We start from the raw sequence: 288,358 nt of genomic DNA on the forward strand, positions 1-288,358 counted from the left end.
CACTGGCAGCAATTTCTTCAGAGACTCCCCAGTTACCTCCCGAATACCTAGAATACCAAGATGTTTTCCGGAAGGATCAGGCTAACTCTCTACCTCCTCATAGGTCTTATGACTGCCAGATCGACCTGATACCTGGATCTACTCCTCCTTGTAGTAGAATTTATGCCCTCACCGAGCCTGAGAACCTTCACCTTCGACAATACCTGGATCAATACCTGGCAAATGGGTTTATTCATCCTTCCAAGTCCCCTGCTTCTTCAGCTTTGTTCTTCGTTCCAAAAAAGGAAGGAGACCTTAGAACTTGTATAGATTATCGCTCCCTGAACCAGATCACCGTTAAGAATAGATATCCGTTACCTTTGATCCCTGAACTCCTGGACCAAGTCAGAAAAGCATGCATATATACAAAGCTGGATCTTAGAGGAGCTTACCACTTGGTACGAGTAAAAGAGGGCGATGAATGGAAGACGGCCTTCCGCACCAAGTATGGGCTATTTCAATATCAGGTCATGCCCTTCGGACTTTGTAATGCCCCGGCCGCCTTTCAATATTTTATGAACAATGTCCTCAGAGAGCTCATAGATGTGTGTGTTGTTGTTTACATTGACGACATCCTCGTTTATTCTTCATCGGAATCTGAACATCGGAAACACGTGAAAATGGTCCTCGAAAGATTGCGTCAACACAAACTTTTCGCTAAATTGGAAAAATGTGTTTTCAACGTGACTGAAGTTGAATTCTTGGGATTCATATTATCACCTAGCGGAGTGCGTATGGATTCAAAGAAGGTCGATGCAGTTCTCAAATGGCCATCACCATCCTCCGTAAAAGGTGTGCAAAGCATGTTTGGCTTCGCTAACTTTTACCGCAGGTTTATCCCCAAATTTTCTCGAATAGTCCAGCCCAACACTGCCTTGTTAAAGAAAAACAAACGTTTTGAATGGTCTACCAAGGCGGAACAAGCTTTCCAGGATTTGAAGACTAAATTTATCTCTGCACCAATCTTAAAACACCCTCGCCCAGAACTCCCCTACATCGTGGAAACTGATGCTTCAAGCCTTGCCATGGGGGCAGTTCTATCACAAAAGGACCCGGTAACCAATCAGTTGCATCCCGTGGCATTTTGGTCCCGCAAATTCTCGCCTCCTGAAATCAATTACACGATTACTGACAAGGAACTTCTGGCTATCAAGTCTGCCTTTAAGGCTTGGCGGCATTATCTGCTGGGGGCCCGACACACCGTTACTGTGATTACGGATCACTGAAACCTGCAATATTTGAAAACCGCAAAAGCCCAATCCCCTAGACAACTCCGTTGGGCATAATTCTTTGCCGAGTTTGACTTCATAATTACCTATCGACCTGGTACAAAAAACGGTAAAGCTGATGCCCTTTCTCGGATGGGAGTGGAAGAACACTTGATCAACCCTAAACCTGTACCAATCATTCCCGAACAAAGAATTCTGGGTGTAATCGCCACACAATCCATAGAGGAAGTTAAGGATAAAGCCAGGCAACTTGTAACTCCAGCAGACATACAGAATTGGCATCTGCAGGGAAAGGACTTTGCAGTAAAGGACAACTTATTGTATTTCCAAGAACGATTATACCTGCCCAGCACAGATTTACAGAAAAAAGTAATCTCTTGTTATCACGATTCTTTAATGGAAGGACATCCCGGTATGGCCAAGACCTCAGAAAAGATCAAGCGCTACTTCTGGTGGCCGTCTTGGAAAAAAGATATCAGAGACTTTATAATGTCCTGTGGAGTATGCGCCCAAAACAAGAGTCAAAAGGAAAGACCAGCAGGCCTCTTACGCCCTATTGACATCCCACCTCGCCCTTGGCATACGCTTTCTATGGACTTCATCACTGATCTACCTCCATGCTCCGGATACAATACGATTCTAGTAATCGTGGACTTATTCTCCAAGATGGCGCATTTCATTCCGCTCAAAGGCTTGCCAACAGCAGCAACTCTGGCCCGAGAATTTCTCGAAAACATCGTCCGACTGCACGGTTTTCCTTCGGTTCTAATTTCGGATCGAGGTAGTCAATTTATTTCTCATTTTTGGCGAAGTTGCTGTCGGTCGGCTCAAATTGATGTGAGACTATCGACCAGTCACCACCCTCAGACCGACGGCCAAACCGAGAGGACCAATCAAACTCTGGAACAGTATTTACGCTGCATGCTGCAACAAACTGAAAAAACTTGGAAAGACATCCTTTGGATAGCCGAATATGCCTACAATAACTCTGTCCATTCGGGAACTGGGAAAACCCCATTTTTTCTTTTATACGGCAGTCACCCTCGAACCTCGGAGTTGGATCCCCTCCAAGATCTTGAAACACCAGCAGTAGACTACCTGCATTCTACAATCACCCAAGCCTTTAAGGAAGCTGTTTCTCACCTTCAAAGGGCTAAAGAACAATACAAGAAAGGAGCAGATCAACATCGGAAGGAAGCCCCGCAATATCAAGTAGGGGATCGAGTCTGGTTATCCACCAAATATCTACCTCTAAAAGGGCCACGCACATTCAACCCAAGATACCTTGGTCCCTATTCCATCACTACCATAGTAAACCCAGTAGCGGTCAAGTTGGACTTGCCCCCGCACATGAAGATACATCCGGTCTTCCACGTCTCTCTATTAAAACCCGTGCAACCTCAAACCCGACTAACCAAATCTCCAAAACCTATCCTAGTTGATGGAGAACTCGAGTTTGAAGTCAAATGCATTCTGGACTCCAAGATCTCCAAATCTAAACTATTCTACCTAATTGACTGGAAAGGCTACGGCCCCCAAGAGAGATCCTGGGAACCTGCTGAATATGTCCACGCTCCTCGCCTAATCAAAAGATTTCACCGAACATTTCCTGACAAGCCAAAACCCCCGGAGAAGCCCGGTTTGGGAGGGGCCTTGAGGGGGGGTACTGTCATGATCTCTGCTTCCAAAAGGTCAGGGTTTCCCCAACTCCCTTGGAAGCAGATCCATAACCCAGGTTCCGAGTGCCAACCAGTCCCAATTGGGACCTTTTGGACCCAGTCCTGGCGCCAGTCGCACCAGGCTCATAAATATGCCCAGTCCCAGCGCTGGAAGCGCTCGGCTCATAATGCTTGGGTGGACTTACCTGCAGCAGACCATGCTGCTTACTTGCCTGCCAGTTGAGTCTCTGATCCTCTTCTGTTTGGAACTGCTTTTCCTGTTGGATGGGGCAGGAGCCACTCCCTAGATTCAGAACACTGGAACTCTTCTGGAAAGCAGGAACTCTTTTCTTACCTAGGCGTGGCTGTGGAAGGAGACACCTAAGCACTACAGGAGGCTATTTAAACCACACCCGATGGATGAATCTTGCTTTGCGTTATTCTGCATCCTCTGCAGCAGAACGCTCATCGTGTCTTCTGCATCTGATCCTGGGCCTAAGGAAAAAGGCTTACCATCCTGAATCCAGTCTTCAGCAACACCTATAAAGACAAGAAAGAACAGGTTAGCATTACGGTCTTCAGTGACAGCTCTTCACTTACCTGGTCCATCGGCTGTCACCAACGCCTCGCGCTGCATTCCGGCATCTGAAAGACAAAGGCTTACCTACTCTTCGTGCGCTCCGGAGGTCTTCACACTGCATTCCGGCATCTGAAAGACAAAAGCTTACCAACTCTTCGCACGCTCCGGAGGCCTTCGGCGCTGCATCCCGCATCTGAAAGACAAAACAAGGTGCGTTTAAAGACATTGGGGAACTTTAATACTCACGTGCAATTACTCCTTTCCACATCTAACCCAGTGGGTATTCCGGCACCCTGCAGCCGCCCCGAACTTGTACCTGCAAAATAAAAAGACAGTTAGAGCGCATCGTGAAGCAGGCAACAAGCGCTTACTTACGTGCTTCCAGGCGCTTCTATTCATCACACGGGCTCCATCTTCAACTCACTTCAGCCCGCCATCCGCCATCGCCGGAACCCTGCAAAACAAGAGACATCATTACTAAAGACTTTAAAGACATTAGAATTACTCGAAACTTACCGTTCGTGTAGTAAACGACGGACAGCAGTTCCCTGAAGTCAAGAGGCCTGCTCCCCTTATCCAGTGAAGAAACTGGTTACAGCACCCTGCCTCGAGGCAGATGGAGAGCACGGCGTTCACTTACCTAAGACATCTTACCCTTCGAGCCAGACATACAGTGCACAGAGGTCCAGCCCAAAGAGCCAGCCGTGTGTTACACATCACCTTTGAAGATATGGTATACGCCCAGTCAAGACCGGCGCCTCTACGGGAATCAGGTGAGCGTTACAGCAGCCTTCTCTCCGTCCTCCTTTTTCTGTCTTCCCCGGTTGTTGTGTGTCCTGAGACCTAGTACAGTCCCCTTTATATAGCAGAAATGACATCACTAATTCTACAATCTATGGGAAGTACCCTGCAATATTCCCTGCCACTACGATTGGACAGTGTCCCCCTCTCTCTCCACCACCAGTCAGGATTGGTTTAGGGGTTTTGGAGCAACATCTGTCTTTTCCCATTTATCACCATCCTTTGTGTGGGATAGAAATACCCACTCAGCAGTACTCCCATGCACTTCAGCAGAAACAGCAAATTGGCTACGCTGGCTCCTGTGAGCACCACTGCCTCACATCAAAACTGCATTTTGCAGCTACCAAAAAAGATGGCTGCACCATCTTGCCAAGCACATATTGGGCAGGATGGAACAAGGGAGCACACTGAGAAAGCCTGCCAGTGTGTTTCTTACATGTACAAAAGAAGGGGAGTGAAAAAGCAGCACTGCTTTGCTGCAAGCCCAAAGTTCCTATTTCAAAAAGGTAAATATTTACTTTTAAAAATGATGCTGCTCTGATGCTCTTTTCTTCTGTTCCTCATCACACTACTTTTATAAATGAGACCCCGCCAGGCCCACCCACATTCACATTGTGCTCCAGCAGACAAGAGCAGCATCCCTGAATGACAGGCTGTTGTTCAGGTCTGAAGAAATCAAAAGAAGCTTTACTTCAGCTACACGGGAAACGCTTGACTTTTGGGCTAAAAATGTCAAAGATCAATGCATCAAAAAGGCCCTGGCTTTCTGGGCCTATGCCAATTTCAGTGCATCTGTGTTTAAACAAATTGCTGCGTACAAGAAACTAACTCTGGCTACAACACAATGTGGGAATTCAGAGGGAAGCCTAAACCGAATTTGCAAGGAAAATGTCAGCAGTCACCACATGTTTAAATGTACTTCTGCAAATAAAGAAAAATACTTGTTTAAAAGTGTATGTTGGATAAGGCCATGCCCTTATCTAGCAATGTGAAGGGGTTTTGTGCTGGGAAACACATATGGGTGATCTTATTCAACAGGCTTTATTCTGATTTATAACAAAAATATATAAAATAAGGAATTAAATTGCATTGGCTACATAGGGGGAAATCAGCCTCAAACAGGTTTCTGCTTGGGGGCTGCCAGTAACAGAAGGCCCCTCACAGTAGATGCTAGAACACACATGTGCTAATTTCTAGCTTGGCAGACTCTTGTCTGGGCTGAGGCCTCTTACAATGGAAGTTCTGGGACACCAACCTGTGAAGTGGAAGTGGCCATAAAACCTTCAATCAAACTGGGAAACCCCCTCCCCACAGTGAGCTGAAGTGAAAGTTGGTGGTAGCTGAAGAGAAAAAAAATGGTCCAGTGAAGGACAAAGGCCAGCCCATTAGCTTCAAAAGACTATTTTATTGAGAAACTTTGAAGACGATAATTTTTCAGCAGAAATTAGCTGGAATGCAAAAAGTTAACAGATTTAATGTAATTTTGTGGGTTTTGATTTAAGACGTAGTCTTCACTGCCATATTGGGAACAGAAATGGCAGATAATTGGGTATTTCAAGGAAACTGTACATAATGCCAATGTGAAACTCAATACTGACATGACTAATGATGATCCATACACATGTATAAAGTTATATAATTTTAGGCTGAATATTTCATACTAAAAATTATTTAAAATTATTAGAAGGGCGAAACAATGTCTTGCAGACTGCAGAGTTGGAATGGCACGTGCTGCATAAAATATGTAACCTGCTTATGTAATTTGTTAAGATGCCACAATTGTACAAATGTGCCATTTATGTCAAAACTGGATTTTAGCTAAAGTAACTGTGGGAGGTTCTGGACATTGTAAAACTCACATCATAAATCTGACATCATGCCCTTGAAACTCAACCAGCTGAAAGCAAGGCATCAACCATTACCCCTGACCAATCCAGTTGTTTAGAGGCGTGCTTAGCTAAGCCTTCCTTACCATATAATTCTATGATGTCACCATGCTCTATAAAAAGGGTGGCTGACAGAACTCTACACACTCTCTTTCCTGAATTTCCTGAGCCTGCGTTCCTGATCTTCTACATTCATCTTGCCAGATTCCAAATTCCACTGCCAGGCCAAAACATCGCTGATCCTATCCCAGCAAAGCCAAAGCATTGCTGACCATCCCAGCAAGGCCTCAATCAAAATACCACTAAAAAATCCCAATAACCAAAGGGAAAAGCATGTGGTATTCTTTTGGGAAGCATCCTGAAACCAGACCTTCTTTTTGCCCACTAACTGCATGCCCTCTGCAACCCTGCCATCCAGCTGTACTTGTGATCCAGTGATCAGACAGGCCCAGCTGTTGTTCTGCTAGAATAGTCCGCTGCTACCTGGTGACCCGAGCCCTGGAGTCCAGAACCCGGTTGACTGTGCCTAATCCCAAATTTAAGAGCGGACTGTGAGTATCACCCACCCATGACACATAGCCTGTCCCATCTTGATTTTGGTCTTTGTGCCACTCTCTAAGCAAGCCTATCCATACCCTGATAACTTGTATAGACTGTTCTAATTCTCTGTGCACCTTGTTCTTGTTTTCTAGTGTTAGCACAATTTGTTTATTCATCTCACCTGGTAACGCCTTAGTCACATTTGGAATAATTTAATTTAATTCCCACGTAGATCCGAACTCGGCAGGAAAAGGTTGACGTCGCATATCAATCTTTGAACGTACCATGGCTTTCTTAAACATTATAGTGTAGATAATTTAGTTTAAGTAAAATTTACCTTTCATTTTTAAAACTGATTTTCTCTTTTGAACTGCTCTATTTTCCTAAAAACGAACCTCATTCTACCTTCCAAATCTCTCTCAATTCTTCACCTACAGTCCTCCTTTCACATCTGCATTGTCCCTGTGCTGTGCATCTACCCCACTGGCCAAAAATCGCATTCCAATTCAGTGTTTTTCACCCGGTTTTTAAAACAAAACGTTTTGACATTTAAAGCTGAAAAAAGTGTAAAAACAACTTTTCCATGTGTGAATTCTGCTGCACTGTGTTTTCAATTTGAACCTGCTTTCTGAACTGTATGCTTTTGTGATACCTTACCTTATAGTTGATAGTTATATAACATCCCTAATACTGTGATCAAACATATGCATATCATTATTAAAACACACATAAATAATTATTTATCAAAATCCAAGTCTCATTTTAGGCCTTTCCAAAGGCTTTAAAATCCACTCAGAATTTGTTTATTTGTGGGTTGAGGGAACATTAGCTCAAGGGCAACGTGCTCGCCTGGAAGCAAGACGACACGGAGCAACATCGGTTCGATCCCCGAGTCTGCGCTTAGAAACCTCTTGGTATTAAGGGCGTTATAAATAACCTATCATTGCAGGGGGAAACCTTAACTCGGGTGCTATCTATCCTTACTCAAAAAGTGCTCCTATTCACTTGTGCTTTGGATATGTTCTACTAAAAGGTTAACCAAGTGCATGGCTTCCATTTCCATTGTCATTATCACCCCATTGGTGATTGCTGCCCAATATTAACATTTTTGTGATTTTTTGTGAATTTAAAAGATAAATATATATCGTATTTTCACCAACCGGCCTGGTTCAGGGTCCATCGTGACCCAGGGTATTTGTAAAAGGGGGAGTGAGATGGGTCGGATACCGGCTCAATTTGAATTTGTTGAAATTAAAGAAAAAGCATTACTATTGAGCACCACATCCCAGGCTAAGACCAAGTGTACTGGTCCAGTGTGTGACACCCGATTGGAATCCTTAACATGTGTTCTCCTTTCAACTTTTTGGCAGAAACTAGCTATGTATCATAACTTCATAATTGTACTAGCCACTGCCATATGAAACATATCTTCTGTTTTAGCTGATCATCGGAATCAGATAAACCGACCGCCAAATCCGTACAATGGAGCATGGCCCTGTGTCACATTTTTGTCGTTTTCCTAAAATGTACAACAGTTATGAATATGTAAGTTATCAAGCATATTCCTAACTTCAGTTTCTAACTTTTCATAAACTGTCATATTTGTCACATGTTCAGACGAGCTAGAAACCTAATCAAACTGGCCATTACAGTTCCCAGAGTCACAAGTAGATGCATTTAATACCCCACCCCCCCCCATACCGCTTGGGAATTACATGAAACATGGCATAAAAGTTTAATTAATCCTCAGTCTTATTCTCTTTGAAGTTAGTGTGGGTTCTTTGAAGTGGGTGCAAGAAGGATTCACAACTTTCAGTCATGCTACAGCCCAGGATGGCCTTCTTTTAAGTCCCCGCTTTCCGGCCAGCCGGTCTGTAGAATGGTGAATTTTGACGCCTTCAGCAGCATCACATTTTATTGCGGGGTTATTAGGTGGGAGGTGTGACATCCAGCTGGAGTGGGGCTTTTCATTGTGAAGTTTCTGCACCCAGCCAGAACTGGTTTTTCCTGAAGTAAGTGTCTCTTCCACTGTCACGTGAGCTTGGTGGGTGTACCATAATATACATTGCTTTGGTTAACCCGCACATTCTGCTTTCCTGACATTTTTCTGTGAGCAGTGATATCTTTTTCCATGGTGGCTTTTTAAACCAATTTTTATTTGCAAACATATGCGCAGCCCATTTTTGCTTCCAATGTTTAAAAATCCTGTTTCCCATGTCTCAGGATTCTTTGATTCCTCCTTCTTTTGTGAATTAAACTACTGCTTGTCCATTGATAATGATGGGCAGGCCCCTTTCCCCATGGTTCTTTAATTTTACATGAACAACAAAAGAAAAAGCCAGGCCATTTTTGTTGCAGTGTTTACATTCCTGCCATTCATGTGACAGGGAAAGCAAAAGCCAGGCTGTTTTTGGTTGCAGTGTTTAAATGGCTGCTATTCATGTGAAAGGGACTTGTGTTTGGGGCCTTAATGCACCCTACAATCTAGCCTTACCTGTGTGCACCTTCACGTGCACATGTCATCCACCCTATCTGTCGCCACCCGTCCCTATGTGTGTGTGAGCACCTGGCTTTGCCTGCGTGCGCCTGTATGTGTATATGCCATCAACCCTGTCTGTCGTCACCAGTCCCTATGTGTGTGTACCTGGCCTTGCGTGCGTGCGCCTTCATGTGCTTATGCCATCAACCCTGTCTGTCGTCACTGGTCACTAGGTGTGTGTGCACCTGGCCTTGCCTGCGTATGTCTAGACATGTATATGCCATCCACCCTGTCTGTCGTCACTGGTCCCTATGTGTGTGTTTGTGTGTGTGTGCGTATGTGTATGTGTGTGCACTGGCGGCTGTCAGCAATTTGAAAAGGCGCAACATGAAGGTGGATATCATGAAATTGGGGGCACATTCTACAACTCTTTAGGGTGGAGCTGGAGTGGGGCTAAAGTGTGCCACACACATGATTTTAAGGCATACGCCGACTAACATTTCAAAAACAGATTTTGTCCATGATACAAGCATGTACACGTAGCAGTTCCTAGATCCTAATTCTGTCTTTATTTACATTCAGTGCCTTTCATTTTGGTTGTTAGAACATGTTCCCTCTAGTAGTCTCAGTGCCATGGAAAGTTGCCATGTGTAGAAAGCACCCATACCAATTTATGCCTATGCACCCCCTCCCCCTTTTGTCAGGAGCGCCCAAAGAAAATTCTCACTCCTGTCCAACAAATTTATGCCGGCATTTACACTGTAAAGCAATGCCATGCTGCTTGCTCACAGTGTTAGATGCACATAGAAGGGAGGGTCATACCTTTTATTTTCATTTTATTTATTGGTTATTTGTAATGCGCCCATACATCACATGTTGTTTCAAGGCGCATCATGGCAAAAAGGGGGGGGGGCGGGTAGCAGGGATGAAGAAAAACAAACAAAAATGTTCCTACTCGCCCTTGAGACATTCGGATCGTGAAAGTGCTCTAGCATGAAAGCAAAGAAAGTGCAGAAGTGGGGGAGAATGGTACATTAAGTGCAAGTGACAGGTTCACAACGCGATGGTGAACTGAAGAATGGGTGCACAGATTGGGAAAGCCTCGCCTCATGGAGGAGAGGGCTACATCAAGTATCACCTTAAAGTAAAAAATGCAAACACAGCACACAAGTCAATCCAGTGGATGCAGGTACATGAAATGCAGCACACAGCTCAGGCTGCGAAAAGTCATTCCAGTGAATGCAGGCACGGGAAATGCAATACACAGCTCAGGCTGTGAAAAGTAAAACCAGTGAATGCAGGTACGTGAAATGCAACTCACAGCTCAGGCTGCGAAAAGTCAATACAGTGGATGCAGGTACGTGAAATGCAATACACAGCTCATGATTGGAAAAGTCAAACTATTGGATGCAGGTATGTGAAATGCAATGCACAGCTCAGGCTGCAAAAAGTGAATCCAGTGGATGAAGAGACGTGAAATGCAATACAAAGCTCAGGCTGCGAAAAGTAATTCCAGTGAATGCAGGTACGTGAAATGTAATACACAGCTGAGGCTGCGAAAAGTAAAACCAGTGGATGCAGGTACGTGAAATGCAATACACAGCTCAGGCTGCGAAAAATCAATCCAGTGGATGCAGGTACGTGAAATGCAATACACAGCTCAGGATGCAAAAAGTCAATCCAGTGGATGCAGGTACATGAAATGCAGCACACAGCTCAGGCTGTAAAAAGTAAATCCAGTGGATGCAGGTACGTGAAATGCAGCACACAGCTCAGGATGCGAACAGTCATTCCAGTGGATGCAGGTACGTGAAATTCAATACACAGCTCAGGCAGCGAAAAGTCAATCCAGTGCATGGGTGTCATTTTAGGGGGGGACAGGGGTGTTTGTCCCCCCCAACTTTCATGGCACACCATTTTGTCCCCATTCATTTGGCTGGGGCACCTTTTCTTCAGATGTCATGTCCCCCCCAGCACTTTTAGTAAAGTTACTCCACTGATCCAGTGGATGCAGGTACGTGAAATGCAATACACAGCTCAGGCTGCAAAAAGTCAATCCAGTGGAAGCAGGTATGTGAAATGACACACACAGCTCAGGATGCGAAAAGTCAATCCAGTGGATGCAGGTACGTGAAATGCAATACACAGCTCAGGCTGCAAAAAGTCAATCCAGTGGATGCAGGTACGTGAAATGCAATACACAGCTCAGGCTGCAAAAAGTCAATCCAGTGGATGCAGGTACGTGAAATGCAATACACAGCTCAGGCTGCAAAAAGTCAATCCAGTGGATGCAGGTACGTGAAATGCAATACACAGCTCAGGCTGCAAAAAGTCAATCCAGTGGATGCAGGTACGTGAAATGCAATACACAGCTCAGGCTGCAAAAAGTCAATCCAGTGGATGCAGGTACGTGAAATGCAATACACAGCTCAGGCTACAAAAAGTCAATCCAGTGGATGCAGGTACGTGAAATGCAATACACAGGCCATGATGCGAAAAGTCAATCCAGTGGATGCAGGCACGTGAAATGCAATACACAGGCCATGATGCGAAAAGTCAATCCAGTGGATGCAGGTACATGAAAAGCAATACACAGCTCAGGCTGCAAAAAGTCAATCCAGTGGATGCAGGTACGTGAAATGCAACGCACAGCTCAGGCTGCGAACAGTCAATTCAGTGGATGCAGGAACGTGAAATGCAATACACAGCTCAGGCTGTGAAAAGTAAAACTAGTGGATGCAGGTACGTGAAATGCAATACACAGCTCAGGCTGCAAAAAGTCAATCCAGTGGATGCAGGTACATGAAATGCAATACACAGCTCAGGCTGCGAAAAGTAAAACTAGTGGATGCAGGTACGTGAAATGCAATACACAGCTCAGGCTGCAAAAAGTCAATCCAGTGCATGGGCATAATTTTAGGGGGGGACAGGGGTGTTTGTCCCCCAACTTTCATGGCGCACCCTTTTGTCCCCATTCATTTGGCTGGGGCACCTTTTCTTCAGATGTCATGTCCCCCCTCAACATTTTTAGTAAAGTTTCTCCACTGATCCAGTGGATGCAGGCATGTGAAATGCAATACACAGCTCAGGCTGCGAACAGTCAATTCAGTGGATGCAGGTACGTGAAATGACACACACAGCTCAGGATGCGAAAAGTCAATCCAGTGGATGCAGGTACGTGAAATGCAATACACAGCTCAGGCTGCAAATAGTCAATTCAGTGGATGCAGGTACGTGAAATGACACACACAGCTCAGGATGCGAAAAGTCAATCCAGTGGATGCAGGTACATGAAATGCAATACACAGCTCAGGATGCGAAAAGTCAATCCAGTGGATGCAGGTACGTGAAATGCAATACACAGCTCAGGATGCAAAAAGTCAATCCAGTGGATGCAGGTACGTGAAATGTAATACACAGCTCATGATGTGAAAAGTCAATCCAGTGGATGCAGGTATGTGAAATGCAATACACAGCTCAGGCTGCGAACAGACAATTCAGTGGATGCAGGTATGTGAAATGACACACACAGCTCAGGATGCGAAAAGTCAATCCAGTGGATGCAGGTACGTGAAATGCAATACACAGCTCATGATGTGAAAAGTCAATCCAGTGGATGCAGGTATGTGAAATGCAATACACAGCTCAGGCTGCGAAAAGTTAAACCAGTGGCTGCAAGTACGTGAAATGTAACACACAGGTCAGGCTGCGAAAAGTCAATCCAGTGTATGCATGTACGTGAAATGCAATACACAGGTAATGATGCAAAAAAAGTCAATCCAGTGGATGCAGGTACGTGAAATGCAATACACAGCTCATGATGTGAAAAGTCAATCCAGTGGATGCAGGTACGTGAAAAGCAATACACAGCTCAAGATGTGAAAAGTCAATCCAATGGATGCAGGTACGTGAAATGCAATACACAGCTCAGGCTGCGAAAAAGTAAAACCAGTGGATGCAGGTACGTGAAATGTACTACACAGCTCAGGCTGCGAAAAGTCAATCCAGTGCATGGGTGTCATTTTAGGGGGGACAGGGGTGTTTGTTGCCCCAACTTTCATGGCACACCCTTTTGTCCCCATTCATTTGGCTGGGGCACCTTTTCTTCAGATGTCATGTCCCCCCAACATTTTTAGTAAAGTTTCTCCACTGATCCAGTGGATGCAGGCATGTGAAATGCAATACACAGCTCAGGCTGCGAACAGTCAATTCAGTGGATGCAGGTACATGAAATGCAATACACAGCTCAGGCTGCAAAAAGTCAATTCAGTGGATGCAGGTACATGAAATGCAATACACAGCTCAGGCTGCGAACAGTCAATCCAATGCAGGTACGTGAAATGACACACACAGCTCAGGATGCGAAAAGTCAATTCAGTGGATGCAGGCATGTGAAATGCAATACACAGCTCAGGCTGCGAACAGTCAATTCAGTGGATGCAGGTACGTGAAATGACACACACAGCTCAGGATGCGAAAAGTCAATCCAGTGGATGCAGGTACGTGAAATGCAATACACAGCTGAGGCTGCAAAAAGTAAGACCAGTGGATGCAGGTACGTGAAATGTAATACACAGCTCATGATGTGAAAAGTCAATCCAGTGGATGCAGGTATGTGAAATGCAATACACAGCTCAGGCTGCGAACAGTCAATTCAGTGGATGCAGGTATGTGAAATGACACACACAGCTCAGGATGCGAAAAGTCAATCCAGTGGATGCAGGTACGTGAAATGCAATACACAGCTCATGATGTGAAAAGTCAATCCAGTGGATGCAGGTATGTGAAATGCAATACATAGCTCAGGCTGCGAAAAGTTAAACCAGTGACTCCAAGTACGTGAAATGTAACACACAGGTCAGGCTGCGAAAAGTCAATCCAGTGTATGCATGTACGTGAAATGCAATACACAGGTAATGATGCAAAAAAAGTCAATCCAGTGGATGCAGGTACGTGAAATGCAATACACAGCTCATGATGTGAAAAGTCAATCCAGTGAATGCAGGTACGTGAAATGCAATACACAGCTCATGATGTGAAAAGTCAATCCAGTGGATGCAGGTATGTGAAATGTAATACACAGCTCAGGCTGCGAAAAGTCAATCCAGTGCATGGGTGTCATTTTAGGGGGGACAGGGGTGTTTGTCCCCCCCAACTTTCATGGCACACCATTTTGTCCCCATTCATTTGGCTGGGGCACCTTTTCTTCAGATGTCATGTCCCCCCCAGCACTTTTAGTAAAGTTACTCCACTGATCCAGTGGATGCAGGCATGTGAAATGCAATACACAGCTCAGGCTGCAAAAAGTCAATCCAGTGGATGCAGGTACATGAAATGCAATTCACAGTTCAGGCTGCAAAAAGTCAATCCAGTGGATGCAGGTACATGAAATGCAATACACAGCTCAGGCTGCAAAAAGTCAATCCAGTGGATGCAGGTACATGAAATGCAATACACAGGCCATAATGCGAAAAGTCAATCAAGTGGATGCAGGTACATGAAATGCAATACACAGCTCAGGCTGCAAAAAGTCAATCCAGTGGATGCAGGTAAGTGAAATGCAATCACAGGCCATGATGCGAAAAGTCAATCCAGTGGATGCAGGTACATGAAATGCAATACACAGCTCAGGCTGAGAAAAGTAAAACCAGTGGATGCAGGTACGTTGAAATGCAATGCACAGGTCATGATGCGAAAAGTCAATCCAGTGGATGCAGGTATGTGAAATGCAATACACAGGTCCGGCTGCGAAAAGTTAAACCAGTGGATGCAAGTACGTGAAATGTAACACACAGGTCAGGCTGTGAAAAGTCAATCCAGTGTATGCATGTACGTGAAATGTAATACACAGGTAATGATGCAAAAAAAGTCAATCCAGTGGATGGGCATAATTTTAGGGGGGGGACAGGGGTGTTTGTCCCCCCCCAACTTTCATGGCACACCATTTCGTCCCCATTCATTTGGCTGGGGCACCTTTTCTTCAGATGTCATGTCCCCCCCAACATTGTTAGTAAAGTTTCTCCACCGATCCAGTGGATGCAGGCATGTGAAATGCAATACAGAGCTCAGGCTGCGAACAGTCAATTCAGTGGATGCAGGTACGTGAAATGCAATACACAGCTCAGGCTGCAAAAAGTCAATTCAGTGGATGCAGGTACGTGAAATGACACACACAGCTCAGGATGCGAAAAGTCAATCCAGTGGATGCAGGTACGTGAAATGCAATCACAGGCCGTGATGCGAAAAGTCAATCCAGTGGATGCAGGTACATGAAATGCAATACACAGCTCAGGCTGAGAAAAGTAAAACCAGTGGATGCAGGTACGTGAAATGCAATACTCTGGTAATGATGCAAAAAAAGTCAATCCAGTGGATGCAGGTACGTGAAATGCAATACACACCTCAGGCTGCAAAAATTAAAACCAGTGGATGCAGGTACGTGAAATGAAACACACAGGTCAGGCTGCAAAAAGTCAATCCAGTGGATGCAGGTATGTCAAATGCAATACACAGGTCATGATGCGAAAAGTCACTCCAGTGGATGCAGGTAGGTGAAATGCAATACACAGCTCAGGCTGTGAAAAGTCAATCCAGTGGAAGCAGGTATATGAAATGTAATACACAGCTCAGGCTGCGAAAAGTCAATCCAGTGCATGGGTGTCATTTTAGGGGGGACAGGGGTGTTTGTCGCCCCAACTTTCATGGCACACCCTTTTGACCCCATTCATTTGGCTGGGGCACCTTTTCTTCAGATGTCATGTCCCCCCAACATTTTTAGTAAAGTTTCTCCACTGATCCAGTGGATGCGGGCATGTGAAATGCAATACACAGCTCAGGCTGCGAACAGTCAATTCAGTGGATGCAGGTACATGAAATGCAATACACAGCTCAGGATGCAAAAAGTCAATTCAGTGGATGCAGGTACATGAAATGCAATACACAGCTCAGGCTGCGAACAGTCAATCCAGTAGATGCAGGTACGTGAAATGACACACACAGCTCAGGATGCGAAAAGTCAATTCAGTGGATGCAGGCATGTGAAATTCAATACACAGCTCAGGCTGCGAACAGTCAATTCAGTGGATGCAGGTACGTGAAATGACACACACAGCTCAGGATGCGAAAAGTCAATCCAGTGGATGCAGGTATTTGAAATGCAATACACAGCTCAGGCTGCAAAAAGTCAATTCAGTGGATGCAGGTATGTGAAATGACACACACAGCTCAGGATGCAAAAAGTCAATCCAGTGGATGCAGGTACGTGAAATGCAATACACAGCTGAGGCTGCGAAAAGTAAAACCAGTGGATGCAGGTACGTGAAATGTAATACACAGCTCATGATGTGAAAAGTCAATCCAGTGGATGCAGGTATGTGAAATGCAATACACAGCTCAGGCTGCGAACAGTCAATTCAGTGGATGCAGGTATGTGAAATGACACACACAGCTCAGGATGCGAAAAGTCAATCCAGTGGATGCAGGTACGTGAAATGCAATACACAGCTCATGATGTGAAAAGTCAATCCAGTGGATGCAGGTATGTGAAATGCAATACATAGCTCAGGCTGCGAAAAGTTAAACCAGTGGCTGCAAGTACGTGAAATGTAACACACAGGTCAGGCTGCGAAAATTCAATCCAGTGTATGCATGTACGTGAAATGCAATACACAGGTAATGATGCAAAAAAAGTCAATCCAGTGGATGCAGGTACGTGAAATGCAATACACAGCTCATGATGTGAAAAGTCAATCCAGTGGATGCAGGTACGTGAAATGCAATACACAGCTCATGATGTGAAAAGTCAATCCAGTGGATGTAGGTACGTGAAATGCAATACACAGCTCAGGCTGCGAAAAAGTAAAACCAGTGGATGCAGGTACGTGAAATGTAATACACAGCTCAGGCTGCGAAAAGTCAATCCAGTGCATGGGTGTCATTTTAGGGGGGACAGGGGTGTTTGTCCCCCCCAACTTTCATGGCACACCATTTTGTCCCCATTCATTTGGCTGGGGCACCTATTCTTCAGATGTCATGTTCCCCCCAGCACTTTTAGTAAAGTTACTCCACTGATCCAGTGGATGCAGGCATGTGAAATGCAATACACAGCTCAGGCTGCAAAAAGTCAATCCAGTGGATGCAAGTACATGAAATGCAATACACAGCTCAGGCTGCAAAAAGTCAATCCAGTGGATGCAGGTACATGAAATGCAATTCACAGCTCAGGCTGCAAAAAGTCAATCCAGTGGATGCAGGTACATGAAATGCAATACACAGCTCAGGCTGCAAAAAGTCAATCCAGTGGATGCAGGTACATGAAATGCAATACACAGCTCAGGCTGCAAAAAGTCAATCCAGTGGATGCAGGTACGTGAAATGCAATCACAGGCCATGATGCGAAAATTCAATCCAGTGGATGCAGGTACATGAAATGCAATACACAGCTCAGGCTGAGAAAAGAAAAAACAGTGGATGCAGGTACGTTGAAATGCAATGCACAGCTCATGATGTGAAAAGTCAATCCAGTGGATTGAGGTATGTGAAATGCAATACACAGGTCCGGCTGCGAAAAGTTAAACCAGTGGATGCAAGTACGTAAAATGTAACACACAGGTCAGGCTGCGAAAAGTCAATCCAGTGTATGCATGTACGTGAAATGCAATACACAGGTAATGATGCAAAAAAAGTCAATCCAGTGGATGGGCATAATTTTAGGGGGGGGACAGGGGTGTTTGTCCCCCCTCAACTTTCATGGCACACCATTTTATCCCCATTCATTTGGCTGGGGCACCTTTTCTTCAGATGTCATGTCCCCCCCAACATTTTTAGTAAAGTTTCTCCACTGATCCAGTGGATGCAGGCATGTGAAATGCAATACAGAGCTCAGGCTGCGAACAGTCAATTCAGTGGATGCAGGTACGTGAAATGCAATACACAGCTCAGACTGCAAAAAGTCAATTCAGTGGATGCAGGTACGTGAAATGACACACACAGCTCAGGATGCGAAAAGTCAATCCAGTGGATGCAGGTACGTGAAATCCAATCACAGGCCATGATGCGAAAAGTCAATCCAGTGGATGCAGGTAGATGAAATGCAATACACAGCTCAGGCTGAGAAAAGTAAAACCAGTGGATGCAGGTACGTGAAATGCAATACACAGCTCATGATGTGAAAAGGCAATCCAGTGGATGCAGGTATGTGAAATGCAATACACAGGTCCGGCTGCGAAAAGTTAAACCAGTGGATGCAAGTACGTGAAATGTAACACACAGGTCAGGCTGCGAAAAGTCAATCCAGTGTATGCATGTACGTGAAATGCAATACACAGGTAATGATGCAAAAAAAGTCAATCCAGTGGATGGGCATAATTTTAGGGGGGGGACAGGGGTGTTTGTCCCCCCTCAACTTTCATGGCACACCATTTTATCCCCATTCATTTGGCTGGGGCACCTTTTCTTCAGATGTCATGTCCCCCCCAACATTTTTAGTAAAGTTTCTCCACTGATCCAGTGGATGCAGGCATGTGAAATGCAATACAGAGCTCAGGCTGCGAACAGTGAATTCAGTGGATGCAGGTACATGAAATGCAATACACAGCTCAGGCTGCAAAAATTAAAACCAGTGGATGCAAGTACGTGAAATGAAACACACAGGTCAGGCTGCAAAAAGTCAATCCAGTGGATGCAGGTATGTCAAATGCAATACACAGCTCAGGCTGCGAAAAAGTAAAACCAGTGGATGCAGGTACGTGAAATGTAATACACAGCTCAGGCTGCGAAAAGTCAATCCAGTGCATGGGTGTCATTTTAGGGGGGACAGGGGTGTTTGTCCCCCCCAACTTTCATGGCACACCATTTTGTCCCCATTCATTTGGCTGGGGCACCTATTCTTCAGATGTCATGTTCCCCCCAGCACTTTTAGTAAAGTTACTCCACTGATCCAGTGGATGCAGGCATGTGAAATGCAATACACAGCTCAGGCTGCAAAAAGTCAATCCAGTGGATGCAAGTACATGAAATGCAATACACAGCTCAGGCTGCAAAAAGTCAATCCAGTGGATGCAGGTACATGAAATGCAATTCACAGCTCAGGCTGCAAAAAGTCAATCCAGTGGATGCAGGTACATGAAATGCAATACACAGCTCAGGCTGCAAAAAGTCAATCCAGTGGATGCAGGTACATGAAATGCAATACACAGCTCAGGCTGCAAAAAGTCAATCCAGTGGATGCAGGTACGTGAAATGCAATCACAGGCCATGATGCGAAAATTCAATCCAGTGGATGCAGGTACATGAAATGCAATACACAGCTCAGGCTGAGAAAAGAAAAAACAGTGGATGCAGGTAGGTTGAAATGCAATGCACAGCTCATGATGTGAAAAGTCAATCCAGTGGATTGAGGTATGTGAAATGCAATACACAGGTCCGGCTGCGAAAAGTTAAACCAGTGGATGCAAGTACGTAAAATGTAACACACAGGTCAGGCTGCGAAAAGTCAATCCAGTGTATGCATGTACGTGAAATGCAATACACAGGTAATGATGCAAAAAAAGTCAATCCAGTGGATGGGCATAATTTTAGGGGGGGGACAGGGGTGTTTGTCCCCCCTCAACTTTCATGGCACACCATTTTATCCCCATTCATTTGGCTGGGGCACCTTTTCTTCAGATGTCATGTCCCCCCCAACATTTTTAGTAAAGTTTCTCCACTGATCCAGTGGATGCAGGCATGTGAAATGCAATACAGAGCTCAGGCTGCGAACAGTCAATTCAGTGGATGCAGGTACGTGAAATGCAATACACAGCTCAGACTGCAAAAAGTCAATTCAGTGGATGCAGGTACGTGAAATGACACACACAGCTCAGGATGCGAAAAGTCAATCCAGTGGATGCAGGTACGTGAAATCCAATCACAGGCCATGATGCGAAAAGTCAATCCAGTGGATGCAGGTAGATGAAATGCAATACACAGCTCAGGCTGAGAAAAGTAAAACCAGTGGATGCAGGTACGTGAAATGCAATACACAGCTCATGATGTGAAAAGGCAATCCAGTGGATGCAGGTATGTGAAATGCAATACACAGGTCCGGCTGCGAAAAGTTAAACCAGTGGATGCAAGTACGTGAAATGTAACACACAGGTCAGGCTGCGAAAAGTCAATCCAGTGTATGCATGTACGTGAAATGCAATACACAGGTAATGATGCAAAAAAAGTCAATCCAGTGGATGGGCATAATTTTAGGGGGGGGACAGGGGTGTTTGTCCCCCCTCAACTTTCATGGCACACCATTTTATCCCCATTCATTTGGCTGGGGCACCTTTTCTTCAGATGTCATGTCCCCCCCAACATTTTTAGTAAAGTTTCTCCACTGATCCAGTGGATGCAGGCATGTGAAATGCAATACAGAGCTCAGGCTGCGAACAGTGAATTCAGTGGATGCAGGTACATGAAATGCAATACACAGCTCAGGCTGCAAAAATTAAAACCAGTGGATGCAAGTACGTGAAATGAAACACACAGGTCAGGCTGCAAAAAGTCAATCCAGTGGATGCAGGTATGTCAAATGCAATACACAGGTCGTGATGCGAAAAGTCACTCCAGTGGATGCAGGTAGGTGAAATGCAATACACAGCTCAGGCTGCGAAAAGTAAAACCAGTGGATGCAGGTACGTGAAATGCAATACACAGCTCAGGATGCGAAAAGTCAATCCCGTGGATGCAGGTACATGAAATGCAATGCATAGCTCAGGCTGTGAAAGGTCAATCCAGTGGAAACAGGTATATGAAATGCAATACACAGCTCAGGCTGCGAAAAGTCAATCTAGTGGATGCAGGCATGTGAAATGCCATAAACAGCTCAGGCTGTGAAAAGTAAATCCAGTGGATGCAGGTACGTGAAATGCAATACACAGCTCAGGCTGAGAAAAGTCAATCCAGTGGATGCAGGCATGTGAAATGCAATACACAGCTCAGGCTGCGAAAAGTCAATTCGGTGGAAGCAGGTATATGAAATGCAATACACAGCTCAGGCTGCGAAAAGTCAATCTAGTGGATGTAGGCATGTGAAATGCCATTAACAGCTCAGGCTGTGAAAAGTAAATCCAGTGGATGCAGGTAGGTGAAATGTAATACACAGCTCAGGCTGCGAAAAGTCAATCCAGTGGATGCAGGCATGTGAAATGCAATACACAGCTCAGGCTGCGAAAAGTCAATTCAGTGGAAGCAGGTATATGAAATGCAATACACAGCTCAGGCTGCGAAAAGTCAATCTAGTGGATGCAGGCATGTGAAATGCCATTAACAGCTCAGGCTGTGAAAAGTAAATCCAGTGGATGCAGATACATGAAATGCAATGCACAGCTCAGGCTGCGAAAAGTCAATCTAGTGGATGCAGGCATTTGAAATGCAATAAACAGCTCAGGCTGTGAAAAGTAAAACCAGTGGATGCAGATACATGAAATGCAATGCACAGCTCAGGCTGCGAAAAGTCAATCTAGTGGATGCAGGCATTTGAAATGCAATAAACAGCTCAGGCTGTGAAAAGTAAAACCAGTGAATGCAGGTACGTGAAATGCAACTCACAGCTCAGGCTGCGAAAAGTCAATACAGTGGATGCAGGTACGTGAAATGCAACACAGAGCTCAGGATGCAAAAAGTCAATTCAGTGGATGCAGGTACGTGAAATGCAATACACAGCTCGTGATGCGAAAAGTCAACCATTGGATGCAGGTACGTGAAATGCAACACAGAGCTCAGGATGCAAAAAGTCAATTCAGTGGATGCAGGTACATGAAATCCAATACACAGCTCATGATGCGAAAAGTCAAACCAGTGGATGCAGGTATGTGAAACGCAACACATATGTCAGGCTGCGAAAAGTCAATCCAGTGGATGTAGGTACATGAAATGCAATACACAGAGTGTAGAGGAGGTCTCAAATAAAGCCTGCACTCCAGTCGCCCATTTTGCAGTACCAGGAATGTTCACACCGAGATATATGACGTATGATGAGCAAATAAACCAGCAGAGAGCTGCAGTAGGGCTCTGCCCAGTGCCCATCAGAAGAGCAACTCCTATTGAAGTCCCACTACACAGAAAACCAAGGACATTAAGTTATCCAGTAAGAAAACCCTACCAGCAAATGAGACGAAATGAAGATTGCCTCAGTACTGTCCCAGAAGAAACCAAAAAAGGCCTTAATGGAAGACAAATGGTGACGTCACGAGGACCCAGACTGACTCACAGATAGAAGAAATAACGACCAAAGAATGGCACACAGAGACGAAACCCCATGAGTAATGATATTGTGAACCTAAGATAAACGATGATGTCCAAAAGTAAAAGAGTGAAGCTGTAAACAGGGTGAAGATATTCAACCATCTAACACCTGTACATATGCTTGGAACCGCAAAAAAGCTACGAAAACAGAGCGGCTTGCTTTGCTAAGTAGAAGAATAGTGCGGCAAGCGACATTATACATAATCTACCTCAAAACGAAGCACAGTATTATAAGTGCGATTCCACTTTGCACAAAAATCAGAATCAACTCAGGTTACTAGAGGCCAAACAATAACAAGATTCATATTCTAGCAAAGCGAGAAGAGACAGCTGAATCGAAACTCGGTAGATGCAACTCGTGCCAGTAGAGCCAAGGTCATACCAATAGAAGGAAAGAACAGTAGCTACACATAATTGAAACTTAAGCACAGAATATCCTGCCTCTGAAAGGCCAAGATAAGGAAGCGTAGGCAGGTGGCAAGCTGAATAAGAATCAAACACACAAATTGAGAGAAACTAGACGAATTCACTGTGCGGGACGCACGGGTTCACACCTACGCTTGGCATCCACCCAGGCAGAGGTATCAGAACTTTTCCAGACAGAAGATGCAGTTTCGAGGCCAACCACAGTAAAATAATTGACACATAGTTGCTGAAGCGATGATTGATTGTAACCTTAAATGGAGGAAGGCCGGGTAACTGAGGGGCACTCCGCACCTGGCTGACCATTCTGCGTGCTGCTAAGCAAAGTGGAAATGTTTGCCTGGGGTTGGTGCCAACCCAATCACAACGGACCAAATAATCTAGGGTCCTATAGTTAATAGAACCAACGGGACGTCGTACTTTTAGTGACGTCTGCAGTAGTCATTTTTGAAGGAAGGGCTAAGATGCCCACCTGACAGTGTTTTACCCAAACCCCTCACTCTGTTACCACATACAGATATAGCACCTATATTAAAGTTACCTTTTCCTAACCAATAGAATTGCATGTTAACTTTTGAGTGTTACACGTCAATTATGACGAGTTTTGAGTATAAATATTGCAACTTGTATGAAGTTCGTTAGAGTTGAAGCGAGAAGGACGATCGCATCACTGCTGATTTCCATGACTCCCCGTTTTTTGTACTTGGCATTAAACGGACTCCCTTTGCCAAACCATTGAGTTGTCCTTATTGATTGGTGTTGGATTAATAAATCTGCACCCCCATCCATCTCAAGGGTGCAGCTATCTCATCTTAAAGTACATTGGAGTAAACCTCGGCTCTATGGGCCGGCTGGGGGTCTCCGGAGTACACTTGGTAGCAGAGATGGATGGTTTATCAATTATCGATTACTGGTTAGAATAAGACACCCATTGACCATTGACATAAAGTAACTCTAGGTCTTCGGCAATATCACAAGTCCTTTGCCATTCGGCCGAGTAGACCGTGAAGCTCCCCGTAGACAGTGGTAGTGGAAGAAAATACTGCAGACCACGGTCTGAAGGGACCTGTGTTCCCCACACATCCCTTCCCTTTCCTACGGGCAGCTGAGCAGGTGAAAAGCCAAAGAAGGCAGTAACGAAGGCGATGATCCCGAGGGTCCAGAGAGGAAATATGAGAACGGTGAGTAAAGAAGATTGAATGTTTTGGCAAAAGTGCATGCCTTAGAACAAGTAAAGGGAAAAGGTAACAGAGGGAGGTGGGAAAAACAAAATATAGTTAGAAGTAGAGAAGAATGTATATATATAAGGGAATAATGACTCGAGAATAATTAAGTAAATAAAGGTTACTGGGGAGGACACCCGAGAAGAGAGAGGTTACCGGGGAAGACACCCGAGAAGTAAGAGGATTTGCCTTATTCCTACGCTTTTAATACAAGCAGCTAGAAGAAACGTGTACCCATATGCCCAAAGAAAGGGGAACGAATAGGCCACCACGACGATTAAAGATGTCGTGAAAGGGGTACGTTTAGACTCCTTGAAGAGGTAATGATTAGAGGCAGAGATATCTGTGACCAGCTGGGTTTCGTCTAGTCTGTTAAGCGTCTGTCTTACATGCTTTTTGTTGTGACGTCATACATCAAAACATTTTCCTTGAGAAAACTGATGTAAATTTTACGCGATTGAATAGCTGAGATAAAATCGCATATGAATTGATGTTTTTTGAGTAAATTAGAAGGTATACAATTTTGTGAACATTTGGATCGGAGCTTGCAGTGTTTGGTGCTCGCTCATATTGTTGGAACTGTTTGAGTCACACGAAAGTGTTGACAAGTGTTATATAAGAGGAAAGGGAACAGATTTGAGCATGGAGGACATCACACCATTGACACACTTATGGAAGCAGTTGCCAAAACACGCACCCAAGCTAAAGAAACACAGTACAGAGTGGGTTAAAGGAACCGCCCACAAGGTGTTTATGACATGGCCACAAGGTGGATCCTTATCTAAAGCTGTCTTGCAACATATGATGACATATTTGCATGCCACATACACGGGCAAAAAGTTAGACAAACGCCTCGCTGTTCTAGAACTTTGGAAGATGTAAGAACAAGAGAAGGAAGAGGAGCTGCCAACAGATTGGATACTTAATGTATGCACAGCGGGGAGTGAGACGCCTACCGCGCCACCCACCCCATCCAAAACAAAAGTCGAAGAAAGTAAAGACGAGGGATTATAACCGCTGAGAGAACGTAAAGCAGCCACGGGGTATAGCAACCCCCCATATGAGTCACCTACGCAAAGTAGTGATGAAAATCAAGGTAAAGATAAGGATAAGGATATTACCTCCACAATCCCACGGGACAAGGCGAGGCACGATAATGAAAGAAGGGATCAGGCACAGACAAGTGCATCTCTCGACAAAGAGAGAGAAGGAAAAAGATGGAAAGGAAGCGAGGACAGAACTGATAAAATAGCATTTGCAAAAAGCGAATGGATGGGAGGGCAAATTTTACTAAAACTTGATGGCAAAGGCATTGATGACGCGAATCAAAAGGAGAGGTTAGATGATGTGCAGAGAAAGGGGAAAGAGAAGGAGTTAAGAGATAAAAGTGACGAAAGAATAAGAAAGAAAGACAGACAAAGGCGAGAACAGCTCGATCGCAAACCAAGAGTAGCCAATGATCAAGACAGACAGGAGCAGCAAAGGTCAGAGGAAGAGCAAAGGATATGTGAGAAAAGAATAAAGAGACGAAGAGATGAGGAAATTCGAAGGGCAGATGAACATAGAAATTAAAAGAAAAAGGAAGAAGATAGAGTCAGAGAAGAGGCGAGGAAACGCAAAGAATTTGATGACGATATAGAACTTAAGCGAAGACAGAGAGCAGGCAATCTTGAATATCTGGGGAGAGAGGTTAAAAAACGAGATCCAGTAGTAGATTGGGAAGACATCAAAGAGTTCTTTCTTGCGTACGATTCAGTACCAGGCACGTGTAGGGCAAATATGGAAGATGACTTTGATACCAGAAGCATCGGAGAAACGATTGATAGAATATATGATGAAATGAGGCTAGAACAAAAACCCCAAGGGGAGGGGGAAGACAAGCGCCTGGAGAGCACTCAGCTGTACGACACTGAGGACATATCCCGAAGTAGTGGGAAAAGAGAGCTATCCCTGCATAGGCTAGAAATTAGTAGGAACGAAGAAGACACGATAAGTGGCACTAGATGGGCACAGACAATGTCTGACTCAGAAAGGGAGGAGCACAAGGGAAACGAGGCAGAGAGACGGAGCGAAAGACGACTCCCAAGGGAAAAAGGAATAAGATGCTCAGACACTAGCGAGTCTGCTCTGAGGGCATCAGAGACAGCCACGCAGTCTGACCCATATAAAGAAGTATCTCACGGCCAGAGGGGGGTGTCATCACCGCCCTACATAGACAGGCTCAGGACATTGCCAGGCAGATGGCGATGCAGGAATGTTTCCCCTGCAATAGACAGGAGAACAATGAGAGAAGAGAGAGAGGGCTATGCATCCCAATTTCCGCTACTAGAGAAGGGGGGAGTAAGACCACAATATTTCCATGGCCACCCATGGATCGAGAAAACTTGAAAAATAAGCTTCCAATGTTGACATCGGGAGCTGGAAAGTGGATACACGAGTTAGAAAAAATGACAGGTGGAAACACGTTAGCTATAGGGGACATCAAAGGTCTCCTAATTGCCATACTTGGTGAGAGAGCTGACGATTTGTGGCCACGAGCAGGCTACCCTGGTGTAACCACAATTAATACTGCACATGAAGGAGCTCCATTTAACAATTGCAGAGCCGCAGTATGGAAAGCGCTACGAGTGCTGTATCCAGACACTACAGATATGAGAGCTATAATGACACGAAAAATGAAGGAGTCTGAGGATCCGTTAATTTACATACAGAATTTTCAAGACACATGTATTGTGCCAAGGGCTGCCAGAGCTGGTATAGAAACAGCTCAAGAAATCGGTAGGAATTGAGGCTAAACCTTGGGGAGAAATACAGCTGACCATCACACACTATTGCAGACTGCTGCAAGAAAAGAATCGCAAAAAGGAAGCTGCTCAAACGGGTGAGGAAGCGAAATTGGTGCAGAAGAAATTGTCAAAGTATGCTCTTGAGGGAGCCATGATAACTAGCACAGCTGAATCAAGCATGCAGCAGGTGACTAATTCACAGCAGAATAACCAGGGCAATACGGGGTTTTACCCCAGGGGAAGAGGATTTAGGGGAAGAGCATGGCAGAGTAATCAGGGAGGCTTTCAGAATAACCAAAGAGGTTTCCAGAATATGCAAAATGGAAATCAAGATATGTCAAATGGGCAAATGATCCGACCACCGCCAGTATGTTGGTTGTGTGGAATGACAGGGCACCTAGAGCGCACATGCAGAAACCAAGGCATGATGCAGAACGGCCAAAGGACAGGAGCAGGAGTGGCAAATCCACCTGCAGTTTTACAGCAGGGTGGTGCACAAAATCACACGGTGCAACAACAAGTGCCAGGAGCACAACAGGGTGTGCAACCTCAGAGCATGGGGAATTTTCCACAAGGACAATCCCAACAGGCACCGATGCAACTGTGACAGACAATAAGCACAGGGAAAACCACGAACCCTGGAATGGGAAGTAACAATGGGAATGGGAGAAATCCACCAGCACACAGTGGGCCAAATTTGTATATGGACTAGGACAGCTCACTGGGAGCCTTGATGTGTTCTATCCTATCAGTGACACCAGACCCTTACAGGTAACCTAGGGTGGATGTCGTTATAGGGAATAAAGAATATTCCTTCCTAGTTGACACGGGTGCAACACGCTCGTGCATACATGAAGGCAAGTTTTCCTTGTCTGGCGAGGCCATAAATACTCAGAGTTTTACAGGAGCTACGAGTCATGTTCCCTTCACAAACGCACTTCCAGTCTCTATAGGAGAATGTGAAATTAATGTGCCTTTACTATATCGACGTCAGACGCCAGTAAACATTTTGGTTAGAGATTTAATGACGAAGTTAAACATGACAATCTCATTCATGGAGGAGGGCATAGTATGTTCAACTCCAGGAATGCAGTATTCACATGTATGCAAAAAGATCAGAGCATATGCAGGACACACAGCTATGAGGGCTATACCATTAGAGGCAGAAATATTTGCATATGGTATATGTGTGCTTATGGCAGGGCTGCCAAGCCTTGGAGACAAAATCATGAGAACCCCTGATGAGTTCTTATTTAGGCCAAGAATACTGATGCACGAGGAGAAGGGACAGGTATTTCCCTTGATGATACACACAGCTGCAGTACGAGGGAGAGTGGCCTTGATTGATGGTTATGACGACGAAGGCCGACAATGGTGCACAGTAATCGCCATTGAAGAAGGATATCGATTGACTGCGTCACCGATGACGATCTGTTTGAAGAGCAAACAGATATAGGAGAGACAATGGTGGAAGTGAGTCTCACCTTTTGGGAAAAAATGATCAAAAGAGAAGTACCTCAGAGAATGATGTTGGCACGAAACCGTCCTAATTATTTTGATGACACATGGCCCAGGTGCCTGTCTGAGTGTGGACCACAGGCCCTTATGACGTAGGCCTATTAAAAGGGGTGGGAGAAGTAAAAATTAAACTGAAACCAGGAGCAATTCTCCCAAGAGCACGACAATATCCCATGTCCAGAGAGGCAGATGAAGGGATTTTTAAGACAATTTCGGCGATGATGGAGCAAGGCATCTTAGTGATGTCAGAGTCATCATGCAATACTTCGATTCATCCGATCAAAAAATCAAAGGGAGGTTCTTGGAGGCTAATTCATGATTTAAGGCCAATAAATGATATTGTTGAGGATGAGTTCCCTCTAGTCCCTTATCCGGCTACAATTCTATGTAATATACCTGTTGAGGCAAAATATTTCACGGTGATTGACTTGAAAAATGCATTTTTCTCAATCCCATTGCATCTTGACTCACAAGATCTGATGTCATTCACATTCAGACAAATGTGTCTGAAAAGCACAAGGCTGCCCCATGGGTACTGTGAGTCTCCTTCTATTTTCAACAGCGTCCTGAGCAATATTGCACTAAAAACTGTCGTCCAGCAATATGAGGATGACATCTTAATTTGCTGCACAACAGAAGAACAATGCAGGCACGATTCTGTTCAGTTATTACTATACTGGCTGAGAAAGGATATAAGGTTGACAAGGAATAGTTACAATATTGTCAACGAGAAGTGCTGTACATAGGCCAGCTGATCTCACATGGGGGAAAAGAGTGACCCCAGAAAGGGCTAAAGCCATACTGAACACAGCTAAGCCACATACGATAAAACAGATGCAGAGTTTTTTAGGCCTAAGCAACTATGTCAGTGCATGGGTCTTTGACTATAGCTCTTACACTAAGCCTTTACTTCAGGCCCTAAAGAAGGCCCAAGTAACGAAAGAAAAGATTGAATGGTCTGAGACCATGGAAAAAGGATTTGCTGAACTCGAAAAAGCTATTTGCACAGCACCAGTTCTAGAGATTCCTAACTATGCTGAGGAATTTTACCTATTTTCACACAAGAATGGCAGCATCAAAGCGGCAGTGCTCACTCAGAGAACCACATTGGGGTACAAGCCCCTGGCATACTATAGTGGAAATTTGGACCCAGTAATGAGAGGCCATTTGCCATGGGAACAAAGTTCAACTGCAGCAGCGTTCGCCATAGAGAAGGCTACAACCATTGTAATGGGATGCTCCATGACGTTGTACGTCGAGCACTTCCTATTTGCCATTCTAGAGAAAGCAAAGGGCACATTGACATCTCAAAGAGCTTCTGCTTATGAAGTGATCATATGAAATCCATTGATTAAGGTCATCAGATGTAAGATAGTGAGCCCAGCTATGTTTATAGCAGAGCCAGTCACAGAGGGAGAGCCAACACATGACTGTGCAAATTATGAAGAATTCTATGATGAAATTCCCAGGGTGAAAGAAAATGCCTTGGCAGAAGGAGAGATCGTCTTCATTGACGGTTCTTCTAGAATCGATCAACAGGATGGACAAAGATATACAGGCGTTGCTGTGATGAGGCACACAGCAAATGGAGAATTCCCGAGTACTTATTAGTGGGCGAATAGCATCTCATTATTCAGCACAGGCTGCAGAATTATTGGTGTTGATACTCGCAATTGGGAATCACGCAGACCAGGAAGTAACGGTGTACAGTGACTCTGCCTATGTGACATCAACAGTGCACGCAGGATGAGGGGGGCGTGGCCAACCGCCATGTAAAGCGGACGCGACTTCGGCAAGCTCCGCATGATGAGCTATTGATAAGCTGTTATCTAGCATTGTAAGTCGTCTTTAGTGCCTGCAAACCACCCCGAGAGCTGCTGGCTGCGGCGGGAGCCTCCTGGACTCCCTACACACGAGGGTGGAAGCCTGGGAGCCGCGCTGCGAGGATCGCGTACCTGACGGAGCGGGTGGCCAAGATGGCGGCCTCCATCCGCTGAGCCCGGAGAGCCCGGCGTCAGCCTAGCGTTCCAGGAGAAGGCCGCCCTACGCTGCCGAGTGGAGCAGGTGTGGGCAGTGCCCCTGCTGGCCCCTCCGTGCTTGGGAAGCAACCACTACGATAAGCCTGGGAGTGCCCCGGGCTCGAGGACGCGAGGGCGACCGGAGCGGCCGAGGGTGCCTGCCGGCCCCGCTGCGGGGATCGAGGGTGATTGAGGACCGGCCGGACCCTCCCGCGAGGAGAAAGGAGTGCCGGAAGCAAGGCCTGGGGAATGAGCACTATATCGAGTGCGAACGCCGGCTGCCTCGCGCTGCCCCTGGTTGGCTCTACTGCGGGAGTCGCGTACACCTTCCGCCCCGCCTGAATTGCACCACGGGCCCGGCTCTCTGCGCCCTGGAAGTGGGTTGCTGTGACCAGAAGAAGACCGCGGACCGCGACACTCGGAGCGGGCAAGTAATCAAGAGGAGCCCTCGCCCCCCCCCTTGCTGAGGGCCCGCGGGGAGCCACAACCACAGGCTAGAGAACGGCCTCTACCTGGCAGTGCGTGTGGGGGCCTAGCTGCACGGCACGGCCCGCGACCGCACGACCCTGGGGAGAGACTTCCTGCGAGCCACCACTCGGGGCCTACCAACCTACACACCCCCCCCCGCAGCGGGACGCACCTCTCTACTTTACACTGCCTGAGGAGGCAAAAGGCAGACCTATTGCACCTCGTGGAGCCTCGAGGACCTGGGGGACCGGTCCCCTGCGGTGCCGGAGCACTTGACGCCCCGCCGGAGGGCCCAGAGCGCGGACTACAGCCCTAAGTGTGCTGGGAGAATCTTAAGCCGGCAATTTTCTACAGGGGCCACGACTAAAGGACCCTGACCGGGGCACCCGATTGCGGCGCTTGATACCCGCTGAGCTGGGAGGATGTCCAGCCTGGATAAGTCTACGGGGAGGGGGGCCAGGTCCAAGCAGCGGCAGACCACCCTAGACGCTTACACAGCCCCTGAGCCCCCCAACCCAGAGTGCCCAACCATGGCAACTGCCGGTAAAAACATAAGCCCCACACCAGTGACGTCTGAACCCACCAACTCCCAACTCTTGGAGGCCATCATGTTAATCCAAACAACTATGGTGAATAAAATCGACGCTGTGGCCATAGATCTGGGACTCCTTCGCCAGGACGTCCGCTCCTTGGCTGGCAGAACTGACGCGCTCGAGACCCAAGTACGCGAGAATACAGAAGCGAAGACCCAGCTTCTGCACGACATGGAAGGCCTTCAGCAAAGGGTCAAGAATTTGGAGGACAGGGTGGAGGAGGCCGAAGGAAGGGCCCGCCGGAACAACATCCGGCTGCTCGGATTGCCAGAGGGCATCGAAGGCTCGGACCCCACCAACTACGTTGAAAACCTCCTGCTGCAGGAGATCGGCACGGAGAAACTATCACAGGGGTTCTCCATCGAAAGGGCTCATAGGTCGCTTGCCAGGAGGCCCCCGCCAGGAGGCCCACCCAGGCCTATGATAGCAAAAGTATTAAACTACATAGACCCCAAGGTCGTCCTGGCGTACTCTCGGTCAGGGGGCCAGATACTGAGAAATTCGGCCAAGATCGCAATTTACTCTGACTACACCTTTCAAGTGCAGATGAACAGAGCTCAGTTCAGTCACACCAAAGCCAGGTTGAAGGCCGCTGGTTTGAAATACATGCTCCTATACCCTGCAAGGCTAAAAGTAATACACAAGAACAGAGCCCACCTATTCGACACCCAGGAACAAGCCCGGGACTGGATGGATGAGCAGCAACTGCCAGACATCGATGGCACGAGGCGCAAGCCGCACTGATACACCTACCAGAGACTGTAGTAGCGAATTACACCTCAAGAGCATAGTAACAGATACACCTAACCCCAAGAGCAGCTGAGATGATCCTATCACGCGGAACACTGAAATTTCAGCTCCCTCAACCCCCCTGGAGCTTGTTTTTCTGTTTTTCAGGGTACGTTTACCCGCCCGTAGGGCACCCGAAGACCATGCTTGGTCCTAAGGAGCGGAAACGGGACAGTCATGACGAGGAGCATCTTGTCAGACCAGTTATTTGTTGGGGAAGTTTTTTCTTAGGGAAAGGGGTGCCGAAAACCCGCACCCTAGTTGGGAACCCTAAAGTTGAAATACCGAGACCGCAGGATACCCTCATTACAGCAGCACCTCTAACGGGACCTCGACCAAGACCGAGGCAGGAGAGAGAACACCACCATGCCTATGGCTGAGAGAGTAAAAGTGATGACGTGGAATGTCAGAGGCATGAATAGCTATGTGAAACAACAACGGATCCAGGCATACCTGCGACGCTGCAAGGTAGGGATTGCCATGCTTCAGGAGACACATCTAACAGAGGTAAAACTGACGGCGCTAGCCAAAACTTGGCGGGGGACCTTGGTGGGATCCTCCTACTCCTCATATGCTAGAGGGGTTCTGATATGGATTAACCCGACAGTCCCCTTTAAAGTTACGGACACCAAGACGGACGACGAGGGCAGGATGGCACTGGTGCAGCGTACCATGGAGGGAAGAGACCTATGCCTGATTAGCACTTACGCACCTAACCATGACGCCACGACTTTCTTCCACTCCCTGTACTCTAGACTAGGCCCCTACGTAAATAGCACCATAATATGGGGTGGGGACCACAACTGCACCTTAGACCCTCTCAAAGATAGGTCTGACACCAAACACTCCCGCCCGTCCCCCCCAGCCAAGATACTATCCAAACTGATTTCTCAGTTGTCACTTTGCGATCTGTGGAGGGAACTGAGCCCGGAGCGACGGGAGTACTCCTTCTTCTCCCCGCCACATAGCGTCCACACTAGGTTGGATTACATGCTGGTCAGTCAGGAGCAGCAAGCCACTTTCAGCGAGGCACAGTATTTACCCAGAGTATTATCAGACCACTCACCCTTGTCGGTCACCTGGGAGGTGTACCCGCCCAGACCCCCGGTTCCCACGTGGAGACTGCGAGCAGAGGCACTGCTGGACGCAGCCTTCAGGGACCACGTACAAGACAGCACAGATGAATACTGGCTAAACAACCTAGGCAGTGTGGAATGCATCAGCACCGCATGGGAGGCGTACAAGGTGGTTATGAGAGGGGACATGCTGGCTGCAGTAGGGGGGGCCCAAAGGGCCATTATGAATGCTCTGGCGGAAAAGGAAGCTGGGGGAGCTGGAGAACAAAGCAGATCCGACTCCTGAGCATGTACGGGAAATAATAACACAGAGACAAGCCTGTCTGTCGCACTGGGAGTCCCTGGGGAAACTAAGCTACGCCAAACACACTGAAAGGACACACACCGTGGGAGACAAGCCCGGCAAACTCTTGGCCTGGCTGTACAAGAGAGAAACCCCTAGGACTCCCATCTGCCACATTCGGAGATCAGATGGCACTACGGTGCACACCCAGGCCGAAATTAACACGGTCTTCTCCGATTACTACCAGGACCTATACTCCAAAACCCCGCCCTCGTCGGATACCGGGATCGAGGATGCCCTAGACTGCATAGAGTTACCCAAGCTAGACCCACAGTTGGCCGTAGCCTTAGAAGACCCGATTACCCCAGATGAAGTCAAGGCAATCATTAGATCATTACCCTCTGGGAAAGCGCCAGGTATGGATGGCCTTCCTGGGGAATTCTATAAGACATATGAGGAGACCCTTGCCCCACTGCTGGCACAAGTATACAATGAGGCTTTCGAACGCGGCTCACTCCCTGACTGCATGAGGGAAGCAAAAATAATCCCCTTGCTTAAGCCTGGCAAAGATGGGACGGATTGCGGTTCATATAGACCTCTTTCAATGCTAAATGTCGACTGCAAAATACTGTCGGCACTCCTCGCCAATAGACTACGCAGAGTGATCCCCCTGCTAATTCACCAAGACCAAACTGGCTATGTACCTGGGCGCTCTATCACCGAAAACTTACGCAGGTTGCACCACATCATATACTGCACAGAGCGAGATACCCAGAAATACGCGGTGGCATCACTTGAAGCCACCAAGGCCTTTGATTCGGTTAATTGGGAATGGTTATACGCCACCATGGTCAGGATGGGCATTGGACCCGCCTTCCTTAAATGGACCCAATTACTTTACACTCACCCCGTGGCTAGAGTGCGCACCAACAAGACGTACTCTGACAAATGGCCCCTCCACAGAGGCACACAACAGGGATGTCCCTTATCCCCCATGTTATACATCATTGCTGTAGAGCCAGTGGCCGCGTACATCCGGCAGGAATACGGTGGGGGAGGCATCATACTAGATGGAGTGACACACCTCATCTCCATGTATGCGGATGACACACTTCTCTACCTACATAACCCTGAGCACCTTCTGCCCTACATCTTGGAGACACTAGACTGCTTCCAAAAACATACAGGCATCCAGATAAACAGAGACAAGTCTTGTCTCTACCCCCTCGCAGCACTATATAGCAATGAGTGTGGATCCCTGCCCCCACTAGCTCTCCAGTGGCAGGTGACATCCTTCAAATACTTGGGTATTACCATACACCGTAGCCCGGATACAGAACATATTCTCAACACAGTCAGAGCAAGGGATGCACTCACTAACTCTATGGCTTTCTGGGGGAAACTCCCTCTCTCAGTGGCAGGAAGGGCAGGACTCCTCAAAATGGTAGCGCTGCCACGCTTATTGCACTGCTTTACCAATGTCCCCTACAACATCCCCCCAGCCTTTTTCAGAGACCTGAACAAACTCTGCAGAGGATTCCTGTGGCAGGGAGGCAGGCATAGGGTGGCGCTTGACATCCTTCAGAGGCCCTACGAGAGGGGCGGACTGAAATTCCCTAATTTCGAACTATACTACCTGGCCAGCCAACTGAAGCACGTAACGCACTGGATGGCAGATGAAACCACCACTGACACCAGACTTCTCCAACCGGCTCTGCCGCGACTGCTACTTCGAGACTTATTATGGGTCGAGAAAGGGGCTCCACAACGTCACCCATACCTGGCCAAGCTAGGAACTCAGCTCTGGAAGCGGGCCTGCAAAGCTGTGGGGTTGAAGGACCCATACTCCCCACAGATCCCCATCGCTGCAGTCATGGTGAAACCCTCTTGGGGGCACACTGAAACTCGCTCTGTGTGGGAGCCTTACGGGGTGGCAGTACTGGGCGACCTCATGCATGAACATGAACTTTTGACATACCCCGACCTCTGCGAGTTGACGGGCCTGCCCACTGGTCAGTTCTTGCTCCACAGGGCAGTAACACTGGCCTTAAAGGAAAGATGGCCAGAGGCAGACAACCAATTCACTGAGAACGAAACCATCGAAACATTGCTAGACACTGCCGAAGGAGGCCACGAAACCTCCAGAATATACGAAGCCCTATTACTGGCAACGACAACGAACGAACTAAAATGCAAAAGGAGATGGGAGTGTGAAATGGGCCTCGAATTTGAGGACAACACATGGGAGAAAATAACCCACTACCACAAAAAGACCTCCAGGAATGCTCGCCTCCAATTAATACAGCTATACATCACAAACAGGGCCTACCTTACGCCTGACGCCATATCAAAGTTCAAAGGGGCCTCGCCACAGACATGTCCCAAGTGCCACGCGCCGCGGGCAGGCATGACCCATATGTTCTGGAGCTGTCCCGCGGTCCAGAGGTTCTGGGCCCAGGTGAGAGAGAGGGTGGCGTCGGCCGGGATTGAGGTAGAAACTCATGAACCAGCAGCTTGCATATTGGGGACATACAGGCGAAGCAGCAAGAACAAGCCCCTAACTAGACTCCTAGACTTGATTTACATAACAGCGGAAAGGCGCATAGCCATGGGCTGGAAGAGCGTACGGGGTCCTAGCGAGGCCCTTTGGTGGTATGACCTCAAGAGATGGATTGCCGCGGAGACGGCGGCTTGGGAAATGGCAATCCAGGTACAAAAACTGGACTCCAGTGCAGATCTTCTCCGCTGGGTAGAGCTGACAGAGCCACTTCTCCGTCCAGCGACGCCGGACAGCACACCGAACAGTCCCGGCAGTCCCTGCTCGGCACGTGAGCCTATTGAGGACTGAGGTTTTAACTGCGGTCTCGGGGGGAGGGGGGTGGAGTGGGTGGGAAGGGAATGTTAAGGTTGATGTTCTATTGTTATACATACTACATTGCTCTGCAAATGCGCTGTTTGTTACACGTTATCGAAAAACCAATAAAGAATTTTCAAAAAAAAACCAGTGCACGCAGGCCTAGGGCGCTGGAAAAGGAGGGGCTACCTCCAGCGGACGGCAGGCCAGTGCAGCACGCAACCTTATTGGACAGGCGAATCAAGGCACTACAGTTCCCAGTGAGCATAGCGGTCATGAAATGCGCCGCCCACACGAAAGGGACAGATTTTACCTCATGCAGAAATCAAGCAGCAGACACGGAAGCCAAGCGTATGGCATCCACAAGTGAGACAATCATGGAAGTGGAATTTATCCATGCCAACAAACGAATGATGGTTACACGAACTGCACCTGAAAGTTACAGTGATTTGGGGCAAACGCAGCTAATGGAACTCCAAGGGGAGGCACCACAGGAAGAAAAGAATATTTGGAAACGAAGAGGGTGTTCTTTAAACCCCTCGGACAGCTTGTGGCGACAAGACAGCACTGGTAAACCAGAAATGCCGTTGCCCTATTAAAGATAGCGCTGGAGCAGTTGCATTATCCAGCACATATAACAAAAGAGAATATAGCAGCAACGCTCACTGAAGACTGGTTCATACCGAATTTAGCTGAGCATGTTGCATTCTTTATAGTGAACTGTATAATTTGCCAACAATTCACAGCTGGGCACACATTAAAAGGAATGAGAGGAGTCATCCCCAGGCCAAATGGGCCTTTTCAGCACTTGCATGTCGATTACGTCAACATGATTCAAATATGCAACGGGTACAGATACTTAATTGTTGTGGTGTGTCCATTCTCTAGATGGATAGAAGCAGGTCCATGTACACACCCAGACTTTACCTGTGCGGCCAAATTTCTAGTGAGAGAGTGTTCCGCAGGTAGGGGTTGCGCAAGGTCATGAGATCAGTTAATGGCACTCACTTTGTTAATGCAATATTCAAACAGATTAGCTTGCTGCTTGGTATAAAGCACAAGTTCTCGTCAGCATATCATCCGCAAGGTAACATATTCTGTAAGAAGCTCAACGGCTTATTAAAGGAAAGGATAGCCAAGTTGAAGCTTACCCTAAAGAAGGGATGGTTGCACTGCCTTCCTTTGGCACTGTATGCACTTCGGAACCAACCTGGTTCTGACCATCATCTTACACCACACGAGATAGCCACAGGAAGAAGAATGAGAACTCCCTTGACACCCCGAGATAGAGCTAGATGTGATACCCAGCCAACAGGAGACATTTTAGGGTCTGAAATGCAAAACTATCTGAACTGCATGACATCTTGCCTTACTGTGATTTCAGACCAACTGCAGCGATGATGAAGGGGGTACAGGAAAAAGTGGGATGAGCCAAGATTTAACGGTCCATTCACAGTGGAGGACTGCACTCCATCCGCAGTTAAACTACAAGGCAGGAGAGCTTGGATTTTTCTCAGCGATATAAAATCCTACATCGGAGAAGGCCCCCTGCCTACACCCCAACAAGAGAAGTCAACGAGCGACAGGGAAAAACCACAGCATGTGCAGACGAGATCCATGACGAGGAAATAGGACGCATGACCAGGCAAACAAAGTCAAAGAACTTTAGCAAATTGTGGCTTAAATTGGACACTTCCTCTAAGCAAAACAGGGGATAAGGACATAAAAACAGACACTCTGTGCATTCAAGTTGCAGGGTGAAGAAGAAGAATTGCACGCATAAACCACAACATAGACTGTGAACCTTGAACTTTGGACTGAGGCACACTTAAGCCTTGACGAGAAAAGAATATGCCAGATTTTGACCGAGGACACTTACATACAAATACAGTATCCCGACTCATTCCATACTGAGACCCTATTCGGAATCACTTATGGTGTCCCGCAGTAGCGACACCGCTAAGGATGTGGTCACTTATTTTAATTTAGGGCCAAGATCATACCCTTCATTGGTGGGCAGACTCACCAATGTCACTGACTTTCTTCAAGATCCTGAAAACGAAAAGACAATAAGATGACTACTTACTGTCATTGCCGAACAATTCCTCTTACTTCCTGAGTACATTGAGAAAGAACCAAATGTCTCAAACACAGGCAGAAATAAATGAGCTTATCAACACCTTGTTCTTTCATATAATCGAAGACTGTCCAACTCTTGTCGGAAGAACAACAGATAAACTCACGTTCCTTCGAGATCCAGCAAATACAGAACCCCTAAGCCATCTCCTAAATAAAATCGTAATTCTAGTTGCACTCCACGCGAACGGCAGTGCAGACATTGTTTACATTGAAGAGAGTATACAATCCTGAACCGCAGCAAGACAGGACAGATGTCCCTGTCACTAGAAGACAGCAGGTTGGCTCACAATGTCCTTTTTTGCCTAGTCACTGACTTTCCAGAGCTATTGGGGAGACCGATCGATCTTAACGTCCTCACATTCATCAGGTATCCAGCTAATGTTGCACAGATGGGCATGCTCTTGCATGGGATCGTCTTACAAATAGAGCTCTCGAACCATCAGCAGAACTATCAGAGGAGATGCCAAAAAGCTTTCCACCGAGGGACAGATCGAGGAAATAGTGTCAAGAACATAACTTATTGCATTTGTTATTATTCTGTCCTTACTCTTCATATTGACCAGCAGACAATGGCGGTCATTACAACCTTGGTGCTAAGTGCACCAACTTTACCACCATGGTGGATGGCGGATTTACCGCCCCATTCCAAGGTGAGTGGGGCGGTAAATCCCCATTTCCCATTTTCCCTTCCCCATTCCCATTTTTGCCCCATAGGGCATAAAGGGAGTGGGGAAGGCGCTAATTACGCCGCCGTAAATTACGGCGGCGTAATTAGCACCATGGCAGGTTAGCGCCATGGATTTTAACGCCTGCTAAAAGCAGGTGTTAAAATCAGAATCAGGCGTTAAGGGTTACCGGTGGCGTTAACCCTTAACGCCTGAGTTGTAATGAGGGCCAATATGTCCGCAGGACTGAAGCAAATCCGAGGAGTTGACTGGGTGCTTAATTACTTTGAACATGCACGGTAAAAAGACTTACTGAGGTTTTAGTTGATTTGATTTTGTCCATAGTTTAGCAAAGGAACTGTATCCTGAGATAAGAGACAACTCATCATCCACAAGAGGGGGACACTTGTGGAGCACCGGACACTCTTAAACTCAGAACTCGAAAGACGATATTGGTTAAGGAAATACAATACAAATGACATTTGGCAAATGGTCTAGATGGGGGTCCAGAGCAGCAATCTGGTCCTCCCGCAGGAGGAGAGACGACCACGTTTCTCTGGAGGTAAATGCTGCCGCCTGACTTACAGGGGCATAATGTATCTATGTAACATATTCATCATTGTTTTACTGTCATTGACAATCAGAACTGCATTTTTCATTGGTGAAATGCAACACACATGTCAGGCTGTGAAAAGTCAATCCAGTGGCTGCAGGTACGTGAAAGGCAACACACATGTCAGGCTGTGAAAATTCAATCCAGTGGATGCAGGTACGTGAAAGGCAACACACAGGTCAGGCTGCGAAAAGTAAAACCAATGGATGCAGGTACGTGAAATGCAATGCACAGCTCAGGCTGCGAAAAGTCAGACTAGTGGATGCAGGTAGGTGAACTGCAAATCACAGCTCAGGATGCGAAAAGTCAATCCAGTGGATGCAGGTACGTGAAATGCAATACATAGCTTTGTGTGTGATACATGGGTGTTTGGGCCCCTTGTGTCTGTCTTTGTGTGTGGTACAAGGGTTTTTGTGCCCCGTGTGCATTTCTTTGTGTGTGATACATGGGTGTTTGTGCTTCATGTGCCTGTCCTTGTGTGTGATACATGGGTGGTTGGGCCCCTTGTGCCTGTCTTTCTGTGTGGTACATGGGTGGTTGCGCTCCTTGTGTCTGTCTTTGTGTGTGATGCAAAGGTGTTTGTGCCCCGTGTGCCTGTCTTTGTGTGTGATGCATGGGTGTTTGTGGTCCCTGTGCCTGGTTTTGTGTGTGTGGTACATGGGTGTTTGTGCCCCGTGTGCCTGTCTTTCTGTGTGGTACGTGGGTGTTTGTGGTCCTTGTGCCTGGTTTTGTGTGTGTGGTACATGGGTGTTTGTGCCTCTTGTGCCTGTCTTTCTGTGTGGTACATGGTTGTGTGTGGTACATGGGTGTTTGTGGTCCCTGTGCCTGGCTTTGTGTGTGTGGTACATGGGTGTTTGTGGCTCCTTGTGCCTGTCTTTCTTTATGGTACATGGGTGTCTGTGGCCCCTTGTGCCTGTCTTTCTGTGTAGTACATGGGTGGTTGTGCCCCTTGTGACTGTCTTTGTGTGTGATGCATGGGTGTTTGTGCCCCGTGTGCCTGTCTTTGTGTGTGATGCATGGGTGTTTGTGCCCCGTGTGCCTGTCTTTGTGTGTGGTACATGGGTGCTTGTGCCCCTTGTAACTTTGTGTACCTGTGTGTGTGCCCAGAATGCCTGTCCCGAACTCCGTGTGCACATGCATGGCCAGCGATGCCTTAACTTGCGTGCACCAGTGCACACTGGCCCTCGCCTGCTGGACCTGCCGGTCTGTACCTGTCTGTGGCCAGCATAGGTGGCTGCGCACACGTGGCTGTGTGTTCACAGCGGGGTATGGTTTCGGGAGGGGGTGTCTCGGCTGCTGAACGCTGATTGGCTGCCTCCCGCTGTGCCACACTCAGACTCCGGGCTCTCAGCTCTTTTAATCCGCAGAGGTCAGTGGCAGCCGGAGATTAGCCGCAGAGCGGGGTTTAGAGAGCCCGGGAGCCTGGGCGACCTGTGCGGAGCCAGCGACCACATCACCAGGGTCTCGAGGGTACCCACCACTGACACCACCAGGGGGAGCCTGGGCGACCTCTAACCGACCCGGCAGCGACGCCACCAGGGTCTGGAGGGCACCCACCACCGACACCACCAGGGGGAGCCTGGGCGACCTCTAACCGACCCAGCCGCAACACCACCAGGGTCTGGTAGGCACCCACCACCGACACCACCAGGGTCTAGAGGATGCCCACCACCGACACCACCAGGGTCTAGAGGGTACCCACCTACCACCACCGACACCACCAGGGTCTAGAGGTGCCCTACACCACCAGGGTCTGGAGGGCACCCACCACCGACACCACCAGGGTTTAGAGGGGCCCTACACCACCAGGGTCTGGAGGGCACCCACCACCGACACCACCAGGGGGAGCCTGGGCGATCTCTAACCAACCCGGTAGCGACACCACCAGGGTCTGAAGGCACCCACCACCGACACCACCAGGGTCTGGAGCGTACCCACCACTGACACCACCAGGTTCTGGAGGGCACCCACCACCAAAACCACCAGGGTCTAGAGGGTGCCCACCACCGACACCGCCAGGGTCTAGAGGGTATCCACCAACGACACCACCAGGGTCTAGAGGGTATCCACCAACGACACCACCAGGGTCTAGTGGGTGCCCACCACTGACACCGCCAGGGGGAGCCTGGGCGATCTCTAACCAACCCGGTAGCGACACCACCAGGGTCTGGAGGGCACCCACCACCGACACCACCAGGGTCTGGAGGGTACCCACCACTGACACCACCAGGTTCTGGAGGGCACCCACCACCAAAACCACCAGGGTCTAGAGGATGCCCACCACCGACACCGCCAGGGTCTAGAGGGTAACCACCAACGACACCATCAGGGTCTAGAGGGTGCCCACCACCGACACCACCAGGGTCTAGAGGGTGCCCACCACTGACACCTCCAGGGTCTAGAGGGTACCCACCACCGACACCGCCGGGGTCTAGAGGGTACCCACCTACCATTACTGACACCACCAGGGTCTAGGGGGTACTCACCTGCCACCACCAGGGGGGGTCCAACCGGAATCAGCAGAGGTTGGAGCCATTTGCCTAGGAAGCACCCGGGGAGGCGGAAGGGGTGCGGGGTGAGGGGGGCATTGGTCCTCCCTGGAATCGACTGGGATCCGGCTCTCAGCTCTGGAACCAGCGGGGGTCCCGAGGAGTACCAGCATCACTGGGGCCCTGGACTCCATGGATTGACCCAAGTATCGGCCATTATCAGCAGACTAGTCTCCGGCAGGTGAGTGCAGCCCCCCTGATGTACACTCTAACATCCTCATCTCGCCCAGCACCCATCACCCGGGCCCGAGGCGCCGACAGCCCCTTCCCTTCACCCACCCAAGGCCCGTGCCCAGAGCTCACACCTAGGCGACTCCCCCCTCACCCAACTACCTAGCATTCCCTGGCCTGCTCGCTCCTCACAGGCAGACCCCCTGCCCCATGCCCATGCGAGGCACCTCTATGGCCCCTTCCCTTCACACACCCAAGGCCCGTGCCCAGAGCTCACACGTAGGCGACTCCCCCCTCACACCCCTGCCTAGCATTCCCTGGCCTGCTCGCTCCTCACAGGCAGAGCCCCTCCCCCCTGCCCCATGCCCCACGCCCATGCCAGGGACCTCTGTGGCCCCCTTCCCTTCACACACCCAAGGCCCGTGCCCAGAGCTCACACCTAGGTGACTCCCCCCTCACCCACCTACCTAGCATTCCCTGGCCTGCTCGCTCCTCACAGGCCGACCCCCTCCCCCTGCCCCATGCCCATGCGAGGCACCTCTATGGCCCCTTCCCTTCACACACCCAAGGCCCGTGCCCAGAGCTCACACGTAGGCGACTCCCCCCTCACCCACCTGCCTAGCATTCCCTGGCATGCTCACTCCTCACAGGCCAGACCCCCTCCCCCCTGCCCCATGCCCCACGCCCATGCCAGGGACCTCTGTGGCCCCCTTCCCTTCACACACCCAAGGCCCGTGCCCAGAGCTCACACGTAGGCGACTCCCCCCTCACCCACCTGCCTAGCATTCCCTGGCATGCTCACTCCTCACAGGCCAGACCCCCTCCCCCCTCCCCCCTGCCCCATGCCCCACGCCCATGCCAGGGACCTCTGTGGCCCCCTTCCCTTCACACACCCAAGGCCCGTGCCCAGAGCTCACACGTAGGCGACTCCCCCCTCACACCCCTGCCTAGCATTCCCTGGCATGCTCACTCCTCACAGGCCGACCCCCTCCCCCTGCCCCATGCCCATGCGAGGCACCTCTATGGCCCCTTCCCTTCACACACCCAAGGCCCGTGCCCAGAGCTCACACGTAGGCGACTCCCCCCTCACCCACCTGCCTAGCATTCCCTGGCATGCTCACTCCTCACAGGCCAGACCCCCTCCCCCCTGCCCCATGCCCCACGCCCATGCCAGGGACCTCTGTGGCCCCCTTCCCTTCACACACCCAAGGCCCGTGCCCAGAGCTCACACCTAGGTGACTCCCCCCTCACCCACCTACCTAGCATTCCCTGGCCTGCTCGCTCCTCACAGGCCGACCCCCTCCCCCTGCCCCATGCCCATGCGAGGCACCTCTATGGCCCCTTCCCTTCACACACCCAAGGCCCGTGCCCAGAGCTCACACGTAGGCGACTCCCTCCTCACACCCCTGCCTAGCATTCCCTGGCCTGCTCGCTCCTCACAGGCCAGACCCCTGCCCCATGCCCATGCGAGGCACCTCTATGGCCCCTTCCCTTCACACACCCAAGGCCCGTGCCCAGAGCTCACACCTAGGTGACTCCCCCCTCACCCACATACCTAGCATTCCCTGGCCTGCTCGCTCCTCACAGGCCGACCCCCTGCCCCATGCCCCCTGCCCCATGCCCATGCCAGGGACCACTGTGGCCCCCTACCCTTCACCCACCCAAGGCCCGTGCCCAGAGCTCACACGTAGGCGACTCCCCCCTCACAGCCCTGCCTAGCATTTCCTGGCCTGCTCGCTCCTCACAAGCAGACCCCCTGCCCCATGCCCCCTGCCCATGCCAGGCACCTCTCTGGCCCCCTTCCCTTCACACACCCATGGGCCGTGCCCAGGGCTCACACGTAGGCGACTCCCCCCTCACCCACCTGCCTAGCATTCCCTGGCCTGTTCGCTCCTCACAGGCCAGACCCCCTGCCCATGCCCCATGCCCATGCCAGACACCTCTATGACCCTCTTACCTAAACACATGGCCATCAGACTGGTTGCCTCCATGTCCCCCCCCCCAACCCAACACAGCCATCATCAAGGGGAATTATCCAAAGAGTTACCCAGCTATCCGGTGTTACAGGAGGTGCCCACTCGTGGGCATGTAGTAGGCACTAAAACAAAGTGCCCCCAGGCAGTGGTCGAAGTGTACGAAAAGAAGTAGTGGAACTATGTTCCCTACTGGCCTGCACCGCTCCCCACAGACCCCATCGCCGCGCCCCCTCCCATGCACAATATAACCCCAAAAACACATGTGCCAGCTCTTTAAGGAAACGTCCTGTGCAGTGCCCTGAAAGTGCAAGTTCCAACCTCTTCCTACACTTTTATTTTAAAACGAAACTGTTCCGGAAAAGTATAGGAACGGTAAAACGTAATTAAAAGAAGTAGAGGAGCAGCGCTCCTGAGCGCTACCGCCCACTTTGACCTCTGGCCCCAGGGCAGCAGGCAGGGAACCTGGGCTGGGCAGAGAGCTTACTAGGCCTTGTGCAGTGCAGTAACTTTGCTGAAAATGATGGGGGGGGTGGGATGGAGGGAGGGCAGATTTTTGTACCGAGGTAAAAATGTATTCGCAGCCAAAATGACTACGATCAGTTCCGCCGTGATTTTGTACCTCGGTCAAACAATCTAAATCCCTAAGGGATAACACTGGACTATTACACCATAAGAGTCCATTGCTGACACTGTTATAACTTTCATAAGACTGGTGACGTATCTTTAAAATTCAATTGGGCCCCCACACACCTTCAGCCGGCCTGCCATGCACCCAGTGACAGAACATAACATTCACAAACTTAGTTCCAATAGAACATACAAACAATGCATTATTTATCATTCATTCAGACACAAAAGGCAACACACACATGCTTGCACACACTCTCACTCACACACAAATGCACCCAGCACCTCCATTGCAGACAACTTTTATATTTACATGTGCAATTACACATGGCAACAGTGGCGCAACGTCCATTGAGCAGACCAGACTATCACCCCATGATCCCTGAAACGTTGGGCTAAATGGACTTAACCTCACCCAACTATGAAGCCAGGGCCGAAAGGAACAGATTCGCTGGAATGTCAACAATTCCCTTGATTTTTCCTTTCATTCAAAGGCAGAAGCCATTGGTTAATGCAGTGCAGTGGGTGACCAAGTATAATTGGTATAGATTTCTAAATGCCGTATATCTCCAAACGTGGGTTCTGCACAGCACCTTATATGTGTACGTGCCGATAGATTATTTCTACAAGATTCTGATTAAAATTAAGGTATTTTTTCCTGTGTTCAAATGGCCTCAAGCTGTGGAGTACCGAGTGGGAGAGGCAGGGGTGGCAGGCTGCCCCCCCGTGGCTCTTTTAAGAGCCAGACCAGGACAATAGTCACTGGGACACCTCTCCCGTTTGGCACATCAAAGAGATCGCCCAACGGCAAAGGTGTCCCGCTGGCAGGACAATGTGTGCCGAGCAATTCCTGCTCAGCACGCTCATTGTCCTTGCAGCAGGACACCTTACCCGTTCCGAATGGGAGAGGTGTCCCGCTGCCAGGACAATGTCCCAAGGAGCGCCGGGCAGCAGAGGGTCCTCACGTTGCTCTGTATCAACAGAGCATTAGAATGTGAGCCATTAGGCACTGACGGGAGGGAGGGGGTTACTATTAGCAGGGACTTTTGTCCCTTTAGAAATGTGAATGGGAGGGAGTGATCAGAAGTGAGAAGGGTGCATAATGTTGCAGGCTTTATGAAATAATTTCTATGGCTTTAAAACCCAAGGGTTGTTAGGCTCACATTAATCTGCATGATGCTATTGTGACTTTGCATGCAGAATGGGGAGAATAAAACTAAAGCCATACTCCCATTGCTCAGCATATTTCTATGATAATGTATATAGTGTATGGTTAGTTTACTATGAAAGGCTTGTTTATTATGTAATGTGGTTTGCTTCCAAGGCATTGCTATAAATAATTATTTAAGCACACAAAATGTAAAGCAAAACCTTAATAAATATCTATATCAACTAAACCTGGAAAGATGTGTGCGGCCGCTTAAATTGTCCACATCCCAGTTTCACCATTTAACCAAGTGTGTGATCCTGAGCAAATCATTTAATCACATTGTGCCTTATCTGCAGCTCTGTACGTGATTCTGATTCACTTCAAAGCTTATGTTCATGTATCTGGGTATTATAATGGAAAAGCCTAACGACTATAGAGTTTCTCCACATGTAACAATAGTGCAATTTAGGTATTTTGCACCACAAAGTTATTTGTCACTTGGCTTGTTTATTGAAACTTATTCTAAAGTCACTTCCATGCTGCCTCTAAGTATCAAGGACTGATGATGCGCCTTGCAGTGTCCCTTTCTGTGAAGTCACTCCTGTTGGTGCCATCCATATAATTATTAGGAAGTTGGCATGTATTTTGCCTCAGAGGGCTTGAATAGAGCTCTAATAGATGAGTTTCCTGCATCTGGAATGATCCTGCAGTTTTATATTTTTGTTTTGTGTTAAAATGCCATCTTCCACTAATGTTACCAAAAAAGTAGATTGGGGCAGGGTTGGGTGGTTTGGGGGCGCCAATGAGACCCCATGGAATTCCACATACTGCATTTTGCTGCTCACCCCCCCCCCCTCATCCCCACACCACACACACACACTCTTACAATGCTGGATACTCCCCTGCTTAGTTTGGCAAGTGAAGCAGTTTTTGGGGGCCCGTAACTTGAACCATGACACCCATTTACTAATTTGCTAATTTGCACCAAACCGTCCTGAAAAAATGCCTGCAAAACTCGAAATACTTTTTGCCAGTTTGGTGAAGATTGTTTTTGGCGGCAGGAGCAAAACTTATACAGGGCTCCTAAAAGTGTGCTTTTAACACAAAATCTGATACAGGATTTGCAGAGTACGACAGTTTTGGGTCACATGTTTCCTCAGCTTGACTCTTTCCACTCTACTTGGGGAGGGGTGCACCTTCTGCCAACTTCATTTTGAAATGAGGATGGTGGTGCTTCAGTAGCATCTGAAAAGTGGCAAGACTCATTTTGGAGGCGTTGCAGAGCTGTGGCTTGCCACCGAGAATGCACCATTTGTTAGTTAGCGTGTCTTCATACCTGAGGCCTTAATGTGTACTGTGAGCTCTGCTCACGTTCTCCAAATGTGACACGCGCCCTCACTAGGGTCAGCCGCAGCCCAGCCCCCTAACAAACATACACAAACACAATTAAACATTATTAAAAAAAAGAAAATTCCCCTCTGCTCTGCTTTCAAATGCCACCCAACACCTCTCACGTTACACCGTCCTAACCTCTTCACACTCACGCACCTCCAGACAGAAACCAGCAAGCTGAATAAGCTTCCTAGTTTCTGTCTGTGTGTCGCACAAACACAAATCCGAAAGCGATTCTCTGCGCCGCGGCCCCTGGGGATGCTTCTGCTAGCATGGCAGGACACCCAGTTCAGCAGCCTGGCTGTTGACTTTGAGTCAGGCCAGCCAGGGTGAGGGACTGAGCCATGCAGGGGATCCGAGCCCTGAATATGTTGCAGCCCTGCTGCCAGGCATATGAGACAGTGCAAGCCTTGCTGGGCACCCCAGCCGGGCTCGCACTGTCCAAATACACAATTGACGATTGCAGCCCCCCTGCCCTCCCTCCTAAAGGTGGGGGCGACAAAAAGACATGCCACAGAAGCTGGGGGGACAAAACCCCCATTCCCCCCCTATAATTACGCCCATGGCCTTGTGAGCCTTCAGAGACAGGAGGGGGAAGGGGGAGAGAGGGGCCAGTGCTGGGGTGCCTGGGCTCGTGCGTGAGGCGCAGATGTAGGTGCCCCGAGTAGGACGTGCTGCTCTCTCTCACCTCCCCAATCTCTGCACCTCTGTCACCCACTCTTCCTCCCTCTCTATCAACTCCCCCAATCTCTGCACCTCTGTCACCCGCTCTTCCTTCCTCTCTATAAACTCTGTCAATCTCTGCACCTCTGTCACCCGCTCTTCCTTCCTCTCTATAAACTCCCTCAATCTCTGCACCTCTGTCACCCTCTCTCTCTTCCTTTCTCTCTATCAACCCTCCCAATCTCTGCACCTGTCACCCTCTCTTCCTTCCTCTCTCTCAACTCAACCAATCTCTATACCTCTGTCACCCTCTCTTCCTTCCTCTCTCTCAACTCCCCCAATAGCTGCACCTCTGTCATCTTCTCTTCCTTCCTCTCTATCAACCCCCCAATCTGTGCACCTCTGTCACCCGCTCTTCCTTCCACTCCATGAACTCCCTCAATCTCTGCACCTCTGTCACCCTCTCTTCCTTCCTCTCTATAAACTCCCACAATCTCTGCACCTCTGTCGCCCTCTCTCTCTTCCTTCCTCTCTATCAACTCCCCCTAACCTCTGCACCTCTGTCACCTGCTCTTCCTTCCTCTCTGTAAACTCCCTCAATCTCTGCACCTCTGTCACCCTCTCTTCCTTCCTCTCTATCAACTCCCCCAATCTATGCACCTCTGTCACCCTCTCTCTCTTCCTTCCTCTCTATCAACTCCCCCAGTGTCTGCACCTCTGTCACCCTCTCTTCCTACCTCTTTCTCAACTCCCCCAATCCCTGCACCTCTGTCACCCTCTCTTCCTTCCTCTCTCTCAACTCCCCCAATATTTGCACATTTGTCACCCTCTCTTCCTTCCTCTCTAATAAATTCCCCAATCTCTGCACCTCTGTCACCCTCTCTCTCTTTCTTCCTCTCTATCAACCCCCCCAATCTATGCACCTCTGTCACCCTCTTTTCCTTCCTCTCTCTCAACTCCCCCAATCTCTGCACCTCTCTCACCCTCTCTCTCTTCCTTCCTCTCTATCAACTCCCCCTAAACACTGCACCTCTGTCACCCGCTCTTCCTTCCCCTCTGTAAACTCCCTCAATCTCTGCACCTCTGTCACCCTCTCTTCCTTCCTCTCTATCAACTCCCCCAATCTCTGCACCTCTGTCACCCTCTCTCTCTTCCTTCCTCTCTATCAACTCCCCCAGTGTCTGCACCTCTGTCACCCTCTCTTCCTACCTCTCTCTCAACTCCCCCAATCCCTGCACCTCTGTCACCCTCTCTTCCTTCCTCTCTCTCAACTCCCCCAATATTTGCACCTTTGTCACCCTCTCTTCCTTCCTCTCTTATAAATCCCCCAATCTCTGCACCTCTGTCACCCTCTCTCTCTTTCTTCCTCTCTATGAACCCCCGAATCTATGCACCTCTGTCACCCTCTCTTCCTTCCTCTCTCTCAACTCCCCCAATCTCTGCACCTCTCTCACCCTCTCTCTCTTCCTTCCTCTCTATCAACTCCCCCTAAACACTGCACCTCTGTCACCCGCTCTTCCTTCCTCTCTATCAACTCCCCCAATCTCTGCACCTCTGTCACCCTCTCTCTCTTCCTTCCTCTCTATCAACTCCCCCAGTGTCTGCACCTCTGTCACCCTCTCTTCCTACCTCTCTCTCAACTCCCCCAATCTCTGCACCTCTGTCACCCTCTCTTCCTTCCTCTCTCTCAACCCCCCAATATTTGCACCTTTGTCACCCACTCTTCCTTCCTCTCTATTAAATCCCCCAATCTCTGCACCTCTGTCACCCTCTTTCTCTTCCTTTCTCTCTATCAACCCCCAATCTATGCACCTCTGTCACCCTCTCTTCCTTCCTCTCTTTCAACTCCCCCAATCTCTGCACCTCTGTCACCCTCTCTCTCTTCCTTCCTCTCTATCAATTCCCCCAATATATGCACCTCTGTCACCCTGTCTTCCTTGCTCTCTCTCAACTCCCCCAATCTCTGCACCTCTGTCACCCTCTCTCTTATCCTTGCTCTCTCTCAACTCCCCCAATCTCTGCACCACTGTCACCCTCTCTTCCCTCCTCTCTCAACTCCCTCAATCTCTGCACCTCTGTCAGCCTCTCTCTTATCCTTGCTCTCTCTCAACTCCCCCAATCTCTGCACCTTTGTCACCCTCTCTTCCTTCCTCTCTCTCTCAACTCCCCCAATCTCTGCACCTCTGCCACCCTCTCTTCCTTCCTCTCTCGCAACTCCCCAATATCTGCACCTGTGTCACCCTCTCTTCCTTCCTCTCTATCAACTCCCCCAATCTATGCACCTCTGTCAACCCCTGTTTTATCATTTTTTCCGTCTCAACTCCCCCACTCTCTGCACCTCTGTCACCCTCTCTTCCTTGCTCTCTCTCACTTCCCCCAATCTCTGCACCTCTGTCACCCTCTTTCTTATCCTTGTTCTCTCTCAACTCCCCCACTCTCTGCACCTCTGTCACCCTCTCTTCCTTGCTCTCTCTTACTTCCCCAAATCTCTGCACCTCTGTCACCCTCTCTCTTATCCTTGCTCTCTCTCAACTCCCCCAATCTCTGCACCTCTGTCGCCCTCTCTTCCTTGCTCTCTCTCAACTCCGCCAATCTCTGCACCTCTGCCACCCTCTCTCTTATCCTTAGTCACTCTCAACTCCCCCAATCTCTGCACCTCTGTCACCCTCTCTCTCTTCCTTCCTCTCTATCAATTCCCCCAATATATGCACCTCTGTCACCCTGTCTTCCTTGCTCTCTCTCAACTCCCCCAATCTCTGCACCTCTGTCACCCTCTCTCTTATCCTTGCTCTCTCTCAACTCCCCCAATCTCTGCACCACTGTCACCCTCTCTTCCTTCCTCTCTCAACTCCCTCAATCTCTGCACCCCTGTCAGCCTCTCTCTTATCCTTGCTCTCTCTCAACTCCCCCAATCTCTGCACCTTTGTCACCCTCTCTTCCTTCCTCTCTCTCAACTCCCCCAATATCTGCACCTCTGTCACCCTCTCTTCCTTCCTCTCTCGCAACTCCCCAATATCTGCACCTGTGTCACCCTCTCTTCCTTCCTCTCTATCAACTCCCCCAATCTATGCACCTCTGTCAACCCCTGTCTTATCATTGTTCCGTCTCAACTCCCCCACTCTCTGCACCTCTGTCACCCTCTCTTCCTTGCTCTCTCTCACTTCCCCCAATCTCTGCACCTCTGTCACCCTCTTTCTTATCCTTGTTCTCTCTCAACTCCCCCACTCTCTGCACCTCTGTCACCCTCTCTTCCTTGCTCTCTCTTACTTCCCCAAATCTCTGCACCTCTGTCACCCTCTCTCTTATCCTTGCTCTCTCTCAACTCCCCCAATCTCTGCACCTCTGTCGCCCTCTCTTCCTTGCTCTCTCTCAACTCCCCCAATCTCTGCACCTCTGCCACCCTCTCTCTTATCCTTAGTCACTCTCTACTCCCCCACTCTCTGCACCTCTGTCACCCTCTCCCTTATCCTTGCTCTCTCTCAACTCCCCTGATCGCTGCAAATCTGTCACCCTCTCTCTTCCTTGCTCTCTCCCAACTCCCCCAATATCTGCAGTTGTCTGTCTCTCTCCAAACTAACACTGTCTCTGAACCCCTGTCTCCCTTCCTTTCTCTCTCTCCCAACTTCCCCCAATCCACTTTCTTTCTCTTCCTTGCTGTTTCTCAACTCTCCCATCTTTGGACGTCTGTCACCTTCTCTGTTCCTTTCTCTCTTTCTCCCAATTCCAGCAGTCTCTGCACCCTGTCTCCCTCACTGGCTCTTCCTTTCTCTCTCTCTGTCACTCCCACAGTTTCGGCACCCCTGTCTCCCACTCTGGCATTGTGCAGTGTCTAGTGCTGCTGCCTCCTGGCACATCCGTGTGTAGTGTCTAGTGCCTCTGCATCCTGGCACACCCGTGTGCAGTGACTAGTGCCTCTGCATCCTGGCACATCCGTGTGCAGTGTCTAGTGCCTCGGCATCCTGGCACATCCGTGTGCAGTGTCTAGTGCCTCTGCCTCCTGCACATCCGTGTGCAGTGTCTAGTGCTGCTGCCTCCTGCCACATCCGTGTGCAGCACCTCCGTTTGCAGTGTCTAGTGCTGCTGCCTCCTGGCACATCCGTGTGCAGTGTCTAGTGCTGCTGCCTCCTGGCACATCCGTGTGCAGTGTCTAGTGCCTCTGCCTCCTGGCACATCCGTGTGCAGTGTCTAGTGCCTCTGCCTCCTGGCACATCCGTGTGCAGTGTCTAGTGCCTCTGCATCCTGGCACATCCGTGCACAGTGTCTAATGCTGCTACCTCCTGGCACATCCGTGTGCAGTGTCTAGTGCCTCTGCCTCCTGGCACATCCGTGCGCAGTGTCTAGTACTCTCTGCCTCCTGGCACATCCATGTGCAGTGTCTAGTGCCTCTGCATCCTGGCACATCCGTGTGCAGTGTCTAGTGCTCTCTGCCTCCTGGTACATCCGTGTGCAGTGTCTAGTGCCTCTGCATCCTGGCACATCCGTGCACAGTGTCTAGTGCTCTCTGCCTCCTGGTACATCCGTGTGCAGTGTCTAGTGCTCTCTGCCTCCTGGCACATCCGTGTGCAGTGTCTAGTGCCTCTGCCTCCTGGCACATCTGTGTGCAGTGTCTAGTGCTCTCTGCGTCCTGGCACATCCGTGTGCAGTGTCTAGTGCCTCTGCCTCCTGGCACATCCGTGTGCATTGTCTAGTGCTCTCTGCCTCCTGGCACATCCGTGTGCAGTGTCTAGTGCCTCTGCATCCTGGCACATCTGTGCGCAGTGTCTAGTGCTGCTGCCTCCTGGCACATCTGTGTGCAGTGTCTAGTGCCTCTGCCTCCTGGCACATCCGTGTGCAGTGTCTAGTGCTCTCTGCCTCCTGGCACATCCGTGTGCAGTGTCTAGTGCTCTCTGCCCCCTGGCACATCCGTGTGCAGTGTCTAGTGCTGCTGCCTCCTGGCACATCCGTGTGCAGTGTCTAGTGCTGCTGCCTCCTGGCACATCCGTGTGCAGTGTCTAGTGCCTCTGCCTACTGGCACATCCGTGTGCAGTGTCTAGTGCCTCTGTATCCTGGCGCATCCGTGCGCAGTGTCTAGTGCCGCTGCCTCCTGGCACATCCGTGTGCAGTGTCTAGTGCCTCTGCCTCCTGGCGCATCCGTGCGCAGTGTCTAGTGCCGCTGCCTACTGGCACATCCGTGCGCAGTGTCTAGTGCTGCTGCCTCCTGGCACATCCGTGTGCAGTGTCTAGTGCCTCTGCCTCCTGGCACATCCGTGCGCAGTGTCTAGTGCTTTCTGCCTCCTGGCACACCCGTGTGCAGTGTCTAGTGCCTCTGCCTCCTGGCAAATCCGTGCGCAGTGTCTAGTGCTCTCTGCCTCCTGGCACGTCCGTGTGCAGTGTCTAGTGCCTCTGCCTCCTGCCACATCCGTGTGCAGTGTCTAGTGCTCTCTGCCTCCTGGCACATCCGTATGCAGTGTCTAGTGCCTCTGCGTCCTGGCACACCCGTGCGCAGTGTCTAGTGCTGCTGCCTCCTGGCACATCCGTGTGCAGTGTCTAGTGCCTCTGCCTCCTGGCACATCCGTGCGCAGTGTCTAGTGCTGCTGCCTCCTGGCACATCCGTGTGCAGTGTCTAGTGCCTCTGCCTCCTGGCACATCCGTGTGCAGTGTCTAGTGCTTCTGCATCCTGGCACATCCATGCGCAGTGTCTAGTGCTGCTGCCTCCTGGCACATCCGTGTGCAGTGTCCAGTGCCTCTGCCTCCTGGCACATCCGTGTGCATTGTCTAGTGCTGCTGCCTCCTGGCACATCCTTGTGCAGTGTCTAGTGTTGCTGCCTCCTGGCACATCTATGTGCAGTGTCTAGTGCTGCTGCCTCCTGGCACATCTGTGTGCAGTGTCTAGTGCCTCTGCCTCTTGGCACATCCGTGTGCAGTGTCTAGTGCCTCTACATCCTGGCACATCCGTGTGCAGTGTCTAGTGCTGCTGCCTCCAGGCACATCCGTGTGCAGTGTCTAGTGCCTCTGCCTCTTGGCACATCCATGTGCATTGTCTAGTGCCTCTGCATCCTGGCACATCCGTGCGCAGTGTCTAGTGCCTCTGCCTCCTGGCACATCCGTGTGCAGTGTCTAGTGCCTCTGCATCCTGGCACATCCGTGCGCAGTGTCTAGTGCCTCTGCCTCCTGGCACATCCATGCTCAGTGTCTAGTGCCTCTGCCTCCTGGCACATCCGTGTGCAGTGTCTAGTGCCTCTGCCTCCTGGCACATCCGTGTGCAGTGTCTAGTGCTGCTGCCTCTGGGCACATCCATGTGCAGTGTCTAGTGCCGCCACCTCCTGGCACATCCGTGTGCAGTGTCTAGTGCTGCTGCCTCCGGGCACATCCATGTGCAGTGTCTAGTTCTAGTGCTGCTGCCTCCTGGCACATCCGTGTGCAGTGTCTAGTGCTGCTGCCTCTGGGCACATCCGTGTGCAGTGTCTAGTGCTGCAGCCTCTGGGCACATCCGTGTGCAGTGTCTAGTGCTGCTGCCTCCTGGCACATCCGTGTGCAGTGTCTAGGGCCACTGGCTCCGGGCACATCTGTGTGCAGTGTCTAGTGCCGATACCTCCTGGCACATCCGTGTGCAGTGTCTAGTGCTGCTGCCTCCTGGCACATTCGTGTGCAGTGTCTTGTGCTGCTGCCTCCGGGCACATCCGTGTGCAGTGTCTAGTGCTGCAGCCTCCGGCCACATCCGTGAGCAGTGTCTAGTGCCGCTGCCTCCTGGCACATCCGTGTGCAGTGTCTAGTGCCTCTGCCTCCAGGCACATCTGTGTGCAGTGTCTAATGCCTCTGCCTCCTGGCACATCCGTGTGCAGTGTCTAGTGCCGCTGCCTCCTGGCACATCCGTGTGCAATGTCTAGTGCCTCTGCCTGCTGGCACATCCGTGTGCAGTGTCTAGTGCCTCTGTCTCCTGGCACATCCGTGTGCAGTGTCTAGTGCTGCTGCCTCCTGGCACATCCATGTGCAGTGTCTAGTGCTGCTGCCTCCTGGCACATCCGTGTGCAGTGTCTAGTGCCTCTGCCACCTGGCACATCTGTGTGCAGTGTCTAGTGCTGCTGCCTCCTGGCACATCCGTGCGCAGTGTCTAGTGCTGCTGCCTCCTGACACATCCGTGTGCAGTGTCTAGTGCCTCTGCATCCTGGCACATCCATGTGCAACATCCGTGTGCAGTATCTAGTGCTGCTGCCTCCTGGCACATCCGTGTGCAGTGTCTAGTGCCGCTGCCTCCTGGCACATCCGTGTGCAGTGTCTAGTGCCTCTGCCTCCTGGCACATCCATGTGCAACATCCGTGTGCAGTGTCTAGTGCCTCTGCCTCCTGGCACATCCGTGTGCAACATCCGTGTGCAGTGTCTAGTGCCGCTGCCTCCTGGCACATCCATGTGCAGTGTCTAGTGCCGCTGCCTCCTGGCACATCCGTGTGCAGTGTCTAGTGCCGCTGCCTCCTGGCACATCCATGTGCAGTGTCTGGTGCCTCTGCCTCCTGGCACATCCGTGTGCAACATACGTGTGCAGTGTCTAGTGCCGCTGCCTCCTGGCACATCCGTGTGCAGTGTCTAGTGCCGCTGCCTCCTGGCACATCCGTGTGCAGTGTCTAGTGCCGCTGCCTCCTGGCACATCTGTGTGCAGTGTCTAGTGCCTCTGCCTCCTGGCACATCCGTGTGCAGTGTCTAGTGCCACTGCCTCCTGGCACATCTGTGTGCAGTGTCTAGTGCCTCTGCCTCCTGGCACATCCGTGTCCAACATCCGTGTGCAGTGTCTAGTGCCTCTGCCTCCTGGCACATCCGTGTGCAACATCCGTGTGCAGTGTCTAGTGCCGCTGCCTCCTGGCACATCCGTGTGCAGTGTCTAGTGCTGCTGCCTCCTGGCACATCCATGCGCAGTGTCTAGTGCTGCTGCCTCCTGGCACATCCGTGTGCAGTGTCTAGTGCCTCTGCCTCCTGGCACATCCGTGTGCAACATCCGTGTGCAGTGTCTAGTGCCGCTGCCTCCTGGCACATCTGTGTGCAGTGTCTAGTGCTGCTGCCTCCCGGCGCATCCGTGTGCAGTGTCTAGTGCCGCTGCCTCCTTGCACATCCGTGTGCAGTGTCTAGTGCTGCTGCCTCCTGGCACATCTGTGTGCAGTGTCTAGTGCCGCTGCCTCCTGGCACGCTCCTTGTTATTCACGGGTTTGATGACTCAGGTGGGCAAGGCATTGTTATCCATTTTCATTCAAAACAATTAGCTGGTGGGTGACAATACTGGGTGCTTGTGCTGCCTCTTCCCACACACTGTTGCAGTCAGCCTGCAGGATAGTGATGCAGCGCCACCGCAGCAGGGCGAGTCACCAGCGATCAGCACCGCACCAGGGAAAATGCCACTGGCAAAGAGTAGCGTCTGTCATGAGGGGCAGACTGCATAAGAACATGTCACTGCAGTGTTTACCAGGCAAGTTCAGTGTTAGGTAAGATGTTCATAGCAATGATAAATCCTCCTGACCAGTGTCAACCCCAAAACGTTTTGCTGGACTGGTGGATTAGTTTTCCCTATTCTTCAGTGAGTGGGAACCTTTTTCCACAATCACAGAATATTGTACTCTCTTTATCGGTGTCATTCTTAAAACTCTCCATAGTGTCTTTTTAATTTGAACTTCTTTGACACCTTTTGGCATAGACGGCCTATTGTTGCTGGGGTGCCCCCTGAGGTTCCCATTTGAACTTTCTCTGGCTAACCTTGTGAGAACTACATTTCCAAAGGATAGAAAAGATATGTTATCGTCTCTATCTTTATTTAGATGAGACCAGGACACCGCCCCCTTATGTGGAGTGTCTGGAAGGTACAATGTATCCCCTTTCTCCTTTTAACTGTAAAATCTCTGTTACAGGGACAAGCTTACCTTCAATGGCTGGTGGCAGTGAACCTTTTTCCTAATTCAGTGCACCTTTACTGTGGGCTGTTTTCACAGCTGCAGTAAAGGGACCCTGTCTTCTTATTTCACCATTTCAGTGTTCCTTGTCCTTTCTTGTTCTTTCCCCTGACCTCCAGGGCAGGAAAATCCTTTATGTGATTTCTATCTTCGGGGGGAGACCTCAGTGAAGCCCGCCCAGGCTCCAGAGTGTCTGTGAAGGCAGGAAGCGAGGGAGAAGTCCAACACTTTGCACCCCTTTGTCTTCCAATCTAATTACGAGAATCCAGTTCAAACTGGGAGGCTGGCTGTCCTGAAAGGACTGCCAACCCCCCAAGTTTGAATGTTGCAAGGCAGATTGATTGGCTGCTTTCCTGCATAAAAGTCTGATCCTGGAAGCTGAAGAGGTAGTCGACCACTGGAAGCAAATCCAAAGAGGAAGATGAAGAAAACGCAGCGGAGTGGGTTTCCAGCGAACGGAGAGCCTGCTGTGTAACCAGAGCCTGCTGTGTAACCAGAGCCTGCTGTGTAACCAGAGCCTGCTGTGTAACCAGAGCCTGCTGTGTAACCAGAGCCTGCTGTGTAACCAGAGCCTGCTGTGTAACCAGAGCCTGCTGTGTAACCAGAGCCTGCTGTGTAACCAGAGCCTGCTGTGCAACCAGAGCCTGCTGTGCAACCAGAGCCTGCTGTGTAACCAGAGCCTGCTGTGTAACCAGAGCCTGCTGTGTAACCAGAGCCTGCTGTGTAACCAGAGCCTGCTGTGTAACCAGAGCCTGCTGTGTAACCAGAGCCTGCTGTGCAACCATAGAGCCTGCTGTGTAACCAGAGCCTGCTGTGCAACCATAGAGCCTGCTGTGTAACCAGAGCCTGCTGTGCAACCATAGAGCCTGCTGTGTAACCAGAGCCTGCTGTGCAACCATAGAGCCTGCTGTGTAACCAGAGCCTGCTGTGCAACCATAGAGCCTGCTGTGTAACCAGAGCCTGCTGTGCAACCATAGCCTGCTGTGTAACCAGAGCCTGCTGTGCAACCATAGAGCCTGCTGTGTAACCAGAGCCTGCTGTGTAACCAGAGCCTGCTGTGCAACCATAGAGCCTGCTGTGTAACCAGAGCCTGCTGTGTAACCAGAGCCTGCTGTGCAACCATAGAGCCTGCTGTGTAACCAGAGCCTGCTGTGTAACCAGAGCCTGCTGTGCAACCATAGAGCCTGCTGTGTAACCAGAGCCTGCTGTGTAACCAGAGCCTGCTGTGCAACCATAGAGCCTGCTGTGCAACCATAGAGCCTGCTGTGTAACCAGAGCCTGCTGTGTAACCAGAGCCTGCTGTGTAACCAGAGCCTGCTGTGCAACCATAGCCTGCTGTGTAACCAGAGCCTGCTGTGCAACCATAGCCTGCTGTGTAACCAGAGCCTGCTGTGCAACCATAGAGCCTGCTGTGTAACCAGAGCCTGCTGTGCAACCATAGCCTGCTGTGTAACCAGAGCCTGCTGTGCAACCATAGAGCCTGCTGTGTAACCAGAGCCTGCTGTGTAACCAGAGCCTGCTGTGCAACCATAGAGCCTGCTGTGTAACCAGAGCCTGCTGTGTAACCAGAGCCTGCTGTGCAACCATAGAGCCTGCTGTGTAACCAGAGCCTGCTGTGTAACCAGAGCCTGCTGTGCAACCATAGAGCCTGCTGTGCAACCATAGAGCCTGCTGTGTAACCAGAGCCTGCTGTGTAACCAGAGCCTGCTGTGTAACCAGAGCCTGCTGTGCAACCATAGCCTGCTGTGTAACCAGAGCCTGCTGTGCAACCATAGAGCCTGCTGTGTAACCAGAGCCTGCTGTGCAACCATAGAGCCTGCTGTGTAACCAGAGCCTGCTGTGCAACCATAGCCTGCTGTGTAACCAGAGCCTGCTGTGCAACCATAGAGCCTGCTGTGTAACCAGAGCCTGCTGTGTAACCAGAGCCTGCTGTGCAACCATAGAGCCTGCTGTGTAACCAGAGCCTGCTGTGTAACCAGAGCCTGCTGTGCAACCATAGAGCCTGCTGTGTAACCAGAGCCTGCTGTGTAACCAGAGCCTGCTGTGCAACCATAGAGCCTGCTGTGCAACCATAGAGCCTGCTGTGTAACCAGAGCCTGCTGTGTAACCAGAGCCTGCTGTGTAACCAGAGCCTGCTGTGCAACCATAGAGCCTGCTGTGTAACCAGAGCCTGCTGTGCAACCATAGCCTGCTGTGTAACCAGAGCCTGCTGTGCAACCATAGAGCCTGCTGTGTAACCAGAGCCTGCTGTGTAACCAGAGCCTGCTGTGCAACCATAGAGCCTGCTGTGTAACCAGAGCCTGCTGTGTAACCAGAGCCTGCTGTGCAACCATAGAGCCTGCTGTGTAACCAGAGCCTGCTGTGTAACCAGAGCCTGCTGTGCAACCATAGAGCCTGCTGTGTAACCAGAGCCTGCTGTGCAACCATAGAGCCTGCTGTGTAACCAGAGCCTGCTGTGTAACCAGAGCCTGCTGTGCAACCATAGAGCCTGCTGTGTAACCAGAGCCTGCTGTGCAACCATAGAGCCTGATGTGCAACCATAGAGCCTGCTGTGTAACCAGAGCCTGCTGTGTAACCAGAGCCTGCTGTGTAACCAGAGCCTGCTGTGCAACCATAGAGCCTGCTGTGTAACCAGAGCCTGCTGTGCAACCATAGCCTGCTGTGTAACCAGAGCCTGCTGTGCAACCATAGAGCCTGCTGTGTAACCAGAGCCTGCTGTGTAACCAGAGCCTGCTGTGCAACCATAGAGCCTGCTGTGTAACCAGAGCCTGCTGTGTAACCAGAGCCTGCTGTGCAACCATAGAGCCTGCTGTGTAACCAGAGCCTGCTGTGTAACCAGAGCCTGCTGTGCAACCATAGAGCCTGCTGTGTAACCAGAGCCTGCTGTGCAACCATAGAGCCTGCTGTGTAACCAGAGCCTGCTGTGTAACCAGAGCCTGCTGTGTAACCAGAGCCTGCTGTGTAACCAGAGCCTGCTGTGCAACCATAGAGCCTGCTGTGTAACCAGAGCCTGCTGTGTAACCAGAGCCTGCTGTGCAACCATAGAGCCTGCTGTGTAACCAGAGCCTGCTGTGCAACCATAGAGCCTGCTGTGTAACCAGAGCCTGCTGTGCAACCATAGAGCCTGATGTGCAACCATAGAGCCTGCTGTGTAACCAGAGCCTGCTGTGTAACCAGAGCCTGCTGTGCAACCATAGAGCCTGCTGTGTAACCAGAGCCTGCTGTGCAACCATAGAGCCTGATGTGCAACCATAGAGCCTGCTGTGTAACCAGAGCCTGCTGTGTAACCAGAGCCTGCTGTGTAACCAGAGCCTGCTGTGCAACCATAGAGCCTGCTGTGCAACCATAGAGCCTGCTGTGTAACCAGAGCCTGCTGCAGCCCTTCCTTCCAAGCAACCTGGGGGCTCCAAAAACGAAGAACCCGACCCAGAGCCTGATGAGACTCACTAGACTCATGAAGACCTGCATTTTTTTCTTTTTTGTCAAATCTGTTATTATTTTAAAACGCTTACAGACATACAGGACTTTGTAAACTAATTGCAATCCTAGTCATATGCTGTATTCGAGCGAACAATGTTACACAACAATGTCATAAAACAATACTTTTTAACCTTCCAGCCCCCTCCCAACTCCTTGCCATTTTCGGCCACCCCCCCATTCCCTCCCAGGTCGTGCTCGAATTGTATAGGTGCAGATAAATGTGGTTAGTGCGTATTCTGCCCAACAGCTAATGTGGCGTACTTTGGAGTGGTGCTCGTCTTTCACGTCCATATTTGGCCCGGGTTCCAATGTATGGTTCCAGTAGTTCCCAGTATCGATCCCCTCTCACCGTGCCAAGCCTGGAAGGCCTTCTAAAGGCGGCCCGTTCTAGTAGAGAAGTGTGGCCAGTGCAGTCCTGGAGGGTGGCGATTTTGCCGTCCCGTGGATATGCAGGAGTTTGTGCGCAGTAAAGAGTACAAGGCCCATGAGTCTGCACGCTAGCCAATGACTAACAGTCGGTCCCACAATTGGGTGGAGCTTAAGTTTCGATGGGAGTTTATTTGGAGGTATAGCCATGATCTCTATTGGAGACAGCAGAGCCATCAGGGCCTATTCCATGGCCCTCCAGCTGGGGTCGTCACTCGTGTCTAGCCAGCGTTTCATCCAGCATATCTGAGCTGCCTGATGATAGGCTTTCAATGATGGTACTGCTAAAGCGCCATTTGCCTTGTCTGGCTGCAGCACAGCCAGGGCTGGATTGGCTCCCCATCTCTGGGGAGTGTGGGCCGGTTTCTGGCCATGCCTGGGCCGGTTTGGACAACAAAAATGTGAATTTTTTTGAGGGAAAAAATAATATATATTTATGTCGAAAAAAAATACCTGCAACGGCATAATTAATCAAAGCAAGGTAACAGATGTCACCTTGCTTTGATGATGTATTTTCATGCATGATGTGTGCATCGTTCACATGTCCTGCAGCATGCAAAGTTGAAAGGGCTGGGGCTGCCGCCGGGCCGGCGGCTGTAACCGTGCCGCCACTCCAGGCGGCACGGTGCCCCCTGGAGTTGCTGTGCTGTTGTATTAGTGATAAATATGTATTAGTGATATTAGTGATAAACAACCAATTTTAGAGTAGAATAAGCATCCATTTCGGACTATGTATTTTGCCTTTCGCAAGTTGAAGTAATAGCATGTTTTTTTGTGTGCTGTTGTCTCTGTCACAACCATCACAAGATATTTCATCTCAGTGTCCTCGGTCACTTGACAAAATCCTTGTGCCCAAAAGCTTCTGTACAGTAAACAAATATTTGACCATACCACACTGTTAGGCAGAATCACCTGCAGTACCCTTTGGGACCACTACATGCAATTAAAACTACAAGTGTAAGCACAATTTCACCTTTGGTAGAAGCCCGTACTACACAGTAAAGTGGTAGAGATGGCTGAGAAGCCAGACTTATCTCAAGAGTAAAGTGAGCAGTAGAACAAGTTACACAAAGGACCGACTAATACAGTGATTCAAATATACACTTACTCAAGGTCTCTTTGTAAAAGAATAACATTTATTTACACATTGAGTTAGAAAACATTACACTAGCACAAGCAGTTCAATATCACACACTAATAAACCACAAAAATCCAACCGGGAAGTAAATGAACAAGTTTAGCTCCAAAATGAAGTCGGAGCAAAATGGCACTTCAAATACTAATAAAAGGGAGGAAAAGACAAGGTTATAAGAATAGACAGCCCAAATACATTCATAGGCATGGCAAAGGGTTTCAGTTAAATAAAACCAGTAATTCTTCTCAACAGGCCTGGGCCAAATCAATGGTTCAGAGTCTTTTGTATAGGATAGCACAGTTCTGGTATATAACGGTTAAGTTTTTTGCCACAGAGATTAGAAGAATTTGGCTAGGCGAAAGATTTGACGAATGTTTAGAGAAGGACGCACCTTCGAAGTTGAGGAAAGTTTCACGCACTTTCTCTATGGCTGAAAATATTTCCCGACCGCGTTTGCACGGTACCTTTTTTAACGTAGAAAGCTGTAGCTGAGGCCGTTGTTCCTGGCAGTTCGGGCAGATCTCGCTGTTCCTGTGCTTCAGTCGTGGGGATAAGAAGGAGGACGTCAGGAGGTTCCTGCACTGCCCAGGGATGAGGCTACAAGCTTGGAAAAATGTTGGTTTAAGGTGTGAGTGCCTTAAAGTCCACGAGCTGGTTTCCTTCCCGCTGGCTATCCGGCTTTCAAGCAGCACTCTGCTGAAAATTCGACCTGTCAGGGACGGTGTCCAGGTGGCTTACGAGTTGGTTGTTCCCACCAAACTCAAGGGAAGAAGCTAACCTTGAAGGGCATCTCTGTCGATTGGAGGTTCAGACAATTCGGACCTGCAGCAGCAGGTCATCCAGCAGTTGCAGCAGTCCTCTTCCTTGATCTCGTCTTCGGTTCTTTCGTTCCAGTGGTCGACTCTGCTTTCCAAGTCCCAGAGACCTGCTTTTAAACAGTTTTCCAGTCTGGCTGTCACTCACCCAGCAGGGTGGCTCTCCTTGCCGGACAGTCAGTCAGCCAATCATACCAGAGTGCATTCAAATCTCCTAGGAGACTAATCAGGGGGAGTTTTGGGCACCTCCCTCTCATCCTGCCCACACCAGACACTCTGGCACCAGATGAGGGATTCAGCACAGAAGCTCCCTAAAGGGCACGAACAAAGGGACCAAACCTGGTTTGGTGCGCAGAGTTAAACACAAGAAGGACTTTTCCAAAAAGAAATGGCGGAAAAGGTTGACCGGAGTCTTTTTACAGATAGGTCTGGGGCGCCATATTGAAAAATATGGCTACCTTTGATTTTGAGCTACCATTGTTAGCAGTCGCGAAAAATCATGGTAGTTGATCTAAACCACTGCCACTAGCCATTTAAAAGAGGAAAAGGTAACATTTTACTGTTACATGAGTGTTGTGACTCAGGGGAAGCTAAGCAACCCCTCCAGCACTCTATTGGAAGATAGTGTGTGCTGGGTCAGTCAATTTAAAAAGACTAGTAAAGCCAATTTAACTTTACATGCTCTGGGAGATGGCAGTCAGTCCCAGAGAAGGTATTTAAACCTTGGGGAGTCTGAAAGACACCCCTGTGCCACTGCACTGAAGGTGCTGTGTGAGACATAGAAAAAGATGATGCCACTGGAGTTGTTTAAAACTCCATAACCAAAAGAACACAAAAGTTAAACACATTGAAAATGAAAAGTTCAAAGACTCAAAATATAGCAAAAGAGCTGGAGGGCTTTAAGGTACAGGGAATTAAGCACTTGTGGGAGAAATCTCCCTAACACACATCAAGTGGCCATTGACTTCATTGTGCCACAATGAATACTTTGTTGTAATGTGTCTATCTTTCCCGTCTCACTGGCATGCTGTTCAGGATGTTTGTTTACATGTATGAGGTAACGAGTGCTCAAAGTGTGGGATGTCCTGTGAGTGCGCCGATTTCCCTATTTTGCCAACCTCTGAAGCCTGAAAGTAGATGCATGCAGGCTTGCAGATAAACTTAACTGGTCTGCTGTTATATCTCAGTTACCAGTTTACTAGTTTCCACTACAGAATAATTTCTCATTTTACTAGGGCCGATATGATAGCTCTGTGGGTTGAGCGTTCGCTGCTGCGATGTGTGTGTGATCTGCAGGTTTGAATCCCAGCAAGGCCATCTCAGCCTTTCATCCTTCTTAGGTTGGTAAATGAATACCAACACAGGCTGGGTGATATTTTTGCATATTTGTTCTATAAAAAAGAGCTTAAGCGTAAGCACTATACAATAACATAATCATTTGACCTTGGCCGTCTGCCTGCATTCACAGTAATTTGACAATATGGATCTATACACACAGATATTATTGATACATATGGCGATCCATTCTTGTATGAAATGTATATCACATTAGTGACATCATAACCATATTGTTTGCAGTGTACTTAGGAACAATGCTATTTGATGACACTTGCTGTTTTGACAAGGGGTGAAAGGTTGTGTTTCATCGCTTGCCGGGATGTCATTTTGGGGTGGGGTCAAATGACATCACTTCCGGTGATGTCATCAGAGGTCAAGGGTCGTGAGGCGAGGGATGGGCCACTTTTTTGAGGTGAGGGGTGGGCCACTTTTTTTGGGGTGTCCAAGCCTATTTCTTGTTCCAGTCCGACCCTGAGCACAGCTAGGCAGATTTGCGCCTTTTACCCTCTCCATATGAATTTAGCGATTGCTTTGTCTAGATCCTTAAACGTTTTGGGTGACGGGCTGGCAGGCAGCATCATAGCGTGTTAGGCAGAATTATATGCAGTACCCCTTGGGAACACTACACACAATTAAGACCACAAGTGACAGTACAATTTCACCTTTGGTACAAGCCTGTACTACACAGTTAAAGTGGTAGCAGTAGCGGAGCAGCCAGACTTATCTCAAGAGTAAGTGAGCAATACAAGATAGTTACACAAAGGGCAGCAATTACTATGATTCAGGCAAACACTGACTCAAGGTTTCTAAGTAAAAGACTATATATTTATTTACTCAACAGTTGTATAACATTTCACTATTATAAGCAAGTTAAAAAAATCACAATCATAAATACACCACACCACTTCCCGTAAATTCCAGACAAGTTAGGCTCACAAAATGAGGTGGGAGCAAAATGTCACTCCAGCAATTTAAAAGGGAGGAAAAGACAAAGTTATTAGAAATTAGGCAAAACCAACAGGTAAGTAAGCAGGGCAACTGAATAAGAGAGACTACAAGGTTAAAATCAGATAGAAAAGGCTTAAGGCCAAAGTCAATGGTGCAAAAGTCTTTCGCTCAAGATAATAGGTTCAATGTAGTTCGCGGTAAAGTTCATGGCACAGATTCTGGACGAGGTTGGTTGATAGAAAAGTTAGTTCAAAGAGAAGAGAAGGACAAGTCCTCGGATTGGAGAAAGATTTCAAAGACTTTCACCACGGCTGAGGGAAACGTGCAACCGAATTTGCACAGTACCTTAAAACGGAGAGGGAGCTGTAGCTGAGGCGGATGTTCCTGGTAGTTCCTGCAGGCTCACGGTTCCTGAAGCGACTGTCGGACTGACAAGAAGTAGGAAGACTAGAGGGTCCTGCGACACCCAGGGAAGAAACCAGCAGCACAGCAAAACGATGATTAAAAGGTGCGCTCCTTAAAACCCAAGCAGGGTCTGACCTTCCTGGCTATCCGGTCCACTGTAGCTCTGTACAGCGAATTCAACCAGAGGAGGGGTCCTGGCTTGCAGTTTGGGTGAACTGGTTGGTCCCACCAGCTCAAGGGAAGAGTTTCCTGGAGGATCTTGTCTGTCGCCGGATTTGGAGATTCGGACCTGCAGCAGGGCTTCACCGGGCGGTTCAGTCGTGGTAGGGGTCCTCTTCTTCCAGTTCCTCGCTGGTTCTTTCGTTCCAGTGGCGACTCTGTCTTTCCAGTCCCAGAGACCTGCTTTTTATGCAGTTTTCCCCCATCCATACAGCCTGGCTGTCAATCACACAGCAGGGTGGCTGGCCTGGCAAGGCCATTCCCCTTAGCCAATCAGACAAGAGTGCGACTTGGGTTACTAGGGCAACCCATGGCAGGGGTCCGAAGATCCCGCCCTCACATCCTGCCCCTCTAGATTATCAGGCGCCTTAAGGAGGGCTTCTGTGCAGAAGCCCCCGAAAAGACAGCGAACAAAGGAATCATCCCAGTTTGGCGCGCAGGGAAAAACACGAGAAAGACTTTAACAAAAAAATGGCGAATAAACCCAGCTGGAGCCAACATAAATGTATTTGGTCAAGCGGGTTTATGTTCGAGGCTAATATAATAGCCTAAAACAATACCACGTTTATATAATATAATCGCGGTAGAAAAGTTAGGGTAGATACCACTGCCACCAGCCAAGTCTTGATGTAAAGGGAGTGGAACAAGGCTCCAAGAGGCACAGACAAAAAGGGATAAGAATTAACCCTTTCCAGTACTCCATGTAAGATGTGGTGTACTGGGTCTGTAATTTGAAGTGACTACATAAAGTTAATGGCAACTTTACATGTTTCTGGGGGACAGTAGTCAGCCCCAGAAAAATGGAGTCAGGGGGAAGTCTCAAAGACAACTCTGTGTCACTGCACTGAGGGTGCTGTGTAACACACACAAAAAGTGGTGCTCTGGAGTAGGTGAGGCTCCAGTGCCCAAGATCACACAAAAAGTGAAAACACACACAGCAAAACACATGTAAGAGTGGGTAAAAAGGCTCACACTCTTACCAGGTGAAAAAAATAAACCCTAGAAATCCAGCAAAGCTGCTGAGGGACTCATAAGGTAAGGGAAATCAGCCATTTATTGAGAATTCTCCCCAACACTCGCCCTCTACCCCCCCAGACTAAGGGACAGGAGGATTTAATCCACTCCTGGATGAATCTCTACCTCTAGTCGATGACATACATCCTAGAGAGACCATCAGCATTTTGGTGGTGACATTCTTTATTTGCAGACTATGGGCCTAATTGCGACCCGGGCAGTAATGGGTTAACGGCGCCGTAAAAGGTGGCGGTGCCGTTAACCCCTTACCGCCTAATTACGAGGTCCCTTTGCGGTTCCCCACCTTAACGGCTGGTTTTACCAGCCGTTAAGGATTGGACCCGCAAAGGGACCTTGGAGGTAATTACGGTACCGCAATTTGCGGTACTGTAACTACCGCCTTCCCCTTTTCCATTGAGCCCTATGGGGGCAAAAATGGGAATGGGGAAGGGCCAAAGGTGAATGGGGAGTTACCGCCCTGCCAACCTTGGAATGGGGGGGTAATTCCGCCATTCACCATGGCGGAATCAGTAAAATACTGGCGGCAACCATGGTGCTAATAGCACCATGGTTACCGCACGGGTTGTAATGAGGCCCTATATGACCTACAAACCTTTTGAGGTAGTGTACAGGAGGGCAAAACGTCCTCTGACGGGCCCATAGGTCAGAGCTCACCTTCGAGTACCTGTAAGACAAGATAGCTGTACCTTGAGGTGGATGGGGTGCAGGATTCTCTTACTCCGACACAATTCAATAAGGACAACTCAATGGTTTGGCAAAGGGAAGTCCGTTTAATGACAAGTACAAAAACGGGGAAACAAATGGTAATCAACAGTGTCGTGATCGCCTGTCTCGCTTCAACTTCCAAGTTCTCCACTCAAACAGCAATTCTTATAGTCAAAATTCATTTTCATTTGACGTGTAAAACTCAAAGTTTGTCATGCAATTCTATTGGTTAGAAAAGGTAACTTAAGTATAGATGCTATATCTGTATATGGTAACAGAGCTTGAGGATTGGATAACTCTTATCGGGTGGGCGTCTACGCTCATCCCTCTACATCACTCATGATAGACGTCACTACAAGCACGATGTCTAATTGGTTCTACTAGCTATAGGACCCTAGATTATTTGGTCCATTGTGATTGGGTCAGTTACACCCCTAGGCATAAATCTCCACTTTAATTAGCAGCATGCAGAATAGACACCCAAATGCGGAGTGCCCCAAGATTCCACCTGCCTCCCTTCCATCAATCAGTACTTTTAGGGCTATGTGTCAATTAGTTGGCTGAGGATGGCCTCGAAACTGTACGCTTCTTATCAAGGAAAGTTATGGCATCCTCGGGTTCTGGGTGACATCAGACGTTGGTACCTCTTCGCGCTTGGCTGGTCACGTGGTTCACAGTGAATCTGCTTCATTTTCCTGCTTTTCTTGTATTTGATTCTTCCGTAGCCTCGCCACCTGCCTGGGGCCTCCTTATCTCGACCTTCACTGGCTGGCTGCTATGCTCTGAAGTTTCGATTCTTCGAGGTTGCCTCTCTCCTCCCTTCCTTAGGTTGACCTCGAATTCCCAGGCAAGGGCTGCTTCTTACTGAGTTTCGATTCCGCTCTTTCCTTTGGCTTTGGCTTGAATATGAATCTTGGCCTTGTTAGCCCTTTGCTGCCTGGGTTTAATTCTGCTTTTACAAAATGGAGTCGCACTAGTATACTGTGCTTCATTGAGGTAGATATATAATTGGCGCATGCCACTCTACTCTTCTACTAAGCACTGAAAGCAGTTCCGTTTTCTTAGCTTCCTGCGTTCCAAGCCTATTTACAAGCGTTAGGTGGTTGGATACTTCCATCTTGTTTCACAGCTACGTTTCCTTACGTCTCTTTGTGTATCAACATCGTTTCTTCTTATAAATCCATTACATCATTATTCTTTCCATTTCGTCCTTGTGCATCATCTTTCGATTGTTGTTCATGTTATCCTTTTCGCTTGTCGTTTATGTGCGTCTGTACGACTGTCCAGGCTCTTATGTCATCACCATTTATCCTCCATTAGGGCTCATTGGGTCTCTTCGGGGATGGCCTGTAAGTAGTCTTCACTTCATAAAAAACCCTTGGCTTGGAAGGTTTGGTCTAAACTGGCGACATCCGATAGTGGTAAGAAACTGAATGTCATAAATGAAAGTAGTCCAATAAATCCTTAAAGTCGCGTCCCACCAAGTCGGGGGTTTAGCCAAGTACAAGACCCCTTGCCGAATAGTGTGAAGTATAGGTGACCTGGAAGGAGACTGCGCCTGATTCTTGCACACGAGACTTATTTTTTTAAATTTTATATTTTTTATTTTTTATTTTTCAGAAAAAATTGCCCTTAACGTTGATGACACGTGTTTCGGTCCTCCAAGGACCTTTCTCAAATCAGGGCTATTGATTAGTCTACAATCAAGGGGCTCCCTTGAGACTTGTAGCAATTCTGCGATTGTGCGCGCTTAATCTGAACAGCAGGGATTTATCCCAATGATATATGGAAGCTTATCTTTCACATCTTGTGACAGGGGCCTCTTACATGACCATAAGACTAATCAATAGCCCTGATTTGAGAAAGGTCCTTGGAGGACCGAAACACGTGTCATCAACGTTAAGGGCAATTTTTTCTGAAAAATAAAAAATAAAAAATATAAAATTTAAAAAAGTAAGTCTCGTGTGCAAGAATCAGGCGCAGTCTCCTTCCAGGTCACCTATACTTCACACTAGTCTTCACTTCAGGCCAGCTGCTGGTACGGTTGCCTCAGCGGGTACCGAGCCGCCCATGGTTGTCTAGTTATAGGCACTTCTACAGGTATTGCTCTTCTGATGGGCACTGGGCATAGGTTCAGTGCATCTCTCTGTTGGTTCAATTGTTCCTCATACGTCACGTACTTTGGCGAGTATGTTCCTGGTACCTCAAACTGTGGGGTTGGGGTGTAGGCCATGTCTGGGACCTCCTCTACACTCCCCTTCAGGTCGGTTCATCGACCACTTTTGCTACCTCCTTTGGATTCGTCTTACCTGGTTCTTCAGTATCCTGTTCCTCGTCTTCTGGGTTCGTACATGATGGTGTGAACGTGTGTGTCTTTGGAGTCCATATCTTTATCACTCCTTTCAAACTTCTTGCTGTTTTTATATGTTTGTCTTTGTTCCAGGTCATTAGCTGCAGTAGATCCATTTCGCTTCATACCTCCTTTGTTTTCTGGGGTACGCAAACTTTGTTCTTTCTGGCGCAAATTCGCTGGCCTTCACAAAGTTTCTTATTCCTTCGTCAGTTAGGTCTCTGGGCTTCCATCCAGGTTCGACATCGACCATGATTTTCATCCCAATGGCTTTCTTCGCAGTTTTCTGGCCTTGTGTGATGATTATCTTGATAACACAGAATCCCAGCAGTATCATCACCAGCAGGGCTCCCAGAAACTCGGATATGTCTGCCATCCATTGTGGGACCCATGAGAATAGTGCTCCAAACCAGCTGTCATCATCCACTTCGTCAGTTTCGTTAATCATCTGGTTCTTTAGGTTTGTCAACATACTTATGGCTTCTGCTAACATTCCATTTTCTTCGTCATGCGAAGGTATAAATGTGCAACATGATTCTCCAATTTTTGCGCAAACACCTCCATCCATCGCTGTGATCATGTCAAGTACATTTATATTCTGGAGGGTAATCAATTGGATTGCTCTCAGTTCTTCTTTGATCGCGTTGAATCCTTTTATGGTGGTGTTGATGGTCTGCAATAACTCCCATCTGGTTATCTGCTACCATTTAGTATTTGCTCCGACTTGGATGTGTGGCAAGAGTATTGTTGTGAATACTGATGAGGTGAGGCTAAACAGCCTGTGTTCATATGGGATGGAATAAAATGCTTCTTCTGATTTGGTAGAGAAGTAATTCTCCCTCTTCATTCGGGACACCAGTTCCACTGACCTCCTCTTCCTTAGGTGAGCATCTGCTTTAGGGAAACTGTCCATACTCAGGTCACTTTTCGGGATCACTAGTGCAGGAACGTGGACGCTCACTAGTGTGCATATGCCTCCCCAGTTTTTCGGTAGTCTTATATATGCCTTGGATCCACACGCCCAGTAATGGTCCATAATAACTGCGGCCCCCTGAGTCATTCCTGGAGTTTCGAAGATTAGTCCGCAGTTTTGATTCTCTCCCATCTTCCTTGTGCCATTGCTTCTGAAGCACAATTTCAGGCTTTACAGTGGTACTATTTGCAAGGTTCCTCCTCTGTCTTCGACCAAGGTCAGCAGCTTTACCAATTTCGGCCATAGAGGTTTGCATAATTTCTGTGAGTTCTCTATTGCTTCTTGGCAGGCTCCAAGGACCATCCATGCTTGGCAGATTACAACTCCTTCTTCCCATCCGTTTGGGGAAACCACTGTTCCCCAGATCTGCATTTGGCCTCTTTTCTTCCAAATTTGAGTCTCTTCTGCAGTCTTTCCTTGGACGTTCAGTCTCAGGTTTATTTCCCATCTTGTTCCTGATCCTTTCACTTCAGGCTTCTCGTACCTGATCACGTGATTCTTAGAGTGCGCTCTGTTTCTTGTCTTGATATCCTGGACGTAACCGTCTTCATCGGGATACTCTGTTTCAGTTGCCCATATCAATGAGGCGTCTCTTCCCATAAATTGTCCTTTGGTGTTGCACATTGCTACGTGTGACATACAGTGTGCTGTAGGGACATCAACTTCTACAGCCACAAAGATCTTTGATTTTCCCATGCTGTACGGTAGACGGTAGACGTGCACAGACGTAGCATTCTCCTTCAGCTTTTCTTCCTCCGACTTCCTTCATGTGTTGGTACCAAATGTTGTTTCCTAGGTGTGCTGTGCTCTCCAGGTAATAGTTAGTTAATTGTTGTCTTCATGTGGGCTTCTCTTTATTCTTAGTGTCTTTTTGTAGTTGGCTATAACTATATCTCTAAATGCATCTGTGCTACATTTTCTTGCTGGAGGTTTCTGAGGCATGCTTGCCAGTGGAGCAGGCTTCATTGTCTGTATCGCTGTGGTAGGAGGATATTTTGCGATTCTCTCCTTCTCCTCTTATATTCTCTAGTAGAGCTCCTTTAACCACCACCTGTGTACCATCTGTCCAATGTATGGCCGCGTCATGGGCCTGGTGCTTGTCCCTTTTTTTGGAACTGGTGTGCTTGTCATTACAGTCTCTGTGGTTCTATTTTTCAGTTCCTCGTGCAGTTTCTTCGCTCTAGCAATAAAAGGGTGCAAATGGTCTATCAGCATTTGTGTCTTTGCAGTAAATTCTCTGCCTCCGTCTTCTTGTGGGCTTTTGTTATGTCTTCCTTAGTTTGTCTTTCACTTGATTCTTCTTGGTCACTTCCACTATTTTCTGGGACTGGTTGCTCGGTAGACAATCTCGTACTTTCTGTTGCCATCGTTCGGGGTTCTGCAGCCATTGACACTTGCCCTTGTTAGTGTGTGTTCAGTGTGTGTGCGCGTGTAGTGGTCAGTGCTACATTTTCATTCATTTCGCGCTGACCCTGTCTCCAGCTTTTCTCTTAATTCGTTACCTCAATTGTGTATAAATCACTGCTAATTATATTCAATTTTAGGTCGTTTACTTTACCATCAGATTTTCTTGGGACTGGAATTACTATATAGGGTCTAGGGGCATTTGTGGGACTCATGCGTACCTTATCCAGTGGATGCACTGAAATCGGGACACTTCATGCACCAATGAAAAATGCAGTTCTGATTGTTAATGGCAGAAAAACAGTAATAATCACTATGCATGTAGACATGATCGATCGGTACGACAGCTGGCAGCATTTTCTTCACGGGAAGCGTGGGCGCCCCTCTGTTTGCGGGAGGACCAAGTTACTGTTCTGGGCCCCCATTTCAATCATGAGTCAATTGTCAGTGTTTATTTCTTTTCACTTGCTCCGCTCTTGAAGATTCGTATCATAAAGTGTCAAGTGCTTCTCGAGTGTTCCTCTCTTGTGGTCGATGATTGTCTCTGGTTATGTGAAATAGTTCTCATACTGGATTATGGAAAAAGATTAGACTAACACCTTTGGTAAATCACATTCATTATGCATATTCAAAATAGGTAAGTTCCCAATGCACTCCCCGAATCTGCTTCAGTCCTGAGGACATGCTGGAACCTGTTCAAATGCAGAAAAAATGGAAAAAGTGGTATCACTCAAAATTAAACCAAAAATAAAAAGAAAAATGAAAAGAAAAAATAAAAAATAAAAAATAAAACAAAACGGTGAAGTTCTCGTCTCTGCTCTCCTCGATCTGTCCCACAGCAGAAAGATGAAGAACTGTGTCTCTGTCCCCTCGATCTGTCCCTCGGCAGAAGGTTTCACTGGAATCTCCTTAGATACTCTCTTTGAAAGTTGGACTGCTCCACTTGGAGCATTATCCCATGGAGGAGTGTTCCCATGTGTGCGACGTTAGCTGGATCTCTGATGAAGGTGATGACGTCAACCTCTGCAGGACTTCCCACCATTTCTGGATAGTCAGTGACTAGGCAAACAGGACATTGTGAGCCAGTTGGCTGTCCTCGGGTGACAGGGGCATTTGTCCTGCTTGGCTGGGTTCTGGATCACAGGCCTTTATTTTGATGTGAACAGTCTCTGCACTTTCCTGCTGTGTGGATTGCGACCAAGTAGTTTAGCTTGATCCACAGTTGGTTCAGATGTTCAGTGTTTCTTGGATCTCTAATGTACGTGATTGGGTCCGTGGTTCTCCCGACGAGTCCTGGGCCCTCCTCTATGATGCGAAAGAAAAGCATGTATGCAAGTTCATCTATGATCACCTGCGGTGGAAGCATTTGTGTCCTTATCACTGTGTTCGGGTAACTCGGCGAAGGCTTCCGAGATGACAGTCAGCAGTTGCTGGATTACTTTCTTGTTGACAGGATCTTAAATATAGTCTGTGACACTGGTGACTCTCCCTATAAGTGACGGATAAGATAATACCACTAACTGGAAGTAGGTGAGTACATCCCATGTGAGATTTCTGCTGGGAGATAACATGAGATCTGCAAAACAAAGTGTTGGTGCTGGTTGCTTCAGGTTTCTGTGTTAAGCTCTTAACGAAAGGTCCTTGTGTACCGTCTATCAGAGTATTGTTTCTTCAACAATGCCTAAGTGTGGCTTGGTTCAAAAGTTTGTATTGTCAATGCGTTGTCGATTAGATGCGTAATTCTCTTCTTCACCCTGCAACTAAGATGCACAGAGTGTCCATTATGTCCTTATCCCCTTTTTTGCTTGGAGGAAATGTCTAGTTTAAAGCCACAATTTTCAAACAGAGTTCTTTTGTCTTGGCTTTGCTGCTCATGCGTTCTTCTTCCTCGACATGGATCTCGTCTGCACGTGCTGAGGTTCTGCCCCGTTGTCTGTGATTTCCTCATGGTGGGGTGCAGCTAAAGGGATCTCACCGATATAGGGTTTAATGTCATTAAGGAAGATGCATTCTCTCCTGCCTTGTAGTTTGACGGCTGAGGGAGTGCAGTCCTCTACGATGAACGGGCCATTGAATCTTGGCTCGTCCCACCTTTTTCTCGTGTGGTTTCTTAATGCCAGCACGGCATCCCCAGGGAAGATGATTGGCGCACATAGACCTTGAACTGCGTCTGTCTCAGTGCCTCCTGCTATGTCTTGTGCTGTGCTGCACCCTTTTCGTCGTCGCTGTATTTGCTCTGAAATTACAGTGGAACTGGATGTCATACAGTTCAGGTACTCCTGCAGCTAGACTCCTAAGACCTCTCGGGTTGGCTAGGCATCGCACCTTGCTCTATCTTTTGGGGTAAGGGGGGGGTCCTCAATCTCCTTCCTGTGACTATCTCGTGTGGCACAAGATGATGGTCGGAGCCTGGTTGATTCCAAAGTGCACACAATGCCAGTGGAAGGCAGTGCAGCCATCCCTTCTTTAGAGTAAGCTTCAACTTGGCTTTCCTATCTTTTTTTTTATTATTGATTTATTCAAACCTTTAAAAGAACAAATGATAAAAATACATTTAACAAATCACACATTTAAATAACATAATTAGCAAAAACAGAAAACAGCAAAGAAATAACATAAAAAATTAAGCAATTAGAAATGATAAAAGAAATCAAATGAACACTGATTTAGGCCAAATAAACCACAGTTCACAAACAAGATTTAAGTCCATTTTTCGTCAGATTTAGATAGTTCAATGTTTTGAGGAGAAATGTCAGAGCATATGTTAATTTATTATTTGCCTCCGAAAAACATTCCTCCCACCATTCTTCCATTGTATGATGAGGTTTATTTGCCACCATTGATTCAAACAGTGTCATTCTTATCGTGGAGAAGGCTTTACAGGTGAGAATCAGATGTTTGATGTTTTCTTTATAGTGGTCACAGAATCTACATTTTGGATTCAACTTCTCATATGTAGTCCATCGCATAATTACTTCTTTGGTCTTGAATTGATTCAGCCTGAATTTCATGAGCAGAGTTCTTTTTTGTTTGTCTGGGCATTTTTCAAGATATTTGTACGTGGAATTATAGGCTTTTCCTTCAGGAGGAACATTCTTCATGAGCGAATACTTAGCTCTATTTATGCCTGTGCTTATCCAATCGTGTTCCCACAACTTTTTCTTTACGGCATCCGGGTTTTCCACCAATGTGACTACGTCACTATTTATGTCTGTTAGAATTTGATGACATTGGTTTATCCAGGCCGAAAAGACTGTATTTGATTGCTTATTTGCCAAATCATGAAGCATTTTCATTTGTGGTGCACCATTGGGCAAAATTATCTTACGGAAGATTGACAGAGTGTTCCATGTGACCTTTGCATTTATTGAGATTAACCCCAATTCATATCTCACCACTGCTGCTGGTATCCCCCTAGCAACTTTCAGGATTCTACCCCAAAAGATTTTTCAAGGTTATCCCATAAATTTGAGGGACATCCAAAGGCAGTTTCTTCACCATAAATTAGAGCTGGCACAGCTTTTTGTTTATAAAACTTTAATGTGGGAACCAATGAGAACTTGCCATATTTTCTCTCTAAGGTTGTTGCTTGGGCACTTAATTGACGACATTTGACTTTAGTTTTATCAACCCAAGTTTGATCATTTATGTTGGAGTTCAACCACATACCTAGATATTTTACCTGTTTTACCTGTTGCAGTGGTTTGCCGTCAAGGTGCCAATTAAACTTCTTGGATGCACATTTGGTAAGATCTTGTAATGTTAAAACGACAGATTTGCTTGGACTTACATGCAAACCATTGTCGTGTACATATTTCTCTAACACATGAAGTTTTCGTTGTAATCCAATAGGTGTAAGATCCATTAATACTAGATCATCTGCATAAAGGATCTAGTTCAGAGCAGAATCAACTATTTTAGGATCGAACCCTTTTACTTTTCCAAGAGCTTCACCGATGTCCACGATGAAAGCATTGGAAATTATGGCCGCAAGAGGACACCCTTGTTTTACCCCACAAAGGGTGCGAATGGGTTTAGACAGAGTGCCACATGCATCCAAACGAATGTGGATTTCAGTATCAGTATGTAAATCCTTAACAGCAGGTAAAAGGTTATCAGGACAATTCCAAGTTTTTAGTTTCGTCCAAAGAATTTCCCTGTCTATGCTATCAAAAGCATGAGACAGGTCGACAAATGCAAGGTACACTTTTGGTCCTTTCCTAATTGCGTCCATTTTCATTAAATTAATGAGTGTAAGATTTAGGCAACATCCTAGACCCTTTACAAACCCACTTTGTCTGGCGTCTATATGTTTAGTCAGAACTAGCCATGCCATCAGTTTATGCAGGAGTTGAGTTGCATATATCTTGCCTATAATGTCCAACAAGGCAATAGGCCTATAGTCCATTGGGTTTGATCTGTTGCCTTTCTTAAAAATAGGCACAACAATGGCCTTCTTCCACGACATAGGAGTAGCACCTTCCATAACAATTTTATCAAATAGGACCTTTCAAAACTCTGCCCAGGCTTCCGGATCCTTTCTTTTAACAAGCCGTTGAGCCTCTCACAAATTCTGTCACCTTCGGATGATACGCTGACGAGAACTTGTGCTTTATACCAAGCAACAAGCTGATCTGCTCGAAGACTGCGTTAACAAAATGAGCCCCGTTATCTGACCTCATCACCTCACACCCCCCCATCTAGGGAACACTTCCTTCACCAGGAATTTGGCAGAACAGGGTGAGTCTGGGTGTGTAGAGTGACTTGCTTCTATCCATCTAGAGAAAGGACACACCACTACAATTAAGTACCTGTACCCGTTACATACTTGAATCATGTCGACATAATTGACATGCAAGTGCTGGAAAGGCCCATTTGGCTGGGGGAGGACCCCTCTTACTACTTTTAATGTGTGCCCAGCTGTGAATTGCTGGCAGATTATGCAGTTCACCATGAAGAATGCAACATGCTCCGCTAAATTCGGTATACACCAGTCTTCTGCGAGCGTTTTCTTTTGTCATGTGAAATGGGTAATGTAGTTGTTCCAATGCTATTTTTAGTATGGCTACAGACATTACTGGTTTACCAGTGCTGTCTTGCCTCTACAACCCATCTGAGGGGTTTAAAGAACACCCTCGACGCTTCCACAGGTTCTTTTCATCCTGCGGTGCCTCCCCTTGAAGCTCCATCAGTTGAGTCTGCCCCATATTACTGTAGGCCTCTGATGTGGCTCGAGCTATCATCATTCGTTCATCGGTGCGTGCAACTTCTACTTACATGATCGTCTCGCTCTTGGATGCCATACGCTTGGCTTCCGTGTCTGCTTCATGGTTTCCACGTGACACGAAATCTGTCCCCTTAGTGTGGGCGGCGCACTTCACGACCGCTATGCCCACTGGGAGCTGTAGTGCCTTTATCAGCCTGTCCAATAAGGCTGTATACTGCACTGGTATGCTGCCTGCTCGGAGGTAACCCCTCCTTTTCCACCATGCTAGGCCTGCGTGCACGGTGGAGGTCACATAGGCGGCGTCACTGTATACTGTTCATTCCTGGTCTGCGTGACTCTCAATGGTGAGTATTAGCGGCAATAGTTCTGCAGCCTGTGCTGAATAATGAGATGGTATTCGTACACCAAAGAGAACTAGAAATTCTCCATTCGCTGTGTGTTTTACTACGGCCACACCTGTATATCTTTGGCCGTCTTCTTGGTCGATTCTTGACGAACCGTCAATGAAAACAATCTCAGCTCCCACCAGGGCATTTTCCTTCACCCTGGGGATTTCATCATAGAACTCTTCATAGTTTGCACAGTCATGTATCGGCTCTCCTTCAGTGACTGGCTCAGCTATGAACATAGCTGGGTTTACAGTTTTACATCAAACTACTTTGACCGATGGATTAGATATAATCACTTCAAAGGCAGAAGCCCTCTGTGATGTCAATGCGCTTTTGGTTTCTCCAAGATGGCGAATAATGAGTGCTCGACGTATAACGTCATGGAACAGCCCATTACAATGGTTGTCACCTTCTGTATGGTGACTGCTGCGGCAGCTAAACTTTGCTTGCATGGGAAGGGGCCTCTCATGACTAGGTCCAGGTTCCCACTTTAATATGCCAGGGGCTTGTACCCCAGCGAGGTTCTTTGGGCAAGTACTGCTGTCATAATGTTGCCATTCGTGTGTGAGAACAGGTAGAATTCCTCTGCATAATTAGGAATCCCGAGAACTAGGACCGTATAAATCGCCCTCTTGAGTTCTGCAAATCCTTTCTCCATTGCCTCAGTCCATTCAATCTTTTCCTTTGTTGCCTGGGCCTTCTTTAGGGCCTGGAGCAAGGACTTGGTATACAAGCTGTAATCGAAAACCCATGCTCTGACATAATTGCACAGGCCTAGGAAGCTCTGCATTTGCTTTATTGTGAGTGGCTTAGCCGTGTTCAGGATAGCTTCAGCCCTTTTTGCGGTAACCCTTTTCCCCTAGTGTGAGATTAACTGGCCTATGTATAGCACCTCTTGTTGACAGTATTGTAACTTTTCTTTGTCAACCTTATATCCTTTCTCACTCAGTATGGTCAGTAGCTGTACTGAATCGTGCCTGCACTGCTCCTCAGTGGCGCTGCAGATCAGAATGTCATCCACATACTGCAAAACAACACTGTCTACTGCAATATTGCTTAGGTCCATTTGCATGACTCTGTTAAAAATGGACGGGGACTCACAATACCCCTGTGGCAATCTCGTGCACTTCAGACGCATTTGTCTGAATGTAAATGACATCAGATCTTGCGAGTCACGGTGTAACGGGATTGAGAAAAAAGCATTTTTCAAATCAATCACTGTGAAGTATTTCGCCTCGGTCGGTATGTTACACAAGATTGTAGATGGATTAAGGACTATAGGGAACTCGGCTTCAACAATATCGTTTAATGCTCTTAAATCTTGGATTAAATGCCACAACCCTCCCTATGATTTCTTGATGGGGTAAATCACTGTATTAGGGGGATTCTGACGTCTCTAGGATGCCCTGATCCATCATGGCGGAAATTGTCTTCGCAATCCCTTCATCCGCTTCTCTGGACATGGGATATTGTCGGGCTCTTGGTAGAATTGCTCCTGGTTTTAGTTTAATTTTCATCTCTCCTACTCCCTTCAGGCGGTCTACGTCATAAGGTCCTGTGGTCCATACTGAGACAGGCACCTCGGCCATGTCGTCATCAAAATATGCTGGACGGATCAGTGCCAATAACATTCTCTGTGGCACTTCTCGTTTGATCATTTTGACCCAGAATATGAGACTTACTTCCACCCTCGTCTCTTCTAAGTCAGGGTGTTCTTCAAACAGATCGCCATTGGTGACGTCAGTCACTCGATACCCTTCTTCAATGGCGATAATTGCGCACCATTGTCTGCCTTCATCACCGTACTCTTCAACCACTGCTACTTTCTCTTGCACTGCTGCACGATGTATCGTTAAGGGAAATACTTGCTCCTCTTCTTCATGCATAGGTATTCTTGGCCTGAATAGGAACTCATCCGGGGTTCTCATGGTTCTATCTGCGAGGCCTGGCAATCCCACCATAAGCAAACGCACGCCATATGCGAAGACTTCTGGTTCTAATGATTTAGCTCTCATGGCTATGCGTCCCGAGTATGCTCTGATCATTTTGCACACGTTCGAATAATGCATACCTGGGGTGGAGCATACTATGCCCTCCTCTGTGAATGATGTAGTCATATTCAACTTTGTTATTAAGTCTTGACCCAAAATGTTTACTGGGGTCTGACGTGAATATAATAAAGGTACATTCATCTCACAATCTTCTACAGAGACTGGGAGATTGTCTGTAAAGGGAACTCTGCTGTGAGCTTCTGTAAAACTCTGAGTGTCTATGGCCTAGCTGGACAAGGAAAACTTGCCTTCTCGTATGCACGAGCCTCTTGCACCCGTGTCAACTAAAAAGGAATATATTTCCCCTCTATAACGACATTCACCCTTGGTTCCCTGTTAGGGTCTGGTGTTACTGATAGGATGGAACACATCAGGGTTCCCAGAGAGCTGTCCTATTTCATGCATAAGTTCGTTCCACTGTATGCTTGTGTATTTTCTCCATTCCCAGGGTTGCCTCCCCTTCTGGAGTTTGTGCCCTGAGACATTTGTGGCGGTGCCTGTTGGGATTGCCCCTGTGGCAGGTTCCCCATGTTCGATGGTTGAACCCCTTGCTGCGTACCTTGCTGCAAGCCTGGCGCTTGCTGCTGCACTGTGTGATTCGGTGCACCGCCCTGTTGTGGGATAGCAGGCAGATTCACTGTGCCTGCTCCCATTCCTTGGCCACTTTTCCACGCGCCTTGGCTTCTGCATGAGCCCGCCACATGTCCTGTCATTCCACACAGCCAACACACCGGCGGTGGTCGGGCCATCTGTCCATTTGGCATATCTGGGCAGCCCATCTGCACATTTTGAAAGCCTCCTTGATTACTCTGCCATCCTCTTCCTCTGAATCCCCTTCCCCTCGGGTAAAATCCCACGTTACCCTGGTTATTCTGCGACAGGTTATTCGCCTGTTGTGCATTCGATTCAGCTGTGCTGGTCAGCATAGCTCCTTCGAGAGCATACTTTGAGAGTTTCTTTTGCACCAGCTTCGCTTCCTCACCCTTATGAGTTGCCTCCTTTTTTTGATTCTTTTCTTTCAACAATCTACAGTAATGTGCAATTGTCAACTGTATTTCGGTCCATGGTTTAGCTTTTACTCCTACTAATTTCTTGAGCTGTTTTTGTACTGGTTCTGGCAACCCTTGGCACAATATATGGTAGAATACAGGGATAGATTTCCTCCAAGATTCATGCATTTCGAGCACCAATGCGTCTTGAAAATTCTGGATATAAATCAACGGATCCTCTGACTCTTTCATTATAGCTCCCATATCGGAAGTGTCTGGGTACAATACTCGTAGCACTTTCCACACCGCTGCTCTACAATTATTAAATGGTGCTCCATCATGGGTAGTGTTAATTATGGTTACACCAGGGTACCCAGCTGGTTTCCATACATCGTCTGCTCTCTCACCAAGTATGGTGATCAGGAGGCCCTTAATGTCCCCTATTGCTAATGTGACACCCCCTGTCAGTTTTTCTAACTCCTGTATCCACTTCCCGGCTCCCGATGTCAACATTGGAAGCTTGTTTTTCAGGTTTCTCTGTCCATGTGTGGCCATGGAATATATTGTGGTCTTACACCCCCTTTTTCTAGTAGCAGGAATTGGAGTACGCAGTCCTCCTTCTCTTTCCCCATAGCTCTGCTGTCTATTGCTGGAGTAGCATTTCCGCATCGCCGTCTACCTGGCAATGTCCTCAATCTGTCTACATAGGCAGGTGCTGACACCCCCCTCTGACCGTGGGGTGTTCCTTCATGTCGGCCAGGTTGTGCGGCAGACTCTGATGCCCTAGATGCAGACTCACTGGCGTCTGACCATCGTACTCCTTTGTCCCTTGGGAGCCGCTTCTCGCGGCGTCTCCCTTCTTCGTGTGCATCGTCCTCCGCCTCCCCACCGGAGTTGGATGCTGATTGTTCCCAGTTCCTTTAACTCCTTGCATCTTCGTCGTTCTTACTAATTTCTAGCCTGTCCAGGGACAGTCCCCTGCTCCCACTACTTTGGGTGACATCCTCAGTGTCATACAGTTCAGTGCTTTCCAAGCGCTCATCTTCCCTTCCCCTTTGGGATATTTGTTCCAGCCCCATTTCATCGTATATATTTTATCAATCGTTTCCCCGATGGTTCTGGTGTCGAAGTCATCATCAATATTCATCCCACTCGTGCCCGGTACTGAGGCGTACGCGGGAAAGAATTCTTCGATGTCTTCCCATTCTACAACAGGATTGGGTTTTTTAACTTCCCACGCCAAATATTCGAGATCCCGTGCCTTCTGTCTACGCTTGCATTCTATATCCTCATCAACTTCCTTGCGTCACCTCGCGTCCTTTCTAGTCCTTTCTTCTTCTCTTTTTCTTTCATTCCTATGTTCATTTACCCTTCTAACTTCCTCATCCATTTCCCTCTTTATCCTTTTTTCACGTACCCTTTGCTCGTCTTCCAAACTTTGCTGATTCTGTCTGTACTTGTCGTAGGCTGCCTTCTGTTTGCGAACAAACTGTTTTTGTTGCTCTTTTTATCGTTTCATCCCGTATTTCCTTCTCCTTTTCTTTCTCCCTTCTTTGCGTCTCATCAGACTTCTCTCTCGGTCGCACAACATCACCTCCCTTTCCATCGAGTTTCAATAATATTTGTCCACCCATCCATTCGTCTTTTGCAAATGCTATCTCATCAGCTCTCTCTTCACTTCCTTTCCACTTCTTTCCTTCTCTCTCTTTATCGAGAGGTGCACCAATCTGTGCCTGGTCCTTCCTTTCACCATCGCGTCTCTCCATGTTCCTCGGGATTGCGGAGGTAAGATTAATTTCCTGATCCTTCCCCTTGATTTTGTCAGTACTGTATGTTGGTGACTCACGCGCGGGGTTGCTATATCCCGTGGCTGCCCTGACTCCCTTAGCGGGTAAAGTGACTTACTTCCTTCGATTTCTGGCTCAGGCGGGGCTGGTGGCGCGGTAGGCGTCTCACCTCCCTCCGTACATATGATTAATTTCCAGTCTCCGGGAGTTGCGCCTCCTCCTTCGGCTGTTTGAACATTTTCTAAAGTTCTAGAACAGCGAGGCGTTTCTCTAGTTTTTTACCTGTATATGTGGCATGCAGCTAAGTCGTCATGTGTTGTAAAACAGTTTTGGATAAGGACCCGTTCTGTAGCCATGGCATAAACATCTTGTGGGCGGTACCCTTAACCCACTCGGTGCTGCATTTTTTAAGCTTGGGTGCATGTTTGGGCAACTGCTTATATAAGTGGGCAAGTGGGGTAATCTCCTACATTCTTAAATTTCGTTACCAATAATATTTTCATGCACGTTTAATACCTCCAACAATATGAGCGAGCACCACATACGCAAGCTCTAATCCAATCTTTTCCTGCCAGAATTCTATGTCATCAGTTTACTCAAGAACATCAATCCATTGGCGATTCCCTCTTAGTTACAGAATCGCGTAAAACCCAAACTTAATTTCAACCAATCAACGATACAGTTCTTTACATATGACATATAACAGAACACGCACGACAGACACTTGACAGACTAGACGGACACCAGCTGGACACACATATCCCTGCCTTCTAATCAATACCCCGACATGGAGTTCAAACAAACTCCTTTTTGGTGACGTCTTCAATCGTCACAGTAGCCTAATCGTCCCCTATTATATGGGCTCTGAGTTCACGTTTCTTCTGACCGCTATATTAAAGCGCAGGAACAAGGCGAATCCTCTTACTTTTTTATCTCAGGTGTCCTTCCTGGTATCCTCTGTTTTTTCTCTCAGATGCCCCTCCCGGTAACCACTGTTTTCTCTCGGGTGTCCTCCCGGTAACCACTATTTTTCTCTCGGATGTCCTCCCGGTAACCACTATTTTCTCTCGGGTGTCCTCCCGGTAACCACTATTTTCTCTCGGGTGTCCTCCCAGTAACCACTATTTCCTCTATTATGCTCGAGTCATTATCCCCTTATATGCATACAGTCTTCTCTATTTCTGACTATTTTTATTTTCCGCCTCCCTCCGTTACCTTTTCCCTTACTTGTTCTAATGCCTACAAGACATTTGCCAAAATATTGACTTTTTTGGTTCACTCACCGCTCGCATCTTGCCTCTCTGGATCCTCGGGATCACCGCCCCTCTTTTACACCTCCAGCCTTTTCGTCCGATCGGCTGCCCGTAAGAATGAGAAGGGTTATGCTCTGTAAGGCAGGTTCCTTCAGACCAACTGCAGTTTTTTTTATGGACTTACACTATCATTGTCCACGGGAAGCTTCTCAGTCTACTCGGACGAATGGCAAAGGACTCGTGATATTGTTGAAGACCTAGAGTTACTTTGTGTCAACGGTCAATAGGTGTCTTAGTAATAATTAATCAATAGTTGATGGTCAAAACCATCCTCATGCTACCAAGTGTACAGGAGGGCGAACGTCCTCTGACGGGCCCATAGGTCAGAGCTCACCTTCGAGTACCTGTAAGACAAGATAGCTGTACCTTGAGGAGGATGGGGTGCAGGATTCTCTTACTCCGACGCAATTCAATAAGGACAACTCAATAGTTTGGCAAAGGGAAGTCTGTTTAATGACAAGTACAAAAAATGGGGAAACAAATGGTAATCAACAGGGTCGTGATCGCCCGTCTCGCTTCAACTTTCAAGTTCTCCATTGAAACAGCAATTCTTATAGGCAAAATTCATCTTCATTTGACGTGTAAAACTCAAAGTTTGTCATGCAATTCCATTGGTTGGAAAAGGTAACTTAAGTATAGATGCTATATCTGTATATGGTAACAGAGCTTGAGGATTGGATAACTCTTATCGGGTGGGCGTCTACGCTCATCCCTCTACATCACTCGTGATAGATGTCACTACAAGCACGACATCTAATTGGTTCTACAAGCTATAGGACCCTAGGTTATTTGGTCCATTGTGATTGGGTGGGTTACACCCCTAGGCATAAATCTCCACTTTAATTAGCAGCATGCAGAATAGACACCCAAATGCGGAGTGCCCCAAGATTCCACCTGCCTCCCTTCCATCAATCAGTACTTTAGGGCTATGTGTCAATTAGTTGGCTGAGGATGGCCTCGAAACTGTAGTTTCTTATCAGGAAAGGTTATGGCATCATCAGGTTCTGGGTGACATCAGACGTTGGTACCTCTTCGCCCTTGGCTGGTGACGTGTCTGTTCATCGTGAATCTGCTTCATTTTCCTTGAATTCGTGTATTTATCTCGACCTTCACTGGCTGGCTGGTATGCTCTGAAGTTTCGATTCTTCGAGGTTGCCGCTCTCCTCCCTTCCTTAGGTTGACCTCGAATTCCCAGACATGAGCTGCTTCTTAATAAGTTTCGATTCCGCTCTTTCCTTTGGCTTTGGCTGGAATATGAATCTTGGCCTTTTTAGCCCTTTGCTGCCTGGGTTTATTTCTGCTTTTACAAAATGGAGTCGCACTAGTATACTGTGCTTCATTAAGGTAGATATATAATTGGCGCATGCCACTATATTCTTCTACTAAGCATTGCAAGCAGTTCCGTTTTCTTAGCTTTGTGCGTTCCAAGCCTATTTATAAGCGTTAGCTGGTTGGATACTTCCATCTTGTTTCACAGCTACGTTTCCTTACGTCTCTTTATGTATCAACATTGTTTCTTCTTATAAATCCATTACATCATTATTCTTTCCATTTCATCCATGTGTGTCATCTTTCGATTGTTGTTCATGTTCATGTTATCCTTTTCGCTTGTCGTTTATGTGCGTCTGTACGACTGTCCAGGCTTGTATGTCTTCACCATTTACCCTCCATTAGGGCTCTTTGGGTCTTTTCGGGGACGGCGTGTAAGTAGTCTTCACTTCGGGCCAGCTGCTGGTACGGTTGCCTCAGCGGGTACCGAGCCGCCCATGGTTGTCTGGTCATAGGCACTTCAACAGGTATTGCTCTTCTGATGGGCATTGGGCATAGGCTCAGTGCAGCTCTCTATTGGTTCAATTGTTCCTCATACGTCACATACTTTGTCGAGTATGTTCCTGGTACCTCAAACTGTGGGGTTGGGGTGCAGGCCATGTCTGGGACCTCTTCTACAGTACATCACTCTTTTTTAATGTATAGGGGATCTGATCTAACAGTCCCTCAGAGGTTGTAACAACCTCTGTACCTACAATAGGCTTTTCCAAAGGGGTCCTTAGAAAGGAATCCCTTAGATCTAGAGGGGCCTCCATGGTTCCTCACCACCTCTCTCACCACAGCAAGTTGGGTCTCAGGTAGCTTTGTTGGAGGGTATGTGGTCAAGCAAGGTACATGCTGCCACTTCCTCTGAGATCTGACGTTACCTATTGTAGCGGTTTCTCTCCTAACATTAGGATTTTGGTTGCAGTCTCCAGTAGAAGATCCAACAGTCTTAAAGTGTTTAGCCTTCGACCTATTTTTCCTGGTTTTCCACCAGCTTTGAGAATTACCAGTTGTCACAGGCCTAGAGAGGGGTCCAATTTGTCTATCCACCTCTTCCTCAGAAGCAGGGGGAGTCAAAGACTTTACAATTGTATGGGCAATGATGGAGCTTGGTTGTGGCTTCCATTTACCTACTATACTAGCTGCCTCAGATTTGCCTGGGTTAGAGGTCAACTCACTAACACCAGGGTTTGTAGTGGGGTTCTCAGTAGAGGTTCCCACAGGCTTAGAGTTGTTCCTTAAGGTGGCCTCTCTAGCCAATTTGGTTTGGTTCTGTTTTCTCTCATCATCACTGTCATATTATTACACTGAATGAGAGCTGGCAGAATTCTAACCAACTGGACAGGGCCTCCAGAGAATGTAGTGGGACCTTTGGGTGCCTTGGCAACATCCTCAGGCTTGAAAAAGCTTCCATCCACTACTGCTCTGCTGGCCCCAGTGTCTCACCTGGCAGGAGTATCCTGGCCATTGACAAGAACACTGTGCATATAATATTCTCTAGAGTTTTCTGGAATGGAGTTATAGACATCTAACTTCTGTTTCTGACCCCGACCCATGGACCATAAGGATACAGCTGCCTGAAGATTCAAGGGTGCTTCAGCAAATAGTTCAAAGTGAGCACTAGCCATTTGTACTTCTTCCTCTGGGGAGAAGGCTAAGGGGGCAGTGCTGACCCCTGCAGGTTTACCCTTGCACCTGGGATCTCCTCTAATATGGTCAGTTGACCCACAGACATAGCATTTACCAAATGCTCTCTGGAATGGGGGTTTCTGCTGACCTCCCTCTGGTGAGCACCAGAGGAGTCACTAGCCCTATATGGTTTCCAATGTGACTTACCCTGGTTATGTTTGGGGCCTCTTCTGGATGGGAGGTATTTGAATTCTCCTTGTTGTCTTTCTTTGGCTGCTTTCCCTCATCCTTTTTCTGAGTAGCCCCAGAATCCTTCTGAGTAGCCCTGTTGGCAACCCACAAGTCAGCCGCATTAGCTAGGTTCTTAGGATCTATCTCCTTAGAATCAGCCAAGTGCTGTCTGAGCTCAGGAGAGCAGACATCAAAAATAGACTCCAACATTACAAGATTTCTCATTCTTTCATAGGTGTTTACTCTGTAACCCTTAATCCAACCAACTACTTTTTTCAAACACTCACATACCCAGGTAGCCCAAGGGGTACCATCATGCTTTTTGAGGGTCCTAAACCTCTTAAGGTACTGGGAAGGGGTCTTCCCAAATCTAGCAATTAAAGCTAGCTTCACACACTCATAATCCATCCTATCCACCTCCCCCAACTCCATCACAACATCAGATACAACAGTGGTTAGCCTAGAGAAGAGCCAGGGAAGCAATTGATTCCCTGTGGGACCTTGAATACCATGGTTATATTCAAACATTGCCAACCAATCTAAAACATCAAGCTTAACCTCATACATACCCACAATTTGTTTAGGCATACGGGTCTCTTAGGGCTGGAAGACCTAGAAGACTCTGGGAGTGGAGCATTCTCAAGAGACAATTTCTTCATTTCAAGTTCATGATTCAACTCCATTTCTCTGAGCTTAAGTTCTTGGTGTTTTTGTTCAGTTTGAGAATTTAAACATTTGAATTCCAGTTCAAGCCTCATTTCCTCTAGAGCAGTGAATTCAGGACTGAGTATAGGACCGGTGGGGTTCCCAGTGGACAAAGGTTGAGGTTGCTGAGCAGGCAAGGGAGCAGTGAGGCCTACATTAAGAGACACATCACCTCTTCTAACTCATCGTTAACAGACATAGTATCATCCTCAATACCTTCCACATTTGCTAGAGAATCAGGCATTTCAGACCCACTCCCTAGACTTTGGTTCTTTAACAACTTTTCAACTAATTCAATCTTTTTGCCTTTAGCAGAGAGCCGGTAAAGTGGCACAGCGAGTAGAGCGCTTGCTTTGACATCTGTGCAGATCCTGCTGATGCAGATTCAAATCCCGGCGGGGCCAAACTCAGCCTTTCATCCTTCCGAAGTCAATAAATGAACACCACACACCGTGGGTAATAATAAGCAGGGTTTGTAGCGCTATATAAGTGTCAAATTATTATTAGAGAGTTTCCTTTCTTTACACAGATTTCTTAAATGATCAGCAGTGTAACTCAGGAGGGTCTTCTGATTGTGGCTTTCCATATCCGACATGATTAATATTGCTTTTAGTGATGTTAGCCTTGTGGTTAGTTGATCCAAGGTAATATCAGCACTCTAAGTGTAATTACTATACTTTTATCCTCACCGCTGTACACCAGTGTTAGACAGAATTATATGCAGTACCCTTTGGGAATACCACACACAATTAAGACTACAAGTGACAGTACAATTTCACCTTTGGTACAAGCCTGTACTACACAGTTAAAGTGGTAGCAGTAGCGGAGCAGCCAGACTTATCTCAAGAGTAAGTGAGCAATACAAGATAGTTACACAAAGGGCAGCAATTATTATGATTCAGGCAAACACTGATTCAAGGTTTCTAAGTAAAAGAATATATATTTATTTACTCAACAGTTGTACAACATTTCACTATTATAAGCAAGTTAAAAATCACAATCATAAATACACCACACCACTTCCCTTAAATTCCAGACAAGTTAAGCTCACAAAATGAAGTGGGAGCAAAATGGCACTCCAGCAATTTAAAAGGGAGGGAAAGACAAAGTTATTAGAATTTAGGCAACCCAACAGGTAAATATTCAGGGTAATTGAACAAGAGGAACTTCAGTGAGGAGATCAGCTAGAAAAGTCTTAAGGACAAAGTCAAAGGGTCACAAGTCTTTTGCTCAAGATCACACAGTTCAGGGTGGTTCGCGGTAAAGTTCATGGCACAGATTCTGGACGAGGTTGGTTGGTAGAAAAGTTATTTCAAAGAGAAGAGAAGGACAAGCCCCGGGAATGGCAAAAGATTTAAAACACTTTTACCGTGGTTGAACGAAACGAGCAACCGGATTTGCACAGTACCTTAAAACGGAGAGGGAGCTGTAGCTGAGGCGGATGTTCCTGGTGGTTCCTGTGGGCTCACGGTTCCTGAAGCGATTGTCAGACTGACATGAAGTAGGAAGACGGGGGGGTCCTGCGCCGCCCAGGGGAGAAGCCAGCAGCAGAGCAAAACGACTAATAAAAGGTGGGCTCCTTAAAACCCAAGCAGTGTCTGACCTTCCTGGCTATCCGGCTCACTGTAGCTCAGTACAGCGAATTTGACCCGGGGATAGGTCCTGGCTTGCAGTTTCGGCGAACTGGTTGGTCCCACCAGCTCAAGGGAAGAAGTTTCCTGGAGGATCTTCTCTGTCAGATTTGGAGATTCTGACCTGCAGCAGGGCTTCACCGGGTGGTTCATTCGTGGTAGGGGTCCTCTTCTTCCAGTTCCTCGTTGGTTCTTTCGTTCTAGTGGCGACTCTGCTCTTCCAGTCCCAGAGGCCTGCTTTCTATGCAGTTTTCCCCCATCCATACAGCCTGGCTGTCAATCACACAGCAGGGTGGCTGGGTGGCTGGCCTGGCAAGGCCAGTCCCCTTAGCCAATCAGACAAGAGTGCTACTTGGGTTACCAAGGGAACCCATGGCAGGGGTCCAAAGATCCATCCATCATATCCTGCCTATTTAGACTGTCATCATCCCCGGTTTGGCGCGCAGAGAAAAACACGAGAAAGTCTTTAACAAAAGGAAATGGCAAATAAACCCAGCTGGATCCAAAATAAAATGTATTTGGTCAAGCGAGTTTATGTACGAGGCTAATATAATCGCCTAAAACATTACCACATTTACATAAGATAATCGAGGCAGAAAAGTTACGGTAGTTACCACTGCCACAAGCCAAGTCTTAATGTTAAGGGAGCGAAACAAGGCTCCAAGAGGCACAGACAAAAAAAGGGATAACCCTTTCCAATACTCCATGTAATATGGGGTGTACTGGTTCTGTGGTTTAAAGTGACTACAAAAAGTTAATTGCAACTTTACATGTTTCTGGGGGACAGTAGTCAGCCCCAGAAAAAAGAGTCAGTGGGAAGTCTCAAAGACAACCCTGTGTCGCTGCACTGAAGGTGCTGTGTAACACACACACACAAGTGGTGCTCATGGAGTAGGTGAGGCTCCAGAGCCCAAGAACACACAAAATGGTAAAAACACACATGGCAAAACACATGTAAGAGTGGGAAAAAGGCTCACACTCTTTCCATTTGAATAAATTAAATCCTAGATACCCATGGGCAATGTTGTATGGCAGCTCAGCTGGATTGTGGGGATTACGCACAGGGGTCATGATCCATGTGTACTGCGGGTATCCTGAACCTCCTGCAGGGGAGACAATGTGGACATTAGGCCAAGGTTGGTTCTGTGGGTGTACAAGGCTCACACATCAGTGACATAAGCAGCAGAGTCAAGTATGTGTTGGAAAAGTTAATGCTATCTCAGTGCAATGTGGTCATTCATCCTTCAACTTCCGGGACATGCATGGGCTGAGGTTTTAAATGCATGTATCAATTAATATGTTAATGCTTAAGTGTGTCACACTCATGTAGTACACGTACGCTACTTTTCACATACCTTTTTTCATCGTGGTGTGTCCTGTGCAAGGTGAAGCATCCAATCAATGGACTACTTACTGCATGCACCACCCCTGTGTCTAATTGCCATAGCACTCTGTCCCTTATTGCTGGATGAGGGTACCCTTATACCTGCATGTTCAGGCGACATGTTGTTAGCCCATATTTTGAGGCATTTGCTATGGCTGGTGTTGCGTTTGCTACTTGGCACGATCATGTACATTTGGCCAGGCGTGTGATTGGCCAATCAGGGGTCACTGTCTCAGGGATGGTCATTGTCGTGACTCCAACTACTCGTGTATAGTGGTTTTGTGGATGTGCCTACATTAGGACTCAATTGGCCTGACTGTCTGGTGGCCAGTGTGGGATCTCTCTTCTGGGCCAGGGTGAGGAGCCGCAATGTGACAAACACAAGATGCTTTGTGATAGTTGGGCTTCCATATGTGACTGTGCTTACACAAGTGTGTGCCATTCAGACTGGGTGTGTTCTGCTGTGTGGAACGTGGGCTGGTTGGCATGACTCTGTAGCTCCAGGCGCAGCAGGTACATGTCCACATCAAGGCTCCCAGCTGCAAATGGCAGCATGGTGTTGGGAAGGGTGTGTTGTGCATGGGTGGGTCCTTTGTAGGCCTCTGATTTGCAGTGGGTCCACCTGGGCCCTTATTGCTGTCTCCTCCCTGCTCCTGCTGGTGTAATGGTGTTGGGGAGGGTGTGTTGTGCATGGGTGGGTCCTTTGTAGGCCTCTGATTTGCATTGGTTTCACCTGGGCCCTTATTGCTGTCTCCTCCCTGCTCCTGCTGGTGTAATGGTGTTGGGGAGGGTGTGTTGTGCATGGGTGGGTCCTTTGTAGGCCTCTGATTTGCATTGGGTTGGGTTCCCTCGGGTCCTTATTGCTGTCTCCTCCCTGCTCCTGCTGGTGGAATGGTGTTGGGGAGGGTGTGTTGTGCATGGGTGGGTCCTTTGTAGGCCTCTGATTTGCATTGGTTTCACCTGGGCCCTTATTGCTGTCTCCTCCCTGCTCCTGCTGGTGTAATGGTGTTGGGGAGGGTGTGTTGTGCATGGGTGGGTCTTTTGTAGGCCCCTGATTTGCATTGGGTTCACTCGGGTCCTTATTGCTGTCTCCTCCCTGCTCCTGCTGGTGTAATGGTGTTGGGGAGGGTGTGTTGTGCATGGGTGGGTCCTTTGTAGGCCTCTGATTTGCATTGGTATCTCCTGGGTCCTTATTGCTGTCTCCTCCCTGCTCCTGCTGGTGTAATGGTGTTGGGGAGGGTGTGTTGTGCATGGGTGGCTCCTTTGTCGGCCTCTGATTTGCATTGGTTCCACCTGGGCCCTTATTGCTGTCTCCTCCCTGCTCCTGCTGGTGTAATGGTGTTGGGGAGGGTGTGTTGTGCATGGGTGGGTCCTTTGTAGGCCTCTGATTTGCATTGGTTCCACCTGGGCCCTTATTTCTGTCTCCTCCCTGATCCTGCTGGTGTAATGGTGTTGGGGAGGGTGTGTTGTGCATGGGTGGGTCCTTTGTAGGCCTCTGATTTGCATTGGTATCTCCTGGGCCCTTATTGCTGTCTCCTCCCTGCTCCTGCTGGTGTAATGGTGTTGGGGAGGGTGTGTTGTGCATGGGTGGCTCCTTTGTAGGCCTCTGATTTGCATTGGTTCCCCCTGGGCCCTTATTGCTGTCTCCTCCCTGCTCCTGCTGGTGTTATGGTGTTGGGGAGGGTGTGTTGTGCATGGGTGGCTCCTTTGTAGGCCTCTGATTTGCATTGGTTCCACCTGGGCCCTTATTGCTGTCTCCTCCCTGCTCCTGCTGGTGTAATGGTGTTGGGAGGGTGTGTTGTGCATGGGTGGCTCCTTTGTAGGCCTCTGATTTGCAGTGGGTCCACCTGGGTGCTTATTGCTGTCTCCTCCCTGCTCCTGCTGGTGTTCTGGTGTTGGGGAGGGTGTGTTGTGCATGGGTGGGTCATTTGTAGGCCTCTGATTTGCAGTGGGTCCACCTGGGTCCTTATTGCTGTCTCCTCCCTGCTCCTGCTGGTGTAATGGTGTTGGGAGGGTGTGTTGTGCATGGGTGGCTCCTTTGTAGGCCTCTGATTTGCAGTGGGTCCACCTGGGTCCTTATTGCTGTCTCCTCCCTGCTCCTGCTGGTGTAATGGTGTTGGGAGGGTGTGTTGTGCATGGGTGGCTCCTTTGTAGGCCTCTGATTTGCAGTGGGTCCACCTGGGTCCTTATTGCTGTCTCCTCCCTGCTCCTGCTGGTGTAATGGTGTTGGGGAGGGTGTGTTGTACATGGGTGGCTCCTTTGTAGGCCTCTGATTTGCAGTGGGTCCACCTGGGCCCTTATTGCTGTCTCCTCCCTGCTCCTGCTGGTGTTATGGTGTTGGGGAGGGTGTGTTGTGCATGGGTGGGTCCTTTGTAGGCCTCTGATTTGCACTGGGTCCACCTGGGCCCTTATTGCTGTCTCCTCCCTGTTCCTGCTGGTGTAATGGTGTTGGGAGGGTGTGTTGTGCATGGGTGGCTCCTTTGTAGGCCTCTGATTTGCAGTGGGTCCACCTGGGTCCTTATTGCTGTCTCCTCCCTGCTCCTGCTGGTGTAATGGTGTTGGGGAGGTTGTGTTGTGCATGGGTGGCTCCTTTGTAGGCCTCTGATTTGCATTGGTTCCACCTGGGTCCTTATTGCTGTCTCCTCCCTGCTCCTGCTGGTGTTATGGTGTTGGGGAGGGTGTGTTGTGCATGGGTGGCTCCTTTGTAGGCCTCTGATTTGCACTGGGTCCACCTGGGCCCTTATCGCTGTCTCCTCCCTGCTCCTGCTGGTGTAATGGTGTTGGGAGGGTGTGTTGTGCATGGGTGGCTCCTTTGTAGGCCTCTGATTTGCAGTGGGTCCACCTGGGTCCTTATTGCTGTCTCCTCCCTGCTCCTGCTGGTGTAATGGTGTTGGGGAGGGTGTGTTGTGCATGGGTGGCTCCTTTGTAGGCCTCTGATTTGCATTGGTTCCACCTGGGTCCTTATTGCTGTCTCCTCCCTGCTCCTGCTGGTGTTATGGTGTTGGGGAGGGTGTGTTGTGCATGGGTGGCTCCTTTGTAGGCCTCTGATTTGCAGTGGGTCCACCTGGGCCCTTATTGCTGTCTCCTCCCTGCTCCTGCTGGTGTAATGGTGTTGGGGAGGGTGTGTTGTGCATGGGTGGCTCCTTTGTAGGCCTCTGATTTGCAGTGGGTCAACCTGGGTCCTTATTGCTGTCTCCTCCCTGCTCCTGCTGGTGTTATGGTGTTGGGGAGGGTGTGTTGTGCATGGGTGGGTCCTTTGTAGGCCTCTGATTTGCATTGGTTTCACCTGGGTCCTTATTGCTGTCTCCTCCCTGCTCCTGCTGGTGTTATGGTGTTGGGAGGGTGTGTTGTGCATGGGTGGGTCCTTTGTAGGCCTCTGATTTGCAGTGGGTCCACCTGGGTCCTTATTGCTGTCTCCTCCCTACTCCTGCTGGTGTTATGGTGTTGGGGAGGGTGTGTTGTGCATGGGTGGCTACTTTGTAGGCCTCTGATTTGCAGTGGGTCCACCTGGGCCCTTATTGCTGTCTCCTCCCTGCTCCTGATGGTGTAATGGTGTTGGGGAGGCTGTGTTGTGCATGGGTGGCTCCTTTGTAGGCCTCTGATTTGCAGTGGGTCCACCTGGGTCCTTATTGCTGTCTCCTCCCTGCTCCTGCTGGTGTAATGGTGTTGGGGAGGGTGTGTTGTGCATGGGTGGGTCCTTTGTAGGCCTCTGATTTGCATTGGTTTCACCTGGGCCCTTATTGCTGTCTCCTCCCTGCTCCTGCTGGTGTAATGGTGTTGGGGAGGGTGTGTTGTGCATGGGTGGGTCCTTTGTAGGCCTCTGATTTGCCGTGGTTCTACCTGGGCCCTTATTGCTGTCTCCTCCCTGCTCCTGCCGGTGTAATGGTGTTGGGAGGGTGTGTTGTGCATGGGTGGGTCCTTTGTAGGCCTCTGATTTGCAGTGGGTCCACCTGGGTCTTATTGCTGTCTCCTCCCTGCTCCTGCTGGTGTAATGGTGTTGGGGAGGGTGTGTTGTGCATGGGTGGGTCCTTTGTAGGCCTCTGATTTGCATTGGTTTCACCTGGGCCCTTATTGCTGTCTCATGTGTTTTTTTTTTACGTCCAGCATTTGGGCAGGGGCATTTTTGGTGGTTTTCTCGCCGGTTTTCTGGCACTAATTCCACCTACGCCGGTCTTGTGATGGCTCTCTAATAGTGCGTTTGTGACGGTAATCGCGTTGGAAATTCCTCATTGGGTCCAATGGGGAATGGGGAATTCCCGAATTGGCTCAATGGGGAAGGACCGTTCCGCCAAACCCTTGATGCAGCGCTTAAAGCGCCGGACCGGGTGTCGGTAGGGATATTGGCGCGGGTGGGATCCCTGTAGGAATACCGCCGGGATACCGCCCAACGTGTGATGAGACCCTTAGAGTGGAGTCGTGTACAGCCTCAGCTGAATGGTTTTACTGAGCCCTTAGTTGCACTGCAGAAACACTGTCCTCACACTCATCCGGTCAGTACTACTTTTTCCTGCAATTTACCACAGGGAGCAAAGCATGGTGTTGATGGAAAGCCAGTAAATTCCATTTGCCACCCACGGAATTTAAGCAAAATGTTAATGACGATGTTGTCTTTAAAAATTTGCTTAAATGTTTCTCCTATTTCAAGCCAGACCTCGTATGTTAGGTCATTTCCAATTAAGTTGATCAGTGTCTGTAAATCACACATCTGCCGGGAGTGGATTTATCACCATCAATGAGCCGTTGGGAGTTGCTGCTTTAACCCCAAATATGCTCACACTGTGGGGAGTAGCCATGGGTGGTAGCAATTGAGTGTTAGTAGCTGCCGCCCCAATGTGTCAGAGGCATGCGACAAAATAGTTGACCATGGCAATTATCTTTTTACAAATTAAGCACTGTCTGTCACCCTGTCTGGCTCTTCCTTTCTCTCTCTCTCTCTCTCTCTCTCTCCCAGCTCTCCCAGTAGCTGCACCTCTGTCACCCTCTCTGGCTCTCCCCCAGCTCTCCCAGTCTCTGCACCTCTGTCACCTTCTCTGGCTCTTCCTCTCTCTCTCTCTGCCAACTCCCCCAGTCTCTGTACCTCTGTCACCTTCTCTGACTCTTTCTTGCTCTCTCTCTCTCTCTCCCAACTCCCCCAGTCTCTGCACCTCTCTCACCCTCTCTGGCTCTTCCTCTCTCTCTCTCTACCAACTCCCCCACCCCAATCTCTACACCTCTGTCACCCTCTCTGGCTCTTCCTCTCTCTCTCTCTCTGCCAACTCCCTCAGTCTCTGCACCTCTGTCACCTTCTCTGACTCTTCCTTGCGCTCTCTCTCTCTCTCCCTCTCTCTCCCTCTCAACTCCCCCAGTCTCTGCACCTCTGTCAACCTCTCTAGCTCTTCTTTTCTCTCTTCCAACGCTCCCAGTGTCTGCACCTCTGTCGCCCTCTCTGGCTCTTCTTCTCTCTCTCTTTTTGCCAACTCTCCCAGTCTCTGCACCTCTATCGCCTTCTGTCACTCTTCCTCTTTCTCTCTCTCTCTCTCTCTGCTAACTCTCCCAATCTCTGCACCCCTTTCACCCTGTCTGGTTCTTCATTTCTCTCTAACAAAACACCCCCAGTCTCTGCACCTCTGTCAACCTCTCTGGCTATTCCCCCCTCTCTCTCTCTGCCAACTCTCCCAGTCTCTGCACCTCAGTCACCCTCTCTCTGCCAAATCTCCCACTCTCTGCACCTCTGTCGCCGTCTCTGGATCTACCTTTCTCTCTCTCCCAACTCCCCCAGTCTATGCACCTCTGTCACCTTCTATCGCTCTTCCTTTTTCTCTCTCCCAACTCTCCCATTCTCTGCACATCTGTCACCCTCTCTGGCTCTCCCACAACTCCCCCAATGTGTGCACCTTTGTCACCCTTTCTGGCTCTCTCCCAACTCTCCTAGTCTCTTCACTTCAGCCACCTTCTCTGGCTCTTCCTTTCTCTCTCTCTCTCTCTCTCTCTCTCTCTCTCTCTCTCTCACTCTCTCTCTCTCTCTCTCTCTCCCACCTACCTTAGTCTCTGCACATCTTTCCCCTTCTCTCGCTCTTCCTTTCTCTCTTTCTCCAAGCTCTCCCAGTCTCAGCACCTCCGTCAGCCTCTCTGGCTCTCTCCCAACTCCCCCAGTCTCTGCACCTCTCTCACCCTTTCTCTCTCTCTCCCAACTCTCCTAGTCTCTGCACTTCAGCCACCTTCTCTGGCTCTTGCTTTCTCTCTCTCTCTCCCAACTCCCCCAGTCTCTGCACATCTGTTACCTTCTCTCGCTCTTCCTATCTCTCTCTGCCAACTCCCCCAGTCTCTGCACATCTGTCACCTTCTCTCGCTCTTCCTATCTCTCTCTCTGCCAACCCCCCCAGTCTCTGCACATCTGTCACCTTCTCTAGCTCTTCCTATCTCTCTCTCTCTCTCTCTCTCTGCCAACTCTCGCAGTCGCTGCACCTCTGTCACCTGATATGGCTCTCTCCCGACTCCCCCAGTCCCTGTACCTCTGTTATCCTCTCTCGTTCTTCCTTTCTCTCTCTCTGCCAACTGCCCCAGTCTCTGCACTTCCGTCACCCTCACTGGCTCTTCCTTTCTCTCTCTCTCCCAACTTCCCCAGTCTCTGTAACTCTGTCACCCTCGCTCGCTCTTCCTGTCTCTTTCTCTCCCAAATCTCCCAGTCTCTGCACCTCTGTCACCTTCTATGGCTCTCTCCCAACTCTCCTAGTCCCTGCACCTCTGTCACCGTCTCTGTCTCTACCTTTCTCTCTCTCTCTCTCTCCCAACTCCCCCAGTCTCTGCACCTCTGTCACCTTCTCTCATTCTTCCTTTGTCTCTCTCTCCCAACTCCCCCAGTATCTGCACCTCTGTCCCCTTCTCTCGCTCTTCCTTTGTCTCTCTCTCCCAAGTCTCCCAGTCTCTGCACCCCTGTCACCCTCTCTGGCTCCCTCCCAAATCTCCCAGTTTCTACACCTCTGTCACCTTCTATGGCTCTCTCCCAACTCTCCCTCTCTCTGCACCTCTGTCACCGTCTGTGGCTCTACCTTTCTCTCTCTCGCTCTCCCAACTCCCCCAGTCTCTGCACATCTTTCACCTTCTCTCACTCTTACTTTTTCTCTCTCTCCGAGCTCTCCCAGTCTCTGCACCTCTGTCACCCTCTCTGGCTCTTCCTTTCTCTCTCTCTCGCAATTCTCCCAGTCTCTGCGCCGCTGTCACCTTCTGTCGCTCTTCCTTTCTCTCTCTCTCTCTTTCTCTCTCCCAAATCTCCCAGTCTCTGCACCTCTGTCACCCTCTCTGGCTCTCTCCCAACTCTCCCAGTCTCTGCACGTCAGTCACCCTCCCTGGCTTTTCCTTTCTCTCTCTCTCGCAATTCTCCCAGTCTCTGCGCCGCTGTCACCTTCTGTCGCTCTTCCTTTCTCTCTCTCTCCCGACTCCCCCAGTCCCTGTACCTCTGTCAACCGCTCTCGTTCTTCCTTTCTCTCTCTCTGCCAACGGCCCCAGTCCCTGCACTTCTGTCACCCTCATTGGCTCTTCCTTTCTCTCTCTCTCTCTCTCTCTCCCAACTTCCCCAGTCTCTGTAACTCTGTCACCCTCTCTCGCTCTTCCTCTCTCTCTCTCTCTCTCTCTCTCTCTCTCTCTCTCTCTCTCTCTCTCTCTTTCTCTCTCCCAAATCTCCCAGTCTCTGCACCTCTGTCACCTCCTATGGCTCTCTCCCAACTCTCCTAGTCTCTGCACCTCTGTCACTGTCTCTGTCTCTACCTCTCTCTATCTCTGTCTCCCAACTCCCCCAGTCTCTGCACCTCTGTCACCTTCTCCTGCTCTTCCTTTCTCTCTCTCTCCCAACTCCCCCAGTCTCTGCACCTCTGTCACCTTCTCTCGCTCTTCCTTTTTCTATCTCTCCCAACTCTCCCAGTCTCTTCATCCCTGTCGCCCTCTCTGCCTCTCTCCCAACTCTTCCAGTCTCTGCACCTCCGTCACCCTCTCTGGCTCTCTTCCAAATCTCCCAGTCTCTGCACCTCTGTCACCCTCTCTGGCTCTCTCCCAACTCTCCCAGTCTCTGCACTTCTGTCACCCTCAATGGCTCTTCCTTTCTCTCTATCTCTCTCCAAAACCCCCAGTCTCTGTAACTCTGTCACCATCTCTCGCTCTTCCTGTCTCTCTCTCTCTCCCTCTCTCCAAACTCCAAAATCTCCCAGTCTCGGCACCTCTGTCACCTTCTATGGCTCTCTCCCAACTCTCCCACTCTCTTCACCTCTGTCACTGTCTCTGGCTCTACCTTTCTCTCTCTCTCTCTCTCTCTCTCTCTCTCTCTCTCTCCCAACTCCCCAGTCTCTGCACCTCTGTCACCTTCTGTAGCATTTCCATTCTCTCTCTCTCTCTCTCTCTCCCAACTCCCTCTGTCTCTGCACATCTTTTACCTTCTCTCGCTCTTCCTTTCTCTCTCTCCGAGCTCTCCCAGTCTCTGCACCTCTGTCACCCTCTCTGGCTCTCTCCCAACTCTCCCAGTCTCTGCACTTCAGTCACCCTCTCTGGCTCTTCCTTTCTCTCTCTCTCGCAATTCCCCCAGTCTCTGCGCCGCTGTCACCTTCTGTCGCTCTTCCTTTCTCTCTCTCTCCTGACTCCCCCAGTCCCTGTACCTCTGTCGACCTCTCTCGTTCTTCCTTTCTCTCTCTCTGCCAACAGCCCCAGTCTCTGCACCTCTGTCACCGTCTCTGTCTCTACCTTTCTCTCTTTCTCCCAACTCCCCCAGTCTCTGCACCTATGTCACCTTCTCTTGCTCTTCCTTTCTCTCTCTCTCCCAACTCCCCCAGTCTCTGCACCTCTGTCACCTTCTCTCACTCTTCCTTTCTCTCTCTCTCTCTCTCTCTCTCTCTCTCTCTCTCTCTCTCCCAACTCTCCCAGTATCTGCACCCCTGTCACCCTCTCTGGTTCTCTCCTAAATCTCCCAGTCTCTGGACCTCTGTCACCTTTTCTCGCTCTTCCTTTCTCTCTCCCAACTCCCCAGTCCTCTGAACCTCTGTCACCTTCTCTCGCTCTTCCTTTCTCTCTCCTCCCTCTCCCTCACAGTCTCTGCACCCCAGTAACCCTAACTGGCTTGTCCTTTCTCTCCCTCCCAACTCCCCCAGTCTATGCACCTCTGTCACCCTCTCTGGCTCTTCCTTTCTCTCTCTCTCTCAACTCTCCCAGTCTCTGCACCCCTGTCACCCCCTCTGGCTCTTTCCCAAATCTCCCAGTCTCTGCACCTCTATCACCCTCTCTGGCTCTCGCCCAACTCTCCTAGTCTCTGCACCTCTGTCACCCTCTCTGGCTCTCTCTGGCTCTCTCCTAGTCTCTGCACTTCAGTCACCCTCTCTGGCTCTCTCTGGCTCTCTCCCACTCTCTGCACCTCTGTCACCCTCTCTGGCTCTCTCCCAAATCTCCCAGTCTCTGCACCTCTGTCACCCTCTCTGGCTCTCTCTGGCTCTCTCCCAGTCTCTGCACTTCAGTCACCCTCTCTGGCTCTCTCTGGCTCTCTCCCAGTCTCTGCACTTCAGTCACCCTCTCTGGCTCTCTCTGGCTCTCTCCCACTCTCTGGCTCACTCCTAGTCTCTGCACTTCAGTCACCCTTTCTGGCTCTCTCCCACTCTCTGCACCCCTGTCACCCTTGCTAACCCTTCCTTTCTCTCTCTCTCCCAACTCCCCAGTCTCTGCACCCCAGTAACCCTAACTGGCTTGTCCTTTCTCTCTCTCCCAACTCCACAGTCTCTGTACCTCTGTCACCCTATCTGGATCTCTCTCTCTCTCTCTCTCTCTCTCTCTCTCTCTCTCTCTCTCTCTCTCTCTCTCTCTCTCTCTCTCTCTCTCTCTCTCTTCTCTCTCTCTCTCTCTCTCTCTCTCTCTCTCTCTCTCTCTCTCTCTCTCTCTCTCTCTCTCTCTCTCTCTCTCTCTCTCTCTCTCTCTCTCTCTCTCTCTCTCTCTCTCTCTCTCTCTCTCTCTCTCTCTCTCTCTCTCTCTCTCTCTCTCTCTCTCTCTCTCTCTCTCTCTCTCTCTCTCTCTCTCTCTTTCTCTCTTTCTCTCTTTCTCTCTTTCTCTCTCTCTCTCTCTCTCTCTCTCTCCCTCCTCCCCCCCCTGTCCCCCAGTCTCTGCACCCCTGTGACCCTGTCTGGCTCTTCCTTTGTCACTCTCACAACTCTCCTAGTCTTTGCCCTACTGTCAACTCTCTGTCGCTCTTCAAAGAAAAACACCCTGAGTTAATAGCCGCTGATTATCAAGAGACAGGCAGCAGGAAACTGAAACTAAATGCCCACTGAAAAGCTAAACATTCTTCTTTGTTAGCAAGGGGCCGAAGTGTAGGAACCGGTGTTAAAAGACAACGAGGTGATACTCAGTGGGCATTTAGTGTTTCAGCTTCCTGCTGGTTGGCCATCCTGTGATAAGTGATGGCTATGAAACTCCGGGGCTGAAATGAATGGACCCAGAGGGTGTCCCAGACTGTTTTCAGCTATGAGCAGGGGGCGGGGGGGGGGGGGAGGGGAGTGCAACCATCATTCTGAAATGGCCCCCCACGTCTACAGCCGGGCCTGGCGATGCAAGGTGCAGGGGGTTCAAGGGCAGCAGCTGCTCCAGGCTCAGCCAGAAGCACCGGGGTGCAGCCAGTGCGCAGGGGGGCTGGGTGGGGGGCTGCACCGACAGTATCATGTTGTATGCTTTGTATTGTGTTTCGTTACACATAAAAACCTTTCACAATATAAATCACACAGCACTCAGATCCAGTTTTAAAAATCAAAAATTCGACTCTTAGTAATAAAAACACACCTATTTAACATTCAAACTAAAGATAAAAAAGAAAGCTCGAAATGAAGGGCGAGGATCACAAGTCCTAACGGAAGTAACGGCGCCGTGAATCCGCGACGCTCAACAGGCCACGTGTCAGGTGCTGAGTGTCTCCCAATTGCAGAAAGGCAGCATTAAGTACTTTCATGAGAGCGACCGGAAGCGATGACGGGTCACCCCGTGAACCCTGACCCGAGGCAATCTGGGAGCACTTTCCAGACATTCTTTTTTACATTTTTTTTAATGTTTTTTTTTATTTTTTTTTTTTATTGTGTGTAATCAACTTGTGATTTTTACAAAGACGCTTTAGTCCTTTCACATTCTGCCAAATTCTTGAAGTTCTTTAATTGGTAAGAGTACTGTTTCTGGACTTCATTGTTATTTCCTGCTAATTATTTTATTCACGTCTTTGAATTTCTGTCGCTTTTATTTTATCAAAAAAGGCTGTCAAAAGTTTTGTCGTTGCAATCATCCATTTTGGTTTTTCCCCAGACATCAGTCTATTCCACCAAACCTCCTCGTCGAGAACTGAGTCTGTCATCCCAAGAAATGTGAGGCAAGCGCTTCTTTCTTTGCTGAGTGCTTTGCAGTGAAGTATCAGATGTTTTAGATTTTCAGGTTCTGCTGCCGATTGGCATAGTCTGCATTCGTTGGCAGTCGACTGTAGTCTAATGCAGAGAATTTCTCGTGTCGGTAGTAAATTGAAACGGGCTCTCAAAAAGGTTCTCATTAGTTTCTTGTCCGGGAATAGTCGACAGTATGGTAGAGGAGTCTTAAGGCGGTTTGAGGTTGGTGGCAAATGTGTGGTTAGTTTGTTTGAATGGGCCTTATCAACTGTAGTTATCCAATCCAAGAGCTCCATTTTAGTTTTCACTTTTTGGGGATTTTCTGCCAGGTCTGCTTCCGTGCAGGCTATTTCTTTTAGGTTTGCCGTCTGTGATTGAGACCATTTTGTGAGACAGTTTAGACGGCCTGATGAGATTTCTGCAGCTATCAGTTTGAAAATTGGGAGCGTATCAGGGATGGTAATTTTTCTGTATATTTGCATAGCGTTTAGTTCCACTGATGCTAGCAAAGACTGCAGGCCCAGGTCACGCCTGATGTTCGCAATAGCTGCCGAATTAGGAAGACCCAAGACTGAGCGCCATAAAAGGCCTTCAATTTTTGGCCAGATTGAAGTTGGCATAGACAGAGTCGCACCCATGCCGTAGGTTAGCGCCGGGACAGCCTTGCCTCTATAAAACTGGAGTACAGGCTCCAGCGAGAATTTGCCGTATTTTTTATCAATGGATCTCATCTGGGCGGCTAGGTTTCTTGCCTTGCCCCAAAGGGTAGTTTGCATGCAGGCTTCCTGGGGTGAGTTGTCTATCATTATGCCCAGGTATTTGTAACAGACCACAACTTCGATCTTGGTATTTTCAAGGAACCATCCTTTGTTGCGATTCTTAGTTGAATTATTGTTCGCCATAATCAAGATTTTTGTTTTTGATTTATTAATTTCAAGGTTGTTTACTTTTATATAGTTTGCCAAGTTGGTCAATTGGCGTTGAAGGCCGATTTCCATTTGATCTAATAAAATGAGATTGTCCGCATAGAGAAGGCGTGATATGTTGGTGGCCCCTATTTTTGGTGGAAATGCTCGGACAGAGTTTTCAGAGTCCTTGAAGTCACCAAGGAAGCTTATAAAGAGAGCCGGGGCTAGCGGGCACCCTTGTTTGACCCCCCTCTCTGCTAGGATCTCTTCTGATAGCGTTCCTTGTTTGTCAAGTCTCACACGGAGCTTGTTGGCTGTGTGTAGTGCTATTATTGGATGTAAAATTTCTGTAGGGCAGTTCCATTTATGTAGTTTGGTCCACAGACGGTCCCGATCCACTCTATCGAAGGCCTGCGAGAGGTCAATGAAGGCCATGAACACTGGCGGAGAGCCCTGTTTCACCTTACTTTTGATCAAGTTTAGCACTAAGATGTTTGCTGAAGTTCCCCCGTTCTTGAGGAAGCCCATCTGAAATGGGTCGTAGGCAGCAGATGACTTTGCCCATGTTTGGAACTTTTTGAGAAGGAGCGTTGCGAATATTTTGCCAATTATGTCTAGCAAGGCTATCAGCCTGTAGTTTTGTGGTTCCTCTCTGTTGCCCCGTTTGAATATCGGGACAATTATTGAGTGTGTCCAGGATACAGGGATGGCTCTGGCTGATTTGCAATGCTGAAATATGGTACTAATCAATTCGGCCCAGGCTTCCGGATTTTGCTTCAGATCAATGTTACTAAGGCCATCAGGACCAGGCGCTCTTGAAGATTTTAGTTGTTTGATGGCATTAATGATGTCTTCTTTGTCAGAGATAGTGGCCCATCTATAACGGCCTGGTTCAAAGCTTCTTTCAGACTGCTCTTTCGGCGGGCAAACATGGTTTTGAAAAAATGTGTCCATTTTTCCTCAGTAACCGCATTTGCCAGTTCATTTTCATATCTAGATGTTGTAGATTTGATCAGTGACCAAAAGTCGCTAGATTTCTTCGTGCTAAGGATTTTAAGCATTTGTTCTGCATCGTTCTGGTACATAGCTCTCCTGCGATTCGAAAGCCAAGATTTGTAACTGCTGATTTCCGATGCGTAGTCCATCCTGGCCGTGTCAGTTTGTTCTGTAGCTGCTCGTCTTTTGGCTTTTCTGAGTAATTTTCTTCTGTCCACCAGATCTTGATCAAATTTGTGGAGATGGTTTCGCCTAGGGCCATTGCCCGTCTTTTGATCTGATCTGTATTGTAGTAGAAACGGCAGGTAATCTGGTCTTTCATTAAGTTTATCTGCAGTTTCCCTGCCGTAATTTTCTGAGATGTTCCTGATGTTTGCGGCTGTCAGGCGGAGTCTAGTTCGTTGGGAAGTGGCTTCTAGAGCAGGGAGGACGAGCTTGTTATTATAATGGAGAGATGCCCAAGATGTTGCCAACAAACTGTGATCACTTTCTTTTGTCCGTATGATTTTGAAAGAGTTGATCAGATGCAATAGATTTTCAGATGCGAAGATGTAATCAAGCGTGGCCCTAGAGTTGTCTCGTTCCCACATAGGTAAGATTTTAGCCAGGCCAAATTGTGAAAGTTTCTTGCGGTCACGGCACTCATCCAAGCTTTACCTCTTTCTTCTGACGATAGTTTGGGCCTGTTTTTGGGACCTGTAACATTGTTTTGCTCGCAGATTGCATTTAGATCACCGCAGATGATGACATGGTCTGTATTAAAGTCAATTCTGATAGTATCAATCACTTCCATTACTTCATTACAGAAGTTAGCGACTGAGGTTTGTTGCGGATTCCAATACAAATTTAGAATCGCCAAATCGGTGGTAGTTATTTGTTTGGAGTTCGGGCCAACACGGGTCCAAGATGTCAGGACTGCTAGTGTTCCATAGCTCCCTGATAACTTTTCCCGGATTTTAATACCGGAACCTATTTTCACTGCGTGCAGTAGGCCGGAGGATGGGCGTCCAAATAGACCACATTTGGCAGGTGAAAGTTCAATTTCGTATCCATCTAAGAGCGGTTTCTCGGTCAGCCAGGTTTCTTGGAGACATATAATGTCAAAGCCCACTAGTGTCTGGTTGTTATCGTTTGTAAGATGAGCATGACCTCTGGTGTTCCATGAAGCCATAGTGATTAATCTAGACTCCGATGTGTCTAGGGCTAACGAAGAAGTCGCCCTAGTTGGTTGCTATTTGCTGGACTTCCTATTTACTGTGGACTTTAGCCAGTCCCATGGGCCTTTTGGCTGGCGTGTTGGATCACGGATTGGGGACATATCTTTGGTGCCAGAGTCTTTGTCCGACAGCAATTTCGTTGGGGTCTTGTCAAGTCTGGCTCGCTGTTTGTTTTCTGTTGGTCGAGACCTGTTGGGTGAAGAGTCGCCATAAGTTTTCCTTGGAGAATCTGATTTTGTGTGAGGGGCGTGCTGAATCTGATGGTCTCTATGTCGTCTGGATTTGGATCTTTCGCTACTTGGATTTTTTAGTCGCACAGGCTCCCTCTTACTGGTTTGTATTTCGTGCGACGTTAAGTTCAGTTCAGTTAGAAGAAGTCCCATTTTGCTTAGTTCTCTGTAAGCCTCCTCCATTCTTGTGTTTAATGCCCTTGCTTTTATGTGCAGAAATGATTTTGCCTTATGTGCTCTGTGGTAAGGTCCGATTAGCCGGAAATCGTTTGTTGTTAGAGCCCTTAGAGATTTCGTTTTGCTCACGATGTTTAAAACCATTTTTCTATTCAGGATCATGTATCCTGATTTATGTGAGGTTTGCTCCAATTTAAAGACTCTGGTGCTTGGTTGAACAGTGTCTGGTTTGCTTTGTACATCATCGACTTGTCTTCTAGATTTGTTATCTTCACCTGATCGGGTATGTTTTTTGTTACTGAAGGCGCTATCCCATGTTCGATCTTGTAGAGTTTCATCATTTGGGTGCCTTTTAGTTTCCGCTCTGTCGACCACCATTCTGGTTTTTCTCTTCGGACTTTGGCGACTACAGCTACGAGACTTTGTATTCTTGGACACAGGCGTCAGATCTAGGTGTCTTTCTTGACTTGGCCTTGGGATTGATTTTGGGATACTTTGGCTCGTCATAATCAAGGCACAATCATCTTCCTCGACATGTTGGGATATGTCCATAAGACTACTGGATGCCTGGAATTCCGCTGGAGTCTTAGGGGAATTGCTCAGGTCAATAAGCACTTGAGGTTCCATTTGATCGGCATATGTTTGCGAGTTATCTCGATAAATTGCATAGATTGGTTGATTCTTTTCGATTTCCCGATTGCTCTGTCTTGGTGTCTGAGGCTTCCTTGAGTTCAAGCTTGATAGTTGGAAGGCCGGGTTTAGTGATCCTGAAGAACCGGAGCTTATTTTGGCCGGTATAGCTCCGGTTGAAGTTTTGAATTTTGCTTGGTTCTCTTTGTCTGCAAGGGAGCTCGGACCTGACGTCTTTGAGTTTTTGCTAGAGTTTGAGGTAGTGTTTGATGTATGAAGTCCCACGGTCTGTTCTTTGGCCGCTCCGGTAGAGGCGATAAGAGCTGCCTGCGAAAGCCTATTTTGCTGGGTGAGAAATATAGATGCTATTTTGTCCTGTTTGATACAGACTGGGGTTCGAGATGCTTCTGTCTGAGTCTGCTGTGTATTTTGCAGAACCGGTGTACCTTTGGCTAATTGGGTTTCAATCCTAGATAGTGTCCCTTCAAGGCTTGCTTGTTTTGTTGCCTCTTTAATTTCCATAGCTGTGATGTATCCTTCTAGGAAAGTTAGTCGAGGAACTCGCTGTTCGGTGACGGGGAATCGACGGCCCTTCTTGAATGCCTTCCCTTTCAAGCGGGAGGCACGGGGCGTCGAACGTCCGTCGACGAACAAGGTAGAACGGTGTCGATGAGGCGGCAGCTTCGTCCGAGCGGTGCTCGTCGGCGTCGGAGCATCAGCGTCCTGTAGGGCAGAGGCGTGCGGGGCACCTCGGTGACAATAGTTCTGGACCGCAAAGATTGTGGAGACGGAGGCCCAGCAAGGGCGTCGAGTCTTTCGAGTCTTTGTGATCTTCGGGTGGCGGGAAACCCACCGGCAGGTTTCTCCTCGGCGCGTCGGTCGTCCTCGTCTTTCTCCGGCAGGGTAAGTGGTCGACGATGCGGACGAGAGAGTCCTTCGATTGAATGTTCTTAGGCAAAGGAGCGGACGGCTCCGGTCGTCGGCGGCGCGGAGTCAAGTGGTTTCCACGGCTGGGCAACACAACTTCGACGGGCCTCCAGCGGTTACACAAACTTGCGAACCCTGGTCGACGGCAATAGACTTCGACGACATCGATGTCCGGGTGCTTCACTTCGATCTCCTCGGCGGTCCCGTCTCGGGTCGACAGCCTTTCGAGGGTCTGTCTTCCAGGGCGCTTCGGCGAAGATGGAGCGGTGCTCGATGGTCCCTCGGAGCACGGGAAGAGGGCGCCTTACCAGGTCTTCTCTTGGGTCAGCCCTCGACAAAATCGACAGCCTTCGGATCGGTCGAAGCAAATGCCACAGCAAGTCTTCTTCTTCCAGCTGGACGTCGAGGATCAGCAGTTCCAGTTACTCTTAGAGTGGAGACTCCACTCCAGGATGCTCCTGAACGTTCTTGCACGTTCCTGAACACCTGGCTGCTTCAGAACCAATGGTTGCGTCTCAACCAATGGTTCCTTCTGAACACTTTTCCAGTGGTGAGAGGTCCCCAGATATACTATCCTGTCTCTCATCCACACTGCTGGCACACACTCAGCAGCCAATCATACAGAAGGGCATTCATGCAGTCAGTCAGCCAATCGGGCACACAGTGCATTCAGGCCACACTCCTCCCTTCCAGACACTCACAACAGGGAATGTGGATTGGGACAAGTACCCAGCCATTCAACACCACACACTGCATTCAGGCCAGTTTCGGGCAGGGCTGTCTCAGTCTTTGTCTCTCATGCCAGAAACCAGACAACCACAACAAGGAGTGTATATTGGTCACACACTCCATTCACCCAGGTCCCACCCACAGGAGGTACCCACAACATACAGTCACTGGGAAGGCTCCAGTCAGTCTAGCTGGGCCTTCACAACAAAACCATATATGGAACTTCCACCCCACAGCCAGTCAGGGGGAAGGGACAGAGTCAGGGCTTCCCAGGACTTTGGGAAAACGAGATAACAGGCAATTGAAAGCAAGAGGCCACAGGGGCCATCTTGTTTCCTATCAGGAATCAACAGATCCCAATGGCAGGGCCTGGGTATCCCAAAATGGAGGACACCCCGAGCACCTGTCGAATTCAGCATGGAGCTGCCACCAGCCCATACCCTGCTCTGCGGGCCACCCACAGGTGCCCAAAAACATACACTAGGGGTACAGGGTTGTACCCCTACCCATGGGTGCCATAAGGGTATCCCATGGGTCTGTTCACCAAACCAAAAGAGAGAGCTGCACTGCCAGGAGTCCCACACGGACTCCGGGGCAGAAAACATGACAGAACACACGGTAAAAAGCAGTAAAGGACAAGGATTCAGAGGCCCGGTCCCTCAGATGCATTTCCAGCATCACACCTGGCACATCGTCTATTGTCCGAACCTGCTTCCATACATCTACGGGCAGGAGTACAGGGAATATCAAGTCAATATCACTTAAGGTGAACACAGAGGACTGCAAGATGGACTCTATCTCTTTGTAAAACCCCGTCGGGTTTTTCCTGATATCGGGAACTGATTGTCTAATAGTGTTCACTTCCTGTCGTGAAAACGGGACGTGAACGAATTGCGATACATAATGTGCAGGGATATCCACAGCGGGTGCACCAGTCCCAGGGTTGGCGGGAATCTCAACCTTTGGGACAAAGGTCGGAGGAACCTCTCTCATAGGCAACTGAGATATAGGTACCTCCGGCCGTTTACTAAGCAACAGAGCAGGTCGAGCGCTAAGGCAGCCGAAGAAGTGTCGGGCGAAAAAGCCCTTTTACAAATCCCCAGCAATTCTATGGGGCAACTAACCTTCTTTCTTACACATTCTTCTTGCAGGTACTGTACCATTACCTGAATTACCTTTCTTTGCATTTCTACTGTATACTGACTATACGTGTCATACACTTCATCTGGCGGAATCGATGAATCCGAGATCCATCGAATCGCATCTTTGGTACAAATTCGTACTTCCTCAGGTGCCGATCTACGACACGGAAGGAACCGTTTCTGTACATACATACTATCGTCTTCATCATCCTCATCTCGTGACTTCTCAAAGTCCTTCCTATACTCAAACAAGCTTTCAACATGACCATATACTTTCTGCTCTGTGTCCCTTGAAAGTGCCAAAGCATTTAGATCTCTCACCCCTTGTGGAAGATCCAAATGTTGTAATCTACCCCACATCACATATAAATGAGTCCCCAAACCTTCGATAAAAACATTTTTCTCGGGAAAACTGTTCAAATTAGATAATGTGGAAAAAACATCATCTTGATCACCTTTCTCCATACAGTGCTTAGCCCATGCAAACAATTCCTGTTTCTTATCTGCAGAAACAGTATTACGAGTGACGATCTTTGATCCTGCACCTTGGTCAACTTCAGTCAATACGGGACCACTCGGAAGCGGAGGTGCAGGTAAATTTAATAAAGGTGCAACTATCGGCGCAGGAGGAAGGGGCGGTGCGATAGGTGGAGGGACAACGACTAGAGGAATAGGAACAATAGGTTGTGCAGGGGGAACAGGAATAACAGCAGGAACAACAGCGGGAATGGGCAGAGCGCCCAAGAAAGGATCATACAGAGGTGGCGCAGAGGCACCAGGCCTGCGTTCGTTTAACAATTTTTCAATAAATTCTTCAGAAACATGAAAATCTTTAGAGGAAAATCTTTAGAGGGGTACATTTTCTGGATCCCAAGTGAAAAAGCCCTATCCATATTTTTAACTGATTCTGATTTGTTTTTCTTATCATATAACAACGCTTTTTCAGCATTTGTTTTATGACGGCGTGCATGTTTATCCCTACTTTTAAGCTGCTGTAACGCTTCTTTTTTCCAATTCTGTAGAACATCAAAGGCTGCAGGTCTAGCCTTCTTTTTTAGCAAGACTGATTCTAGGTATTCAATACGGGGGATCTCAAAACTACCGTTGATTGGCCACTGAAATTCGGAGGCATGTCTGGTCTGTCTGTGCCAAATCTCATTAAATACTATACTACCAATGCCATACTTACAGTACATAGTACATGCCGGCGACCCCTCCTGTGGTGCCGGACGGCTAAATTCCAAGGATTGTCGATCGCTGAAGAACAGAGCCCTAAAGCAGCTAGACAATTTCCCAGGCATTTCACAAAAAATTGGTGTTACCTGGTCAATAATTGTGTCTGCAGATACAATACGCCAAATTCAAATTGTCAGGGTTAAATAAAGAGCCGGGTCACGACTGCACCGGACCAAACCTAAGGAGGACCGTACGGTTTATGAAAGAACTTACCTAACGAATTTTACCTTGTGTTTGGTGGTTTCGACAAATCTGCCCGCCTCAAAAATGGACCCTCGTCAAGATGCCGTGTCAGACCACACGACTATCGTCCAAGGATCGGATCGTGCAGCGCTGCCGAGGTATCGCGTCTCGTTCGGTCGGGCCCGCAGAATCACACCGCCGATCCCGGTTCGATAGTCTGCGTCAACCTTCAATGATCCGGCATCAATCTTGAGGGTCCCTATTCGGGCGCCAACTGTGAAAACATAAAAATTGATATGAGGCTGGGAGGCCCACAAGAAACACACCAACACAGGTTACAAAGGACATACAAGTGCTTTATTTAAAAGCTACAACAGTTACCAAAGTCAATTGACAAACGGATAGCTATTTGGCTCTCAGAGTAACGTAACGAACTTCAACGAGGGTTCGATGCATTAGTAGAGAGACCGTACATTGGAATACTTGGGCTTTTATATCCTTTATCCAGCCCTTGGCTAACCCCCTCGCGGGTTAACCATTCTTGGGATCAGGCCTAGGGTTCCTTGCCAGGTCAATCCTATAATGTATGCATTTTGATCAGTTCCGCTGATACAGTTGTTCATTTACACATAGGTCAGTGGTAGGACAAGGTCTCAGTTCGCGACCCCGACAAGTGGCCTGCAGGCATTCGTGTGTGCAGAGGTCACAACGGCCAGAATCTCACTCAGAATGTCATTCAGCCTCCATTTTGATGTTCAGGGCGACTTCCACATTACAAGAGAACCTAAAATGGCGGCTAAATCCAAGATGGCGACTTACATAACTTTTTCGTTAAGGTCATGACCTTGCCGCGGAGTCTATTTACATGATATTTTAGACACCTTGGCGTAGGCCAATACACATTCAAATACTGCGATAGGAGGCATAATATCATTTCAATTCCAACAGGTGGTTCCAGGATACCAGGCCAAGGGAGATTCTGGGACACTGGCCAAAGGAGGTTCTAGGACACTGGCCACAGGAGGTTCTAGCACAGTGAGAAAAGGACGTTTTTAGGACACTGGCTAAGGGAGGTTCTAGGACAATAGGCAAAGGTGGTTCCAGGACACTGGCCAAGGGAAGTTCCAGGACACTGAGCAGCAGAGGTTCCAGGGCACTGGCCAAGGGAGGTTCTAGGACACTGAGCAGGGGAGGTTCTAGGACACAGGCCAAAAGAGGTTCCTGGACACTGGGAAATGGAGGTTCCAGGGAACAAGCCAAGGGAGATTCCAGGCCACTGGCAAAGGGAGTTTACAGTTCAATGGGCAAGGGAGGTTTCAGGACACAGGCCAAGGGAGGTACCTGGGCACTGGCCAATTGAAGTTCCAGGACACAGTCCAACGGAGGTTCCAGGACACTGGAAAGGGAGGTTCTAGGACACTGGCCATGGGAGGTTCTAGGACACCGGGAAAGGAGGTTATATGACACTGGGAAAGGGTGGTTCTAGGACACCTGCCAAGGTAGGATCTAGGACATGTGAGATTCTATGACACTGGGCAAGGAAGGTTCTAGGATACTGGCATGGGAAGGTTCTAGGACACTGGGCAAGGGAGGTTCTGGGATACTGGCCAAGGAAGGTTCTAGTATACTGCCCAAGGTAGGTTCTAGGACACACACTAGCTAAGGGTGGTTCTACGACACTGGCCAAGGGAGGTTCTAGGACATTGGCCAAGGGTGGTTAAAGAGCACTGGCCAAGGGAGGTACTAGGACACTAGGCAAAGGTGGTTCTAGGACACTGGCGAAGGCAGGTGCTACGACACTGAGCAATAGAGTTTCTAGGGCACTGGGAAAGGGAGGTTCTAGGACACTGGCCAATGAAGGTTCCAGGGCACTGGCAAAGGGAGGTTTCAGATCACCAGCCAAGGGAGGTTCCAGGACACCGGGGCAAGGGAGGATCTAGGATACCGGGCCAAGGAAGGTTCTAGGACACCTGGCCAAGGGAGGTTCCAGGACACTGGCCATGGGAGCTTCTAGGACATTGGCCGTGGGTGGTTCTAGGACATTGGCCGTGGGTGGTTCTAGGGCACTGGACAAGGGAGGTACTAGGACACTAGGCAAAGGTGGTTCTAGGACACTGGCCAAGGCAGGTTCTAGGACACTGAGCAATAGAGGTTCTGGGGCACTGGCCAAGGAAGGTTCCAGGGCACTCGCAAAGGGAGGTTCCAGAGCACTGGCCAAGGGAGGTTCCAGAGCACTGGCCAAGGGAGGTTCGAGGACACTGGGCAACAGAGGTTCCAGGGCACTGGGCAAGGGAGGTTCTAGGACACTGGGCAGGGGAGGTTCTAGGACACTGATCAACAGAGGTTCCAGGGCACTAGGCAAGGGAGGTTTTAGGACACTGGCCAAGAGAGGTTCTAGGACATCCGGCCAAGGGAGGTTTCAGAGCAATGCTGGCAGGGAATCAAACCCAAAAGGTAGTGGGTTCTGAGGGCACATTAGCCAAACCTGATGCTTAGCCCAAGGGCCTGGGGCAGGGAGTCCCTGCTTGTACATGAAGAGAAGTCCACCAGACCAGCCACCGGGACGCAAACCGTGTTCCTCGTGAGGGAATAGGAGCTTCTTTCACTCTGCCATAATATCCCAGCAATCCTGCCCCCCTTCCTGTCCTGCTTTATGAGAGACCTGGCTGCTCCCTGCCTTTTACTTTGCCACTCTCTCGCGTACTGACCGTGTCCCTTTTCTCATTCCAGCACCTGCATCACCTGTGTCGCCGGACACCAGCCTGCGACACCTATCAACTGCCTGTACTACCCGGCGCCGTCCTGCGACACCTAGTCACCACCTCTACGGCAAGAGACCCGCCTCCAAAAGCTACCGAGCACCTCTACCACCTGGGCCCCTTTTCACATACCTTGGCTGGGGGTCACCTTCCGCAGCCACTGCCCACCTGTCGAGTTCTGCGTTACCTGTGGCCTTTGTGTGTCACCGGCCACCCACTCGTGTCACACCGGTGAGGCCTGCCGGTCGCCTGGCTACTGACATTCCCACCTATCGCCTGTCTAGAGCCATCAGTGCCCCCTGCGACGACAAACCAGAGGGGGCAACCAGCCACATGGAGCCTGGCTACTTATGTGACACTGGGGAGGGTGGCCATGCAAATGGCCAACTGGGAGGACCAGATCTGGGAGGACCAGATCTCAGAGCCACGCACCCTGGCGAAGAGCAAGTGGGAGGACCAGATCTCAGAGCCAGGCACCCTGGCGAAGAGCAAGTGGGAGGACCAGATCTGGGAGGACCAGATCTCAGAGCCAGGCACCCTGGCGAAGAGCAAGTGGGAGGACCAGATCTCAGAGCCAAGCAACCTGGCGAAGAGCAAGTGGGAGGACCAGATCTCAGAGCCAGGCACCCTGGCGAAGAGCAAGTGGGAGGACCAGATCTCAGAGCCAGGCAACCTGGCGAAGAGCAAGTGGGAGAACCAGCAGATACAAGCCGCCGATACCACTGCGACGGGCAACCAGAAGGACTTCCAGGTGCAAGCACAGGCGGCCATGGACATCGCCAACAAGAGGGACCCCCAAATCCAAGCACTGGCGACCATGGGGATGAACAACAAGACGAAATCCCAGATCCAGACCCCACATATCAAGACCAGTGTAAAAGAGCAGGTGCCTCAGACTTAAGTGGCGGGTGCCCTGGGGTCACGGACGATGCACCCCCAAGCCCAGAAGAGCTCAGGCCTGCTGCTGCCATCCGCCACCAGCAGGGGGTGGGCGAGGCCTTCTGCATGAGTCCCCAGGCGAGCTCTCCCATGGCAACCTGCACCACAGAGCCTGGCAGCGCGACAACAGGGCTGAGTGTTAGCACAACAGGTGGAGCGAGGCGAGATAATAGCGAGCAGGGCGTGGCAGTGCGGCAGGCCTGCCCTCAGCATTCCCAGCAGGTGGGGCGAGCCCTGCCGGCAGAGCCTGTAAATCAGAGCCAGCCAGCAGAGAGGGCACCTGAGCAGGCACTGAACACACGCCAAGACACTGGGGACCCGGCCGCGATCCAAGAGAGTGGACATCTGACCACCAGCCAAGACACTGGAGACCCAGCCACGAGCCAAGAGAGTGTGGCACCAGCCACAAGCCAGGGGAGTGGGGCACTGAGCACACGCCAAGACACTGGGGCCCCAGCCACAGGCCAAGAGAGTGGGGCACCAGCCACAAGCCAGGAGAGTGGACATCTGACCAGCAGCCAAGAGAGTGGGACACCAGCCACACGCCAAGAGAGTGGGGATCTGACCACCAGCCAAGAGAGTGAGACACCAGCCACACGCCAAGAGAGTGAGACACCAGCCACACGCCAAGAGAGTGGGACACCAGCCACAAGCCAAGAGAGTGAGGCACCAGCCACACGCCAAGAGAGTGGGACACCAGCCACACGCCAAGAGAGTGGGACACCAGCCACAAGCCAAGAGAGTGAGGCACCAGCCACACGCCAAGAGAGTGGGGCACTGACCACCAGCCCAGAGAACGAACCTCTGACCACAAGCCAAGAGATCGACTCTTCAAGCAGAAGCCAAGAGGCTGCGGCTACAGCCACTAGCCCAGCGTTTGCCTCTACACCCCAGAGTGTTCTACCTCCAACCATAAGTCAAGAAGTTACTCCGCCATCCACTGTTCAGGATATCGCTCTACTGCCAAGAGCTTTAGACACCCCTGCCTCACCCACAGAAGCACACCTCTCTGGCACGTCCTCATTCCTGGGCATATCTTCTCTACCGTCACATCCTCCACCAGCCACCAACATCCCTTGCTCGTCCACCGCTTCAGGCGACTCTGGACTCAGCAGTGCTCTCTCTGCTCCCCAGGAACTCTCCTCTCTGCCTATTGCTCCCGGGCGCGACAGCCTCAGAACCAAAGGGCCAATGGAGGTGGAACAAGAAGACAACCTGAGCGACAGCGGGGTGTCGGCTGACTTCTCACCTGGCAGCACCCTGGAAATGGATGGCGAGATAGCCAACGAGACACCCATTGAGCGGGAAATTCGCAGAAACGCAGAGCGGGAGGAGACGTTGCGCAAGGAACGCGGCATGGCCCCCACTGCTGACCACCAGCAATTCGTCGAGGTGAGGATGAAGCCCATACTGAACCGAGGCCTGGCTGATACGTTCCCCCCCAAGGAGAAGGATCGCCAGCGAGCCGGTGCCCAAATGCAGCGGGACATCCGAATGGAGAGTCAGCGGGAAGAGGACCTGGTGCAGTTGGGCAAAGTGATGGGGGCCTATGACCGCGGGCTGCCGCAGGAGCTACGAGAAAAGAAGATGGTCTTCGAGCAGAAGGCGGAATTGTCCAATGGAGAATTGGCTTCACTCAGGAAGATCACCCGGTCTCCGTATGGAGAGGTCCAACCCGCCAACAACTCTTCGTACAGGGACGTCGAGACAATGCCACAGCAGTCTTCAGGTTCTCCACCCATGGTTCAGCAACGGTCAACCTGGGAGAAGAAAGGGCCTTCCTACGCTGAAGCCAATGGCAGCAACGTCATCATTCTGGACTACAATGCGCTTCTTCACCGCACTCCAACTGGGAGAGACCCGCCAACGCAGGCTCAAGGGACTGGTCTGGGGTCTGAACTCTCCAACGTCTCCCAAAGTTCAAGCAATGGCCTTCAACTGCGAACTAGCAATGTTACGACCAACAGCCTCCAGTCGGGAACCTACAACATCTCCCAAAGCTCAGCCAATGGCCTTTGGTCAGGAACCACCAATAGCTCGACCAATGGCCACCAGTCGGGGACCACCACCATCTCCCAAAGCCCAGCCAATGATCTCCTCTTGTCATCTGGGGGCCAGCAAGCTCCGCCCTCGCCCACGGAGGACGAGGTGGTCCAGGAGAACCCCTTCTTCCGGCTGAAGACCAAGAGCCCGCAGTCGCTGCTGGAGCTGGAGATCCGCGAGGTGCGGGAGCGGGAGAGTGAGCTGCGGAGGCTGCGGCGGAGCCTATATGGCGGACAGCATGCACAGGGCACTGTGGGGGACAATGGTTCCGACCCGGCCAAGGAGCACTCGGATGAACCAGAGGCCGCACCAGGACAGCCAGGTAAGAACCTGTGATGTGTGAGGAGAGAGTGAGCCCTACCGCAGCAAACCTCCGTAGCTGCTCCTTGCCATGAGCGAGTGGGTTACTGACTCCTGAGACTTCGAGGCAGGAATTTCAAATGGGAAAAGCAAAACTACAAGTCCCAGAATGCAAAGAATAAAACCAGGACGGGGCGATCTTCTCACGCATGAAGAGTGTGAGACTGACTTAGAGAGTGGGCAGAGCGAGTACATGAGTGAATCAGTGACTGACCGAGGGTGAATGATGTATGGAGTGAGATAATGTTGCCACTGGGTGTACTACGAAAAGTCAGCACTTTTATATCCAAGCAGATAAGGAGGAACACTCAGAAACACACACGCCAACAGTTTCCATTCCATTGGGGAGACGTCGGTCCAGTCCTGAGTTTAACCTTGCATTCCGGGGCTTGTAATCATGGGTTGCCACAGTATATGTGCATATATGCAGTATATGCAGCTTATCTGCAGATCCAAAACTACCTTGAATCTAACAATCTGTTAGGTCTACGACAATCCGGATTTCGGCCCAGACATGGGACCGAAACGGCCTTACTAGACCTAAAAACCCAGATTGAAGTCCTGAAGGACAAGGGCAAATTAGCAATGCTATTACTCCTCGACCTCTCCGCCGCATTTGATTTGGTTAACCACCAGATCCTTTGCAGGCACCTCCACTCTGCTGCCAACTTCTCTCCCTCCGCAGCGGCCTGGATCAAATCCTTCCTGATCAACAGATCTATGAGGGTCTTTGCACCCTCCGCTGCCGCAGCTCCCTCCCCTATTCATTGCGGTGTTCCTCAGGGTTCTTGCGTGTCACCTACTCTTTACAATATCTTCACAAAACCACTCTTTGATGTGCTCGATTATCTGCGTGTCTCCTACACCAACTATGCAGACGACATCCAGATACTCATTCCCATTTCTGGTGATTATCTTGCTGACACCAAGGCCCTCAATGACGTCTACTTGGTCATCCAAGCCTGGATGGCCCAGCACCAGCTATGTCTGAATGACGATAAGACGGAGCTACTTATCCTGGGTACTTCACAACGCCTTAGCAAACTTGAGCCATCCTATCAGTCATTCATCATAGACGGCAACTCCATACAAGTCTCGAAAGACACCAAAACACTAGGCTTTTACCTGGATTCCACCTTATCCTTGTCAAGACAAACCAATGCAGTCAGGTCCACCTCCGCCTACACGTGCAAACTCATTTCAGCCTGTAGACCTTTCCTCACCACCCACAATAGCGTCACACTAGCGAGAACACTTATCATGGCAAAAATAGATTACTGCAGTGCTCTATATTTAGGCACTAGCCAAGAAAACCTATCCAAACTCCAAACCACCCAGAACAATGCAATTCGAGCGGCCCTGAACATCCCTCGTAACCACCACATCTCAGAAGCCAGAACTAGCCTTAAGTGGTTACCCGTGAAGCAGAGAATTTCCCTAAAAACGCTTGCCCTCACGCACAAATGCCTAGCCAACAAGGCTCCGATCTATCTCTGCAGTCGGCTTTCGCGCCACTCCACTGCCCGTCCACTAAGAACTGCCCAGACTAACTGCCTTACTATCCCCAGGTTTAAGCTCCAAAAAGCCGGAGGCACCAGCTTCCCTGTCCTAGCCTCCAAACTTTGGAACACCCTCCCCGCTGCCATCAGAGCTGAAGACTCCTTCAACACCTTCAAGAATAAAACCAAATCCTGGCTCTTTGACCAGCAATAGTTGTGTCAGACATTTCTGTGTAATATTTGTAATTATTAAGTTTGTTTTTTGCTGTTTTGACACACTTTTATTGTAATTTATATCCCTGTATGTTCTTCTCTTGCAACCTTGTACAAATTGCGCCCTGATGCCCCTGGGCCTGTGGGTTTTGCGCGTTATAAATAAACAAATACAAATACAAATATAACTCAGAACTACAACTCCCAGAATGCAAATTGAAATTAGGAATAGACTAGTAGAAGAGTGTTGGGGAAGGTGAGGGCAGGGGTGGACTGGGAAATAAAAGAGGCCCTGGAAATAATTACTGGGGACCAAAAGAGGCCCTGGAAATAATGTTCAAAGTGGCCCCATATGACACATGTTCAGCAAGCCCAGTGCTTTTCCTATGACACAATTTGTAACTACCACACAAAAGAGGCCCAGGGTGCAGAGGCCCACCGGGAAATCTCCAGAGTTCCCTATAGGCCAGTCCACCCCTGGGTGAGGGAGCGAGAGAGTGAGTGAGTGAGACTGTGTGGAGAGCAAACTAGCGATCAATGGAATGATTGTCAGAGAGTGGGTGATATGGGTGCAGGGACAGTGCAGGGCCTTTCCAGGTTTTCAGTTGAACTGGGCCCTCTCGGGCCACGAGCCTCCAGCCCCATGTTTGCAGTCTTATGACACAGAAACATCGTCCTTTCATTGGGGCCGGGGCGTTAAATGTGTGTGGCTCTGTTGTTACCTGCTGCGTTTGCTAGCCCCTCACATCGTTACCTCCCTTACCTCCCTCTTATCGCCTCGTTGCTTTTTGCACCATGCTGTCAAAGGGCGATGAATAGCTTTTCAGCAGACGTTTACTGTTTCAGCTCCTCGCTGCCCGCCCCGTGACTATCTGCAGCCATTCTTTTGACGTCATTATAATGTAAGCACAGCGTGGGTGCCTCGGGGTGTTTCCCCAGCTGTAAAGCAAGGGAGGCCCGCAAACAACATGTTGAACTGGGCCCCCTCCAGCCTAGACACAGCTTCGCCCTGAGTGAGCGAGTGTGAGTCAGCAAGTGTGTCTGCAACTGGGTGCACACATGACGACATGTCCCACCCTGGCCGAGAGATGCTGGCCAGTCCGCATTCCCTTTGTATTCTGGGACTTGTAGTCCGAGGAAAGGGGGGCTCTTGGGCTAGAGTGGGGTGGCTTGAGAATGAAGGCCACGTCCTGGGGCACAGACGTTCACACCGGAAACGCCGCAGGCGGAATCTACACACTCTGGCTGCGGGACTTTCGCTGCCAAGCGTTGTGTCAGGGTCCCGCCCCCCTCCACCCCCCGCTTCTTCCGCAGCGCGTGCGGCCCGTGCCCAGTGCTCTCTGCAGCAACCCCCAGGGGGTCCTGAGAAAGGGTCTGTGTCTGAGGGGGGCTAAGGAGGGGTGAGGATACGGCCAGTATGTCACGGGTGACGCCTCCGCCATCTGAGCCAGCACCGCATTGCATTCTGGGACTCGTAGGCTCATTGCCCCAGTGGAAAGGGGACTCTAGAAGACCCAGAATGCGTATGCATTTACCCCCACACTACCTCTCCCCTTATTGTTACCGCGCCGCACCCCCAAACAGCCGTGTGTTCACTGTGTTTTCGCGCTCTCAGCTGCTACACAGCTGCATTTTAAATTCTATTAGAATTCACTTTCTTTGCACGCCATCTAATGACAGTATTAGCAGAGGGTACGTGCACTCTGTGGGGTATTGCAGGTGTTCTGCAGTGTACTGTATGTGTGATTATCTGCTGTGTAATTACTGTATGTGTAATCTGTGGGGTATTGTACGTGCTCTGCAATGTGCTGTATGTGTGATTATCTGCTGTGTAATTACTGTACGTGTACTCTGTGGGGTATTGTAGGTGTTCTGCAGTGTGCTGTATGTGTGATGATCTGCAGTGTAATTGCTGTACGTGTAATCTGTGGGGTATTGTAGGTGTTCTGCAGTGTGCTGTATGTGTGATGATCTGCTGTGTAATTGCTGTACGTGTACTCTGTGGGGTATTGTAGGTGTTCTGCAGTGTGCTGTATGTGTGATGATCTGCAGTGTAATTGCTGTACGTGTAATCTGTGGGGTATTGTAGGTGTTCTGCAGTGTGCTGTATGTGTGATGATCTGCTGTGTAATTGCTGTACGTGTACTCTGTGGGGTATTGTAGGTGTTCTGCAGTGTGCTGTATGTGTGATGATCTGCTGTGTAATTGCTGTCCGTGTACTCTGTGGGGTATTGTACGTGTACTGCAGTGTGCTGTATGTGTGATGATCTGCATTGTAATTGCTGTCCGTGTACTCTGTGGGGTATTGTACGTGTACTGCAGTGTGCTATATGTGTGATTATCTGCTGTGTAATTACTGTATGTGTAATCTGTGGGGTATTGTACGTGTTCTGCAGTGTGCTGTATGTGTGATTATCTGCTGTGTAATTACTGTACGTGTACTCTGTGGGGTATTGTAGGTGTTCTGCAGTGTGCTGTATGTGTGATGATGTGCAGTGTAATTACCGTACGTGTACTCTGTGTGGTATTGTAGGTGTTCTGCAGTGTACTGTATGTGTGATTATCTGCTGTGTAATTACCATACGTGCACTCTGTGGGGTATTGCAGGTGTTCTGCCGTGTACTGTATGTGTGATTATCTGCTGTGTAATTACTGTACGTGCACTGTATGTGTGATGATCTGCAGTGTAATTACTGTCCGTGTACTCTGTGGGGTATTGGACGTGTACTGCAGTGTGCTGTATGTGTGATGATCTGCAGTGTAATTACTGTACGTGTACTCTGTGGGGTATTGTAGGTGTTCTGCAATGTGCTGTATGTGTGATGATCTGCAGTGTAATTACTGTACGTGTACTCTGTGGGGTATTGTACGTGTACTGCAGTGTACGATTACCTGCAGTGTACTCTGCGGGGCCTGTACGTGTTTTGTAATGTGCTGTACGTGTGATCTGCTGTGTACTGCGTCAGTGCTGGACATGGGGAAATACACTGTCGGGGACCTCTCCCCTCCTTGGGTGGGCCGAGGGGCGTGGCCCCAGGTGAGGTGCAACTCCGGAAGTGCTCATGGATCCCAAGCCTGTCGATTTGCATAAAAGCAAAGAGCATTTCGGGAATATAAGATTTCCACCCATTCTCATTTTGAAACATGTCTGTCTTGGTGATTCTCCAGGAAACGAAACCCTTTTAAAGGGGTGACGTGAACAGGGATTTGGCCCCCTGCAGGGGAGTGGGTGGAGGGGGATCGGTCCAGCCAATCAGGTGACCAGGAACGGAGGCCGGAACTGTCAATCTGAGCCTGCATTGCAAGCCACCCAATGGCCGGTTCGCCTGGCCACCATCTCCCGCCCACGTGCCTTCCGCTGGCTTCGGTTTGGCCAATGGAAGAGGGGCTCTGTACGGAGCCCTGCCTTCCCATTCCATGGCAGCCATCTTTGAAACAGTCTGGGTGCTAAAAGCGTTGACCACCCGTTCCAAGGCCCTTCAATATTATGGGTCACCACACTCACTCTAACAACAAAAATGGTCTTTAAATTGCAAAGCATTTGTACATTTTTTTTAACTTCAGAGCTGCCTGTGAAAGTGGTGTAGACAGGGTAAGGCATGAGGGGCAAGGCCCACCCAAAATTTGTAAATGCCCACTCAGCTGTGCTGTGTGGGCGTTAAAAGATGTTAATGTCACTGCAGTGGGACCAACTACATTACCCCAAAGTCCATTCTTCCTCATCCCAGCACTTATTAATGAGGTGTCCCACCTCCACACAGGCACCCTCTTTCTACTTCTAATTTCCTCTGGCCCTGCCCTCTCCACCTGCCGCCTCCGGGCATAACAGCCCGCTTTCCCCAATACTGTCAGGAAAGGAAGAAGGCGATGGATATGGCAGGGGAAATGTGCACAAAATACACAGTAAACAACCTTGAATATAACAACGTGCATTCAATACCCAAGGCTCGTGTATACCACTATATGAAAAGGAATGTAGGGTAAGCACTTAGAACCTCCTTATGACTGAAAGGAAAGTCGGCAAACTCCTTACCCACTATGCTATTACAGATACTGACAGCGCTAAGCCCACGTAGAGGGCAAGCAGGGACAGAATCTGTAAGCTGACACTCTAGACGGTACTGGATAAGGAATTTGGAAACAGTACTCACAAGGACCGGAATGACCACATGAATGCCAGTACTCACGAAGACCGGAAAGACCACTTGGATGTCCGTATTCACGAGGACCGGAAAGACTACTCAGAAGTCAGTACTAACCCACAACCCTGTAAATCAAACAAGAACCCAGAAGGCAGTAAAGGCAAAGAGTGAGGATGACTAAATACCTAAACCCAAGTCAAGAGGTAAGAAGGAATAGTACAGTGTGGAAAACACAAGATAATCACACAGGAGCTAGTTACAACAGCTTCCCACACCTAATAATAAAATAGGAAATACATGTAAAAGTGTAAAGGAAAACATGGCATGGATCCCAATAGAAGGCAAGGATCAGGAGCAGTGAAAACGATTTCAAAAGGGAAACTTTCCCACCCATCCAAGGTGAAAAGGCAGGAAACTAAACCTGTAAAGGAAAGATTAATGCAACAAGTCTTTCAGTAGCAAAGGACAATTTCTAGGAAACAGTGAACACAGGCAATTGGGCTACAGCAAAAGGAAAGCTCAGAGAAAGGCTGCCTGCAGACAGAGAAAGGGAGAAAGGGTTTTCCAAAAGGCAGAAATCAATTAGGCATACAAATACGAATTCCAGGACAAGGAACAAGAAACACTAACTAGAACTGGGCACAAAAACTAGGAACCAGGAACAAGGGACCAGTCAGGACAAGAACGCTGCAACAATGACCAGCGCTGGACTGAAGCAAACTGGGGCTTTTAAAGCTGCTTAACGAGCACACCACTTAGGCGTGTCGCCTGCTGCACCTGCAGCCACAGGTGTTACCTATCCTCCACCCAGCCTTGTCCTGCAAGGGAGGAGGTGAGGCAGTGAGCCAGGCATTCTGGGAAGCATAGTCATTTGATTAAAGCAGCAGTAGCATGCTGGCTGCCAAAAACCTGGAATGGATCCGGAAGGGAAGTAATTTGGGAAATAAGGTTTTAGCCTCCCAATTCATCAGGACACTGTAGCATAAGGTTCGGAGGAAATGTCCAGTAGGGAAGAAACCCCAAAACATGCCCCCAAGTGGCGGGAACGGGAGCGAAGGGAGCGAGCCGTGACACTATACCCCCTCCCACGGCCGACTCCAGGCGGCCGTTACTCGCACAAAACATCTTCTTTCCATGACAGGAGCGCTTTGTCTTCAGAAGTGGCACTGACGGAAACGATGACCCACGGGCAGAAGCAGAAGGGCTGGAATGAATAGAAGCAGGCCGCAGTCTATAAGAGCCATAGATGTGTTTTCGGTGAGGAAGAGACTCATGGGTCGAAGAAAGGCATGAAGGACTTGCAGGACCCGAAGCAGAGTTGGAAGGTCCAGGAAGCTTAGTCACTGGAAGAGGATATGCATACATCCTTGAGGAGAGAGGCAGGCTGGTGCTACATGCCTTAGACAATGGTAGAAGTTCTGTTAGCCTCACTGCCGAGAGTGGACACACAGGAGGTGAGGAAACAGTAGGTTTCAGGAAATGTTTATGTTCGGAAGAGGAAGGTGGCGGCTGAGGTAGAGGTTCGAATACTCTGTCATCCATCTGGGTAAAGGTTTGTGGTTGAAAGTGACAAAGATTCGCCTGCATAAGTTCCTTGCCTTGGAAGTCTGGAGATCCAATGGGTTGTACGAGGCTGGGACTCCCATTGACAGTCATGTAGCCAGTCAAGTAGCCACCTTGTTGCACGTGGGATACAACCGCAGGAACGTTTGGCATACTGATAGGAGTGTTAGACACAGTACTCGGAACATCAGGCATACTAGCAGCGGGAGCAAAAACAGGCACATCTTGAACTGCAGCAGACATTCCCCTCCTTTGGCTACTAGTACCCAACTGGCGCTGCAGCTGGAGGGCCGTGCCCGTCCCTTCCCTCAGACTCATGTGGGATCCGGCAACAAAAGGGTTGTCAAGCGGTTGATCCAAACCGGACTCCAAACGCGGACCGTCCAGCCCGCTATCCTGGTCGGCTACTCGTTCGGTGACTGGGCCGTGGTGGATGGCATCCGTTTCTCTCTCGTAATACTCCAGGAAAGTCCAGCGGCCTCGCATGTAAGGCCCTCCCGAGTCGTGAGCCGGCTTGATGTTTCTGAAGAGAGAGCTGGCAGAAGTCTCAGGCTCAGATGTTGCATATTCGGGAGGCGCTGATGCTACAGTCAAGTAGTTGGGAGAATTGTTTTGTGTACAAGGCAGATATTCTGGTGATCCCCATGAAGCATAAGAAGGGCAAGATGAACGTTCATCAGTAAATGGTTGGGATTCAGGAGGAATCTCTGGAGCAGAGGAATATGCAGCAGGATCTGACAGTGTAGACAGGTACACCTCCGATATTGGCAGCGAGGCTGAGCAGGTCACAGGTCTCTCATGAACTGAAGCCAAACTAGCAGTAGGCTCTGGGACCGAAGACATGCACCTAGAATGTACTACCGGAGGCTCCATGGCTGAAGGATAATCTGCTGGATGAGTCACTGTAACCGAAGACAAACATGCCAAAGGAGATTCCGAGGCTGAGGGCATGCAAGCTGGAGCCGTCTTGTTAGCTGAAGACAAACTTGTCAAGGTCTTTGGCTCTGACTGCGTACATGGTGAAGGCTCTTGGGTGACTGGCAGACATAGCACTCCTTTATTGATCGAAGATACGTGTGCCAACGATGACTGCAGAGCTGTGGACAGGATTATTGAAGAGTCAATGGTAGTAGGAGGACAGTCTGAAGTCCCAGAAGTCGGCAGACACACTTGTGGTTCAGAAATGGAAAGCCCCTTTAAGGCAGTTGACCCCTTGGCACCAGTAACCAAAGTCTGAGCTGTACCCCTGCCGTCCCTCTCCTTAGTGGATGACACAGAGTCTCTTCCTTTGTAGAAGTCAAAATCAACCAGAGGTATCACCATAGTAAAGTCTCTGTTAATCAGGATTTCGTCAATTGACCATTCCTCTGTCTTAGCTTCTGAAAGTGGCTGATTAACGATCAACAGTTCAGGGATCGCCTGCCGGGTTTTTGGTTCAGTAATCTGTGGAATGAGTCCATCAAAACATGAATTCTGCACTGTCTTTGACTGCTCGTAGTGACCGAAATTGGCAGAAGGAGGAGCGAACACAGAGGTAGCATCGTTTTCCACATCAGCTTGAATGTCTACTTCAGTCTCAGCAGCTAGATCAAGGGCAGAACCTAAGCCTACAGTAGTGACTGATTCTGTGTATGCCACCATTGTGGATTGTGTTTGGAAATCAGAAGCATGTATGTGTTCAAGCTCAGAATTATGACAAACTGCTAAACAGGAACCCTCAGGTAAAGGAGTGGCTTGTGAATCTTCAACTAACAGCAATTCCTGACAAACGGTAGGACAGTTGTCAGAACCTGTGTCCTGAATAAGTGCTGTGCTTGAAAAAAGACTTTCACTCCCAATAGATCTTACATTTTGACAAGTATCATGATTTACAAAAGTCTCCGCACTCAGGGACTGAACAGTATTCACTTCATCAACGGATGAAGTTTGAGGTGTATTCAGAAAAGACTGTAACATCTTATTCTCCTCTTTTAAGGAAATGTATTCTTGTTTTAACTCCTCAAATTCTGTTTTTAGCATGTCCCGCATTAACTGTACATCCCTATCAGTAGGCACAGGGGAAGGCATGGTGGCATCAGGGCTGGATCCAGCACTAGCCATCTGGAAGTGCATTGATTGTATATTGTCATCTACTGCTTGCAGGTCTTGTGATCTATACTCTCTCTTACCGACATGGTCTGTGTTTCTTTTAAGCAGACTATTGGCATCAGACCCCTTGGCATTAGTGACCACAGTAAGAATCTGTGCAGAGGAGTAAGCTGTAGACTGAGGGCAGAAAACAGAAGATATGCAAGGAACCCCTCCATTCTTCATGCTTGAATCATGAAACTGTTCAATCTGAGGTAAAGCACAACCGGAGTCATGGGGTTCAATAACAGAGGTACTTGTGTGTATAAATTCTTGCAGTGTGTTGTTTTCCACTGCTAAGGCTTGTGCGGACATAGACTCTGGATCAGAATTAAAGACAGAGCTAGGATCAGGCAATGTACGATGGGCCACCCAGAGGGTAAAATACTTTGCACGTAAATACCCATTCGTGTCAAGGAGTTCATTTAAGTCAGGAGCAGAGATTCGATTTTCACGGGTAATTGTAAGGGAAGCTTTCTGTATAAGCTTGTTAGAGGCCTTGCTGCCTTTCCTTCGTAATCTGGCCATGTTCAAACGGGAACAACGGCTGGTCATTCTGTCAGGAAAGGAAGAAGGCGATGGATATGGCAGGGGAAATGTGCACAAAATACACAGTAAACAACCTTGAATATAACAACGTGCATTCAATACCCAAGACTCGTGTATACCACTATATGAAAAGGAATGTAGGGTAAGCACTTAGAACCTCCTTATGACTGAAAGGAAAGTCGGCAAACTCCTTACCCACTATGCTATTACAGATACTGACAGCACTAAGCCCACGTAGAGGGCAAGCAGGGACAGAATCTGTAAGCTGACACTCTAGACGGTACTGGATAAGGAATTTGGAAACAGTACTCACAAGGACCGGAATGACCACATGAATGCCAGTACTCACGAAGACCGGAAAGACCATTTGGATGTCCGTATTCACGAGGACCGGAAAGACCACTCAGAAGTCAGTACTAACCCACAACCCTGTAAATCAAACAAGAACCCAGAAGGCAGTAAAGGCAAAGAGTGAGGATGACTAAATACCTAAACCCAAGTCAAGAGGCAAGAAGGAATAGTACAGTGTGGAAAACAAAGGATAATCACATAGGAGCTAGTTACAACAGCTTCCCACACCTAACAATAAAATAGGAAATACATGTAAAAGTGTAAAGGAAAACATGGCATGGATCCCAATAGAAGGCAAGGATCAGGAGCAGTGAAAACGATTTCAAAAGGGAAACTTTCCCACCCATCCAAGGTGAAAAGGCAGGAAACTAAACCTGTAAAGGAAAGATTAATGCAACAAGTCTTTCAGTAGCAAAGGACAATTTCTAGGAAACAGTGAACACAGGCAATTGGGCTACAGCAAAAGGAAAGCTCAGAGAAAGGCTGCCTGCAGACAGAGAAAGGGAGAAAGGGTTTTCCAAAAGGCAGAAATCAATTAGGCATACAAATACGAATTCCAGGACAAGGAACAAGAAACACTAACTAGAACTGGGCACAAAAACTAGGAACCAGGAACAAGGGACCAGTCACGACAGGAACGCTGCAACAATGACCAGCGCTGGACTGAAGCAGACTGAGGCTTTTAAAGCTGCTTAACGAGCACACCCCTCAGGCGTGTCGCCTGCTGCACCTGCAGCCACAGGTGTTGCCTATCCTCCACCCAGCCTTGTCCTGCAAGGGAGGAGGTGAGGCAGTGAGCCAGGCATTCTGGGAAGCATAGTCATTTGATTAAAGTAGCAGTAGCATGCTGGCTGCCAAAAACCTGGAATGGATCCGGAAGGGAAGTAATTTGGGAAATAAGGTTTTAGCGCTCCCAATTCATCAGGACACTGTAGCATAAGGTTCGGAGGAAATGTCCAGTAGGGAAGAAACCCCAAAACATGCCCCCAAGTGGCGGGAACGGGAGCGAAGGGAGCGAGCCGTGACAAATACCCAACAGTTTGTTTTTTTCCTGCCTTTGGGCAGGGACTCTGTTTTCTTCTGTCCCCCCAACCCCTCGGCATAGCCAGGGTGGGATTCGTTGTCTTCCTGGTGCCTTGAGGGTTCCTTGCAGAGCAGGGACCGGCTTGGTTTGGCGGAGGTTCTTCAGGAGGTCCCTGCTGAACAGGCCCCCCTGTTGAGTAGGGGAGGGGTGCCCAGTCCCTCCTACCATCGTCAGCATTGCCGGGGGTGCTGGTTGAGGTCGCCCGCCCATGTCGGGGTGCAGAGTCTGTGGGGCTACGGGGAGTGGCTCGCCCTCTAGGTCTGCATGGCCCGGGATGGTCCTCACCCCGGGCGGGGGTAAGTAGGAGCAGGGGGCGCGCTTCTGGCTTGATTGTGTGCACCTGGCCTCCCAGCCTGGGTTTGTGGTTGCCTAGCAGCCTGTCTTTTTCCCGCTGTGGCTGTTATATTGGTTGCAGGGACCTCTGGTTGTGCTGTTGCTTCCTCCTCTGTGGCGGCTCCTCTCTGCTTGCAGGCCTCAGCTTCTGGTTGTTAGAGCTGCCGCCATGGGGAGGAGTTCCTCCAAGTCTCGCCATGTGGAGCCTCGCTCTCCTTCGGCTTCCTATTCCTCTTCTTCATGTTACCCTACCCTCCTAAGAGGCAGAGGGGGTGTAGGGTGCCAGAGGGCCGGCTCCTGCGTGTTTTTCGAGCAGCCCTTCAGGGAGGAGATGCAACTTCATCGTGGCAGGGGGTGTCCCCTTCCTCTTCCTCATGCACGGACGCCTCTTCCTGCAGGCTGGGCGATTCCCTGAGGTCGACTGATTACAAGGGCAAGTACCTGGACAAGGAGGCCACGCCGGATGTTCTTCTTCAGGTGTCCAATCACATGGGGTTTCCGGACTCTGCTCCCCCATCTACTCTGCCCCAGTTTAAGCGCACTCTAAAGAAGGGTCTCCCGCTTCTCTCTGACATGAAGACTGAGATTTTGAGGGAGTGGGTTGATCCGGAAAAGTCAGCGGTCCCCAGGTTCCTTGCCAAGCTGTATCCCTGGCAGGGGGAGGAGATGGCCCTCATTCCCAGTCTGGTGGGGAGGTCGTCCTTGGCCTCGGACCATTCTCTTCAGGACTCCACGGATCGTAAAGTGGATGCCTCCTTGAGGAAGGCTTATGGAGGGGCACATTTGGCCTTGCAGGCTGCCACTCATGCCTCATACACGGTGGAAGCTGCCCTCGGGAGTCTGAAGTCCGCCCTGAAGGCGGCAGGTGAGGGCTCGGATCCTGCGCCCCTTCTACAGGCCGTCAAGTCTCGCTGGAGTTTTTGCCTGACTTAGCATATGATAGTGTGAAGGTGGCCGACATTGTCCATGGGTACCATCGTGGGGGTCGTCGGCATGTTCTTACCAGAGATTGGAAGACGGACGCCCGACAGAGGTCTACTGCCAGGAAAATTCCCTTTGAAGGACGGATGCTTTGTGGGGATTCCCTGAAGGACAAGGTCCATAAGGTCTTCAAGGCGGACAGACATGCTGGCCAGTTGCATAGGAAGTCCGCCCCTGCTCGCAGGGGTCCTGCCGGTCCAGCTGCCCCTCCCCAGTGGGCTCGCCCCACCCTAGTGGTCGGGCTCGGCCTGTGGCTGGGTGGAAGTGGCGCTCGGGTCCGATCTTCACCCCTCACCAGCAGAAGTCCTGACGCCAGGCCTGTCGGGGGCCGCATGATATTGTTTTGGAAGCAATGGTCCCGGCTCTCAGGGGGATGCCTGGGTCAATCGTCTGGTGAGATGAGGATAGAAGTTGGAATTGGTCTCCCCTCCTGTTCCGTCTGGTCTAATCCGGACGTCCCTGCCCAGGTGCCCTGTCAAGAGGTTGGCCATGCCGCAGGTGCTCCGGGAACTTCGCTCCTAGAGGGTCCGTTGGCGGGTGCCTCGATCAGAGAAGGGTCTGTTGGTTTACTCCATTGTCTTCCTCGGGCCCAAACCTTCAGGGCCCTTCCATCTGATTATAGACCTCAAAGTCTTAAACTGGGACATTCTGACTCAGAGGTTCAAAATGGAGTGTCTTCAGCGGGTCATTCCTCTGGTGAAGGGCTCCGATTTCCTGGTTTCCCTGAATCTTCAGGACACCTACCTGCACGTTCCCAGTTGGTCTGCCCATCAGAGGTTTCTCAGGTTTTCATTGGGCAAGGATCATTTCTAGTTCCGGACCTTGCCCTTCGGTCTGAAGTCGGCTCCCCGGGTCTTCAACAAGGTTCTGGGGCCGGTCGTCGCCGCTCTGCGCCTCCGGGGGATTCAGGTGTTCCCGTACCTCGACAACTGGCTCCTGAAGGCTTGGTCGAGAGTCCGTCTGCTGCGACACCTGGACTCTACCTGTGCTCTGCTAACCTTGGTGGGGTTTCTCATAAACCGGACAAAGTCTCATCTGCAGCCCTCCCTGGATCTTCAGTTCACTGGGGCCAGGTTTTGGACTGCTGGGGGCGTGTTCTTCTTCCTCTTTTCAGAGCTCGGATGCTGCAGGCTTGCCTGGTGCATCTTCTGGCTCGGGAGTCGGCCCCGGCCAGGGGCTTTCTTCAGGCTCTGGGGTATATGGCGCTGTGTGTCTTCCTTGTTCCTTGGGCGAGACTTCACCTACGTCCCCTGTTGCTCCATATCCACAGGTTCTGGAAGGTGTCCTCTCTGGACTTCGATGCTCGTATCCCTGTGGGTCCCTCCCTCAGGGACCAGCTTCTTTGGTGGCTGCACCTGCCCAATCTGTTGTTAGGGTTCCCGCTTTGTCCGCCCTCTCCGATCATTGTTACCATAGACGCCAGCCTGGTGGTTTGGCGGGCGGTGGCCCTGAGTCAGGAGCCGCAGAAGTGGACCCAGGGGGACGTGGACAGGTCCTCCAACTGGAGGGAGATCTTAGCGGCCTTCAAGGCTCTGAAGTCCTTTTGCCTGGTCTTAGAGGGGCAGGCTGTTTGCCTCTGTACTTGGGCGTAGCCTCATCATCTGTTGTTTGCTTGTCACATCAGGGGCCCGGGACAATGTGGTGGGTATTGCCTCAGCCGTGTGTTCCCCTTGGGGGGAGTGGGTGCTGTGGCAGGTGGTTTTTAGGAGGGTCTGCAGGGTTCTGGGGGCTCCATGGGCGGGTTTGTTTGCCTCGCCTCTGTCTGCAAAGGTCCTGCGATTTTTCACCTTTTCCCCTCTTTGGGGGGGGGGTCCCCGGGCGGAAGGCGTCTGTGCCCACCATCAGCCGTTGGCTCCGGAATGCTATCGCTTTGGCTTACTCCTCTGTGGGGTCTCCCCTTCCGTCTGGTGTGCAGGGCACGTCCACGAGGGGGATGGCTGTGTCCTGGGCCGAAGCCCGCTGTGTTCCTATGCAGGATATTTGCAGCACTGCCACCTGCTCTGATCCGCACACTTTCATTACCCACTATCGGTTGAATCTTCTCCGCCGGGAGGCGGGGGCCTTTGGGGCAGGTGTGTTGGGTGTGACGCTCTTGTGAAAAACCTTGCTGCTAGTGTCTGGATATGTGTACTTCAATAAAGTGTTGGTCGGGTTGCATTTTCCATTTGCCTTGTGGTGTATTTCTTTGCGCTCCGCCCATTCTCTCTGCAGTTGGCACACCTCATTGATAAGTGCTGAGACGAGGAAGAGTGGATGTGGAGGTAATGCTCAGATTACTTGCCGGTAATCTTCATTGTTCCTAGTCCTTCTCTTCCTCGTCCCAGCACGAGATTCCCACCTCACCCTTCCCCATGTTGAATGGGCCTATTGGGCAGTGTTATGTAGTGTTGGGTCTTGGGGAAGGCGGGCTGTTATTCCTGGAGGCGGGAGCGGGTGGGGCCTGAGGTAATTAGAAGTAGAAAGAGGGTTCCTGTATGGAGGTGGGACACCTCATGGATAAGTGCTGGGACGAGGAAGAGAAGGACTAGGAGTCATGAAGATTACCAGTAAGTAATCTGAGCATCAGCTTGCTAGACAATCCTAGCAACGCCTCTGGACTGTGAAGCTTGGCGCCTGATTTTCCAATGGGATTGCGCCATTCTGAACCGCTTCTGGGAATATGGCCCTTTGTCTGTTTCTGTGTTTATGTTGTGGGAGGCCGGGCTGTGTGTGCATGAACTTGCCGTGGTGTGTACAGATCGGGGAGTTTCCTGGGCTAGCCCCTGGCTCTCAGAGCTCTGGCAAGACAAACCCTGCTGCACGTGTTGTGGTGCATGTGTTACATGTGGGGGCACGTGTATATACGTTAAAAAAAACACTCATTCTCAAAGCTGTGTAAATCAATGCCCGCCTCCCGGAAGCGCAGTGCCTTTTATTAAAGGCAGACGTCACATCCGTCGGCGTATCTGTGTGGTCTTTCATCATCAGACAATGCACATCTTATCATCATGTACCGCACGGTGCAGTATCATCGTGTGTCCTGGCACCAGCCCCCCTGTACAGCACGGGGTGCAGTATCATCGCGTGTCCTGGCACCAGCCCCCCTGTACCACACGGTGCAGTATCATCGCGTGTCCTGGCACCAGCCCCCCTGTACAGCACGGGGTGCAGTATCATCGCGTGTCCTGGCACCAGCCCCCCTGTACAGCACGGGGTGCAGTATCATCGCGTGTCCTGGCACCAGCCCCCCTGTACCACACGGTGCAGTATCATCGCGTGTCCTGGCACCAGCCCCCCTGTACAGCACGGGGTGCAGTATCATCGCGTGTCCTGGCACCAGCCCCCCTGTACCGCACGGTGCAGTATCATCGCGTGTCCTGGCACCAGCCCCCCTGTACCGCACGGTGCAGTATCATCGCGTGTCCTGGCACCAGCCCCCCTGTACCACACGGTGCAGTATCATCGTGTGTCCTGGCACCAGCCCCCCTGTACAGCACGGGGTGCATATCATCGCGTGTCCTGGCACCAGCCCCCCTGTACCACACGGTGCAGTATCATCGCGTGTCCTGGCAGCAGCCCCCCTGTACCGCACGGTGCAGTATCATCGCGTGTCCTGGCACCAGCCCCCCTGTACCACACGGTGCAGTATCATCGCGTGTCCTGGCACCAGCCCCCCTGTACAGCACGGGGTGCAGTATCATCGCGTGTCCTGGCACCAGCCCCCCTGTACAGCACGGGGTGCAGTATCATCGCGTGTCCTGGCACCAGCCCCCCTGTACCACACGGTGCAGTATCATCGCGTGTCCTGGCACCAGCCCCCCTGTACAGCACGGGGTGCAGTATCATCGCGTGTCCTGGCACCAGCCCCCCTGTACCGCACGGTGCAGTATCATCGCGTGTCCTGGCACCAGCCCCCCTGTACCGCACGGTGCAGTATCATCGCGTGTCCTGGCACCAGCCCCCCTGTACCACACGGTGCAGTATCATCGTGTGTCCTGGCACCAGCCCCCCTGTACAGCACGGGGTGCATATCATCGCGTGTCCTGGCACCAGCCCCCCTGTACCACACGGTGCAGTATCATCGCGTGTCCTGGCAGCAGCCCCCCTGTACCGCACGGTGCAGTATCATCGCGTGTCCTGGCACCAGCCCCCCTGTACCGCACGGGGTGCAGTATCCTCACGTGTCCTGGCACCAGCCCCCCTGTACCTGCAGTATCATCGCGTGTCCTGTCACCAGCCCCCCTGTACCGCACAGTGCAGTATCATCGCGTGTCCTGGCACCAGCCCCCCTGTACCGCACGGGGTGCAGTATCATCGCGTGTCCTGGCACCAGCCCCCCTGTACCGCACGGTGCAGTATCATCGCGTGTCCTGGCACCAGCCCCCCTGTACCGCACGGTGCAGTATCATCGCGTGTCCTGGCACCAGCCCCCCTGTACCGCACGGGGTGCAGTATCCTCACGTGTCCTGGCACCAGCCCCCCTGTACCTGCAGTATCATCGCGTGTCCTGTCACCAGCCCCCCTGTACCGCACGGTGCAGTATCATCGTGTGTCCTGGCACCAGCCCCCCTGTACCTGCAGTATCATCGCGTGTCCTGGCACCAGCCCCCCTGTACCGCACGGTGCAGTATCATCGTGTGTCCTGGCACCAGCCCCCCTGTACCGCACGGTGCAGTATCATCGCGTGTCCTGGCACCAGCCCCCCTGTACCGCACGGTGCAGTATCATCGCGTGTCCTGGCACCAGCCCCCCTGTACCGCACGGGGTGCAGTATCCTCACGTGTCCTGGCACCAGCCCCCCTGTACCTGCAGTATCATCGCGTGTCCTGTCACCAGCCCCCCTGTACCGCACGGTGCAGTATCATCGTGTGTCCTGGCACCAGCCCCCCTGTACCTGCAGTATCATCGCGTGTCCTGGCACCAGCCCCCCTGTACCGCACGGTGCAGTATCATCGCGTGTCCTGGCACCAGCCCCCCTGTACCGCACGGTGCAGTATCATCGCGTGTCCTGGCACCAGCCCCCCTGTACCGCGGGGTGCAGTATCATCGCGTGTCCTGGCACCAGCCCCCCTGTACCGCGGGGTGCAGTATCATCGCGTGTCCTGGCACCAGCCCCCCTGTACCGCACGGTGCAGTATCATCGCGTGTCCTGGCACCAGCCCCCCTGTACCGCACGGTGCAGTATCATCGCGTGTCCTGGCACCAGCCCCCCTGTACCGCACGGTGCAGTATCATCGCGTGTCCTGGCACCAGCCCCCCTGTACCGCACGGTGCAGTATCATCGCGTGTCCTGGCACCAGCCCCCCTGTACCGCACGGGGTGCAGTATCATCGCGTGTCCTGGCACCAGCCCCCCTGTACCGCACGGTGCAGTATCATCGCGTGTCCTGGCACCAGCCCCCCTGTACCGCACGGTGCAGTATCATCGCGTGTCCTTGCACTAGTCCCCCTGTACCGCACGGTGCAGTATCATCGCGTGTCCTGGCACCAGCCCCCCTGTACCGCACGGTGCAGTATCATCGCGTGTCCTGGCACCAGCCCCCCTGTACCGCACGGTGCAGTATCATCGCGTGTCCTGGCACCAGCCCCCCTGTACCGCACGGTGCAGTATCATCGCGTGTCCTTGCACCAGTCCCCCTGTACCGCACGGTGCAGTATCATCGCGTGTCCTGGCAGCAGCCCCCCTGTACCGCACGGTGCAGTATCATCGCGTGTCCTGGCAGCAGCCCCCTGTACCGCAGCAGTATCATCGTGTGTCCTGGCACCAGCCCCCCTGTACCGCACGGAGCAGTATCATTGCGTGTCGTGACACCAGCCCCCCTGTACTCCTCATGTCTTCATTCTTCTATGAGGGTTGTCATCAAGTCTCCCGGGCATCTGCTATTGCGCCTCCCGGGGGTGTCACCATCACCACTCTCAATTGACTGGATGTCATCACCCACCCTGCTGTTCTGGTTCGTGTCACTATGGGCCCCTATGGCCTGGCCGTCCTCGACTGGATGTTGTTCTTCATCCTCTGGTATCGAAAGCTGTCGCCACATTTTCAACATCTCTGGTTCCTGTCACCATTGATGCTTTTTGGTGTGTGATTATCCACGGCGTCGATTTGTAAGGCAGACACAGCTTGTGGCCGTGCCTGGGAGGGCATCACCCACCTGCACCTGCGTTGGCACCAGCCTCCTCCGAGACGGGACTTCGCCGTTTCTGATGACGTGCTCATGAACCGCTCTGCATCGCCATTGGCGCATGGGCAGAATGATGTAATCAGTGCCTTAAGTGGCACTACAAATCGAACCGGGGCTCATCGAGGGGGCGTGGCCTAACAGCGGGGGTCTTGATGGCCCGTTAGGCCACGCCCCCTTGACGAGCCCGGGCACAATGGGCTACTGCCACCCCTGCCAGGCAGCCTTTCGTAGAGATTAGCACCCTCTCCCCTCTGGGGGAGAGGGTGCTCATCTCTGCATTTATTTTGTGTAGGCTTGCCTGGCAGGGGACAGTGCCTGCCTATTCAGCCTTAATGGTGGTGCTGCCCCTCGCCAGTTGGGGAGGGGCAGCACCACCATTAAGGCTGAAAGGGTGAGGCCACTGGAAGCAGAGGCCTTTTTTCCTAAATACTGAAACTCCCGCGAATGCGCGGCAGCTCCAGTATTTAGAAAGCAAGGCCTCTGCTTTCAGCGGCCTCACGTTTTTTCCATAATGGTGGCGCCGGCCGACGGGAATCTCTTGATTAAAGGGATGCGTCGCAGGTGCGGCGCCAACATTATGGCTGAAAGGCATTTTTTTCTGTAGCCTGAAGCTCTCGCAAACGAGCGAGCGTTTCAGGCTGTAGAAAAAAATGCCATTTCGTGTAGTGGCCGGGGCTGCCAGGGGAGATTACTGGGCCCCGGCAGGGCCCCGCCTCAAAACAAAATTTTGGAGCCTGCCAGGGCCCAGCCCCGGCAGGCCCCGGCCCACTTAAAGCCCTGGATGTAATGCAAATATGATGACTTCCATACACTCTACACATTCTCTGCTCTGATGACTTCCATACACTCTACACATTCTCTGCTCTGATGAATTCCATACACTCTACACATTCTCTACTTGATGATTTCCATACACTCTACACATTCTCTGCTCTGATGACTTCCATACACTCTACACATTCTCTGCTCTGATGAATTCCATACACTCTACACATTCTCTACTTGATGATTTCCATACACTCTACACATTCTCTGCTCTGATGACTTCCATACACTCTACACATTCTCTACTTGATGATTTCCATACACTCTACACATTATCTGCTCTGATGAATTCCATACACTCTACACATTGTCTGCTCCGATGACTTCCATACACTCTACACATTCTCTGCCCTGATGACTTCCATACACTCTACACATTCTCTGCTCTGATGACTTCCATACACTCTACACATTCTCTGCTCTGATGACTTCCATACACTCTACACATTCTCTACTTGATGATTTCCATACACTCTACACATTCTCTACTCTGATGAATTCCATACACTCTACACATTCTCTGCTCTGATGAATTCCATACACTCTACACATTCTCTGCTGTGATGAATTCCATACACTCTACACATTCTCTGCTCTGATGACTTCCATACACTCTACACATTCTCTGCTCTGATGACTTCTATACACTCTACACATTCTCTGCTCTGAGGAATTCCATACACTCTACACATTCTCTGCTCTGATGACTTCCATACACTCTACACATTTTCTGCTCTGATGACTTCCATACACTCTACACATTCTCTGCTCTGATGACTTCCATACACTCTACACATTCTCTGCTCTGATGACTTCCATACACTCTACACATTCTCTACTTGATGATTTCCATACACTCTACACATTCTCTACTCTGATGAATTCCATACACTCTACACATTCTCTGCTCTGATGAATTCCATACACTCTACACATTCTCTGCTCTGATGAATTCCATACACTCTACACATTCTCTGCTCTGATGACTTCCATACACTCTACACATTCTCTGCTCTGATGACTTCCAGACACTCTACACATTCTCTGCTCTGATGACTTCCATACACTCTACACATTCTCTGCTCTGATGACTTCCATACACTCTACACATTCTCTGCTCTGATGACTTCCATACACTCTACACATTCTCTACTTGATGATTTCCATACACTCTACACATTCTCTACTCTGATGAATTCCATACACTCTACACATTCTCTGCTCTGATGAATTCCATACACTCTACACATTCTCTGCTCTGATGACTTCCATACACTCTACACATTCTCTGCTCTGATGACTTCCAGACACTCTACACATTCTCTGCTCTGATGACTTCCATACACTCTACACATTCTCTGCTCTGATGACTTCCATACACTCTACACATTCTCTCTGCTCTGAAACAGTGCTCTGTTGTCTGATCTTCGGGTGTTAGGTAAGCCAGGAGCAGACTGGGAGCACTGTTTTTGCGGCTCTGGACTGGGCGAACATCACTTCCGGCTATCTCGAGAAGTCATCTAACAATGCCATGGAGGGATTCTGGTGAGTCCATGCGTATAGCCTTCCATGGGGACATGATTAATTCTACATGCTTCTCAGTGTCAGAAAACCAAACTTCCTCTCTTATTCGGCTTTTGTTTTTGTAGCTCCGTAGTGGCCTGGGTGAGCCACCTGTTGCCCCACTTGAACCAGAACCGGTGTGATAACGATTCCCCCACCAGGCCAGCGAGCCCACCGATCATTGCTCTCGCACTTTCCAGAGGCCTTGTAGAAGCACCCTCGTCTCCGGGCTATGTCTACCCTGATCCCCCGGGATCGATCGTCGGCACTCCCCTTCCCCCAGCTGGGCTGCCACTTTCTGCATGCCACTGTGTTGCCTCGTGGCTTCTGCAATCTCCTTGAGGGACATCAAGGTGAGGGCAGCGAGTCTCGTGATTACGTTCACCTGAGCTCCAGCTTCCTGAGAATGTGCCGACGCTACCACCGGGGCTCTGGATAAGTAACCAGCCCGCCTGCCTGCCCGGCTCTGAGCTGGAGTGTCACTCCGTGTCTTGTAGCTGGAGCATCCATCTTTCCAGTCCAAGTGGACGCCACAATGCCAGTTGCTGCAATATCGGAAGTAGCGCTTTATGGTCAGTCACCACTGTGGTCGGGTGCCCAAAAACATACAGGTGGAAGTGTTTGCATCCCGATAGGCTAGCGAGTATCGCCTTTCAGTGGGAGTTAGTGCTTTGCTCCCTAAGGCTTTGGGTTTTGTGGTAAGTAAAACTCAGGAGATAGACAAGAAGTAATGTTCACCAGGTTTGTATTCAAGAAAAGAAATAACGCATATTCTGTCCCTGTCTCTATCGTTTTCTTCCCTACTCTATAAAGAAAATAATAAAGGGTGCTCGTCAGGGAGTCTCATTAGCACAAAATGGTCCCCTGTCCAAAAGCCTAAGCAACGCTGAATCTTATAGCGCCTAGAAACACTTGTGCACATGTGCGTTAAAAATGCCACATCATAACATATCATATCCCTAACAAAAAGGATGAACAGAGACCCGACCAAGCGTGAGCTGGCCAGGGCGACCTCCTGAACGTAGGAAGTGAGACCAAGCGTGAGCTGGCCATGGCGTCCTCCTTAACGTAGGAAGTGAGACCAAGCGTGAGCTGGCCATGGCGTCCTCCTTAACGTAGGAAGTGAGACCAAGCGTGAGCTGGCCAGGGCGTCCTCCTGAACGTAGGAAGTGAGACCAAGCGTGAGCTGGCCAGGGCGTCCTCCTTAACGTAGGAAGTGAGACCAAGCGTGAGCTGGCCAGGGCGTCCTCCTGAACGTAGGAAGTGAGACCAAGCGTGAGCTGGCCAGGGCGTCCTCCTGAATGTAGGAAGTGAGACCAAGTCTGGTCAGGGCGTCCTCCTGAACGTAGGAAGTGAGACCAAGCCTGGTCAGGGCGTCCTCCTGAACGTAGGAAGTGAGACCAAGCATGAGCTGGCCAGGGCGTCCTCCTTAACGTAGGAATTGAGACCAAGTGTGAGCTGGCCAGGGCGTCCTCCTGAACGTAGGAAGTGAGACCAAGCGTGAGCTGGCCAGGGCGTCCTCCTGAATGTAGGAAGTGAGACCAAGCCTGGTCAGGGCGTCCTCCTGAACGTAGGAAGTGAGACCAAGCCTGGTCAGGGCGTCCTCCTGAACGTAGGACGTGAGACCAAGCCTGGTCAGGGCGTCCTCCTGAACGTAGGAAGTGAGACCAAGCGTGAGCTGGCCAGGGCGTCCTCCTGAACGTAGGAAGTGAGACCAAGCATGAGCTGGCCAGGGCGTCCTCCTGAACGTAGGAAGTGAGACCAAGCGTGAGCTGGCCAGGGCGTCCTCCTGAACGTAGGAAGTGAGACCAAGCGTGAGCTGGCCAGGGCGTCCTCCTGAACGTAGGAAGTGAGACCAAGCGTGAGCTGGCCAGGGCGTCCTCCTTAACGTAGGAAGTGAGACCAAGCGTGAGCTGGCCAGGGCGTCCTCCTGAACGTAGGAAGTGAGACCAAGCGTGAGCTGGCCAGAGACCAAGCCTGGTCAGGGCGTCCTCCTGAACGTAGGAAGTGAGACCAAGCCTGGTCAGGGCGTCCTCCTGAACGTAGGACGTGAGACCAAGCCTGGTCAGGGCGTCCTCCTGAACGTAGGAAGTGAGACCAAGCGTGAGCTGGCCAGGGCGTCCTCCTGAACGTAGGAAGTGAGACGAAGCATGAGCTGGCCAGGGCGTCCTCCTGAACGTAGGAAGTGAGACCAAGCATGAGCTGGCCAGGGCGTCCTCCTGAACGTAGGAAGTGAGACCAAGCGTGAGCTGGCCAGGGCGTCCTCCTGAACGTAGGAAGTGAGACCAAGCCTGGTCAGGGTGTCCTCCTGAGCGTAGGAAGTCAGACCAAGCCTGGTCAGGGCGTCCTCCTGAACGTAGGAAGTGAGACCAAGCGTGAGCTGGCCAGGGCGTCCTCCTGAACGTAGGAAGTGAGACCAAGCGTGAGCTGGCCAGGGCGTCCTCCTGAACGTAGGAAGTGAGACCAAGCGTGAGCTGGCCAGGGCGTCCTCCTGAACGTAGGAAGTGAGACCAAGCCTGGTCAGGGCGTCCTCCTGAACGTAGGAAGTGAGACCAAGCCTGGTCAGTGCGTCCTCCTGAACGTAGGAAGTGAGACCAAGCGTGAGCTGGCCAGGGCGTCCTCCTGAACGTAGGAAGTGAGACCAAGCGTGAGCTGGCCAGGGCGTCCTCCTGAATGTAGGAAGTGAGACCAAGCGTGAGCTGGCCAGGGCGTCCTCCTGAACGTAGGAAGTGAGACCAAGCATGAGCTGGCCAGGGCGTCCTCCTGAACGTAGCAAGTGAGACCAAGCGTGAGCTGGCCAGAGCGTCCTCGTGAACGTAGGAAGTGAGACCAAGCGTGAGCTGGCCAGGGCGTCCTCCTGAACGTAGGAAGTGAGACCAAGCCTGGTCAGGGCATCCTCCTGAACGTAGGAAGTGAGACCAAGCCTGGTCAGGGCGTCCTCCTGAACGTAGGAAGTGAGTCCAAGCGTGAGCTGGCCAGGGCGTCCTCCTGAACGTAGGAAGTGAGACCAAGCGTGAGCTGGCCAGGGCGTCCTCCTGAACGTAGGAAGTGAGACCAAGCGTGAGCTGGCCAGGGCGTCCTCCTGAACGTAGGAAGTGAGACCAAGCGTGAGCTGGCCAGGGCGTCCTCCTGAACGTAGGAAGTGAGACCAAGCCTGGCCTGGTCAGGAAATCCTCCTGAAGGTAGGAAGTGAGACCAAGCCTGGCCTGGTCAGGATATCCTTCTGAACGTAGGAAGTGAGACCAAGCCTGGCCTGGTCAGGAAATCCTTCTGAAGGTAGGAAGTGAGACCAAGCCTGGCCTGGTCAGGAAATCCTTCTGAAGGTAGGAAGTGAGACCAAGCCTGGCCTGGTCAGGAAATCCTCCTGAAGGTAGGAAGTGAGACCAAGCCTGGCCTGGTCAGGAAATCCTTCTGAAGGTAGGAAGTGAGACCAAGCCTGGCCTGGTCAGGATATCCTTCTGAACATAGGAAGTGAGACCAAGCCTGGCCTGGTCAGGAAATTCTTCTGAAGGTAGGAAGTGAGACCAAGCCTGGCCTGGTCAGGAAATCCTTCTGAAGCTAGGAAGTGAGACCAAGCCTGGTCTGGTCAGGAAATCCTTCTGAAGGTAGGAAGTGAGACCAAGCCTTGCTTGGTCAGGGCGTCCTTCTGAACATGGGAAGTGAGACCAAGCCTGGCCTGGTTAGGATATCCTTCTGAACATAGGAAGTGAGACCAAGCCTGGCCTGGTCAGGATATCCTTCTGAACATAGGAAGTGAGACCAAGCCTGGCCTGGTCAGGAAATCCTCCTGAACGTAGGAAGTGAGACCAAGCCTGGCCTGGTCAGGAAATCCTTCTGAAGGTAGGAAGTGAGACCAAGCCTGGCCTGGTCAGGAAATCCTTCTGAAGGTAGGAAGTGAGACCAAGCCTTGCCTGGTCAGGAAATCCTTCTGAAGGTTGGAAGTGAGACCAAGCCTTGCCTGGTCAGGAAATCCTTCTGAAGGTAGGAAGTGAGACCAAGCCTGGCCAGGTCAGGATATCCTTCTGAAGGTAGGAAGTGAGACCAAGCATTGCCTGGTCAGGGCGTCCTTCTGAACATGGGAAGTGAGACCAGGCCTGGTCAGGGCGTCTCCTGAATGTAGGAAGTCAGACCAAGCTTGGTCTGTCAGGGCGTTCTTCTGAACGTAGGACGTCATCGCTGGCTTCTGACTCCCACCAAAATGTCTGTTTTCTTTCAGACCAGTTGGACTAGTCGTATGGTTCCAAGGTCAAGTATCCAAGGTCAGGGTTCCAGGGTCAGGGTTGCAAAGTTCAGGTTTGCCAAAAGTCTTTGTATCCTTCCTTTCCTCCGTGGATAACAGTCTCTGACCCTTTGGATTGGGTTGTGATTACCCAGTCCTGAAATAGAGCGTCTCTCACCCTGTTTTGAGGTATTTCTTCCTTCTTCCTGCCTAACAGACTTGTTTCTCACACCTTGGCTTGGGGTTCTGCTTCTCGCACTCTGCATCTGTGTTAGGTTTCTCACACCCCAACATGGGATCGCTGCTTCCTCACCACCTCTTGGGCTTTTGGTTTCTCACCACTTCTTGGAGTATATGGTTTCTTGTCCTGGCTTCAGCAATCTCCCTTCTCACCCCATCTTGGGCTATCTGGTTGCTCACCCCATCTCGGGCTATCTGGTTTCTCACCCCATCTTGGGCTATCTGGTTTCTCACCCCATCTTGGGCTATCTGGTTGCTCACCCCATCTCGGGCTATCTGGTTTCTCACCCCATCTTGGGCTATGTAGTTGCTCTGCCCTTCTTGGGCTATTTGGTTTTTCACCCCGGTTTGGGGTATATGGTTCCCCGCCCCTTCTTGGGGTATCTAGTTTAGCCCATCTTGGGCTATTTGGTTTCTGCGCCCTTCTTGGGGTATATTCCTTCTCAGTCCTTCTTGGGCTGGTTTCTCACCCCTTTTTGAGGTATATCGTTTCTTACCCCATCCTGGCTATCTGTTTTTTCACCCCGGTTTGGGGTATATGGTTCCCCGCCCCTTCTTGAGGTATCTAGTTTAGCCCATCTTGGGCTATCTGGTTGCTCTGCCCATCTTGGGCTATTTGGTTGCTCACCCCTTCTTGGGGTGTATGGTTTCTCAGCCTATCTTGGGCTACGTGCTTGTTTAGCCCTTTTTGGGCTATTTCGATTCTCACCCAGGTTTGGGGTATGGCCGGGCGTGTTCCCCCTACTCCCGGTTCCATGGATGCACTACGTACTTTGTTCACTGCGGCATCGTTCCTCGGAGAAGACAGTCTTCTCGGCCTGTGTGGGACCGCAACTCCAGCTTCTTCCTGGTCTTCTGAGTTGGTTGGCTTGCGCCGGTTCTACCCGCTGGCTCATGACAGGACTTTGGTGTTCGTTCCAGCAGGCACCAGTCGACTACATTCCGTGCAGTCACATCTTTTCCGTTTGGCAGGCCTGAGCTTGTCTCAGCCTGGTTACAGGAAGTAGGCTCCTCCGCTCTCCACGCTGTGTTCGTGGTGTTGCATCCTGGGGGCCATTCCCTCCTCTGCGTTACTCTCCAGGCTTGCGTTTTTCTCTTCTGCCCCCCCCACGCTCTTCGTGACGGTCTCATGGGACCTTTATGTTCTTTCCTGCAAGGATATGAGGCAATCCTTTTGCTCTGGCGCTTCATGGATGGATGGCAACAGTAAAGGGTCAGAAACCACACCAGCCACTTCTCTAGGGATATTCACACGGTTGTCTCTTGCAATCCCCATGTAGCCAAAAATGAATGGGCCTCATTACGCGTTTGGAGGTAGCCATGCTGGTAATGGCTACCCCCAAACTCGGGCCCGGGTCCTGAAAAATGGGAATTACCGGGCCATTCTGACCGTTGTGGGGCTGGTAATTCCTATTTGCGGGACCCGGTACATCCGTCCCCATTCCCATTTGAGCCCCTTTAGGGCTCAATGGGAATGGGGAGGATGGTAACGGGACCATTGCTACCATCCTGTTCTGCTAGCGTGTGCCGCTCTGCACGTCTGGTCTGACCAGGCGTACAGGGCGGCCTCGTGAGCAGAACTCGTAATGTGGCGGCAGAGTGATAACGGTGCCGGCAGCACTACCGGCGCCGTTATCACTCTACCGCCACGGTCGTGATGGGGCCCATTAGCTTCCTGAGAGAAGGGACGGTAAGAAATATCCCTGTTAAGGGATGGCCTATCCTCTAGGGTGGGTTCCCCCCTAGTGGGGTCCAGCTTGCCCTACCCTCTAGGGGGTGTCATGCTTTGCAGGCTCACCTCCCTAGACTCACAAAGGGTGGCTCCCCCTTGAGTAGAGGGGACGAGTTCCCCCGATGCATCAGAGTTTGGATACCCCGGCCTACGGGGCTGGCATCCACCGGAATCTCTGACGGCGCGGCAGTCTCCATGCGATATTCGTGATGGACCTCGCATGTCTACCGATGGTCTACATCGGTCCTGCCTTCCAGGTGCCGTAGATGATGACGCCCAGTGCCAGCCCCATCTCTTACACTCTGGTACATCGTATAGTAGTAGCACATAGTTCTACACTGCTGGGAGTGCCACACATGGTGTGCAGCGGAGCAAGGCGCGTGTGCAACCTCTTCGCATGGTCACCAGAATCGCACCACCACCGCGGTGTGTGAAAGGGACTGAGTGCCCACTTCAGGCCACTCAGAGGCACCCCCCGCGCCGTCGCCGCAGACTGTGGCTTGTCCCCTTTGACCCCCTGCAGGTGTTCTTGCCGCGTGAACATGGCCACCCTAAACTCGGCTGTGTGCTGGCAGAAACTGCCCTGTGACTCTGCCTGGCCTCTGCCATGTGGCACTGTTCTGCAGAGCCTGACCACTCTGGACCTCTGACATTTTTACACCACCTGCAGAGCCTGGACTCTCTGGGCCTCTGCCATGTGACTCTGCCTGGCCTCTGCCCTGTCACACTGTTCTGCAGAGCCTGACCTCTGACCTTTTTACACCACCTGCAGAGCCTGGCCTCTCTGGACCTCTGCCATGTGACTCTGCCTGGCCTCTGCCAGGAGAGGGATCTACCTCCCACTCTGCTCAACGAAACCTTTGACCTGCAGAGCGTTGGAGCCAGAAAACCGATGGATCTTGGCTGGGCGGTATTCAGGAGGAAAAGCTGGATGTAGAGAGGTCCCAGACAGCCTTGTTGTGATGTGGCGCATGGTGTTGCTTCGGTTGTGATGCGGTGCGTGGTGTTGCTGCAGTTGTGATGCAGTGCATGGTGTTGCTGCGGTTGTGTTGTGGTGCATGGTGTTGCTACGGTTGTGATGTGGTGCATGGTGTTGCTGCGGTGCATGGTGTTGCTGTGGTTGTGGTGTGGTGCATGGTGTTGCTGCGGTTGTGTTGTGGTGCATGGTGTTGCTGCGGTTGTGATGCGGTGCATGGTGTTGCTGCGGTTGTGATGTGGTGCATGGTGTGGCTGCGGTTGTGATGCGGAGCGAGGTGTTGCTGCAGTTGTGATGTGATGCATGGTGTTGCTGCGGTTGTGTTGTGATGCATGGTGTTGCTGCCGTTGTGATGCGGTGCATGGTGTTGCTGCAGTTGTGATGCGGTGCATGGTGTTGCTGCGGTTGTGTTGTGGTGCATGGTGTTGCTGCGGTTGTGTTGTGGTGCATGGTGTTGCTGCGGTTGTGATGCAGTGCATGGTGTTGCTGCGGTTGTGATGTGGTGCATGGTGTTGCTGCGGTTGTGATGTGGTGCATGGTGTGGCTGCGGTTGTGATGTGGTGCATGGTGTTCACTGTGGTTGTGGTGCATTGCTGGTTTTATCAGTTGCTGGTTCATGATGCATGTCCGGCTGCATTGTACCATAGTTCCATGCAGGGCTGGGCGGCGCTACAGTTTCCGTGTCTTTGAGGTCCCAGGAAGGTGACTAGATACCACGGTCCCTGATTTTCCGTCATGGTATAGTGTCACCTGACATAGCCTCCCCTATCCTAACAACACATATCATCACAATTGCAGCAGCAAAACAACATAGGAACAGTGCACAATGAAACGTACGCAACCGGAAGACAATACATTTCCATTAACACCACACTACCCCACCACAGATACAACACCACAACTCTCCCTGAAGCACCATTCTCACTCAGCCATACAAAAAAACGTATGTTAGCAACTTGGGGTAAATTAACCACTGCTCTAGAAAAGTCACAACATATCTGAAACATGCACACTACAGGCAGCCTTATGGGTTCAGATCTGCACACATCAACGTTGCAACACAGCATCCTTGCCCTGCTCCTGTGCTAGCCACTACCCCATCGCGTACAGATCATGAAGCTCCAAGAAACCGTAAAAAAGGGATAAGGTGTGCTATGCCAGACTCACAGCGTGCTATGCCAGACTCCCAGTGTGCTATGCCAGACTCACGGTGTGCTATGCCAGACTCACAGTGTGCTATGCCAGACTCACAGTGTGCTATGCCAGACTCAAGGTGTGTTATGCCAGACTGCCAGTGTGCTATGCTAGACTCCCAGTGTGCTATGCCAGACTCACAGTGTGCTATGCCAGACTCAAGGTGGGCTATGCCAGACTCACAGTTTGCTATGCCAGACTCACAGTTTGCTATGCCAGACTCATGGTGGGCTATGCCAGACTCAAGGGGTGCTATGCCAGACTTACGGTGTGCTATGCCAGACTCACGGTGTGCTATGCCAGACTCAAGGTGTGTTATGCCAGACTCACAGTGTGCTATGCCAGACTCCCAGTGTGCTATGCCAGACTCACAGCGTGCTATGCCAGACTCACAGTGTGCTATGCCAGACTCACGGTGTGCTATGCCAGACTCCCAGTGTGCTATGCCAGACTCACGGTGTGCTATGCCAGACTCACGGTGTGCTATGCCAGACTCAAGGTGTGCTATGCTAGACTCACAGTTTGCTATGCCAGACTCACAGTTTGCTATGCCAGACTCACGGTGGGATATGCCAGACTCAAGTGGTGCTATGCCAGACTCCCAGTGTCCTATGCCAGACTCACGGTGGGCTATGCCAGACTCAAGGGGTGCTATGCCAGACTCCCAGTGTGCTATGCCAGACTCACCGTGTGCTATGGCAGACTCAAGGGGTGCTATGCCAGACTCCCAGTGTGCTATGCCAGACTCACGGTGTGTCATGCCAGACTCAAGGTGTGCTATGCCACACTCACTAATTTAGCATAACCGGGCACAGCAAAGAGCTTCCCTCATTCTCACATGGGTAGCACTCTATGGCACAGGCAACTTTGGAGACGGGCAGAATGAGGGCAGGACGTTAATATGAGTCTGCGATGCTGTCATCTCTGGTGAGAGCATATAGCTTCCTGTCCAAGTCAGTGATTTGGGGACTCAGGAGGGGTCTTTGTAACAATAAGGCAACTCCAGATGGCATTTTGAACCCTACAATCATGACATCTTTTTTCCGAACATTGTGAAATGTATCACTTCTAAGGGCCCCACTTTCTGTAGATGCGCCACAGACTGATCATGCACCGATTAAACTGTGCACCTGAGATTTTAATGCTCCCTGCAAGTCATGCACTTGGCCACATACCTTCTGAGCTGCACTTGGTACAAATATTTAAGTTTTGGCTTTCAATGACTACATTAACATGATCTTATCATGTTTGCTTGAAAAATACACAAATCCCATAGTAAAGCAACCTGACAATATGTAAATACTTACAGAAACATGTTAAGCCAAAATAATATCATTGAGGCAAAATAATATATTGTACCTTCATTTTCCTCATCCCGGATGGAATGCAAAGTAATGATAGCCTGAAGCATCTCCCACTGTACAGCACTGCACTTTCAGCACTTTAAGAAATACAGGTGGTCCTTTTATGTAGAAAGTAAACGACATAGAGGGACCTGTCACGATTGCCTGTATGGGCAAGCAGGACCGCTGCATGCAACTTTAGTCATTTTCACAGCAAAGTGCAAACTAAAGGTGTAAATGCAGGCACATTTGCTGGTACACCCGGGGCAGCCCGTATGTATGGGCGTAGGGGCAACACCCCTCTTTCTGCACGCTTGATGAATGATGCCAATTTTTAATAAAAACGAAGTGCATCTTTCACCCAGCACTGTGTAAGCCCATTTCCATGGCAGAGGCCGTGTTTCTCATTGCACAATGTGCAGGGCATTGGTGGCGCTGTGAGGGAACAGCCGGTTAGCTATGCCATGCGTGTGCAGGGACAAGTCCGTGCCCAGCAGGCTTTTCCTCTATTACAGCCAGGCTCACAAAGGTCTCCACGTAGATGATGTTGATCTATAACATTGAACCCCGGTGGGGCGTAGAAGGTCTGGCACTATGCGCAGATAGCGTACGTTGTGGGCCAGGATGTGACTGACAGCACACTTTGGCCAGGGTGTGCTGTCAGTCATACACACCTTGTTATGTTGAACCAATGGAATTTAAAAAACGTGCTGTTCAGGCTGGGCCTTGCACATCATCGGACTGGAGGTGCATCAAGGAGAGGAAAACTCATCATGCCTGGCAACCGTAGTAGGCAGCAAGCCTGATTGAGCCCCATTCAAATCCATAATCCAGCTCACCCCCTGCCAAAAGAAAATCCATAATCCACCTCACCCCTGCCAAAAGAAAATCCAAATCCACCTCACCCTCCGTCTAAAGAAAATCCAGAATCCACCTCACCCCCGTCCAAAAGAAAGTCCAGAATACACCTCACCCCCTGCCAAAAGAAAATCCATAATCCACCTCACCCCCTGCCAAAAGAAAATCCAAATTCACCTCACCCTCCGTCTAAAGAAAATCCAGTATCCACCTCACCCTCTGCCAAAAGAAAATCCAGAATCCACCTCACCCCCTGCCGGAAGAAAATCCAGAATACACGTCACCCCCTTCTGAAAGCAAATCGAAAATAAACCTCACCCCCTGCCAAAAGAAAATCCACCTCACCCTCCGTCTAAAGAAAATCCAGAATCCACCTCACCCCCGTCCAAAGAAATCCAGTATCCACCTCACCCTCTGCCAAAAGAAAATCCAGAATCCACCTCACCCCCATCCAAAGAAATCCAGTATCCACCTCAACCCATGCCGAAAGAAAATCCAGAATCCACCTCAACCCATGCCGAAAGAAAATCCAGAATACACCTCACCCCCTTCTGAAAGCAAATTCAAAATAAACCTCACCCTCCGTCTAAAGAAAATCCAGAATCCACCTCACCTTCCGTCTAAAGAAAATCCTGAATCCACCTCACCCCCGTCCAAAAGAAAGTCCAGAATACACCTCACCCCCTGCCAAAAGAAAATCCAGAATACACCTCATCCCCTTCTGAAAGCAAATCCAAAATAAACCTCACCCCCTGCCAAAAGAAAATCCAAATCCACCTCACCCTCCGTCTAAAGAAAATCCAGAATCCACCTCACCCCCGTCCAAAAGAAAATCCATAATACACCTCACCCCCTGCAAAAAGAAAATCCAAATCCACCTCAACCCCTGCCAAAAGAAAATCCAAATCCACCTCAACCCCTGCCAAAAGAAAATCCAAATCCACCTCACCCTCTGTCTAAAGAAAATCCAGAATCCACCTCACCCCCTGCCGGAAGAAAATCCAGAATACACGTCACCCCCTTCTGAAAGCAAATCGAAAATAAACCTCACCCCCTGCCAAAAGAAAATCCAAATCCACCTCACCCTCCGTCTAAAGAAAATCCAGAATCCACCTCACCCCCGTCCAAAGAAATCCAGTATCCACCTCACCCTCTGCCAAAAGAAAATCCAGAATCCACCTCACCCCCATCCAAAGAAATCCAGTATCCACCTCAACCCATGCCGAAAGAAAATCCAGAATCCACCTCACCCCATGCCGAAAGAAAATCCAGAATACACCTCACCCCCTTCTGAAAGCAAATCCAAAATAAACCTCACCCTCCGTCTAAAGAAAATCCAGAATCCACCTCACCTTCCGTCTAAAGAAAATCCTGAATCCACCTCACCCCCGTCCAAAAGAAAATCCAGAATACACCTCACCCCCTGCCAAAAGAAAATCCAGAATACACCTCACCCCCTTCTGAAAGCAAATCCAAAATAAACCTCACCCCCTGCCAAAAGAAAATCCAAATCCACCTCACCCTCTGTCTAAAGAAAATCCAGAATCCACCTCACCCCCGTCCAAAAGAAAATCCATAATCCACCTCACCCCCTGCAAAAAGAAAATCCAAATCCACCTCAACCCCTGCCAAAAGAAAATCCAAATCCACCTCAACCCCTGCCAAAAGAAAATCCAAATCCACCTCACCCTCCGTCTAAAGAAAATCCAGTATCCACCTCACCCTCTGCCAAAAGAAAATCCAGAATCCACCTCACCCCCGTCCAAAGAAAATCCAGTATCCACCTCACCCTCTGCCAAAAGAAAATCCAGAATCCACCTCACCCCCATCCAAAGAAATCCAGTATCCACCTCAACCCATGCCGAAAGAAAATCCAGAATCCACCTCACCCCATGCCGAAAGAAAATCCATAATCCACCTCACCCCCTGCCAAAAGAAAATCCAAATCCACCTCAATCCCTGCCAAAAGAAAATCCAAATCCACCTCACCCTCCGTCTAAAGAAAATCCAGTATCCACCTCACCCTCTGCCAAAAGAAAATCCGGAATCCACCTCACCCCCGTCCAAAGAAAATCCAGTATCCACCTCACCCTCTGCCAAAAGAAAATCCAGAATACACCTCACCCCCATCCAAAGAAATCCAGTATCCACCTCAACCCATGCCGAAAGAAAATCCAGAATCCACCTCACCCCATGCCGTAAGAAAATCCAGAATACACCTCACCCCCTTCTGAAAGCAAATCCAAAATAAACCTCACCCTCCGTCTAAAGAAAATCCAGAATCCACCTCACCTTCCGTCTAAAGAAAATCTTGAATCCACCTCACCCCCGTCCAAAAGAAAGTCCAGAATACACCTCACCCCCTGCCAAAAGAAAATCCAAATCCACCTCACCCCCTGCCAAAAGAAAATCCAAATCCACCTCAATCCCTGCCAAAAGAAAATCCAAATCCACCTCACCCCCGTCCAAAGAAATCCAGTATCCACCTCAACCCATGCCGAAAGAAAATCCAGAATCCACCTCACCCCATGCCGAAAGAAAATCCATAATCCACCTCACCCCCTGCCAAAAGAAAATCCAAATCCACCTCAATCCCTGCCAAAAGAAAATCCAAATCCACCTCACCCTCCGTCTAAAGAAAATCCAGTATCCACCTCACCCTCTGCCAAAAGAAAATCCGGAATCCACCTCACCCCCGTCCAAAGAAAATCCAGTATCCACCTCACCCTCTGCCAAAAGAAAATCCAGAATACACCTCACCCCCATCCAAAGAAATCCAGTATCCACCTCAACCCATGCCGAAAGAAAATCCAGAATCCACCTCACCCCATGCCGTAAGAAAATCCAGAATACACCTCACCCCCTTCTGAAAGCAAATCCAAAATAAACCTCACCCTCCGTCTAAAGAAAATCCAGAATCCACCTCACCTTCCGTCTAAAGAAAATCCTGAATCCACCTCACCCCCGTCCAAAAGAAAGTCCAGAATACACCTCACCCCCTGCCAAAAGAAAATCCAAATCCACCTCACCCCCTGCCAAAAGAAAATCCAAATCCACCTCAATCCCTGCCAAAAGAAAATCCAAATCCACCTCACCCCCGTCCAAAGAAATCCAGTATCCACCTCAACCCATGCCGAAAGAAAATCCAGAATCCACCTCACCCCATGCCGTAAGAAAATCCAGAATACACCTCACCCCCTTCTGAAAGCAAATCCAAAATAAACCTCACCCTCCGTCTAAAGAAAATCCAGAATCCACCTCACCTTCCGTCTAAAGAAAATCCTGAATCCACCTCACCCCCGTCCAAAAGAAAGTCCAGAATACACCTCACCCCCTGCCAAAAGAAAATCCAAATCCACCTCACCCCCTGCCAAAAGAAAATCCAAATCCACCTCAATCCCTGCCAAAAGAAAATCCAAATCCACCTCACCCCCGTCCAAAGAAATCCAGTATCCACCTCAACCCATGCCGAAAGAAAATCCAGAATCCACCTCACCCCATGCCGTAAGAAAATCCAGAATACACCTCACCCCCTTCTGAAAGCAAATCCAAAATAAACCTCACCCTCCGTCTAAAGAAAATCCAGAATCCACCTCACCTTCCGTCTAAAGAAAATCCTGAATCCACCTCACCCCCGTCCAAAAGAAAGTCCAGAATACACCTCACCCCCTGCCAAAAGAAAATCCAAATCCACCTCACCCCCTGCCAAAAGAAAATCCAAATCCACCTCAATCCCTGCCAAAAGAAAATCCAAATCCACCTCACCCCCGTCCAAAGAAATCCAGTATCCACCTCAACCCATGCCGAAAGAAAATCCAGAATCCACCTCACCCCATGCCGAAAGAAAATCCATAATCCACCTCACCCCCTGCCAAAAGAAAATCCAAATCCACCTCAATCCCTGCCAAAAGAAAATCCAAATCCACCTCACCCTCCGTCTAAAGAAAATCCAGTATCCACCTCACCCTCTGCCAAAAGAAAATCCATAACAGGATGCAACTGCGGTACCGAAATCTCCACCCCCATGGACAGAATGTGTAGCACTCCTCTCCCACTCTCTGGCTGCTCCGGATAGCACCCACACTATAGCAATTAGGGACAAAGCAGTCCATTCCTCCGTTTACAGCAGAATATCCACTGATATCCAAGCAAAAAAAAAAACAGAGAAAAAGGCGAAGTAACGGCCAAACAATGGAGACATGTAACGCACCAGATACCACACGTGCGCCTGCTCCAAGCACTCGTCCTCTCCAGACTGGCCTCGCCAATGCCCGCCTGGCATCCAGCACCGCCCCCTGCCTGCTTCCCACGGATGCCTGCTCCATCTCCAAGACACGGCCTGCCTCGAATCTCAGATCATTTATTTTAGTTCTGCATCAGCCTATAACAAAACAACATAAAAAGACACAAGAGAAAAGAAACGTAGAAAACAGTATATTCAATACAATGCAATACAATGTAAACAAAAACACATAGCTCATCGTAGATCCTCTGTTCAAACGCTACCCCACATAGTTCAAGTCATACAGAATGTAAAAGTGAGTCGATAATAAGGAAACTGAGAAGCCATCCATGAGGGCGGAAGCTGGGCAAGCCAACCTTTCTGCAGCATCGTTGTGACAAGCGCTGGCACCAGTGGCACACCCTTCCCCCACCCGGCTGGACGGCTGGATCCCACATAGGGTTCAGGCTCTCCTCCACACCAGGGTCCAAGCAGAACCTGCAGTGAGTGTTTGCTAAGGTTTTATCCCACGTGCCTCTCCTCTCGAGAGTGAGGAACCGCACCTAGACCCTCCTGCCGTGAGGGCAGGAAGCCACATACGGAGGAATGTCTGCTCTCTTGCTTCTGAATTTTGCATTTTTAGTGTAAAGAGAGAAGGTTGCCAATAGATCGCAGGTTTGGCACCAGTCGGCCCAGAACAGCCTCTTTTTCTCTAGATACCCTGTCAGTTTACGCTCTTCTATCGTTGCACCTGTTATCAAGAGAAGTGTACACATTGCCAGCTTGAGCTCTTGGGTTGTTGAAGCTGAAAGTAAAATTGAGGATTCCCCCAGTTTTACGTAAAGGGAGTTTTTAGGAGGATTCAGGAATTTGGCGTATTCTGGCAACTTCATCCAAAGGGCCCTTCCAGCCAAGGAGAGCAGACCCACTTTGTGCCGGATAACCGCATTTGGTAGAGAATTTGCCAGTCCCAAGGTCTTCTTCCAGAGTTGGCCCTGCAACGAGTTGAAGCAGGGCCACAGATCAAAGGGTCTCATAACCAAACCGTATAAGATGGTCGGCTCCACCTTCTGCAGATAAAACCTGACCAGGGGGAGTAGAGAATAGCGGCACAGCGGGTGGTACACCCTTTTCATTTGTGCTTGCAGAGGGGAAACCCCACTCGACAAAATGTTTTTCCAGGCTTCCCCCGAATGGCTGTTAGTGAGAGTGAACGCTAGGTATCTCATCGGCTGCGCCCCCTCTCCAGGGGCTGGCCACCCACCTTCCAAATGAACCCCATTGAACGACGTTTCGCTGTGAAAACGATGACCTTAGACCTGTTCCCATTACCCTTTAGTTTACTATCGACAGCATATTGGTGAAAAAGAGTCAACTTTCTATGGAGACCTAAAGGCTCTCTGTCACAAATAATGATATCACTGGCAAATGTGGGCCAGTGATTGCCTAGTTTTACTGGCAGTGTAACTCCTGCGTCCCAGAGCCGATTTAGGTTTGAAATGTAGAGGTTGAAGAGGGTAGGGGCCACAACACACCCCTGTCTTAGCCCCACATAAGTGGCTATAATGCCCGACATGGCCGAATCCCTGGTCAGTCTCACCCTCACAACCGATCCACTATGCAACACCGCCAGAAGTTGGATAGTTTTGAATGAGATCTTCCAATCATGGAGTTTGTTCCATAGGGTGTTTCGGCTCACTGTGTCGAAAGCACTCGTCTATGGAAGTCATGTATACCGGAGCCACTGTCCCTTTATTAACAGAGGTCAGCAAGAGCGATAGCACGGCTGCATTTAATGTGGTTCCCACGCGAGAAAGAAATCCCACCTGGCAAATCGAGGGTACATTTAAAGGCTCTAACTCATGATTTAGGTCTCTCAGCAACAATGACGAAAAGATTGTGCTATACACATCTAGCAGGGCGATCGGCCTACAATTTCTGGGGTCTGCCACAGCCCCATGTTTGCCTATCGGTATCAAGATTGACGGATGCCATGATGGAGGGACTGTATGTGCTACATAGATGCTCTTCAAGAGTGTCATCAGGGGGGCACCCCACAGCAAAGCACCCTTCTTTATGAAAAAAAGAGGGATGCCGTCAGAACCCGGAGCTCTCGAATAGAGTTCGGACTTGGAGTCCCAGAACACGATAGGGAGTGCCCGCACTCTCATATATTCTCAGAGACAAGGATCTCTTACTGGTAACCGGGTCGATCCACTGTATCACAGTCGAGAAAATCACAAAGGCGCTGCTCGTGACCGTACCCCAACAGTCGTTTGATTCCGCCGAGGTGAGGATCCCACGGGCTAGGAAGAGAGTATAGGTGTGAAGGGGGGGCGTCCAGATATCTCAGTAGAGCTCCCCAACACTCTGCACACTCTCTGCCACGCTCCGCTGGTGGCGTGTGCTTCTGAAGTCACATATCCACATGTCAGGGACCTCCCACAGGGAAATCCCCATCTCCAAGAAGAAGCACACTCTGAGCCAATCCTTCTCATGCCAAGTGCCTGGCTACGGGAGTAGTGGCCTCTGAACGTGTTGCTCGGCATCCCTCAGACCCCTGCACGAAGCTTGGAGCCCGTTGTGTCCATCTTCACAGAGTCTAAGGGTCTCTCTCATTCCTCTCCTGCTAGGCGCTCAGCCCACCCTAACACCGCTCTTCCCGAGTTTCCCTTCAACTGTTGATTATCCCGCTCTTGGGTCAGTTCCTTCGTCTGGTGGTTTTGTGGCTGGCTTCGCCTCTACTCTGTCTCCTGGGCTGGAAACTCCTCCGACCCTCTCTTTGCAGTATGGGGTGCACAAAGGTTCTGTTCTTGCCCCCTTCCAGTTCCTTCTCTACACGACCCCTCTATCCTCCAAGGATTTTCCATTGTTGTTCCCACTTCTTCTTCTCCTTCTCCTCCTTTACCCTTCTCTGCCTAGGTGTGGTGTCCAGTCTCGGGAAGTCACGTAGCGTTCTCGACCTTGAGGTTCTCATTTCCCTGACCTCTGTCTCCCTCCTTTGCTGTCTATTCCCCCCCTGCTCTCCTCAGATGTCCCTTCTGCTCCCTCCGCTGCTGTAATCTTTGACTCCTCTAAGTCCTTTGTCTCTCTTTCTATTCTCGCTCAATCCATACCGTGGTCACCCAGTCTCCATTTCCATTCTGTGGTCACTCAGTCCCTATTTAATACTGTGGTCACCCAGTCTCCATTTCCATTCTGTGGTCACTCAGTCCATATTTCCATACTGTGGTCACTCAGTCTCTATTTCCATGCTGTGGTCACTCAGTCTCTAATTCCAAACTGTGGTCACTCAGTCCATATTTCCATACTGTGGTCACTCTGTCCCTATTTCATACTGTGGTCACTCAGTCTCTAATTCCAAACTCTGGTCACTCAGTCCATATTTCCATACTGTGGTCAATCAGTCTCTATTTCCATACTGTGAACAGTCGGTCTGGATTGGGTGAGTGTTTGCCTGTGCTTCTGTTTTTTGTACGACAGTCAATTATTCTGCAAGTTTAAAGGTTGGCGCCAATGACCTGCAGCTTTATGGCCTGTTGTGTTGCCCTTGTTCTGCTCTCCAGTGCACTGTGAATTGCCTCTTTCTGGCCTGTGGTGTTGCTCTAGTTCTGCTCTCCAGTGCACTGTGTATCTCCTCTTTCTGCCCTGTGGTGTTGCTCTAGTTCTGCTCTCCAGTGCATTGTGTATGGTCTCTTTCTGGCCTGTGGTGTTGCCCTAGTTCTACTCTCCAGTGCACTGTGTATGGCCTCTTTCTGGCCTGTGATGTTCCCCTAGTTCTGCTCTCCAGTGCACTGTGTATGGCCTCGTTCTGGCCTGCACCGTTGCCCTAGTTCTACTCTCCAGTACACTGTGTATGGCCTTTTTGTGGCCTGTAGTGTTGCCCTAGTTCTGCTCTCCAGTGCACTGTGTATCTCCTCTTTCTGCCCTGTGGTGTTGCTCTAGTTCTGCTCTCCAGTACACTGTGTATGGCCTCTTTTTGGCCTGTGGTGTTGCTCTAGTTCTGCTCTCCAGTGCATTGTGTATGGCCTCTTTCTGGCTTGTTGTGTTGCCCTAGTTCTGCTCTCCAGTACACTGTGTATGGCCTCTTTCTGACCTGTGATGTTCCCCTAGTTCTGCTCTCCAGTGCACTGTGTATGGCCTCTTTCTGACCTGTGATGTTCCCCTAGTTCTACTCTCCAGTGCACTGTGTATGGCCTCTTTCTGGCCTGTGATGTTGCCCTAGTTCTGCTCTCCAGTGCATTGTGTATCTCCTCTTTCTGCCCTGTGGTGTTGCTCTAGTTCTGCTCTCCAGTGCACTGTGTATGGGCTCTTTCTGGCCTGTGGTGTTGCTCTAGTTCTGCTCTCCAGTGCACTGTGTATGGGCTCTTTCTGGCCTGTGGTGTTGCTCTAGTTCTGCTCTCCAGTACACTGTGTATGGCCTTTTTGTGGCCTGTGATGTTCCCCTAGTTCTGCTCTCCAGTGCACTGTGTATGGCCTCTTTCTGGCTTGTTGTGTTGCCCTAGTTCTGCTCTCCAGTGCACTGTGTATGGCCTCTTTCTGGCCTGTGATGTTCCCCTAGTTCTGCTCTCCAGTGCACTGTGTATGGCCTCTTTCTGGCCTGTGATGTTCCCCTAGTTCTGCTCTCCAGTGCACTGTGTATGGCCTCTTTCTGGCCTGTGATGTTCCCCTAGTTCTGCTCTCCAGTACACTGTGTATGGCCTTTTTGTGGCCTGTGATGTTCCCCTAGTTCTGCTCTCCAGTACACTGTGTATGGCCTCTTTCTGGCCTGTGGTGTTCCCCTAGTTCTGCTCTCCAGTGCACTGTGTATGGCCTCTTTCTGGCCTGTGATGTTCCCCTAGTTCTGCTCTCCAGTGCACTGTGTATGGCCTCTTTCTGGCCTGTGGTGTTCCCCTAGTTCTGCTCTCCAGTGCACTGTGTATGGCCTCTTTCTGGCCTGTGATGTTCCCCTAGTTCTGCTCTCCAGTACACTGTGTATGGCCTTTTTGTGGCCTGTGATGTTCCCCTAGTTCTGCTCTCCAGTACACTGTGTATGGCCTCTTTCTGGCCTGTGGTGTTCCCCTAGTTCTGCTCTCCAGTGCACTGTGTATGGCCTCTTTCTGGCCTGTGATGTTCCCCTAGTTCTGCTCTCCAGTACACTGTGTATGGCCTCTTTCTGGCCTGTGATGTTCCCCTAGTTCTGCTCTCCAGTGCACTGTGTATGGCCTCTTTTTCTAATATATTGCTTGTGGGTTTCTTTGGAGGGGGGTTGTTTGTGCTATGGTCGTGCAGCACCTGGACCTGGAGCACGTGCGGCGCTGTTCCTGATTTGGCCCTAGAATTTAAACCTTTGCTTTTGGGTGCTGAGCCGCAGGGGGTTTCCCTAGCTCTGATCTGCACCCATGGCGTGGCCAGTCCCTAGGTGCAGGATTTCTATTGGGTGCTTGTCCCATGTCGCTGGATCTCTCACCCACCAGGTCACCCGGATGCTGCCTTATAGTGCCTCTCCTCGGTCCCCTCGCCAACGCGTGCCTCTGGGGTCCTGCTAGAAGGTACACCACCCTGATCCTACTCTCCCCTTCTCCTCACCATCCCGATCCAGTCCCCCCCCCCCCTTTCATCATAAATCTTGGGCTTTCCTTGCCAGTAAGGAACCACGCAAGCACACATAGGCCTACTCTCCTCCTTTTCATTCGTGCTGCGCTACCAGAGGGTCAGTCAGTGGTACTTCAAGGGTGGGGGTCTGGGGGTTGGCCTGCCCCTGTGGAAGTGGAACATGTTCAGCCTCTGGACACCCCCAGCTGCAATCTCCTACTTTGTTCCTTATAGATCGCCTTGGTGGCTGCTGGGGCTTCCGGCTGCACCCAGGTTGGTTTCCGGGGCGGAAGTCCCAGCACATCTCACTTATTCTGAGACGTCTGCACCGGTTCCCGCTGGACCCCAGGATGTGCTGGGGGTCCTGGTTATCTGCAATCCACTGTCCGGGTCTCGAGGGGTTTTGCTGGTCTGTGCAATAAGAAACCGGTCATGCAACTGGCATTACAGTAGGCCTACACTGTCACTGCGACTACCATGACTACACGTCAGTGGTGTGAAGTGGGGAGGGGTGGAATGACAGAGATTCCCCTGGAGATAAGCCCTGAGATGTTACTGGGACTGTAGCGTGTGAGGAACAGGTGCTATTTCAGGCCTTGCTATGAAACCATTTCCCAAGCCGTGCTTGTGGCACACCCAGTTCCTGCATGTGTGTGTGCAAACTGAAAGGTTGGGGGTTCGAGTCTGCCCAGCATGTCACCACTCGGACATGAGTGCTAATGTAAATGAACAGATAATGACCTTTGTTTGGTTTATAACGTATACATTTGTTGGTAATCCAGTCACAGGTGGGACTCGTCAACCTCCCTTCACCAAAAGTAGGCCAGAGGCACACAAACTGCTCTTCTGAACACCAGTGCTCGCATCTCTGGACTCCAATTCCCCCGCTGTCCTCATCCTCCTTGATCTCTCTTCTGCATTTGACACAGTGAACCATTCATCCTGATAGAAAGGCTCCATGACACCCTTGGCATCTCGGAGCGGGCACCGGACTGGCTTACCGCCTTCCTTACTGATCGTTCCACCAAAACCATTCTGGGTCCTTTCTCCTCCCCTTCTTCCTCGCTACCTGTGGCGTCCCCCGGGTTCCATTCTTTCGCCCTGGCTCTTTAACATATACCTTTCTCTGCTAGCACGACTCATCTCCTTCCCCCCCCCAAACTTCCAATGCTACGCTGATGATATACACCTTTTCTTCAAACTTCCCACTGACGCCCTTAGACCCTTCTTCATCCCTGACTGCCTCTCTGGCATCCAGGCCTGGTGCACTGCCAATGACCCCTGCCTCAATGCCAGCAAAACAGAGGTTTCCAGCACCATACTTCTTCCCTGCACTCTGGCCTTCCTCCATGCCCCCGCTGCCTCCTCAACTGCAGCGAAGAATCCGAGTCATCTTTGACTCCTCCCTTTACTTCATCCCTCATATACAGGAAATTGTCAAGAAGTCCCACCTTCAGCTCTTCCTTCTCAAAGGGTCTCTTCCTTTCCTCATCTTCCCCAGAGACTCAATGTCACCCGTGCTCTGGTTCTCTCCAGGTTAGACTACTGCAATAGCCTCCTCCTTAATCTTCCTTCCTCTACCCTGCAACCCTTCCAGCGAACACAGAATAGGGCATCAAGATATATCCTTGGCCTCAAGCCCAGGGACTGCATCTCTCCTGCCCTACAAAGCCTTCAATGGCTCCTGTTCTCAGCACAGATTAAATTAAAATCCCTCTGTATCATCCACAAGGCTATCTGGGCCCGCGGACCACTATCTTCAATGCTTCCTGACCAAATACTCGCCTTCTAGACTCCTCAGTTCTTCTGGCACTAAATGCCTGTGTGTTAAGCACTTTGCTAAACAGAGAGCTGGTGGTCGATCACTTTCCTTGGCTGGCTCTCTCCTGTGGAACAGTCTCCCTCTGCGGCTTGAGCATGACCTCCTTAAGTTCCGGAAAAGCCTCAAGACCTTTCTCTTTTCCTCTTCCTTCTCCTCCTCTCATCCCAGCTAATCTTACAATAGCGTGACTGATGTGCAGGGCCCTTATGTGTTCCCTGGGCCTTGACCCTCTCCCCACCTCATCTCTCATCCCAGCCGCTGTCTTTCTGCTGCACTTACCCACAGGTGGTTGCACTTACATACTTCTCTTCTTAGCACTTACCCTGAGCACTTCTCCAGGAGCATCAAAGCACCTATGCCCTTCCCCCCTCTGCACTTGCCCGTTCTGAACACTCACAATGCATAGTAGGTTTGTCTCCCCCTCCCTTGTTCTCATTATTGTTTGTACTATTATTTCAATGATTTATCCTGGCTGTAATTCATTTTCTTCCCCTGTCCCCACCCTGTCGCCCTGTGGGTGCTTTGAAACAGTTTTGCTAATTGTATAAGTGCCTAACAAGTGACCAATAAATAAATAAATAAAATGAATACCGAAACACCTCCGTGAAATGTGGGGCTCCGTGGAATGACCCTCAGTGGAGAGTGGCTCCCAGAATAGATGCGGGAGAGGGTTCCCTGTGGGGTTGAGGAGGACCATTGTGGAGCTGTCCTTAGAAACAAGTCCATACCCTTTCGCCCTTGCGTGACCACCTAGGGTACACGTCACAGAGTCTCGTGCCACCAGAGTGCTGGGCATCTCCACCGCCCTCCTGAGCTGAAGGGTCAGCGCTCCTGACTGTCATAATCCCAAGGCGGCACTGCCAGTGGGACACATGGCCGAATTCACCCAGATCATCAGAACGGGTCATCTGATGGAATCATTGAGATGCCACCTCGAGCAGGGCCCTGACTAACCCCTTGGCATCGCACACCGGCTGTGAGAGAGGTCCTGGCTCCAGCGATCAGAGAACTGGTGGGCAAGAGCGCCATCACTGCACTATACCATGAGTCTGGGGGGCTCAATTATCTTTAAAATTCCTAAGGAACCCCCCGGGGGTTGGGGGCGGGGGGGGTTCTCTTTACTATTGGAAAACAGGTCAGTCAAGTTCCCTCCACAATGCAAATAAAGACTCCACTCCCCGCCCATGATGACTTGGCGACTCATCTGGAGCGCTTGGATGCCCGCTGGCACATGCCGGGGGCCATTCACTCGCAGTTCATGCACCCCCATCAGTCTGAAGACGGTGCCCAGAGTTCTCATGAGGACACTTGCACCGCTGGTGGCACCAGTCCACCGTGAGGGCATCTCCCTGGATCTTTACATGGACAATGCGTTGATTTACGCTCCTGCGTGATCTGGGCCACCGCAACATACAGGAGCCACGTGCCGCTTCCTGATCAACCACAAGAAGATCCATCTTTCCTCGTCCCAAGACCAGATCTCTCCCGGGTGGGCATGTCCTTCCAGATTACTCTGGTCTCCAGGCAGTGTCGCCACTGCACGGAAGCTGCCACCAGCGACGGTGGCTTCTAGTCCAAGGGCATCACCGCGGTGCACCTCGGAGAACTGCTATCCACTGGCAGAGTGTGTGGAGCCATCACCGCGGTGCACCTCGGAGAACTGCTATTCACTGGCAGAGTGTGTGGAGCCATCACCGCGGTGCACCTCGGAGAACGCTATCCACTGGCAGAGTGTGTGGAGCCATCACCGCAGTGCACCTCGGAGAACTGTTATCCACTGGCAGAGTGTGTGGAGCCATCACCGCGGTGCACCTCGGAGAACTGCTATCCACTGGCAGAGTGTGTGGAGCCATCACCGCGGTGCACCTTGGAGAACTGCTATCCACTGGCAGAGTGTGTGGAGCCATCACTGTGGTGCACCTCGGAGAACTGTTATCCACTGGCAGAGTGTGTGGAGCCATCACCGCAGTGCACCTCGGAGAACGCTATCCACTGGCAGAGTGTGTGGAGCCATCACCGTGGTGCACCTGGGAGAACTGCTATACACTGGCAGAGTGTGTGGAGCCATCACCGTGGTGCACCTGGGAGAACTGCTATACACTGGCAGAGTGAGTGGAGCCATCACCGCGGTGCACCTTGGAGAACTGCTATCCACTGGCAGAGTGTGTGGAGCCATCACCGTGGTGCACCTGGGAGAACTGCTATGCACTGGCAGAGTGAGTGGAGCCATCACCGCGGTGCACCTTGGAGAACTGCTATCCACTGGCAGAGTGTGTGGAGCCATCAGCGTGGTGCACCTGGGAGAACTGCTATCCACTGGCAGAGTGTGTGGAGCCATCACCGTGGTGCACCTGGGAGAACTGCTATACACTGGCAGAGTGAGTGGAGCCATCACCGCGGTGCACCTTGGAGAACTGCTATCCACTGGCAGAGTGTGTGGAGCCATCACCGTGGTGCACCTGGGAGAACTGCTATACACTGGCAGAGTGTGTGGAGCCATCAACATGGTGCACCTTGGAGAACTGCTATCCACTGGCAGAGTGTGTGGAGCCATCACCGTGGTGCACCTGGGAGAACTGCTATACACTGGCAGAGTGTGTGAAGCCATCACCGTGGTGCAGCTCAGAGAACTGCTATCCACTGGCAGAGTGTGTGGACCCATCACCGTGGTGCACCTCGAGGACTGCTATCCACTGGCAGAGTGTGTGGAGCCTTCTCTAGTCCAATGGCATCACCGCGGTGCACCACAGAGAACTGCTATTCACTGGCAGAGTGTGTGGAGCCATCACCGTGGTGCACCTGGGAGAACTGCTATGCACTGGCAGAGTGAGTGGAGCCATCACCGCAGTGCACCTTGGAGAACTGCTATCCACTGGTAGAGTGTGTGGAGCCATCACTGTGGTGCACCTGGGAGAACTGCTATACACTGGCAGAGTGTGTGGAGCCATCACCGTGGTGCAGCTCAGAGAACTGCTATCCACTGGCAGAGTGTGTGGAGCCATCACCGCGGTGCACCTGGGAGAACTGCTAACCACTGGCAGAGTGTGTGGAGCCATCACCGCAGTGCACCTGGGAGAACTGCTATGCACTGGCAGAGTGTGTGGAGCCATCACCGTGGTGCACCTCGGAGAACTGCTATCCACTGGCATAGTGTGTGGAGCCATCACCGTGGTGCACCTGGGAGAACTGCTATACACTGGCAGAGTGTGTGGAGCCATCACCGTGGTGCAGCTCAGAGAACTGCTATCCACTGGCAGAGTGTGTGGAGCCATCACCGTGGTGCACCTGGGAGAACTGCTATCCACTGGCAGAGTGTGTGGAGCCATCACCGTGGTGCACCTCGAGGACTGCTATTCACTGGCAGAGTGTGTGGAGCCTTCTCTAGTCCAATGGCATCACCGCGGTGCACCTCAGAGAACTGCTATCCACTGGCAGAGTGTGTGGAGCCATCAATCTCTGGACCTTGCCCATCAGACACTCTTGCAGGAGCTTCAGTGGCACGGGACCCCCACTATCTGACAAAGGGGATCCTCTGAATCTGCTGGCTTGAATTATCACAATGGATGGTGCGGAACAGAGCTGGAAGGAGGTGCTATTTGGGGCAGAGGGCCCTTCGCATACTCGTCCTTGATGTCCATCTGGAAGCTACTTGATGCCGTCTTAAAGGCAATGAGGCCTTCCTTCCAGAAGAAGATTGCTTAGCAGTTCTTATCCGGATGCACAGCACCAGCTCACTGCCCATGCCAGCCATCAGGGAGGGGGGCAGATTGAGCACTGTGGCGGGCTTGGCCTTCTCCGTGGGTCTGTGGGCACTGTGGCACCTGCTTACACTATCAATACTTCACATCAGTGAGTGGACAGGTGGATCTCTTGAGTCAATGTTTTCTTCCTTCCCAGGGAAGGTCTCTTCACCCGATGACCTCTGCTAAATCCGTTTGATTTTGTCATCGCATCCTGGACCTTTCCACCTCTGACCCCCTTTCTTCTTCCACGTTTTCCCACTAAGTTCCCGGATCCACTGTCTCTGAGTGGGCCGAAGGGCCTGTACTACATTTTCCCTCATTTTTTTTCATCCCAAGAGCCTCCTCGGGGTGCGGGATAATGAAGCTTAGGTGATCCTGTTGTTTGCTCCCCCTACTGGTGATTGGTTCCTTTTCAGCCCAGGAGATCATGTTCCCCCTACTGGTGGTTGGTTCCTTTTCAGCCCAGGAGACCATGTTCCCCCTCCTGGTGGTTGGTTCCTTTTCAGCCCAGGATCATGTTCCCCCTCCTGGTGGTTGGTCCCATTTCAGCCCAGGAGATCATGTTCCCCCTCCTGGTGGTTGGTCCCATTTCAGCCCAGGAGCTCATATTTGCCCCTTCTGGCGGTCAGTCCAGGAGCTCATATTTGCCCCTTCTGGCGGTCAGTCCAAGAGGTCATATTTGCCCCTTCTGGTGGTTGATCCCATTTCAGTCCCCTCATTGCTTCTGTTCTCTCTTCTTTTCGTTGGACTTGCTAGGGAAAACACGTGTCCAGAATCGTGCATGCTTTCAGGTTTAGCCTGGGGTGGCTGTCTGCAATCGTGCATCCTTTCAGGTGCAGCCTGGGGTGGCTGTCTGCAATCGTGCCTCCTTTCAGGTGCAGCCTCGGGTGGCTGTGGGTGGCTGCCTGCAATCGTGCATGCTTTCAGGTGCAGCCTGGGGTGGCTCACCACGATCGTGCATCCTTTTAGGTGCAGCCTGGGGTGGCTATGGGTGGCTGTCTGCAATCGTGCATCCTTTCAGGTGCAGCCTGGGGTGGCTGTGGGTGGCTGTCTGCAATCGTGCCTCCTTTCAGGTGCAGCCTGGGGTGGCTGTCTGTAATCGTGCATCCTTTCAGGTGCAGCCTGGGGTGGCTGTGGGTGGCTGTCTGCAATCGTGCCTCCTTTTAGGTGCAGCCTGGGGTGGCTGTCTGTAATCGTGCATCCTTTCAGGTGCAGCCTGGGGTGGCTGTGGGTGGCTGTCTGTAATCGTGCATCCTTTCGGGTGCAGCCTGGGGTGGCTGTCTGCAATCGTGCATCCTTTCAGGTGCAGCCTGGGGTGGCTGTCTGCAATCGTGCATCCTTTCAGGTGCAGCCTGGGGTGGCTGTCTGTAATCGTGCCTCCTTTCAGGTGCAGCCTGGGGTGGCTGTCCGTGCAAAGGTGCCTGTGCCTCTTTGCGCGCGGGGACGGTGCCAGGAAGTGCCCCCTGGGGACAGACCCAGCTGCCTCTCATGCAGAGCGCGGCCCTGTGATTGGCTCAGGGTGTGCAGCAGGCCCTCCGAGTATGGGGCCTCAGCTGTTGTTGTCGCTCCTTCATGGCTGTTTCTTTGCCTTGTTGAACTTTGCGGGCGTTCCATCTCTGTAGGCCATGGGCGTGCGTGCGTGCGTGCGTACATGCGTGTGCGTGTGTTGCAGATTAAAATGAAGTCAATAACACGCCTCTCCCTCCCTCTTCTCTTCCTCCAGAGCGGCCGTACTCCGGGAAGCTGGAAGTGACGTGGCCGCCCAGGGGCTGGGGCCAGGCGGACAGGAAGGAGAGCGAGCAGGTAGGGGCCAGGGTGTTGCTGGGAGGGAGCGGGGAGGGGGCAGCACTAGACCCATGCACATCAGGGGCCAGGCCATGATGCCCTCAGGTGTTGCCCACACTGCCCAGGGCCGCCCCTGACGGCCCGAGCTGCACACCGCTGGGCAAGGGGCCACTCTCACTGACAGGGAGCCTTCTGGCACGTTCATGACTGCTGCCCATGGTCGTGCTGCCTGAATACACCCTTCACCCCGGAATCTGCAGTGCCTTGGATGTCCCTCAGCTGCACCCCTGAATGCGGTCCTCACCCCTGACCTCCGTGGACGTGGGGATGGCCCTCATTCCTGCCCCGAGAGATGTCCATGATCTTTCCTGCCCCTGTGGATATTTCTCACTCCTGCCTATTTCGGCATTGAGATGCCTCTAGTCTAAGCCCTGCACAGGGTGACCCTCATTCCTGCCCCAGACTTATTCCTCACTCCCTTCTTGTGGAACTAGGGGTGTCCCTCCTACCCGCCCCTAGACCTATTCCTCACTCCCTGTGGAACTAGGGGTGTCCCTCCTACCCGCCCCTAGACCTATTCCTCACTCCCTGTGGAACTAGGGGTGTCCCTCATTCCTGCCCCAGACTTATTCCTCACTCCCTTCTTGTGGAACTAGGGGTGTCCCTCATTCCTGCCCCAGACTTATTCCTCACTCCCTGTGGAACTAGGGGTGTCCCTCATTCCCGCCCCAGACTTATTCCTCACTCCCTTCATCTGGAACTAGGGGTGCCCCTCCTACCTCCCCATTAACTATTCCTCACTCCCTTCCTGTGGATCTAGGGGTGTCCCTCCTACCCGCCCCTAGACCTATTCCTCACTCCCTTCCTGTGGAACTAGGGGTGTCCCTCCTATCCGCCCCTAGACCTATTCCTCGCTCCCTTCCTCTGTAACTAGGGGTGCCCATCCTACCTAACCCATGACTTATTCCTCACTCCCTTCCTGTGGAACTAGGGGTTTCCCTCCTACCCGCCCCTAGACCTATTCCTCACTCCCTTCTTGTGGAACTAGGGGTGTCCCTCATTCCTGCCCCAGACTTATTCGTCACTTCCTGTGGAACTAGGGGTGTCCCTCATTCCTGCCCCTAGACCTATTCCTCACTCCCTGTGGAACTAGGGGTGTCCCTGATTCCTGCCCCTAGACCTATTCCTCACTCCCTTCCTGTGGAACTAGGGGTTTCCCTCCTACCCGCCCCTAGACCTATTCCTCACTCCCTTCCTGTGGATCTAGGGTTGTCCCTCCTACCCGCCCCTAGACCTATTCCTCAATCCCTTCCTGTGGAACTAGGGGTGTGCCTCATTCCTGCCCCAGACTTATTCCTCACTCCCTGTGGAACTAGGGGTGTCCCTCCTACCCGCCCCAGACCTATTCCTCACTTCCTTCCTGTGGAACTAGGGGTGTCCCTCCTACCCGTCCCTAGACCTATTCCTCACTCCCTTCCTCTGGAACTAGGGGTGCCCCTCCTACCTCCCCCATAACCTATTCCTCACTCCCTTCCTGTGGAACTAGGGGTGTCCCTCATTCCTGCCCCAGACTTATTCCTCACTCCCTTCCTGTGGAACTAAGGGTGTCCCTCATTCCTGCCCCAGACTTATTCCTCACTCCCTTCCCGTGGAACTAGGGGTGTCCCTCCTACCCGCCCCTAGACCTATTCCTCACGCCCTTCCTCTGGAACTACGGGTGTCCCTCATTCCTGCCCCAGACCTATTCCTCACTCCCTTCCTGTGGAACTAGGGGTGTTCCTCATTCCTGCCCCAGACTTATTCCTCACTCCCTTCCTGTGAAACTAGGGGTGTTTCTCATTCCTGCCCCTAGACCTATTCCTCACTCCCTTCCTGTGGAACTAGGGGTGTCCCTCCTACCCGCCCCTAGACCTATTCCTCACCCTTCCTGTGGAACTAGGAGTGTCCCTCATTCCTGCCCCAGACTTATTCCTCACTCCCTGTGGAACTAGGGGTGTCCCTCCTACCCGCCCCTAGCCTATTCCTCACTCCCTTCCTGTGGAACTAGGGGTGTCCCTCCTACCCGTCCCTAGACCTATTCCTCACTCCCTTCCTCTGGAACTAGGGGTGCCCCTCCTACCTCCACCATAACCTATTCCTCACTCCCTTCCTGTGGAACTAGGGGTGTCCTTCATTCCTGCCCTAGACTTATTCCTCACTCCCTTCCTGCGGAACTAAGGGTGTCCCTCATTCCTGCCCCAGACTTATTCCTCACTCCCTACCGTTGGAACTAGGGGTGTCCCTCCTACCCGCCCCTAGACCTATTCCTCACACCCTTCCTCTGGAACTAGGGGTGTCGCTCATTCCTGCCCCAAACCTATTCCTCACTCCCTTCCTGTGGAACTAGGGGTGTTCCTCATTCCTGACCTAGACTTATTCCTCACTGCCTTCCTGTGGAACTAGGGGTGTCCCTCCTACCCGCCCCTATACCTAGTCCTCGCTCCCTTCCTGTGGAACTAGGGGTGTTTCTCATTCCTGCCCCAGACTTATTCCTCACTCCCTTCCTCTGTAACTAGGGGTGCTCATCCTACCTAACCCATGACTTATTCCTCACTCCCTGTGGAAATAGGGGTGTCCCTCCTACCCGCCCCTAGACCTATTCCTCACTCCCTTCCTGTGGAACTAGGGATGTCCCTCCTACCTGTCCCTAAACCTATTCCTCGCTCCCTTCCTGTGGAACTAGGGGTGTTTCTCATTCCTTCCCCTAGACCTATTCCTCACTCCCTTCCTGTGGAACTAGGGGTGTCCCTCCTACCCGCCCCTAGACCTATTCCTCACCCTTCCTGTGGAACTAGGGGTGTCCCTCATTCCTTCCCCAGACTTATTTCTCACTCCCTGTGGAACTAGGGGTGTCCCTCCTACTCGTCCCTAGACCTATTCCTCGCTCCCTTCCTGTGGAACTAGGGGTGTTTCTCATTCCTGCCCCTAGACCTATTCCTCACTCCCTTCCTGTGGAACTAGGGGTGTCCCTCCTACCCTCCCCTAGACCTATTCCTCACTCCCTTCCTGTGTAACTAGGGGTGTCCCTCCTACCCGTCCCTAGACCTATTCCTCACTCCCTTCCTGTGGAACTAGGGGTGTTTCTCATTCCTGCCCCTAGACCTATTCCTCACTCCCTTCCTGTGGAACTAGGGGTGTCCCTCCTACCCGTCCCTAGACCTATTCCTCACTCCCTTCCTGTGGAACTAGGGGTGTCCCTCCTACCAACCCCTAGACCTATTCCTCGCTCCCTTCCTGTGGAACTAGGGGTGTCCCTCATTCCTCCCCCAGACTTATTCCTCACTCCCTGTGGAAATAGGGGTGTCCCTCCTACCCGCCCCTAGACCTATTCCTCACTCCCTTCCTGTGGAACTAGGGGTGTCCCTCCTACCCATCCCTAGACCTATTCCTCGCTCCCTTCCTGTGGAACTAAGGGTGTTCCTCATTCCTGCCCTAGACCTATTCCTCACTCCCTTCCTCTGGAACTAGGGGTGTCCCTCATTCCTGCCCCAGACTTATTCCTCACTCCCTTCCCGTGGAACTAGGGGTGTCCCTCGTACCCGCCCCTAGACCTATTCCTCACGCCCTTCCTCTGGAACTAGGGGTGTCCCTCATTCCTGCCCCAGACCTATTCCTCACTCCCTTCCTGTGGAACTAGGGGTGTCCCTCCTACCCGTCCCTAGACCTATTCCTCGCTCCCTTCCTGTGGAACTAGGGGTGTCCCTCATTCCTGCCCCAGACTTATTCCTCACTCCCTGTGGAACTAGGGGTGTCCCTCATTCCTGCCCCTAGACCTATTCCTCACTCCCTGTGGAACTAGGGGTGTCCCTCCTACCCGCCCCTAGACCTATTCCTCGCTCCCTTCCTGTGGATCCAGGGGTGTTCCTCATTCCGGCCCCAGGCTTATTCCTCACTCCCTTCATCTGGAACTAGGGGTGCCCCTCCTACCTCCCCATTAACTATTCCTCACTCCCTTCCTGTGGATCTAGGGATGTCCCTCCTACCTGCCCCTAGACCTATTCCTCACTCCCTTCCTGTGGAACTAGGGGTGTCCCTCCTACCCGCCCCTAGACCTATTCCTCACGCCCTTCCTGTGGAACTAGGGGTGTCCCTTATTCCTGCCCCTAGACCTATTCCTCGCTCCCTTCCTGTGGAACTAGGGGTGTCCCTCATTCCTGCCCCAGACTTATTCCTCACTCCCTTCTTGTGGAACTAGGGGTGTCCCTCATTCCTGCCCCTAGACTTATTCGTCACTTCCTGTGGAACTAGGGGTGTCCCTCATTCCTGCCCCTAGACCTATTCCTCACTCCCTGTGGAACTAGGGGTGTCCCTGATTCCTGCCCCTAGACCTATTCCTCACTCCCTTCCTGTGGAACTAGGGGTGTCCCTCCTACCCGCCCCTAGACCTATTCCTCACTCCCTTCCTCTGTAACTAGGGGTGCCCATCCTACCTAACCCATGACTTATTCCTCACTCCCTTCCTGTGGAACTAGGGGTTTCCCTCCTACCCCCCCTAGACCTATTCCTCACTCCCTTCCTGTGGATCTAGGGTTGTCCCTCCTACCCGCCCCTAGACCTATTCCTCAATCCCTTCCTGTGGAACTAGGGGTGTGCCTCATTCCTGCCCCAGACTTATTCCTCACTCCCTGTGGAACTAGGGGTGTCCCTCCTACCCGCCCCAGACCTATTCCTCACTTCCTTCCTGTGGAACTAGGGGTGTCCCTCCTACCCGTCCCTAGACCTATTCCTCACTCCCTTCCTCTGGAACTAGGGGTGCCCCTCCTACCTCCCCCATAACCTATTCCTCACTCCCTTCCTGTGGAACTAGGGGTGTCCCTCATTCCTGCCCCAGACTTATTCCTCACTCCCTTCCTGTGGAACTAGGGGTGTTCCTCATTCCTGCCCCAGACTTATTCCTCACTCCCTTCCTGTGGAACTAGGGGTGTCCCTCCTACCCGCCCCTATACTATTCCTCACTCCCTTCCTGTGGAACTAGGGGTGTTTCTCATTCCTGCCCCTAGACCTATTCCTCACTCTCTTCCTCTGTAACTAGGGGTGCCCATCCTACCTAACCCATGACTTATTCCTCACTCCCTTCCTGTGGAACTAGGGGTGTTCCTCATTCCTGCCCCTAGACCTATTCCTCGCTCCCTTCCTGTGGAACTAGGGGTGTTTCTCATTCCTGCCCCTAGACCTATTCCTCACTCCCTTCCTGTGGAACTAGGGGTGTCCCTCCTACCCGCCCCTAGACCTATTCCTCACCCTTCCTGTGGAACTAGGAGTGTCCCTCATTCCTGCCCCAGACTTATTCCTCACTCCCTGTGGAACTAGGGGTGTCCCTCCTACCCGCCCCTAGCCTATTCCTCACTCCCTTCCTGTGGAACTAGGGGTGTCCCTCCTACCCGTCCCTAGACCTATTCCTCACTCCCTTCCTCTGGAACTAGGGGTGCCCCTCCTACCTCCACCATAACCTATTCCTCACTCCCTTCCTGTGGAACTAGGGGTGTCCTTCATTCCTGCCCTAGACTTATTCCTCACTCCCTTCCTGCGGAACTAAGGGTGTCCCTCATTCCTGCCCCAGACTTATTCCTCACTCCCTACCGTTGGAACTAGGGGTGTCCCTCCTACCCGCCCCTAGACCTATTCCTCACACCCTTCCTCTGGAACTAGGGGTGTCGCTCATTCCTGCCCCAAACCTATTCCTCACTCCCTTCCTGTGGAACTAGGGGTGTTCCTCATTCCTGACCTAGACTTATTCCTCACTGCCTTCCTGTGGAACTAGGGGTGTCCCTCCTACCCGCCCCTATACCTAGTCCTCGCTCCCTTCCTGTGGAACTAGGGGTGTTTCTCATTCCTGCCCCTAGACCTATTCCTCACTCCCTTCCTGTGGAACTAGGGATGTCCCTCCTACCTGTCCCTAAACCTATTCCTCGCTCCCTTCCTGTGGAACTAGGGGTGTTTCTCATTCCTTCCCCTAGACCTATTCCTCACTCCCTTCCTGTGGAACTAGGGGTGTCCCTCCTACCCGCCCCTAGACCTATTCCTCACCCTTCCTGTGGAACTAGGGGTGTCCCTCATTCCTTCCCCAGACTTATTTCTCACTCCCTGTGGAACTAGGGGTGTCCCTCCTACCCGTCCCTAGACCTATTCCTCGCTCCCTTCCTGTGGAACTAGGGGTGTTTCTCATTCCTGCCCCTAGACCTATTCCTCACTCCCTTCCTGTGGAACTAGGGGTGTCCCTCCTACCCGTCCCTAGACCTATTCCTCACTCCCTTCCTGTGGAACTAGGGGTGTTTCTCATTCCTGCCCCTAGACCTATTCCTCACTCCCTTCCTGTGGAACTAGGGGTGTCCCTCCTACCCGTCCCTAGACCTATTCCTCCCTCCCTTCCTGTGGAACTAGGGGTGTCCCTCCTACCAACCCCTAGACCTATTCCTCACTTCCTTCCTGTGGAACTAGGGGTGTCCCTCCTACCCGCCCTTAGACGTATTCCTCACCCTTCCTGTGGAACTAGGGGTGTCCCTCATTCCTCCCCCAGACTTATTCCTCACTCCCTGTGGAAATAGGGGTGTCCCTCCTACCCGCCCCTAGACCTATTCCTCACTCCCTTCCTGTGGAACTAGGGGTGTCCATCCTACCCATCCCTAGACCTATTCCTCGCTCCCTTCCTGTGGAACTAAGGGTGTTCCTCATTCCTGCCCCTAGACCTATTCTTCACTCCCTGTGGAACTAGGGGTGTCCCTCCTACCCGCCCCTATACCTATTCCCCGCTCCCTTCCTGTGGAACTAGGGTTGTTTCTCATTCCTGCCCCTAGACCTATTCCTCACTCCCTTCCTCTGTAACTAGGGGTGCTCATCCTACCTAACCCATGACTTATTCCTCACTCCCTTCCTGTGGAACTAGGGGTGTTCCTCATTCCTGCCCCTAGACCTATTCCTCACTCCCTTCCTGTGGAACTAGGGATGTCCCTCCTACCCGTCCCTAGACCTATTCCTCACCCTTCCTGTGGAACTAGGGGTGTCCCTCATTCCTGCCCCAGACGTATTCCTCACTCCCTGTGGAACTAGGGGTGTCCCTCCTACCCTCCCCTAGACCTATTCCTCACTCCCTTCCTGTGGAACTAGGGGTGTCCCTCCTACCCATTCCTAGACCTATTCCTCGCTCCCTTCCTGTGGAACTAGGGGTGTTTCTCATTCCTGCCCCTAGACCTATTCCTCACTCCCTTCCTGTGGAACTAGGGGTGTCCCTCCTACCCGCCCCTAGACCTATTCCTCACCCTTCCTGTGGAACTAGGGGTGTCCCTCATTCCTGCCCCAGACGTATTCCTCACTCCCTGTGGAACTAGGGGTGTCCCTCCTACCCTCCCCTAGACCTATTCCTCACTCCCTTCCTGTGGAACTAGGGGTGTCCCTCCTACCCATTCCTAGACCTATTCCTCGCTCCCTTCCTGTGGAACTAGGGGTGTTTCTCATTCCTGCCCCTAGACCTATTCCTCACTCCCTTCCTGTAGAACTAGGGGTGTCCCTCCTACCCGTCCCTAGACCTATTCCTCGCTCCCTTCCTGTGGAACTAGGGGTGTCCCTCCTACCCACCCCCAGACCTATTCCTCACTTCCTTCCTGTGGAACTAGGGTTGTCCCTCCTACCCGACCCTAGACCTATTCCTCACCCTTCCTGTGGAACTAGGGGTGTCCCTCATTCCTGCCCCAGACTTATTCCTCACTCCCTGTGGAACTAGGGGTGTCCCTCCTACCCGCCCCTAGACCTATTCCTCACTCCCTTTCTGTGGAACTAGGGGTGTCCCTCCTACCCATCCCTAAACCTATTCCTCGCTCCCTTCCTGTGGAACTAAGGGTGTTCCTCATTCCTGCCCCAGACGTATTCCTCACTCCCTGTGGAACTAGGGGTGTCCCTCCTACCCACCCCCAGACCTATTCCTCACTTCCTTCCTGTGGAACTAGGGTTGTCCCTCCTACCCGACCCTAGACCTATTCCTCACCCTTCCTGTGGAACTAGGGGTGTCCCTCATTCCTGCCCCAGACTTATTCCTCACTCCCTGTGGAACTAGGGGTGTCCCTCCTACCCGCCCCTAGACCTATTCCTCGCTCCCTTCTGGTGGAACTAGGGGTGTTCCTCATTCCTGCCCCAGACTTATTCCTCACTCCCTTCCTGTGGAACTAAGGGTGTTCCTCATTCCTGCCCTAGACCTATTCCTCACTCCCTTCCTCTGGAACTAGGGGTGTCCCTCATTCCTGCCCCAGACCTATTCCTCACTCCCTTCCTGTGGAACTAGGGGTGTTTCTCATTCCTGCCCCTAGACCTATTCCTCACTCCCTTCCTCTGTAACTAGGGGTGCCCATCCTACCTAACCCATGACTTATTCCTCACTCCCTTCCTGTGGAACTAGGGGTGTTCCTCATTCCTGCCCCTAGACCTATTCCTCGCTCCCTTCCTGTGGAACTAGGGGTGTTTCTCATTCCTGCCCCTAGACCTATTCCTCACTCCCTTCCTGTGGAACTAGGGGTGTCCCTCCTACCCGTCCCTAGACCTATTCCTCACTCCCTTCCTGTGGAACTAGGGGTGTCCCTCATTCCTGCCCCTAGACCTATTCCTCACTCCCTTCCTGTGGAACTAGGGGTGTCCCTCATTCCTCCCCCAGACTTATTCCTCACTCCCTGTGGAAATAGGGGTGTCCCTCCTACCCGCCCCTAGACCTATTCCTCACTCCCTTCCTGTGGAACTAGGGGTGTCCCTCCTACCCATCCCTAGACCTATTCCTCGCTCCCTTCCTGTGGAACTAGGGGTGTCCCTCATTCCTGCCCCAGACGTATTCCTCACTCCCTTCCTGTGGAACTAGGGGTGTCCCTCCTACCCGCCCCTAGACCTATTCCTCACCCTTCCTGTGGAACTAGGGGTGTCCCTCATTCCTGCCCCAGACGTATTCCTCACTCCCTGTGGAACTAGGGGTGTCCCTCCTACCCGCCCCTAGACCTATTCCTCACTCCCTTTCTGTGGAACTAGGGGTGTCCCTCCTACCCGTCCCTAGACCTATTCCTCACTCCCTTCCTGTGGAACTAGGGGTGTTCATCATTCCTGCCCTAGACCTATTCCTCACTCCCTTCCTCTGGAACTAGGGGTGTCCCTCATTCCTGCCCCAGACCTATTCCTCACTCCCTTCCTGTGGAACTAAGGGTGTTCCCTCATTCCTGCCCCAGACTTATTCCTCACTCCCTTCCCGTGGAACTAGGGGTGTCCCTCGTACCCGCCCCTAGACCTATTCCTCACGCCCTTCCTCTGGAACTAGGGGTGTCCCTCATTCCTGCCCCAGACCTATTCCTCACTCCCTTCCTGTGGAACTAGGGGTGTCCCTCATTCCTGCCCCAGACTTATTCCTCACTCCCTGTGGAACTAGGGGTGTCCCTCATTCCTGCCCCTAGACCTATTCCTCACTCCCTGTGGAACTAGGGGTGTCCCTCCTACCCGCCCCTAGACCTATTCCTCGCTCCCTTCCTGTGGATCCAGGGGTGTTCCTCATTCCGGCCCCAGACTTATTCCTCACTCCCTTCATCTGGAACTAGGGGTGCCCCTCCTACCTCCCCATTAACTATTCCTCACTCCCTTCCTGTGGATCTAGGGATGTCCCTCCTACCTGCCCCTAGACCTATTCCTCACTCCCTTCCTGTGGAACTAGGGGTGTCCCTCCTACCCGCCCCTAGACCTATTCCTCACGCCCTTCCTGTGGAACTAGGGGTGTCCCTTATTCCTGCCCCTAGACCTATTCCTCGCTCCCTTCCTGTGGAACTAGGGGTGTCCCTCATTCCTGCCCCAGACTTATTCCTCACTCCCTTCTTGTGGAACTAGGGGTGTCCCTCATTCCTGCCCCAGACTTATTCGTCACTTCCTGTGGAACTAGGGGTGTCCCTCATTCCTGCCCCTAGACCTATTCCTCACTCCCTGTGGAACTAGGGGTGTCCCTGATTCCTGCCCCTAGACCTATTCCTCGCTCCCTTCCTGTGGAACGAGGGGTGTCCCTCATTCCTGCCCCTAGACCTATTCCTCACTCCCTTCCTGTGGAACTAGGGGTGTCCCTCCTACCCGCCCCTAGACCTATTCCTCAATCCCTTCCTGTGGAACTAGGGGTGTGCCTCATTCCTGCCCCAGACTTATTCCTCACTCCCTGTGGAACTAGGGGTGTCCCTCCTACCCGCCCCAGACCTATTCCTCACTTCCTTCCTGTGGAACTAGGGGTGTCCCTCCTACCCGTCCCTAGACCTATTCCTCACTCCCTTCCTCTGGAACTAGGGGTGCCCCTCCTACCTCCCCCATAACCTATTCCTCACTCCCTTCCTGTGGAACTAGGGGTGTCCCTCATTCCTGCCCCAGACTTATTCCTCACTCCCTTCCTGTGGAACTAGGGGTGTTCCTCATTCCTGCCCCAGACTTATTCCTCACTCCCTTCCTGTGGAACTAGGGGTGTCCCTCCTACCCGCCCCTATACTATTCCTCACTCCCTTCCTGTGGAACTAGGGGTGTTTCTCATTCCTGCCCCTAGACCTATTCCTCACTCTCTTCCTCTGTAACTAGGGGTGCCCATCCTACCTAACCCATGACTTATTCCTCACTCCCTTCCTGTGGAACTAGGGGTGTTCCTCATTCCTGCCCCTAGACCTATTCCTCGCTCCCTTCCTGTGGAACTAGGGGTGTTTCTCATTCCTGCCCCTAGACCTATTCCTCACTCCCTTCCTGTGGAACTAGGGGTGTCCCTCCTACCCGCCCCTAGACCTATTCCTCACCCTTCCTGTGGAACTAGGAGTGTCCCTCATTCCTGCCCCAGACTTATTCCTCACTCCCTGTGGAACTAGGGGTGTCCCTCCTACCCGCCCCTAGCCTATTCCTCACTCCCTTCCTGTGGAACTAGGGGTGTCCCTCCTACCCGTCCCTAGACCTATTCCTCACTCCCTTCCTCTGGAACTAGGGGTGCCCCTCCTACCTCCACCATAACCTATTCCTCACTCCCTTCCTGTGGAACTAGGGGTGTCCTTCATTCCTGCCCTAGACTTATTCCTCACTCCCTTCCTGCGGAACTAAGGGTGTCCCTCATTCCTGCCCCAGACTTATTCCTCACTCCCTACCGTTGGAACTAGGGGTGTCCCTCCTACCCGCCCCTAGACCTATTCCTCACACCCTTCCTCTGGAACTAGGGGTGTCGCTCATTCCTGCCCCAAACCTATTCCTCACTCCCTTCCTGTGGAACTAGGGGTGTTCCTCATTCCTGACCTAGACTTATTCCTCACTGCCTTCCTGTGGAACTAGGGGTGTCCCTCCTACCCGCCCCTATACCTAGTCCTCGCTCCCTTCCTGTGGAACTAGGGGTGTTTCTCATTCCTGCCCCTAGACCTATTCCTCACTCCCTTCCTGTGGAACTAGGGATGTCCCTCCTACCTGTCCCTAAACCTATTCCTCGCTCCCTTCCTGTGGAACTAGGGGTGTTTCTCATTCCTTCCCCTAGACCTATTCCTCACTCCCTTCCTGTGGAACTAGGGGTGTCCCTCCTACCCGCCCCTAGACCTATTCCTCACCCTTCCTGTGGAACTAGGGGTGTCCCTCATTCCTTCCCCAGACTTATTTCTCACTCCCTGTGGAACTAGGGGTGTCCCTCCTACCCGTCCCTAGACCTATTCCTCGCTCCCTTCCTGTGGAACTAGGGGTGTTTCTCATTCCTGCCCCTAGACCTATTCCTCACTCCCTTCCTGTGGAACTAGGGGTGTCCCTCCTACCCGTCCCTAGACCTATTCCTCACTCCCTTCCTGTGGAACTAGGGGTGTTTCTCATTCCTGCCCCTAGACCTATTCCTCACTCCCTTCCTGTGGAACTAGGGGTGTCCCTCCTACCCGTCCCTAGACCTATTCCTCCCTCCCTTCCTGTGGAACTAGGGGTGTCCCTCCTACCAACCCCTAGACCTATTCCTCACTTCCTTCCTGTGGAACTAGGGGTGTCCCTCCTACCCGCCCTTAGACGTATTCCTCACCCTTCCTGTGGAACTAGGGGTGTCCCTCATTCCTCCCCCAGACTTATTCCTCACTCCCTGTGGAAATAGGGGTGTCCCTCCTACCCGCCCCTAGACCTATTCCTCACTCCCTTCCTGTGGAACTAGGGGTGTCCATCCTACCCATCCCTAGACCTATTCCTCGCTCCCTTCCTGTGGAACTAAGGGTGTTCCTCATTCCTGCCCCTAGACCTATTCTTCACTCCCTGTGGAACTAGGGGTGTCCCTCCTACCCGCCCCTATACCTATTCCCCGCTCCCTTCCTGTGGAACTAGGGTTGTTTCTCATTCCTGCCCCTAGACCTATTCCTCACTCCCTTCCTCTGTAACTAGGGGTGCTCATCCTACCTAACCCATGACTTATTCCTCACTCCCTTCCTGTGGAACTAGGGGTGTTCCTCATTCCTGCCCCTAGACCTATTCCTCACTCCCTTCCTGTGGAACTAGGGATGTCCCTCCTACCCGTCCCTAGACCTATTCCTCGCTCCCTTCCTGTGTAACTAGGGGTGTTTCTCATTCCTGCCCCTAGACCTATTCCTCACTCCCTTCCTGTGGAACTAGGGGTGTCCCTCCTACCCGCCCCTAGACCTATTCCTCACCCTTCCTGTGGAACTAGGGGTGTCCCTCATTCCTGCCCCAGACGTATTCCTCACTCCCTGTGGAACTAGGGGTGTCCCTCCTACCCTCCCCTAGACCTATTCCTCACTCCCTTCCTGTGGAACTAGGGGTGTCCCTCCTACCCATTCCTAGACCTATTCCTCGCTCCCTTCCTGTGGAACTAGGGGTGTTTCTCATTCCTGCCCCTAGACCTATTCCTCACTCCCTTCCTGTGGAACTAGGGGTGTCCCTCCTACCCGTCCCTAGACCTATTCCTCGCTCCCTTCCTGTGGAACTAGGGGTGTCCCTCCTACCCACCCCCAGACCTATTCCTCACTTCCTTCCTGTGGAACTAGGGTTGTCCCTCCTACCCGACCCTAGACCTATTCCTCACCCTTCCTGTGGAACTAGGGGTGTCCCTCCTACCCACCCCCAGACCTATTCCTCACTTCCTTCCTGTGGAACTAGGGTTGTCCCTCCTACCCGACCCTAGACCTATTCCTCACCCTTCCTGTGGAACTAGGGGTGTCCCTCATTCCTGCCCCAGACTTATTCCTCACTCCCTGTGGAACTAGGGGTGTCCCTCCTACCCGCCCCTAGACCTATTCCTCACTCCCTTTCTGTGGAACTAGGGGTGTTCCTCATTCCTGCCCCTAGACCTATTCCTCACTCCCTTCCTGTAGAACTAGGGGTGTCCCTCCTACCCGTCCCTAGACCTATTCCTCGCTCCCTTCCTGTGGAACTAGGGGTGTCCCTCCTACCCACCCCCAGACCTATTCCTCACTTCCTTCCTGTGGAACTAGGGTTGTCCCTCCTACCCGACCCTAGACCTATTCCTCACCCTTCCTGTGGAACTAGGGGTGTCCCTCATTCCTGCCCCAGACTTATTCCTCACTCCCTGTGGAACTAGGGGTGTCCCTCCTACCCGCCCCTAGACCTATTCCTCACTCCCTTTCTGTGGAACTAGGGGTGTCCCTCCTACCCATCCCTAAACCTATTCCTCGCTCCCTTCCTGTGGAACTAAGGGTGTTCCTCATTCCTGCCCCAGACGTATTCCTCACTCCCTGTGGAACTAGGGGTGTCCCTCCTACCCACCCCCAGACCTATTCCTCACTTCCTTCCTGTGGAACTAGGGGTGTTCCTCATTCCTGCCCCTAGACCTATTCCTCACTCCCTTCCTGTAGAACTAGGGGTGTCCCTCCTACCCGTCCCTAGACCTATTCCTCGCTCCCTTCCTGTGGAACTAGGGGTGTCCCTCCTACCCACCCCCAGACCTATTCCTCACTTCCTTCCTGTGGAACTAGGGTTGTCCCTCCTACCCGACCCTAGACCTATTCCTCACCCTTCCTGTGGAACTAGGGGTGTCCCTCATTCCTGCCCCAGACTTATTCCTCACTCCCTGTGGAACTAGGGGTGTCCCTCCTACCCGCCCCTAGACCTATTCCTCACTCCCTTTCTGTGGAACTAGGGGTGTCCCTCCTACCCATCCCTAAACCTATTCCTCGCTCCCTTCCTGTGGAACTAAGGGTGTTCCTCATTCCTGCCCCAGACGTATTCCTCACTCCCTGTGGAACTAGGGGTGTCCCTCCTACCCACCCCCAGACCTATTCCTCACTTCCTTCCTGTGGAACTAGGGGTGTCCCTCCTACCCGACCCTAGACCTATTCCTCACCCTTCCTGTGGAACTAGGGGTGTCCCTCATTCCTGCCCCAGACTTATTCCTCACTCCCTGTGGAACTAGGGGTGTCCCTCCTACCCGCCCCTAGACCTATTCCTCGCTCCCTTCTGGTGGAACTAGGGGTGTTCCTCATTCCTGCCCCAGACTTATTCCTCACTCCCTTCCTGTGGAACTAAGGGTGTTCCTCATTCCTGCCCTAGACCTATTCCTCACTCCCTTCCTCTGGAACTAGGGGTGTCCCTCATTCCTGCCCCAGACCTATTCCTCACTCCCTTCCTGTGGAACTAAGGGTGTCCCTCATTCCTGCCCCAGACTTATTCCTCACTCCCTTCCTGTGGAACTAGGGGTTTCCCTCCTACCCGCCCCTAGACCTATTCCTCACTCCCTTCCTGTGGAACTAGGGGTGTTTCTCATTCCTGCCCCTAGACCTATTCCTCACTCCCTTCCTCTGTAACTAGGGGTGTCCCTCCTACCCGTCCCTAGACTTATTCCTCACTCCCTTCCTGTGGAACTAGGGGTGTCCCTCATTCCCGCCCCTAGACCTATTCCTCACCCTTCCTGTGGAACTAGGGGTGTCCCTCATTCCTGCCCCTAGACCTATTCCTCACTCCCTTCCTCTGTAACTAGGGGTGCCCATCCTACCTAACCCATGACTTATTCCTCACTCCCTTCCTGTGGAACTAGGGGTGTTCCTCATTCCTGCCCCTAGACCTATTCCTCGCTCCCTTCCTGTGGAACTAGGGGTGTTTCTCATTCCTGCCCCTAGACCTATTCCTCACTCCCTTCCTGTGGAACTAGGGGTGTCCCTCCTACCCGCCCCTAGACCTATTCCTCACCCTTCCTGTGGAACTAGGAGTGTCCCTCATTCCTGCCCCAGACTTATTCCTCACTCCCTGTGGAACCCCTGCACTTGCGCGATCTGAATGACACCTGGCCTAGTAAGATCGTTGTCTGTCTCCCCTTGTCCCCCCCTCCCTGCCTCGTCGCGCCTTGAAACACATGTGTATAGGCGCGTTACAAATACCATATCATATCATATCATATCATAACTAGGGGTGTCCCTCCTACCCGCCCCTAGCCTATTCCTCACTCCCTTCCTGTGGAACTAGGGGTGTCCCTCCTACCCGTCCCTAGACCTATTCCTCCCTCCCTTCCTGTGGAACTAGGGGTGTCCCTCCTACCCACCCCTAGACCTATTCCTCATTTCCTTCTTCCTTCCTGTGGAACTAGGGGTGTCCCTCCTACCCGCCCCTAGACCTATTCCTCACCCTTCCTGTGGAACTAGGGGTGTCCCTCATTCCTCCCCCAGACTTATTCCTCACTCCCTGTGGAAATAGGGGTGTCCCTCCTACCCGCCCCTAGACCTATTCCTCACTCCCTTCCTGTGGAACTAGGGGTGTCCCTCCTACCCATCCCTAGACCTATTCCTCACTCCCTCTGTAACTAGGGGTGCTCATCCTACCTAACCCATGACTTATTCCTCACTCCCTTCCTGTGGAACTAGGGGTGTCCCTCCTACCCGCCCCTAGACCTATTCCTCACCCTTCCTGTGGAACTAGGGGTGTCCCTCATTCCTGCCCCTAGACCTATTCCTCGCTCCCTTCCTGTGGAACTAGGGGTGTTTCTCATTCCTGCCCCTAGACCTATTCCTCACTCCCTTCCTGTAGAACTAGGGGTGTCCCTCCTACCCGTCCCTAGACCTATTCCTCGCTCCCTTCCTGTGGAACTAGGGGTGTCCCTCCTACCCACCCCTAGACCTATTCCTCACTTCCTTCCTGTGGAACTAGGGTTGTCCCTCCTACCCGACCCTAGACCTATTCCTCACCCTTCCTGTGGAACTAGGGGTGTCCCTCATTCCTGCCCCAGACTTATTCCTCACTCCCTGTGGAACTAGGGGTGTCCCTCCTACCCGCCCCTAGACCTATTCCTCACTCCCTTTCTGTGGAACTAGGGGTGTCCCTCCTACCCGTCCCTAGACCTATTCCTCGCTCCCTTCTGGTGGAACTAGGGGTGTTCCTCATTCCTGCCCCAGACTTATTCCTCCCTCCCTTCCTGTGGAACTAAGGGTGTTCCTCATTCCTGCCCTAGACCTATTCCTCACTCCCTTCCTCTGGAACTAGGGGTGTCCCTCATTCCTGCCCCAGACCTATTCCTCACTCCCTTCCTGTGGAACTAAGGGTGTCCCTCATTCCTGCCCCAGACTTATTCCTCACTCCCTTCCCGTGGAACTAGGGGTGTCCCTCCTACCCGCCCCTAGACCTATTCCTCACGCCCTTCCTCTGGAACTAGGGGTGTCCCTCATTCCTGCCCCAGACCTATTCCTCACTCCCTTCCTGTGGAACTAGGGGTGTCCCTCCTACCCGCCCCTAGACCTATTCCTCACTCCCTTCCTGTGGAACTAGGGGTGTCCCTCCTACCCGCCCCTAGACCTATTCCTCACCCTTCCTGTGGAACTAGGAGTGTCCCTCATTCCTGCCCCAGACTTATTCCTCACTCCCTGTGGAACCCCTGCACTTGCGCGATCTGAATGACACCTGGCCTAGTAAGATCGTTGTCTGTCTCCCCTTGTCCCCCCCTCCCTGCCTCGTCGCGCCTTGAAACACATGTGTATAGGCGCGTTACAAATACCATATCATATCATATCATATCATAACTAGGGGTGTCCCTCCTACCCGCCCCTAGCCTATTCCTCACTCCCTTCCTGTGGAACTAGGGGTGTCCCTCCTACCCGTCCCTAGACCTATTCCTCACTCCCTTCCTCTGGAACTAGGGGTGCCCCTCCTACCTCCACCATAACCTATTCCTCACTCCCTTCCTGTGGAACTAGGGGTGTCCTTCATTCCTGCCCCAGACTTATTCCTCACTCCCTTCCTGCGGAACTAAGGGTGTCCCTCATTCCTGCCCCAGACTTATTCCTCACTCCCTACCGTTGGAACTAGGGGTGTCCCTCCTACCCGCCCCTAGACCTATTCCTCACACCCTTCCTCTGGAACTAGGGGTGTCCCTCATTCCTGCCCCAAACCTATTCCTCACTCCCTTCCTGTGGAACTAGGGGTGTTTCTCATTCCTGCCCCTAGACCTATTCCTCACTCCCTTCCTGTGGAACTAGGGATGTCCCTCCTACCTGTCCCTAAACCTATTCCTCGCTCCCTTCCTGTGGAACTAGGGGTGTTTCTCATTCCTTCCCCTAGACCTATTCCTCACTCCCTTCCTGTGGAACTAGGGGTGTCCCTCCTACCCGCCCCTAGACCTATTCCTCACCCTTCCTGTGGAACTAGGGGTGTCCCTCATTCCTTCCCCAGACTTATTTCTCACTCCCTGTGGAACTAGGGGTGTCCCTCCTACCCGTCCCTAGACCTATTCCTCGCTCCCTTCCTGTGGAACTAGGGGTGTTTCTCATTCCTGCCCCTAGACCTATTCCTCACTCCCTTCCTGTGGAACTAGGGGTGTCCCTCCTACCCGTCCCTAGACCTATTCCTCACTCCCTTCCTGTGGAACTAGGGGTGCCCCTCCTACCTCCCCCATAACCTATTCCTCGCTCCCTTCCTGTGGAACTAGGGGTGTCCCTCCTACCCGTCCCTAGACCTATTCCTCACTCCCTTCCTGTGGAACTAGGGGTGTTTCTCATTCCTGCCCCTAGACCTATTTCTCACTCCCTTCCTGTGGAACTAGGGGTGTCCCTCCTACCCGTCCCTAGACCTATTCCTCCCTCCCTTCCTGTGGAACTAGGGGTGACCCTCCTACCCACCCCTAGACCTATTCCTCATTTCCTTCTTCCTTCCTGTGGAACTAGGGGTGTCCCTCCTACCCGCCCCTAGACCTATTCCTCACCCTTCCTGTGGAACTAGGGGTGTCCCTCATTCCTCCCCCAGACTTATTCCTCACTCCCTGTGGAAATAGGGGTGTCCCTCCTACCCGCCCCTAGACCTATTCCTCACTCCCTTCCTGTGGAACTAGGGGTGTCCCTCCTACCCATCCCTAGACCTATTCCTCGCTCCCTTCCTGTGGAACTAAGGGTGTTCCTCATTCCTGCCCCTAGACCTATTCCTCGCTCCCTTCCTGTGGAACTAGGGGTGTTTCTCATTCCTGCCCCTAGACCTATTCCTCACTCCCTTCCTCTGTAACTAGGGGTGCTCATCCTACCTAACCCATGACTTATTCCTCACTCCCTTCCTGTGGAACTAGGGGTGTTCCTCATTCCTGCCCCTAGACCTATTCCTCACTCCCTTCCTGTGGAACTAGGGATGTCCCTCCTACCCGTCCCTAGACCTATTCCTCGCTCCCTTCCTGTGGAACTAGGGGTGTTTCTCATTCCTGCCCCTAGACCTATTCCTCACTCCCTTCCTGTGGAACTAGGGTTGTCCCTCCTACCCACCCCTAGACCTATTCCTCACTTCCTTCCTGTGGAACTAGGGTTGTCCCTCCTACCCGCCCCTAGACCTATTCCTCACCCTTCCTGTGGAACTAGGGGTGTCCCTCATTCCTGCCCCAGACTTATTCCTCACTCCCTGTGGAACTAGGGGTGTCCCTCCTACCCGCCCCTAGACCTATTCCTCACTCCCTTTCTGTGGAACTAGGGGTGTCCCTCCTACCCATCCCTAAACCTATTCCTCGCTCCCTTCCTGTGGAACTAAGGGTGTTCCTCATTCCTGCCCCTAGACCTATTCTTCACTCCCTGTGGAACTAGGGGTGTCCCTCCTACCCATTCCTAGACCTATTCCTCGCTCCCTTCTGGTGGAACTAGGGGTGTTCCTCATTGCTGCCCCAGACTTATTCCTCACTCCCTTCCTGTGGAACTAGGGGTGTTCCTCATTCCTGCCCTAGACCTATTCCTCACTCCCTTCCTCTGGAACTAGGGGTTTCCCTCCTACCCCCCCTAGACCTATTCCTCACTCCCTTCCTGTGGATCTAGGGGTGTCCCTCCTACCCGCCCCTAGACCTATTCCTCACTCCCTTCCTGTGGATCTAGGGGTGTCCCTCATTCCTGCCCCAGACTTATTCCTCACTCCCTGTGGAACTAGGGGTTTCCCTCCTACCCCCTTTAGACCTATTCCTCACTCCCTTCCTGTGGATCTAGGGGTGTCCCTCCTACCCGCCCCTAGACCTATTCCTCACTCCCTTCCTGTGGATCTAGGGGTGTCCCTCATTCCTGCCCCAGACTTATTCCTCACTCCCTGTGGAACTAGGTTTGTCCCTCCTACCCGCCCCTAGACCTATTCCTCACTCCCTTCCTGTGGATCTAGGGGTACCCCTCCTACCCATCCCTAGACCTATTCCTCATTCCCTTCGTGTGGATCTAGGGGTGTCCCTCCTACCCTCCCCTAGACCTATTCCTCACCCCCTTCCTCTGGAACTAGGGGTACCTCTACCTCCCCATGACCTCACTCCCTTCCTAGACATATTCCTCACTCGCTTTGGATCTAGGGGTGTCCCTCATACCTGTCTCTAGATCTATTCCTCAATCTCTTCCTGTGGATCTAGGGGTGTTCCTCCTACCTCCCCCTTGACCTATTCCTCAATCCCTTCCTTTGGATCCAGGGGTGTCCCTCCTACCCGCCCCTAGACCTATTCCTCACGCCCTTCCTCTGGAACTAGGGGTGTCCCTCATTCCTGCCCCAGACCTATTCCTCACTCCCTTCCTGTGGAACTAGGGGTGTTCCTCATTCCTGCCCCAGACTTATTCCTCACTCCCTTTCTGTGGAACTAGGGGTGTCCCTCCTACCCGCCCCTAGACCTATTCCTCACCCTTCCTGTGGAACTAGGAGTGTCCCTCATTCCTGCCCCAGACTTATTCCTCACTCCCTGTGGAACTAGGGGTGTCCCTCCTACCCGCCCCTAGCCTATTCCTCACTCCCTTCCTGTGGAACTAGGGGTGTCCCTCCTACCCGTCCCTAGACCTATTCCTCACTCCCTTCCTCTGGAACTAGGGGTGCCCCTCCTACCTCCACCATAACCTATTCCTCACTCCCTTCCTGTGGAACTAGGGGTGTCCTTCATTCCTGCCCCAGACTTATTCCTCACTCCCTTCCTGCGGAACTAAGGGTGTCCCTCATTCCTGCCCCAGACTTATTCCTCACTCCCTTCCTGCGGAACTAAGGGTGTCCCTCATTCCTGCCCCAGACTTATTCCTCACTCCCTACCGTTGGAACTAGGGGTGTCCCTCCTACCCGCCCCTAGACCTATTCCTCACACCCTTCCTCTGGAACTAGGGGTGTCCCTCATTCCTGCCCCAAACCTATTCCTCACTCCCTTCCTGTGGAACTAGGGGTGTTCCTCATTTCTGACCTAGACTTATTCCTCACTCCCTTCCTGTGGAACTAGGGGTGTCCCTCCTACCCGCCCCTAGACCTATTCCTCGCTCCCTTCCTGTGGAACTAGGGGTGTTTCTCATTCCTGCCCCTAGACCTATTCCTCACTCCCTTCCTCTGTAACTAGGGGTGCTCATCCTACCTAACCCATGACTTATTCCTCACTCCCATCCTGTGGAACTAGGGGTGTTCCTCATTCCTGCCCCTAGACCTATTCCTCAATCCCTTCCTGTGGAACTAGGGATGTCCCTCCTACCCGTCCCTAGACCTATTCCTCGCTCCCTTCCTGTGGAACTAGGGGTGTTTCTCATTCCTGCCCCTAGACCTATTCCTCACTCCCTTCCTGTGGAACTAGGGATGTCCCTCCTACCCGTCCCTAGACCTATTCCTCGCTCCCTTCCTGTGGAACTAGGGGTGTTTCTCATTCCTGCCCCTAGACCTATTCCTCACTCCCTTCCGGTGGAACTAGGGGTATCCCTCCTACCCGCCCCTAGACCTATTCCTCACCCTTCCTGTGGAACTAGGGGTGTCCCTCATTCCTGCCCCAGACTTATTCCTCACTCCCTGTGGAACTAGGGGTGTCCCTCCTACCCTCCCCTAGACCTATTCCTCACTCCCTTCCTGTGGAACTAGGGGTGTCCCTCCTACCCATTCCTAGACCTATTCCTCGCTCCCTTCCTGTGGAACTAGGGGTGTTTCTCATTCCTGCCCCTAGACCTATTCCTCACTCCCTTCCTCTGTAACTAGGGGTGCTCATCCTACCTAACCCATGACTTATTCCTCACTCCCTTCCTGTGGAACTAGGGGTGTTCCTCATTCCTGCCCCTAGACCTATTCCTCACTCCCTTCCTGTGGAACTAGGGGTGTTCCTCATTCCTGCCCCTAGACCTATTCCTCACTCCCTTCCTGTGGAACTAGGGATGTTTCTCATTCCTGCCCCTAGACCTATTCCTCACTCCCTTCCTGTGGAACTAGGGGTGTCCCTCCTACCCGTCCCTAGACCTATTCCTCGCTCCCTTCCCGTGGAACTAGGGGTGTCCCTCCTACCCACCCCTAGACCTATTCCTCACTTCCTTCCTGTGGAACTAGGGTTGTCCCTCCTACCCGCCCCTAGACCTATTCCTCACCCTTCCTGTGGAACTAGGGGTGTCCCTCATTCCTGCCCCAGACTTATTCCTCACTCCCTGTGGAACTAGGGGTGTCCCTCCTACCCGCCCCTAGACCTATTCCTCACTCCCTTTCTGTGGAACTAGGGGTGTCCCTCCTACCCATCCCTAAACCTATTCCTCGCTCCCTTCCTGTGGAACTAAGGGTGTTCCTCATTCCTGCCCCTAGACCTATTCTTCACTCCCTGTGGAACTAGGGGTGTCCCTCCTACCCGCCCCTAGACCTATTCCTCACTCCCTTCCTGTGGAACTAGGGGTGTCCCTCCTACCCGTCTCTAGACCTATTCCCTGCTCCCTTCCTGTGGATCTAGGGGTGTCCCTCCTACCCGCCCCTAGACCTATTCCTCACTCCCTTCCTGTGGATCTAGGGGTGTCCCTCATTCCTGCCCCAGACTTATTCCTCACTCCCTGTGGAACTAGGGGTTTCCCTCCTACCCCCTTTAGACCTATTCCTCACTCCCTTCCTGTGGATCTAGGGGTGTCCCTCCTACCCGCCCCTAGACCTATTCCTCACTCCCTTCCTGTGGATCTAGGGGTGTCCCTCATTCCTGCCCCAGACTTATTCCTCACTCCCTGTGGAACTAGGTTTGTCCCTCCTACCCGCCCCTAGACCTATTCCTCACTTCCTTCCTGTGAATCTAGGGGTACCCCTCCTACCCATCCCTAGACCTATTCCTCATTCCCTTCGTGTGGATCTAGGGGTGTCCCTCCTACCCGCCCCTAGACCTATTCCTCACCCCCTTCCTCTGGAACTAGGGGTACCTCTACCTCCCCATGACCTCACTCCCTTCCTAGACATATTCCTCACTCGCTTTGGATCTAGGGGTGTCCCTCATACCTGTCTCTAGATCTATTCCTCAATCTCTTCCTGTGGATCTAGGGGTGTTCCTCCTACCTCCCCCTTGACCTATTCCTCAATCCCTTCCTTTGGATCCAGGGGTGTCCCTCCTACCCGCCCCTAGACCTATTCCTCACGCCCTTCCTGTGGAACTAGGGGTGTCCCTCCTACCCGCCCCTAGACCTATTCCTCACTCCCTTCCTCTGTAACTAGGGGTGCCCATCCTACCTAACCCATGACTTATTCCTCACTCCCTTCCTGTGGAACTAGGGGGGTTCCTCATTCCTGCCCCTAGACCTATTCCTCGCTCCCTTCCTGTGGAACTAGGGGTGTTTCTCATTCCTGCCCCTAGACCTATTCCTCACTCCCTTCCTGTGGAACTAGGGGTGTCCCTCCTACCCACCCCTAGACCTATTCCTCACCCTTCCTGTGGAACTAGGAGTGTCCCTCATTCCTGCCCCAGACTTATTCCTCACTCCCTGTGGAACTAGGGGTGTCCCTCCTACCCGCCCCTAGCCTATTCCTCACTCCCTTCCTGTGGAACTAGGGGTGTCCCTCCTACCCGTCCCTAGACTTATTCCTCACTCCCTACCGTTGGAACTAGGGGTGTCCCTCCTACCCGCCCCTAGACCTATTCCTCACACCCTTCCTCTGGAACTAGGGGTGTCCCTCATTCCTGCCCCAAACCTATTCCTCACTCCCTTCCTGTGGAACTAGGGGTGTTCCTCATTCCTGACCTAGACTTATTCCTCACTGCCTTCCTGTGGAACTAGGGGTGTCCCTCCTACCCGCCCCTAGACCTATTCCTCTCTCCCTTCCTGTGGAACTAGGGGTGTTTCTCATTCCTTCCCCTAGACCTATTCCTCACTCCCTTCCTGTGGAACTAGGGGTGTCCCTCCTACCCGCCCCTAGACCTATTCCTCACCCTTCCTGTGGAACTAGGGGTGTCCCTCATTCCTGCCCCTAGACCTATTCCTCACTCCCTTCCTGTGGAACTAGGGGTGTTTCTCATTCCTGCCCCTAGACCTATTCCTCACTCCCTTCCTGTGGAACTAGGGGTGTCCCTCCTACCCGTCCCTAGACCTATTCCTCCCTCCCTTCCTGTGGAACTAGGGGTGTCCCTCCTACCCACCCCTAGACCTATTCCTCACTTCCTTCCTGTGGAACTAGGGGTGTCCCTCCTACCCGCCCCTAGACCTATTCCTCACCCTTCCTGTGGAACTAGGGGTGTCCCTCATTCCTCCCCCAGACTTATTCCTCACTCCCTGTGGAAATAGGGGTGTCCCTCCTACCCGCCCCTAGACCTATTCCTCACTCCCTTCCTGTGGAACTAGGGGTGTCCCTCCTACCCATCCCTAGACCTATTCCTCAATCCCTTCCTCTGGAACTAGGGGTGTCCCTCATTCCTGCCCCAGACCTATTCCTCACTCCCTTCCTGTGGAACTAGGGGTGTCCCTCCTACCCATCCCTAGACCTATTCCTCAATCCCTTCCTCTGGAACTAGGGGTGTCCCTCATTCCTTCCCCTAGACCTATTCCTCACCCTTCCTGTGGAACTAGGGGTGTCCCTCCTACCCGCCCCTAGACCTATTCCTCACCCTTCCTGTGGAACTAGGGGTGTCCCTCATTCCTTCCCCAGACTTATTTCTCACTCCCTGTGGAACTAGGGGTGTCCCTCCTACCCGTCCCTAGACCTATTCCTCGCTCCCTTCCTGTGGAACTAGGGGTGTTTCTCATTCCTGCCCCTAGACCTATTCCTCACTCCCTTCCTGTGGAACTAGGGGTGTCCCTCCTACCCGTCCCTAGACCTATTCCTCACTCCCTTCCTGTGGAACTAGGGGTGTCCCTCCTACCCGTCCCTAGACCTATTCCTCCCTCCCTTCCTGTGGAACTAGGGGTGTCCCTCCTACCCGTCCCTAGACCTATTCCTCCCTCCCTTCCTGTGGAACTAGGGGTGTCCCTCATTCCTCCCCCAGACTTATTCCTCACTCCCTGTGGAAATAGGGGTGTCCCTCCTACCCGCCCCTAGCCTATTCCTCACTCCCTTCCTGTGGAACTAGGGGTGTCCCTCCTACCCGCCCCTAGACCTATTCCTCACTCCCTTCCTCTGGAACTAGGGGTGCCCCTCCTACCTCCCCCATAACCTATTCCTCACTCCCTTCCTCTGGAACTAGGGGTGTCCTTCATACCCACCCGAGACCTATCCCTCACTGGTTTCCTGTGGAACTAGGAGGTTCCCTCCTACCAGCCCCTAGACCTATTCCTCTCTCCCTTCCTGTAGATCCAGGGGTCTTCCTCATTCCTGCCCCTAGACCTATTCCTCACTCCCTTCCTCTGGAACTAGTGGTACCCCTACCTCCCCATGACCTCACTCCCTTCCTAGACATATTCCTCACTCGCTTTGGATCTAGGGGCGTTCCTCCTACCTCCCCCTTGACCTATTCCTCAATCCCTTCCTTTGGATCCAGGGGTGTACCTCATACCTGTCTCTAGATCTATTCCTCAATCCCTTCCTGTGGATCTAGGGCTGTTCCTCCTACCTCCCCCTTGACCTTTTCCTCACTCTCTCTGGAACTAGGGGTGTCCTTCATACCCTCCCCTAGACCTATTCCTCACTCCCTTCCACTGGAGCTAGGGGTGTCCCTCCTACCTGCGTCCCACAAAATCCAAAGTAATTGCACGAGTTTCTAGTTCTTTGTATTCTCTCTCGCATATCAACTTCACCATAAAGTTCCTAAAATGTCAGTTTAAATATAAACCTGAGGTGTGCCACATGGCTATAGGACTCCCTGGGATGGGGGTTAGGGGTGGGGGGAGGGGTTTGGCCGGGTCGTTCTGTCCCCTTGCAGATCGGGCACATGGTGACACTGAAGGCCCCACTGAGTTCCAGGGGAAGCCCGCCGGGGTATAGGACAGAAGGGCAGGCACTCAGAAAGTCTTCTAGGCTCCACAGGACTTCACTGTCCTACCGTCCCTCAAGGCTTTTTGCTTTTCCTGGTGGGGCCCTCTACTGTGACTTTCCTCTTAATCCTGTGTGTTTTTGCTTCTCGGGTGGGACATTCTACTGTGAATTTCCTCTTAATCCTCTATTTTAGCTTCTCTCGGTGGAGCTCTCTACTATAACTTTCCTCTGAATCCTCTGGGGGTTTTCTTCTCAGAGTCTAACCCTCTTACTGTGACTTTCCTCTTAATCCTCTGTGATGTTGCTTCTCTGAGTGGGACCCTCTTACTGTGACTTTCCTCTTAATCCTCTGTGTTTTTGCTTCTCTGAATGGGACCCTCTACTGTGACTTGCATCTTAATCCTCTGTGCCTTTGCTTTTCTTGGTGGGACCCTGTACTGTGACCTGCCTCTTAAGGCTCAGGGGTTTTGTTTCTCTGGGTGGGACCCTCTTACTGTGACTTTCCTCTCAATTCTCTGTGTTTTTGCTTCCAAGGGTGGGACATTCTACTGTGACTTTCCCCTTTAATCCGTTGTGTTTTTGCTTCTCTGAGTGGGGCCCTCTTACTGTGACTTTCCTCTGAATCCTCTGTGTTTTGCTTCTCTGGGCGGGACCCTCTACTGTGACTTTCCTCTTAATCCTCTGTGTTTTTGCTTCTCTTGGTGGGACCCTCTACTGTGATTTGCCTTTTAATCCTCTACGATGTTGCTCCTCTGGGTGGGACATTCTACTGTGACTTTCCCCTTTAATCCTTTGTTGGTTTTGCTTCTCTGAGTGGGACTCTCTTACAATGACTTTCATCTTAATCCTTTGTTTTTGCTACTCTTGGTGGGACCCTCTACTGTGACTTTCCTCTTAATCCTCTGTGTTTTGCTTCTCTGGGTTGGACCCTCTACTGTGACCTTCTTCTTAATCCTCTATGTTTTTGCTTTCTGGGTGGGACTCTCTACTGTGACTTTCCTCTTAATCCTGTGTGTATTTTCTTCTCTGGGTGGGACCCCCTACTGTGACATTCCTCTTAATCCTCTGTGTTTTTGGTTCTCTTTGTGCGACCATCTACTCTGACTTTCCTCTTAATCCTCTGTTTTTGTTTCTTTCGGTGGGACACTCTACTATGACTTTCCTCTTAATCCACTTGGGTTTTTCTTCTCAGAGTGGAACCCTCTACTGTGACTTTCCTCTTAATCCTCTATTTTTGCTTCTCTCGGTGGAGCACTCTACTATAACTTTCCTCTTAATCCTCTGGGGGTTTTCTTCTCAGAGTCTAACCCTCTTACTGTGACTTTCCTCTTAATCCTCTGTGATGTTGCTTCTCTGAGTGGGACCCTCTTACTGTGACTTTCCTCTTAATCCTCTGTGTTTTTGCTTCTCTGAATGGGACCCTCTACTGTGACTTGCATCTTAATCCTCTGTGCCTTTGCTTTTCTTGGTGGGACCCTGTACTGTGACCTGCCTCTTAATGCTCAGGGGTTTTGCTTCTCTGGGTGGGACCCTCTTACTGTGACTTTCCTCTCAATTCTCTGTGTTTTTGCTTCCAAGGGTGGGACATTCTACTGTGACTTTCCCCTTTAATCCGTTGTGTTTTTGCTTCTCTGAGTGGGGCCCTCTTACTGTGACCTTCCTCTGAATCCTCTGTGTTTTGCTTCTCTGGGCGGGACCCTCTACTGTGACCTGCCTCTTAATGCTCAGGGGTTTTGCTTCTCTGGGTGGGACCCTCTCATTGTGACTTCTTGGCCCTCTTTGTTTTTGCTCCTCTCTTTGGCCCCTTCTCACTGTCAATGTTTCCCCTTGCAGGAGGACCGCAGTGCGAGCATGGCACGCCAGAAGAATTCCTTGCTGCAGAGGTGGGAGACAGGCATGGTGTCCAGCCAGCAGTCCATGGAGGATGAGTAGTGGGGCTGCCGCATACCCAGGACAGACCCTCCCTGGTGTCAGCACAAGCAGGGAGACAACATTTCACCTCTTCAAACTGAAACTCTTCTTCCAGGAGAGCAGTCGCTCCCCACTCTGGCATCCTCCTACAGCAGTCCACACATTGGGTAAACCGGAAGGAGCGGACTTTCATGATTGGCTCCCAAGGACCGATGAACCCAACAATGCCATCTGACTGGCCCAGGAATATGAAGTTTGTGCCCCTGAGGAATCCAGCAGGCAGTACCCAACACCTACCCCAGGGCATGATGCACCTTGCCCCGCTGCTGTGCCCTAGTCACTGTGGCACCTTGACTGGTGGCCAATCTTACTCCTAAACGAGGGGCGGGCGTGAGGCACAGTGTGCCAAAATCGATGGCCAACCTTTAACCCCAGTGCTGCCATTCCTGAGAGATTCTCTGACATTTACTTAATTCATGCAAGCCGGGCATACAGGGGCCATTGATGCAACCCCCATAGCATTCTGGGATACCCAGGCCTTTCTGCCAGTTACCTGGCAGGCTCTACCGAACCGCATTATAACCTGAGCTGTTTGGAACTTTAATGTCATCTCAAAGCATACTGGGATATGTTTGCTGTTTTGCTCTCCCCCGAGTTCTGTGCCATGCAAAGCCTCTCCCTATCTCAGTGGCATTCTGGGGCGCGCATGCCCTTACTCTAACTCTGGCGTTCTAGTCCCTCCTCATAGCCTTGCGGAAAACTGGAACACGTGGGCTATTTCCCTACGCCTGCTGGGACTGGAACACGTGGGCTATTTCCCTAAGGCTGATGGGACTGGAACACCTGGGCTATTTCCCTAAGGCTGATAGGACTGGAACACGTGGGATCAGGAACACGTGGGCTATTTCCATACGCATGATAGGACTGGAACAAGTGGTCTATTTCCCTACGCCTAATGGGACTGGAACACATGGGCTATTTCCCTAAGGCTGATAGGATAACCTGACATTTCCCATAATCCTATGCTGTTTTGGGGCATGATGACCCTTTTCTTGCCCAGTGCATTCTGGGATATGCAAGCCCTTTCACTTATCCAGTGCATTCTGGGATATGCAGTTACCTATCCTAACTGGTGCTTCCAATTGCTTCACAGGTATAGTTTATAAATGCAAAGCATCTTGGGGCATGATTAATCAGCCCTTGCCCTAATGCACCCTGAATATATGTACTCTCCTTGTTGTGATGCATTCTGGGATATACCTCATAGTTTCCATGTAATCATGTGTAATGCTGCAAATATGATTATTGCACTAGGGAAGCGGGGGTCCTTCCTCCTTCCCACAACTCAACAATCGTTATTGACGCCCACCGGTACTGGGTACCACCCTCCCCTCTCCATACCGACCCCCTTTTTCAGTGCCTACTCCCCAGTTGCCCTTCTCCCAGACTACCCCCTTATCTTCATGTCTCCTTTCCCACACCACCTCTGTCAGATTGCCCTCCCTCTGTTACCCCCTCTTCCAGTGTTTGCCCTTCTACTATCTCTCACATTACTCTCGTCGCTCTTCTCGCCCTTAACCCCTTTCCCGGTGCCCCATCCCTGTGACCCCAGAACGTACACGCCCTCAGCGGCCCTCTATGGCCCCCACTCATGTAGTCGTGGTAGCAAGTGGTGCACACACGTGCTGCTTTGCAAAAAGTGTCCCTGTTAATGAAGGCAGATGTAAACTTACTAAAATGGGACCCTCAGACCCATCGTTTTCCCACCTTACAAAGGAGAATCCCACACATATATCCCGCTGCCCTTCCCTCGCCCTGGCAGTCTTGTGCCGTTTCTTCTGGACCCTCACTCATATTTGAAGCTTCTGGGACATCCTTCATTTATTTCCTCCTGGACCACCAGCCACCGCCAGCCATCACCAGCCATCACCAGCCACCACCAGCCACCGCCACCAGCCATCACCAGCCATCACCAGCCACCACCAGTCCGGTTGGCACAGGCCTGTTACACCTAGTGCAGCCTTCCCTCTTTGCCACTCTGTCCACCTAAAGTTAAGGATGCCCGTCTCCCATTCCTTTGCTAATTCCCTGTTACACCATAATCCCCAAACACAAATGACCCCTCCACACACTGGTGACGTGTCTGTCACCCACAAAGCACTGTTCTCTGTGCCCCTACCCAACCATATTTAATCAACCTCAGGTTCCTGACCCCTTTCATTGCTATGGGCTTCCTGGCTCCAATAGTTGCTATGGGCATCCTTGCCCTTATAGTTGTGATGGGCTTCCTGGTCCTAGTAGTTTCCGTGGGCTTCCTCACCCATTAGTTGCTATGGGCTTCTTGCTCCAGTGGTTGCTATGGGCTCCCTATCCCAATTAGCTGCTGTGGGACTCCTCTCCCCATTAGTACCTCCTAGCCCTAGTAGTTTCTATGGGATTCCTTGTGCTAAAATGTACTATGGCCTTCCTGGCCCTTTTAGTTGCTATCGACTTCCTGGCCCTCTCCAGACTCTGAGTTGAAGCTGCAACCGACACATCAGACACCCGACAGATCTCTCCCAGGCCCCATCTTCATTGGTTTATGGGATTCCAGCCCTGCTCCTCCGTTACCTTCACAAGCCCCTTGGCAGCGGGTATGCCCATCACTTGCCCCCTCCCCTCCTCATCCTGTGTTGCCACTGTTCCCTTAGACCTGATGCCCAGTTGTCTTCCATGCGACCTTTGCTTGCCTCCCGCCTTCCACTTAGGGATCTGGGTTGCCACATCTTGCTGTTGCCACTCAGTGCTTCTGAAAAGGTCACACCTTGAAAGACTGGAACTGGAGCCCTTCACAACCATGAACTCCAACGCCCAATTAAAGTCCAGTATCTCCAGGAGGGCCCGCCTGCTCCCTCTTATTGGTCCCTGTCTGTACGCCCACCCCGTCCTATTTCCTGTCCTGGTTCCTCTGTCGAGGTCCCAAGTGCCATCTTCTTTTCGATTAAGCACAACCTCTACCAGGCAACCCTCATCACTGCTATTAATAGGCTTCTCTCCATATTGCACCCAGAAACAGTGCACCGCCATCACAAGTTTTCATCACTGTATGGCAACTCAACGTTATGCACTCTGCCATGACTCACCCAATCTCACCAGCTGTGCTCCACCTCTTTCATCCAACTCCAGCACCCTAGCATGGTCCCCATGGCCTTACCACCCTGATCGATGAATGGGATTGCCTCCAAAACAACCCCACCTCCAACCGAGGTAAACCCACCACTGGTAACGTCCCCTATGGCCTCTCCCCTGAACCCTGTCTCCACTGATTCCTCCCACGCTCTACTCACTCACTACTCACTCACTACTTTCATACGGCACCCACAAGCTGCCTGCGGCTTCTGCCCCTTCTCTCCGCTGCTTTCACAGACCCTTTCCCGCTAGTTCCCTCTGTCTCCCGTATTACCGGCATCACCCCACTCCCCACCCCAGGACCAGCCACAGACCCTTCAGATCTTCACTTGTGATGAATGAAATGATTTCAGGAAATTCTCGCCAGAGAAACTCAAATGTAAAAATAAATGTACAACAATGAATGAATGTAATGTATAATAAATTGTGAAAGCATAAAATCACCCCTTGCCCACCTTTCATTATATCCCAGCGTCAGATTCCAGCCTGACATGGTGCAGTTAAGATAAATGTGTGAACCCGGGACGTACAATGCAAACTGGGCAATGTGCTCACCAGGCATATCCAACGCAATCTGGGGCATGTGCGAAACGTGCACCTGGCATGTGCAACGCAAACCTGGAAGTGTGCGCAGAAGTCATTTCCAATGCAAACTGTGAAATGAGCGCCCCAGGCATATTGTTGAGACGTATTCTTGCGAGATCTCGACCTCTCGCGAGATCTCGCAAGACCACTGTACTAGGAGTGCGGCTTGATGTGCAAATGAGAGATGAGCGGAGCGAGGGAAAGAGCAGACACTCCCTGGCACTCCTCCTATGTTTAAATTACAGAGGCGGGCTCCCAACATTTGTTAACGTATTTAGAACTATTTACATATTTAGACACAAAGATAGGACTAACACATACATACAAAGAACCTAGATTCAACACTGAGGGAGGAGGCCTGTATATAGCAATCCCTTCTTTACACAATATTTCTGAGGAGGTATTTATCCTTCTGGACTCGAATATATATCGAAAAATATATAGATGTATTATTTATACCTTGGTACATCAATACATGACATAGCATAGTGATAGCACATACATGTGTGATGAAAAACAGCAGAACTATTAATAAAACAAAAAAAATCACACATAAAATCAAACTAATAGATTTGGTAGACACATGTATGTTGATACTAATGTGAGATTTCTATCGATGAGTTCAGATTATGCAGGGAGTGATCCCAACCATGGATCACTGTCTAGTCTGACTACAGAGTAAATGATATTGCAGGTCAATAAAGTTGCCACATGAGGATCAAGTGACGGGCTCCTCCTATGTTTACTGGAGCCCCATTACAATATGAGAAGCCTGGCTCACCGTAGACCCTCATTTAAGTACCTGCAGGACGTTATACAGGACTTGCTGTCATTTCCACTGTGATTGATGTCTGCAAGAATAAACCCCACCTTTAATCACCAAAAAAGGGATGAGTCTTGGGTGAAGCCACTACATATTTGACAACGAGGATGATAGATCAGCAAGGAATATCGAGGCTTAGTACCACCAAAAATTGAATCCGCCAGTCACAAAGTCAAAGTTATGAATATAACTTTATTCTGTACAGATACAAATATCAAAGGCGATAGCTATCTGGCTCCCAAGTGCCTCGCAGTGTGTACCAACAGACACAGTGAGGGGTGAGAGAGTACTGGTCATCACAAAGCATGCAGTATTTATACACAGTCCTGGTCATTGCCCAGCCCTTCTCCAAACTAATAAGTTACAAATTTGGGTTTGTGCCCAGTTCACATGACAAATATAACAATATTAGTTTACATTTTTGACATGTTGTCCTATCCTTGGAGATTCAATGGCGATGTTGGTTCTCCAGCTCAAGTTAAGCCCAGTTTCAAGAAACAAATTCAATAGTTTATTGCAAAGGCACATGGTTTTAGTTTGTTTGCCATTCAGTTCTGATGTTTTATATGGCTGAAGCTACTGATGCAGACAACACTTGAATTGAGGTTCACTGTGGCTCCAAGGTTCATTAAAGATACAATAATGGCAAACTTTTTTGCATTCAGCTGTGAAGATCTTTCCTTGTTTCTTGAGCTTTAGGATAAGTCCTGTTCCAAGAGATGCATAAAGGATTTCTTCCAAAACACACGGCTGTAGTTGCTTTGCTTTGTGTGTCGTTGTTTGAAAGAAGATGAGTCTGTAGGCACAGATTATCGCTTTAAATGGGAGTTCATTTTGACTACAAGATCTCTTTGCACAGGACAAACATTTCTGCTTTTGGCATTCCTATTGTTGACATAGGCTCAAAGGTCATTCTGCTCAGCGGCAGCTGAAAACATGGTTAACCACTTCTGAACAGACCGCAGGAGTTGGGATCAAAATGGCGGATGTTTTCAAGATGGCGGTGAAGTCAATTCTATCTAAATCGAGTTAATCATAGGTTTTAATACAAATGCGAATGTCTTAGGCCAATGTTCTTAATCAGGTGGTATTTATGCAAATATAGTTTAACAAACCCTCCTTTTGGCCTAAACCAAGAGCATTACTCAGACATTCGCTTTACTCAAAACCCTGCGCCTCAATGTTCGTACATCCTGAATCATATTCTTCAGAAATATCAATCACCATAAGGTCCTTGATAGTAATATCCTTCATTACTAAAAGATTAGTAGTTTCCTTGGGCGCATGTATCTTAGGTCCTAGTGTACCTATCGTTTGTTCACAACATCCTCCTAACATCGAACATATGGCAGGAAGACATTGTACACAACAACAACAAAACAGTAGAACACCAAGAACTACCATTAGGACTGCAAAAAGTTTCCAACCCCATGATCGTAGTAAGTCCCAGAACCAAGCACTAAGATCCCAGTTTCCCTCGGGGGCATGTACTTCAGCACTAAAGGTATGCAGATTTTGTATTGCCTTGAATATAGTAGGGGAGGAGTCAGGTACAAAAACACAGCATGCGGATCCCACCAATTTACATACCCCACCACGCTCAGCTAGGATGGTGTTTAGCACCATCCTATTTTGGAGGGCTACTAATCTAATTGCCTTTTGCTCCAGCGTCAAGTTGTACAGAATATCGGTGGTCCTATTGATGGTTTTTTCCAGTACCCTTGCTAGTCTTCTGATCTCCTCAGAATTCATTATCGGTCCCCAAAATGCCACAAAGGATTTTGCTACATCACCCATGACTTGTGAAGGAGTGTCACCATTCTCATCCAGCCTTGGACGAGCTCTAGAGACTTCAGTGGTGGTAGCCACATACACCCCTGGTAACAGGATACCCAAATAACAAGTACCATGCCAATCTCTAGGTAACCAAGGATAAGCCTAATTACCACAAACATAGTAAATGGGATCTTCTACATACAGAGGTCTGTCCTCACTGGTTAGATTCACAATATTAATACAAACCTCGAATGTACCCATTGGCTGAGAACCTTCCCTTTGTATACAGAAGGAAACAGAGTTAGGGCTACGATTAATAGTATAGGAAGGAGGCATGGCGTCCCGGTTGCTTACGGGAGCCATCTTGAAAGAAATCAGTGATTGGAACGGTGTAGAGAGTCTATCAGAAGGCTTAATAGAAACAACATTGAGTTTGCTTCTATTTGCGAAGAGAGAACATCCCAAAGGCGTTAGGATTCGTTTTTCAAATTCATTCAGATTAGTCCCATCGAAGTTTCCAGAAATACTATTGTTCCAACAACCAAAGAATAATGCCCTGAGTGAGGCATCGCATGCAGTAGTTAAATGAAGAGCATGAATATACTAGCCCAGTCCCTTTCCCCTGTGTTGTGGCAAGTGTGAACACACTCAGCAATTCGTTCTGTTCAGAATCACATGGGTCGCATATATCATCATTAGGAGAGTGTTATTATGATAACCCTGTCTATGTTGGGAGTCTCGAGGAGGAAGAGTGTGCAGACGCACGAAAGGCGGAGACACAGTGGAGATTTTTCTAGTGGGTAACAAAGTTTCAAACGGATGCACCCTTCCATGTACCAGAACCTAAGTGCAAATATAATTACTAAACAAACCAGTACTGTGATTACAAAACAGTAGGTCCTCAAGGACCATGATCTCTGATGAACAGGTTCTTTGTCAGCCACAAGACCAATAGCTTGCTCTGCATGAGTGGATTTAGGAAGGGACATTGTTTCTCAGAGACCGTTTAGAAGCCTCTCCACTAGGCTCTTTTAGTTCATCCATCGGTGTCTCCTGACCACGTGGCCTATCTTGCTTGAAGGCGACTTTTCCGGTCCTTGCCTCTTATTTATTTTTCAGTGAAAGAGTGACAAGGTCTGGCTCAACAATGATTCATTGTGGGCACAGCCGATGCTGTGCTGTAAGTCTGGTGTCTCGGATGCAGATCGTACCTCAAGATTCCAGGTACGGAGTGATCTGCAGAGTGTCGTTGCTTCCTGAAGGAAGTGATGAAGCAGAAGCAAGATTGCTCCATGGCGAAGAAAGATCCGAAGAAGAACCTGAAGGCAAAGCAGCAGTCTCCCCAGGCCCCACGGGCTCCGGAAGGATTACCAGGACACCCTCAGTGTCGGTTAGAACAGACTTGTAATGAGTATCAAAGTGAACATTCTCCTTCTCTTCCCCTTTGTCGTTGTCCCCAGTGTTGTTTCCCTTCCACTCGTACAGCGTTCTGTGTGACAAGGAGGACTTGGTACAGTCCTCTCCAGCGAGGTGCAAGACAGGAGGCTCTTTCAAACGATTTAACAAGCACCCAGGCCTCAGGTCAGAGTCGATGACATGGACCCTCGTATTTTACTGGGAGGGCTTCTCGCACGTGTTGATAAATCAAATACAAGTTTTGAGTTAACTGGTCACAGTACACAGAGATTAGCAAATGCTCTACATCTTTTAGCCGCTTGGGTTTGGGTATATTCCAAATAATGGCTGGTCTCCCCATGATTATCTCATAGGGAGAGAGCGGTCGACCGCATGGACAATTGAGCTATCAGTAAAGCATCCAGCCACTTCAAATTGCTACTTGCACAGATATTCGCCATCTAATTCTTTAAGATAATGTTATGGCGTTCTACAAGTCCGGCACTCTGAGCGTGTCTGGCCGAATGAAAGCATTTATCGATCTGCAATCCCGCGCATACTTGCAGGATAACAGCAGCGATAACATGTGGACCATTGTCCGACCAAATGACTCTTGGCAAACCAAACCTAGGAAAATATTCCTTCAGCATGGTTTTTGCTGTCTTCATTGCTGTGTCATCTTTTAGAAGAAAAGCTTTGACCCATTTACTGAAAGTGCAAATAACTACTACAACATATTTGTAATTCTGACAATGCTCCATTTAAATAAAATCGAAGTGTATAACCTCAAAAGGCATAGAGGGGGGACCAAAATGACCCCTCGGTGTCGATGTTCCTTTCCTAACATTATGCTGTAAGCATTCCATGCACATTTGGACAAAACGCTCAGCAGTTTCCGAGGTATTTACATTCACCCAGGCAGGGTCTAATAGTTTACAAATCTTTTTAGCGCATATGTGAGTGGGGCAATGAGCCATCGTAACCATAGCAGTGACATAAGCATCGGGCAGCATCCATCTTTGTTTCGCATTATCTACCCAGCAACCTTCATCGTCTAAACTTGCTGAACCCTTAGCCCACTGTTTAAGTTCATCTGGAGTGGCATCAGCCTGAACGTTTTTTATACAACCAATTCCTATGTCTATCACACAAGTGTTAGTGACCTCTTTTGTTATATACATTTTGGAATGCAAATCAGTGGCAGTTTGTTGGCTATTCTGTCAGCAAAAGCGTTTCCTTTCCCCACATCATCTGTTACTTTCTGGTGTGCTGCGCACTTCATTATCGCTAACTGGGTAGGAAGGCGCAAGTGCTGAAAGTAGCCGAACTATCAGGGTACCATGTTGTATCTTAGTTCCATGCGAGGTTAAGAAACCTTGCTCTGCCCATAATCGACTGCAGTTGTGAACCACCCCAAAGGCATACTGACTGCCTGCAAATATATTCACGCTAAACCCTTCGGAAAGTTGACAAGCCCGAGTCAATGCAATAATCTCTGCGTCCTGCGCGGAGTTATGCGGAATTCTTTTGGTTTCCACAATAGTGGTTAATGTAGTGATTGCGTAAGCAGCAGTGGATGTACCATCCGGAGGTTTGAAGCAGAAGCCAACTGCAAAACAGCTTCCCTGTGGATCTTTTAACGGTGTATCACTTAGATCATTTCTGCCCTTAGTCTCTTGTTCTGTGGCATAGAGGCAGTCACGTGACATCTTGTCACTGCAATCAATTTCTAGCGGAAGAGCGAATAGGTCGGCCAGATTTAATGAGCAACATCTCTTAATTTGGATATGGGGTGTGTTAGGCAGAATCCTGGGCTGTGCCCTTAGGGACCACTACACAAGATTAAGACTACAGGTGGTAGTACAATTTCACCTTTGGTACAAGCCTGTACTAAACAGTTGGAGTGGTAGCAGTAGTGGAGCAGCCAGACCTATCTCAAGAGCAAATGAGCAGCAGAGTAGTAGAGATTACACAAAGGACTACAATTACTGTGACTCAAGCAAACACTGACTCAAGGTTTCTGGTTGAAAAATATATGTACATTTATTTTTAAGCTATCTACTCATAAAACACTTCACTTCTATTAAATTAAAACCACATTTCAAATACACTACACACAACCAATTCCCCTTGTGCCGTTCAATTCAAGGTAAGTACATTGGATTTGATGGACCGGTGTTGTGAAACAAAGATGTTACAGTGGGTTAATGCGCAGTCACTTTTTGACAGTAATGACAGTTCGGTCTTACAAAAGAGAAGCGTACCCTCGAGCAGAAATGTTACCGAAGTCAAACACACTTAGTACATGAACAAACACAAGAGAGTTGGGGATAAAAATCATAGGCAATTCTTTTGTCAAGGCAGATAGAATCAAGAGACACTTTCTAAAAAGTAGATAAAAGTCAATAGGCCTGCGCCAGTGTCAATGGGACAGGGTTCCTGTTGTCGAGGATCACACGATTAGAACAGTTCACGATTCGAGATTGCTAGGAGTACTTGGATATTGTCAAAAGGGAGGCAAAAGTTATAAGAGGGCAGGAAGATAAGGACAAGCCTTTGGTGAGGAGAAAAGGGGTTCACCCTAGTTCCTCGAAGTCAGACACAGTACCTTATTCGGATGAATAAAAGCTTGTGCCACGGCAGTTGTTCCTGGTAGTTCCTGCAGACTCACGGTTCCTGAAGCTTCAGTCGTGGGGACAAGAAGGAGGATGTCTGGAGCGATCTGCACTACCCAGGGATGAAGCCAGCAGCAGCAAAGCAACGGAGTGGAGAATGCAGTTTTCTCCTTGGCATGGTCTGTCAGGGTTATTTGCCAATAGCCTGATGTTAGGTCAAATGTGCTGAGGTACTTGGCTGAACCAAGTTCATCCACAATCTTATCTGTCCTAGGCAAAGGATGGGCATCAGCCATTGTGACTGCATTTAGAGCTCTATAATCCAGACAGAATCTCAACTCCTTAGATCCTGCCTTTGGTACAAGCACAACTGTGCTAGACCATGGACTTGTAGAGGGTTCTATAACCCCGAGATCAAGCATCTTGTTGACCTCATTCCTTATGTGGGTTCTGACATTGTCTGACATTCTGTACCCCCTGCTTTTCACAGGCAAACAGTCACCAGTGAAGATATCATGCTGGTCCCAAGGGGTCAAGCCTGGTGAAAGTGATAACAGGGAGGCAAACTGATTTAACAGTAATTTGCACTCATCCTGCTGGTCAGATGTTAGACTGGAAGAGAGATTAACTCCTTCCACTTTCTCATCTAAAGGTAAACCTCTGAGGAGGTCAGGAAGAGGTTGACTCTCCTCCTCCTCTTGAGCTGAAGCTAGAAGCAAAGCTCCTATCTCATGTCAAGAGACATAAGCCTTTAAACGGTTGGTGTGAAAGACTCTGGGAGCCTCCTTAGGATTTCCTAAGTCCACTAGATAGTTCACCTCTCCAAGTTTACCCACAACTCTGAAGGGCCCTATCCATTTGTCCTGTAAGGCCCTCTGCCTTGTGGGGACCATAACAAGAACAAGCTGGTCTTGAGTAAACGCAACCATGTTAGCCTTCTGGTAATGCCAATGCTTGACCAGAGCTTGACCAGCCCTCAGGTTGTCACTTGCCTCTGCCATCATGTGTGACAATCTCCTCCGGAGACCTATCACATAGTCAGTCACTCTGACTGGCTTGGGGGAAGGAGCACTCTCCAACCCCTCCTTAATCAGGGCCAATGGACTTCTGACTGGATGGCCATAGAGAAGTTCGAGGGGACTGTAACCTACTCCCTCCTGAGGGATTTCTCTATATGCAAAGCAAAGGCATGGCAGTAGAAGGTCCCACTTTCTTTTAAGGGGTTCTTCTAAAGCACCTATCATGCTCTTCATAGTTCTGTTTAACCTCTCCACCAATCCATTGGTTTGTGGGTGGTAGGCAGTGGAGAACTTGTAAGTGACTCCACAGGTTTTCCACATGGCTTGCATGTAGTGGGACATAAAATATGATCCCCTATCAGATATCACTTCCTTAGGAAATCCTACTCTGGTAAAAATACCAAGTAGGGCCTTAGCCACAGCTGGAGCTGTACAATTTCTCATAGGTATTGCTTCAGGATACCTAGTAGCATGGTCTATTACAACCAGGATAAACCTGTTACCTGAAGATGTGGGAGGGTCAAGAGGACCAACAATGTCAATCCCGACCCTCTCAAAAGGGACTCCCACCACTGGGAGAGGCACCAAGGGTGCCACATTCTTGGCTTCACTCTTGCCAGGGGTTTGGCAAATGTGACAGCTCCTACAGAGCTTGTGTACTTCTGAACCCATCTTAGGCCAGTAGAAGTAAAGAGAGAGCCTTTCCTTGGTCTTCTTAAAACTTATATAACCAGCCAAAGGTATCTAGTGGGCTAACTGTAGGAAATGGAGTCGGTTGCCTAGAGGCACTACAAGTCTTTTGCAGTCCCCAGGGGTTGACTCAGTCGGTTCATTGTAGAAGAGGCCATCTTCCCAGTGCAACCTATACTTCCCAGGCTCTTCCCCATTGAGCTGAGAAGCTGCCTGTAGGCGAAGACCTTCATGAGTAGGACACTCTCTTTGTCCCCTGCTGAAGTCTGTCCTGTTGGGTCCACCTACTGCCAGTAAAGACTGCAGCTCAGGATGTTCAACAGGGTCAGGTTCTCCAAGCAGAGTAAGATCTTCTTCCAGATCTGAGTGTAACCATACAGGGTTGAACCTCACACTCAGCCTCGCCTGGTGGAGGAGTCACAAGTGTGACTTTGGACAGTCTTGGTGATGTCCTTGTAGGCACAGGGGTGCTTGCTGTTTTCTTGCTGGTAGACTTGGGTTTCCCCTTTGTCTCTTTTTGTCTTGCAATAGCAGTAAGTAGGTTTTGTAGACTTGGGGTGATAGTCTCTTCTATCAAGTCCCCAGGAGAGCCTCTCAAGGTTCTCTACCTTGCAGACCTTGTGAGCTCCTGCTTCCTTCTGCTGGGGGGCCTGGGGTAATAGACATAACTCCAAGAGTTTTAAGGTCATTACCCAACAGGACCCTCCCCTTTACGTTATTTTGCACACTTACAGGTATTCTGACAGTCATGTCATTGCACTGGATGAGAGCTGGTAACTGGGGAACCATTTGCACAGGGCATCCAGCTAACTTGGGTAGGTGTTTGGGTGCCTTAGCAACATTCTCTACCTTCAAAAAACATTCATCAACCACAGTTATGCTGGCTCCAGTGTCTCTGATGGCAGGTGTTTCCTGACCATTCACAAGAACACTATCTTTATAATACTCTTTAGTATTATCTGGGATTGAGTTATAGACATCTCAGTTCTGTTGTTCCCAAAGACCCAAGGATACTAAAGAAACACTAGCTGAGACTCTCATGGGTTCATCAGCCAGTAATTGAAAGTTACCACTTGTCATAGGTGCTTCTTGCACCTGGGTGAAGGCTACAGAGACAGTGTGGACCCCTGAAGGTTTACCCTTACATCTGGGGTCCCCTTTCACATGGTCAGTAGCTTCACAAACAAAACATTTACCAAATGTCCTATTGAATTGAGGCTTACTCTGACCTGCACCTGGTTTAGCACCAGATGGTACACTAGCCTGATTCGGTTTCCCTTGTGGCTTACCCTGGTTCTGTTTGGGGCACTCTTTTGGATTGGAATTATTGGAATTCTCCTTGGAGAGCAGGCATCATAAATTGACTCCAACATAACAGGATTCCTCAAGTGTTCACTTTGTAACCCTTAACCCAACCATCTAAGTTTTTCAAACTGTCACATACCCAGGTAGCCCAAGGGGTACCATCATGCTTTTTGAGGATCCTAAACCTCTTAAGGTACTGAGAAGGTGTCTTCCCAAATCTAGCTATTAATGCTAGCTTCACACACTCATAATCCTGTTTATCCTCCTCCCCCAATTCCATGACAGCATCACTTGCAACAGGGGGAGCCTAGAGAAAAGTCAAGGAATCAGCTGATTCCCTGAGATACCTTGAATCCCATGATTGTACTCGAACATTGATAACCAATCTAAAACAGCAAGTTTAGTCTCATACATACCAATCATTTCCTTTGGCAAACAGGGTCTCTTAGGACTGGAAGACCTAGAAGATCCTGGGAGAGAAGCATTTTCTACAGACAATTTCTTCATCTCTAAAGCATGAGCCATCTCCAGTTCTCTGAGTCTTAATTCTTGATGTTTTATGGCAGTTTGTGCATCAATACGTTTCACTTCTAATTCAAGTCTCATTTTCTCAAGTGCAATACATTCAGGAGTGAGTGAAGGACCTGTTGGGTTCCCTGTGGACAGAGGTTGTGCTTTCTGAGCAGGTAAGGGAGTTTTAGGGTTTCCTAACAAGGACTCATCTACTTCTTCTAATCCACCACTCTCAGAATCAGAAACATCAGTATCCACATTTGCTGGAGGAGTAGGCCCTTCTGACCCACTCTCCAGACTTTGTTTTCCAAAAACGTAGCAACCAGTTCAGATTTGTTTCCTTTACCAGAGAGGCTCCTCTCTCTACACATGGTTTTTCAAACCTCAGCAGTATAGTTTAAGAGACTCTCTTCACTGTAGTTTTCCATATTTGCAATGTTTTTTCAGTTAACAGATTTCTGCAGTGTTTACCCTTGTGGTTAGTTGACCCAAGGTAATAGCAGCACTCTAAGTGTAATCACTATACTTAAAAATGCCACCGCTGTACACCAGTGTTAGGCACAATCCTGGGCAGTGCCCTTAGGGACCACTACACACAATTAAGACCACAAGTGGTAATACAAGTTTTACCTTTGGTACAAGCCTGTACTACTATGTTAAAGTGGTAGCAGTAGCGGAGCAGCCAGACTTATCTCAAGAGCAAATGAGCAGTAGCAGAGATTACACAAAGGACTACAATTACTGTGACTCAAACCAACACTGACTCAGGGTTTCTGGTTGAAAAATATAAGTACATTTATTTTTAAGCTATCTGCTCATAAAACACTTCACTTCTATTAAATTAAAACCACATTTCAAATACACTACACACAACCAATTCCCCTTGTGCAGTTCAATTCAAGGTAATTACATTGGATTTGATGAACCAGTGTTGTGAAACAAAGACATTACCGTGAGTTAATACGCAATCATTTTTTAGACAGTAATGACAGTTCGGTCTTACTAAAGAAAGGCGTGCCCGCGAGAAGAAATGTTACCGAAGTCAAACACACTTAGCACATGAATTAACACAAGAGAGTTGGGGATAAAAATCATAGGCAATACTTTTGTCAAGGGAGATAGAATCAAGAGACACTTTCTAAAACGTAGATAAAAGTCAATAGGCCTGCGCCAGTGTCAATGGGACAGGGTTCCTGTTGTCGAGGATCACAAGATTAGAACAGTTCACGATTCGAGATTGCCAGGAGTACTTGGATATTGTCAAAAGGGAGGCAAAAGTTATAAGAAGGAAGGAAGATAAGGACAAGCCTTTGGTGAGGATAAAAGGGGTTCACCCTAGTTCCTCGAAGTCGGACACAGTACCTTATTCGTATGAAGAAAAGCTGGTGCCACGGCAGTTGTTCCTGGTAGTTCCTGCAGACTCACGGTTCCTGAAGCTTCAGTCGTGGGGACAAGAAGGAGGACATCTGGAGCGATCTGCACTACCCAGGGATGAAGCCAGCAGCAGCAAAGCAACAGTGAATAAAAGGTGCGCTCCTTTAAAACAGGAGAGGCTCTTCAGATGGCTATCCGGACCACTACAGCTATGTGCAGCGATTTTGACCAAGAAGAGGATCCTCTGCCTGTGGAAGGTGAGCTGGTTGATCCCACCAGGCTCAAGGGAAGAAGACTCCAGACTGGATCTTCTCTTGTCGTCGAAGGGTAGATAGCTCAGGACTGCAGCAGGGGTTCACCAGGACTCGGGAGTTGCAGCAGCCATCTTCTTCTCTGCTTCTCTTCGGTTCTTTGCAGTTCCAGTGGCAACTCTGACTGCCAGCCCAAGAGTCCTGCCTTTTATGCCAAAATACCCCATTCATACAGCCTGGCTGTCAATCACTCAGCAGGGGGGTTGTCCGGCCCAGACAACCACCTCAGCCAATCAAGACAAAGTGCCACTTAGGTCTCCAAGAAGACCCTGTGCAAGGGGTGACTACACCCCTCCCTCACATTCAACCCACCTAGACACCCAGACGCCAAAGGAGGGCTTCTGGACAGAAGACCGCCAAAGGTCGGAGAACAAAGAAGGCAAACCTGGTTTGCCGCGCAAAGTAAAAGACAAGAAGGACTTTAACAAAAAGAAATGGCGATAAAACCCAACTGGAGCCAAAATAAAAAGTATTTGGTCAAGCGGGTTTAAGTTTGAGGCTAATACAATAGCCTAAAACAGTACCACGTTTATATAATATAATTGCGGTACAAAAGATAGGGTAGATACCACTGCCATCAGCCAAGCCTTAGTGTTAAGAGAGCAAAATAAAGCTCAGAAAGGCACAGACTGAAAGGGCTAGGAATTAATCCTGTCCAGTACTCCATGTAAGATGGGGTGTACTGGGTCTGTAGTTTAAATGACTATATAAAGTTAATGGCAACTTTACCTGTTTCTGGGGGACGGTAGTCAGCCCCAGAAAAATGGAGTCAGGGGGAAGTCTCAAAGACAACCCTGTGTCACTGCACTGAAGGTGCTGTGTAACACATACAAAAAGTGGGGCTCATGGAGTGGTGTAGCTCCAGAGCCCAAATTCACGCAAACAGTTGAAATACACATGGAAAAACACATGTAAGAGTGGGAAAAAAGGCTCACACTCTTACCTGGTGAAAAAAAGAAACCCAGGAAATCCAGCAAAGCTGCTGAAGGACTCACTAGGTGAGGGAAATTAGCCATAAATGAGAATTCTCCCTAACAGGGTGGAAATAAAATCAGCTTGTATCTTGTTAATCGTGCTGATGTGAGATGTTGCGTTTGCATTCTGTTTAATAGAACGTCTACAGAGTGAGGTACCATCACGTTTAAGGAGTGACCCAGAACCATAGCCTCACTTTGTTTTACCGATGCAGCAGCAACAGCTCTCAAACATCTCGGCAAAGCACATGCAACAGGGTCAAGCGTGGAGGAAAGATAACTGCACAGTCTATTCTTCCCTGCACGCTCCTGCGTTAACACAGCCAAAGCGCATCCATCACATTCATGCACATACAAAACAAAGGCTGTGTCGTAATTTGGTGTGCCCAAAACTGGTGATGAACACAACACAGCCTTGAGTAGATCAAAAGCTTTCTGGCAATCCATGTTCCACAGTAAAGGCAAAGAAATGCCCTTAGTTGTCAAAGTCAACATTGGTTTCATCATTAATGAAAAGTTAGGGATCCACTGTTTACAGTATGAAGCCATGCCAATCAAGGCTCTGACCTCTTTCTGTGTATTTGGGAAAGACATGCTAGAGGTGCTTAGTATCCATTCAGGTGTCAGTCTTCTCCCCTCCTTTGACTGGAGATAGCCTGAATAGGCGACCTCCTCTCGACAATATTTAAACGTTTTCAATGAAGCCATATGTATGCCCATGTTCTGCTAGATGGATAAGCAGCAACACTGTGCCCTCTTTGCAAGCAACCTCTGATTCTGCAGCTAAAAGAAGATTGTCAACATACTGCAACAACATACAGGTGGAAGGCAACTCAAGTGTATGGAGCTGTTCCTTCAACGCTCTACTATAAATGCTGGGACTCTCAGTGTACCCTTGTGGCACACGAGTAAATGTAAATGAGCGCCCCCCTAGGGTGAACGCGCATAAATATCAACATGTACAGGAATACTGAAGAAAGCATTCTTTAAATCCACAACACTAAAATGAGTAGCTGGAATCATTGTTAATATAGTACTCATATCAGGCACAATCGGAAATTGTGGAGCAACAATCTTATTGATAGCACGTAAATCAATAATAAAACGGAAAGGAATTGCATTATCCCCTTTCTTATACACCGGTAAAATCAGGCTATTGCACAAACTTCCTGCAATTTCCTCAATCACTCCTCGATGTACAAAATCAGAAACTATACTCTTCAAAGCTTGTTCAATGTCAATTGAAATCTTATACTTTGGAATACGTGGCAATTTAACACCTGGTTTTAACACAATTTTAACAGGCTCAATTTGCAAAACACCGATGTCATTATCATCTACCACCCATAAACATGCCGGAACCTTATCCAATTCAGTCAGTAAAGGCCTAATCAAGAATTGTGAAACAGAAGTTCGGTGAGGTGAAATCGTTAGATGCCCTCCATCCGGAGAAGAGTACATTACAGCATTCAATTATTTCAACAGATTCGACCCCAACAAACTTTTGCCATAATTCGTCATCAAAAGAAAGGGACATGAATCGGTGAATGGCCCCAGTGAAATCGGTACCGGCTGAGAGACCGGACAAACCACTGGCATACCAGAGAACCCTACAGAAATGTTATGCTGCCCTGACAGGGGAATATCTGGAACCCGCGAATGATCAACAGAAAACTTCTGTGCTCCTGTATCAATCAAAAATAGATGCTTCCTATTCCCCACCTTCATCTCAACGTAGGGCTTTTTCTAATCGATGGGAATATGTACTGGTTCCAGACTCTGCTTTGGGCTGTCCTAACGGAGCAGTACATCATCAAATGCAAGATCCTCAGAAAAATAGAGAGTTGAAGGATTATCAAAAATGTTCCCATTATTAACACTATGCTGCTGACTTTCCTATGAGAATGACTGTTGATTCTGAGCAAACTGACTTCTACCAGGACCCCCTATCCGAGGACGGCCTCTGGATCATCTACCCATAACACCATATGTGTTATTCGATCGCTGCTGAAGGATTGGGCATTGTGCTCGCCAATGACCTCATTGTCTGCAATAATCACATTGGTTCATGTGTACAGGACCCATCTGCGCATTACTCTGTGGTGCAAACTGTCCTCTAAACTGTGTATTCCCACCTTTAGTTCCTCTTACTATTTGCTGCAACAATACTTTTGTTTTTAAGTCTCCCTTCTTCTTTTCTATCCTCTCTTTTTCAGTATTGACTCTATTTTCATAATACTGAGCCATGTGCAATACTTCAGACTGCGATTTAGCTTGCCAGGCACTTTCAGAAGTCGTAATTTGTGATTGGATATCAGGCAACAATCCACGCACAAATTTGTCTACAAACAGCCTTTTACCTAACTCGGTACTTAAGTCATGACTGATAAAAACTGAAAACACTTGTTGGAACTGATTAAAAAATGTAATAGCGCCCTCAGATTTCCCCTGGATGCAAGCTGTAAGCTTGTCCCATACTATTCTTCTCTCTGGAACCAAAGTTTTCAATTTAGTTACAATCCTGTCTAACAGTGTCACTATCACCTGTGGCGGTTTCTCACCAGCATCCTTTCTCCATCTGTCCGTACCAAGTTAACCCATGGGTCACCCAGCCCTGCCAGATCATCTACAGTTCTAATCTGTTTCCTTAAATCATCAGGTAGGATCACAGGGAACAACAAGCCTATATCACCCAGCGTGAAAACTGATGAATGCAAGACAGACTCAATTTCTTTATAAAATCCTGTTAGATTTTTCCTGATATCTAGAATCGTTTGTCTAATGGTATTCACTTCCTGTCTAGAAAATGGGACATGAACAAACTGTGAGATATAATGAGCATCAATAGTAGCGGCTGCTGCTCCTGTTGCAGCATTAGCTGGAATTTCTACTTTTGGAACAAATGTCGGAGGGACCTCCCTCATTGGCAATTGAGAAGTAGGCATTTCTGAACGTTTATTAAGCAACAAGGCTAAATCATGTGACAAAGTAGTCAAAGCAGTATCGGGCGAAAATGCTCTCTTATAAATGACCATCAAATCTGCGGGACAACAAACCTTTTTCTTCATAAACTCATCCTGCAGGTACTCTACCATTACTTGTAACACTTTCCTTTGCATTGCCGGAGCATACTGACTACACATGTCATATACTTCAATGAGAGAAATTGAAACATCCAAAATCCATCTAAGAGCGTCCCTTGTGCAAATGCGCGTTTCTTCACTCATTGGTTTCAATGAAGGAAGAAATAGTTTCTGCACATATGAGGCTTCCAATCTATTACCATCTAATTCATCATTCTGTAACCGATCTAGCTCCCTTTTAAACTCAAAAACCTTCTCAACATGCTCCTGTACTTTCTCTGCAGTGTCCCTTGAATGGGCAAGGGCATTCAAATCCCTCAACCCCTGTGGGACATTCATGTCTGTCAAATCACTCCAAATATCAGTTTCCATCCCCTCTATCAAAATATTCTGTTCGGGAATACTTTCTTGGCCAGAAATCACAGATAAAACAGCTGATTTTTCACCCTCTTCTATATATTTCTTAGCCCATGCATAAAATTCTCTCTTTCTAGCTTTAGATACTGTACTACGAGTTACTATTCTTAAATCAGCACTTGCCCCTTCAATCACTACAAGTGGAGCAGAACCACTTGGAAAAGAACGTTCAGACAAATTTTGTTCAATAGGCAGTGGAGACACTACCGCTGGCGGTAAAGACGGAATTAAGGGAACAGCAACTGTTGGTAAGGGTGAGGATGCAGAAGGGGTAACAACAACAAGAAGAGGAGCAACAACTGGAGGAGTAGTAACAACAGGAGGAAAAGGAACAACAATGAGAGGATGTGCAACAGTGGGAAGAGGTAAAACAACAGGCAGAGTCACATAAGGAGGTGGTGCAGTGGCAACAGTCCTATGCTCATTCAAAAGCTTATCAATTAGTTTGTCTGAGGTATGAAAATCCTGAGACGGATATATTTTCTGTACTCCAAGTCAAAAGCCCTATCCATACTTCTAATAGATTGTAACTGCTGCTGTTGATCATACAATAATGCTTTTTCAGAGTGAGACATATGTCGACGTGCATGTTTCTCTTTACTCTTAAATTGCTGCATAGCTTACTTTCTCCAATCCTTAATTACATCAAATGCTGCAGGCCTAGCCTTTTTCTTCAACAATATAGACTCTAAATACTCTATACAGGCAATTTCAAAACTACCATGAACTGGCCACTGAAATTTGGAAGCATGTCTAGTTTGTCTCTGCCAAATATCGTTAAATACAATACTATCTAGGCCGTACTTACAGTACATAGTACACGCCGGCGAACCAACAAGTGGCGCTGGTTGATCTTATCCCAAATATTGTCTGTCTCTGCGGAATAAAACCCCTGAAACAGGCAGACAATTTCCCAGGCATCTCAGATCACCTGTGTTACCTGGCATCGTTTGTACTTGCAAGTGCAAAACTGCAACCAATATCAGGATTCTTAGGAATTGGGGCACTACTCACCTGATTTCAAAATACTAAGGATGTCCGATCGGATTACAAAGGATCGACGTGGCTGGCGATTTCGGGAAAAATACCTGCCTCCATATGGGGACCCTCGTCAAGATGTCCTCTCGGACCGCTTGCTCACCGTTCACGGATTAGATCGTGCAGAGTACTGTCGAGGTGTCGTGTCTCATAAAAAAAGGGCACCCTTTCTCGCGCTCCAATCCTGATCTGGTAGGCGCGTCTTTGATTAGTGAGGTGACATCAATCTTGACGGTCCCAAATCGGGCGCCATCTGATAAATCAGCAAGGACTATAAAGGCTTAGTAGCACCAAAAATGGAATCCGCCAGTCACAAAGTCAAAGTTATTAATATAACTTTATTCTGTACAGATACAAATATCAAAGCAGATAGCTATCTGGCTCCCAGGCACCTCACAGTGTGTACCAGAAGACACAGTGAGGGGTGAGAGAGTACTGGTCATCACAAAGCATGCAGTATTTATACACAGTCCTGGTCATTGCCCAGCCCTTCTCCAAACTAATAAGTTACACATTTGGGTTTGTTCCCAGTTCACATGACAAATGTGACAATATTAGTTTACACTTTTGACATGTTGTCCTATCCTTGGAGATTCAATGGCGATGTTGGTTCTCCAGCTCAAGTTAAATCCATTTTCAAGAAACAAATTCAATAGTTTATTGCAAAGGCACATGGTTTTAGTTTTTCTGCCATTCAGTTCTGATGTTTGTATGTGGCTGAAGCTATTGATGAAGACAAGACTTGAATTGTGGTTCACTGTGGCTCCAAGGTTCCTTAAAGATACAATACTGACAAACTTTGTTGTATTCAGCTGTGTAGATCTTTTCTTGTTTCTTGAGTTTTAGGATAAATCCTGTTCCAAGAGATGCATAAAGGATTTCTTTCAAAACACATGGTTGTAGTTGGTTTGCTTTGTGTGTCGTTGTTTGAAAGAAGATGAGTCTGTAGGCACAGATAACAATTTGAATGGGAGTTAATTTTGACAACAAGTTCTCCTTGTACAGGACAAACATTTCTGCTTTTGGCAGTCCTAATGTTGACATAGGCTCAAAGGTAATTCTGCTCAGTGGCAGCTGAAAACATGGTTAATCATTTCTGAACAGGCAGCAGGTGTTGGGATCAAAATGGCGGATGATTTCAAGATGGCGGTGAAGTCAATTCTATCTAAATCGAGTTAATCATAGGTTTTAATACAAATGCGAATGTCTTAGGCCAATGTTCATAATCAGGCGGTATTTATGCAAATATGGTTTAACAAGGACCCAGGGCAAACACCATCGGCTCCGTCATGCAAGGTGTGACTCCTCCACCAGTGTTTCTTCAATCCCCAGGTAGGCCTGTGATTCCATGGCCGCAGTGGGAGCCCTTGTTTTACACAAATCTGGAAGCTGTGGGAGTTGTAGATTACGCTGCGGGGAGGAAGAAAGCCATGCTGCTCAATGCCTTGGGTGTCGAAAGGCAAAGGATTGGGACGATGATGATGTCTTCAAGGAAGTACTGCGCAGGATAGTGAAACGATTTCCTGTAAGGAGAACACTGTACTGCATTGTCTAAAGTTTCACATGAGGAATCAAGACAGTGTGGAGCCAGTTGACAACAATGTCACTCGCATGAGGGAGCTGCGTTGTGCAGTTTTGGTGGAAATACTGAGAATATGATTTATGCCATGCTGGTGGTGCAGACCAACTGTAGAAAGGTGCAGGACAAGCTCATGCTTGAAAATGAACTGACCCTGGATGGAGCTGTTCAGATTACAAGAGTGGAAGAAGAGACCTTGAGCAGGTGCAAAGAAGTGTTGCGATCGTCACAGGCCGCAGAGGTGAACGCAGTGCAATGGAGAGGGCAACGTGACATGCCCAGGCGGGATTATGATGGGGAAAAACAGGGGAAGAGGAGAGGGCCCCTGAAGTGTCACAGATGCATCAGCACACAACACATAGCAAATGACAAGGAATGCCCTGCGAGGCGCAAAGAGAGCTCAAATTGCAGAAGATTCGGTCTCATCGGTATAGGCTGCAAATGGAGATAAAGAAAATCACCTATATTGAAGGCGATGGGTACGTGAGTGGTGATGACGAAGGGAATGATGATAGACCAGCGGTAATAATGGTGAACATCTCAAAGGTGAGACGGGAGAAACCGCACTGTGTCATAAAAGTAGATGGCAACAAGACTTGTGTGACGGCAGACTCAGGCTCAGACCTCACCATACTGTCCATCCAGACGTAAAAAGACATGGTGGGATGTCAGGAAGTGGAAGTCTTAAGAACCAAGCATAGACCTACATCATTTGGGGGAGTGTCAGTGGACTTGTTGGGGTACATCAATGCAAGCATTGAATTGAAAGGCAGACAGACAATGACTCAGGTGTACTTCTCTGAGGAAGGCCCAGCGGTTTTTGGGTGGAATGACCAGCACAAACTAAACATAAGACTGGATCCGAGCACTGACGGTCAAGTACTATCGAACAAGACAAGAGGAGCGTCAGCATTGAGAGGTTAATTCCCTGTACTGTTCTCTGAAGCCCCAGGAAAAATAAAACATTCTGTCCACAAAATCAGGCTGAAGCCCAACACTGTCCAGGACAAGCATAAGGTGAGGCCCGTGCCTGCAACCGAAAGTGGCGCTTTGCAAACCCAACTGACGAAGATGGTCAAAGAAAGTACCATTGAGACTGTTTAGTCCAGTGGTACTCATAAAGAGCAACACTCCAATGACATCAGAGTGTGCTTTGATCGGCGCAGCCTAAACACAGAGGTGATTACAGACACTTACCCATCACCCAGTATCAACAAATATTTCCTTATGATGAAGGTAGCCAAATATTTTTCTAAATTGGACATGCATGATGCGTACCACCATATAAGCCTCCATCAAGATTCTCAACCACTAACAGGACTCATCACTCCGTTTGCCACCTATCAGGACACCCGCATGCCATTTGGATTGTCCTCTGCCACGTCGACATTCCGAGGGGGATGGATTCCCTGTTAAGATACGTGGGAGACGTGTCCTACTTCTAGGATGACATTCTCATATATGTCAGCGATGCAGAGACTCATGATAGAACCCTGCGGAAGGTATTGCAGAGACTTCATGAAGCTGGAGTACGACGCAGATATGACATGTGCGTGATCTGGGCAAAAGAGGTGGAATACCTTGGGGATAAAATCTCAAGAGATGGCATAAGCCCCATGAAGAACCTTCTACAAGCCATAGTCAAGGCCCCTGCACCAGAGTCAAAATATGAATTATGTTCTTTCCTTGGCCGTGCAGAGTACTAAGCAAAGTTCGTACCACAATTTTCAGGAAACTACAGCTTCCCTGCGAGGATTTTTGAGAAAAGGCACTAGTTGCGTGTGGAGTCTAGAGCAAATGTCCGCATTTGAAGAAGGCAAGAGGAGAATAGTGAACGTCCTGTGACTGAGATCATTCAACCCTGAGTGGGACACTTACATAACTACTGATGCCAGTGCACATGGGCTGGGAGCCACTTTGATGCCAAATAACACATGGTTGCTTCTGCATCCAACGCAGTCTCTGATGCTGAAAAGAACGACTCCACGGTAGAGAAAGAGATGCTTGCCTGTGCCTGGGTTGTGGATTATTTTAGGTCGTACGTGTGGGGCACGAAGTTCCATTTGGTCTCTGACCATAAACCTTTGGTCCACATGCTGTGCCCAGGAGGCAGGAAGACCTCCAGTGCTGGACTAGCGCGGATAGCAGCCAAGCTACAAGAATACGCATATCAAATAATGCACATAGCATGGTGGAAGAACATGCACGGAGACTGCCTGCCACGTTTGCTGAAGCACAAAGAGCCAGCAACCACATTTCTTCCAGATGAATGCATGGTACCGCCTGTGAATGACCTGAAAAGCCATGAGAAGCCGTGAGTTCCTAGAGATGAGTGAGGGTCACTGGAGGGAAGAATTTGGCAAAGAAGCCACGTTGAGAAGGGTTCTGATTGGGCTCGAGATGGGTAGAAGTTAGGCAGAATTATATGCAGTACCCTTTGGGAACACCACACACAATTAAGACTACAAGTGACAGTACAAATTCACCTTTGGTACAAGCCTGTACTACACAGTAAAGTGGTCGCGATGGCTGAGCAGCCAGACTTATCTCAAGAGTAAAGTGAGCAGTACAAGAGGTTACGCAAAGGACAGCAATTACTATGATTCAGGCAAACACTGACCCAAGCTTTCTGAGTAAAAGAATATTGTTTTATTTACACATCAGTTGTATCACAGTTCACTAAAGTAAAGCAGTTAAAAAAATCACACTCTTAATACACCACACCACTCCCAATAGTTCCTACACAAGTTAAGCTCACAAAATGAAGTGGGAGCAAAATGGCACTCCAGAAATTTGAAAAGGGAGGGAAAGACAACGTTAGGCAGAAATTGAGCAGCACCAACAGGTAAGTAAGCAGGGCAATCTAGAAAGAGGAACTACAGTGATGGAATCAAATCGAAAAGGCTTAGGGTCAAAGTCAATAGGACAAAAGTATTTTGCTCAAGATCACACAGTTCAGGGTAGATCGAGGTTAAGTCTTTGCCAAGAGTTCCGGACGAAGTTGGTTGGTAGAAAAGTTAGGTTAAAGGGTAGAGAAGGACAAGCCCTCGGATTGGAGAAAGATTTTACACCCTTTCACCGCGGCTGAACGAAACGAACAACCGGATTTGAACAGTACCTTTCAACGGAGTAGAAGCGGTAGCTGAGGCGGACGTTCCTGTTAGTTCCTGCAGGCTCACGGTTCCAGAAGCGACTGTCGGACTGACACGAAGTAGGAAGACTGGAAGGTCCTGCACTACCCAGGGAAGAAACCAGCAGCAGAGCAAAACAACGGATGAAAGATGTGCTCCTTAAAACCCAAGCAGGGTCCGACCTTCCTGGCTATCCGGCCAACTGTAGCTCTGTACAGCAAATTCGACCAGAGGAGGGAGTCCTGGTTTGCAGTTTGGGTGAACTGGTTGGTCCCACCAGCTCAGGGGAAGAAGTTTCCTGGAGGATCTTCTCTGTTGTTGGAGTTCGAGGATTCAGACCTGCAGCAGGGCTTCACAGGGCGGTTCAGTCCTGGTAGGGGTCCTCTTCCGTCAGCTCCTCATCGGTTCTTTCGTTCCAGTGGCGACTCTGCCTTTCCAGACCCAGAGACCTGCTTTTTATGCAGTTTTCCCCCATTCACACAGCCTGGTTGCCAATCACACAGCAGGGTGGCTGTCCCTCCGGGACAGTCACCACAGCCAATCATTTCAGAGTGAGACATGGGTCTCCAAGGAGACCCTGTGCAGGGAGTCCTAAACCCCTCGCTCACATCTTGTCCCCTCCAGACATACAGGTGCCTAAGGAGGGCTTCTGTGTAGAAGCCAGCGAAAAGACGGTGAACAAAGGAACCAAACCTGGTTTGGGGCGCAGAGAATAACACGAGAAAGACTTTTAAAAAAGAAATTGCGAATAAATCCAGCCGGAACCAAAATAAAACATAGATGGTCTAGCAGGTTTAAGTTCAATGCTACCAAGATAGCCTAAAACAATACCATGGTTATTTAAGATAACCGCGGTATGAAAAATAGGGTAGTTACCACTGCCACCAGCCAAGTCTTGATGAAAAGGGAGCGAAGAAATTCTCCAAGAGAAACGGACAAAAAGGGATAAGTATTAACCCTCAGAACTAGACAAACCCTGTTGATACCCACTGAGATCCCTGAAGGAGTATGGCACAGGTTGGGCCTGGACTTCATAGGACCGTTAGACGCCATATCACCCGACCACAGATATGGTGTAGTGATAGTGGACTACCTATCAAAATGGGTTGAGGCAGAATTTGTCCCCGATATAACGACAGCCACTGTCATAGAAGTGCTGAACACCATCTTTCAAAAGGAAGGCTTTCCCAAAGTGCTGGTAATGGACAATGGCTTTCAGTTGTTCTCCAGAGAAAGAGAAGTGTTCTTACACACTCATAATATCAAACAGATGAAGGAGAGCCTTTATCACCCCCAAGCCAATGGGCTGGTTGAAAGGGCAAATAGCTTCATATATGGAGCTTTGCAACTGGAGGAAGTGTCTGGAATGGAGGCCTATAGTACCACTAGAGAAGCAATAGTGGCTCATTGTTTGATCCCAACGCAGTCACCAATGTGTCACTTTTTCAACTGTTGAGGGGGAGAAGGGCTGCGTCCACCTTGGTGCCCCCGTGGTGGTCTGAGGTGAGGCAGGATGACAGGGTCATCAAGAAAGAACCTATCTGGAGGATACAAAAGAGTAAGGAGCAGATGAAAGCATTTAGTGACTCTCGCAGGGCAACCCTAAGAACAAAGGTCAATGAAGGAGACCTGGTGAAAATAAAGTTGCCACATAAGGATCAAGTGACGGGGTCCAAGTACAGCCAACCAGTGGAAGTGATGCGGAAAGGCACCAACCACATATGCGGAACAGATTGAAGGAAATGGAACCTCAAACGAGTCGCTTTGTTCAGAAGGTGGACTCTAGAATCAAGGTATTCATCCTTGGTGGAACCCATTCCACAAGTTCCAGAAGTACACCAGGAACAAATGACTGCGAGTGGAGAATCCCAGAAACATAACAGTCCCAGAGAAGGCATGCAAGGGAATAGAGAAAGGTGAGGCGAAGAAGCTGTCCCACCACAGGTCAGGAGCAGAGCTGAAGGAACAGAGACCATGGTCTCCAGACCATGGTCTGCTGAGGATCGCCCCCCAGGCGAAAGGAGACAACCCTCAAGGTACCAGGACTTTGCGATGGGGTAGCACCAGGCTGCTCAACAAAGGGAGGTATGTGTAGATGTAATCTTGCGAGACCTTTGCCCGCTCGAGATTTCATGAGACAACTGTACTAGGAATGCGGCTTGGTGCGCAAATGAGAGATGAGCGGACCGAGAGACGGAGCAGACGCTCCCTGGCGCTCCTCTTATGTCTGACTGGAGCCCCATTATAATATGAGGACACTGGCTCACCGTAGACCCTCATTTAAGCCCAGAGCTTATTGGCAGTGAAGTACCTGCAGGACTTTATACAGGACTTGCTGTCATTTACACTGTGATTGATGTCTGCAAGAATAAACCCCACCTTTAATCACCAATCAATGCTGAGTCTTGTGTGAAGCCATTACACATATCCAGCGAACACAGGGTCTTGTGCGCATGCGTCATGTCCAATGAAACAGTGAAATATGCGCACCTGACATGTGCACGAAACTTGGGACATGTGCACACCCGTCATTTCCAACACAGACAGGGAAATGGACAAACGCGGCATGTCCAATGTAAGCAAGGAAATGTGTGCACTCTGCATGTCCAACACAAACTGGGAACTGTGTGCACACATCATGTCTGTGTATATGTAGGGATGGGGAATATTATGTGCCCAACATTTCCTGTCAAGCCCGCTTCATACAGTGGCGGTATCGGGTCTGTGTCCAGTCAACCAACCGCTCCTCAACTCCCTCGGCTGTGAGAAGTAAATCTTATTCTCAGTCTGAAGAAATAGTTCTTATTCCTGCCCTTGATGCAAAGAAAGCACCCTCCCTAGCCATGCCCGAAAGCACCCTCCCTAGCCATGCCTGAAAGCACCCTCCCTAGCCATGCCTGAAAGCACCCTCCCTAGCTGTGCCCAAACGCACCCACCCTAGTCGTTCCCGAAAGCATCCTCCCTAGCCGTGCCCGAAAGCACCCACCCTAGCCTTGCCCGAAAGCACCCCCCCTAGCCGTGCCCGAAAGCACCCTCCCTAGCTGTGCCCGAAAGCACCCTTCGTAGCCATGCCCGAATGCACCCTTCCTAGCCGTGCATGAAAGCACCCTCCCTAGCCGTGCCCGAAAGCACCCTCCCTAGCTGTGCCCGAAAGCACCCTCCGTAGCCATGCCCGAAAGCACCCTCCCTAGCCGCGCCCGAAAGCACCCTCCCTAGCTGTGCACGAAAGCACCCTCCCTAGCTGTGCCCAAACGCACCCACCCTAGTCGTGCCCGAAAGCATCCTCCCTAGCCGTGCCAGAAAGCACCCTTCCTAGCCGTGCCCGAAAGCACCCTCCCTAGCTGTGCCCGAAAGCACCCTCCCTAGCCATGCCCGAAAGCACCCTCCCTAGCTGTGCCCGAAAGCACCCTCCCTAGCCGTGCCTGAAAGCACCTTCCCTAGCCGTGCCCGAAAGCACCCTCCCTAGCCCTGCCAGAAAGCACCCACCCTAGCCGTTGCCCAAAGCACCCTCTCTAGCCGTGCACAAAAGCACCCTCCCTAGCCCTGCCCGAAAGCACCCACCCTAGCCCTGCCCGAAAGCACCCTCCCTAGCCGTGTCCCAAAGCACCCTCCCTAGCCGTGCACGAAAGCACCCTCCCTAGCCGTGCCCGAAAGCACCCTCCCTTGCCATGTCCCAAAGCACCCTCCCTAGCCGTGCATGAAAGCACCCACCCTAGCCGTGCCCCAAAGCACCCTCTCTAGCCGTGCACGAAAGCACCCTCCCTAGCCGTGCCCGAAAGCATACAGCCTAGCCGTGCCCGAAAGCACCCTCCCTAGCCCTGCCCGAAAGCACCCTCCCTAGCCCTGCCCGAAAGCACCCTCTGTAGCCATGCCCGAAAGCACCATCCCTAGCCGTGCTCCAAAGCACCCTCCCTAGCCGTGCCCCAAAGCACCCTCCCTAGCCGTGCTCCAAAGCACCTCCCTAGCCGTGCTCCAAAGCACCCTCCCTAGCCGTGCATGAAAGCACCCTCCCTAGCCGTGCCCGAAAGCACCCACCCTAGCCGTGCCCTAAAGCACCCTCCATAGCCCTGCCCGAAAGCACCCACCCTAGCCCTGCCTGAAAGCACCCTCCCTAGCCGTGCCCGAAAGCACCCTCCCTAGCCGTGTCCCAAAGCACCCTCCCTAGCCGTGCATGAAAGCACCCACCCTAGCCGTGCCCCAAAGCACCCTCCCTAGCCGTGCATGAAAGCACCCTCCCTAGCTGTGCCCGAAAGCACCCTCCCTAGCCGTGTCCCAAAGCACCCTCCCTAGCCGTGCATGAAAGCACCCACCCTAGCCGTGCCCCAAAGCACCCTCTCTAGCCGTGCACGAAAGCACCCTCCCTAGCCCTGCCCGAAAGCACCCTCCCTAGCCGTGTCCCAAAGCACCCACCCTAGCCGTGCCTGAAAGCACCCTCCCTAGCCCTGCCCGAAAGCACCCTACCTAGCCGTGCCCGAAAGCACCCTCCCTAGCCGTGCCCGAAAGCACCCTCCCTAGCTGTGCCCGAAAGCACCCTCCCTAGCCGTGCCCAAACGCACCCTCCCTAGCTGTGCCCGAAAGCACCCTCCCTAGCCGTGCCCGAAAGCACCCACCCTAGCCCTGCCCGAAAGCACCCTCCCTAGCCGTGCCCGAAAGCACCCTCCCTAGCCGTGTCCCAAAGCACCCTCCCTAGCCGTGCATGAAAGCACCCACCCTAGCCGTGCCCCAAAGCACCCTCTCTAGCCGTGCATGAAAGCACCCTCCCTAGCCGTGCCTGAAAGCACCCTCCCTAGCCGTGCCCGAAAGCACCCTCCCTAGCCGTGCCCGAAAGCATCCTCCCTAGCCGTGCCCGAAAGCACCCTCCCTAGCCGTGCCCGAAAGCACCCTCCCTAGCCGTGCCCGAAAGCACCCTCCCTAGCTGTGCCCGAAAGCACCCTTCGTAGCCATGCCCGAAAGCACCCTTCCTAGCCGTGCATGAAAGCACCCTCCCTAGCCGTGCCCGAAAGCACCCTCCCTAGCTGTGCCCGAAAGCACCCTCCCTAGCCATGCCCGAAAGCACCCTCCCTAGCCGTGCCCGAAAGCACCCTCCCTAGCTGTGCACGAAAGCACCCTCCCTAGCTGTGCCCAAACGCACCCACCCTAGTCGTGCCCGAAAGCATCCTCCCTAGCCGTGCCCGAAAGCACCCTCCCTAGCCATGCCCGAAAGCACCCTCCCTAGCTGTGCCCGAAAGCACCCTCCCTAGCCATGCCCGAAAGCACCCTCCCTAGCTGTGCCCGAAAGCACCCTCCCTAGCCGTGCCTGAAAGCACCTTCCCTAGCCCTGCCCGAAAGCACCCACCCTAGCCCTGCCCGAAAGCACCCTCCCTAGCCGTGTCCCAAAGCACCCTCCCTAGCCGTGCATGAAAACACCCACCCTAGCCGTGCCCCAAAGCACCCTCTCTAGCCGTGCACGAAAGCACCCTCCCTAGCCGCGCCCGAAAGCACCCTCCCTAGCCATGTCCCAAAGCACCCTCCCTAGCCGTGCATGAAAGCACCCACCCTAGCCGTGCCCCAAAGCACCCTCTCTAGTCGTGCACGAAAGCACCCTCCCTAGCCGTGCCCGAAAGCATCCAGCCTAGCTGTCCCCGAAAGCACCCTCCCTAGCCCTGCCCGAAAGCACCCTCCCTAGCCCTGCCCGAAAGCACCCTCTGTAGCCATGCCCGAAAGCACCATCCCTAGCCGTGCTCCAAAGCACCCTCCCTAGCCGTGCCCCAAAGCACCCTCCCTAGCCATGCTCCAAAGCACCTCCCTAGCCGTGCTCCAAAGCACCCTCCCTAGCCGTGCATGAAAGCACCCTCCCTAGCCGTGCCCGAAAGCACCCACCCTAGCCGTGCCCGGAAGCACCCTCCCTAGCCCTGCCCGAAAGCACCCACCCTAGCCCTGCCTGAAAGCACCCTCCCTAGCCGTGCCCGAAAGCACCCTCCCTAGCCGTGTCCCAAAGCACCCTCCCTAGCCGTGCATGAAAGCACCCACCCTAGCCGTGCCCCAAAGCACCCTCTCTAGCCGTGCATGAAAGCACCCTCCCTAGCCATGCCCGAAAGCACCCTCCCTAGCCGTGTACCAAAGCACCCTCCCTAGCCGTGCATGAAAGCACGCACCCTAGCCGTGCCCCAAAGCACCCTCTCTAGCCGTGCACGAAAGCACCCTCCCTAGCCCTGCCCGAAAGCACCCTCCCTAGCCGTGTCCCAAAGCACCCACCCTAGCCGTGCCTGAAAGCACCCTCCCTAGCCCTGCCCGAAAGCACCCTCCCTAGCCGTGCCCGAAAGCACCCTCCCTAGCCGTGCCCGAAAGCACCCTCCCTAGCTGTGCCCGAAAGCACCCTCCCTAGCCGTGCCCAAACGCACCCTCCCTAGCTGTGCCCGAAAGCACCCTCCCTAGCCGTGCCTGAAAGCACCCTCCCTAGCCCTGCCCGAAAGCACCCTCCCTAGCCGTGCCTGAAAGCACCCACCTAGCCCTGCCCGAAAGCACCCTCCCTAGCCGTGCCTGAAAGCACCCTCACTAGCCGTGTCCCAAAGCACCCTCCCTAGCCGTGCATGAGAGCACCCTCCCTAGCCCTGCCCGAAAGCGCCCTGCCCGAAAGCACCCTCCCTAGCCGTGCCCGAAAGCACCCTCCCTAGCCCTGCCCGAAAGCACCCTCCCTAGCCGTGCCCGAAAGCACCCTCCCTAGCCCTGCCCGAAAGCACCCTCCCTAGCCGTGCCCGAAAGCACCCTCCCTAGCCCTACCCGAAAGCACCCTCCCTAGCCGTGCCCGAAAGCACCCTCCCTAGCCGTGCCCGAAAGCACCCTCCCTAGCTGTGCCCGAAAGCACCCTCCCTAGCCGTGCCCAAACGCACCCTCCCTAGCTGTGCCCGAAAGCACCCTCCCTAGCCGTGCCTGAAAGCACCCTCCCTAACCCTGCCCGAAAGCACCCTCCCTAGCCGTGCCTGAAAGCACCCACCCTAGCCCTGCCTGAAAGCACCCTCCCTAGCCGTGCCTGAAAGCACCCTCCCTAGCCGTGTCCCAAAGCACCCTCCCTAGCCGTGCATGAGAGCACCCTCCCTAGCCCTGCCCGAAAGCGCCCTGCCCGAAAGCACCCTCCCTAGCCGTGCCCGAAAGCACCCTCCCTAGCCCTGCCCGAAAGCACCCTCCCTAGCCGTGCCTGAAAGCACCCTCCCTAGCCCTGCCCGAAAGCACCCTCCCTAGCCGTGCCCGAAAGCACCCTCCCTAGCCCTGCCCGAAAGCACCCTCCCTAGCCGTGCCCGAAAGCACCCTCCCTAGCCGTGCCCGAAAGCACCCTCCCTAGCTGTGCCCGAAAGCACCCTCCCTAGCCGTGCCCAAACGCACCCTCCCTAGCTGTGCCCGAAAGCACCCTCCCTAGCCGTGCCTGAAAGCACCCTCCCTAGCCCTGCCCGAAAGCACCCTCCCTAGCCGTGCCTGAAAGCACCCACCCTAGCCCTGCCCGAAAGCACCCTCCCTAGCCGTGCCTGAAAGCACCCTCCCTAGCCGTGTCCCAAAGCACCCTCCCTAGCCGTGCATGAGAGCACCCTCCCTAGCCCTGCCCGAAAGCGCCCTGCCCGAAAGCACCCTCCCTAGCCGTGCCCGAAAGCACCCTCCCTAGCCCTGCCCGAAAGCACCCTCCCTAGCCGTGCCCGAAAGCACCCTCCCTAGCCCTGCCCGAAAGCACCCTCCCTAGCCCTGCCCGAAAGCACCCTCCCTAGCCGTGCCGAAAGCACCCTCCCTAGCCGTGCATGAGAGCACCCTCCCTAGCCGTGCCCGAAAGCACCCTCCCTAGCCCTGCCCGAAAGCACCCTCCCTAGCCGTGCCCGAAAGCACCCTCCCTAGCCCTGCCCGAAAGCACCCTCCCTAGCCGTGCCCGAAAGCACCCTCCCTAGCCCTACCCGAAAGCACCCTCCCTAGCCCTGCCCGAAAGCACCCTCCCTAGCCGTGCCCGAAAGCACCCTCCCTAGCCGTGCCCGAAAGCACCCTCCCTAGCCGTGCCCAAACGCACCCTCCCTAGCTGTGCCCGAAAGCACCCTCCCTAGCCGTGCCCGAAAGCACCCTCCCTAGCCCTGCCCGAAAGCACCCTCCCTAGCCGTGCCTGAAAGCACCCACCCTAGCCCTGCCCGAAAGCACCCTCCCTAGCCGTGCCTGAAAGCACCCTCCCTAGCCGTGCATGAGAGCACCCTCCCTAGCCGTGCCCGAAAGCACCCACCCTAGCCGTGCCCGGAAGCACCCTCCCTAGCCCTGCCCGAAAGCACCCACCCTAGCCCTGCCTGAAAGCACCCTCCCTAGCCGTGCCCGAAAGCACCCTCCCTAGCCGTGTCCCAAAGCACCCTCCCTAGCCGTGCATGAAAGCACCCACCCTAGCCGTGCCCCAAAGCACCCTCTCTAGCCGTGCATGAAAGCACCCTCCCTAGCCATGCCCGAAAGCACCCTCCCTAGCCGTGTACCAAAGCACCCTCCCTAGCCGTGCATGAAAGCACGCACCCTAGCCGTGCCCCAAAGCACCCTCTCTAGCCGTGCACGAAAGCACCCTCCCTAGCCCTGCCCGAAAGCACCCTCCCTAGCCGTGTCCCAAAGCACCCACCCTAGCCGTGCCTGAAAGCACCCTCCCTAGCCCTGCCCGAAAGCACCCTCCCTAGCCGTGCCCGAAAGCACCCTCCCTAGCCGTGCCCGAAAGCACCCTCCCTAGCTGTGCCCGAAAGCACCCTCCCTAGCCGTGCCCAAACGCACCCTCCCTAGCTGTGCCCGAAAGCACCCTCCCTAGCCGTGCCCGAAAGCATCCTCCCTAGCCGTGTCCCAAAGCACCCTCCCTAGCCGTGCATGAAAGCACCCACCCTAGCCGTGCCCCAAAGCACCCTCTCTAGCCGTGCATGAAAGCACCCTCCCTAGCCATGCCCGAAAGCACCCTCCCTAGCCGTGTACCAAAGCACCCTCCCTAGCCGTGCATGAAAACACGCACCCTAGCCGTGCCCCAAAGCACCCTCTCTAGCCGTGCACGAAAGCACCCTCCCTAGCCCTGCCCGAAAGCACCCTCCCTAGCCGTGTCCCAAAGCAACCACCCTAGCCGTGCCTGAAAGCACCCTCCCTAGCCCTGCCCGAAAGCACCCTCCCTAGCCGTGCCCGAAAGCACCCTCCCTAGCCGTGCCCGAAAGCACCCTCCCTAGCTGTGCCCGAAAGCACCCTCCTAGCCGTGCCCAAACGCACCCTCCCTAGCTGTGCCCGAAAGCACCCTCCCTAGCCGTGCCTGAAAGCACCCTCCCTAGCCCTGCCCGAAAGCACCCTCCCTAGCCGTGCCTGAAAGCACCCACCTAGCCCTGCCCGAAAGCACCCTCCCTAGCCGTGCCTGAAAGCACCCTCCCTAGCCGTGTCCCAAAGCACCCTCCCTAGCCGTGCATGAGAGCACCCTCCCTAGCCCTGCCCGAAAGCGCCCTGCCCGAAAGCACCCTCCCTAGCCGTGCCCGAAAGCACCCTCCCTAGCCCTGCCCGAAAGCACCCTCCCTAGCCGTGCCCGAAAGCACCCTCCCTAGCCCTGCCCGAAAGCACCCTCCCTAGCCGTGCCCGAAAGCACCCTCCCTAGCCCTGCCCGAAAGCACCCTCCCTAGCCGTGCCCGAAAGCACCCTCCCTAGCCGTGCCCGAAAGCACCCTCCCTAGCTGTGCCCGAAAGCACCCTCCCTAGCCGTGCCCAAACGCACCCTCCCTAGCTGTGCCCGAAAGCACCCTCCCTAGCCGTGCCTGAAAGCACCCTCCCTAACCCTGCCCGAAAGCACCCTCCCTAGCCGTGCCTGAAAGCACCCACCCTAGCCCTGCCTGAAAGCACCCTCCCTAGCCGTGCCTGAAAGCACCCTCCCTAGCCGTGTCCCAAAGCACCCTCCCTAGCCGTGCATGAGAGCACCCTCCCTAGCCCTGCCCGAAAGCGCCCTGCCCGAAAGCACCCTCCCTAGCCGTGCCCGAAAGCACCCTCCCTAGCCCTGCCCGAAAGCACCCTCCCTAGCCGTGCCTGAAAGCACCCTCCCTAGCCCTGCCCGAAAGCACCCTCCCTAGCCGTGCCCGAAAGCACCCTCCCTAGCCCTGCCCGAAAGCACCCTCCCTAGCCGTGCCCGAAAGCACCCTCCCTAGCCGTGCCCGAAAGCACCCTCCCTAGCTGTGCCCGAAAGCACCCTCCCTAGCCGTGCCCAAACGCACCCTCCCTAGCTGTGCCCGAAAGCACCCTCCCTAGCCGTGCCTGAAAGCACCCTCCCTAGCCCTGCCCGAAAGCTCCCTCCCTAGCCGTGCCTGAAAGCACCCACCCTAGCCCTGCCCGAAAGCACCCTCCCTAGCCGTGCCTGAAAGCACCATCCCTAGCCGTGTCCCAAAGCACCCTCCCTAGCCGTGCATGAGAGCACCCTCCCTAGCCCTGCCCGAAAGCGCCCTGCCCGAAAGCACCCTCCCTAGCCGTGCCCGAAAGCACCCTCCCTAGCCCTGCCCGAAAGCACCCTCCCTAGCCGTGCCCGAAAGCACCCTCCCTAGCCCTGCCCGAAAGCACCCTCCCTAGCCGTGCCCGAAAGCACCCTCCCTAGCCGTGCCCGAAAGCACCCTCCCTAGCCCTGCCCGAAAGCACCCTCCCTAGCCCTGCCCGAAAGCACCCTCCCTAGCCGTGCCGAAAGCACCCTCCCTAGCCGTGCCTGAAAGCACCCACCCTAGCCCTGCCCGAAAGCACCCTCCCTAGCCGTGCCTGAAAGCACCCTCCCTAGCCGTGTCCCAAAGCACCCTCCCTAGCCGTGCATGAGAGCACCCTCCCTAGCCCTGCCCGAAAGCGCCCTGCCCGAAAGCACCCTCCCTAGCCGTGCCCGAAAGCACCCTCCCTAGCCCTGCCCGAAAGCACCCTCCCTAGCCGTGCCCGAAAGCACCCTCCCTAGCCCTGCCCGAAAGCACCCTCCCTAGCCCTGCCCGAAAGCACCCTCCCTAGCCGTGCCGAAAGCACCCTCCCTAGCCGTGCATGAGAGCACCCTCCCTAGCCGTGCATGAAAGCACCCTCCCTAGCCCTGCCCGAAAGCACCCTCCCTAGCCCTGCCCGAAAGCACCCTCCCTAGCCGTGCCGAAAGCACCCTCCCTAGCCGTGCATGAGAGCACCCTCCCTAGCCGTGCATGAGAGCACCCTCCCTAGCCCTGCCCGAAAGCACCCTCCCTAGCCCTGCCCGAAAGCACCCTCCCTAGCCGTGCCGAAAGCACCCTCCCTAGCCGTGCATGAGAGCACCCTCCCTAGCCGTGCATGAAAGCACCCTCCCTAGCCGTGCATGAAAGCACCCTCCCTAGCCCTGCCCGAAAGCACCCTCCTTAGCCGTGCCGAAAGCACCCTCCCTAGCCGTGCCTGAAAGCACCCACCCTAGCCCTGCCCGAAAGCACCCGCCCTAGCCGTGCCTGAAAGCACCCTCCCTAGCCGTGTCCCAAAGCACCCTCCCTAGCCGTGCATGAGAGCACCCTCCCTAGCCCTGCCCGAAAGCGCCCTGCCCGAAAGCACCCTCCCTAGCCGTGCCCGAAAGCACCCTCCCTAGCCCTGCCCGAAAGCACCCTCCCTAGCCGTGCCCGAAAGCACCCTCCCTAGCCCTGCCCGAAAGCACCCTCCCTAGCCCTGCCCGAAAGCACCCTCCCTAGCCGTGCCGAAAGCACCCTCCCTAGCCGTGCATGAGAGCACCCTCCCTAGCCGTGCATGAAAGCACCCTCCCTAGCCGTGCATGAAAGCACCCTCCCTAGCCGTGCATGAAAGCACCCTCCCTAGCCCTGCCCGAAAGCACCCTCCCTAACCGTGCCGAAAGCACCCTCCCTAGCCGTGCATGAGAGCACCCTCCCTAGCCGTGCATGAGAGCACCCTCCCTAGCCGTGCATGAGAGCACCCTCCCTAGCCGTGCATGAAAGCACCCTCCCTAGCCGTGCCGAAAGCACCCTCCCTAGCCGTGCATGAGAGCACCCTCCCTAGCCGTGCATGAGAGCACCCTCCCTAGCCGTGCATGAAAGCACCCTCCCTAGCCGTGCATGAGAGCACCCTCCCTAGCCGTGCATGAAAGCACCCACCCTAGCCGTGCCCGAAAGCACCCTCCCTAGCCGTGCCTGTGTGTTTGTTTCGGCTCTTTAGCGGGACCCAGGCTAGTGCTTTAGCAGAAAGACTATGGGGGATGCAGCAGACAGACGCATAGTCTGTCCTTCCTTTCTGTAACAGCACTGAAGGAGAGGACAGACTATGCGCTCCTTTCCATGGAAGCTCTACACGCAGAGAAGTGCTCCCACTGTGGCTCCGGAAGTGAACATCACAGCAGGGCCATCTTTAAGGATTTCAGGGCCTGGGGACCAGACACCTTCATGGCCCCCCTAAACCAAAAAAAAAGAGGGGACCAAACAATGTCTGTTTGTAACCCCTCTTTCTCCTTCACCCACTCATTTGCATGAAAATGCCCTCGAAGGCCTACTGAGAATAATAAACAAGTGTCATTTCAAGGGCAACAATACCTGTGGACTCTGGGTTCCAGCAGAGCCACAGAACACATTTATACGGGACAGGATTAAGGGGTGCAGGCTGCAGCAGAGATGCAGGGCACAGAGCAGGAGCTAGCAGAGATGCAGGGCACGGAGCAGGAGCTGCCCTGCACGGCGCAGGATTAAGGGGTGCAGGCTGCAGCAGAGATGCAGGGCACGGAGCAGGAGCTGCCCTACACGGGACAGGATTAAGGGGTGCAGGCTGCAGCAGAGATGCAGGGCACGGAGCAGGAGCTGCCCTACACGGGACAGGATTAAGGGGTGCAGGCTGCAGCTGAGATGCAGGGCACGGAGCAGGAGCTAGCAGAGATGCAGGGCACGGAGCAGGAGCTGCCCTGCACGGCGCAGGATTAAGGGGTGCAGGCTGCAGCAGAGATGCAGGGCACGGAGCAGGAGCTGCCCTACACGGGACAGGATTAAGGGGTGCAGGCTGCAGCAGAGATCCAGGGCACGGAGCAGGAGCTGCCCTACACGGGACAGTATTAAGGGGTGCAGGCTGCCGCAGTGATGCAGGGCACAGAGCAGGAGCTGCCCATAGCCCAGCATAGACTGGGCACTCGGATCAGCAGCCTCACAGAAAGCACACATGCCCACACCTGTGTACAGAGGACACATTGAGGCAACAAGGAAGATGCCCCGGCTATAGCCGAGATGGGGGACCCCACGCAAGCACATTTCTGAGCATGGGCTGAGATCACAAGTCGGCCATGTTTGCCAACTGGTGTTGCCACGAGTGTTGCAGGAAACACCTGCCATTCTGGTTTGCAGTCTACCAATGGCCACTAGCACTGCACATCAAGACACCCTGCAGTGAGTTACACCGTGAGTATGTTTTTTGGAAGAAGGAACTAAATCCCATTAAGGGAGTGACAACTTTGAAATATTAGGGACTGGCAATTTTGACAGATTAGGCACTGAGAGGTTAAATGAGTTGCCCAGGAGGTAGGACTTTGCTTAAGTGGAGGAACTGGGATTTGAGAGCAATGCGCCATTTCTGCATGGGATCCCAGGCTCCTGGCATACAGGCATTATCGACTATTATACACTAAAATGGATGGGCCCTCATTACGACCCTGGCAGTAAGTAACGGACATTACCGGCATGGCGCAATTAACGTGTCCCTGATGGTCAGTTATCGCTAAAAGCGGCACATTACGACTTCTCGGGCACGCGCATTACGCCATGCCGGTAATGTAATCACCGCCATGGCGGTAACGTCCAAAAAACGCCACTTATTGGCATTGTATGCCGTGCAAATAGCACGTCCGCCACCCTAGCCATCGATATCAGCGATCACCGCAAATAGCGGTGACCGCAAATAGCGGGAACCGCCATTAGCGGTGACCGCAAATAAGCGGATCCGGAAGTTGCGTCACCTCACAGGAACGGGAAGGAGCACGGCAGCCATCTTCAAAAACACAATCCATTGCCATCCTCCTCAACCAGTGGACACCTGACCCCCACAACCTCTACACACCTTCACCTACATCCATCAATCCCCACAATGCCTAAAGTTGTGAAAAAAAGTGGAGATCGGCTGCGGCAGGAGCGCTTCTCTCGGGAGGATCTTAACATGTTGGCTGAAACACTACAAGAACATGCCGACGTAGTATTCTCGACAGAGATGACCAGACCGGCGATAGCACGAAAGAAGGCCATATGGGCCATAGTAGCACAGAGGGTCAGTGTAGTTGGCACAACACCCCGCAATGCAAGACAGTGCAGGAAAAGGTGGGACGATCTACGGCTCCGCGTAAGGAGTATACTGTCTGCTAACAGAAACCTGGGCATGGCAACTAGTGGAGGAGCAGAGTCACCAATCAAAATGCAGCGGTGGGAGGAGATATGTGCCGCACCATTGGCACAGAGAGCATAGAGGGGGTCGGAGAAATGGAGAGAGGAGCCCCGACATCAGGTGACGCAGGTAGGTGCCTTAAATCCAGCCATGCCAAACTCACTGAAGTCCAGATTTTTGGGAAGTGCAATGATGCCTGACAGGGTTAACGTGACACATTAGCAGAAGACTGCCTACAGGCAATTCTGACCTCCACCTTGTACACATGCAGTATGCACACCCTTTCTGTAGGCACCCACATGCCGCCATGCTTCTACCACCTAAAAGGGAGACAACCTGTATGTCACAGCCTCCAATGTGCACCATCTAGTAATCAAAATGAATGCAGTCATTACAATGCCTGCTCAATGTCCGCAGACCCATCACTAACCCTTTCCCTCCTTTGGTCCACCACAGGCTCTCATTCGGACAGTGCTGACGAAGATGCTGCCACCACACCTGCCAAGAAGGCCAGGCCCGATGTCTCAACACACCAACCCTCCACCTCTGCTGCAAAAAGCAAACCCCCACAGCAGCCGAAATCTACGTGCACAACACAGGCCAGGGCACAGATATGCACCAAGTCAAGCACCACGGTACCACCAGCAACAAACATCCACCAAGTGGTGCCCAGTGAAGGCACAGGGTCTGCAGGAAGCAGCACGATTGGCGAGACTGCTGCCACCGCAGCTAGCTCGGACAATGATGTAGGTGATGCTGATGTTGTGGGGCCACCTTCATTCCCCCTACCTGTCCCCATGCAGCCAGCATGATGATGGAATACAGGGGCAATCCCTTGATGACTCTTGGCCGGCCACTCCATGCCCAGTGGAAGATGTACAGGAGGGGAGCAGCACAATGGACACGCCACTGGCATTATCCTTATTCCAAAAAAAACAGGAGTCGATGGAAAAAATCATCACGCGCCAACAACAAATGTCCTCACTCTTGAATCAGCATGTGGCCGAATGTGGAAGTGCAAGGGCGGAAATGCAACAATGTGCAGAAACTGTGAAGGAAGCCGTAGTATCCACCTCCAAGGATATCTGTGCAGTATTAGCCGCGGTGCGGCACATGCTCTCGGAGCTTGTTCAAACTTTGAGGGACATGCGTCCTTGTGAGCAGCCAAATACTGCTTGTTCGCCCCATCCCTGGCTGCTAGTTCTGCCCCATCCAGCCCCGTCCGCAGATCGGCCAGGAACCTGCGGAGTACAGGCAGGGGTGCCCCGGGTGCCGGGAGAGGGGGGTGCCAGTAGAGGCCGCCCAGTGCAACAATCCCACATGATGCATTTGACCACAGGCATCCACACACTTTTGTGGGGAGTTGAGGGGGAAGGTGGATGGGATGTGTTGGGGAGTTGAGGGGGGAGGGGGATGGGGTGTGTTGGGGAGTTGAGGGGAGAGGGGGGATGGGGTGTGTTGGGGAGTTGAGGGGGAGGGGGATGGGGATGGGGTGTGTTGGGGAGTTGAGGGGTGAGGCGGGATGGGGGATGGGGTGTGTTGGGGAGTTGAGGGGTGAGGGGGGATGGGGTGTGTTCATTCAAATTACAATTTCAATACCCTTTTTGGTTATGCACAAATCACATGTGTGGACATTGCTCATTGCGTACGTGTGCTTTATTGGTGAACAGTCCACAGTGTGCATGTCCCAGACACACACAGTGCCCCAAGTGCCATCTCCATGTGACACCCACCGTTCATGTGTGCTAGAAGCATTGGTTAATGAGAGTCTGACGCATAGCACTTCCCTCCTGTGCATCGCTTCCTCTCTGAGGTGCTGCCCCATCCCCACCCTCCTCATCCTCATCGTCAGGTGGTTGCAGTTCAGCGTCAGGGGGCAGGGGCACATTCCGTCTGATGCACATATTGTGTAGCATTACACATGCCATGACGATCTTTGCCACCTTCTCATGGTGGTACAGGAGTGTCTCACCAGACCTGCTGAGGCAGCGAAACCGTGCCTTCAAGAGGCCAAATGTCTGCTCAATCACCACACGGTTTGTGTATGTGCACGATTAAAGTCCTCCTCGTGCCGGTTCTGTGGGTTCCGGACTGGGGTAAGGAGCCACCTCTTCAAGGGATAGCCTGCATCACCTGTATGTGGGTAACAATGTATGTGTCAGTCATGACATCAGATTTCAAATCATGACGTCACACCATGGCATGCATTCATCTCTTACTTTGAACCCCAATTCCATGCACGAATGGAGTCACACGATGTGACCGCTATATGTGTATTCCTCTTATGGACTGTTTTGCATGCCATCAACCAGTGTATGCAGGGGGGTCCAGTACCTTGTGAGTGCCCATCCACTGTGTTAGTCCATAGCAGTTTTTTTGGTGATCTGGCAGATGTCCAGTGATATCAATGCTCTCATCATGGCACCATAACTGTCAGCCTCATGATGACCTCACTGAGCACTACAAATGTTGTTATGCAATTTATTTGGGCCTCTGTGTCAGTGTAGTGGCGTATTGATGGTTATGTCCGTCATGTGACTCCTTTGTGCGCACTTATGAGGGACTGGCATTTCAGTTGATGGTGTTTGGTGCCGTGTATTGGCTGAAGTCATTGCATGTAGGTGCATTTCGTTGAGGTGGATGCAGTCTGATTTGGTACAGTGCACATGCAGATGGTTGTGTCATGGTTGGAGCACATCTTCATTCACATGGTAGGGCTGCTTACATCTGGCATTATGTGGTCAGGTGTCAGCTAAAGTTTGGGCTGCTTCAGGGAATGAGCTGGCTCCATTACCTCTGGTACTCGCAGCCAGGTAAAGTATGCATCTCTCCCCCCACCCCATGTCAGCCAGGTGAAGTATGCACCCCCCCATGTCAGCCAGGTGAAGTATGCATCTCCCTCCCCCATCTCAGCCAGGTGAAGTATGCATCTCCCCCCCATCTCAGCCAGGTGAAGTATGCATCCCCCCCCATGTCAGCCAGGTAAAGTATGCATCTCTCCCCCCCCCATGTCAGCCAGGTAAAGTATGCATCCCCCTCCCCCCCCTCATCTCAGCCAGGTGAAGTATGCATCTCCCCCCCCCCATGTCAGCCAGGTAAAGTATGCATCCCCCCCCCATGTCAGCCAGGTAAAGTATGCATCTCTCTCCCCCCCCATGTCAGCCAGGTTGAGTTTGCATTGGTACATCGTTCACCTGCCCACTTCACATTTCCATGACATGAGACTCACTGAGTAGCCAGGATCTTGGGCCTGCATGTCGCTCCATGTAGCGTGGTATAGTGGAGTTCCGCAGGACCATTGAATAATGGGTTGATCCGGGGGAATCGGGCACAACAATGTGTGAGGATCCTGTTGGAGTCACAGACCATCTGCACGTTGATTGAGTGGTATTGCTTACGGTTGCGGTACAGTACCTCCATGGCATGTGGGACCACCAATTCCACATGGGTGCAGTCGATGGCACCAATGCAACCAGGTATGCCGGCCAGTGCATGGAAACACACTTTGGTGTTTGCGATCTCCGGGGCAGACCGTGGTAAGGAAATGTGGTCGTCTGTGTGCTTGAGGAGGGCATTGAGCACTTGGTTCAGCGTACGTGAGAATAATGGTTGTGAAATGCCATGCAAGTGCCCCACTGTGTGCTGGTAGGTGCCTGTGGCCAGGAAGTGGAGCACGGACACTACCTTCAGTAGGGGGGGTGGCGGTGGGTGTTTCTATCATGCTGACGATGTCGTTGTGTATCATGTCCACAATGGTGGTGATGGTGTCCCGGTCCAAACGGTACAGGGTGTGGATCTGCTCAGCGGTGAGGTTGAATGGACTGGCTCCGATGCGCGGGATTGGGGGCTGCCAGCGTGGTGCCACTGGCTGCACTGGTGGGGCATGCTGGGCCTGCCTTGCCCTCCTTCTCCTCCTGCGTCTCCTCTGTGCTGCCTGTTGTTGTTGTTGTTGTAGCACTTGCATTGCAATCAGGTCCTCCAGCCCCAACATTGCTAGTCCTATTGGAATCATTGTGGAGTGTGACTGGGTGTGGGAAGGGGTGGGGTGTGCTCTTTTTGTACTTGGTGAGTCTGTATTGCCTCCACCTGTGCTGATTGTGTGCGCCTGTGGCAGCTGGGAACACTGCACATAGTCATTTACGGTTGGTCCGCGATGGCGGTATTAGCACCATGACGGTAAGATACTTTATGGCCTTCGCAAGGGCGTTAAGAGCAGGTCCGCTTGACTCGTGATATTCCCCACTTTGCGCCATGCCGGTATTTACGGCATGGGAGGTCGCGTGCCCGTGCGCTTTGTGCTCTTAGCGGCACCGTTAACTACGGTGCCGCTAATTGCACTTTCTCGGGTCATAATCGGACCTAGCGGTAAGCGATGCCGGTAATCCTTTACCGGCATCGTTTTTCACTTACCGCCGGGGTCGTAATGCGGGCCATGGTCTGTTTTGTAGACATGGCTTGGCGAGTACACCAACCACATGTTAAAAAGAAATCTACAGAGGTCACTGTTCTGCAAAAGCAGAATAATTGAATGTTTCTTTTCACCATCAGAACTGGAAGTCTGAAAGTGCCAAAATACTCATTTACATGGGCTAAACACATATTACCTAGGTTGCACTGCTGCACTTAAAATAAACCCCAGAAAAGAAGGAGTGTAATGAATTCCCCTGCTTGCTAGATTCGAGCCAAGAAAGAACGTGAAGAATTCCCCTGCTTGCTAGACTCGAGCCCAGAAAGAGTGTGATGAATTCCCCTGCTCGCTAGATTCGAGCCCAGAAAGAGTGTGAAGAATTCCCCTGCTTGCTAGATTCGAGCCCAGAAAGAGTGTGAAGAATTCCCCTGCTTGCTAGATTCGAACCAAGAAAGGGTGTGATGAATTTCACTGCTTGCTAGATTCGAGCCCAGAAAGAATGTGATGAATTCCACTTTGCTAGATTCGAACCAAGAAAGAGTGTGATGAATTCCACTGCTTGCTAGATTCGAGCCCAGAAAGAGTGTGATGAATTCCCCTGCTCGCTAGATTCGAGCCCAGAAAGAGTGTGAAGAATTCCCCTGCTCGCTAGACTCAAGCCCAGAAAGAGTGTGATGAATTCCCCTGCTCGCTAGATGCGAGCCCAGAAAGAGTGTGATGAATTCCCCTGCTCGCTAGACTCGAGCCCAGAAAGAGTGTGATGAATTCCCCTGCTCGCTAGATTCGAGCCCAGAAAGAGTGTGAAGAATTCCCCTGCTTGCTAGATTCGAGCCCAGAAAGAGTGTGAAGAATTCCCCTGCTTGCTAGATTCGAACCAAGAAAGAGTGTGATGAATTTCACTGCTTGCTAGATTCGAGCCCAGAAAGAGTGTGATGAATTCAACTTTGCTAGATTCGAACCAAGAAAGAGTGTGATGAATTCCACTGCTTGCTAGATTCGAGCCCAGAAAGAGTGTGATGAATTCCACTACTCACTAGATTCGAGCCCAGAAAGAGTGTGATGAATTCCCTAGCTCGCTAGACTCGAGCCCAGAAGGAGTGTGATGAATTCCCCTGCTCGCTAGACTCGAGCCCAGAAGGAGTGTGATGAATTCCCCTGCTCGCTAGATTCGATCCCAGAAGGAGTGTGATGAATTCCCCTGCTCGCTAGACTCGAGCCCAGAAGGAGTGTGAATTCCCCTGCTAGCTAGATTCGAGCCCAGAAGGAGTGTGATGAATTCCCCTGCTCGCTAGACTCGAGCCCAGAAGGAGTGTGATGAATTCCCCTGCTCGCTAGATTCGAGCCCAGAAGGAGTGTGATGAATTCCCCTGCTGCTAGGATGAGCCCAGAAGGAGTGTGATGAATTCCCCTGCTCGCCAGACTCGTAGGCAGTGCTGGTCATTGGGCCGGCTCTCGGCAGATCCGAGATCCGGCACCAGATGTGTAGCCGGATCTCGGGATCCGGCCAGAGTCAGCCGCCCAAGCCCATGAACCGCGCAGGAAAAAAGAAAGAAAAAAAAAGCGTCCGTGACGGCAGCATTTGCCGTTTACCGCGGCTTTGGCACTGATGTGTAATGCACAATGCTCCCTACATGTACAACTGAAAGGAATCAGTAGTACATGTAGCGAGCATTGTGCTTTGCACACTAGTGCCAGAGCCGCGTAAAAGGCAATGCTGCCCTCGCGGGCGTTTTTTTTTTCTTTTTTTGGCACAACAAAATGAGCCAGGGCTCATCAGGGGGGTCTGGCCTAACTGCAGGCGTCCTGCGGGCCCGTTAGGCCACGCCCCCCTGAAGAGCCCCAGCTCAATGGGCAACTGGCACCCCTGCCAGGCATCCTTTTGTATTGATCAACACCATCTCCCATGGGGGAGAGGGTGCTGATCTCTGCGTTTACTTTCTATAGGCTTGCCTGGCGAGGGACAGCGCCTCGCCTATTCACCCTTAATGGTGGCGCTGCCCCTTGCTAGCTGGGTAGGGGAAGCGTCACCATTAAGGCTGAAAGAGTGAGGCTCCTGGAAGCTGAGGCTGTTTTCCTGAAGACTGAAACTCGCAGAGTTTCAGTCTTCAGGAAAACGGTCTCAGCTTCCAGTGGCCTCACGTTTCTCTCCACAATGGTGGCACCAGCCCACGGGCATCTCCTGCTTAAAGGGATGCCTCGCAGGTGCGGAGCCACCATTATGGCTGAAAGGCATTTTTTTCTGGAGCCTGAAGCTTTCGCACACGAGCGAGAGCTTGAGGCTTCAGAAAAAAATCCTTTTCGTGTAGTGGCCGGGGCTGGCAGGGGAGATCAGTGGGCCCCCGGCAGGCCCCGGCCCACTTAAAGCCCTATTGTAAAAGGCAATGTTGCCTTTGTGGGTGCTTTTTTTTCTTTTTTTTTTAAAAGTATTTATCTGATCGGCTGGCCACTACCAACCCTGCCCCCTCTAGACCACGCCCCCTCTTCCCCAACTCCTCCCCCACCCGGGTCTTGAGGGATCCCCCACCACATTTTGTCCATTTCCACCACTGCTCGTAGGGTTTTCTCAATGATCGAAAGACCATTAGAAATGGTGTCAAATCAGCAGGGCTGAACCTATGCCCGCCAGAGGCCTGCGTGGGCGATGTGCTAATATTAATACAGCGGATACTAGCCGTGCAGCAAGCACAGGTGCTGCATAAGGGGATACAGTAAGAAGGTACAATGATATGGCTACACCTCGATCCTAAAAATAGACTATTCAGGAAGAGCTGCAAGGGCAGGAAGAGGGGGTACAGGATGGGTTCCAGGCAGGGGACACAGGTCAGGGAGACACACATCATGAAAGGGCAAGCAAGGGGCTAATAATGCCAGTCAGGCCTTTCACCCAACACACCATGGCAGTGGGATACGGTCTTTCCAGGATCCCTCACTGTCCAGTGGCAAAGGCTGGACACTTTGGCTGGGATGGGGAGAAATGGGGGTAAAGTTCTGGCGATGGAATTGCTGTCACTTTATTGCCAGTTTACTGCACCAGCCAATTCCACGTTCAGAGGTGAAATGGAGGACTCCCTTCCATCAAAACAACAAAAGGGTGAAATCCTTCGCTTCACATCCAGAAAGTGGCAGAATGACTGCACTAGAACTCCGCTTACGGTAATTCTGCCAAAATCCCCAGGAGAGTCCTAGAGATTCTAAATAAATGGGGAATAAGTCCACCGCGACCCCACCTGTAACCCATGGTACACGCGCAGGGCCAAGCGGTGGCAATGGCAAACACATCTGGCGGCAATTCCGATGGCTATACCACCATAGTGGTAACAAGAGCAATGGTGTTCTTCATTGGGGGTGGCTGTTCAATTGCTCCCCTTGTTTGGAGGGACTGGGCTCTACCCCTGCCCATTACTGATGCTATGTTGGTTTTTATAACTAGTGCAGGTGTGTTTTCTTGCAGCAGAGTTGCTGTTACTGTCACCAAAGGTTGTATCCTGAAGTGTACTAACCCAAATGCGTGCACGCACCCCCAAATCCCTGATCAGACCTTACCATTGCACAGTGATTCTCATGCATTTGAGGCCTTCCACCTTCCTTCACGTTGCAGTGTGCTCGGGAGCTCTGCCTGCTAATTTCCCAACAAGATATTGCGTGATCAGTTCCATGAATACGCTGTGTTTCTCACAGTGCTGGGATACGCTTGGTTTCTCACAGTGCTGGGATACGTGTGGTTTCTCACAGTCCTGGGATACGCTGTGTTTCTCACAGTGCTGGGATACGCTGTGTTTCTCACAGTGCTGGGATATGCTTGGTTTCTCACAGTCCTGGGATACGCTGTGTTTCTCACAGTGCTGGGATATGCTTGGTTTCTCACAGTCCTGGGATACGCTTGGTTTCTCACAGTGCTGGGATACGTGTGGTTTCTCACAGTCCTGGGATACGCTGTGTTTCTCACAGTCCTGGGATATGCTTGGTTTCTCACAGTCCTGGGATACGCTTGGTTTCTCACAGTGCTGGGATACGCTTGGTTTCTCACAGTTCTGGGATACGCTTGGTTTCTCACAGTGCTGGGATACGCTGTGTTTCTCACAGTGCTGGGATATGCTTGGTTTCTCACAGTCCTGGGATACGCTGTGTTTCTCACAGTGCTGGGATATGCTTGGTTTCTCACAGTCCTGGGATACGCTTGGTTTCTCACAGTCCTGGGATACGTGTGGTTTCTCACAGTCCTGGGATACGCTGTGTTTCTCACAGTCCTGGGATACGCTTGGTTTCTCACAGTGCTGGGATATGCTTGGTTTCTCACAGTCCTGGGATATGCTTGGTTTCTCACAGTCCTGGGATACGCTTGGTTTCTCACAGTCCTGGGATATGCTTGGTTTCTCACAGTCCTGGGATACGCTTGGTTTCTCACAGTCCTGGGATACGCTTGGTTTCTCACAGTGCTGGGATATGCTTGGTTTCTCACAGTGCTGGGATACGCTTGGTTTCTCACAGTGCTGGGATACGCTTGGTTTCTCACAGTGCTGGGATACGCTTGGTTTCTCACAGTCCTGGGATACGCTTGGTTTCTCACAGTGCTGGGATACGCTTGGCTTCTCACAGTCCTGGGATACGCTTGGTTTCTCACAGTGCTGGGATACGCTTGGTTTCTCACAGTGATGGGATACGCTGTGTTTCTGACAGTGCTGGGATACGCTTGGTTTCTCACAGTTCTGGGATACGCTTGGTTTCTCACAGTGCTGGGATACGCTTGGTTTCTCACAGTGCTGGGATACGCTTGGTTTCTCACAGTCCTGGGATACGCTTGGTTTCTCACAGTGCTGGGATACGCTGTGTTTCTCACAGTGCTGGGATACGCTTGGTTTCTCACAGTCCTGGGATACGCTTGGTTTCTCACAGTGCTGGGATACGCTTGGTTTCTCACAGTGCTGGGATACGCTTGGTTTCTCACAGTGCTGGGATACGTGTGGTTTCTCACAGTCCTGGGATACGCTGTGTTTCTCACAGTCCTGGGATATGCTTGGTTTCTCACAGTCCTGGGATACGCTTGGTTTCTCACAGTGCTGGGATACGCTTGGTTTCTCACAGTTCTGGGATACGCTTGGTTTCTCACAGTGCTGGGATACGCTTGGTTTCTCACAGTCCTGGGATACGCTTGGTTTCTCACAGTCCTGGGATACGCTTGGTTTCTCACAGTGCTGGGATACGCTTGGTTTCTCACAGTCCTGGGATACGCTTGGTTTCTCACAGTCCTGGGATACGCTTGGTTTCTCATAGTGCTGGGATACGCTTTGTTTCTCACAGTGCTGGGATACGTGTGGTTTCTCACAGTCCTGGGATACGCTTGGTTTCTCACAGTGCTGGGATACGTGTGGTTTCTCACAGTCCTGGGATACGCTTGGTTTCTCACAGTGCTGGGATATCCTTGGTTTCTCACAGTGCTGGGATACGCTTGGTTTTTCACAGTGCTGGGATACGCTTAGTTTCTCACAGTGCTGGGATATGCTTGGTTTCTCACAGTCCTGGGATACGCTGTGTTTCTCACAGTGCTGGGATACGCTTGGTTTCTCACAGTCCTGGGATATGCTTGGTTTCTCACAGTCCTGGGATACGCTGTGTTTCTCACAGTGCTGGGATATGCTTGGTTTCTCACAGTGCTGGGATATGCTTGGTTTCTCAGAGTCCTGGGATACGCTTGGTTTCTCACAGTCCTGGGATAGGCTTGGTTTCTCACAGTCCTGGGATATGCTTGGTTTCTCACAGTCCTGGGATACGCTTGGTTTCTCACAGTCCTGGGATATGCTTGGTTTCTCACAGTCCTGGGATACGCTGTGTTTCTCACAGTGCTGTGATATGCTTGGTTTCTCACAGTCCTGGGATACGCTTGGTTTCTCACAGTCCTGGGATATGCTTGGTTTCTCACAGTCCTGGGATACGCTGTGTTTCTCACAGTGCTGGGATATGCTTGGTTTCTCACAGTCCTGGGATATGCTGTGTTTCTCACAGTCCTGGGATACGCTTGGTTTCTCACAGTCCTGGGATACGCTTGGTTTCTCACAGTCCTGGGATACGCTTGGTTTCTCACAGTGCTGGGATATGCTTGGTTTCTCACAGTCCTGGGATATGCTTGGTTTCTCAAAGTCCTGGGATACGCTTGGTTTCTCACAGTCCTGGGATACGCTTGGTTTCTCACAGTGCTGGGATACGCTTGGTTTCTCACAGTTCTGGGATACGCTTGGTTTCTCACAGTGCTGGGATACGCTTGGTTTCTCACAGTGCTGGGATACGCTTGGTTCCTCACAGTCCTGGGATACGCTTGGTTTCTCACAGTGCTGGGATACGCTTGGTTTCTCACAGTCCTGGGATACGCTTGGTTTCTCACAGTGCTGGGATACGTGTGGTTTCTCACAGTCCTGGGATACGCTTGGTTTCTCACAGTCCTGGGATACGCTTGGTTTCTCATAGTGCTGGGATACGCTTGGTTTCTCACAGTCCTGGGATACGCTTGGTTTCTCATAGTGCTGGGATACGCTTGGTTTCTCACAGTGCTGGGATACGTGTGGTTTCTCACAGTCCTGGGATACGCTTGGTTTCTCACAGTGCTGGGATACGCTTGGTTTCTCACAGTGCTGGGATACGCTTGGTTTCTCACAGTGCTGGGATACGCTGTGTTTCTCACAGTGCTGGGATACGCTTGGTTTCTCACAGTCCTGGGATACGCTTGGTTTCTCACAGTGCTGGGATACGCTTGGCTTCTCACAGTCCTGGGATACGCTTGGTTTCTCACAGTGCTGGGATACGCTGTGTTTCTGACAGTGATGGGATACGCTGTTTCTGACAGTGCTGGGATACGCTTGGTTTCTCACAGTGCTGGGATACGCTTGGTTTCTCACAGTGCTGGGATACGCTTGGTTTCTCACAGTCCTGGGATACGCTTGGTTTCTCACAGTGCTGGGATACGCTGTGTTTCTCACAGTGCTGGGATACGCTTGGTTTCTCACAGTGCTGGGATACGCTTGGTTTCTGACAGTCCTGGGATACGCTGTGTTTCTCACAGTGCTGGGATATGCTTGGTTTCTCACAGTCCTGGGGTACGCTTGGTTTCTCACAGTCCTGGGATACGCTTGGTTTCTCACAGTGCTGGGATATGCTTGGTTTCTCACAGTGCTGGGATACGCTTGGTTTTTCACAGTCCTGGGGTACGCTTGGTTTCTCACAGTCCTGGGATACGCTTGGTTTCTCACAGTGCTGGGATACGTGTGGTTTCTCACAGTCCTGGGATACGCTGTGTTTCTCACAGTGCTGGGATACGCTGTGTTTCTCACAGTGCTGGGATATGCTTGGTTTCTCACAGTCCTGGGATACGCTGTGTTTCTCACAGTGCTGGGATATGCTTGGTTTCTCACAGTCCTGGGATACGCTTGGTTTCTCACAGTGCTGGGATACGTGTGGTTTCTCACAGTCCTGGGATACGCTGTGTTTCTCACAGTCCTGGGATATGCTTGGTTTCTCACAGTCCTGGGATACGCTTGGTTTCTCACAGTGCTGGGATACGCTTGGTTTCTCACAGTTCTGGGATACGCTTGGTTTCTCACAGTGCTGGGATACGCTGTGTTTCTCACAGTGCTGGGATATGCTTGGTTTCTCACAGTCCTGGGATACGCTGTGTTTCTCACAGTGCTGGGATATGCTTGGTTTCTCACAGTCCTGGGATACGCTTGGTTTCTCACAGTCCTGGGATACGTGTGGTTTCTCACAGTCCTGGGATACGCTGTGTTTCTCACAGTCCTGGGATACGCTTGGTTTCTCACAGTGCTGGGATATGCTTGGTTTCTCACAGTCCTGGGATATGCTTGGTTTCTCACAGTCCTGGGATACGCTTGGTTTCTCACAGTCCTGGGATATGCTTGGTTTCTCACAGTCCTGGGATACGCTTGGTTTCTCACAGTCCTGGGATACGCTTGGTTTCTCACAGTGCTGGGATATGCTTGGTTTCTCACAGTGCTGGGATACGCTTGGTTTCTCACAGTGCTGGGATACGCTTGGTTTCTCACAGTGCTGGGATACGCTTGGTTTCTCACAGTCCTGGGATACGCTTGGTTTCTCACAGTGCTGGGATACGCTTGGCTTCTCACAGTCCTGGGATACGCTTGGTTTCTCACAGTGCTGGGATACGCTTGGTTTCTCACAGTGATGGGATACGCTGTGTTTCTGACAGTGCTGGGATACGCTTGGTTTCTCACAGTTCTGGGATACGCTTGGTTTCTCACAGTGCTGGGATACGCTTGGTTTCTCACAGTGCTGGGATACGCTTGGTTTCTCACAGTCCTGGGATACGCTTGGTTTCTCACAGTGCTGGGATACGCTGTGTTTCTCACAGTGCTGGGATACGCTTGGTTTCTCACAGTCCTGGGATACGCTTGGTTTCTCACAGTGCTGGGATACGCTTGGTTTCTCACAGTGCTGGGATACGCTTGGTTTCTCACAGTGCTGGGATACGTGTGGTTTCTCACAGTCCTGGGATACGCTGTGTTTCTCACAGTCCTGGGATATGCTTGGTTTCTCACAGTCCTGGGATACGCTTGGTTTCTCACAGTGCTGGGATACGCTTGGTTTCTCACAGTTCTGGGATACGCTTGGTTTCTCACAGTGCTGGGATACGCTTGGTTTCTCACAGTCCTGGGATACGCTTGGTTTCTCACAGTCCTGGGATACGCTTGGTTTCTCACAGTGCTGGGATACGCTTGGTTTCTCACAGTCCTGGGATACGCTTGGTTTCTCACAGTCCTGGGATACGCTTGGTTTCTCATAGTGCTGGGATACGCTTTGTTTCTCACAGTGCTGGGATACGTGTGGTTTCTCACAGTCCTGGGATACGCTTGGTTTCTCACAGTGCTGGGATACGTGTGGTTTCTCACAGTCCTGGGATACGCTTGGTTTCTCACAGTGCTGGGATATCCTTGGTTTCTCACAGTGCTGGGATACGCTTGGTTTTTCACAGTGCTGGGATACGCTTAGTTTCTCACAGTGCTGGGATATGCTTGGTTTCTCACAGTCCTGGGATACGCTGTGTTTCTCACAGTGCTGGGATACGCTTGGTTTCTCACAGTCCTGGGATATGCTTGGTTTCTCACAGTCCTGGGATACGCTGTGTTTCTCACAGTGCTGGGATATGCTTGGTTTCTCACAGTGCTGGGATATGCTTGGTTTCTCAGAGTCCTGGGATACGCTTGGTTTCTCACAGTCCTGGGATAGGCTTGGTTTCTCACAGTCCTGGGATATGCTTGGTTTCTCACAGTCCTGGGATACGCTTGGTTTCTCACAGTCCTGGGATATGCTTGGTTTCTCACAGTCCTGGGATACGCTGTGTTTCTCACAGTGCTGTGATATGCTTGGTTTCTCACAGTCCTGGGATACGCTTGGTTTCTCACAGTCCTGGGATATGCTTGGTTTCTCACAGTCCTGGGATACGCTGTGTTTCTCACAGTGCTGGGATATGCTTGGTTTCTCACAGTCCTGGGATATGCTGTGTTTCTCACAGTCCTGGGATACGCTTGGTTTCTCACAGTCCTGGGATACGCTTGGTTTCTCACAGTCCTGGGATACGCTTGGTTTCTCACAGTGCTGGGATATGCTTGGTTTCTCACAGTCCTGGGATATGCTTGGTTTCTCAAAGTCCTGGGATACGCTTGGTTTCTCACAGTCCTGGGATACGCTTGGTTTCTCACAGTGCTGGGATACGCTTGGTTTCTCACAGTTCTGGGATACGCTTGGTTTCTCACAGTGCTGGGATACGCTTGGTTTCTCACAGTGCTGGGATACGCTTGGTTCCTCACAGTCCTGGGATACGCTTGGTTTCTCACAGTGCTGGGATACGCTTGGTTTCTCACAGTCCTGGGATACGCTTGGTTTCTCACAGTGCTGGGATACGTGTGGTTTCTCACAGTCCTGGGATACGCTTGGTTTCTCACAGTCCTGGGATACGCTTGGTTTCTCATAGTGCTGGGATACGCTTGGTTTCTCACAGTCCTGGGATACGCTTGGTTTCTCATAGTGCTGGGATACGCTTGGTTTCTCACAGTGCTGGGATACGTGTGGTTTCTCACAGTCCTGGGATACGCTTGGTTTCTCACAGTGCTGGGATACGCTTGGTTTCTCACAGTGCTGGGATACGCTTGGTTTCTCACAGTGCTGGGATACGCTGTGTTTCTCACAGTGCTGGGATACGCTTGGTTTCTCACAGTCCTGGGATACGCTTGGTTTCTCACAGTGCTGGGATACGCTTGGCTTCTCACAGTCCTGGGATACGCTTGGTTTCTCACAGTGCTGGGATACGCTGTGTTTCTGACAGTGATGGGATACGCTGTTTCTGACAGTGCTGGGATACGCTTGGTTTCTCACAGTGCTGGGATACGCTTGGTTTCTCACAGTGCTGGGATACGCTTGGTTTCTCACAGTCCTGGGATACGCTTGGTTTCTCACAGTGCTGGGATACGCTGTGTTTCTCACAGTGCTGGGATACGCTTGGTTTCTCACAGTGCTGGGATACGCTTGGTTTCTGACAGTCCTGGGATACGCTGTGTTTCTCACAGTGCTGGGATATGCTTGGTTTCTCACAGTCCTGGGGTACGCTTGGTTTCTCACAGTCCTGGGATACGCTTGGTTTCTCACAGTGCTGGGATATGCTTGGTTTCTCACAGTGCTGGGATACGCTTGGTTTTTCACAGTGCTGGGATATGCTTGGTTTCTCACAGTGCTGGGATATGCTTGGTTTCTCACAGTCCTGGGATACGCTGTGTTTCTCACAGTGCTGGGATATGCTTGGTTTCTCACAGTCCTGGGATATGCTTGGTTTCTCACAGTCCTGGGATACGCTGTGTTTCTCACAGTGCTGGGATATGCTTGGTTTCTCACAGTCCTGGGATATGCTTGGTTTCTCACAGTCCTGGGATACGCTTGGTTTCTCACAGTCCTGGGATATGCTTGGTTTCTCACAGTCCTGGAATACGCTTGGTTTCTCACAGTCCTGGGATATGCTTGGTTTCTCACAGTCCTGGGATACGCTGTGTTTCTCACAGTGCTGGGATATGCTTGGTTTCTCACAGTCCTGGGATACGCTTGGTTTCTCACAGTCCTGGGATATGCTTGGTTTCTCACAGTCCTGGGATACGCTGTGTTTCTCACAGTGCTGGGATATGCTTGGTTTCTCACAGTCCTGGGATATGCTTGGTTTCTCACAGTCCTGGGATACGCTTGGTTTCTCACAGTCCTGGGATATGCTTGGTTTCTCACAGTCCTGGGATACGCTTGGTTTCGCACAGTGCTGGGATATGCTTGGTTTCTCACAGTCCTGGGATATGCTTGGTTTCTCAAAGTCCTGGGATACGCTTGGTTTCTCACAGTCCTGGGATATGCTTGGTTTCTCACAGTCCTGGGATACGGGGTGTTTCTCACAGTGCTGGGATATGCTTGGTTTCTCACAGTCCTGGGATATGCTTGGTTTCTCACAGTCCTGGGATACGCTGTGTTTCTCACAGTGCTGGGATATGCTTGGTTTCTCACAGTCCTGGGATACGCTTGGTTTCAAACAGTCCTGGGATACGCTTGGTTTCTCACAGTGCTGGGATATGCTTGGTTTCTCACAGTCCTGGGATACACTTGGTTTCTCACAGTCCTGGGATACGCTTGGTTTCTCACAGTCCTGGGATATGCTTGGTTTCTCACAGTCCTGGGATACGCTGTGTTTCTCACAGTGCTGGGATATGCTTGGTTTCTCACAGTCCTGGGATATGCTTGGTTTCTCACAGTCCTGGGATACGCTTGGTTTCTCACAGTGCTGGGATATGCTTGGTTTCTCACAGTCCTGGGATATGCTTGGTTTCTCACAGTCCTGGGATACGCTTGGTTTCTCACAGTCCTGGGATATGCTTGGTTTCTCACAGTCCTGGGATACGCTTGGTTTCTCAAAGTCCTGGGATACGCTTGGTTTCTCACAGTGCTGGGATATGCTTGGTTTCTCACAGTGCTGGGATACGCTTGGTTTCTCACAGTGCTGGGATACGCTTGGTTTCTCACAGTGCTGGGATATGCTTGGTTTCTCACAGTCCTGGGATACGCTGTGTTTCTCACAGTGCTAGGATATGCTTGGTTTCTCACAGTCCTGGGATATGCTTGGTTTCTCACAGTCCTGGGATATGCTTGGTTTCTCACAGTCCTGGGATACGCTTGGTTTCTCACAGTGCTGGGCGTGCGAGTAACTCGCACAGGCCGTTCTCTCGACACGTCCACCTTACGGCTTGCTCTTCCTCATTCTACGCGGAGCATGGGTATTATGCATGTTCTACCCCTATTTAATTCTATGTGCAGGCCTGTCCCACACTCTGCGTGGAGTAAGGCGCTCGTCTACTCGCAGAGGCGTGCTAGACCTGTGCAAAGTCCCTGCAAGAACCGGAAAAGTCCTGCATAGTCCATTCCATGAATCGACGATGGGGGTTTTGTATTGCAGAATGGCCCGCAAAGTCCCGATTTTCTCTGCAAATAATTCCATAAATCGGGCACCTCCCTCCTTTCCGTCTGCCCCACCCGCATACCACGCCTCTGCACGCTGGCGCACATGATGGACATTTGGGAAGTGGTGAGTGTCTGTGGATGGGTGATAGAAATACCCTGCAAATAATGTGAGTTCCCGAGCAGTTGATTGGACTTTTGGTATCTAACAACCGGTGGGAAAACCTAGTACCTGGCTTATGAGGTGAGTTGTGTGTACTGTACAGGTACCTGCTGTGAGATCCAAATCCCCATCCCCTGTGTAAATCCAGTACATTGTCCAATGCTTGGGGATTTGGGTGAGGAGTCTTGAGTAGTCGGCCGTCAATAAAGGGAGGCCAACTAAAACACAACAACTGGCGACGAGCACAGCCCACTGCCGTCGACACCCACCGCGCTCAACCCGCGGCGTAGGGTGAAGTCAGCGGTAATGAGGACGCGAGGCAGCAGAGGAGGCAGCAGAGGAGGCAGCAGAGGAGGCAGCCTGCAACGAAGCTATGGCAGAAAGCTGAAGAAGGCCGCCGGCAAAGACGGTTATGCAGGCACTGCCGTTGGAGGAAGACCGCACCGCGTGAGGACAACATGGCGACCCCTTCGCGAAGGGGGCCAGCTGCGGCTGCGCGGTGCAGCACGTGACGAGCCCTACAAGGAGGGTCATAGCGGCACAATGGAGGTCACCGCTGAGGAAGGCCGTCTGCAAGGCGCCGAGGCGAGTGCCAGGACGCTGCTACGACCTCCAGTAAGGAGAGAAGGCGAGCGTCAAGAGGGGACGACCAACACAAAGCTGTTGAGAAGGGGGGCAAGCACAGAGGACACATGGGTACGCCCGCCAAAATAAAGCCGTGTATCACATATGCCACGCAGTCGCACCACACAATCCCACTAGATCGCGAGGATCTTGAAGCAACGAAACGCACCAGTTATTACTTCCTGGGCCACTCGCAGGGGAGAACAACACCCACGCTCACGTGGCAGTATAATACCAATGAGGATAGGCTGCCAACCCACGTGTGTCAACTACGCGTGCACCAGCACACGCCGCATAGGAGCGGTGCACATACCAGGCACAGCTGCGTGCTACATGGAAGGAAGACAAGCAGCCACGGTGACGACCCTGGGACAGACACCTTCTGCTAAATCACCAGGGAAGTGCTTCCCCCAGAGAGCAGCTGAAGGACCACCCTTACACCAAACAGCCCAGCAGATGACTGGAGGAGACCTCTTCACACATGCAACGTGCGCACCATGCACAGCAACGTAGCACGCCACGTGCCCACCAACAGGCGCCAAAAGTTCAATCCACGACACAACGGGGAAATAGACGCTGCCCACCGCAGGCACAACGGACACAGGAAGGAGAAGGAAACAAAGAATACGACGCCAAGAGAGCGCACAGATGGTCAAAAGAGAGCGATGCAAATGAAACAACATGGCAAGAAGCAATGAGATTGGAAGCGAGGCCGACAGACGACAGAGAAGCAGAAACGTGAGTTGCATGTGAAGGAGGGGATCTTGATGATCCTGAGGCAATGAGAATACTTGAGGAGCCAAACAAGACAGCCACAAGAGAGACTGCCCAAAGAGGGAGCCACAGGAGAGACTGCCCAAGGAGGGGGACCCAGGAGAGATCGCCCAAGGAGGGGGCCAAGGAAGACTACTGCCCAAGGAAAGGGCCACACAAGGGATCACCCAAGAAAAGGGCCAAAGAAGAATAGGCCCAAAGAGAGGGCCGAATAAGGTACCGAACGTAGGAGAAGGCAGACCCAGGGCTGTTGGAGGCAAGTGTACCCAAGGATGAGGAGGACCCACAGGACACCTAGAAGGGAAGGAGACTGACCTGGGGGGGAGAAGTGCAGACACAGAAGAGGCAGCGCCCAGTGCCATCCTGCAAGCAAAGGGAAGTCAACGAACAAAGTGAGCCACCACTAAGGAACCAGAGCACAGGCCAGGAACGAAGGTCACAGGACACAACCATGCACGCCCAACAAGGCGACCAGAGGCAGAGCATGAGGCGGCCACCCACAGAGACCCCCACAACCAAGCCATCAAGACCAGCAAGACAAGGGCTTTTAAAGAAGCGCCTCCACACCAACAAAGTAGCACGAGCAAGAAAACCCATAAACACAACAACCCAAGGACAGCACAGACACTGGCGCCATGCAGAAGAAAAAAGAGTGGAGACAAGACTCCGCACAGGCACACTCAAGACATGGAATGACCAGCTACCAATCAGACATTCACAGTCGAGTGAGCGGACAAAGGGGGCACCACACCCAAACCCAAGTCCGCCACCACCCGGTGAAGCATCCTCACTACCGAGCGATGCTGGAAAGATAAGGCCCAAGACAACAACAGAAGCCATCAGAATAAAGATGAGAGTCACGTGAAGATCATCAGCAGACACTGCAGCACGGCCAAACCAATGGGGGGAGGAGGGCCAGGCAACAAGTGTCACCCGGGAGGAGGATGGACTGCAGAAGCGGCACTCTTCAATTTCACTGCGACCGAGAATACCCCTTCTGAGTGCAAAAAACAAAGCTGCCTGGGAAACATCACAATGAGACCCCCACCGGAAGAACAGATACCCCACACAGCAGCAGAACACATCAAGACTGCAGTCTCACAACAGGTACCGCCTGATGGCAGTAACACCCTACCCACCGAGGACAAGCAACCACAACAGAACAAGGGACTGGCGTGGAGACAGCATGCTTCCACGCCAGAGGCTCCTCAAGGACTGTGCGGAAGAACGAGGGGCACACACAGGGGAGTGAGTTCAACAAAGAGCTTTATTTTGGCAGGCCCGCTCGGGAGCTCCAACCAGCAACAACCTCGCCAACCGTCTTCGCTCTCTGCCACCTGCCCTCCCCCATTAGAATGTAAACACGGGTACGGAGCAGAGAGCGAGACTGGCGCGAGCACCCTTGACAACATAAAATCTCTACATATCTCCCCCTTTACAACAGAAAAGTAACAACATATAATAAAGATATAATATCAAGATACAACATTTCACATTTTCAATTTACTCATGTACGTCAAGAAAAATCAACTAAGAAAAACATTGAAATATATAGTCACCTAGCCAACCCGGCTTTTTGCTTGTTCTACCCTTTGAGGTAACACTCTCATTCCTAACAGCAGATATCCTTTTCGGTCCTAAAATTTGCTCTCTGTACATTTTTCCACAAATCGGGGGTTCTTTATAAATACTTCTTCACCTACGCTCCATTCACGTGCTTTCACACTCTTCCTAATGTCAAATTGCTCCTTATTTCTCCTCTGTCCTTCTTCAATCATTTTCATTATCTCGTCCCTATTTACATCAACCGTCTTTGCTAACCCAAGCCAACCTGGGCACAACTTAGTACCCGGTTCCCTTCCTTTAAGAGATACAAATGGAGCAACACCAGTTACAGAATGTGGAGTAGTCACATAGCTCCACATTACATGTTTCAACACCTCTTTCCATGGTTGCCCCTTATTCAACGCCATCTGAATACCACCCTTCAAGTACCTATTCACTCTCTCTACCAAACCATTCGCCCGTAGCTTGATAAAAATGTTTTCATCTTAGAGGACACAAACTGCACACCATTGTCCGTTACCAACTCAGATGGTACACCTTCCCTCATGAAAACTCCTTCCAAGAACTAAATCAAATCACTTGCAGTCACCTCTTTCACTGATTCCCACTCTATCCATTTAGAATGGAAATCCACCAGCACCAACAGATACTTACAATTTTCCCCTAACCCTGCATAGGGCCCATAATGTCAACATCTAATTTCACCCATGGTTCACTCGGAACGGTATTTGGAATCATTGGGGTTTCACGCAACATTTTGCATTTATCACTGGATTGGCACATAACACAATTCCTAACTTTCATTTCTGCCATTTTGTCCAAACCCGGCCACCAATAGCTTTGCCTCAACTACCTTTTCATAGCTCCCTCACCTGGATGACCCTGGTCAGCTAGATCTACCAACATACTTCTCGTTCCCTCTGGTGTAACGCAAAACTGTCCTATCCACAACTTATCATTCAGCCAATATAATTCATCTTTAACTCCCCACCATACCTGAAGACTCTTATCTAAGTCTTTTTTTTCTGGCCAACCTTCCATGATCCATGTTTGTAACACTCTCATGTTCTCATCCTTCTGTACTTCCTGTGACCACACTTCCTGCGTTATCGTTATTGCACATTCTACTTCCGCCACAGCAACCTCCTCCAATTCATCTTGATTCAAATCACTCGCAACTACCTCCTTATCTTCTCCTGGCAACCTGGACAAGTAATCCGCTAACACATTTTTCTTTCCCGGTAAGTAGCTCACCTCAAAGTTGAACATCTGCAAACCCAACCCCCATCTGTTGATTCTCGGTGACCCCCTTGCTCACCTAGCGCCCTCAAACAATTGAACCATAGGCTTGTGGTCGGATCTCACAACAAACCTTCGTCCCCACAGGAAATACTTAAAGTGATGGATAGCCCAAAAAACTGCAAGTGTTTCCCTCTCAATGACCGAATACTTGGCTTCAGCTCCTCTTAGCGAGCGTGAGGCAAAAGCAATTACCCTTTCTGCATTGCATTATCTTCATCATACTGCACTAAGGTTGCTCCCAGCCCTATACCACTGGCATCCACCACTAACACACACTTGTCATAGGGTAACATTTTCCAATAGATGATGCACTTACAATTGCTTCCTTGAGATTCTCAAACGCTTCCTCACACTCCACACTCCATGAAAATCTCATTCCTTTTCCCAGAAGTCCCCTTAAGGGTGAAGACAGGCTTGCAAAATTTCTAACAAACTTATGATAATATTCAGAAAGTCCTACGAATGACCTTACTTGTTCTTTATTTCCTGGCCTGGGTGCATTTTTAACAGCCTCAATCAAACTCTTCTTAGGTTTTACCCCACTTTTGTCCACAACATGTCCCAAAAATTCCAAACTCTCAACCTTTATTCTGCATTTGCTCATTTTCACCATCAAACCAGCATCATCCAACCTTCTGAACACTCTTGTAAGAATTATATCATGTTCTTCCTCAGAATTGCCATAGATCAAAACATTATCCTGAAAAAAAATCAGTACATTTTGTATTCCTTCCAATACAGTTTCCATTACACGCTGAAACACAGATGCTGCCGACGCCAGACCAAAAGGCATCCTGCAATATTTGAATGCTCCACACGGGGTTATAAATGCTGTCAACAACTGGCTCTCAACACACAATGGCACCTGGTGGTATGCTTGGGATAAGTCCAAAACACAAAATACACTGGCACCCTCAAGTGTTGTCAATTTCTCTCCAATGTTAGGAAGCGGGTGTCTTTCAACCAAAATGTTCCTAGTCAGGTCTCTCAAGTCCACACATAGTCTGATTTCACCGTTGGACTTGGCTGCTATGACCACTGGCGATAACCATTCAGAGCTCTCTACTCTTTCAATGATACCTTCTTGCAATAATTTCCGTATCTCCTGTTTCACCCTATCATTCAAATGATGTGGTATTGGTCGAACCTTATGTACTTTTGGTATTGCTCCTTTCTTGAGAACAATTTCATGTTGGAAGTCTCTCAACATTCCTACATCCTGTGAAAACACCCTGGGAAATTCTTGTTCCCATTTATCTTTAAGTTCAGCTATTGAAATTGGACACTCTGCACTAGCCTGAATTCTTATTCCCAGCTTCCTCTGTTCCGCCCATCCCAAAAGGGAGGACCCCTCTTGTCCAACATATACCTCAGCGTCTCAACTGCGACCTTTGTACTTAATGGATGCTTGAAATTTCCCTAGTATCTTAATTTTTACATTTCTATAAGCATATGGTTCGAGCATGTGTTCTTCCAGTTGTTCCACTTTCCCTTGAGCACATCCTTCAAAAGTCTTCCTTGATATAAGGGTCCATGTTGAACAACTATCTACCTTCATGGTTACAACTCTACCTTGAATCAAAAAAACCTCTGTCGGTCCTTTCCCTTTGGGATACAATTCAGCCACTTCCAGGACATGTTTCCCCTGAAATGGAATGGCATGTCTTTCTTCTTGTTCCGGAATGCCTACATCCACATTGTTAACTTGTCCAGTCTCCTTTCACACTCTGGCAAAATGTCCCCTTTTCTTGCACTTTAAACAATTTATATTTCTTGCTGGACAAAATATGCTAGAGGCCACATGACGAATGCTGCCACATTTGAAGCATTTTATCTTCTTGAATGTATTTCTTCTCCTCTGGTTAGAAGGTCTGATTGCAGCGACTTCACTTCCTGACTTGTCCGTCTTGATATCCATCATATATTTGCTTGTTTGTTCCATGCTCCGAGGCATCTCTAGTGCTGATTCAAGTGGAAGATCTCTTGACAACAATCTTTCTTGGATTTTAGCACTGTTAGTGCAAGGCACCAATTGATCCCTTATCAATGAGTCAGTGCGAGGGCCAGAATCACAGGAATGACCTAGGGTTCTTAAGGCAGCTATGATATTTTCGACAGGTTATTGAGGTTCTTGTACCCTTTTGAAAAATGTATGTCTTTCAAACGTAGTGTTCTTCCTTGGTTCAAAATGGATCGCCAGCTTTTCCTCAGCTATACTATATGAGTCGCTGTCACCTTGGTCTTCTTGTGGTGGTTCAGGCAAACCATCAAATACGCTGCCCCCTTCTGTGCCTAAATTGTGCAGAAGGATGGCTTCTTTTCTTGCTGGGGCAAACCTTCCCCCCCCCACTATAGCAATGAGGTATGTATCAAAGAGTCTCTTCCACCTATCCCACCTTATGACAGGTGTGCCAGCTTCTGGCATGATGTGGACTGTTGGACCAAATCTCACTATTGAAACACAATGCTGAGAGATACTTTATAGCCCTAAAGTTCATTCCTGTCTATCTTCTGCGTACTTTGTCTTTGAATTTGATGTAGATTTTGGAAATCTCTGAGTTTGCACGGTTCCTTGCATAAACTTTTTTTTAAGACCACGTTTCACACAGAGTACTGTCTTCTTCACCCAAGTATATGTGCTTTCACAATTTTATGGATAACAGAAGCCTTATTCTGTTTCAAGTCAACTTTAAAAGTCACGTGTATGTCACCAATATGTCCTCCTCTTCTTTAAACTCTCATAAATCCACTGAAAGGGATAATGTCCTCTTTCTTTGAGTCTTCTCCTCGTCGCCATTGTGGAAGAACGAGGGGCACACACAGGTGAGTGAGTTCAACGAAGAGCTTTATTTTGGCAGGCCCGCTCGGGAGCTCCAACCAGCAACAACCTCGCCGACCGTCTTCGCGCTCTGCCACGTGCCCGCCGCCATTAGAATGTAAACAGGGCACGGAGCAGAGAGCGAGACCGGCATGAGCCCCCTTGACAACATAACATCTCTACAGACTGCAAGGGGAGAGGAGGGGTTACTCACGACTCGAAACAACTGAGAACATGTGGACAGTAGACTACAAGGAAGGTGCAGGCAAACACTGGGTCCTCCTAGCCGGGACCTGGACCACAGCATCCTCTGTAGCTAGCATAACCATGGCTGCTGATCAGCAGCTCCCTGAGCAGGAGCAAGAGGCAAGGGAGCTCCCTCTGATTGGGAAATTATTGGGAGGCCACCAATCAGGGGACAGGTCATTGGGAGGTCACCAACCAGAAGACAGATCACTGGGAGGTCACCAACCACGGGACAGATCAGTGGGAGGCCACCAACCAGAAGACAGATCAGTGGGAGGCCTCTTTTTCTTTTGAAGTCGGGAGCAAGGACTACAGCAGTATTACTCGTGCTAAGTGTCCTGCACGGTGGGTAATGCTGGAAGATCCTTGTGGAGTAAGCTGGGCCCTTTCCATGGTAAGCGGGGAGGACAATGCAGAGGGCTTTGAAGTGGGGAGCAAGGAGGGCATGCAGAGAGCAGTGGTGATGTGTTTGAACCAATTCACCCCGAGGAGTGGTCAAGTCGCTGTGTTGCTGCTCTTTGAAGCTTCACCATGAGGTATTCCGGGATCCGAGATAAAGAACCCTGGTGTGTAGGCGCGTTATAAAGGCTATATCATATCACACCATAAAGCCTATTTGCATAATATAGTCTTGTTTGGCCTTGTGATACTAGGGTCAAGGTCCAGTGAGTGAATGCAAGGTATGGTAGTATGTGCGCCCTGGTGCGCAAACTGGAAGACACAAGCACCCAGTACCGACTCCAGAGGCGCAGGTCTCCCTGGAAAGTCTGCCCGCGAGGGGGTACACGTGTGTCTGTCTCTAGGGGCGATGGCCACGTCCTCCATATGAAGTAGTTCTGCATGAAGGCAAGCGGGGGCTAAGTGGGGTTATGGAGCCGGGCTGTCCAGTGGGCATTGACCGTCAGCAGGCATGCCACGCTTCTGGGTGGCATCTGCATCCCCTATGAATGCCCATCAGGAACTGCAGCAACTTCTAGGTAGTAGTGCAGGGGCACTGCACCTGCTACATCTACAATAGGCTCTGCAGCTTCCTCAGCTCACCTATGGTAGCGGAGGCTGAACGCTCAGGCTGAGCTTATAGGAGAGCGTGTGTGGGGCGTCAGCTAGTTCAGGCCTATTATCACAGGTTATACATAACATTGTCACACCAAAGGGATTTACTTTATAGGAAAACAGCCACCTGCAAATATAAGATGAAAGTGGAGCAGTGGCACTTGTGGTCAGACTTTCCAGTCCAACCGGCGCCTCTGGAGAATCGGTACTAGGTCATATTGAAGGCAAGCTCGAGTCAGAACCCGGAACACCCTCCCCATATCCGTTGAGTCCAGACCAGGACCATATATAAGCACCCCCACCTGGGCATCAGAGGGCAACCTGGATCTCTATGGCGGACACTGCCCATGGGCACCCATAAAATACTGCTACCAACCAGCTACTCTCACAGTCACTCACTCGGGAGCACTGAGTATAGGGTGGTATCCGGACCCACCAAAATGAAGGCCTTCTGAAGCCGAACAATATCAACTGTCACCCTATTGGAGTGGATGCATGAATTAATGAGTAAAGAGCAGATGGCTCAATGAGTGGATGAGGGAGTGATAGACAAGGTGGGAAAGAGTGAGTGGGTGTGGGAGTGATAGACAAGGTGGGAAAGAGTGAGTGGGTGTGGGAGTGATAGACAAGGTGTGAAAGAGCGAGTGGGTGTGGGAGTGATAGACAAGGTGGGAAAGAGTGAGTGGGTGTGGGAGTGATAGACAAGGTGGGAAAGAGTGAGTGGGTGTGGGAGTGATAGACAAGGTGGGAAAGAGTGAGTGGGTGTGGGAGTGATAGACAAGGTGGGAAAGAGTGAGTGGGTGTGGTGACAATAGAATAGACTGAGTGCAAGACTGGATGAGTGGGTGGGTGTCAGAATGGGTGAGCGAAGTGAATAGAATATACTGAGTGGAGGGCTGGGTGGATGGGTGAATGAGTTGGTGTCAGAGTGGGTGAGGTGGCATAATGGGTGAGGGAAGTGAATAGAATATACTAAGTGGATGCCTGGGTGGGTGAGTGGGAGGACTGATATGGGTGTGCGAGATGAATTGAATAGAGAGAGTGGAAAGCTAGGTGAGAAGGTGGGTGTCACAGTGGCTGAGCGGGTGAGGTGACAGAATGGGTGAGCGAGGTGAATAGAATAAACTGGGTGGATGGGTGACGGAGTAGGTGTCAGAGTGGGTGAGGGGCAGAATGGGTGAGCGAGTTGAATTGAATAAATTGAATGGAGGGCTGGGTAGATGGGTGAGTGAGTGGGTGTCAGAGTGTGTGAGTGTGTGAGGTGACAGAATGGGTGAGCGATGTAAACAGAATATACTGAATGAAGTGCTCTGTAAGTGGGTGGATGGGTGAGTGAGTGGGAGTCAGAGTGGGCGAAGTGACAAACTGGTTGAGCAAGCTGAATAGAATTGACTAAGTGAAAGGCTGGGTGAGTTGGTGGGTGTCAGAGTGAATGAACGTTTGGGCTGACAGAACGGGTGAGCAAGATAAATAGAATAGATAGAGTGGAAGGCTGGGCGAGTGGGTGGATGGGTTTGTCTCAGAGTGGTTGAGCGTGTGAGGTGACAGAATGGGTGAGCGTGGTGAATAGAATGAGTGAATGGCTGGGAGAGTGGGTAGGTGAGTGTGAGGGTGGGTGGCAGTGTAAATGAGTAGATGAGGTGACAGAATGGGTGAGTGAGGTGAATAGAATAAACTGAGTGGAGGACTGGGTGAGTCAGTAAATGGGTGAGTGAGTGGGTTTCAGAGTAGGTGAGTGAGTGAGGTGACAGAATGGGTAAGCAAGGAGAATAGAATAGATTGAGTGGAGGGCTTGGTGAGAGGGTGGATGGGTGAGTGAGTGGCAGAGTGGGTGAGGTGACTGAATGGGTGAGCGAGGTGAATAGAATGGGTGAGTGGGTGGATGAGTGTAAGGGTGGGTGTCAGTGTAAGTGAGTAGATGAGGCGACAGGATGGGTGAGTGAGGTGAAGAGAATAAACTGGTGGAGGACTGGGTGAGTCGGTGAATGGGTGAGTGAGTGGGTTTCAGAGTGGGTGAGTGAGGTGACAGAATGGGTAAGCAAGGAGAATAGGAGAATAGAATAGATTGAGTGGAGGGCTGGGTGAGTGGGTGGATGGGTGAGTGAGTGGCAGAGTGGGTGAGGTGACTGAATCAGTGAGCGAGGGGACTACAACAGACTGAGTGAAGATTTGGGTGAGTAGGTATATGGGTGTCAGAGTGAGGTGAGGTGACAGAATAGGGGAGTGAGGCAAATAGAACAGATTGAGTGGAAGGATGGGTGAGTGAGTGGGTGTCAGAGTGGGTGGGTGTCAGAATGGGTGAGCGTGGTCAATAGAATATGATGAGTGGATGAGTGAGTGATAGTTAGACAAGGTGGGAAAGAGTGAGTGGGTGTGGTGACAATAGAATAGACTGAGAGGAAGACTGGATGAGTGGGTGTGTGTCAGAATGGGTGAGCCAGGTCAATAGAATATACTAAGTGGATGCCTGGGTGGGTGAGTGGGAGGGCTGATATGGGTGTGCAAGATGAATTGAATAGAGAGAGTGGAAAGCTAGGTGAGCAGGTGGGGGTCACATTGGTTGAGCGGGTGAGGTGACAGAATGGGCGAGCGAGGTGAATAGAATAAACTGAATGGAGGGCTGGGTGTATGGGTGAGTGAGTGGGTGTTAGCGTGGGTGAGTGGGTGAGGTGACAGAATGGGTGAGTGATGTGAACAGAATAAACTGAATGAAGGCCTGGGTAAGTGGGTGGATGGGTGAGTGAGTAGGAGTCAGAGTGGGTGAAGTGACAAACTGGTTGAGCAAGCTGAATAGAATTGACTACGTGGAAGGCTGGGTGAGTTGGTGGGTGTCAGAGTGAGTGAGTGTTTGGGCTGACAGAATGGGTGAGCCAGATAAATAGAATAGATAGAGTGGAGGGCTGGGTGAGTGGGTGGATGGGTTCATCTCAGAGTGGTTGAACGGGTGAGGTGACAGAATGGGTGAGCGTGGTGAATAGAATGAGTGAATGGTTGGGTGAGTGGTTGGATGAGTGTGAGGGTGGTGTCAGTGTAAGTGAGTAGATGAGGTGAAGGAATGGGTGGGTGAATAGAATAAACTGAGTGGAGGACTGGGTGATTCAGTGGATGGGTGGGTGGGTGGGTTTCAGAGTGGGTGAGTGAGGTGACTACAATAGACTGAGTGAAGGTCAGGGTGAGCAGGTGGATGGGTGTACGAGTGGGGTGAGGTGACAGACTAGATGAGTGAGGTGAATAGAATAGATTGAGGGGAAGAATGGATGAGTGAGTGGGTGTCAAAGTGGGTGGGTGTCAGAGTGAGTGAGTGTCAGAGTGGGTAGGTGACAGAATGGGTCTGCAGTGTGAATGGAGTAGAGTGGCTGGAAGGGTGGGTGGGTGACAGAATGGGTGAGCAAGGTGAATGGAATAGATTGAGTGGAAGGATGGATGAGTGAGTGGGTATCAGAGTGTGTAGATGACAGAGTGGGTGAGCGAGGTGAATGGAATAGAGTGAGTGGAAGGGTGGGTGGATGTCACAGTGGGTGAGCAAGCTGAATGGAATAGATTGAGTGGAAGGATGGATGAGTGAGTGGGCGCCAGAGTGGGTAGGTGACAGAGTAGGTGAGCAAGGTGAATGGAATAGAGTGAGTGGAAGGGTGGGTGGATGTCACAGTGGGTGAGCAAGCTGAATGGAATAGATTGAGTGGAAGGATGGATGAGTGAGTGGGCGCCAGAGTGGGTAGGTGACAGAGTAGGTGAGCAAGGTGAATGGAATAGAGTGAGTGGAAGGGTGGGTGGGTGCCACAGTGGGTGAGTGAGGTGAATAGAATAGATTGAGTGGAAGGATGGATGAGTGAGTGGGTGTCACAGTGGGTAGGTGACAGATTGGGTGAGCGAGGTGAATGGAATAGAGTGAGTGGAAGGGTGGGTGGGTGACAGAATGGGTGAGCAAGGTGAATGGAATAGAGTGAGTGGAAGGATGGATGAGTGAGTGGGTATCAGAGTGGGTAGGTGACAGAGTGGGTGAGCGAGGTGAATGGAATATAGTGAGGGGAAGGGTGGGTGGGTGTCACAGTGGGTGAGCGAGGTGACTAAAATAGATTGAGTGGAAGGATGGATGAGTTAGCGGGTGTCAGAGTGGGTAGGTGACAGAGTGGGTGAGCGAGGTGAATGGAATATAGTGAGTGGAAGGGTGGGTGGGTGTCACAGTGGGTGAGCAAGCTGAATAGAATAGATTGAGTGGAGGGATGGATGAGTGAGTGGGTAGGTGACAGAGTGTGTGAGCGAGGTGAATAGAATAGATTGTGTGGAAGGATGGATGAGTGAGTGGGTGACAGAGTGGGTGAGCGAGGTGAATGGAATAGAGTGAGTGGAAGGGTGGGTGGGTGACAGAATGGGTGAGCAAGGTGAATGGAATAGAGTGAGTGGAAGGGTGGGTGGGTGACAGAATGGGTGAGCAAGGTGAATGGAATAGAGTGAGTGGAAGGGTGGGTGGGTGACAGAATGGGTGAGCAAGGTGAATGGAATAGAGTGAGTGGAAGGATGGATGAGTGAGTGGGTATCAGAGTGGGTAGGTGGAAGAGTGGGTGAGCGAGGTGAATGGAATATAGTGAGTGGAAGGGTGGGTGGGTGTCACAGTGGGTGAGCAAGCTGAATAGAATAGATTGAGTGGAAGGATGGATGAGTGAGTGGGTAGGTGACAGAGTGTGTGAGCGAGGTGAATAGAATATATTGAGTGGAGGGATGGATGAGTGAGTGGGTGTCAGAGTGGGTGGGTGTAAGAGTGTGTGAGCGAGGTGAATGGAATAGAGTGAGTGGAAGGGTGGGTGGGTGCCACAGTGGGTGAGTGAGGTGAATAGAATAGATTGAGTGGAAGGATGGATGAGTGAGTGGGTGTCAGAGTGGGTAGGTGACAGAGTGGGTGAGCGAGGTGAATGGAATAGAGTGAGTGGAAGGGTGGGTGGGTGACAGAATGGGTGAGCAAGGTGAATGGAATAGAGTGAGTGGAAGGATGGATGAGTGAGTGGGTGTCAGAGTGGGTAGGTGACAGAGTGGGTGAGCGAGGTGAATGGAATAGAGTGAGTGAAAGGGTGGGTGGGTGACAGAATGGGTGAGCAAGGTGAATGGAATAGAGTGAGTGGAAGGATGGATGAGTGAGTGGGTATCAGAGTGGGTAGGTGACAGAGTGGGTGAGCGAGGTGAATGGAATAGAGTGAGTGGAAGGATGGATGAGTGAGTGGGTGTCAGAGTGGGTGGGTGTCAGAGTGTGTGAGCGAGGTGAATGGAATAGAGTGAGTGGAAGGATGGATGAGTGAGTGGGTGTCAGAGTGGGTGGGTGTCAGAGTGTGTGAGCGGGGTGAATGGAATAGAGTGAGTGGAAGGATGGATGAGTGAGTGGGTGTCAGAGTGGGTGGGTGTCAGAGTGTGTGAGCGAGGTGAATGGAATAGAGTGAGTGGAAGGGTGGGTGGGTGACAGAATGGGTGAGCAAGGTGAATAGAATAGATTGAGTGGAAGGATGGATGAGTGAGTGGGTAGGTGACAGAGTGTGTGAGCGAGGTGAATAGAATAGATTGAGTGGAGGGATGGATGAGTGAGTGGGTGTCAGAGTGGGTGGGTGTAAGAGCGTGTGAGCGAGGTGAATGAATAGATTGAGTGGAGGGATGGATGAGTGAGTGGGTGTCAGAGTGGGTGGGTGTAAGAGTGTGTGAGTGAGGTGAATGGAATAGATTGAGTGGAAGGATGGATGAGTGAGTGGGCGTCAGAGTGGGTAGGTGACAGAGTAGGTGAGCAAGGTGAATGGAATAGAGTGAGTGGAAGGGTGGGTGGGTGCCACAGTGGGTGAGTGAGGTGAATAGAATAGATTGAGTGGAAGGATGGATGCGTGAGTGGGTGTCAGAGTGGGTAGGTGACAGAGTGGGTGAGCGAGGTGAATGGAATAGAGTGAGTGGAAGGGTGGGTGGGTGACAGAATGGGTGAGCAAGGTGAATGGAATAGAGTGAGTGGAAGGATGGATGAGTGAGTGGGTGTCAGAGTGGGTAGGTGAAAGAGTGGGTGAGCGAGGTGAATGGAATAGAGTGAGTGAAAGGGTGGGTGGGTGACAGAATGGGTGAGCAAGGTGAATCGAATAGAGTGAGTGGAAGGATGGATGAGTGAGTGGGTATCAGAGTGGGTAGGTGACAGAGTGGGTGAGCGAGGTGAATGGAATAGAGTGAGTGGAAGGATGGATGAGTGAGTGGGTGTCAGAGTGGGTGGGTGTCAGAGTGTGTGAGCGAGGTGAATGGAATAGAGTGAGTGGAAGGATGGATGAGTGAGTGGGTGTCAGAGTGGGTGGGTGTCAGAGTGTGTGAGCGGGTGAATGGAATAGAGTGAGTGGAAGGATGGATGAGTGAGTGGGTGTCAGAGTGGGTGGGTGTCAGAGTGTGTGAGCGAGGTGAATGGAATAGAGTGAGTGGAAGGGTGGGTGGGTGACAGAATGGGTGAGCAAGGTGAATGGAATAGAGTGAGTGGAAGGATGGATGAGTGAGTGGGTATCAGAGTGGGTAGGTGACAGAGTAGGTGAGCAAGGTGAATGGAATAGAGTGAGTGGAAGGGTGGGTGGGTGCCACAGTGGGTGAGTGAGGTGAATAGAATAGATTGAGTGGAAGGATGGATGAGTGAGTGGGTGTCAGAGTGGGTAGGTGACAGAGTGGGTGAGCGAGGTGAATGGAATAGAGTGAGTGGAAGGGTGGGTGGGTGACAGAATGGGTGAGCAAGGTGAATGGAATAGAGTGAGTGGAAGGATGGATGAGTGAGTGGGTGTCAGAGTGGGTAGGTGACAGAGTGGGTGAGCAAGGTGAATGGAATAGAGTGAGTGAAAGGGTGGGTGGGTGACAGAATGGGTGAGCAAGGTGAATGGAATAGAGTGAGTGGAAGGATGGATGAGTGAGTGGGTATCAGAGTGGTTAGGTAACAGAGTGGGTGAGCGAGGTGAATGGAATAGAGTGAGTGGAAGGATGGATGAGTGAGTGGGTGTCAGAGTGGGTGGGTGTCAGAGTGTGTGAGCGAGGTGAATGGAATAGAGTGAGTGGAAGGATGGATGAGTGAGTGGGTGTCAGAGTGGGTGGGTGTCAGAGTGTGTGAGCGGGGTGAATGGAATAGAGTGAGTGGAAGGATGGATGAGTGAGTGGGTGTCAGAGTGGGTGGGTGTCAGAGTGTGTGAGCGAGGTGAATGGAATAGAGTGAGTGGAAGGGTGGGTGGGTGACAGAATGGGTGAGCAAGGTGAATGGAATAGAGTGAGTGGAAGGATGGATGAGTGAGTGGGTATCAGAGTGGGTAGGTGACAGAGTGGGTGAGCGAGGTGAATGGAATAGAGTGTGTGGAAGGATGGATGAGTGAGTGGGTGTCAGAGTGGGTGGGTGTCAGAGTGTGTGAGCGAGGTGAATGGAATAGAGTGAGTGGAAGGATGGATGAGTGAGTGGGTGTCAGAGTGGGTGGGTGTCAGAGTGTGTGAGCGAGGTGAATGGAATAGAGTGAGTGGAAGGATGGATGAGTGAGTGGGTGTCAGAGTGGGTGGGTGTCAGAGTGTGTGAGCGAGGTGAATGGAATAGAGTGAGTGGAAGGATGAGCGAGTGAGTGGGTGAGTTGTTTGGGTGAGTCGGTGAGTGCTGGATTTCGGAGGCGGGGGCATGGCCTATCCTGGCAGAGTAGTGTGTGCAGTGGGGATGATGAGTTTGTAGTAAACGCAGGCGATAGCTTGGGTCCAGGTGCTGGGGTGGGGGTGTCACAGAGCAGGACACATTGAGGGTCTGCAGGTGGAGGGGCTTTGGACGCAGCATGGGCAGAACACATCCCTACTCCATTGGCTGTGTGGCACGGCTACATGTACGAAGCTCGTGTGAGGTCAAGGTGTCGCCTCCCAACCTCCCATGGCTCTCTAGAGACCAACACCCACTCCCAGGGGCCCATCAGACGCTGCTCAGGCCCCTTAATTACTGCTTACCACTTTCTTTCTTCAAGCCGAGCATTTAAAGTGGGGGAGATTTACAAATGAAGGCCCATTTAAGATCGCATTGTTTTTGAGGAGATCTTTGTAACGTTTCTGTGTTAAGAAATGCAAATAGGCACTTGCCTGCTGAAAGGGCACACACAGAGCACCAGTTATCTGCCTAAATCTACCTCTCCTCCAGGCCAATCACAATATATTACAAAAGCAGTTTTAAATTAGCTGCATTATCTTCAGAAATTCATATTCAACGCAACAAAAAGTCTATATTTTTGGTAGAATGTGATATTTTCATCACATCATATATGAACCCTGCATTTCTCAAACACTGAAACACAAACAGGTAACCTTTTAACGCATGACATGTTGTTATACGTATTGAGAAAACATTTTCAAGACCTGTTAGGGAGAATTCTCATCTATGGCTAATTTCCCTCACCTAGTGAGTCCCCCAGCAGCTTTGCTGGACTTCTGGAGTTTATTTCTTTCCACTTGGTAAGAGTGAGAGCTTTTCCCCCACTCTTACCTGTGTTTTGCTATGTGTTTCTCTCTGTTTTTGTGATTTTCAGCAGCCCCCTTCTTTTTGTGTGTCACACAGCACCTTCAGTGCCGTGGCACATGGTTGTCTTTAAGACTTCCCTCGACTCCATTTCTGAGGCTGACTAGCGTCCCCCAGAAAAGGGTAAAGTTACCATTAACTTTACTTAGTCAAATTAACCACAGATTCAGTACACACCATTTTACATGGAGTACTGGAAAGGGCTAATCTGTACCCCTTTTCTGTCTGTACCTCCCTGAGCATTGTTTCTCTTTTAACATTTAGACTTGGCTGGTGGCAGTAGTATCTACCCTAACTTTTCTACCACGATTATATTAGATAAACGTGGTGCTGTTCTTGGCTATTATATTAGCCTCGAACATAAACCCGCTTGACCAAATCGTCTTCCTTTTGCCTCCGGTTGGGTCTATTCGCCATTTCTTTTTGTTAAAGTCCTTCTTGTGTTTTAGTTTGCACGGCAAACTAGGTTCGCCTTCTTTGTTCACTGTCTTTTGGCGGGCTCCTGCTCAGAAGCCCTCCTCAAGGTGCCTGGGTGTCTAGATGGGCTGAATGTGAGGGATGGGTGTAGTCACCCCCTGCACAGGGTATCCTAGGAATCCCAAGTCGCACTTTGTCATGATTGGCCAGGGTAGTTGTCTGGGCTGGACAACCCCCCTGCTGGGTGATTGACAGCCAGGCTGTGTGAATGGAGGTTTTTCGCATAAAAGGCAGGTCTCTTGGGCTAGAAGTCAGAGAGTCACCACTGGAACTACAAGGAACTGAAGAGAAGCGGAGAGAATGATGGCTGCTGCAACTACGACGTCCCGGTGAAGCCCTGCTGCAGTCCTGAGCTATCTACCCTTCGACGACCAGAGAAGATCCAGTCCGGAGTCTTCTTCCCTTGAGCTTGGTGGGGATAACCAGCTCATCTTCCACAGCCAGAGGATCCTCTTCCTTGGTCGAAATCGCTGCACACTGCTGTAGTGGTCCGGACAGCCATCTGAAGACCCTCTCCTGTTTTTAAGAAGCGCACCTTTTATTCACTTCGCTGCTGCCGGCTTCATCCCTGTGTGGTGAAGACCCCTTCAGACGTCCGCCTTCACAACGAAGCTTCAGGAATCGTGGGTCTGTGGGAAACCAACAGGAACAACTGGCAGGGCACCAGCTGCATCGTGGGAATAAGGTACTGTGTTCTGCTCGAAGAAACTGCGTGAATCCCTTTTTCTTCATTTCCAAGGCTTGCCCTTGTCTTCCCTCCTTCTTATAACTTTTGCTCCCGAGCATTGACAATATCATAGTACTTTTGGCTACGTTGAATCATGAACTGTCTGACTGTGTGATCTTCGGCAACTGGCCCCAGTGTCTTTCGATCCTGGCTCGGGCCCTTTGACTTTTTAACTCGTGTCTTTTTATGTTTCTCGATTCTGCCTGCCTAACCAAAATATTGCCTGTGATTTTTGCCTCCAACTCCCTCTGGGTATCTCAGGTGCTAAGTGTGTTTTTGCCCCGGTAGCATTTCATGTCACGGATACGCGTTTAGTTAGTAGACCGAACTGCCAAAAAGTGATTGCACTCGTATTCGCGGTAACGTGTTTTGTTCGTAACACCGGTTCATTCAAACACAGGGTACTTACCTTGAGACTTACGGTACAAAGTGAATTGGTTAGTTGTAGTATATTTAACGTGTGGTTTTTATTGAAGTTTAATAGAAGTGTTCTGTTTATAACAGATGGTTTAAAAATAAATGTACTTATATTTTTCTACCTGAAACCTTGAGTCAGTGTTTGCTTGAGTCACAGTAATTGTGGTCCCTTTGTGTAATCTCTGCTACTGATCATATACTCTTGAGATAAGCCTGGCTGCTCCACCACTGCTACCACTCTGACATAGTAGTACAGGCTTGTACCAAAGGTAAAACTTGTATTGCCACCTGTGGTCTTAATTGTGTGTAGTGGTTCCTAAGGGACTGTACAGGATTCTGCCTAACAAAACCCAAAGCCATTTTCTTGCATTTTCCTGAATTGCCTTCTGGTATTTGTAGTCGCCCAGTCTGGATGGAGGAGTAATGCCACACTGACATATTTCTGCAATGATTTATATATTTGTGTGGGTGCCTTTCTATGGTACGTGCAGAGTATTGGTGAAAGCCGGACACGATGGTACGTGCAGAGTATTGGTGAAAGCCGGACACGATGGTACGTGCAGAGTATTGAGGAGGGGGAATGCTGAGAGGACAAGGGAGTCCTGAATGTTTGCCCGGCATGTGGCAAGTGAGGTTGCAATCCTGGAGACCGGTGCAGTTATTTCTCCATGATTGAGGCCAGGTGCTGCTTTTCGAGGCGCAAGTTAAGGATACCTGTGGGAGGATAATGCTCTTTTGTCTGGTGCCCTTTCTTCTAAGGGAAAGATATGTTCACTTACTGTGCTATATTCTTGGGGCCAACTTTATATTTTCGCTATGGGGGCTATGGAGGCATAGGTTCCCACGCCCAGGGAAGACAGGGAGCCGTACTCACCCCCATGTCAAAACACCCGATTTTACAGCACATGTTGCCGCAAGAATAGGAAAGAAGACATGTGATTTACAGGACAGTCTCAGCAACAGTCTCACAACCTGCTCAGTTGGCTTTCTACACCAGCGAGCAGCTTTGGCCTGGTGACCGCCTCCAATCACGGCTCAGGGGGACATTAATGAGGCTCCCCTTCTCATTTTGTAGTGAGCAGCACTTGATAAACGTAGTTATTATTTGCTATTATTCTGACAGTCAAAATAACCCTTCTCTGAAATAAAAGCATAATAGGCCCACATATACAGAATGCAAATAAAAGCAACCGTGAAACGTCTGCAAAGACAGCACTTGCTTTCAGTTTGCAGACAGTCTCCATAGTGTTGCAGTGCCTTCCACAGATACTTCCAAAGTTGCAAAAGTCCTTTTGCAAACAGTATTTCTAGCAATTCCATCTGGGAAGAGATGTGTAAAGGTTCCAGATTTGCAGACTGGTCTCCAAGCCAGGCTTTTTTTTATCCCGGCTTTGCCACTTTACCAGGTGAGGGCACTAGAAGTCTGTACCAGGCAGTCAGCAGGCTGCCACTTCCAATGCATGCCTCACTCCTGATAATGCCACATGGGTAAATGTTAATATCATACAGGACGCCACCGTGAACTTCCCATGATACCTTTGCATACAAAAGACTCATTCTGTGCCATCAGTCACTGGTGTCACTGTTTATGCAACTTAGGGGGCGCACACATCTTTTTCCACCAAGGGCCCCGCACTTCCTAGGGCCGGGGCTGACCCTCTCCTTCATTATAGCGCCAAGTAACCAATATCACACACTTCTAGGCACGCAGACTTCCACTGGCTTCCAGCGTGCTGGCCCTGGCTCGGAGCCCTTTAATGATGGGCCCTGCTTATGCTCCATTTCAGACCCCATAACCCCCCACTACCACCCCCCCCCGCACCACAGCTGATAAATGATTCACTCAGGCAGTGCCACATGCCATCTGCTGCACAGATCACCTTAGGCAGCAGTGCACTGTCACGAGCAGCGTGCATTATCGCCTGCACCATAAAATGCACTGCTAGCAATCATGAGAATCGCATTGCTCACGTGATGGAAAGCAGAGGCAGAAAGTCCATGTCCATTCCACAGGTCCCTGAAGCACGTGTCTGCCTTCTCAGCATTGCTACCCTCCCAGTTCCTGTTACCCTCTCAGTCTCTGCTACCCTCTCAGTCCCTGCTACCCTCCCAGTTCCTGTTACCCTCTCCGTCTCTGCTACCCTCTCAGTCCCTGCTACCCTCCCAGTTCCTGTTACCCTCTCTGTCTCTGCTACCCTCTCAGTCCCTGCTACCCTCCCAGTTCCTGTTACCCTCTCAGTCTCTGCTACCCTCTCAGTCCCTGCTACCCTCCCAGTTCCTGTTACCCTCTCCGTCTCTGCTACCCTCTCAGTCCCTGCTACCCTTCCAGTTCCTGTTACCCTCTCCGTCTCAGCTACCCTCTCTGTCCCCGCTACCCTCGCAGTCCCCGCTACCATCCCAGTTCCTCCTACCCTCTCTGTCTCTGCTACCCTCTCAGTTCCTGCTACTCTCCCAGTTCCTGCTACGCTCCAAGTTCCTGTTACCCTCCCAGTTCCTGTTACCCTCTCAGTCTCTGCTACTCTCTCAGTCCCTGCTACCCTCCCAGTTCCTGTTACCCTCTCAGTCTCTGCTACCCTCTCAGTCCCTGCTACCCTCCCAGTTCCTGTTACCCTCTCCGTCTCTGCTACCCTCTCAGTCCCTGCTACCCTCCCAGTTCCTGTTACCCTCTCAGTCTCTGCTACCCTCTCAGTCCCTGCTACCCTCCCAGTTCCTGTTACCCTCTCTGTCTCTGCTACCCTCTCAGTCCCTGCTACCCTCCCAGTTCCTGTTACCCTCTCAGTCTCTGCTACCCTCTCAGTCCCTGCTACCCTCCCAGTTCCTGTTACCCTCTCCGTCTCTGCTACCCTCTCAGTTCCTGCTACCCTTCCAGTTCCTGTTACCCTCTCCGTCTCAGCTACCCTCTCTGTCCCCGCTACCCTCGCCGTCCCCGCTACCATCCCAGTTCCTCCTACCCTCTCTGTCTCTGCTACCCTCTCAGTTCCTGCTACTCTCCCAGTTCCTGCTACGCTCCAAGTTCCTGTTACCCTCCCAGTTCCTGTTACCCTCTCAGTCTCTGCTACTCTCTCAGTCCCTGCTACCCTCCCAGTTCCTGTTACCCTCTCAGTCTCTGCTACCCTCTCAGTCCCTGCTACCCTCCCAGTTCCTGTTACCCTCTCCGTCTCTGCTACCCTCTCAGTCCCTGCTACCCTTCCAGTTCCTGTTGCCCTCTCCGTCTCTGCTACCCTCTCTGTCCCCGCTACCCTCGCTGTCCCCGCTACCCTCCCAGTTCCTCCTACCCTCTCTGTCTCTGCTACCCTCTCAGTTCCTGCTACTCTCCCAGTTCCTGCTACGCTCCAAGTTCCTATTACCCTCCCAGTTCCTGTTACCCTCTCAGTCTCTGCTACTCTCTCAGTCCCTGCTACCCTCCCAGTTCCTGTTACCCTCTCAGTCTCTGCTACCCTCTCAGTCACTGCTACCCTCCCAGTTCCTGTTACCCTCTCCGTCTCTGCTACCCTCTCAGTCCCTGCTACCCTTCCAGTTCCTGTTACCCTCTCCATCTCTGCTACCCTCTCTGTCCCCGCTACCCTCGCCATCCCCGCTACCCTCCCAGTTCCTCCTACCCTCTCTGTCTCTGCTACCCTCTCAGTTCCTGCTACTCTCCCAGTTCCTGCTACGCTCCAAGTTCCTGTTACCCTCCCAGTTCCTGTTACCCTCACTGTCTCTGCTACCCTCTCAGTCCCTGCTACCCTCCCAGTTCCTGATACCCTCTTAGTCTCTGCTGCCCTCTCAGTCCCTGCTACCCTCTGAATCCCTCGTACCTTCTCTGTTTCTGCTACCCTCTCCGTCTCTGCTACCCTCTCAGTTGCTGCTACCCTCCCAGTTCCTGTTACCCTTTCAGTCCCTGCTACCCTCTCAGTCCCTGCTACCCTCCCAGTTCCTGTTATCCTCTCAGTCCCTGCTACCCTCCCAGTTCCTGTTACCCTCGCTCTCTGCTACCCTCTCAGTCCCTGCTACCCTTGCCATCCCTGCTACCCTCTAAGTCCGTGTTACCCTCTCAGTCCCTAACACCCTCGCAGTCCTTGCTACCCTTACATTCCCTTTTACCCTTGTAAGCCCTGCTACCCTCGCAGTCTCTGCTACCCTCACAGTGGCTGCTACCCTCACAGTCTCTGCTACCCTCACAGTCCCTGCTACCCTCTGTGAGGATTCTGATCATCCACACCGTGGGTTTGTGCCCACCTTGGCTTTTTTTGAACTGTTTAATTAAATGGAATGATGGTAGACCAAGCTCAGGAAAATGTGTGGGGCTAATCCACACACATGTTCCTATGCTCACACCCCGACAAACGCATAGACCTGTGTACTCTGGGTGGACACAGCCTACAGGCAAAATCCTCGCTGTCATATTTAGTTGGTATATGACAGCAGTAGTACACTATGTCTTCTCCAGGAAGGGGGAGGACCAAGCTTCCCCCTGCCATGGCCAGCCTGATTAACAAACAAAGGCTCCATGGATCCGTCCTGCTCTTTTGTCAAGCCCTGTAGCTGATGGCAGAGATTACCATACTAATAGAGTGTACTTAAAACAGGCCCACTAAGGGCCTGGCTACAGACACTAACAAAGGAGTCAGGAAACCCAAACAACCTTTCATATGTAACTGTGTCAACCTGAAGCCAGCTCCTGCCCTCAGTATCATTGACAGTGAACTGTCATGTCGGAGACTGCATGTTTACAGTAAGCCTCCCCGGTAAAGGGACGGCATTCATCAGGTAAGAGAATGTGGTTTGCAGGAACCAGAGAGTCTGGACTCACTGCAGCTTCAAGAGAGACCTGACGCTTTAATAAAGAACTGATTTTTGATCAACAGCAGACAGGAAGATGGGTGGGACGTAGTATGACAGGTTTCCACCCCTTTACCTTTCCTAGTGCAAAGCATTCTGTCTATGACCTCATGCAAACAGGAGATTGCTGGTGGGGACCCCAGGGTTGGTTTGTCAAGGTGGGGTGGCCCACTTGGCTTTAAAAGAGGGCTGAGCCCCTCCTTTGGCAGATCATCTGAAGACTTTGCAAGGAGTAGCAAGAAGAACTCAACTTTGCACCCTGGCTGAAGGTACAATCTGCCTTACACCGTGCACCAATGAAGGAAGATCAGGACCTTCAAAAAAGGGAAGCAAGACCCCTCCCCTTAACATCTCCCAGGGAACAGAGGGAGATAAAGACCTCAGAGGATCCTCTGGGCAATCCATAACCGATACCCTGCCAGCGCACAGCACACCGTGTGCCATGTTAGGCTCTGCAGCAAGCTTCCCAGGCAAGAAACGCAGCTCACAGCAAGTCCCCATTCAGTAAACCATTCCCCATTCCCATTTGAGCCCCCATAGGGCTCAATGGGAATGGGGAAGGAGCAAATAACGGGCCCACTAATAGCGGGCCCTTTATTTGCTCCAAGGTCCCTTAACGGGTCCTGCTAAGAACGGCTGGTCCTGCTGGGACCCGCTAAGGAACCTCGGAATATGGTGGTAGGGACATAACGGCACCGGCATCCTTAACGGTGCCTTTAAGCCCCTACTGCCATACTCGTAATGACCCCCAGTGTTTCATAATTTACTCAAAAATGATAAAAGTCAATGGCCCTCATTACGACCCTGGCGGAGAGGGGTTTACGCCAGCGTAATCCATGGCGTACCTCTCCGCCAGATTAGGACTTTCCGTAGCGCCATGGTGATTTTTACGCCCGGATTTTCCGGGCGGAAAAATCCATGGTGCTACGGGTCCCCTCGTTAATTACGCCACCGTATTCTACGGTGGCGTAATTAACGCCTTCCCCACTCCCATTATACCCTATGGGGCAAAAATGGGAATGGGGAAGGGTGAATGGGGATTGGGGACTTACCGCCCCGCCAAGGTCGGAATGGGGCGGTAAATCCGCCAACCCCCATGGTGGAGTTGGCAGCTCTGCGCCATGGTCCATGGTGCAAATTGCACCATGGACCTCCGCCAGGGTCGTAATTAGGGCCAATGTCATGACATTTTACAAATAATTAAATAATTCACTAAGCGACTAGCTCCCATAATCTCTGCTTTGTGACATTTTCTGGGAAGCTAGAAACACATTTTAAGTAGCAGCTTTAGTCCTCAAGGTTGAATTTTTATGAGAGTTAAATCCTTGGAGTGAGCTTTCCATACACTTTCTAAGGATATTCAAAAGATTAATGTTGCCTTATGGTTCCTGAGAAAAGGAACCAAGTGTGATCCTACATACAGTCCTATGGCAATTATTGTCATGAATATCTCAACTTGAATTAACCTCCCATTTCTTTTTTTCGGCCATCTCCTTCTTTGTTGACCTAGGCTGGTATAAATCCATTCCCATTCTTTCTCCGAGGGCTAATGGATCATCCATTGCTTATCTTTGAGAGCAAAGGGGGATGATCCACCTCCATGCTATTGGGTCATTCTTCATGTACAAAAAACGGGTGTTTTTGAATGTTACATTTAATTTACACATTGGTCGGCGTTAATGTAATTATATCTTGCCATCAATGTTCATCTTCACATCCTGATATATATTCACATTACTTCAGCAATGGAGATTTGGTCTGCATGTGTTCATTGTTCTAAGCTGCAAAATGCACACACTTCCACAGTAACTGTTTCTGTTTGCTAAGTTACACTTCAAACCTCAGTCACATGTAATGAAAAATAGCTTCAGGGCTCTGCCTAGTCACTCGAATATAGGGCCAATTTAATTCTGTTTCTCTGGAAACAGCATTTTGAGTTGGCAGTTGAGAATGAAATGCTGCCCTTTCCGTTTGGCAGTCATCTCTGAGTGTTTTCAAAATTACAGAAAATAATTTCTGCACTTCCAGAACCCAGTCAGCCAAACACTGTTTCCTTTTGTGGGGCTGCATCTGAACCCCGCCTTGTGCAGCTGAGCATTAGCCAGACTCCTTATGAAACAGGGGTCCCAAGTCTGCATTTATAAATGGGGGTTATACTTCTGATGCATTGGAGGTCATGGGAAGTGAAATCACGTGGGGTGATGTCACAGGATGTGACATGCCCTAGGGTAGGTTTTTATGACACTGCAAGTGTCACTCATAGAAGTTCACTCAAGACTGCTACACCATCCCCCCTCTGCATGAGAACGCAGGTCAAGCCCACACATTTTTCAAGTTCACCAGAGAGGTGCAGCTTGATTTCGTGGGCATAGCAAGCAAGGTATGCATGTGTGAGTATACTCACTCTGACTTATGAAGGTAAAGTAAAATCAACAAGCCTTGGCAATGCCAACAGTTTGGGATTTGTGTAGGCATGGAAAAGGTACTTGCCAGGCAATGCGTAGTGCTATTAACTGGTCATTGATGGTAGCTGCTGCAAAATGATATGGGTACCTGGGCATCTAACATCCGTGCCTGGCAAATGCCTAATCTAACAGCAGTACCTGGCAAAAGCCGAATACTTATGCACAAGCCAAAACTGCTGGCTTTTCCAATGCTTGTTTTTAACAGGCCCTCAGTGAAGGTCACGTAAAGTGCTTATAAATTGAATAGGTAAAGTCAGACCTTGTTATTAAATTTGTATTAGAACCAGTAGCGTGCTTACAGCTCCAATTAAGCCATTAACTCTCAGATGACTGCTTTGAGAAAACACGGGCAGGCAGTTTGAGTGGAATGTTTGATGGTAAGCCTTGTAAAAGCTCATTCAAAGAGATCCCAGGAGGAGGTGTTTTGGGTGGGGGACGGACAGGAACTGGGTGGGTATGGCCATAGCGATTACCATGGGCAGTCAATGGGTGGGCAAAAGACCAAACAACACCTACAGGCTGTGTGTCCTTCCTCACATGCCATTTCCCCTATCAGCACTCTAGTGCAGTAGTTTGGGCTTATAGGTGGCGCTAAGGCGCCACCTAATAGGTCGAACTAATAAAAAGGGATGGAGGGAAGGATTGGAATCTTTCATAATCACTGGCATTACTCTGGGTGGGCTTTCATACCATCCTATCCAAATTAATATAATATGATTGGTTATTTATAACGCACTTAAGACCCAGAGGTTTCTAAGCGCGGACCTGGGGATCGAACCTGTGTTGCATTGCATTGTATTGTTTTGCTTCCAAGGCGAGCACGTTGCTGCTGAGCTATCCTCCCAGCTAATGTGCCACCTAATAGCTCGGACTAATAAAAAGGGATGGAGGGAAGGATTTGCATTTCTTATAATCACTGGCATTGCTCTGGGTGGGCTTTCATACCGTTGTATCCAAATTGCTCTTGGCCCTGCCATCAAATGGAGCAATTGCGCCAATGCTAACAGACACAAAGCTGCAACATGGCTTGTGCTGCTGGTGTTGCTTTGCAGAATGTGCATGGCCCAGCAGTTGGGATTGGACCACTCCTTTTGGAGGCAGGACCAAGAGTGGTTTGCAAATGGCCGCCCCCTTCTGTAAATGTGCAGACGGTAGAAAGAATGGCCACTATTTTATTTTATGTTTATTTTCTCTGCACATCTCAAGCACCAACCCTTCTTGTTTACAGCATTCTGTAAGCAGGTACACCCATTGAATGGATGGTTTGAATATCATTGCGAAGGTAGCTCAGTTGGTTGATGCTCAGGCCACAGAGATATGCATGGAAGCTGCTTCTCACAAGTTGGTATCCTGAAGAGGCTGGCAAAACATTTCATCCTTCTGAAGCTGATAAAATGAGTACCCCAGAGTTGGCTCATGCCCTCCTGTCTGGGGAGGGAAGTGGGTGAAAAACGGCGCGGATAGTAGCATAAGCCCTATGGCAGCGTTCCCTCAGCCTCTCAGCAGGCACAAGTGGAAGCAGCAGGAACCCCCACATGCTCTGGATGGGGGCGAAAAAAGAAGGGAAACGAAAGGAATGTGCGGCAGGTGTCAAGCCGAGGGTAACCCCAATGCTGAAGACCAGTGTACCCCCCTCCTCTAGCCCCCCCACGCCCTCTCACACGCCACGGTCCTCCCATAAACAGCTGGAGATAACTGACCCCGGCCTGCTCCCTCGCCCACCCACCGATGGAGCAGAGTGTTCATTTCCTGTTCCTGTCAGGAGAACCAAGGCTCCCACTCAGTGCTTAGCTAAGGAACCATTCAGCCTAAATGGCCCCTATTATGATGCTGTTCATTCAACCCTGAGTTGCACACTTGATTAGTCCACACTTAGCAGAAAGAGTTTTGGCAAAGTAAATAAGTGTCATTTAGGCAGGGAGAATTGCCCAGGATCACACGGATTGGCCTAGCAGTGATGCTGGGCTCTGGGCACAGGTTTCTGCAATCTTATAGTGGGCTGAGTAACTGCTGTAGAGTTATTTACAGGAACTCTCTGGCTGCCAGTGGCCTGTCTAGAAGTTATTCTTGGAATACTCCAGTCTGAAGTGTTTTTATATAACATACATGCATGGGGATCCATGCGCAGGCTGCATGGACATGTTCCTGCATCTTTCAACCTGCATTCATATGTTTGAATGCACCGCAGACCGACTAAGTTCCTTAGTTTGCTCTTTTTCTATTCTCTGTATAATGAACGACCAAGGCTCCCAGGCCAGAGAGGGGTGGGTGTGCGTCCAGCGGGCACTTACGACACACAAGGCTGAGGCCTCAGTGCTCAGTGGCTGGGCCGCGGGGGGTGAACGGTAAGTTGCTGTATGGCACTGCCTTTACGAGTCATACACTGGTTCTCAGGCTTCAGCTCAGGTCTGGCTCAGACTCAGGCATCCGCTCAGGGTCAGATCATGTTCTGTGTAAGACATCAGCTCAGGGAAAAGTCAAGCTCGTCCTTATAAGCTCTTTTCCAAGTCCTTGGGTTTCACTCTGGACCCTGTTTCTTCCTCTGGGTTCCGCTTGGCCTCATAAGCTCTTATCCAAGTCCTTGGGTTTCACTCTGGACCCTGTTTCTTCCTCTGGGTTCTGCTTGGCCTTATAAGCTCTTTTCCAAGTCCTTGGGTTTCACTCTCGACCCTGTTTCTTCCTCTGGGCTCTGCTCGGCCCTATAAGCTCTTATCCAAGTGCTTGGGTTTCACTCTGGACCCTGTTTCTTTCTCTGGGTTCTGCTCGGCCCTATAAGCTTTTATCCGAGTCCATGGGTTTCACTTTGGACCCTGTTTCTTCCTCTGTGCTCTGCTTGGACTTCTAAGCTCTCATCCGAGTGCTTGAGTTTCACTCTGGACCCTGTTTCATCCTCTGGGTTCTGAACGGCCTTAGAAGTCTTATCCAAGTCCTTGGGTTTCACTCTAGACCCTGTTTCTTCCTCTGGGTTCTGCTTGGCCTTCTAAGCTCTTATCCAAGTGCTTGAGTTTCACTCTGGACCCTGTTTCTTCCTCTGGGTTCTGCTCGGCCCTATAAGTTCTTATCCAAGTCCTTGGGTTTCACTCTGGACCCTGTTTCTTCCTCTGGGTTCCTCTCGGCCATATAAGCTCTTATCCAAGTGCTTGGGTTTCACTCTGGACCCTGCTTCTTCCTCTGGGCTCTGCTGGGACTTATAAGCTCTTTTCCAAGTGCTTGGGTTTCACTCTGGACCCTGCTTCTTCCCCTGGGCTCTGCTTGGACTTATAAGCTCTTATCCGAGTGCTTGAGTTTCACTCTGAACCCTGTTTCTTCCTCTGGGTTCTGCTCGGGCTTCTAAGCTCTTATCCGAGTGCTTGAGTTTCACTCTGAACCCTGTTTCTTCCTCTGGGTTCTGCTCGGGCTTCTAAGCTCTTATCCAAGTCCTTGGGTTTCACTCTGGACACTGTTTCTTCCTCTGGGTTCTGCTCAGCCCTATAAGCTCTTATCCAAGTCCTTGGGTTTCACTCTGGACCCTGTTTCTTCCTCTGGGTTCTGCTCGGCCTTATAAGCTCTTATCCAAGTCCTTGGGTATCACTCTGGACCCTGTTTCTTCCTATGGGTTCTGCTTGGCCTTATAAACTCTTATCCGAGTGCTTGGGTTTCACTCTCGACCCTGTTTCTTCCTCTGGGCTCTGCTCGGTCCTATAAGCTCTTATCCAAGTGCTTGGGTTTCACTCTGGACCCTGTTTCTTCCTCTGGGTTCTGCTCGCCCCTATAAGCTCTTATCCGAGTCGATGGGTTTCACTTTGGACCTTGTTTCTTCCTCTGTGCTTTGCTTGGCCTTCTAAGCTCTTATCCGAGTGCTTGAGTTTCACTCTGGACCCTGTTTCATCCTCTGGGTTCTGAACGGCCTTAGCTCTTATCCATGTCCTTGGGTTTCACTTTGGACCCTGTTTCTTCCTCTGGGTTCCGCTCGGCCTTATAAACTCTTATCCGAGTGCTTGGGTTTCACTCAGGACCCTGTTTCTTCCTCTGGGCTCTGTTCAGCCATATAAGCTCTTATCCGAGTCCTTGGGTTTCACTCTGGACCCTGTTTCGTCCTCTGGGTTCCTTTCAGCCTTATAAACTCTTATCCGAGTGCTTGGGTTTCACTCGGGACCCTGTTTCTTCCTCTGGGCTCTGTTCAGCCATATAAGCTCTTATCCGAGTGCTTGGGTTTCACTTTGGACCCTGTTTCTTCCTCTGGGTTCTGCCCGGCCCTATAAACTCTTATCCGAGTGCTTGGGTTTCACTCTGGACCCTGTTTCTTCCTCTGGCTTCTGCTCGGCCTCATAAGCTCTTATCCAAGTGCTTGGGTTTCACTTTGGACCCTGTTTCTTCCTCTGGGTTCTGCTTGGCCCTATAAGCTCTTATCCAAGTGCTTGGGTTTCACTCTGGACCCTGTTTATTCCTCTGGGTCTGCTTGGCCCTATAAGCTCTTATCCAAATCCTTGGGTTTCACTCTGGACCCTGTTTCTTCCTCTGGGTTCTGCTCGGCCTTATAAGCTCTTATCCAAGTTCTTGGGTTTCACTCTGGACTCTGTTTCTTTCTCTGGGTTCTGCTTGGCCTTATAAGCTCTTACCCAGGTCCTTCGGTTTCACTCTGGACTCTGTTTCTTTCTCTGGGTTCCGCTCGGCCTTATAAGCTCTTATCCGAGTGCTTGGGTTTCACTCGGGACCCTGTTTCTTCCTCTGGGCTCCGTTCGGCCCTATAAGCTCTTAACCGAGTGTTTGGGTTTCACTCTGGACCCTGTTTCTTCCTATGGGTTCTGGTCGGCCTTCTAAGCTCTTATCCAAGTCCTTGGGTTTCACTCTGGACCCTGTTTCATCCTCTGGGTTCTGAACGGCCTTATAAGTCTTATCCAAGTCCTTGGGTTTCACTCTGGACCCTGTTTCTTCCTCTGGGTTCTGCTCGGCCCTATAAGCTCTTATCCAAGTCCTTGGGTTTCACTCTGGACCCTGTTTCTTCCTCTGGGTTCTGCTCGGCCCTATAAGCTTTTATCCGAGTCCATGGGTTTCACTTTGGACCCTGTTTCTTCCTCTGTGCTCTGCTTGGACTTCTAAGCTCTTATCCGAGTGCTTGAGTTTCACTCTGGACCCTGTTTCATCCTCTGGGTTCTGAACGGCCTTAGAAGTCTTATCCAAGTCCTTGGGTTTCACTCTAGACCCTGTTTCTTCCTCTGGGTTCTGCTTGGCCTTCTAAGCTCTTATCCAAGTGCTTGAGTTTCACTCTGGACCCTGTTTCTTCCTCTGGGTTCTGCTCGGCCCTATAAGTTCTTATCGAAGTCCTTGGGTTTCACTCTGGACCCTGTTTCTTCCTCTGGGTTCCTCTCGGCCATATAAGCTCTTATCCAAGTGCTTGGGTTTCACTCTGGACCCTGCTTCTTCCTCTGGGCTCTGCTTGGACTTATAAGCTCTTTTCCAAGTGCTTGGGTTTCACTCTGGACCCTGCTTCTTCCTCTGGGCTCTGCTTGGACTTATAAGCTCTTATCCGAGTGCTTGAGTTTCACTCTGAACCCTGTTTCTTCCTCTGGGTTCTGCTCGGGCTTCTAAGCTCTTATCCGAGTGCTTGAGTTTCACTCTGAACCCTGTTTCTTCCTCTGGGTTCTGCTCGGGCTTCTAAGCTCTTATCCAAGTCCTTGGGTTTCACTCTGGACACTGTTTCTTCCTCTGGGTTCTGCTCAGCCCTATAAGCTCTTATCCAAGTCCTTGGGTTTCACTCTGGACCCTGTTTCTTCCTCTGGGTTCTGCTCGGCCTTATAAGCTCTTATCCAAGTCCTTGGGTATCACTCTGGACCCTGTTTCTTCCTATGGGTTCTGCTTGGCCTTATAAACTCTTATCCGAGTGCTTGGGTTTCACTCTCGACCCTGTTTCTTCCTCTGGGCTCTGCTCGGTCCTATAAGCTCTTATCCAAGTGCTTGGGTTTCACTCTGGACCCTGTTTCTTCCTCTGGGTTCTGCTCGCCCCTATAAGCTCTTATCTGAGTCGATGGGTTTCACTTTGGACCTTGTTTCTTCCTCTGTGCTTTGCTTGGCCTTCTAAGCTCTTATCCGAGTGCTTGAGTTTCACTCTGGACCCTGTTTCATCCTCTGGGTTCTGAACGGCCTTAGCTCTTATCCATGTCCTTGGGTTTCACTTTGGACCCTGTTTCTTCCTCTGGGTTCCGCTCGGCCTTATAAACTCTTATCCGAGTGCTTGGGTTTCACTCAGGACCCTGTTTCTTCCTCTGGGCTCTGTTCAGCCATATAAGCTCTTATCCGAGTGCTTTCGTTTCACTTTGGACCCTGTTTCTTCCTCTGGGTTCTGCTCGGCACTATAAGCTCTTATCCAAATGCTTGGGTTTCACTCTGGACCCTGTTTCTAACTCTGGGATCCGCTCGGCCATATAAACTCTTATCCAAGTCCTTGGGTTTCACTCTGGACCCTGTTTCTTCCTCTGGGATCCGCTCGGCCTTATAAACTCTTATCCAAATCCTTGGGTTTCACTCTGGACCCTGTTTCTTCCTCTGGGTTCTGCTCGGCCTTATAAGCTCTTATCCAAGTTCTTGGGTTTCACTCTGGACTCTGTTTCTTTCTCTGGGTTCTGCTTGGCCTTATAAGCTCTTACCCAAGTCCTTCGGTTTCACTCTGGACTCTGTTTCTTTCTCTGGGTTCCGCTCGGCCTTATAAGCTCTTATCCGAGTGCTTGGGTTTCACTCGGGACCCTGTTTCTTCCTCTGGGCTCCGTTCGGCCCTATAAGCTCTTATCCGAGTGTTTGGGTTTCACTCTGGACCCTGTTTCTTCCTATGGGTTCTGGTCGGCCTTCTAAGCTCTTATCCAAGTCCTTGGGTTTCACTCTGGACCCTGTTTCATCCTCTGGGTTCTGAACGGCCTTATAAGTCTTATCCAAGTCCTTGGGTTTCACTCTGGACCCTGTTTCTTCCTCTGGGTTCTGCTCGGCCCTATAAGCTCTTATCCAAGTCCTTGGGTTTCACTCTGGACCCTGTTTCTTCCTCTGGGTTCCGCTCGGCCTTATATGCTCTTATCCAAGTCCTTGGGTTTCACTTTGGACCCTGTTTCTTCCTCTGGGTTTCCGATCGGCGTTATAAGCTCTTATCCAAGTCCTTGGGTTTCACTCTGGACCCTGTTTCTTCCTCTGGGTTCTGCTTGGCCTTATAAGCTCTTATCCAAGTGCTTGGGTTTCACTCGGGACCCTGTTTCTTCCTCTGGGTTCTGCTCGGCCCTATAAGCTCTTATCCGAGTGCTTGGGTTTCACTTTGGACCCTGTTTCTTCCTCTGGGTTCTGCTCGGCCCTATAAGCTCTTATCCAAGTCCTTGGGTTTCACTCTGGACCCTGTTTCTTCCTCTGGGTTCTGCTTGGCCTTATAAGCTCTTATCCGAGTGCTTTCGTTTCACTTTGAACCCTGTTTCTTCCTATGGGTTCTGCTCGGCACTATAAGCTCTTATCCAAATGCTTGGGTTTCACTCTGGACCCTGTTTCTTCCTCTGGGTTCCGCTCGGGCTTATAAGCTCTTATCCAAGTCCTTGGGTTTCACTCTGGACCCTGTTTCTTCCTCTGGGTTACGCTTGGCCCTATAAGCTCTTATCCATCTCCTTGGGTTTCACTTTGGACCCTGTTTCTTCCTCTGGGTTCCACTCGGCTTTATAAGCTCTTATTCAAGTCCTTGGGTTTCACTCTGGACCCTGCTTCTTCCTCTGGGTTCCACTCGGCCTTATAAGCTCTTATCCAAGTGCTTGGGTTTCACTCGGGACCCTGTGTCTTCCTCTGGGCTCTGCTCGGCCCTATAAGCTCTTCCCTGAGTCCTTGGGTTTCACTCTGGACCCTGTTTCTTCCTCTGGGTTCTGCTTGGCCGTATAAGCTCTTATCCGAGTGCTTGGGTTTCACTTTGGACCATGTTTCTTCCTCTGGGTTCTGCTCGGCTCTATAAGGTCTTATCCAAGTGCTTGGATTTCACTCTGGACACTGTTTCTTCCTCTGGGTTCTGCTCCGCCTTATAAGCTCTTATCCAAGCCCTTGGGTTTCACTCTGGACCCTGTTTCTTCCTCTGGGTTCCGCTCGGCCTTATAAGCTCTTATCCAAGTCCTTGGGTTTCACTCTGGACCCTGTTTCTTCCTCTGGGTTCTGCTCGGCCCTAAAAGCTCTTATCCATGTCCTTGGGTTTCACTTTGGAACCTGTTTCTTCCTCTGGGTACCGCTCGGCCTTAGAAGCTCTTATCTGAGTCCTTGGGTTTCACTCTGGACCCTGTTTCTTCCTCTGCGTTCCGTTTGGCCCTATAAACTCTTATACGAGTGCTTAGGTTTCACTCGGGACCCTGTTTCATCCTCTGGGCTCTGTTCAGCCAAATAAACTCTTATCCGAGTGCTTGGGTTTCACTTTGGACCCTGTTTCTTCCTCTGGGTTCTGCTCGGCCCTATAAACTCTTATCCGAGTGCTTGGGTTTCACTCTGGACCCTGTTTCTTCCTCTGGGTTCTGCTCGGCCTCATAAGCTCTTATCCGAGTGCTTGGGTTTCACTTTGGACCCTGTTTCTTCCTCTGGGTTCTGCTCGGCCCTATAAGCTCTTATCCAAGTGCTTGGGTTTCACTCTGGACCCTGTTTATTCCTCTGGGTTCTGCTTGGCCCTATAAGCTCTTATCCAAGTCCTTGGGTTTCACTCTGGACCCTGTTTCTTCCTCTGGGTTCTGCTCGGCCTTATAAGCTCTTATCCAAGTTCTTGGGTTTCACTCTGGACTCTGTTTCTTCCTCTGGGTTCTGCTCTGCCTTATAAGCTCTTATCCAAGTGCTTGGGTTTCACTCTGGACCCTGTTTCTTCCTCTGGGTTCTGCTCGGCCTTATAAGCTCTTATCCAAGTCCTTGGGTTTCACTCTGGACCCTCTTTCTTTCTCTGGGTTCCGCTCGGCCTTATAAGCTCTTATCCGAGGGCTTGGGTTAAACTCGGGACCCTGTTTCTTCCTCTGGGCTCTGTTCGGCCCTATAAGCTCTTATCCGAGTGCTTGGGTTTCACTCTGGACCCTGTTTCTTCCTCTGGGTTCTGCTCAGCCTTCTAAGCTCTTATCCAAGTCCTTGGGTTTCACTCTGGACCCTGTTTCATCCTCTGGGTTCTGAACGGCCTTATAAGCTATTATCCAAGTCCTTGGGTTTCACTCTGGACCCTGTTTCTTCCTCTGGGTTCTGCTCGGCCCTATAAGCTCTTATCCAAGTCCTTGGGTTTCACTCTGGACCCTGTTTCTTCCTCTGGGTTCCGCTCGGCCTTATATGCTCTTATCCAAGTCCGTGGGTTTCACTTTGGACCCTGTTTCTTCCTCTGGGTTCTGCTCGGCGTTATAAGCTCTTATCCACGTCATTGGGTTTCACTTTGGACCCTGTTTCTTCCTCTGGGTTCCGTTCGGCGTTATAAGCTCTTATCCAAGTCCTTGGGTTTCACTCTGGACCCTGTTTCTTCCTCTGGGTTCTGCTTGGCCTTATAAGCTCTTATCCGAGTGCTTTCGTTTCACTTTGGACCCTGTTTCTTCCTCTGGGTTCTGCTCGGCACTATAAGCTCTTATCCAAATGCTTGGGTTTCACTCTGGACCCTGTTTCTAACTCTGGGATCCGCTCGGCCATATAAACTCTTATCCAAGTCCTTGGGTTTCACTCTGGACCCTGTTTCTTCCTCTGGGATCCGCTCGGCCTTATAAACTCTTATCCAAGTCCTTGGGTTTCACTCTGGACTCTGTTTCTTCCTCTGGGTTCTGTTCGGCCCTATAAGCTCTTATCCGAGTGCTTGTGTTTCACGTTGGACCCTGTTTCTTCCTCTGCGTTCTGCTTGGCCCTATAAGCTCTTATCCAAGTGCGTGGGTTTCACTCTGGACCCTGTTTCTTCCTCTGGGTTCTGCTCGGCCTTATAAGCTCTTATCCAAGTTCTGGGGTTTCACTCTGGACTCTGTTTCTTCCTCTGGGTTCTGCTCGGCCTTATAAGCTCTTATCCAAGTCCTTGGGTTTCACTCTGAACCCTGTTTCTTCCTCTGGGTTCTGCTCGGCCTTATAAGCTCTTATCCAAGTTCTTGGGTTTCACTCTGGACCCTGTTTCTTCCTCTGGGTTCCGCTCAGCCTTATAAGCTCTTATCCAAGTGCTTGGGTTTCACTCTGGACCCTGTTTCTTCCTCTGGGTTCTGAACGGCCTTATAAGTCTTATCCAAGTCCTTGGGTTTCACTCTGGACCCTGTTTCTTCCTCTGGGTTCTGCTCGGCCCTATAAGCTCTTATCCAAGTCCTTGGGTTTCACTCTGGACCCTGTTTCTTCCTCTGGGTTCCACTTGGCCTTATAAGCTCTTCTCAAAGTCCTTGGGTTTCACTCTGGAGCCTGTTTCTTCCTCTGGGTTCTGCTCGGCCTTATAAGCTCTTATCCAAGTGCTTGGGTGTCACTCTGTAGCATGTTTTTTCCTCCGGGTTCCGCTCAGCCTTATAAGCTCTTATCCAAGTGTTTGGGTTTCACTCTGGACCCTGTTTCTTCCCCTGGGCTCTGCTTGGCCTTATAAGGTTTTTTCTAAGAGCTTGGGTTTCACTCTGGACTATGTTTCTTCCTCTGGGTTCCGCTTGGCCTTATAAGCTCTTATCCAAGTCCTTAGGTTTCACTCTGGACCCTGTTTCTTCCTCTGGGTTCGGCTTGGCCCTATAAGCTCTTATCCATCTCCTTGGGTTTCACGTTGGACCCTGTTTCTTCCTCTGGGTTCCGCTCGGCTTTATAAGCTCTTATTCAAGTCCTTGGGTTTCACTCTGGACCCTGTTTCTTCCTCTGGGTTCCGCTCGGCCCTATAAGCTCTTCGCCGAGTCCTTGGGTTTCACTCTGGACCCTGTTTCTTCCTCTGGGTTCCACTTGGCCTTATAAGCTCTTATCAAAGTCCTTGGGTTTCACTCTGGACCCTGTTTCTTCCTCTGGGTTCTGCTCGGCCTTATAACCTCTTATCCAAGTGCTTGGGTTTCACTCTGGACCCTGTTTCATCCTCTGGGTTCTGCTCGGCCCTATAAGCTCTTATCCAAGTCCTTGGGTTTCACTCTGGACCCTGTTTCTTCCTCTGGGTTCCGCTTGGCCTTATAAGCTCTTATCCAAGTCCTTAGGTTTCACTCTGGACCCTGTTTCTTCCTCTGGGTTCCGCTTGGCCCTATATGCTCTTATCCATCTCCTTGGGTTTCACTTTGGACCCTGTTTCTTCCTCTGGGTTCCGCTCGGCTTTATAAGCTCTTATTCAAGTCCTTGGGTTTCACTCTGGACCCTGTTTCTTCCTCTGGGTTCCGCTCGGCCCTATAAGCTCTTCCCCGAGTCCTTGGGTTTCACTCTGGACCCTGTTTCTTCCTCTGGGTTCTGCTTGGCCTTATAAGCTCTCATCCGAGTGCTTGGGTTTCACTTTGGACCATGTTTCTTCCTCTGGGTTCTGCTCGGCCCTATAAGCTCTTATCCAAGTTCTTGGGTTTCACTCTGGACCCTGTTTCTTCCTCTGGTTACTGCTCGGCCTTATAAGCTATTATCCAAGTCCTTGGGTTTCACTCTGGACCCTGTTTCTTCCTCTGGGTTCCGCTCGGCCTTATAAGCTCTTATCCAAGTCCTTGGGTTTCACTCTGGACCCTGTTTCTTCCTCTGGGTTCCGCTCGGCCCTAAAAGCTCTTATCCATGTCCTTGGGTTTCACTTTGGACCCTGTTTCTTCCTCTG

The 288,358-nt window shown here is 50.6% G+C and overlaps 1 protein-coding gene across 3 annotated transcripts; it reads left to right on the plus strand.

Annotated features, from left to right (window-relative positions):
• Positions 1 to 41,299: 41,299 nt before the first annotated feature.
• MISP3 (MISP family member 3) lies at positions 41,300 to 197,268 on the plus strand. Of its 3 annotated transcripts, XM_069604398.1 has the most exons (5): positions 41,301 to 42,665; positions 113,724 to 114,225; positions 114,286 to 117,056; positions 166,134 to 166,213; positions 193,580 to 197,268. In XM_069604398.1, the coding sequence occupies exons 2-5, from the start codon at positions 114,086 to 114,088 to the stop codon at positions 193,676 to 193,678; spliced, it is 3,090 nt and encodes a 1,029-aa protein (XP_069460499.1). In that variant the 5' UTR covers positions 41,301 to 42,665; positions 113,724 to 114,085; the 3' UTR covers positions 193,679 to 197,268. The 3 variants fall into 3 exon arrangements, with proteins under 3 accessions (XP_069460497.1, XP_069460498.1, XP_069460499.1); XM_069604396.1 differs by having other exon boundaries at positions 41,300 to 42,665; positions 113,724 to 117,056; XM_069604397.1 differs by having other exon boundaries at positions 41,300 to 41,559; positions 113,724 to 117,056.
• Positions 197,269 to 288,358: the final 91,090 nt, after the last annotated feature.

This window comes from Ambystoma mexicanum, chromosome 3q, assembly GCF_040938575.1.
Source record: "Ambystoma mexicanum isolate Mex_15411 chromosome 3q, UKY_AmexF1_1, whole genome shotgun sequence".
Classification (NCBI taxonomy): Eukaryota; Metazoa; Chordata; class Amphibia; order Caudata; family Ambystomatidae; genus Ambystoma; species Ambystoma mexicanum.

Excerpts from the sequence above, each read along its gene's own strand:
- MISP3 (XM_069604396.1), top strand. The coding sequence starts at position 114,086 with ATGGAGCCTGGCTACTTATGTGACACTGGGGAGGGTGGCCATGCAAAT. Across the intron at positions 117,057-166,133 it reads GGCCGCACCAGGACAGCCAG|AGCGGCCGTACTCCGGGAAG; the intron begins GTAAGAACCTGT and ends CTCTTCCTCCAG. Across the intron at positions 166,214-193,579 it reads ACAGGAAGGAGAGCGAGCAG|GAGGACCGCAGTGCGAGCAT; the intron begins GTAGGGGCCAGG and ends TTCCCCTTGCAG.